The sequence below is a fragment of the Miniopterus natalensis genome, chromosome 13 (genome assembly GCF_054644295.1).
Source record: "Miniopterus natalensis isolate mMinNat1 chromosome 13, mMinNat1.hap1, whole genome shotgun sequence".
Taxonomy (NCBI): Eukaryota; Metazoa; Chordata; class Mammalia; order Chiroptera; family Miniopteridae; genus Miniopterus; species Miniopterus natalensis.
The window spans coordinates 55,506,149-55,793,549 of record NC_142093.1 but is presented as its reverse complement, the minus strand read 5'-3'; the positions used below and the strand labels follow the sequence as shown (position 1 = coordinate 55,793,549).

Below are 287,401 nucleotides of genomic sequence, written 5' to 3'. Positions count from 1 at the left end.
CAATGACAACTTCCTGAGACAGGGGCTCAGGCAAAGGGGTCCCCTTCTGGGGTCTTGGCTCGGGCCACAAGGGCCACATTTTCCAGTAGCCAAGTGCTGAGAACATCACAGCTTGTTCTCACTGGGAGGGGAAATGGGCAGGCTGAGGCTCAGCACCAACTCTCCTCCAAAGAGGTCTGAAGAGAGAGCATGATTTCTTGGTTGACTGTGGTTGAAAGTTTTAGTCTCACCTTGAGGCCTCATCTGAGTATTTTAGAGGCTCCCTCCTCCTGGGGTCCTGGGAACCACTTCTCTGATGGAGAGCAGCCGGGGCATAAATGACTACTTTTATGCAAGTGCATTTAAAAATATGTATATCTTCATTGATTTCAGAGAGGAAGGGAGAAAGAGAGAGAGAGAGAAACATCAATGATGAGAAAGTCGTCATTGATCGGCTGCCTCCTGCAGGCCCCCAACTGGGGATCAAGCCCGCAACCCGGGCATGTGCCCTGACCGGGAATTGAACCGGGATCTCCTGGATCCTGGGTCGACACTCAACTGCTGAGCCACGCCTGGCTGGGCTGCAAGTGCATTTTTAAGTGCCTGGTATAGCACCGAGGATCTCTTAGGCCTCGCTGGCACTGAAGAAGCCACGAACTGCGTTGCTAACACTGCCCTTGAAGTGGTTGCTGCAAGGGGCAGCTGTCTTAGGCGTGGGAGGTATCACGTTTAATTATCACTCACAGACACTCCTAAAACTGTTCCTGGATGCCTCAGCTATTCTTGTGGTTGCTTCTAAAATAAAGCCTTGTGATTATTTTGTGTGTGTGAGCAGATGACTTGCAACAGTGCTTTTGTAGGGTTGGTTTTACCCAAAGAAAATTCCAGAGCGCAACCGAAAGGACACGCTCTTCTCCTGGGAGCTGAGTGTCTGCTCGTCGGAGGGAAGGGGTCGTGACTGTTAGGTGGGTCTGGGTATTCTCAGGAAGTCCCTGTCAGCCGCCAACTGCAATGGAGTGCAGGCTTCAGGCCTTCCTCTCTGGAGAGGAAGTGGCTTTCCAGTCTCCCTGCCTCACTGTCACTCTCCCCAAGACTTCTTAGGCCCCTCCATCACCAGCCTCCTGAGCTAGAGTTGCTCAAGTTGCTGCTGGCCTTGTCCTGGGACAACACACCCACAGGCCCAGCCACCTGGGGAGCAGAAACAGGAATAAATGGACCATCTTATTTAGGCTCGTGCCCCTGACACCAGCCTACAGTTCAAGCTGCCCCGGGGGCAAAGGCGCCAGCAATTTCAGGTGCTAACAGCCTCTGATGCAGTAGAGCAGGTGGGCAAGAACATGGGAGTTGGTGAACACAAAGGAGTAAAAACGTGAAGGAAAATTTCCAGGACCTGTGGTTCTGCCAGGATGCACAGGACGGAGAGCGATGCTCCCCTGTCTGTCACCACGGCCAAGGGCAGACTTCAGACTCCAGCACCGAGGCCCCTCCTTCCAAGGAAACCAGTTAAACATTATTACCCACGACGTCATCCTCATTTTTAACCACACTGTAGAAATATAGTGAAAATGCTTTAAACTAAAAATGTAACATGACAGTAAACGAGTTCTGAATCTCGGCAACACTGCTTTCTCTCTGCCGTAACCTTCCCCACACTCCAAAACATTGAAGACCAGGAAGGGAGTGCAGGAAGAAAAGGGTCACCCAGCAGCCCAGACTCCCCTTCTAACTGGGCATGTTGCAGCTGATTCAGGACACCGGAGACCTTGTCTTTAGAGCATGTGTCTACTTCCTAACCTGGGCCCCTGGAGCTGGGCAACCCCCAGAGAGCCCGCGTCTCATAGGAATGACCCAGGGGAAGGGCTCATAGTGTGCGCAAACCTGCTTATAAAACCGCAGAACTCGGTCAGGTCACTGTTAGCATTTATTTTGTCACTTGGGGAATAAAGTCAGAAAAGCAAACCTGTAAGGAGTGTGTCATAGAAGCCAGCGCCAGGGAAAGCCTTCCAGTGCCCTGTCACCACTCCCTCCTTAGGTGCCTCAGCTGCTCAGAGGTCTGGCCCTCCCCTGAGCCCTCTCTCAGTGCCCCCTTTGTGCTGTGCTGTCAGGTTGGAAATTTCTATCGCCTGAACGATCCGGTTGCGTTGTCTCCAGCCAGCCTTCATTCATGTGAAAGCATATTACTGAGAAAAAGTGACCGGGTGAACTCATTAGCAGTCACTGAGGCCTTGGCACGAGGGGGAGGCCAGGATGCCCTGGGCGAGGGAGGGGAAGCGGGTGGTAAGTGCTGACGAGGGAGGCAGGGGAAGGCCTGGGCCGCAGGACCGTGGGTGACAACGGGGCCTCTGCTGCTAATGCAGAGAAGAAGGTGCTGGAAGCAGACTTACCTGCTGTTACAATTTTGCCTAGAGCCAGCCCTGCGTCTAACTCTCCCAGAAATAAACCTGTCAGCAAACCAGACAAAGGCTGTTTGTTATTTGCTGGGGTTTGCAAAAGCCCCTGTGGTTGTGGCCGGACCTTTTGCCCTGCCTGTCACCTCCCCTCTCAGGGGCGCATCATCTCTGGCTGGGGTGGCTCGGCAGTCAGGGTAACTGTGAGCCCCTTCGCTGACTCAGGGAAACGAGGCCCGTTTCCTGCAGATGCCCCGCCATCTCCAGCAGCTGAGCAACTCAGCACATTCCCGAACACACAGAGGCCCCTGTCCTTTCCACCTTTCAGGGCTTGCTTAGACCTCTTTAAGCCTTTTGCAGTTTAGACTTCCAATTTATTTCATCACATTCTTATTTAACTTTTTCTTAGAGACAAATAGAAAAAAAAAAAGTACTGTCAGCACGTCATGCTTCAAGAGAAGCCCGTTCCTCTCTCCTCACAGTCATTTCTGCTCCCAATCAGAGCCCCAGTTTCACTCAGTTTTGTTTTTAATACTCACCCCAGGAGATGTTTTTACTGATTTTAGAGAGAGACAAAGGGAGGAGAGAGAGAAAGATGGGCATGAGAGAGAAACACAGATTGGTTGCCTCCTGGACGCACCCCTCACCTACGTATGTGCCCTGACCAGGAATCGAACCCGCAACCTTTTGCTGTATGGAAAGATGCTCCAACCAACTGGGCCATCCAGCCAGGGCTCATTCAGTTTTTATTTTAAAGACTTGCCCTGCAGGAAAGTTTCAGGACAAACTCAAAAGAACACTTAGTAAACGTGAGGTGGCTACCTCCAGAGGGCCTGCCTCTGAGCTGGTGGCAGCCTCGGGCTGGCAGCCCCTGGTTTCAGGTTTCTCACTTATAAAATGAAAGGGCTCACTCAGATGCACTCCCAAGTTGTTTGAAGCTTTGGAATTTCTGATTCTAAGATGTTGGGAATGTCATAGAATTTCAATTACTGGTCATTTCCAAATAACAGTAAGTTCTGTCCCCAAATGGATGGAAAGAGCTTCTGAAATGGTATCGTTCCTCCAATTCAGAACATTCACGTCTGTAAGATGCCATCTGATCTGTCTTCTTCCAGGGTATTCTGTTTATACAATCTTCACGTCTTCTCACCAGTTCAGGGTGAAATCTGAGACTGTAATAGTCACCCAGCTGCACCCAGGGAGAGACCCGGCTGCAGCCCCCTCCCAAGAACAGATGAAGGAGAGGAAACAAACAAGAGAAGGAGATTTATTAACCTCCCTAGAAGGCTTGAAAAAGGAAAAAAGCATGACAGAATTGTCCCCTCACCGACCTCAAAATGGACCTGAGCAAATGGATTCTTCCCCAACAAAGTGGAATCTAAAAAGTCTGCCACGTCCCTATGCCTTTGTCATGAGAACGTGAGAAGTTAGCAGGTGGTGTGACTGTAGCCAACAGACAGGACGTCGCAGAAGATGCCTTCTGCGCAGTGGCTCCCACTCCCGATCCAGCTTTCAGAGCTTAACTTATGATCCACAGCACTTAACAATTAATTACATATAGAACACAAATATGTAATGCCTGGAATCAATGTGATAGGCCTCAACACGATAGTGAAAAAATCTGTCCTGCACAACATACACTGTGGGAGTCTTGTTTAATGGGACTAGAAAGTGTTCTGCCAGGACTGTGATTGTTTGAAGTCTTGATAATAAAAGCCGTGTTTCAGTGGGTCCCCCTAAGGGAAGAACTGATTGCGTCAAAAAGGAAAATAAAATTGGTCCCACTTGTTTCACAGCTTTACAGTGTCAACTGGCAGCCCCAGGGATGAATCTAAAATAGTCCCTCCCATCACTGTAAGGAAGTGGAAGGCACCTTGGCCTGCTGAGCTGGTTCTTCGTTTTTGTCGTTCCGGAGGTGGGCATTGTGGACCGCAGTGCCAGTGGCGTTTCCTCTCTACACACCTTCTGATCCTTGGAGCATGTTTTTTGAGGCAGATGGCAGCACGTTCAAACAGCACGGTAGACCGGTCAGGGAGTAGTGGTGTGAGGTGCACCCAAGTCCTTCACAACATTTCGAGCTCCAGTGTCTTCAGAGAATTGCAGGGGTGGAATTTCTCTATTGCTAGTGGGAGTGGGGTTCTTATATCTTGAGAAAAATAGTTTTCTAAAACTTGCACGGGAACGTGAGTGGTTTTCATTTGTGTGAAGTTATACACCTCGGTTTGTAAAGTCCCATTGTCCTCAAACCATTCCTGGAAAAGGTGCAGCTGGGGATTCAGCAGAGCTAGAAGCAAAGCCAGCGTCCAGAGTTTCTGTTCCATGGGGGAGCTGAGTCCGGCAGAGCATCAGGCTGGTTGTAATCCATCAGTCCATTGTGTGGGGTCCATGTGGCCATGAGCCATGTGGGAGAGTACAAAACATGAGAGCACATGCCCTGCAACAAGAATCCCAAGAAAACAAGAGGCCAAGAGAGCGAACTCCCTTGGTTTAGGAGTTTAAATATCGAATCTTCGGAGACTGCAGTGGTCAGGCCTACGCACCTACTCTGGCCAAAGCCCTGCTCTGAGGTATGACTGTCAGGGAAGCCTAAAATATTCTGCCTTCTTTCTGTTCTTTTCCAGTTAATTAATAACCACATTATTACAATGGTATCACCAAAGCAGTGATTTGAAAATGTTTTAAGTCAACAAAATCCTTCTTCAAACAAAATCTAATGCAGAAACCTCACACATTAAATGGAAAGTGGAGAAACTCTGGTTGAAGGACCCCTGGAGAGAATGGCTAATGCAGGGGTGATGGGAAGCTCTATGTAAATTCAGTTGGGTCCCTGGGGCACTTTTATAGGCTCTGAGCTTCTGTGAACAGTTGGAAAACCTCTAATCAGAGGGGTTTACCACACTCTGCCCATGGCGCTTTTGGGGGAGCAAAAAAGAATAAAACTACTAGCCTTCACTTGCTTTTATTGGAAAGCTGAGCACTAACCAGTGTATTTTCTTGTTTAATAAACCCACTAAAAAATACACACACACACACACACACATACAAGGGCAACCATAAAACACTGTAGTACAAATGCATTTTAGATGGAGACATGGAAAATCACAAGTTTGGACTTTTTAAGTCAGCACAACTTGGAGGAAGGGAAGGGATACAATTATAAAGCAGGGATGTTCCAAAGCTGGCTCACACCGGCTAATAAAAGAGGTTACATTTCCAGAAACTTTTCAAGACAATAGTTAAACACTGCCATTATTAAAAATTAAACTATATATCTAGCAACCGCACTCTTTATTTATCCAAATGAGTTGTAAACTTATGTCCACCAAAAAAAAACCAAAAAAAAAAAACACAAAAAACAACCCAGCACACATGTGTTTACAGCAGCTTTATTCATAATTGTCAAAACTTGGAAGCAACCAAGATGTCCTCTAGTAAACAAATAAACTGGTACATCTGGACAATGGAATAATATTTAGCAATAAAAGAAAGTGAGCTATCAAGCTATAGAAAAGATATGGAACTTAAATGCATGTCACTAAGTAAATGAAGCCAATCTGAAAAGGCCACACTATATGAACCCAACTATATGACATTCTGGGAAAGCTGAACTAGGGAGACAGTAAATAGATCAGTGATAGCCAGGGACTGGGGCTGGGTGGGGGAGGAGAGGAGAATGGGCAGGATTTTCAAGGCAGTGAGACTATTCTATATGGTACTACAATAAGGATACATTTACGTAATTATACATTTATCAAAACCTACAGAATGTACACACCAAGAGTGAATCCTGATGTGAACTGTGAACCTCGGTGATATCGTGTCAGTGCAGGTTCAGCAGTTGTAACAGGTGTACCATCTGGTGGGATATTAACAATGGGGGTGCTTTGCGAGTGTAGGGCAGAGGACATACGGGTCAACTCTGTACCTTCCACTCAATTGTGCTGTGAACCTAAATGTGCTTTAAAAAAATAAAATCTATTAAAAAAATTAGATGAAGGGGATTCCAAGATGGCTGTGGAGTAGGTGGAGTTAACTCACCTCCTCCCAGGACCAAACTGGAATTACAACTAAAATATAGAACAATCAACCTGGTTAACCAACTGAAGACTAGCTGAACACAAGTCTTATAACCAAGGATTTACAGAAGAAGCCACGCCAAGACTGGTAGGAAGGGCAGAGGCATGAAAAGGGCTGGCCCACACACCCAAGTGCGGTGGCTGAGAATCAGAGCGATATCTCAGCTGCAAAGTTTCCCCCCGAGGAGTGTGGGGTCTCAACTCCATGCCAGGCTCCCCTCCAGAGCACCAAAGCCAGGAAGAGGAGCCCACGTAACATCCGGCTGTGAGGATTCAGTGGGGATTCTGTCTACCAGGGAGAGATGGGAGTATGCTACAAGTCCAAGCGCCCTCTTAAAGGGTCTGCACACAAAATCTGTTCTCAGCCACTCACCCTGAGCTTCGGCAGAGGGAGGGTGCCTCAGAGTGGACTAGAGTCCTTCAAGGAGAGATTGGTTTGTGTGGCTTCAGGGAGAGAGCTGAAGGAACAGCTGCCAGGGTCTGAGGTCACACAGCCCACAGATGTCATCTTTCTTGAGTCCAGCGCTCCCCTCCATATGGCATCAGCCTGGGGGGAGAGGGGATGCAATAGCCCCACACTCCCTCCTCCCTGTTGCCTTGCCCTGCAGAGCTCACACCCTATGGAGAAATCAGCTGCCTGGATCCATGGCATAAAGGTCCAGGCAGACGCAGGAGGTGTCAGAGACTGAGTCGTGTCACTCTGGGGCAGGGGCCATTCTCCCCACCTTCCCAAGAGCCTGACTGGCACTGTCCCACCATGGGGGATCCACTAGCCCCACCCTTCTGACTCTAGGCATCCCCACACTACCAAGGCAGAATCCCAGCAGACTGAGTGCTGTGGCTCTAGGGCAGGGGCCATTTTTCCCTCACACACCCTGCCTGTTTAGAGCCCTCCCTTCACATGGCCAAATCTTGGTCTGTCTTGGCTTAACGAACTCTGCTGGCCTCACTGTGATGACTCTCTGAGACCCCACCCCACCCCAAAGGTCTGCAGGTACCAGTGGGCGGCAGCTGGCCTTGGTATACTTTGGGACTTTTGCTGAGTGTCCTCAGACCCAGCACTGGCACTGAGTTTGAGTTTGCATCAGTCTGGTGAATACCATTCACCCCTACCTGGTGATTCACCGAGAATCTACCTCACGCAGCTCAAGTACAGCCAGAAGCTCTTTCAGTGACTGAGCCTAATAGGAAGTCAGCAGGCACAAGCAGGCAAAGGCAGATCTTTGGTTGTCTTGAGCCTTTTGCTGACCTGCCCCTTGGGGTCGGTGCTGGTGGAAGCCAGCCATAATGCACAGCTTGGCCCTTCCCATGAACACCCAGGCCCACCAGAGGCAGCCACAAACTGTGGATTGCTCTGCATAGCTCCAGACAGGTTGCCCAGGACCACTCACAGGCAGTGTCTGACACTGACTTGCACCAGAGTCCCTCCCAAGAGGCCCCAGAACCAACACACCCAGTGGCAAGTTTCAGACAATATCAGAGCAAGATCCAGTTATGCTCCACAAGTGGCACATACCAAAGGATGTCTTGACAGGCACCAGACCATGTGGATGCGAATTTCACTTTGTGTGGTCAGCACTCAAGCAGCAGCTCGCGTCCTGTGGTCAGGGTCAATTCTCACAATCAGCCATCCTGAGGCCCACCCCATGCACGGACAGGCCAATAGCAATCAAGACTCAACTACAACAGTAGGGTTCACGTAACATACACAGGGGACCTTCCTGGGGTGCCCAGCTCAGGTGATAAGGGAGAATACACCACTAGGTCTCACAGGACACCTACTTCAGAAGACCACACTACCAAGGCTGGGAGACATGGCAGATCTACTTACTACACAGAAACAAATACCAAGAGGCAGCCAAAATGGGGAGACAAAGAAACATGCCCCAAAAGAAAGAACAGGAAAGAATCTCCAGCAAAAGAGCTGAATGAAATGCAGGCAAGCAATCTACCAGATACTGAGTTAAAAAAAAATGATTATAAGAGTGCTCAAGAAACTCAGTGAGAACTTCAACAGCATAAAAAACGACGTAGGAACCATAAAAAAGACCCAGTCCGAAATGAAGAACACTGTATCTGAAACGAAGACAACACTGGAAGGAATCAACAGTGGGTGGCACGAAGCAGAAATCAAACCAGTGATTTGGAAGACAAGGCCATTAAATTATATCTGTAACTTCTGTTCCCATCTGATATGCTGACGTTACATTATATTCTGTACTCGTTTGTCATATTTTGAATATTTTTATTAATAAGCACCCCAACTTGGCTTTCTTTCCTTTCAGCTAAGATACTGCTTTGAAAAGCCCCATGCTTAAGCACATAAATATTGTAGTTATTGCTCTTGGGGGCTCTTTGCCCATATTATTTCTTGCTTTAGGCATGAGGTCCCAGACCACAGCCGCTGGTAATACCTGACCCAGCCGGCAGGCGGGCAGTTATCAGCCCCCTTCCTCTTTACTTCTCCTAGTGTTCGACAAAGACGTGTAGGTCTGAGCTAATGGCAGCCTGTTGTTCCTCCACTGTCTGTCTGTCCGTGTTTGCTCTTCTCTTATCTGTCTTCCGGACACACGTTCAGCTGCACTGTTGCCAGCTAATACGTGTGCAATGCGCTCACACAGCCTCTTCTTCTGTTAGCCTGGAGCTGACCTCCCTGCACCTGAATTTTGTCTTCCACCACCAACTATATGAACACTCTGTTTATTATTCACATTATTGACCAGGCTCTTTATTAGGACAGAGGATGGATACCTATGGAACTGCCCCTCCATCCCAGCTTCTCCTACCACAGGTCAATAATCACCTGCTGAGACCATGCCTCAGATATGTCTATCATTTGTGTGCCTCTCAGAGTTGAGAAATACAACACAGGGTGTCCCAGAAAAATGTATACACACACTTTGAATAATTATAAAGGCTATGTTTATTAAAATAGATTTCATTTTCAAAATTGAGCTATCAGCTGTTAAAGCGTGTGTACATTTTTTTAGGACACCTTGTATATTGTTCTTTTCAAATTTCTGCCACCCCTCTCTCTATTTCTCTCTATTTTAGTGTCACACTGCAAAAGCAATCAAAATCTAATTATTTTTGAGGAGATATAGGTACCAGAAATAGCTTTATTAAAAGGGTAATAAAGATTAGAGATTTTGTGTATATATATTCCCAGGTTTTTTTACTGTATTTTTTTCTTAACTAAACATTATCTTTTATGTTCATGGTACTTGAAAACATGCCTTAACACTTTATTCCAGACATGGTTTTCAAGTCAATGACCTTGAACCACCATATTTCCAGCAGCACTTGCAAGCTGGAACATGCTGGAATGTTCTCAAGATGGCATCTGGCATCCCTTGTTACCTCTGAACCTCACAGGCATCCCTGGTTCAGGGAAGCAACAGCTCTCAGATAGTGTGGGCAGGGCTTGGACCTACAGGCTGAGACATCCAGGCAAATGTGCTCGAGGCTTTTGGTCTTGCTGAGGCAGGGCTGGGAGAGGAAAGAGAAGGGGAAGGGTTGGGAGGCTGCCCCCACCATCACACTCTGGCCTTGAAATGCTGAGGAATCAAAGCATCTGATACTCAAAATTGGTCTCCCTGGTTGATATAAGGACAGAAGGGTAGAACCTATTTAACACTTTGATCTAGATTTAGAACATCAATATTTAGACACGTGCTAGGTAAGCCTCTGTTTGTCCTTTCCCAGGTCAGCAAATATTAGGAGTGGACCTGCATCCTTGTGTCTATAAATTTTATGCAACTAGTTCTCTGACAATATTTGCAAATTGATTGGGAAATACGTATTCCTCATGTCAACTTTCAGATTCTCAGGTTCAAGCAATGTTCTGTGTAGGTCAGTGCCCTACAGCTCTCTCCTCCCCCAACAGTGGCTTCCATCACCTGTACTTGAATCACACTTTATAGATTATGAGTAGTTTTCAAATATATCCATGATGTCACTCAAAGCTCTTCTGCGTTGAAAGAACAGTTACTTTTCTTCTCTTTATCCAAAAGGTGATTTTGAGGTTCAGCAAGGTTAAAACGTTCCTCTTAACTTCCTCACACTGCTTTATTCTCTCTCTCTCTCTCTCTCTCTCTCTCTCTCTCTCTCTCTCATCTATCTATCATCTATCTATCTCTATCTATCTATCTATCTATCTATCTATCTATCTATCTATCTATCTATCTATATCTATCTATCTATCTATCTATCTATCTATCTATCTATCTATCTATCTATCATCATCTATCTATATCTATCTATCATCTATCTATCATCTATTTTTAGTGTCTCCATTATTATAGCCCCCTGGGCTTTTGATAATTAGGAGCTCTTGTGAAATATTTTTTAGTATGACCAGCGTGGGAATTGTTAGGTGCTGTTTCTAACACTGCAGTTAATTTGCCTAATTACCTCTCCTAGTTGTGTGACTTATGCAAATTCCCTTACTTCTGAGCATGAGTTTCTTCACTGTGGTTGGGCCAGAGGCATGTCCATGAGCTGAGCTTTCTCTTGTGAGGCAGTTAAGAAGCAGACGGATGATCCTTCTTGAAATAAGTATGGAGATGGAGACACTAAAACACCAAGGATTAACATATGGTGACCCAAGAAGATCTGACTTTGAGTGGTGGGCACACAATGCAGTATACAGATGATGTATTATAGAATTGTACACTTGAAACCTGTATCATTTTACTAACCAATGTCACCTCAATAAATTTAATTAAAAAAACACCATGAATTTCCAAGCTCTCAACAAAAATATTAAAATATTAGCAAACAAATAATATAGATTTATTTAACCCTCGGGTCCTTCACTTCATACCAAGTTATTGATGACAGTGGCACAGTGAGACCGCCTGCAATCTCAAGCTTGCAGGGGCCACAGGGGGACCTGGGAGTTTGGAGGCCTCTTTCATGTCACCGCCTCCCCAACTAAGGTTTCCTTTGCTTCTTTAGGCACTTCATGCTAAATTACTGCAGATCTGAATTTCTTTTATGTCCTTTCTATCAAATCAACCCATCCTATGCCTGTTGCTGGAAGGACCTTCTAAACCAGCTCCTGAGCGTGGAGTAGTGGCCCGTAGCTGTCATGTAACTTCCTTCTCTCCAGCTGTTGACTCACGTGTCACAGACGCCAGGCTCGGCCTTCCCGAGTGTTCTCTAGCTAGTACATTTCTGTATAGCTCTCAGCTCAGGAATGCAGGATCCTTGCAGAGGTCCCAGCAGGTCAGTGCCCTACAGCTCTCTCCTCCCCCAACAGTGGCTTCCATCTCCGGTCAGCAGAGACCCACAACGGAGCTTTTCCTCAAAATCCAGGCCCAGGCTGCCTTTGGGCGGTGAAGAGGCCTGCCTGAGACAGGCAAGCTTGAACTGGACTGGCTTGCGGGTGGCAGTTTGTCCAGCTTTCACAAATAAGACCTAACACCATGTTTTCCTCAAGGCCTGCTTGAGCCCCCGGAGATGGGGTTCCCGGTGGCCCTGTCTCTCTGGGTGCCAGGTCTCCCTGGCCAGGGCTGCCACAGGAGGGAGGGCACGCGGCTGCTGCTGCTCCTGCTCTTGCTCCTGCTCCTGCTGCTGCTGCTGCTGCTCCTGCTGCTGCTCCTGCTGCTCCTGCTCCTGCTGCTGCTGCTCCTTCTCCTGCTCCTGCTGCTGCTTCTGCTCCTGCTGCTGCTCCTGCCGCTGCTCCTGCTCCTGCTGCTCCTTCTCCTGCTCCTGCTCCTGCTGCTGCTGCTGCTGCTCCTGCCGCTGCTCCTGCCGCTGCTCCTGTTCCTGCTGCTGCTGCTCCTGCTGCTGCTCCTGCTGCTCCTGCTCCTGCTGCTGCTGCTCCTTCTCCTGCTCCTGCTCCTGCTGCTGCTGCTGCTGCTCCTGCCGCTGCTGCTGCTGCTGCTCCTGCTCCTGCTCCTGCTGCTCCTGCTGCTGCTCCTGCTGCTCCTGCTCCTGCTGCTGCTGCTCCTTCTCCTGCTCCTGCTGCTGCTTCTGCTCCTGCTGCTGCTCCTGCTCCTGCTCCTGCTGCTGCTGCTCCTGCTCCTGCTCCTGCTGCTGCTGCTCCTGCTGCTGCTGCTGCTGCTCCTGCTCCTGCTCCTGCTGCTCCTGCTGCTGCTCCTGCTGCTCCTGCTCCTGCTGCTGCTCCTGCTCCTGCTCCTGCTGCTCCTGCTGCTGCTCCTGCTCCTGCTGCTCCTGCTGCTCCTGCTCCTGCTCCTGCTCCTGCTGCTGCTGCTGCTCCTGCTCCTGCTCCTGCTCCTGCCGCTGCAGCCCAGGCCCCCGTGGCCCACTCTCCCTTCTGCGCTCCCCTCAGCCAGTTCTCATCACGCAGCAGCTGCTTCCCCAAGCCCTTGCTTCTGGAAACCCCAGCGAGCTCTGAGAGAGGATGTTGGAAACATGTGCGGGTAAGCTGGGGAGAAGAGAGGCCTGGGAAGCAGCCAAATTTCTATGGGAGTGGATGCTGTTTGGCTGCCTGAACACTTGACCTTTGACCGTAGCCCCTGGGAAAGCTTACCCTCCTCTCTCATTTATTTCTGGCTTCCCTCAGCTTCCTATTAATGTCAAGTTTCTGACAGAAGAGGCTTTTATTTGTCCAGATACGGAAACTGCAGGGTCTGTTCCCTCCGTGTGACCAGCTGCCACTCGGCAGGCCTGCCACTCCGCCCACATCTCAGCCGGTTCCAAGGTCGTTCGTGTGGGCTTTTACATCTCAGATATGCTGGGATATCTGACGCATGAAACCTTCTGTGTTGCAAATCTGGAAAATTCAAACCACACCCATTTTCGTCATTGTTAATTAGGGACACAGGACTATAGCTAGACCTGTGGAATGACTGTGTCCTCTCCCTTAGATCTTGCTCAGGGTAGGAACAAAGCAGGAGGGCGCTGCGGGTGCGCAGGGAATCCTGACACAGGTTCAGGCTGACCGCTCTGCTGCTCTGCGCCTGCACTCGGAGGCACGAGCTTTTCTGTGGGGCCCACTTGTAAGAGACGAACAGGCAGGGCAAGCTGGTGGCTGGCATGCAGCTCAGTGTCTCCTGTGACAACTCATGTCAAAAAGAAATTAAGTTCATGGGGGATGACAAGGGCTTTAGCTTGAAAGTGAATGACCTTGGCCTGACCTCCACTATGGCCATGTGAACAGAAGGGCCCTATAGCACAGGAAGAGCCACCAGGACCCGTGGCACAGGGCAGTTCTGCTCGGACGCCCCGGAGCACAGGTGTGAGCCATGACACTGTCCTCACTGAGGGCCCAGGTATAAACCCTGGATTTCCATCTGTGTCGTGAGGGGAACTACTCATCTCTCAGGATCAGGAACTTAGGAGCACACGGGGAGCCTGTGCAGATCACAGCAGCCAGGAGATGGGATGCTCCAGCGGTGCTGGGCAGAGTCGGGGGGGTGGTGACTTTCTCAGGCCTGTTTCTTCTCTGTCTGCACATTGGAGGGATGAGTTTTTTGTTTTGTTTTGTTTTTAAATATTTTTTATTGATTTTTAGAAAGAAAGGAAGTGGGAGAGAGAAGCATTATGTGAGAGCAAAACATTGATTGGCTCCCTCCTGCACACCCCTTATTGGGAATCGAGCCTGGAATCCAGGCATGTGCCCTGACCAGGAACTGAACCGGCAACCTGTCGGTGCCCCAGACAACACCCAACCAACTGAGCCACACCGGCCAGGGCAGGAGGGACGAGTTTTTTATTTGCAGAAAGCGTTCAGCTGATTTGGTTCACTTGTTTGCCTTATATTCAGGGGACATTCTGCAGACTGTTGGATAACCACCAATTATTTGTTTCCTCTTGCTGTCTGGGAGGCCAACACGCCCCGTATTTCAGAGGAAGCTGGCACCAGGTGAGAAGGAACCTGCCCAACCGTGACTCACCTGGGATATTAAACTAGAGTTGAGATGCAAATTCTCTGTGCACCGAGGTCAGTGAAATGAAGGATTCACTCCAATCGGTGTCCTCGTATGGCTGGCCTGGTACCGTATGTGCTCCTGTCCCTTCCCAGCCCTTGGTGCGCTTTCCCTCCTCTGAGCTGCAGAGCTGTGGACGGTCCTTGGAGATTAACCCTCTGAGAGCCAGAGCAGCACTGCAGCTAAATCAGCCCGTCAGACTCGGCTCCGGTCGTATCACTTCTGCCTCCCAAGAAGAGGAGCCGATATACAGGGAACATGGAAATTGAGGGAAAGGGGGATGATGGAGAGATCAGGGAGTGTCCTCAGAAATGACAACAAAGCAAAGCAGTAACATGTAGGACAAGCTGGTCATTGAGTCAAAGGAAGCCACACAGAAACCGGAAGGACATACCGTGTCAAAAAATGACAGAAGAATCTTATGCAAGTGACTGACGCATTAGCTGTGTGATGAAAACAGTGGCAGAGGTTGGAACTTCATGTGTTTTCCAAGATTGAAAATAAATTAAAATGTTTTTAAAAACATTTCTTAATTGTTTGAAAATATTTAGAGCTTTAAAAATATTTCCAAACACCACCAATGAAGAGCATACCCAACTTTCTAACCCAGGTGATATTTTTGAAACACGGAATGTAAAAGCAATCTTTTTAAAAGGAAACAAGATACCTTGCATGTTTAACTTATAAAATTTCCATGTATTTTAGAAATAATGTAATACTGAATCTCTCAGAATATGCAGGGATTCACGGCTAAAGTTAATACACCATTTAGAGTTTTAAATAAACGTACACCTTTTAGAAAACAATATTTTGATGGTTAATTTTCAATCTCTACGTTTACCTGTCAGTGGCAAGGGTGGGCTTGCTGTCTCTGTGAACTAGCACAGCGTGGGTCCTGCAGTGGCCCCTCACCGACCCACAGGCCCTGGAGACAAGGAAACTCAAGCAGCCTAACTGCTTATTTAAATACTCAGTGTGGTGTTTGTACAAGTGACTTCAGATTTTAAACCCAAGAGCCTGGTCTGAAAGGAACACAGCTCCAAATGCGGCTTTTACGGTCTGGCTCTGGAACCTGACGCATGGCGGCCTTGTCTCTGCGGGTTGGTGAGTAAGCAGCTGCGTGCGGATGTCCAAGTGCAAGGCAAGACTGAGGGATGCTTTCTTTCTTTTTCTAATTTCATACACGGGACATTCAAAAGTGATGCAGGAGCCACACAACTCTTTGTCATGTTGGATGTTATTTGCACAAACAGTTATTATTCTTAAGATGGTCAAATTCTCCTAATTCCAGGACCCCCAGCAGAGCATCTGTGGGAAACAGGGGATGAGCTTATAGAATAAAAAGGCTTAGACCTCCCTCGAGGTGGAAGCCGCGCACACGGGCCCACCACCCTCCCCCGCTGGCCTCATCTTCCCCAAACTGCTCAGCTTCCAACTTCGAAAAGATGGGACATAACTGGAATCCTAGATCTTCAGCCGATAACCATGTTTACAGATGCTGAGGAGAGGCGCTGCCTGGTTAGAACACCCAGGTGGTGATGGCTGTCATCAGGGCCGAGGCCGTCCAATTGCAGCAAGGAGGCCTTTTCCTTGGAAAACGGCAACCTCGCATCATATAATCTGAACCCTGAAAAGTTGCAAATCATGGCACGCAAGACTCCAAGTCAACCTTTCAGGCCACGACAACCTTGTCCTTGGACAGGACATCTGGGCTATGCTTTCTACGAATGGGCCTCACGTCTCGGTCTTTGTTCCAGAGACCAGCACAGTGCCTGGCCCAGAGCCAGCGTCCCAAAGCCAGAGTAATTGTTCATCCCCCTAGATTGGGGCGCTTCCTCGCTGGTCTAACGTGCTTGCTGTTCATTCCACACTTCCCTACCACTGATAGCATCCTGACACATTGCACGTGAGGAAAATGCAGGCCCCCCCATCTGGCCTTGAAAGTCCCTCTTCCAGGCCTCGGACCCATCCTGCTCTCTGGTACATTCTTTCCTTAATTCTATGGTATTTTCTGGGCGCCTTCTGTATACCCATTGAAGAAGAAGGCAGGGCTGGCCTACAAGGCGCCTGCTCTAGATGACGGTTGCCACACAGTGTGAAAGGCTGCGGCCCAGGTGATGGGTGGCAGGAAGATGAGGGGTGGCGGCCCACTCCCCCTGTACTGCTCCTCCTTGCACCCACGAAACCACTCAGATTCTTGTTTCAATTCCTGGCCGTTCAAAGCCCACTTTCAGCTCCAGCTCCAGCATTAATGCTGGCCTTTCCTCCGGCTGCCTGATAACCCTGCTCAGTGTTTGCCTTCACGCCAAGACGGTATTCTTGGAAATTATTTTAGCCACGGAGAACTTTTGTTCAAATGAAACATAAAATGTAAACTAGATAAACTACTGTACTGATGCAGGATACAAGTCTAGTAACATGAGAGGGGAACTCTCAGTCTGGCAGAAGACATTTGTATGCAAGGAAACATTCCTGCTACTCCTCTTCTTGTTTCTGCAGGAAGAGCCAAAGGTGCTCCTCTTATATGTTTATCGTTTGGAGGCAACTGAGGCTTGGGCTTATCCTGGAAACCACAGACTTAGCCCTGAGTCAGTTGTGTTTTATGGAGGTGTCCGGAGCAGGTGGCTCTGCGAGGTGTTTACCAATGTCTGTGGCATTTGGGGGTGGGGATAGCAGCTCTTGTTGAATTCCTGGCAGGGTTTTAGGAGGACAGGATACAGGGAGGGGCGCTCTAAGTTCTGTGCTCCTCTCTTTTTCATCCACTTTTGCACCCCTATAATTTTCACACTGTCTTACTAGATGCTCTTGTTTTGTTAAATAGCCAATGACGGTTGGAGCCACGTTCCTCAGATGCTGAATCAGGAACGTCAAAGCCATTCCTCTTTGAATGTCTCATACTACAGGCTTTAGGTAATAAGCATGGTGCTGAAAGCGGGCAGTGTTTTCCTCCTGACTATGCCAGGGCCTCACCCTGCAAATTCCGTGGCCATGCAGCTGCTGCAGACACACCCACGGAGGCCCTGGCACCTGCTCAGTTAGGCAATCACGGTTCTTCCTCCATCATCACGGGCCTCAGCGAGGCTCGCCTTCGTCTGCAGACGTAAGAGCCATCCAGTCCCCTGGTACTGGGAAGGCCTTGCCTTTGTGCCCAAGACTGTGCAACCAAAATGCAGAGGTCCAGCAAATGCCCTTTATCAGGTATCAGAGGATTCCATGGGCTTCCAGAAGCCAGTGGTTCTCTGTTGGATCGATCTTTAAGATCCTTTTTACGAAAGTAATTCGCTCATAATTCAAGTTCACAGTTCTTCATTTGACTTTGGTCCAGGTCAGTAGCTTTCAGCCTTGACTGCCCAGCAGCATCACCTGGTGACCTTTCAGAACCACAAATGTCCTCACCAGGTTAACACCACCTGGGAGTTGTCAGGATGCAAATTCTCGGGCCTGCCTCAGACCTGCTGGATAGAAAATTCTGATGGTAGGTCCAGGGGATCTATGTTTTATCAAGCCCTTTAGTGACTCTGATGCCCACCCTGAAACAATTCATTCAGAATCTCTTGGGTGGGGCGAGGAGGCCTGGCTTTGTCAAAGGTACACCGGTGATTCTAACATGCAATCTAGGCTGAGAAGGCCTGGACCCTGCCCTGAGATGAAGATGGTTTATAGAAGCAGGACCTGGACCCTGCCTTGAGATGAAGACTGTTTATAGAAGCAGGACCTGGACCCTGCCCTGAGATGAAGATGGTTTGTAGAAGCAGAACCTGGACCCTGCCTTGAGATGAAGACTGTTTATAGAAGCAGGACCTGGACCCTGCCCTGAGATGAAGATGGTTTGTAGAAGCAGAACCTGGACCCTGCCTTGAGATGAAGATTGTTTATAGAAGCAGGACCTGGACCCTGCCCTGAGATGAAGATGGTTTGTAGAAGCAGGACTAAGGGGAACCATCAAGGTTGGAGACAAAGAAGAGACTACATACAGCAGGAAGTTCTTTTCACACCTGCCAGGGATTTTGTTTAATCAGATGTGCTAAGAGGACACTCTTGGAGAAACCACCTAGGAAGCAGAGTTACTACTCATAGTTCCGGGGGGGAGGGGGGGGCGTGCCACACCTCACAGGGCCAATGGCAAGTACCGGGGACAGTCTGGTGGCAGACGATGCTCGGGGATACATGAGCCAGGCCCTTCACTGTGGCTTTCCCGGTAGGCAATGGTGAAGCTGGAGGCGTGCTGAGTGAATTTGGGATTGGATAGCTTGAATAATTCCAGTGAGCTCAGGCTACAGGGGTGGTCCCTAGTGTGCTAGCCCTAGTCCTGGGACCCTTTAGGGGAGGGGGAATATGGACTCGGTGCATGAGATTTCGATGAAGGACTTGATTGGGAGCATAGGCTCTGGACTGGTTGGTTTGTGTATCAGAGGCAGGTTCACAGGCTAGTTGTTTGCTATCTCTAGGAAACAGATAACTAGGAGAGACAATCCCTTCCCAGGTTCACAAGGCTCTGAGATGTCAAAGCATCATAAAATGTAAAAGATTAAAAACATACATAACATGGAAGTCAAGTCAGGCAGACCCAGGTTGATTCTCAGGCTTGCTACTTACCAGCCACGTAAACTTGACTTCTCTCAGCGCCAGTTTCTTCCTCTGCACAGTGGAGATACCACCACCCATCTCACAGAGGGTGTAGAAATTATATGAGATGATGGACTACAATGCCCGGCTCAGCTGGCAAGCATTTAATACGTGAGAATGATAATAAAAAATAGCCACAAAGCAATGGACTTAGAACCTGAAGTGAGAAGCAATGAGTCAAATACAATTTAGACTTTCAGTCTCAGAAAACGATAGAGCCACTGGCAGGCGGCTGCACCAGCTGCGGCTGTTTGCACAAGAAGAGGACAGGGCTGGGTGGCTTGGGTGTGGCATCAAGACTTGGGTGTGGCATCAAGACATCCGACAGCAATTGTCTCGGCCCAGACTGCCAGGTGGGGACCTGGCAGGCGGGTCGTCTGGGGGTGTGGACTGGAGGGAGACGGGGCAGTGAAGGCCATACCAAGGCTGGGCCCCGGTAGGGGTGGGGAGAGCTGCTAGTGAAGGTGACTAGACGATTAAGAAATGAAATTGTCTGAAGCCATAGCTATTTGAAAAAAATCTTATCGAACGGATTTTATTAGTTTCACTTTGGAGGAGTGTATTGGTTTCCTATTGCTGCTGTAACAAATTCCCACCGCTTAGTGGTTTAAAATGAGGCAAAGGTATTATCTTACAGTTCTGTGGGTGAGAAGTTTGGCGGGGGTCTCGCCCGGCGAAGAACAAGGTGCTGGCAGTTCCCTCTGAAGGTTCTGGAGCAGATCCAGCTCCTGGAGGTCACCACATTCCCTAGCTCCAGGCTGCCACCAGGAGGGCGTGTCCTCACCCTTCCCCAGGGAGTGCTGGAGGACACCAGGCCTTATGCCTGGGCAGCCTCTTTGTGCCTGAAGGACATGCCCTAAGAGACCGAGGGCTGAGGTTATGCACACAGCCTGTGCTGAGTGAGACACAAAGGGAGGGAGCAAGAAGTAGCCAGTGATGTCCTCTGAGACATAGGACATCAGCTCCCCCAGCCCAGTGTCCTCTCCACCCTGTGACTCTGCACCCAGATCACCATCAGGACACGGGCTTTCCTTTGGGTAATGCACTGCCTCTCTGGGCAGCATATCCAATGTTCAAGTTCTCCGTAGAGAAAAAAAATTAAATTACATCTTAATTTGGGGGCCATGGCCCTACCTGGAAAAAGGGGTGGACGCACTGTGAACAGAGGAGGAGGAAACTCGTTTGCTGGAGATCTTGCACCTGCCAGGTACTTGCTTTGCACACTTAGGTAGTCCCTTTCACAGCCTGTGCCCCAGGCCTTGGCATTCCCACTTCCAGGGGAGAGAGCTGAGGCTCATGAGGCCCCAGCATACACTAGACTTATTTCTCAGTTCTGTCCCAGCTCCTCCCAGTCAACACGGGAATGGACATGAGCTGGGCTCTTCTCCGAGTGCTCTGTGATTCACGAGTCCAAAATGCTCCTCTGATCTCCTTCCTGAGTGGGGACTGAGTGTGCTGAGCAGAGGTCTGTGGACTCACAGGGTTTGTCAGATCTTGGGAGCCAGGTCGGCTTGCTTTGGAATGCTGAAAAATCCCTTTTGCAGAAAATGCAAAGTGAGCCCAATTCACATAATACACGGTGTAGGGTATAAGGAAGCCTCTTTTGCTATTTGAATGTTACTCAAATAAAGGGTTATAAACTGCCTTGGTAGCTTACATTACCATCTCCAAATGCAAACACAGAAAAAGATCCGGTGTGTAGAACAAGGGATTTGTGGGTTGTTGTTTTTTTACCATAAAAAAGAAAGGTGTCTTGCTTTTCTAATTCAAAATAATGGAAATTCAGGTATGGAAAGCACTGAAAAGAACATTCTAAGCTAATTCCTTCCCCCTCTCCCTACCTCCTGTACACACAAAGGCATGACTCCCTCCCTAAGTGCCTCTCACACGGGGCTCCGAACTCCTTCAGTGGCAGGAGCAGGCCTTCTCCTGAGGCAGCCAGCCCCATTTAGTTGGGTGCTAAAATAAGTCTAAGATTAAAATGTTGGCAACGTAGTAGGGAGCCAAGCGGTTAGTTTGAGCCCCCTACTTCTGCGTTTTGCCCTTCCTCAGGAAAGGAGGTCTGTATTAGTCTCCTATTGCTGCTGTAACAAATTAACATAAATTTAGTGACTTAAAACAATACAAATTTATCATCTTACAATCCTGGAGGTCAGAAGTCTGAAAAGGGTCTCATGGGCCACTGCGCCAGCAGAGCCATGCTCCTTCTAGAGGCTCTAGGGGAGGGCCCTTTGCCAACTGTCGGAGGCAACCTGCTGTCCTTGGCTCATGGCCCCTCCCCCATCTTCAAAACCAGCAGTGTGACATCTTCCATTCTCTCTGGCTCTCCTATCTCTCTCCTTCACTGTAAGAACTTTTGTAATTATATCGGCCCACCCAGATAATCCAAGATACTCTCCGTATCTCAACATCTTCAATCACATCTGCAAAGTCCCTTTTGCCCTGTGAAGTGATACATTTACAGGTTCCAGGGGTTAGGACGTAGACATTTTGGGGGCCATCATTCTGTTTATCCTAAAAGCTCACCCCTGGTTTGAAAGGCAAGATGAAAGAATATCCTGTGAAACTTCCTCAGGGGGTGATTGTTGGCCTGGAAGCTGAAGCTCCACTTCAGCGTCTCAGGATGGAGGCCGGTGGTCCAACCCTCCAGGTGGAAGGAAACCTCAGGCCTTAGGGCCTCAACATAACCCCAAAGACTCCTAATCCCAAATTTGACATGAAAGCGATACAGACTTCCTTCAAGGGAACCTGGAACCTAGACCATGAAGGCACTGACAGGGAGACAGGGGACTGCACAGGAACCCCCTCCCAAAGCTCCAGGTTGTGGGTCCTAATGGTGCTGAGGGGCCCACTTATGACTAAAGTTGAAATTTCTCTGCCGCCTGGCAAATGAGACTTGGGCAGGGTAAGGTGGCATTTCCTCACCCCGGGGTAGAATTCCTCCATCTTTAATTGTGCTTCATTGATGGTCCCACACTATTAGAATTGCCCCCAAATGGATAGTTAACAACCAGCAGGAGAATTTTCCTCTATTGACAGGGGTGGAAAGGCCATTCGAGACCCACCTGCAACCCTACCCTCTCTTAATTTTCTTCCCAACAACACCAGCCAGAGGGACCCCTCCCTCCCGCCATAGCATTCACTGGCTCCGCCTTGTACTTGACAGTGGGCCTACGTGCTCTTATGTCATAACCGTCCGTGGTGGGCACACTCTCAACGCTCTGATCTTCCCAATCTGACTGGAGACGTGCAGAAGGAAATCGTTTGCGCTCCTTTCAGGGCACACACCACAGCCAGCAGAGTCTGTGCTAGAAAGACAGCTACTGACAGCGAAGAGTCCCTACTAGGGATCAGTGGAGCTGGTCTTCGTGTCTTTGGTCTGGTCTGTAGCTTTCCTGTCAGCCTAGGTTTCTCTACTAAAGCCTGAGGTGGGGTGGCTGCCAGGGTTGTTTTTCTCAAAACCAAAGCTCTTCACCCTTTAAGGCGTAAGTCTCAGCCTGGCTTACAGAGCATGACCCTCATCTCCCCAGCCTCGCCTTCAAACCACCCTCTCTTCTCCAGCTTTCCTGAGTTTCTGGTAGGTGCTCGGGTGGTGAAGGTGCTAGCCCAGGCACGCTTGAATAGTCTACGAAATAAATAAGAGCAGAGTAGATTTTAGTGTCATTTATTTGCATCTGAATCTCTCAGAGGCCCCTGAGGCAGGAACTTGGGTCCTGGAAGCACTCAGCCAGTCTCTGTGAGTCACAGCATGAGCCCGTCCCTGCTGTGGAGCTCAGTGCCTGGAATGCAGCAGGTGCCTGGTAGATGTTCATGACAGGGCCGGGGAGGTGGACAGAGAAGGATTTTAGGAACAGCTGCCTTTAAAGTAGCTGGCTTAATTTTGTCAGCACTGTTCAGATAAAAATATCTGGAAGTACCCTGTATGTTATAATATAAACTCAACTTTCCATTTTAACAGCAATGATGATAAGGCCAATTGTTGACACTAAAGAAACTCTGGAGATGTTGAGTTTTGCCGTCCATTTGTATGAGAAGTAGTAACAGAGGTCCCACTTTATTCAGTGGGATTAGGGCGTTAGGAAAGAAGAAAACAGTGGTTCTCACTTTCCAGAGCTTTCCGTCTCCACCAGCTGCTGCCTAATGCTCTTAGTGCTATTGATGGAAACCTGAGGTCAGTGCTCTGAGGCTGTGGAGTTTTTACTATCAACAAATGAGGCTGTAGATGGCAAGGCTTATTTGCATATTTACATGTTCTTTTCCATCAGTGAGAATATTATATTTTCTAAAAATGCCAAGCATAGGCACTAAAAATGTATGGAGATTATTCACAATTTCATTCAAAGGCCACATTATCTGGCCTTAAAATGTGTGGATAATAGGACCCTGCTTCTTTCAATTAGCTCTACCCCATCCATGAGTAGAAAGTGTCATAGTCGGGAAGGGGGAGCCAAAATGGAACAAGCACCCCCCCATTTCTAGCTTGGGTATCAACAAGGTCCTTTGCTCAAAACCAATAGACACTCGCTCTGGCTAACGCAGGCTGAAAAGGGATCTAATGGAGGGAGGGGAAGTGGCTGATAATCTGGAAAAAAGCTAAAAGGACGTGACCTTGAGCAGATGTGGGGACCCAGAGTGTAGGAACCAAAGGGCCATGTCTGGTCGATGCCACCGGCTGCATGAATCAGCTTGAAACATTTTCTGTGCTCTGTCACTCAGCTCAAGACTCACATCCCCAGGGAGGAGGCTCCTCTCTGTCTGGCTTGGGTGGCATGTCCATCCCTTGGTCATAAGAGAACAGAATCATTGACTGGACCACTATCAGGAATGCTTGCTCTGGAAGAAGGGAAGATTCTCGAGAAAAAGTGAGCGATGTGACATATAAAAGGGATGGAGGCCGAAGGAACAAAGTCCGACACAACGGCCACAGCATTCTCCACCCCCTGCCCCTGCCCCCGTGCCCAGGGAAAATGTGTGCTTTAGATGAGCTCTGCTCAGGCACGAATTATAGTGCCATTGGCCGTGAGTTCAAGGTCAGTGAACCAATGATGTATTAAACAGAAACACGCATAAAATCAGGTTCTGTATTGATCAGCTGAGCAGAGGCTCGCAGGAACCTAATGCTGTGTTTCTCCGAGGAGCAATGGTGCAGTAATCACCAAATCTGCGTTCCAAGCACTATGGAATATACCCACTGTAAAGAATGAGATCAGACTGGGTATATTCCTGGGCTCTTGGTCTTTGGACGTTGAATCTCTATTGCACATTTCTCTCACATTACGGTCATTGCATTGCAGGCCAAGCCAGCTGTTTTCTCACAGCTCTTGCACATTTTAAAATTTATTGCCATTTAATTATGTACATGCCAACGTCTGAGTCTTCTCACCCCAGCATGCGGAGGGGAAGAAAAGGTCAGAGAGACAGGCATAGTCCTCCTGAGAGAGTGGCCAAGAGCCTTCCTATCAGGTTTGAAAGACGACAGTCCTTTCCCGGCTGAGGAAAGCCATGAGCTCAGCTCACACACGCTGCGCACCCCTCCAGGTGAGATCGCCCGCTTGCGTGGTGACTGTCCTCCTAGCCAGAGTCGGCTGCTTTCTACTGCTCTGTGTCCCAGCTGAAAGTCATCTCAGCCCTAAATTATGGCCCTGTCTATCACCACATTTAATTATGAAGTTGACCGTGAGGTTGTGTGTGAGTGTATCGGAAGGAGCTATCTCATCCAGGGAGATTTCTCTCAACTAAATACATACCCTGGTTTCACAGAAAAGATATATTTTTAAAATATATCTTTATTGAATTCAGAGAGAGGAAAGGAGAGGGGGAGAGATAGAAACATCCATGATGAGAGAGTCATTGATGGAGCCCGCAACCCGGGCATGGGCCCTGACTGGGAATCGAACCCCGATCACCTGGATCCTAGGTCGACGCTCAACCTCCGAGCCATGCCCGGCCGGGCAGAAAATATTTTTTATGTATTTCATTTCACAGCACCTTCCTACAAAGGTGGGTACACGCAGCACCTTCTTACAAAGGTGCACCATTCAACAGCGGGGACAAATGGCCCAGAGTGACAGCAGTCCACAAGGATGAATTTCCCAAACAAAATATTATCTCCTGAAAAAAGGGAGACAATGGGTATTCAGCAAAATTAAGGAAAAAAATAAAAATAAGACACCATTTATTTCAGTTTAAAAATATCAAAAACAACTTATATCTTACTTAAGAATATAGATATATGAAAGAAATGTATAAAGAAATTCATGGGATAGCAATCACCAAAATCTTAGTGGGGGGAATGGAGGAGAACTGGGAAGGTACACTGGGTGTGTGTGGCTACATGGATGTTCTTCCTGCTTTTTTTGTGAATAATGCATAATTTTTAAAAAGAGTATACAGTATGTGATGGTATGAGAAGGCACAATATAGTATCACCCGAAAAAGGGAAACAGGAAAGTGTACTGAATAGAATTTTACATGTGTGTGTGGTAGCTGCCCAGGGATGGTGGGGGACGTGGGGGAGCAGTGGGGGGAGGGAGACACCTGCCCTCCTTGATCTTGTTGGACACTGCAGCAGGCGACCTCAGCAGGCATCTCTGGCTGACTGTCCCCTCCCTGCTAGCCCTATGCTTTCTTCCTCCGTCCTTGGGGTCTGGGCGGACAGAGCCAATGCCAGTGTGGCCTCTGGATCTGAGATGACAATCTTCAGGAGAGATGCTGAAGGTGGCAAGTGTTTCACTTGTTTTTGTCCCCTGGCTGGGGCTCTGGGTGCGTAAAAGTGGTAGAAGGCAGGGGAGGTGGGAGGAAGGTGCAGCCGTCGTGAATGAATGACAATGAATGAATGGGGCGCCATCAGAAGCCCGCCCTTGCCCTCAGTGACCTGAGGACACCGGCACAGGATTTTGCTTTACCTTCAGATGTCATTGGTAGAAGATACTGTGAGCGCTCCCACTGGATCCCCTCAATGCCTGCTCCCCAAAGGTCTTCCATCTCCCCTGCCAGGAGGGCTGCCCCAAGGGCCACTCTCAGCCTGTGCCTGACAGTGTGGGTGTAAACTCTGGAGGGTCCCCGAGGGCCACTCGGCCTGTGCCTGACAGTGTGTGGGTGTAAACTCTGGAGGGTCCCCAAGGGCCACTCGGCCTGTGCCTGACAGTGTGTGGGTGTAAACTCTGGAGGGTTCCCGAGGACCACTCGGCCTGTGCCTGACAGTGTGTGGGTGTAAACTCTGGAGGGTCCCCGAGGGCCACTCGGCCTGTGCCTGACAGTGTGTGGGTGTAAACTCTGGAGGGTTCCCGAGGACCACTCTCAGCCTGTGCCTCACATTGTGCGGTGTAAACTCTGGAGGGTTCCCTAGGGCCACTCTCGGTCTGTGCCTGACAGTGTGTGGGTGTAAACTCTGGAGCATCCTGTCCTCTGATCAGGGCAACTTTGAGGGTGACCCTCACTGTCCAGAGCTCGCTGTGAGGCAGAGCAGGCGTTGCTCACATGGGTCTTTGGAGGACACTGCAGCTTGGTCTGGCCTGCTCCCCCCCCCACTCCTCAGCTACAGGGTTTTCTGGGAATGCTCCCTAAAATCCCTGTAATTTCTTGTCTCTGCATCTGCTTCTGAGGAAACCAAACAGTATCATTTTGGCTCCTCATAAATATTTTCAATACCCTGACCTCAATTCATGACACTCAAAAAATGAGTCCTAAACAAATTTCCTTTAAGGCACACGACCTCTGCGATGCTTGAATCTGAGGAAGACTGGGACTCTCACATTCTTGATGGTTTTTATGGAAACTCTGTTTAGAGGCAAAACAGGAGAAGTGATATTGAAAAGGAGACAATGTATTACTCATATAATCATTTTAACCCAATTGTTGTCTAAAGTAGAACTTGGGGTCCCTCAAAATTTGTGTGTCAGGAGAAGGCTCATCCCTGGGCCTCAGAGGGCTCTGTCTGCCCACTGATCGGGCCCTTGCCAGGTCCTGCCTCTCCAGCCCCCATGGCGATGGAATGAATTCCCCCCTTCCCTCCCCAGTGCTTCCTGTCCACAGCCCAGGGCCACTCCCACTCTCTCTTAAATAGAAAAATGAACACAGAGCAGAGTGGGCAGCACCCTTCCCTCCCCACCTCTGGGCACCATCCCCTGTGCCACCCTGGGACCCCAGAGGGAACCCGAAAGCAGCTCATGTCCTGATGTCCCTGTGGCACAATAGCCCATCCAATCTATAAAGTTCATGATTTGAAATCTCTGGGTTCAGTGGATACGATGAGTTTACCTAATTCTCTAGTTCTTAAAAGGTAATACTTTTGTTGCTGCCAGGAAAGCCGTTGACTTAGGCTTTGTGGGGATAATCTGGAGACGGGCAAGTCCTCTCAGGCGGGTACAAGCCAGAAGATTCCCACTGCTAAACCCAGACGAAGTCACACCCACAGGAAGGAGCAACTTCAGCCAGCCATAAAATTTTAAAGTAAACAGGAAATTCTCAAAGTTGAATTTTTTTATGTAAAAGAACAAACATAAAAAAGAGGTGGTATAGTAACATCCCTCCTTGTACCCATGGATCTGTACCCTGGAAAACAGTGAACCTCCGCCTTGGCCCCTTTCTCCCGCTCTGCAAGGTTAGAACAGGGGAGGGGTCCCATAACCATTGATAATGCAGTCAGTCCTCCCAGGGTATTGATGAGCGCCTGCCTGACTATGCCACATTAGGTTAAAATCCACAGTGCCAAATCTCCACCACCTAACTTCTGGCAGTTAGGATTAATTTATTATATTTGGAAAGGCCGGCTCCGCCCAGGATCAAATGGTGTCAGAGGTAGAAATATTCAGACAGTGGAAACAACAACTACATTACAGTGGAAGACTCAGTAAGTGAATGGTGTTCTCACACGTGCTGGGACAGTCCCTGCTCCCTCCCGTTCCAGAGGTGCTCCTGGGAAGCCACTGCCTAGCCAGGGAATGCGAGTCCCAGGTTTTTTTTACATCTAGAGGAGACCATGGGCCTGGTTCTTGCCAATGGAATGAGCAGAAGTGAGGTGTGTCACTTCTGGACCAACTGTTGTGTCTCTCCTGGGCTCTTTCTCCCCATCTGTCACTAACCATGAAAGTCCAGAGCTGCTTGAAAGCTACGTGTGGAAGATGGCAGGGTCTCCATCAGCCTGAGTCCCTGGGTGACTGCATGGACCCGAGCTCCCACACTACTGCTGACTGGACTGTTAAGCCACTAAGGTTCAGGGTTGGCCTATTAGAGCAGCTAGTTTTCCTATAACACCCAAGCACTCCTCTTCTTAGAAGATCTTCACCTCCATTCATATTTTAGCCATCTCAGCAAGAGATGCGCCCCTGGACCACCTTACTAAATAGAGTCTGTGCCACTGCTCCCTGAAGATGAGTGAAGATCCATCCCCAGAGCCTTGCTGCTCAAAGAATGGTCCACAGACCGGGAGCCTGGGCATTGCCTGGGAGCCTGCGGAAGCGCTGAGCGTCCAGCCACCCTGCACAGCTACCGGATCCGCACCTGCCTCGCACAGCCCCCCTCGGGCGACCCGTGTGCCCGGTACTGTGGAGAAGCTCGGGCCTGCACCCCAAGCTCAGCTCCCCGCCAGCTGAGGCATGTCCTTGCTACTCAGACGTTTCCTACCCTATGAACCGAAGTGAGCCAACCAGCTTGTCTAGCCCAGGAGCTCTAGGAGCTGATGTCTTATGCTCCAAGTGAGCTCATTTGGGCTTCGGGCATGCGTAGGAGCCCAGAGAAAGGCAGCAAGCGTAGGGTAAGCGAGATTTCAGAGGCCAATCCCGTGAGCTTCGCTAGACAAGTAACACCTGCTGTCGTGAGTTCATGCCTGGAAACTTTCTGTTGAGTTTCTAGTACTTGGGCTTTGTGACGTAAGCCCTTGCCACAGAGCACATGGGACACCTTCCCTGGCATCTGCTCAAAGTTGACTTTCATAGAGTAAACCATTTCGGAAGGTAAGTGTCGTGTAAAGCTGTGTCCCCAACACCCACCCTTACGCTGGCAGGTGCCTGTCTCGCCTGCTTGCCAGTGGGCTGGGAGTGTTTGATAAATAACTGGGGCAATTCCTCCATCATCACCCATACACTGCCAAGGGGTGTCTGAGATAGGCGGTCACCTTCTAGGAGCCTAATTTCCCCCCTTGTTAAAGCCTGAGCGTCGGTCTTTGGGTAGTGACTGGCGTGACTCTGATGACTGACCTCCTCGGCAGCTCCCCCGTTTGTCCATTTGCTTACCTGCTCGAGCAGCAGAGCTCCGCACATGGGCTGCGTGTCATCACCGGAGCTCACTAACAGTGGCTGCCCCAAATGCCAAGACGTCTCGCTGGGGGACAGTGTCAAAGCTCTGACAGGACAGCAAAAGGGAGTGGGAATCAATCTCCTTCCTAAGGCACGGGGGTGAACCGGAGGGTTGAAGGAGAAAAGAGGAAACAAAGGGGTCAAATGCCTCTTCACACGTGAAATACAGGAGGCCCCCCTCAGCCCCCCTGCACTTCCCGGGCTGTCGGGCGGGTCACACCATTCTGCACCCCCGCCAACCCTGCCGACGGGCCCGGGCACCCCGCGTGGTGTCTGAGGCTTGAGGCCCTCAAGCAGACCCAGGTAAGCCTGGCCGTGTACTTGGATCATATGTGCCCCATAAGCGAGTTGTGTTTGTCCCCGCACTTGTTCTGATCACTGCGTGATTTGTTTGACTCTCGTTTGAACAGGTGGAATACGAGGACCAAAGGAAAGAGAGCGGCTGCTTGAATGAGAAGTAAGTTGAATGCTTTGGAAAGAATCACTAGTCTAAACCCATCATAGCCCCAAATTTACGTACACTTACAACTACAGTACATTATAAACAGGCACAGTCCCAAGTCGTTTTTAAAAGGTCAACTGTGAAGATCTGTCAAAAGGAGGTTGAAGTTAAAAAAAATTTATAACATATGCAAATGTCAGGAAGAGTCATTTAATAAAAGATGCCTATATACATAACACATAGAAAGTTTATCATAGCTAGTGATCAAAGATATGAAAATTAAAACTAGAATTTACTGTTTCATATAAAACTGGCAGATGGAAAATACATTAAGACTCAGTGCTGCAACAGATGCCGTGTGAGGGCTACTCTCATTCACTTCGTTTTGGTTTGCTTTAAATGTCCAGAGCTCAAATTTCCTTTTGTTTTAATTTAAATTTAATTTTTCAATTACAGTTTACATTCAATATTATTTTATATTAGTTTCAGCTGTACAGCATAGTGGTTAGACAATCATATCCTTTACAAAGTGATCCCCCGATATTTCCAGGACCCACCTGGCACCGCACAGTTATCACAATATTGACTATGTTTCCTGTGCTGTACTTTACATCCCTATGGCTGCTTAATTACTAACAATCTGTATTTCTCAATCCCTTCCCCTTTTTCACCCAGCCCCCCAACATCCCCTCCCCTCTGGTGACCATCAGTCAGGCCTCTGTACCTATGAATCTCTTTCAATTTTGTATGTTTGTTTATTTTGTTCTTTAGATTCCACATGAAATCATAGGGCATTGTCTTTCTCTTTCTGACTTATTTCACTTAGCATAATACCCGCTAGGTCCATCCATGCTGTCACAAATGGTACGATTTTATCTTTTTTTATGATTGAGTAATATTCCGTTGTATATACATGTCCCACAGCTTTTTTATCCACTTGTCTACTGATGGGCACTTGGGCTGTTTCCATGTCTCGGCTCTTGTATATAATGCTGCAGTGAACATAGGGGTGCATGTATTCTTTCTAATTAGTGTTGTGGGTTTCTTCAGATATATTCAGAAGTGGAATTGCTGGGTCATAAGGCAGTTCCATTTTTAAATTTTGGGGAGGGGCCCTCCATACTGTTCCATAGTGGCTGCCCCAGTCTGCATTCCCACCAGCAGTGTACCTGGGCTCCCTTTTCCCCACACCCTCGCCAGCACTTGTTGTTTGTTGATTTACTGATGGTAGCCATTCTGACAGGTGTGAGGTGATATCTCACTGTGGTTTTAGTTTGCATCTCTCTGATGATCAGTGGCACTGAGCATCTTTTCATATGTCTGTTGGCCACCTGTATGTGTTCATTCATTCTTGAAATGAGTCCGCACTGGAAAGTTTCCTTAAAAGCAATTGGTTCATATATATCAAGAGCCCTAAAAGCGTTAATTACTTTAAACTTAATGCTCCTACTTCTAGTAATTTGTTGTAAATAAATCGTCAGGTATGTGGTCAAAGATGTATGCACAGAGACTTTCATCACAGCAAAAGGCCTGAAGCCACATAAATGTACTAAATTAGGAGAAATAATACCTATAAAAATTACATAGCCATTAAAGATTGGGTAGTTGAACAATAGCAAAGGACATGTGGAATTACTCAATTTATAATTTTAAGAGAAAAAAGAAGTTTACAAAATTATGTATACAAAATATCATTTCTGTTTAAAAATTGCCCTACATATTCATACTTAAGAATTTTTAAAAAGTCACAAGTAGCTATACCAGAATGCTGACCAGGATGTTGAGATTATTTTTATTATTTTATGTTTTTATTTACTTTTCTAGTTTTCTGCATTGACAACATATATATTCCACTTACAAGAAAAATATATTTTATTCTTTAAAAGACGCTAACAAGCAGCAAAATGTCACATACACACACAAACACATTTTAGGAACAGCTGAGTGATGCTTCCTAATCCAAAGTACAGCCCTGTAGTTCAAAGTTGTGGGTGTCAGAAAAAAGCTGGGTTTTGTTCTGGGAAGGACACAGGGTGGCTCCAATCTGGGTGACCATATGATTTCAGAAACATTTTCAAAGGCCTTTTTCTAGATTAACTTCACTTTCTATAAAGAAAAATACATATGCTTGTGTTTATAGAAAAGCCAGTTATTGGAGGGTTGAATAATTTGACGCTGCCTCATATTTCACTGCCACTGTGGTCTTAAATTCCACCCAGTTCTCCTGGCTGGACTCCCTACGCCTCGAGCCTTTTCCTTGTGAATGACACCCCCACATCTGTAGTCTTAATGATGTCAAATTCGGTTCAGCCCTGGCCGGTGGCTCAAGTAGTTGGAACATCGACCTGGGAACCAAAAGCTTACCGGTTCAATTTCCGGTCAGGGTGCATATCTAGGTTGTGGGTTCGATCCCCAGTCTGGCCCATATGGCCGATCAGTGTTTCTCTCTCGCATCGATGTTTCCCCCTCCCTTCCTTTCCTCTCTCTCTAAAATCAATAAAAACATATTCTCAGGTGAGGATCAGAAAAAAATTCAGTCTAGCCCAGGATTAAAAACAAAGTACTAAGATGATTTGTTTCTACTTAAATCCCAACAAAACCCAAACAAGAAATTTGCCAAAGAGTACAGATGGATCTGAAAGTGTCTGCAAATCCAATAACTGCAAAACTTCATCTGCAAAGCTCATAATTAGTTTTGTTTCCAATTAAGCAACCCAGAGAGCCGCTGAGTGCTCGAGCCAACCAACGTCACTTAACTACTCATAGTTCCTTTGTTCAAATTGCCCTGATTTTTCCAAAGCCACACTCAGATATATTTGGGATAATGTACACACTAGAAAATGAGAAACAGGTCAGTAGACTATAGACCCATCTTTAATTCAGAGTTCCAAAGATCGTAACTCCCACTTCCACATAGAAAATACATTGTTTTCAGAAACAGAAGTACTAAAAATTGTTCTTGTTTATTAAGTTAAAATATTACTCAAGCGACATAATATTCAAAAATATAAACAGATTAACAAAAATATCTATTACAAAAGAAACACACTTTTAAATCAAATGATCAGTAGAAGCTTGTAAATTTAACTTAATAAAAAATTAAATGAGAAAAAAATGCTTGTTCAGAGAACTGGGAAAACACAACTCAGCTTTTTCTCTGAAGCGGGCACAGGGTTTTAGATAACCATATGTTTACCTCCTGCAGAAAATGAGGCATGGCTGCCAACTAGAGCTCGTGCGACTTTAAGCTGTATTAATAAAAGCACAGTGTCCTCTACAAGGGAGATAATAGTCCTGTTGTTCTGCGCTCTTGCTGGAGCACAGCCCGTCGGGGCTCCTGGAGCCGGCTGGGACCGCGACCTGCCCAGGTGTGGGCCTGGCGCGCTGGGCGGCGGAGAGCACTGGGAAAGGCTCATGGGGGGGGGTGGGGGGGGGATTTGACATTTGTATTCCAGCATCTGAGAGGTGGTACGAGAGACAGAGTTCATTGAGGTTGTGGCTTCAAAAGGCAGAATTAAAAAGCAAAGGATGGAATTTCAAAGAAGGAAAATTCCAATTCCAGGGACCTGGCTTCTGGCCTTGGCCTAAAGGGGAGGCCGAGTCTGCCATCGCTGGTGGGTGGCGGAGGTGGGCCTCAGCACTGCAGTTTTGAGGAGCTTACGAACATCTTTTTTTTAAGAAAGGAAATACAAGTGTTTGTTGGCAAAAGATTAATGTTGGCAGAGACCTATATGGGTCACCTGAAACATCTCCTTCACAAATAGGAACAGGGCGGCCCAGGCAGCTATGACAAAACACACGGGCGGTCACAGGCAGCGAGGAGATGGGCCCCTTCCTGGGTGCTAAAGCAGTGGCCTGACATGACCAGCAGCCGACTGCTTCCCTGTCACTGGACTGGACACTGTCGGGACCTCCCCCTGGAATGTTGACGTGGGAGGTGGGTTGATGGGGAGATGAGTGACTTCTGTTGAAGTCCCTCCTATTTGCAGAGCACCTCAGACATAACATGCAAAGGAGGAAGAAGCGACGCCAGCCCCTCACATTGGAGAGTCTACCGTGTGCCTGAAAGAAGGGGAATTACAAACAAGTGGATAACCCCACTGCAGGGCAATTTATGAGTCAAATAGTTGGCTTGGATGCCAGGCCTCTAGGAACTCTGAGAAACAGGCTGGGCAGGAGCAGAGAAGATAGGGCTTGGAGGCCAAGTATAATGCAAAGAGTGAGGGAGAGGGGTTTGCAGGGAGGGGCTCGCAGGAGAGGGGTTCTCAGGAGAGGCTCTCAGAAGGTGGGTTTACAGGAGAGGGCTTCGCAGGAGAGGGGTTTGCAAGAGAGGGATTTACAGGAGAGGGGCTTACAGGAGAGGGCCTCACAGGAGAGGGCCTCACAGGAGAGGGCTTCGCAGGAGAGGGGTGGAGGGAGGCAACCCACGTCAGTCACTGCAAGTACCTTCTTTGTTCCTCATTAAACAGCCGTGAGGTCATCAGAAGTGCTCGCTAGCAAGTTGTTAATTGACAGTGTAGACAGCTGGGTGGGCATACCCACCACACACTTTCCTTTCCAGGGGCTGCTCCCATGAGACCCCTGGACACTTTCACCAGGATAGTCTGGTCAGCTGCCAAGACACCCTGGAGCCTGTGTGCAGCTATGTCCAGGGAGCCCAGGTGAGCCACCCCGAGCAAAGGGCGACATGGTGAATGCATTCGCTTCACCCTTACACCCTGCAGGGAGAGAGGGGTTTGAGGCTCTCTGGAGAGGGATTTTTTGCAGGATGTTTTTAGGCTTCCGAAACTCAGATTTAAAACTTTGGCGGATCCTAGCAAAACTGCGGAGCCTCTGAAGACGTGGAGCAGTCACAGGGAGGCCTCAGGTCCACCTGAGCTGGCTAGAGAGGGTCTTATTGTCGAGGCAACTCAGAGAATAAAAATACCTGAAAGTCACAGCAAATAGGAGGGCTGATCAGGAACTGCTGGGGTCCCTCTTTGCCAGTGTTTTTCTCTGTCTCTGAATGTTCAGAACGAGAGCAGAGGGAGTGCTCTGAAGACCGCAGAAGCTGCCTCTCTTCGCCTCACACTTTTTTTCCAAACTGAGGGGACAGTGCTCACCGGCAGGAGCCCTGGGGAAGGAAGGATGGCAGGGCAGCCCCTGCAGACAGGGTAGCTGGTTCAGAACAAACGAGCCGGTGACTGTAGGAGCTGAGAGCTAGGAGGAGAGTCTAGAAAGCTAACGAACAACAGGCAACTCCAGGTGTGCAGACAAGCTCAGGATTTTTCTAAAAGTTGGTATTTTAGTTCTGGGAACAGTTTTTTGTTTACCCCTGCTCTGGTCGCTGGATCCTGAAAGGGGGCCCTGGAAGCCGCACTTCGGTCCCCAGTGGAGCTTTTTGCGCAGGCCACTTTCCTCTCGGTTTCAATGCTCTTGTTTGTATGTTTCCCCAAGTGACTCAGCGCTGGTTTATCCAGTGACAGTCCAAGTGCAGTGTCTAAAGCGCCCCATTCCAGGGAGAGAGAGCTCTATTGTAGTCCCCTGTGCACACGCCTGGCTGCTCAGACAGGAGATTAATGACCTCGGAGACTGACATCCCTGCAACCCGAGAAAAGGGAAATTTCCAGCTCTTGCTGATCGGGAGGCTCTGGTGTGAGGTGCCTCTGTCACCAATGGAACTGCTCTGCCACCAGCCGCTGCTTGGCCAAGCCAGGGGCCAGGGAAACAGGCAAAAGAGAGGGGCTCCTGCCGGGGTGCTGGTGGGTCTGGTCTTCATTTGCTGGATCCGATGGGTCGCCCTCATCAAGGCGATCCAGCGCCTGGGAGAGAGATCCCACTGCTCACACACGGAGAGCTCCTGCCAACCGTGTCCTTTACTGCCTGGAGGAGAGACGGCAGGAGAAACTGGACATCAGCACAGAGAGCCAGGCAGTGGGTGAGACAGCTGTGCCCACGTGAAAAATTCACTAGACTTGGCCGCAAAAACCTGAGTGCAACACAGTACCTGGCCCATGGCAGCTGTTTAATCCACACAAAATAATGTCAACAGAGAAGGCACAAAGAGTCACCTTTTTAGAGAAAAACACAATACCAAACGGGGCGACTGAGTCTCGGCTGCCTTCCTGAGAGATGGCTCCTTCTTGTTCATGTCCCCAGTTTCGGACACAGAGTGATTCCCGCAGCGGCTCCTGGGGCTGGGTGTGGGCTGCAGGGCTTTCTGTCTGGGCTCAGTGTGGTGACCTTAGGAACGAGCCTGAGCCCAAAGCTGATGGGGACTGTCTGGCCTCAGCTCCCCCCTGGCCGGAATGGGGTAAAAGCTACCTGCCGGATGGGCCTGCACTGGCCACGGGGACGACATGAGAGACGGTGCTTCCTCCACGTGGACGTGCTGCGCACCCCTGAGGTTCACCTCTGTGAAGAGGTGAAATGTGGGAGCCAAAGGAGAAAGACAAGCTGTGCATGCCAGGCCTGCCAGCTCACACGGTCCCCTCGGCAGAAGGAAAGCCACACGTTTGCTCGAGCCTGGGGCCTCTCAAGAGGACAGGCAGCCAGGGGTGCGGCCCCCTTGGCCTCCTGCCCCTTTTTGCGGGGGCCGCCTGTTTGCAGCAATGCATCACTCAAACCGGCCTTGCTCGGCGTGCAAGGGCCTGAGGACACAGGGCCACGGTCCGAAGACGTCTTGTCAGGATGGTCCCTAGGCTTCCCACTCTCACAGCCACATGGACCCAGGGAACGAGGGGCCCTGCCCCCCTCACGCATCACCTGAGGCACTTAGTTCCCCCTCATTTCCATCAGCTGCTTTAGAGGAGGCTGGGACGGGCTTTTGAGTCCTGGCAGCGTCTGTTCGAGAGCAGAAGGCCTGTCCCAGTGGTTAACACATTCCATCATCCTCTCCAGAGAGCACGTTGTCACCCCCGTACCTCAGAGTGTCTTTGGGGACCTGCATCTTAGCAAGCAACTCCTGGGCAGCGGGAGGAGGGAGAAAATGCACTCAGAAAGCAGAACTCTGTTGTCACCATGTGTAAAAGCTGCTGGAGAGAACTTATTTGGAGAAATTGTCTTTTAATCAGAGAGCCTTCGTGTTTCCTTGTCTTTAAAACCAGCCCGGGGTGACCCTCATTCAAGAGTAATAGCTCACCTTTCCCATGGTGTCCTACCCGTGTTGTTAGCCTATTAGTCCCTCAAAAGGAGGCCCACCTTCATTATCCCGACTTCATGGCGAGGAAATGGAGACACAGAGAGGCGAGGTGACCTGGGTCTGCAGTGGCAGAAGAGGCCTGGCTTAGAGCCTCTGCTTTTACCGGGAAGCCAGACCCCCTTCAAGGTAGACCACCTGGCGCGGGTCACGGGAGGTCGACAGCAGGCAGCCCAGAAAAGAGAGTGTTTCTGGCTACACACGTCTCTGCTGCTCTCTTGGCCTTTTGTGTTTAGGAAGCCCCTTGCAAGGGGCCTGCGGTAAACTTGAGTATATATGGTCGGGATTTTCCATAAGCAGAGCTTTCCATACCTACCCACTCATTTACAAACCCTTTTAACCACAGCTGTGCTCGCCTCCCACGCCCGGGACCCGGCGGGGAAGAGAAAGGGACGCGTATGAAAAATAAGGTGTCATCTCCATCTGAGCATCTGCCTGCCCTGGGTGCTTTATGGAGCCAGTTACGGAGAGGCATTGTTACCGGGTGGCAAAGAAAGGCCATGGGGAGCCTCCATCTGCCCGGCCGCGGGGCTAACCTCCAGGACGCAGGGAGGTCGAGAGCCCAGGAGGTGAGAGCAGGGGGGCTGGGTGTGCTGCTGTGCCAGGGAGTGCGGCCCCGCCCCTGCCCAGAGCTCCTCACCCTCCGCTCTCAGCCCCCGAAGGGGCAGGAAGAGGCACCACAACTGCCTGCTCCACGGGCACTTCATCCACAAACACTTCACCCACGGGCGCTTCATCACCCACGGGCGCTTCATCCACGGGCCCTTCGTCATCCCTGTGAGCTTCGTCCTCCCGGGCGTTCATGGTCAGCCTGCCCTCCCCACCAAAGCATCGGGGGGGGGGGGGGGGGGTGCGTCTATTTATTAACTATTCACCTTCCCTCTACCTGTACCTCCATAGGTATCTCTCCGTGGTGGGACTTCTCTCCCTCTGTTCCTTTCCTTCTGGAGCAAAAATTCCTACATTTGTAAATATTTTAGACTAATTCGTCACCACCAAATCTACCTCAAAGAGCCTAAAACTAAATTTTCCTAAAACGTCCATCCCACTCCTGTCCCTTTTTTTTTTTTTTTTCTGTATTCTGGGGGCCTGCCACCTCCCCCGCCCCAGCCCCTCTGCAGGGCAGGAGGTCTCCAGTCCCGGGGCGGATGCACCACATTCGTGCCCCTCCCCGACTCACTGCCATCTGTCCCTGAGTGCCGGCACAAACCGCCCAGATTGCCCGTCTCCCGTGCAGGCCCGTCTGAAGCCTTCTCCCCGGTTTGGGGAGCTCCGGTCGCATATGCCCCACACTGGGTGCGTCCTCAGTCGCCAGCTGCAGCGCTTCCACACCTTGTCTCCTCTGCCTGGACGCTGTCCATCCCCTAATCACCCAGATCCCAGTCTCCCTGGGAAGAAGCTTTGCCGGGTGACACCAGCCAGGACCACTCTTCCCTCCCTCTCTCCCTCCCTCCCTTGTCCTCGGCTCTCCACGCTGCCCAGTGGAGACCCGTCCTCTCCAGCTGGTCACCCGCAGTTACATCAGGGCCCATGGGCAGTTACTGTCTCGTTTCATGTGTGTGTGTCTTACTTCACCACCTGGTTCACAAGTCCCTCTGGGGCTGTGCTTTCTAAGGGCTGGCACAAATGTGAAAATATATATATAATAGCTGGATCAATAACTGTGGTACATCCAGGCAGTGGAATATTATTCGGTGCTCGAGGGACCTTAAGAGCATATTGCTAAGTGAAAGGAGTCTATCTGAAAAGGCCACTTGCTGTGTGAGTCCAATTCTAGGACATTCTTGAAAAGGCTGACTGAGGGGGAGAGTAAAAAGATTAGAGGTTGCCGGAGATGGGGGGAGAGGAGGGGAGGGAAGGAGGTGTGAGTAGGCAGAGCACAGAGAAAGGGCAGTGGAGCTACTCTACAGGATACTATAACGATGGATATTGCACATTTGTCAAAGCCCGTACAGTACATCAAGAATGAACCTTAACGTACACAGGGACTTTGGATAGTAACGATGCTGTTCTCGACCCTTAATCCTTTGATCACGAATGGAGAAGGGTGGGCTTGTGCTCACAGGCACTTTCTTCCCACCAAGAAGGAGCCTCTGTGTTTCCCAGCTGTGGCGTGGGGTGACAGTTCTTTCCGGCACTCGTGGTGACTCTTTGGCAGCACTCGGCCCTTTTGCACACGGTCCTTCCTGCACATGGTGCCCCATCACCATCTGGGCTTTTGCGCTCGGCACCTTGGTCGTTGGGGTCGGAACCCTTTCCAGTTCCTATAAGCAAGCATGTCTCGTGACATACTGTAGATATGGAGGAACGTTAGGGTCTTTGTATGATAGCCCAGTGACACTGTGTCAGTCGATTGTAGCAAATGTGCAGTTTCTTAGGCTGTGCAGGAAGCCTGTACCTTCCACCGTTTGCTGTGAACCTAAAACCACTGTAGGAAATAAATTCTATTTTTCTAAAGAAATTATATAACAGCTACCATGCATTGAGGACTTTCCTATGTCCTCACATAAGCACGCTGCATATATCATCTTGTTTCATGGCAGCCATGACTCCGTAAAGTGGGCACCATTATTAGTCTTGTTTTACAAAAATGGAAACCAAGGTGCAGAGAGATTTAGAAACTTCTTTAAGGTCACAAAGAAAATGTTGGCTCCACTGGATAGAAAAAGTGGAAGATTTCTCAAAAAGACCTCTGTGCTAGGGTTGAGATGGCAGAAGTTTCTGGAAGCATTTGCTGTTCTGTGTGTGTGACAAGCGGCTGACTGTGCTGTCTCCATGGGATGTGGCTGAGGTTTATCACAGAAAACTCAGAGTTTCTGCTACTTGCAGTCGGTAAACACAGAGTGAGTCACCGGCGGGAGCAATGGCAATGAGACCAGCAGGCCCCGCTCCATAAACAAGTGTGTCCTTCTGGCCACGGCGATGCTGCAGTGGGAGCAGAGAGCTCGAGCTTCTGTTCCCCGGGGCCTAACCTGTATTTTCTGCACTGTCCGCTGCTTCGCCTGGGGTTCAGGAGAAACAGTTTCTAAGGTGGTTTAGGTTCCTCCTGATGGTTTCTGAGATGTGTGTTATCTGGTATGTTTGGCATTTGGATTTTCTCTGTTTGTTCTGGAAAGTTCTGTTCCACTTTTTTTTAGTTATTAAAACATTCACTCCTTTGATTTTAACCAAATTTGGGTATGTAGCCAGGCCCCAGGAGTGTGGAGAGAGGACCAGCTGCCTCCAGGTGGCCCACACAAGCCCAGGAAGGAAGGGACCTGGAGACCTGTCTGGTCTGAGCTTCGGGCTACTCAGAGGAGACACAGGCCCATGAGGCTTTCTGACGTGCATGAGCCCCAGGGTGGGGTAGGAGGCAACGTGGGGATCTAACGAGTCGAAGTCCTTCCCCTCAAATTATCCTCTGAATCTGCCCCACCGTCTACCAGGTGAGTTTAAACTTCAAGGCCTGCAACTCACCCGGGCAGCTGATCTGGTGCAGCTCGCGCCTGCCCTACCCCCGCTTTCCTGAGCTTCTGCTCCCCAGCGGCCTGGCTGGAGGTGGACAGTTCCAGCGTCTTAGCCCCGAGACATGCGGTCTCACCAGCGGCTAGAGAAGCTCCCCCAGGGAAGTCCCCGTTCACGCAGACAAGCGAAATGGAGCAGTGGGACAGGCCTGCCGGCAGCCAGGGTGTCTGCTCCTGGCCTTGCTTCCCGCCACACACCCAAGGAGAGGGGAGTTTATTCTACTTAGGGGAGAAACAAGCTCCTATAAAGTGTGAGCAGAAAAACATCTCTGCCTGCAAAGAAACAGCAGCACCGCCCTCTCCACTCTCCAGGTGAGGTTTCATCTGTGGCCTGCCCTCCCTTCCCCTAGGGCAGCACCTGTGTGTGTGTGTGTGTGTGTGTGCGTGTGTGTTTGTGTGTACACGAGTGTGGCATTCACTTGGTGGAAAATCTCTCCTTCCCATGGGAAACAGAGCACCAGGAAGGAGCTGGCCAGCTAAGGGTGCGGGCTGAGACCACTGCATCCTGAGAGCCACAGAAGGACCAATGGAGACGCGTCTTTGAATTGAAGTATCAGCTAAGAGGCCGAGACGATGTTGCCTGGATGGGGCAGGCTGTTGGGGGGGGTCCCTAGTTCCCAGAAATGGTTTAGTCTTAGATGAACGTAAAGGAATTTTCTGCTCCCCCTGGGAGCAGCTGGCAGAGGCTGCTCACCCACCGAGGGACCTGATTTGGGGGTTGGTTCTGCAGCTCCTCTCCCCTCCCCAGCCCCTTCCCAACATCCCAAGGCTGGGCATCCCCACCAGCCCTCTCTCAGTTTGAGTGTCTCCTTGGCAAAACTACAAATTCTTCAAAGACCCCTCCTACCCATGTCCCTGTACCTTTGTCACCAAAGGGTTGCCATGTAACTCCTGCCGACTGGCTGCCACCTTCTGTCCCTGTACCCTTGCATCCTGCTTCCTGCCACACCAGAAACTCCTTCACTCTCTCTCTCTCTCCAGGTTTCAACTCTTTGGAGATGTTCGCCCTAGGATGAGACAATGTAGGAAGGCTGCTGACCCATTAAATAAGGACTTCAGTTCATGACTCACTTACTCTGTTACCTTTAAATACTGTGTCAATTAAAAAGACTGGGGGTGGGTGGGGAGAGATGTATGTATATGTCATATAGTTTATAGGTTTCTATAGTGTGTATGTATATATCATATGGTTTATATAGTGTGTGTATGTATATGTCAGATAGTTTATAGAGTGCGTGCATGCACGCTCGTGTGTGGTGCAGGTCAGTAGGTAGTGCTGGTCATTCTCTCAGGGATATAGATTGGGTCACAGCCTCCTGGGAAGTGGATTTCTGTAACTGAGAGCAGGTTCTCTGCTGGAACCTGAGACTTGACTGCCAGACAATCGCAATGTCCTAAGGCCGAGAAAGATAGGGTGTCAAATAGAATATGTTCCTGGGTGACCGATGGCCTGGAAGCAGAAGTATTTTCTGTGGACAAAGGAAGCCCATCCTGAAGAGATGACCGTCATGAGATAATCTGCAGAAGAGGAGGGTGAGTTGGCTTAAGAACAAAGAAAGGCAAAGACGAGTTTGCAACCCCCTGCCAAAGCAGTGTTAAAATGTCTGAACCCTATGCTTCCTTTAAAGTTTTGGGGGGGGACTTTCATCATCCAAAAATATAACGTCATCAAAACCAAGACTTCACAGTTTAATTGAGAGAATGTCCCTGCAATGACGGAGGTCAATGACGGGGGGGGTGGGGCATCTCGTTTGTGACAGCTTACTCTTTTTTGGTAATGTCTATTTGTAGAGATTCCTCTTGATTTCCAAATAGAACGTCTGCAAATGCCAATCTGTTCTTGGTGACTAAGGTCAGAAAACCCTGGCTGCTGAAACTGGTCTGTTGTCTGGGGAGTGACAGAAAGGAAGACTCAGGGAAAACCCAGCTTTCTTTACACAGATCTAATTGGCTTATGAGACGGTCATGTGACATTAAGGCCAAGGCTACAAACTGAATTTTTAAGATTTAAACTTTTGTGCAAATCTTAATATTTTGAGAATTTCTCTGTGGAGAGCCTTTGCCTTTCTTGTGGCTATGGGAATTTTGATGCCAAATTTCCATTGCCCTTTAGCATGGGCCTATGTGGGGGAAACACCTCACTTAGTCAGACTGCTTTCTTCTCTGACTTGAAAACCTTAGCCTTTGTCCCAAAATCATATTGCATTTTAACTACATATTTGATAAATAATGTCTTCTATAGCATGTTTCATTTATTGTCTGAAATTTAACATATACTTTAAAATCAATTAAATATGGTTTTTGTATAAGCATATGATTAAATATTTGGAAATATGTATGACTCATAAAAATAACCAATATAGCCCTGGCCAGTCTGGCTCAGTAGATTGGGCATTGTCCCATGCACCAAAAAGCTGCCAATTTGATTCCCGGTCAGGGCACATGCCTGGGTTGCAGGCTTGATCCCCAGTAGGGGGTGGGAAGGAGGCAGCTGATCGATGGCTGTTTCAATGTTTCTCTCTCTCCCTCCCCCTTACTCTCTCTCTAAAAATCAATAAATATATATTTTTAAAATAACCATTATAATTATCTTCATAAATTTCCTGCCACATTTTCCTTGAAGGGTACTTAAAAAAAGAATGCAATGTTTTAATTCAATAAAGAGATAAATATAGAATACATTTTAATAAATAAATCTCTGAGATTCATAATAATGTATTTTTAAAAAGCACCTTCTCAAATCTACTTTACATGACTTTCATGCTAGTAAAATATCATAATGACATGGACAATCCAGTCCTTTTTCCTTCTCACTAAAAAAATATTTACCTTAACATTATAAGTAAAGCTCCCAGGAAGCAAATATCATATAATTACAGAAAATTATTGTCACAGAAAAGATGACTAACACATTTAGGAACAAACAAATTGGGTGACTCAAGGGATTGTATGTAAATTGTATTTGCAATGGACTGAATGTATGTGCTCCCCTAAAATTCATATGTGGAAACCCTAAAGCCCAATGTCATGGTATTTGGAGGTGGGGCCCTGGGAGGCAATTAGGTCATGAGGGTGGGGCCCTCACGAATGAGATTGGTGCCCTCATGACAGAAGCGCCAGAGAGCTGCCTCTCCCCTTCCACAGGTGAGGACACTGCGAGGAGACAGCGACTGTGGACAGGAAGGGGGCTCCACCAGACACTGAAAGCGCTGCCTGGCACTTGGACCTTGGACTTCCAACCTCCAGAGCTGTGAGAAATAAATGTCTGTTGTTTATAAGCCACGTGATCGCGTTTTGTTTCAGGAGCCCGATGGGCTACAACAGTATTTTAATTTCACATTTTTTCATAATATGCAAACAGAGGTGGATGGTAAGTGCTAGTTGTGAGAGGAGAGAAGACCCAAGTCCACATTCTCTGGAACTGCTTGTTTGAGAGACCTGTGTCTTTTCAAAACAGGTTGGAAAATGGTTGTGTGTAGGATGGTATCAGACGGCATCTTTCCCAATGTCTGTCCCCAGATATGAACTTGGAATTTCTCTCCAATGAGATGAGGGAACACAGCAATCAACGAGGCACTGCCATGTCACTGCTGTGGTCTGGGCTATGGCACAGGCCTGCAGACACTGCGTGCTTTTCTACCACCAGCCCCAGCCCGTGCAGAAGGCAGGGAGTGGTGTCAACAGAGCTGGCTTGACCAGAGGCCCAGACGTCTGCCAATCCCGAGGCCTTAGCTGGCTCCTCCACTGCAGGAGGTGAGCCCACGCTGAAACTCTGTGTGGAAGTGGCCAGCTGGAAGCAGCAGGGCCGTGGGACTCAGAAGGCCTGGTTTCTAGACCCTTTTCCAGTACTTTGGGCAAGAACTTTACTCTTTGGGAATCTTGGTTTTTTAATCTGTAAAATGGTCCCCCTAGGGTCTTTCCAGTGGTAAAATTCAACCCTACTTTAAAGGAAACAAAATCTGAAATTAGGCAATAAATAGGATGGACCTAGTTGCAGATGCATCTCTTACTGGAAATGAGTTCTAAGCCATTCATTTCTATCTGTGTTAAACTTGTTGAATGTTAGCTTTCCTCGCCTAAGATGAAAGCTGGACGGCCAGGAGTTAATTCGAGGAGGCATAAGTTCTACAAAGAAAGCTAAAGGGGTCAGCCATGTACCCCAGATATTAGGAGCAGGGGCACCACATCCCATATTTGGGGGATAGAATATATGTTTTCATTGTAGGATTCACTGCAGCCTTTTAGTTAGAAGGAAAGTCATTTTTTTTCTTACTGTTTCAAGAGTCTGTTTTCTCATTAACCACTGTCTTCAACAATAAACTTTTCTCTTCAAAAAATGTAAGTTTAAAAGAATTCTACACCATGACCAAGTGAGATTTATTCCTGGAACATAAATCTCGTTTAACACATAAAAGCCAATCCATGTAATACACCCTAATAACAGAGCGGAGGAAAAGACCCACACGGTCATTTCAATTGAGGCAGATAAAGCAGTTGACGGAATTTAACCTTTAAAAGACGGCATTTAAAAGACAGCATCATACAAACTCCATATATTTTCTAGGATCAACTGTACAAATAATGGTTTCTTTCCTTTTGCCTGCAAAAAAGAACGTATATGCTTAGGTTTCTGAGTATTTAACATACTTTCATGATAAAACAAACACTCTCAACGGACTGGGAACAGAAGGAAACTACTCCAACTTATTAAAGGCCATATTTGAAAAGCACACAGCTGAGTTGTTTATATATAACTAGAATATATAAAGAACTCTTATAACTCAACAAGAAACCCCAAACAACCCAATTAAAAATGAGCAAAGGGCTAGGATAAGCATCTCTCCAAAAAGGGATACAAAAGACCAATAAGCACATGAAAAGATGCTCAGCATCATTAATCAGTAGGAAAATGCAAATCAAAACCACAGTGAGATACCATCTCACCCTCTGTGACAGCTACTATCGAAAAAACAGAAGCAGAAAACAAGCATTGGCGAGGATGTGGGGAAATCGGAGCCCTTGTGCACTGCTGCGGGGGGGGGGGGGGTGTGTAAAATGGTGCAGCCACTGTGGAGAACAGTCATGACGGTTCTTCAAAAAATTAAAAATAGAATTACAGTGCCCTGGCTGGTGGAGCTCAGTTGGTGGGAGCGTGGTCCCGAGCACCTGAAGTTCTCAGGTTCAATTCCCAGTCAGGGCACATACCCAGGTTGCAGATTCCAGCCCCGGTCGGGTGGACGTACACAGGAGGCAACGGATCAATGTTTCTTCTCTCTCTCTCTCTTCCCTCCTCCCTCTCTAAAATCAATTAAAAAGAAAAAAACCATTAAAAAATAGAATTACCATATGATCCAGCAATTTCACTTCTAGGTATATACCCACAGAATTAAAAGCAGGTCTCAAAGAAGCATCTGTACACACAAGTTCTTAGAAGCATATTCACAATACTTTTTAAAAGGTAGAAATAACCCAAGTGCCTGTAGACAGATGAATGGATAAAAAATGTGGTTTATACATACAATGGAATATTATTCAGCCTTAATGTTAACCTTGAGGACATTTTGCAACATGAAAAGAGCCAGTCACAAAAGGACAAATGCTGCAGGATTCCACTTAGGTGAGATCCCTAGAAGAGTGAAGTTCATAGAGGCAGAAAGTAAAATGGTAGTTGCCCGGGGCTGGGGAGAGGAAATGGTAAGCCATTGTTTACCGGGTACAGAGTTTCAGTTTTGCAAGCCGAAAAGAGCTCTGAATATTGGTTGCACAACGTGAATGAACTTAACAGGACTGACTATACACTTAGAAAGGCTTAGGATAGTAAAATTTATATTATGTGCATTTTACCCCGATTTTGAAAAATGCAACTCTCAAGCATGTCTTGTATATGTAATAGAGATTTTATTTTTTACATATGTTCTCCCAGCCTTTTTCATGGCTTGCATATAACTTTAGAGACAATCATAAGATATCTCCATAGTGAATGTTGTTGTTTTTTCACTAACCAATTCACTAAGTTTTTCCCCCGTGTGTGTCTGGTGGTTGGGTGGGAGGGTTGGGTTCTGTCTAGTGGAGCTGGGGATGGGATCTTCCAGAAGCAGCTGGGAGAACACAGGCGCCAGAGTGCCAGTTACTCACGGAGGAAAGCCTGGAATCGCCAAGCGGTTCTGCCTAAAGCCAGCATTTACTCAGTCACTAAATAAATGGCTGCGATGGAGAAAGCTTGAAGTCCGTCTTTGTTCCCCCCCCAAAGTTGAATGCTGGTTGTGGTGAAAATGGTCCCCAGTGGCGTGCTAGACCCATGGTCCTCGGGCCCCAGGGAGGTGTTTACCTCAAAGGCCAGCATTTCTTTGTGAATTGGGGGTGTCTGTCTCAAGCAAGGTGTTCCCACCGACGGCCCTGTCACATGGACCCTCAAGGCCAAAGTAGCAGCCCCAAAGATGATGGTAAGCAAGCCAGTGGGGGGAAATGGGTGTCCCGGGACCCAGCAGCTCCCACCAGAGAGCCTGGCCAGGCCGCTCCACCCAGCAAGGTCCTGTATCACTAGAGAATCTAGACCAGTATCTCAAGAGGGGTTGTGTCTGATTTGAAACCTCCTACTAATCAAAAATTCAGTTCCTTTATAAGATCTCTAACCCACTTCCACCAGCAGACTCCCTAGGCTGCCAAAGAGATTTTTGAGAAAGGTGTGTGTGTGTGTGTGTGTGTGTGTGTGTGTGTGTGTGTGTGTGTACATATGTATGTGTCTTGAATTTTTAGGGAATCTTTGGAATTCAAAGTGAGGGAAATAGAAATGGCTTATGAAAACCTGTGGGTGTCGTAGAGTCTAGAAGCTGATCGTATGAGAGGTCTGTGCCGGGCACTGAGCCGGTAGAGGGAGGCTGGCCTGGCAAGTGGGACTCAGTGCCCACAATGTGCTGCCCTGGGAAGGCCAGCGGGCTCGAGTGTGGGAGGCAGGCGAGCAACCCCGTGCCTGGGATCGGTCTCCAAGCCCAGACGTGAGACGGGAGTCCAAAGGCCGAGCAGGATGAGCGGGAATGTTGTTGAGATGCTGTTATCTGACCTTTTAAGTCAAGGTTTCAAGGAAATAGTCCCTTCTAAAGATTCAGAACTGCCTTACCTCTGGGAAGCAGAGAAGGGGAAAGGGTAACAGTGGCTGGTGAGGAGGAGGAAGGGGAACCTGTCTCAGAGACCTCCCATGCGCACAGGTAAGTCACACAGGGGCGCAGAGCTAGGTAAGTGTTGGTTTGCAGCCACTCATGCATAAATATGACTTCATTCGGCCAGACGCCTGTCTCCGGACCCCAAGCTAAGTGTGGTCAGCTCCCAGAGAGTATGGTCCCCACTGCGGGCGAAATGCAAAGCCATTTTAGAAGGCACATTTTACTTTTGATATTTAACAACATTGAAAAGTATCATTTACCGAATTCCACTGATATTTTGGTTCCGCAAATATCATCATAAACGTGCAGAAATCACAGCGGTGTGGCAACCACTGCTAGAAAGAGCAGGCCCAAGGGAACTTTGAGGCGTGGGCAGCTCGCCGTCTGTGGCGGGCCTGGGTTGGGGCAGGGGGAGTTGCGGGCATCGTGGGGAATCTGAAAGAGAGAGGGGTGCACCAGAGAGCGTGTCCTAGGGACATGTCGTCCTCCCCTGCTACCGGGGGCTGTGCCTTCCCACCCCAGACTACTAGCTCTGTCATTCTGTAACTCAGTGAAACGATACGTTTATCAGGATGTTTGTAACCTGCCCATCTCCTTCCTGTAAACCCTACTCTATGACGACCGAGAGCGGACCAGCGGTGGCCATCCACCGACTGGCGTTGCCTGTGTTTGACCTTCACGTAAGTGGAAACACACAGTAGTTACACTTTCGGGCAGCTTCTTTTCCTCAACAGAACTATTTTGAGATTCGTTCTCGCTGCTGCACGAATTAGTAATTCATTCTTCAGTTCTGCTGAGTGTGGATGGGCCACAACTTGTTCGTCTGCCGATGGACGTTTGCACTGTTCCCAGTTTTTAGCTACTGTGACTGGCCTGCTGTAAACATTCTTGCACAAGGCCTTCGGTGGACACGCGTTTCCATTCCTTTAAGACAAATGCCAAGGAGTAGAATTACTGAATCACATGTAGGTGTATGTTCTTCTGGATCAGAAACTTTTCTTTTACACTTTTACACTGGCACCAGCAAGGCATGCGAGGCCCAGGAGCTCCATGCCCCCCCCACCAGTGTGGCCAGGCTCCCCAGTGTCGGCACACGCGGGTGTGACGGGCTTCTGTTTACATTTCCTCACTGAGCACCTGTTCGGGAGCTTCTTGTCCACGCGTATGTCTTCCTTCCTGAGGCACCTCTTCAAAGCTTTGGCTGGTTGTTCTGAGTTGTTAGTCTTTTTTATTATTAATTTGAAAGAGCTCACTTACATTTTAGATCTCCTTTGTCAACTATACATATAGTAAATGTTTTCTCCCGGTCTGCCACTCGAATTTTATTTGCCCAATGATCTTTCATATTTATGGGGTTCAATTTATTATTTTTCTCTCCTTTATGGTTAACACTTTTAGTGCCCTTTCTAGAAAGTGTTTGCCTAGCCCAAGGTCATAAAAATATTTTTCTATTTCTTCTTCTAGAAGCTTTAGAGTCTTAGATTTTAGGTCTAGATCTATTCTTCTGCTCAAATAAACTTTTGTGTGTGGTGTGAGGTAGGGGCCAAGTCCCTCCACCTCACCCCCTTCCACACACACATTTATCCAGTTGTTCCAGCATCATTTTCTCCATTAAATTGTTTTGGCACATTTGCCAAAAATCAACTGACTACCTAAGACTCTCTGGTCTGTCCCATTAACTTATTTGCCTATCATTAGGCCAATATTCCAGTCTTAATTAATGTTCTTTTACAGAAAGTTTTGAATTCAGGTAATGTAAGCCCTCCAATGTGATGCAGGGAATTGGTTACATGGGTGTTGGAAGGCTGAGGAAGCCACCGGAGATGGTAACCTCGGGAAGCAGCTCCCAGCCCTTAGACGGAGGGATGGAGGTAAGAGGTGGTGGTGGGAAGCTGGGGCCTAGACTCTGAGCTGGAAGTCCAGGCAGCTGGGACTCAGGACCCTGAGGGAGGGATGTGACCTGGGAGGCAGAGAGCGTGGCCCTGCTGTCTTGGCAGCTCTGAGGGGACTCAGCAAGGCTGGTGCTGGCAATTCTGAGAGCAGCCCGAGGCTGGAGCCACCGTTGTCTCTGTCCCTGCTGCTGGGCAAGGCTAAAGTCACAAATAGAATGGAAGTCCCTTCTCCCACCAGCAGGCTCACTCCAGAGTCCCCTTGGCAGAAACCCCCCAGCAGCCGCTGGAAAGGGAATCTGGGGAGTGTGGTTTGCAGAGCCCCAGGCCCGCCTCACAGAGCAGAGGCTTGGAGCTGAAGGGCATTTGGTACAGAAACCCGCCTGGTGGCCAAGAGGGCAGCTTAGCCGGCCGGCGACCACGATGGTCTCCATGAAAATGCCTGCAAGGAGCAGAAGAAGCATCCTTTCAGATCATCGAAACCTCTCCCGTCACATTCGCACGTCTAGGCCGGCTGTGCGTACATACATTTCTAGTACATGGAAAATAACCTGAAGAACACGCAGGGCACATAGGGCGCCTTCCATGCGGACGGCAGGAAAGGAAGGACTGGCATGTGATGTAGTTAATATCACTCTTCAGTGCTTGATGTTTTTTACAATAAGAATATTAATAGTGTGACTTATAAAAATTTAATGCACGTGGGGGCGCATGGAGTGTTTCCCTGACACACTCTGGCTGCTGACAACGACCGGCTGCCAGGGGGAATGTGCAGTGGACAACTGTGTGCAGGGGTTTGCAGCCAGTGCCCTGGGCTGGGCTGGGCTGGGCTGGGTGGCACCCCAGTGGGAGGGGGAGGGAGCCAGGACACAAGCCCACAGGCACTGTGGCCAGAATGTCCCACAGCAAGCACAGGTGCTAAGCATCTGCTGGTGGCCAGGGAACTGGGGCATGTCCAGAGGGCTTGTTGAATAGAAAACATGATCTCTCCTTTCGGTTTTCTCATTGGCCGGCTTCCCCCATCCCACCCCATCTCCTGTCCATCAGAGCCTCCTGATTTCTCTTTTACTTTATGGCTCTAAATGAACTCAGAGCCAGGGAGTCCGGACCTGGAGGAGAGTTTCTCCAGGCTGAGTGTGTGGTGAGTGTCTCTGGCCCCAGCAATTTATTTATAAATGCACATTCCTGGGCTTCCCCCATAGTGATCCATGAAGGAAGGGTGGGCCCACGAATGGACACTTCCATACCCTAAGTAATTATAAGGCCAATACCCCCCAACCAAAACTGAAGACAACTTCAGAGAGAAAATCCAAATCCAGCTTAGGGACCACCATGTTCCAACACACGACCATGGTTATGGCAGCCATCCCCAAGGTGTGGCTTCCTTTTTATTGTAAAAGTAGAGGTTATTTAATGCATTTTACCCTAAAACTCATGATTTGTCAGTACACTCATGCTACCGGAAGACATTGCCAAGCTGGGTGGTGGCTCACGTTGCCTGGGTCTCAGCAGCCTCTCCAGCTTGCTGCACGGGCTCTGCATGTCACAAGGTGGTGGCTCCAGAAATAGGTGACTGTGACAGGACACGTCATGCCAGGAAGCCTTGCTAAGTATGCCAGCCCAAAAGTGAGTGTGTCATCCCCTACCTGCACTGAACTCACAGGAGTGAACCACAGCCCTTTATTCTGCGGTGAATGTCTCCTTCTGTCCCATGTTGAGGGTGCTTCCCGGGCCTTGCATGGAATCATCGCTACTTCATCTCCACTGCCCACGGTGGTAGATGCACAGAACTGTAGTTTTTGTTGCAGGCTATGGGGGGGTACAAGGAACTCCTCCCCGTGGAGCATTATTATTATTTTGCACAATCTGAGCGTCTACAACATGCTAGGCATTAAGACCAAGGCGCCAGGCTTGCTCTTGAGGTAAGTTCCAATTGCAGTGACACTGGTGAAAAGAGGCAGGGTCTTGGGAAAAAGAGGATTGCTGCCTGGCTCTGGTTCCAGCTCTGAGCGTTTTGCTGATCAATGCCACCTGAGAAGCCCCAAGCCCAGACTGCCCGGAAGCCTGTAAATTAAAAAGACACTATAGAGTCAGCCAGAGATGTTGCAAAACACCAGCTGCACTCCCAGCTCAGGTGAGGCCTTCACATCTGGATACAGAAGTTTTTAGACAGCCTTTGTCCTATGAGTTTGGAAGGTACACAGGAAACCAAGCTAATCCTATACGAAAATAATAACAAAGTATTACATTATCAGTGTGGACGATATGATTTGAAGTGCCATGGAAATTCAAAATGGAAAAGCCCACTGAGGGCTGGAGAGGGGCAACTTCATACAGGTGGAGGGAACTCACAACAGGAAAGGGAGCATGTGAAACAATGGAATGGCCGCAGTCTACGTGAAAGTCACCCACTGGCCAATACAGGGAACAGGCATAAGAGCCAGGGGCAGAGATAAAGACGGTGAATTCAACTCGAGTTACAGTGAGTTTGCTGTGCAAAGGGCCCCTGGGGGGCAAAATTATGCCCCACCTCATTTAGGGCAACGGAGTTAAACATAAAAGAAACCCGCAAATGTCAGCTGAAACAAACAAGGGGTTTACTATTTCACACAAAAAAGAATCCAAGTGTCAGAAGCCTAGGACTGCTGTTCCAGACTGTCTCTTGTTCCACCATTCTGTCCTCATGGTCACAAGGTTGCTGCTCAACCTCAGCCATCACATCCACAGAGCAAGTGGAACCAGAGGGAACGCAAACACCAAAGGCTGCGCCAGCAGAGTCCCCCCATGTTTAGAGAGTCCACCCATGTTACAGCTTTCCTAAGTCCCCACTCTGTGCCCAGGCTTCCTGCCTCTGCCTCCCCCACGGCAGCAACACGCATGAAGGGCGTGTGCTCACGGAAAGGCTACTCTGAACACATGGGAAGGAGAGAGGCGTTGTGTGCGTGGCTCACCGGGGGAGTCTGACCTGCAAACACCCACTGGCCGTGTCACTCTCACTGAGTGAGTGGTTTGTGTCAGGCACTGGGCTGGGCACTGAGAATGGAAAGGTAAGACCGCTACCCATTGTGCCCCTCATATGGGCGGAACACTGCACTCAACACTCCACTCGCCTGAACCAGCGGACTGTCTACTTTTATTGACATAATAATATTTTATCCTTTCAGCAACAACCAAAATAGTCCAAGTCAACCTGTCCCCAGAATTGTATTTTCAATACAAAACTCCGTCTCCAAGACAAATCCCTTTGGAGCCGTGGTAGGGTGCAGGGTGAGCAGGCAGTTACTGTAACTTGGTGAACACTACTCGAGGCCCAGGAAGTAGCTGAGGGCAAGCAGGGTTCAGGGCCCCCTTAGCCTGGGATACGGTAGGGGACGCAGAGAGGACCTTAGTCTTACAGGATGAGCAGAGAGCACAGTGGGGCCGGGTGGGGAAGACACCCCGATTCAGCTCAGTGGCGCAAAGACGTGAAGACGTCTCTCTCCCCATAGCAGCAGAGAGTTTGAGGCTCTGGGAGGAAAAATACACATGGAGAGGCAGCGGGAAACTGTTTCAGGAGACCTGAGGACCATGCAGTTGACTTATCCAGGCCAGAAATAAATGAGAAATAATGAGCCTTGGACAGGAGAATGGACACGAGGGGACAGGGCCTCAGGGCGCCAGCAGGCCCCGAGTGTGTGTGTGTGTGTGTGTGTGTGTGTGTGTGCAGAGGCCCTCTTCACATTCTCAATTGTCACCTCTGCCACTGCCACCCGACTTCACACCTCTCACAAAGCCACGCCCCCCGGTTCTGTTTGCACCCAACACCACAGGCCTTCTTGCCCCTGCAGCTGCGTCACACCATTCGTTTCCGTGGTGACCCAGGGCGCTGCCTCCGGGACCTGCTGGGCCCCGTGATGCTGGCTCCCCACGATCTCTCACAGGTCTGCTGCTCTCCACGGATGATGGCCACATGGGCTTTGCAGGGTATTGTAAGCAGTCACTCACTCATCTTCTGGCCACATGGCACTTGCCACTTGGTGTTTCATAGTGTCCATGTGGAGCAACATGCCTCCCAACGAGGTCTTGTCTTGAACTCTCCGTCCACCACAGCAGTGTCCCTAGAACAGGGCGTCCCAGGGTGTGGACCACACCCCTGCCTTCCACACGAGCCACCGTGAGTGGGGAGGTGGCTGCGCCCAGGTTTCCCAGGCACCGCTCTCACCGCTGAAATGTTTGGAGCCAAATGATTCTTGCTCCTGCCACGTGAGAGGAGAGATATTTTTATCACTATTCTAGAACAGGAGCAAACGGTAATAGCCTGTTCAGTCCTAGGATTGTTTTCCCCGCTCCTCTGAGATATTTTTAAAGACGTATTTCCATTTAACTTTAGCTCACTCTTGAATATTCAACTAATCATTTTCTAAATGCCAGGGAAAGGAGTGTAAATAAGCCACATTCCTCATCACCAGCATCAATAAATTTAAAACACCAGCTAATATTTATGTTCTGCCCACATTTCCTTCCAGAGGCTGTAAGGACACGATCAACTCCGGATGCTGCCAGGGGAGACTCCTGGGGACATTCTGGGCACATTCCACTCTCTAATGATCTGCCACCCTTTAGTTTTATTTCCAGTCTCTAAGCTCTAGGGCAGCGATTTTCAACCGGTTCACTGCAAGGATTTTTAAACCACACAATTTCTGACTATTTAGTCAGGGGCACTGGCTTCCTTTCCCTTAGATTGTCCAATAAAAAAAAAAATGACAACAGCCCACACAGCAGTAGCCGTCCAGTGTCAATAAATCAAAATTATACCTATTTTTTGTGAGACCTGCAAAAAACATACGTGTTTTGGTGCGTGCAGAACTTTAGTAATTGGCTTATGTGCCGTGAGGTGGAGAAGGGGAAAGATCACAGCTGTGGGGTATGTCCCCATAAGCTGACCGGGCCATCAGCAGGAGGCCCTGGGCGCGGCCACCACCACCCACCCGCCCGCGGCGGACTCGGGCCCCATGGCCCAGAATAAACGCTTCGTGCGTGGCCAGAGCAGCTGTCCCCTTTTCTCCTGGTTAGGGACTGGTCTTCCAGGGGCTGTCCTGACACGCTCTGATCAGGAGCATCTCTGCCCTGCCCTCATCTTCCGAGGACACATCTGCAGCCCTGAGCCAGCTCAGCGGCTCCTGTTTGTCGTCAACCCAAAGACAGCGTTCCAGCTTTCCAGCCGACGGGGACCCGCCTGTGTGTCCCCCCAGCTCCTCTTTAGCTTCACGCAAAGGAAGGTGGGTGAGGGCAGGGCACCCGCTCTGCAGATGCTGCCTGCATGCTGCTGGTGTCACTCGGAGCCAGCAGGGCCTGGACGCTAGGAAAGCAGAACCCTGCGGTCCCCTCCTTCCAAACTCGGGAAGACACCAGCTTCTGACTGCTGACCGCCTGAAGCACCTCCCAGCTCTGTGTCGCCTGGGGCTGCGGGGGTCAGGCGGAGCCTCAGCACCCAGGGGCCAGCTTGGCCTCCCCCTGGCAACCCCGCACCCTGGGCCCTGCTGAGCTCTGCTGCGCGAGCAGCCTCCTGAACAGGTCTGCAGACAACTCTGGAGCGGGTCCTTTGCCGGGTTCTCCGCTGACGACCCTGTAAACTTGATTAATTCATAGGCAATGGACCGCACAGTGTTCATTGTTATACCTCTTGTTTTATCATTGTTGAAGAACAAAGCATCTAACCAAACCACGGCCTTCTGCATTGGAACATTTTTCTTGGATCCTCAGCCTCTGTAAAAGGAACCCTGGGTGTCTCACTGGGATTTCCCAGAGCAGGCCCTCTGGGAAGGAGGCTAGGGCCGTAGTTTATGATTAAGGAGTCCCAGGGGAGAGAGGAGAGCCAACCAAGGGTGTGTGCAATGGACTAAATGTCTGGATCCTCTCCAGAGTTCATCCGTGGAAGCCCTAATCCCCACTGTGCTGGTGTTTGGAGGTGGGGCTTTTGAGAGGTAATTAGGCTGTAAGGGTGGGGCCCCCATGATGGGATTAGTGGCCCCGTAAGAAGAGACTGGGGAGTGCTTATCTCTCTCTCTCTGACATGCGGACATACGGTAAGAAGGCATCTGTCTGCAAGCCAGCGACGGGGCTCTCACCCGCATGACTCAAATTGGCCAGCACCTGGTGTTGGACTCCCAGCCTCCTGAGCTGTGAGAAATCAGTGTCTATTGTTTAAGCACCAAGCCTATGGTATTTGTGTCAGAGCAGCCGGAGCTAAGACAGTATGTTGTTATTAAGCAAGTCCCCGTTGATGGCAACTGGTGCTCAGTTTATTATCTGAGGACCTCTGAGGGACATTCTGGAGCATGTGCCTCTCATGGGAGTGAGGGAGCTAGAGCATGTATCTACCATTTCAGGTCAGTGGCTGAAGGCTGCTGGGTGGCAGGTGTTCATTCTCTAGCTCTCCCAACTGTTGGGGCTCTGGAGTCCAGATAAAGTCACCACGCCAGGCTGAGAGGTGCAGGTGTTGACGTTGGCTGTGAAAGGCCCCACTACAAGACCTGAGGGGGCAGAGCAGGACAGCCGAGCCACTGTAAGTGGCAGTGTAACTGGTAAATTCTGGGATTGTAGGCAGCAAGGTCAAGTGGAACTGGGAGACCGCATCTGTAGAGTCTTGTAGGGCACAGAAAGGACTTTGTACTCTGTGTGAAGTCATTGCAGGACTGAGCAGAGCAGGGACATGCTCTGATTCACAATTTAAAGGTACCACTTGCATTGAGAATATACCTCAGGGAGCAAGGTTTAAAACAAGGGGACCACTTAGGACCTATCAGAATAATCCCCTGGAAAAGTCATAGAAATGTTGTCGCATTATGGTTATATTCTGAAGGACAGCTGCTACAGAAAATGCATCACAATATGCTTGATAAGCTTACCAGCTACACAAGTATTGTGCATTTATTACAACTAGCCTTTAGGAGACATGGCTCCCACCCCCAAGTCAGCTCATCAATTTTTTGCTACATGATTTGGGTCAAATCAATTCATTACTTTGAACTTCAGTTTTCTCATCTACAAGACAAGAGTGGTCACTTCTGCTTCCAAAACCATATGGTCCCTTCTCATTAGTAGCTTCACTCATGAGGTGAAACACACCTTCTGCATCTGTCACAGCTCCTAAGATAGCCCCCGGGACAAGCACTGTCCTGTAGCCTGCTCCACGGTTCCTGGTTCTTTCTCATCTCAGACCCAAGCAGGCGGCTTGGCCTCATTTTGACATGAGTACAGTTCAAATGAAGTTTATACTGCTTGCTGAGAGGTGAAACATCAGCTAGCCATACAAAAGCACAGGGAGCCGCTAAGACCTCACCCTTGGGGAGAGGGTAAAACACTGGAGAAGAGACGATGGGAACACAGCACCGATTCCATATCTTACAAAGTGGGCTACAGGAGAGAGTGTCTGTGGTAGATGGAGCAAGAAATATACCAACAGGGAAAGGAAATAGGAACCAACCCTCCTGGGGGGAGAAGGGAGGGGAGACAGGCTGTGGAAAGGAGCCCAAATCCTTGGTGATTCCAGCTAGGCATCAACAACAGGTCTCAAGTTGGTACCTAAAGAAATCTTGGTCCAAGCCTATGATTCAGAGGTGTGTTGGTGGCCACATGAATTACCCAAAGCAGAGTAGTTCAAGGTGGGGAGAGAGGCTGGGGTGGAAGGAGGGCAGCCTCGGGGCCTCGAGGAGCGCACACGGAGCTCGGAGACCTGAGGAGAACCCTACAGAGCAGCCTGAGCTCTCTCCTTACCAGAAACTTTTGAGGCAAGATACGTGTCAAAATTCAGAATTTTTCTGGTTTTAGAACAGAAATAGGGTGCATATGTCACAGATACCCCAAACCCTTAGCATGGTCTGGAGCAGCACCTCATCCAACATGACCTGTTGGGACTGAAACAATCGGTATTTACATTCCTCGTGACAAAGAAAGAACAAACGGCCTCAGGCTGAGTGGGGCCAGTTTTGCCTGAAAACTCTGTTTTCAAATGCTTTCGGTTTCAAGATCACAGACAAGGAACTGAAGGATATTAGTGTCCCCTTTTATAAATTATAAAATGGAGGTGCAGAGAAGTGTGCAAAGTGCCCAAGGTCGCAGCCACAGTGAGAGCAAGAGTGGAGATCTGAGTTCAGGCTGTTAGGGTCTCAGACTCTGAGCCATACTTTCAAACAAAACAAGACAAAAATTTAAAAAAAAACACAGCCAAATTAACATTTATAAATGATTTATTAAGTGTCTACAAAACATATCATTATGTCAACTAATTAATTATTTAATTCAATATGCATAAAAATTTTAATACACTGGAAAACAATTCGTAGGTTTTTCACTTTGCAAAATGCCCTACCAGGTACCATGGTTGCTGCGTCACTTGAAGATAAATCCTTTCAAAAGGAGAATGATAAAAATTATTCTAAGTTTTAGGGCCAAAAATTACATTTAATAGGATGTGGGTGCATTTTAATATTTTTGACATGACAGATGTTAGGAATTCCAAAAATAATTATACCTAAAATCTATAAATGTCTTAAAACTTCTTTTGGAAAAAGTGGGGCAGGGAAATATTACATTTTATTATAAGTTTTTAAATTCTGTTTTATTTTAAAACTATGTAATATACTGAGGGTTTTTAAAATGAAAACTCTAACCTTTATATATTCCATGATGATTCAAAGATACAACTATGTAATTGGAATATTTTATCATATATTTTGATAAAATATGTTTTAATGGCCTTATTGAATAACTCACACTGAATCTGTGAAAACAAGGAAGGTTTGCCCCCCCCCCTCAGAAATATGTGGTCTCAGCAGTCACAGTAGGCTTTGGATTAGTGTGGTCATTCCTATCTCTTTCTAACAGGCTTAACTTGAGGCTTACACCAGCTAGAACACCAAATCTACTCTGTAAAAACTGGAAAAATTAAACTTGTCGCCTTATAGACATGTTTGCTGAATCCTATTAATGTAGAAGTTGGCTATTCCCATCATGGTAAGACAGAAACAATGTTAACAGTTCCAAGTACCTATGAAATAAATCATCGACTGTATATGAAATTTGCCTCATGTCTCCAAAACGATCTACCACGAAGGGCAAATGTCAAGCAAGCAACTTTCTCAGTGGCAGTTGTGTGCATGTTGTATAATCTAGACAGCGACTTATATGCTAAGACATTTATGGCTTCAGTGGAAAGAGGGGAGGTGACTGACCCTTGAGTAACATCCTGGATTCAACCGTGCAAGTAGCAAAATAGATTTGAAACGATGCGACAGGCATTGTGCAATAGGGACGCGAACACGTGTTCACTAGGAAGTGAGCGAGTCCACACTGGCTTCCAGATCAGAGCTGGTCTAGCAGCAGCCTTTTCGCTCGGGGAGGAGAGCTGCTGTTTCCACGCACCTCTGCAGGGTCCCTTCCCTTATCCCCCCACGGGCACCGGCTGGTGTGGGACTGAGCTCCGTGGCGGAGGCGTGTTCACACAGACAGAAGCCCCGGGCCCTCACAGAGCTTTCCTTTTGACTGGGAGAGAGGGCAGACAACCACGGCAAGCATAACAAAACATCTTTGAGGTTTCATGTTAGAAGGAGATAGTGTTAAAAGAACATTTTTAAAGTGGGTCAGCTCGGCCGGGCGTGGCTCAGCGGTTGAGCTTTGACCTAGAATCCAGGCGATCGGGGTTCGATTCCCGGTCAGGGCACATGCCTGGGTTGCGGGCTCGATCCCCAGTTGGGGGCGTGCAGGAGGCAGCCGATCAATGACTCTCATCATTGATGTTTCTCTCTCTCTCTCTCCCTCTCCCTTCCTCTCTCTGAGATCAATAAAGATATATAAAAAATAAATAAATAAATAATAATAAAGTGGGTCAGAGATCAGGAATGGGGGGCAGATGTGCGTTGTGATTATTAAAGGGTTAGGATAGTCTTCCAGGTGGCCCTTGAGCAGCGTCTTGAATGAGGTGAGCGTATGGACATCCAAGGAAAGAAGGAACCAGGCAGAGAGGCTGGCCAGGGCAGAGCGCTGAAGTTAGGGGTGAGGCCATCCCTGGGTGAGGGACAGTGAGGGGGTGAGAATCGGTGATCGCAGGTCCCGGTGGGGTCAGAGGGTTTCTGGAATTGTTTGAGGAGTGGAGGGAGAAGGCTGGAGAGACAGGAGGCAGGGGTCCGAGTGCGGAGTGAATGGCCCTGGCCGCTGCGTGAAGAAAGGTCAGCCTTCGGTCACTGCCTCTGTCCACTCGTCTGCTTTCGCAGAACCGGGCTCACGGTTAGTGTTCCGTTCACACTGCCGGCTGCTTAGGCCGGAGCCCACAGGGGTGTCCTTCCCTTTGGGGAGAGGATGGCAAGGACCTGGGCCTGGGGAACAGGAGGCTGTCTGTGGCAAGGCCCCTCAGGTGGTTCTGAGAGGCACTCACCTTCGCAAAAACATGGACTTCTGCCCTGAAAACATTTGCACTGTTAGCAGACTGGTCCCTGGAGCCTGGAAGCTTTAGGGTCGCGCTCAGCTCCTTCACCTGTTGACCGAAACAAAACGAAAGGCTGCCTCAGTGGAAAGGTCCAGCTGACACCTGTTTACTGAGCAGGTAAACCTCTAAATAGCCACGACTTCCTGTGCATTTCCTGTCCTTCCCCATCCTGACACAGTGTGTTCTGTGGACACAGCGTGCTTCAGTCACAGCTTGTTTTCATATGTCACCTCCCTAAAAGTGCCGTAGGCCCTGCTCCTGGTGAAAGGGAGTTACTTGCAATTACTTCATATTATTACCATAAACCACCCCTTCAGAGACAATTTAATCATGTCACTCTCCATGACTGGACCAGCCTTGGCTTGGCTGTTCACTGGAAATAAAGAAATGAGGTCACCTCATTGGCCTCGGGAATTCCCCACCCCCAGGTCACGCCAGCGTCACACCGCGCAGCAGCGTGTCCCCAGCTGTTGGTTTTCCAAGTGTCTGATGTCCTTTAAATTGCTCTACCAGGCTGATGAAATGCTGCTCCCGCCTGAGACACGTCAGTCTTCACGTGACCAGGAGGAGAAACACTCCCAGGGGAGATCTAATTTCAAGGAATTTTTAAAAATTTTTTTAAATTTCTTTTTTTAAAATATATATGTCTTTATTGATTTCAGAGAGAGGAGAGGAGAGGGAGAGAGAGAGAGAGATAGAAACATCAATGATGAGAGAGTCATTGATCGAGCCCACAACCCGGGCATGTGCCCTGACCAGGAATCGAACCCCGATCGCCTGGATCCTAGGTCGACGCTCAACCGCTGAGCCATGCCCGGCTGGGCTCAAGGAATTTTTTAAAGAAAACATATGCTGCAGCTTTTTGGGAGCAATTTTTATTCTTATTTTAAATACTCTGAACTACGGGCTTTTTACTACGTACGACTCTGCTTTGTTAGAAGTTTCTGAATTTCCTGACCTGGCCTCTAATTTAGAGACTGAGATTCTAAGATCAGGAGCTTCTTGCCCATGACCATGTTCAACTGTCCTTTCATCTTCAGCTTTGATCCCAGGAAAGAGAAGCTGTGAGTTTGTAGGTCAGCATGCCAGCTCCTGGACGGACACTGGGACCCTGGGTAGGACTAGCCTCAGCAAGGTTCCTGGGAGTCAGGAAGCGAAAGGGTCTCCCTTTTTTTTTTACAATCCCACCTGCTCGTAGGTTGTTGTTTTTTCAACCTTTAAACAGGATGTCCAGACTTGAAGATTTGAGTGAATTTTGACTTCCACAGTTTTTAGGTCTGATCAGCCCAGCGCAGAACTGGGGCTTCTCTGTCTGTAGAACTGCTAAAACATAGAGGTGACCCTTTATTAAGGTACCATCCATTAGAAAATGCCTTTCTATACAAAAAAACAACTCGGAGCTACACATTAAGTTAAGCTAGGGAAAAAATGTTTTTAAATTGAAAGTAGTTGTACAAAAACCAGTCATCTATGTCTCAATTTTCTATTTTTTTAAATAAAAGAAAAGGAAAGAGTACTTAGTATGTCAGGAACCCTATTAATTTTTCCTGGGCAGTTAGTTCAGAAAGAAGGATTGGTGCTTCGTGGGTGAGTAGATATAAAGTTGTAGAGCATCGGGAGTGGTAGAAGGGCTCCCTGTTTGGCCCGAGCCCTCCTTGGCGCCGGACGGGCCCAGTGAGGTGCCTGGGAACAGAGCCAGTGTTTGAGAAGAGGCCTTACCCTCCTCCAGGCTCAAATCTGCTTGCAAACTAAGCTCTGTGATCAAAGACCACTTGTAGATCCTGCTAGAACATCCGCCTGTGGCACCTCACTCCTGGTTAGCGGGGCGTTGGGACGCTCGCCCAGGTCTTCTGCGGCCACATTAGCACATGGCAGCGTGGAATGAGCCGGCCTCCAACAGCTGAAGGTTCTCTGGGCTCCTCATGCCGGGAGCGACTGTCTGCTGGCGGGTGGTAGGCTCCCTCCCCGGACCTCCATGTTCACCAATCTTGTACCCTGTGAAACAGGAACATGTATTTTTCCTATAAATCAGAAATCTCATTTTGAACCAAACAGTTCCAGACACTCCAAGAGTCTTGACATCGTCCTGAAATGATTGTTCCGTGTGTTTCTGTTGCAGCCACACTCGAGGTTTCTGTTCCATTAGTCTTCACTGTTCCCTTCCCTGAGCGCAGGTGCCCACGCGACAGGAGCAGCTTAGCATGCCTGACCGAGGGCCCACACTGGCAGGAAGGCATTTTCGGTCCCCATAACCTCATAGACGCCTAGAGCACACTTTCCCCAAAGTGTCTGTTCTTGAGGGGGCGCAGCTGGGCTCCATGCTCACGTTTTGGAGCCTTCTTACAGACAGTATTGGCTATTGGTAGACATGTCTAAGTAGCTTTATCTCACAGCATTTTCATGATGAGGTAGGCAGAGCTAACATTCCCTGCCCTCCCCGCCCCACTTTGCCATGGCCTCTTGGCCCTAAATAATAGAAATAGAAGTGGAAACCTGGCAGTTATCCAACCAATCTGACGAATATAGAAAGGTCATCTGAATAATCCAGACCGCCAGGTGGAATTTTAGACACTAGCCCACTCCCCCTTGCTAGTAGTGCGCATTCATCAGATTAAATGGAAAGGTGCCAACCCTCCACTTGATGTTGTTCTGCAATGTTACAGCCCAAGAAACGGACCAGACCCTGGGTGGCTTGAGGCCTGTGGCAAGGATTGGATGACAACTGCACTTTTTGATCCATGCTTAAAATTAGGGCATTGTGTTATTTTCCCCGGAGGTTTTCAAAATGAGCCTGGGTTGTGAAATCCCTACTACGGTTGACATTTTCGGGGAGCCCAGGAGGTAAATGTTGCTGCTCTGGTTGGCCACACACAGAGCACTTTCCCCACCCTGAACGTGCATTCAGAAATACACTGATTTAAGGAAAATTCATCACTGACAAAACCCAGGATGCGATTTGTGAGGGTTGGGGAAAAGACAGAAAATAGATGGCACGCTCTAATTAGGAGAGTTCGAGGAAGTCTTGTTGTCAAAGGTGTGGCACAGCGTAGGGAACCAGAGGAGAGTGCAGAAACTTGGCCCCCAGCGTGTAATTGCCACCACTCCTCGCCTGGAGGGAGAGGAGAAGGGACAGGCTATCAGGACATAAAGGGAGAGTCAAACAGAGCCGGCCACGTTGAGAGGACAGGACTGGTGACTTCCTGTCAAGGTGGAAGAAGGACCCAGGGGATTCGTCTCCTATTCTGTCCCTCCCTCCCTCCAATCTCCTGCTGGGCTCCCCAGTGGAAAGTGGACCAGATTCCAGAGGGCAAGGAAGCAGTTTAAACAGCAGCTTTGTGGGGAAGAGAGCAGGTAACTGCGGGGATGGAGCCGGAGAGCAAGCAGAGATTTTTCTGGAACACTTGCCTTTGCTGCCTCTGGGTCTTCCTCTCCTGTCCCCTGCCCCAGCCTTATGACACAAGCTGTCACTAGTGAATATTTCAGTGGCTTCACTGTGAAATTAACTTTCCTAAAACATGTGAAGGTCAAGGTGGAAAAGCTCCTTATGCTATTCTAGATGATGCCACTGAGGATGCCTGAGCCCTGCTGGGACATTCCCACAGGAGGTGGCAAAGCCGGTGGGTACAGACCTCTTCACTCCGCGTGAAGCTCTGCGGCACTCGCAAGTTCGACGGCCTCCTGATGTTGGACTAAATTACTTCTCAGAAACTTCTGCCCTTCACTCTTAGTTATAGGAGTGCAGAGTCAATTCTCTCTTCCACACAAGAGCCATTTGCTCCTGCCTTCTAATACCCACATATCCAGGTCCATGCCCAGCTGCCGGGGTGCCTTCTACCTACCCAGCTGCTGGGCAAGCCCCAGGTGCCTCTCTGCAGTAGCCCTGCAGGCTGCACCCAGGCCAGCTGAGTGCTCAGAGCTTCGATGTGATGTTCCTGGCACACAGAAGCCCTGCACAGGTGCTCATGAGGAGCAGATGCATCCTGTGTGGGATCTCTCCTCTGTGATATCCTATTTCAATTATTCAGCTCAGTAAGCTCAACAGCAGCTCAAGTCTCCTGCTGGTTTACTAAACCCCAAGACTTGTTATCCTGAGTGTACTCTGGCTTCTAGTGAATAATTCTTTTTTAATTTTCAAACTAAATAATAGAATTTTAGAAAGATTAAGGGTATATTAGTTTGATTGGGTTACCATACATAAGTACCATAGATTGGGGGGCTTAAACATTGGGAATGAGTTTTCTCACTGTCCTGGAGGCCAGCAGTTCACGATCAAGGTGCTGAGGCCTCTCTCTTGGGCTTGCAGACAGCCACCTTCTTGCTGTGTCTTCACATGGCCTTCTCTGTCTATGTGCATGTCTGTGTTCATATTTCAGTTTCTTGTGATTAAAACCCACACTAAAGACCTCATTTTAACTTCATTTCCTCTTTAAAGATCTCACCTCTGAATGCAGTCACATTCTGAGGTGCTAAGGAGCAGGACTTCAGCATGAGTTTTGGGGGCATACACTTCAGCTTATAACAGAGAGTCGCTGATCCAACCTTTGTTTTGGCTCCTTGAAGAATGTCTTCCAAAATATCAGTCATAAATGTACCTACCAGACACCTGCTTGGGTGCTTGCTAGGATGGAGAGCTCACCACCTCACACGGCAACTCATTTGTTCTTTGGGCAACTTTAAGTGTTGAATGATCATTCTTAAATGTTCTCTTTTGCCCTAATTGCTCTAGGAATAGCAGGGGGTGGGATCTACACTCTCTGCCAGCATTGGCTCTCCCTTTACAGATAGTTTCAACCTCACAGCTGACCAGTAGCAGGCAACAGGAGATGACTTGACTAGACACCACTGGAGCACACAGTTCTGACAACCCCATTAAGAGCTCACTTCCCGCCCAGCCGGGGGTGGCTCAGCGGTTGAGTGTCGACCTAGGATACAGGCGATCGGGGTTCGATTCCCTGTCAGGGCACATGTTTGGGTTGCAGGCTAGGCAGCGATCAATGACTCTCTCATCATTGATGTTTCTCTCTCTCTCTCTCCTCCTCTCTCCTTTCCTCTCTCTGAAATCAATAAAGATATATTTAAAAAAAAAAAAAGAGCTCACTTCCCTTGCAAAGGTGGAGGGCACAGTTCCTGGGCGAGCACTCCCCTCTCACCAGTTTTCCCAGGGTGGCTGCATTTGGAAACCTCTCCCCTCCTTCCCATGCATCCACCAGGATCTATCCACTCCCGAGTTCCACGCAGGATGGATGGGCTACTATGTGTTCCCCAACGTTTTCGTAGTCCTTGAACACTGACACAGGCTGAATCAGTCCCATAAATTTGGTTTCTGAACAGACAGGCCTTTGTTCTTCAGGATGGAATGGGAGCGAGCGAGAGCGGCGAGGCCGGCCAAGGCCCGGGCAGCTGCGGGCGGGCACGCAGCTCCTGACCAGCACCGCCAGCCAGCCCAGGGGAGCCTCCGTTGCGGCCCAGCCCTGGAGTGCCAGGGCCAGCGGGCTTCCTTCGGGCCTAATCAACCTACATGTGAATGTTCCCGCCCACATTCATTTTTAATATCATGGCAGCTCAGACATTTTATAGACATGGTTCTAGTCATGAATTTCCCATCAGAAGCTTCTGAGGTGGCTCACTTTGCCTACTCAATTGAGGCAAAACTTCTAAAAATGCTGATTAGCACGTTCCATTTGCCATCTGCCTCTTCATCCCCCACCGTCCCATGCCCTGCTCTGTGCTCTGGGAGCCTGGCCCAGTGGCTTCTGGTTGGGTTTGGACAATGGGAAACAACAGCAAGAGATTGAAAGGTGGGAGGACGGCAGTGTTTTTCCTCCCTGCTCCCTTCCTGCTTAAGGCCTCTCCAAGACTCTAGCCCTGGCTCACTGGGGCCTCCTTCCCCAGATCTAGGGTGATGGGCTTCCCTCTGTGGACACTCACTGGATGTCTTCATAGCTTGTTTTGAGTCCCATCATTGCCACAGCCTCTTGACCTGGCCGACTTGGATCCTGTTTCCTGCCAGGACTAGAATTGGCACAAATGCCCTCTGGAAGCGGCCCTGATCTCCTACTCTAGTCTCCCTGACCTTCCTAACTGATGCCCTGAACTGCAGTGAAACTCTTCTACCTGTTGCACCCAAACCAAAGGTCTGCAACTCCAACTGCACATCAGAATTACTTGGAAAAAAGGTATTTTAAAATATCACTGTCTGAGCTCCACCCTGGAAGAGCCTACTGGCCGGCCTGGGTGGGGAAGGGCTACGTGGCCCTGCTCTCCATGCAGGTGGTGAGCCGCTGGCTGCGCAGGGCAGCCCTGGGCCAGGCGGTGCCTGTTTACAGTTTAACAGGTGGTTCCATATGCAGCCAGGACTGAGAGCCACTGTGCTTAGCCCAGGCTTTCCCATCACTAAGGACTGTGCCCCAACAACTGTCCCCTTCCCACCACCTCCTGAAATCCCACCTTCAAAGCCCATCCCAAATGTGCTTTTCCACAAAGCCTTTCCTCACCTCCATCCCAACCAGGGCTAACATCTCAGTCCACTGAGCACTCGTGGCATTTATTCCTCCCTCGTCACATTCCTCCTCATCAGCCTTACATGACAGTTGTTCGGCCAGGGGGCCTTGTCCACAGTGACCGTGTGTGCCTGGGAAGGACCTCACAGTCATCTTGTCTGAATTCGCTGGGAGTGAGGGAGCCAGGCTCAGGCAGGGCTGGGTCTTGGGTCTCCGAATCACAGCCAATATCCTATTATTTCTTTTTCAAACGACAAAGGATGGAACCGATCTGGTTCAAATTCTAAACCTACCCTCGCTACGCCTCCTGAGCTGTGTAACACCGCTTTACAATGCTTCGCAGAAAATCAATTTTATAATCACGTTGTAGAACACGAGTGTTTTGTTTAGATATTACGGCTGAGCGTTAACTAATTGTTACAAATCAAGATCAATAGGTACAAACACTGTGTCAAAACGATCCGATATTTCCTATAAAAACTCCGACTTGCTTGGATTTCAGACTCTAACGCTAACACACAGAATGCACGCTTTGAAAACAAACTGCTTCTTGGCTCCTGGGGGAGGAAGCGAGCTGGCCGCTTCTCACCGGGTTCAGGCCACATGTGGTCTCACTCGTCCCTCCAGGGAGTAGGTGGCCTCTTCATTCTTTTCCAGGCTCCCTCTCCACCCCAAACACTTTTTACCTCTTCAGCCTTATTTCAAAGTCTTGTGCTAGCCCAGAGGCTGTAATCGCGGTGACAGTCACTGGGTGTGAGTGACAGCACCGCTCCTCCGTGCCTCGCTGGTCTGCACGTGAGTGTTCCTGCTCCGTGGAATCTAGGGCACCATCGGTTGACAGATGCACCATTACTTCCCATGCCTCCCAGGAAGAAAACATCCCTGATCAATAAACTGGGGCGAGCTGTCGATTGTAAGATGCCATTGATTGTACCACACGTCCCAATATCACAGGTGCTGCTATATGGAAAGACGTGTGCCCTAGAACCTAGGAAGCGTGACCTTCCAGGATATCATTGCTTTCTCCCTGCAAGCTGCACACGCATCCCGTTTCCACCTTCTGTGATTGTCCGGAGTGGACTTGCGATAGCAGATCAACCCTCCTTAACCCTGGCTATGTCACTCTCTCCCTTCCCTCATCACTTCCGTTCTTTAAGAGGTGAGTTTCTCTTTTTATTGGCACAAGAAGCTTTGATCACGTATAGTCAAGTTACTAGAAGACACTGCCTCTGAAATAGTCCCGTTCCTTGGATCCTCTAACAGTCTTTCCAGGGCCTTTTCTAAAATACTCTATTACTCAAATGACAGTGGTAAAGCTATTTACTGTGACAGAAAAGTTCATTACATTACACCATTTTGAAATGCCACTTTGTTTCTCAGTTGGAAAAGAGAAATAAATAATATTGCGCGCATTCTCATGTTACCCACAAGCTGAAATCATTTTTTAGGTTCAATTATTTTCATCTAAACTTTTTTGCTCTGCAGAATATAATAGAAAATCTATTTTTTCAATGCCTGCCTTTTTTTTTTTTCTTGTACTATTTCCCACCAGTTCTAAAATACTCAGAGACATTTAAAAAAATACTGAAGACACAGGGATGTGTTTTGTGATTGGACAGGGAGGGGCCCTGGCCTAAAAATACAGCTCGGCACCTCTTCTCAGCAACGGCATGTATTAGGCACTTAGGCAGGCTCAGTCTGGGACCATCGCTTGGCAGCAAATTTAGATTTCTCTTTCCTAACTTAGGCCATGTTCTCTTTTGATGTTTAAAATAAACTGTTTCATTTGGTCCCTACAATCCTGATTTCTGATAGCGGAGAGGCCTGAGAGCTTGAAGATAAAGGTTTTCTTTGCTTATAGAATATAGCAGACGGTGCACAGAACAGCTCAGCGTCAGCACCCGGCTCCCATTCTGAGCTCTTCCAACTGGAGGGCGTGCAGCGAGGGAGCTGCAGTCACAGCCTCCTTCCCAAGCTCTGAGTACAACAGCAGCAGCCGCCCCAGAGGCCTGCCGTGAGCACCAAATAAGCCAGGTGAGTGGCAACAGCTGTCCACCTTTTAAATACACCCAACTTTTGACCCAGTAACTCCATTTGCAGGAATTTATTTTCCTGATATATTGGCACGGTCGCACAAACACATGGGTGTACACAACCTACTAATATGGAACTTGTGTCTGTGAAAAAAACACCAGAAAGGCCAACTATAACGTGGTGAAAGGAATTAATATTCTTAATGTATGAATGCTGTTACGGTTTGATCAAGGAAAGGGCACCATATTATATAAATGGGAAAAGAACATAAGTATACTCAATTAACTAAAAAAGAAATTTAGACAACTGCTACACGTGTTAACGCTCACCAGATATTTCTATCACACAATATGAAATAAGCATATACCAAGTATCCATTACACAACTGGCCAGATTTTTAGAGATAATAATAGTGTTGGGCATGTGGAAATAGATCTCCCAGGCCCTACTGATGGGGATGCAAACTGCACAGACTTTGGGAGCATATTTTAACAAGATTAACTGTAAAATTAATAAACAGACACCCCGCTTAAAATGGAGTCAGAAGGCTAGAGGAGAGCTCTCAGACAAGTGCGCTCAGCACGCCCCGAGGACCCCAACAGGAGGAGAGGAACTTTGCACCTCAACAGGGAGCCGTGCTAGGCTCCTGCTACCTCTGCGGGAGGAAGGAAGCATTTTCCTGGCCCAGGACCAGCTCAGCCAGTGGGAGGCTGCGTGACTCGGCCAAAGAAACGCCGCTATACTTCCAACTTTCGGGTCCCAGCAATGGCCTTGCTGGTTCCAGCAGCCCCTTCAAGTCTGCGAGAGAGGCTCCGCTCCTGTTTCCCTGGCCCTGCAGCGGTTCACTCTGGAGCACACAGGCCAAAGTGCAATGTGTTGCTGTTCCTGAGTAAACCCATTTTACTGGGCAAATATCTGGCTATTTGTTAAGGGCCAACAGTATCAGTCGTCTTAACCTTTGAATTTCCTGGGGCAAAACAGTTCCTTTTCTAAAAATGTATCCTGAGGAAATAAATAAATATAGATATAATATAAATATATATGTACATGTGTATACTCAGAAATGTATGTGCCTTGAAAGTGTTGATAATAAGAAGGGAAAAGGGAAACAATTTTAAATTTACAACAATAAACCCAGTAAGTTTTCTAGAAGCACTATTCATACAATACATTTTTCCACCTTTCTTACTTGCCTCGTTACATTTAAAAACGAGCCCTGACGCATCTGCTCTGCTAACCAGCATCCTTTTAGTAGCTCAGATATTCAAAGATGATCAGAGATGAACAAGGGAAACAGATCAGTGGGGCTGTTTTTCCATCGGAAGTAATAAGAAATACAAAGGACCTGGTTTCAAATTCTACTTCTCCCACTTACTAGCTGTGGGATCATATTTCGATTATTTTAAAAACTTTTCTGGGCCTTAGTTTACTCCATTGGAAACTAAAGGCAGCAACAATACAGGAATGCTGTGAGGAACACATGGGAGGACATCTGTGCGGCACCTGGCACCTGCTACCCAGAAACGTCCCCCTCCCGGGCACTGGCACACCCCTGCAGCTCTTTCCCGGCGTCCTGCAGCCCTTTAACTCGTTTGTGCCCAGATTTGTGTGAGTTAGAAAGAGCACGTCTGAGAAAAGAAAAGCCTGTGCACAGGGGAAGCGAGGCTGAGAAACACGGGAGGGATGCTAGTCCCCGCTGTTCTGTAGCATGCGTCTGCGGGGAGACGGGAGCAGGCCTTTCTTCTGTCACTTTTGCACAATGAATTTGTCAGTGACAGTCATTTGATGGAATGTCCACAGACTCCCCGTGGATTCCGTTGCATGCTGTAGAGTCTGCGGGGAAATGTAAGAACAGCGTTGCCCGAGCTGCGTGGGGCATCAGTGCTTCATTCCCGCCGCCTCTCAGCAGCTACCTTCCGCTTCAGTGACACTGGAGAAAATTCGGGGCTCTTATCTGATGGACCTGTATCCTAAGCCTATTGGCCTCATCTGAGCAAAACCCTTCCCTCCCTTACGCTGCTTCCTTCTGCTACTGACTTGGGTATGGATTTAACTGGGCGGAGGAGGGGGGCTGGGCAGCCTCCAGACACCAGGATGGATTAACCCTCACGTTAGGGGAGCTCAGCAGCCTGTGGATCCAGCCTCCATTTCTTCTCAGGATTCATATAGCGAAAAAACCCATCCTGAACTGAACGCACCTGAGTCTTTAATTTTTTTTATTCTGGTAAAATATGCATAATCTTACATTTACCTTTTAACCATTTTAAGCGTACGGTTCGGTGTCATTTAGAGCATTTTCGTAGGTTGTGCAGCCATGACCCCCGTTTATCTCCAGAACCATCTCATCTCCCCAAACTGCACTCTGTGCCTTAAACTTGAACTCCGCGCCCCTCCCCCAGCCCCTGGAAAGCACCAATTACTTTCTGTCTCTGAAGGTAATTACTCTGGAGACCTCGTGCAGTATTTGTCCTTTTGTGACCGGCTTAGTTCACTGAGCATAATGTCCTCAAGGGTCATTCGCATGCAGAACGTATCTGTTTCTTGCTTTCTAAGGCCGAGTAATATTCTCCCACGTGCAAACGTACTTCGCTTGCACACCCGTCTCTCGGCGGACTTGGGCTGCTCCCTCCTTTTGGCTGCTGTGAGTATGCTGCCGTGAACACCCCACCCGAGTTCTGAGTGGGGATAAGCAAGAATTTGAACAACATTTTAAAAACTCATTTAAGTGACTTGCATTTAACCAGAGGGGACATGGAGAGGACTCAGCTTGTAGGACCTGGGAAGGGACTCAGCCCCGTTTCTGAGCTTCTGTGCTGTCAGTGTCGCTGACTCATCACTGGCCCGTCCCAGTTTTCTCTTGGAAATCAGCACAGGAGGGACTTATCTGGGAGAGGCTTCATCGCAGGTCTCTCACGAGGCTCCCACACGGCTTCGTGCCACACTAGCAGATACCAGAATCAGCTGGAGACAAACTGCGGAGGCCTGGGCACATTTGCCACCGGCGAGATAGAGAACTTTCAGACCAAACTTTTTAACAGGTGACACCTTTGATGGGAAATTCTCAGTGCGCCTGTAACTGCGAGCCGAGGCCATTCACCATTCGCCGCTGTGGTTTGGATTGGCACTCTCTTTTACAAGACAAACTCAACACAGAACTGTAACCTCCCATGTTGTGGTCTGTTCCAACAGAAGCTGAAGCAAAAGGCAATATTAAAATAATAGGAAGCCAACCTGTCCCAGAAAGCATATTCCTGTTTATTGGGGTAAGAATTAATGCTTAGAAGGTTAGTGTTTTGGAAGACTTCATTATATGTAATCAGGGCTTATGCAGAGGCCAAGGTCTGAGGTGGCAAGGATCCCTTTAGCTAATACTTGTAGAACTTATACAGCCTTTGTATGCAACAGCTCTGCCAGGTAGCTTTCGCCATTCATATCTCGCAGGTAAAGAAACTGAAGTTCCTGAAGGTTAAGTAATTTCTCCAAGTCCACACAGCTGGCAGTTGGCAGAGCTGTGACTCTAGCCCTAATTTGTCTTCATTCAAAACCAATTCTTTTCCCACTCTTACTCCAGCTCTACTGGATTGATAGAAATTAGGAAAAATTACTACTCTATGGAACATAGACCTTTGGGTCTCCACGTGTGGTCTGTGGGCCAGCAGCATCAGCAACACCTGGGAAATGTTAGAAATATAAAAAAGTTTTCAGGCCCACGTCAGGTTTTGATTCGGACATTCTGGGGGACGGGGGGACCAAGCAATCTGGGCTTTAATAAGCCCCTCCAGGGATCCCAATGTTCCCTAGGAGTGAGAGCCCCTGGACAGAAGATTCCCTCTGAGGGGAGCAGTGGATTGTCTGCTATTTCACTTCATCCAGGTAATAACACCGAGTGCATGAAAAAGGCAAGGACTGGAAACGGATTGTGGAATTCAAATACAGGCCCGACAGTAATTTATCCCACAGAGTTTCAGCTCATTTAAGATTGCATGGTGAGTTTCACAAGTGTGAGAGGGTTAACTCTGATCTAAATTTTCATTTAGCCAACTCCCCTCCTCCCCTCCATGCCTCCGCTGTCCCTTCCCGCGCATTACTCAGCTGGCCGGCATTCACTGGGTGGACAGGGCCTTCCGTCTTGGGGGAATGTCAGCCTCATCAGCAGACACTCCCCTGCCTCCTCCTGTGCTCAGCATGCTGGAATTTTCGCCCAGAGATTCCGGTTCTGTCTGCGCAGGGAGTTTCAGGCTGATTCCTAGCAAAGCTGAGGATACTCGGGAATCGACAACATAGCCACTGGGTCTGTGCTATTTGTGGACATTCTCTGGAGCACCAGGAGCAATAAGATGGAGTTCAAATGTTTGAACCAGACTCAAAGGCAGTTTTCAGCCCATCAGGGGTCAACAGTGGTAAAATAGATGGCTATGGGGCCTTGACATCTCAGTGCCTTAAAGATCTGACAGTGTCCCTGCAGGAATGCCGAAGTGTAGCACCTCCCAGCCTAAGGAGGGGACTGTCCTGACACATCTGTGTTGAAGGAGTCGAGGTGTTGTCTTGCTTATGTCATTTGAGCCAAAGCGGCAAGACCTGAGTTGGTGAGATGGTTGGCAGAGCGTAGATGACAAAATTTGAAGGAAATTTTTTTCTGGAGTCATTCGCATAGGGCTGGGGGCTTCCTAGGGAAGATGAGAGGAAGCTGGGGGACAATGACGGTCCTGCTGCAAGTCTAGTTTCCAAGAATACTGTGTTTCATTTCATGTCAAGTGTTTGCCATGTAACTGTGAGCATAATAATCACACAGGAAGAGTGAAAATAGCTGTGTAGGAGTCACGGTGAATTAAGATCTCTGCCTGGTCAACAGGACTGACTCAGCAGAAGCTACTTGTGTGTTTAGGATACGGAAGCCCTTTGATAGGGACATTCCACCCTGCACTGGTAGATAGACACTTGCAGAAAGTAGTGTGGGATGGTGGTTAAAGGCCGGGACACCCTGGGTTCAAAACCGGCCTTTCCCAGCTGCTGCCGGACTCCTCTGCCAGTGGCACTTGTTTCTCACTGTCAGAGGGGGTGACAATCACAGCCCTGCCTCATAGCGCTGTGTATAAATACATTTCAAGTGCCTGGACCCCGGCTGGAGCTGTAACTGTCCCCTGTTGTTATAGAAACATTCAGCTGGATTACTTGAAAACCAGGCTAAGAAACATTCAGCTGGATTACTTGAAAACCAGGCTAAGAAACATTCAGCTGGATTACTTGAAAACCAGGCTAAGTGTTAAGGCATCTTTTGTATCAGCAAAATCTTTACGGACCACCTCAGCATGTGGACTTATTAGATCAATAACACCTCAGATGTTACACTATCCCAGCAAAAAGAGGAAGGGAAGTTAATGTTTACTGAGAGCAGAGCACTGCACGACAGAGTTTATCCCTTGTTGCAAATAAAGCAACAGGGACGTCAAATATTAAGGCACCTGTCCGGGCTCAGAGGCAAGGATTTGAAGCCAGGATGCTGCTCTGCTACTCCATGCCACAGCCCCTCATGCTAGACATCTCCAAGGTCTTGCATGTTTCCTTGAATTGTCTGATACCCCCCAGCCCCGGGTCCACCCAGCTACCTGACAGGCAAACCAGCCAGGGCCCAGAAATCTTCAGCATGTGCCCAGCAACAACTACAGCAGTGACCTCCCGGGCCCGGCCTGGCACTGAGCTTTCATCCAAATGCCCCTGCTCAGGCCGAGCCTTCGCCTGGCAGAGCATGTACTGCTGTGGTCGTGGATAATTGTGAACTGGCTCATTTCAAAGGCAACAAGCACACTGTCAGGAGCGCTGGGCGAAGGGTGGAGACGACCACAGCAGCACGTCAACGGTGAGGACTCCCGGCAGCTGGGTGCAAACAAAAAGCCAACACCCATGCAGTATTTTTACAAGCAATTTTTACGAAGTTAATTTTGAAGGAAAAAATGGACTTCCAAAGTCTAAAAGTTGTTCAAACAGTATAATGCGACTACAGAATTTCTCAACAAAAGTTACCCTAACAAACAGCTCCTATCATTTGAGGATGTTTGCCTTCTCAGGTTTAGTAATTCAATCAACAAGCCCAATAAGAACAGGGAGGTGGGACTCGGCCTTAAGGGCAGCCTGAGCAGTGTAATCAAAGGTACAAAGTGGGGGGCTGTCTGGAGGAAATATGGGGAGACGGGCCTGGATGAGCTGCAGAAAGTATGACAGGGACAGAGGCAGAACTCGGGCTGAAAAGGTAGGTCGGGGCTCACTGTCCACTCTGACAGCCTACTTAATGCACCAGGGTCATAGACACAGTGCCCAGCGCCTCCAGACTTTGCAGGGCCTTTGAGGCCTGAAAGGAAATGATGAGCTCTGAATACGGGGAAACATCAATGAAAGTGAGTAAGATCATTCTAAGCAGTCAACCGCAACTCAACTCAGTCCTCCAACAGGTAACTATCCCTGGGTGTCCCGTAGACATCACAGTCCCATGTCCACCTCAGGTGGCGGTGATTACATCCTTCCAGTCGCTCAAGACAAAAGGCTTGGAGCCATCCTTGCCTTTCTCTGCCCTCACAGATATCACTAGGGAATTCCAGAATTCAAAATATATTCAGAATCTGACCACTTCTTACCGCCCCAGAGTGAGCCACTCTCGTCTGTCACCTGCATGGCTGGAGGGTCCCCTAATCAGCCTCCCTGTTTCTACCATTGCCTCCACATTTCATTCTTAGCCCAGGGGAGAAACTCTCCTGAAACCCAAGTCAGAGCACGTCCGTCACCTGCTCAGTCACGACCCTTACCAGGGCCTGCGAGCTCTGGCCTCTCTCTCACTACCTCCCCTCACCCGATCTGGTCCATCACAGCCACCCCCGTGGGCCTTCGACGTGGCCCTTTGACGTGGCCCAGGCAATGCCACCTCGGAGCACTGGCCCCAGCTGTCCCCTCTGCTCCAAATGCTTTTGCCCCCATATCCACTTGGCTGCCTTCATTCTCTCCCTTAAGTCTTTGCTCAGACCCCTCCCTTCCCATGAGTTCCTGCTCTGAGGGCTCTGCAACCTGCGCTGTCTCACGGTCAGCTGCCCCCTTCCCCCCTCCCCGCACTAACCACCTCCTAACATACCGTATAGTTTATTGACATAGGTATTGTCGGTCCCCCCCGACCAGAACACAAACTCTGCGAGATCTTGTTCAGTGGAGTAGCCCATACTTCTGGAACTACTCCTGGCTGGTGATCAGCACTCGATATTTGTTGGAACAACAGTGAATGAGTGAATTTGGGAGAAGTGAGGAGATTTGTTGGGGAAGCGTAAGGAGTGTGCAGGTAGAGACGGCCGTCGGAGATTCGGGGTTGTGCTGAAAGGACAGGCCTGGCTGAGATACAAGGCCTGAGTGGAACACGTCACGGCAAAGGCGGTGCATATCCAGACTGTGAAAACACATCAGTCTTCTTGCCATTTGTCGCAGTTTTCATAATATCATTTAAAATGATTGCGGCTCTTCCTGAGTGGTTACATAGGAACAGTCCCTTTTGTTGGGTGTCTTGATTCTAACTTTTCACAATTATCAATGGCATTGCTATGAATAGCTCTAGGTATATAGCTCTTGCTCTATTTAGAATCATTCCATGAGACTAGATTGACAACGGCCAGCAAAACACCATCGTGTGGTTCTCTGTAAGGGTTGTACCCAGTTTCACCATCTCGACATTGCAGGAACGTACACAGTTCACCATTCTACTGGCAACATTGCCAATTAATACGTGAAAACATTGGCTCACTGTTTTCTATGTGGATTTCCTTTTCTGTACAATTTGTATGTGCGCCCTTTCCTCTCTTATTCACTTGAAGTTTATGATTTTTGTTTTATCAGTTTGCACTAATTCTTTGCCAACCCTCAGGTTAAAAATGCCATTTTAATTTGTTCTTTCTCATTAGAAGCACACTGAACATTCTTCCGTCTGTTTAAGAGCTACTCGTATTTTCTCTCCTACAAACTTCTTGTATCTTTTGTGTTTGGTCTCCATTTTTAATACTCAATTGCTCATTCAATTTGATCATTTCTTCTTATATGATGGCCAGTGGTTGTGGAGGGTCCGGGGCCGGTCAGGACAGGTTCTCTCCACTGTCATCCCCAGGACCCAGGGACCGCGGCTCCTTTCCTCTAACCACTCTGTCACGGCCCAGGCTGCTGATCTCCCCTCGGCCACTGCTGATTCGCCACCAGCAAGTCTGAATTCTGGCTTATGGGGAGAGAGAAAGAATGAAGAATCCTTTCTTTGTAAAGAAAGAATTTTTGCAATTTTCTTCGTAAAAAAAGTGCCTGGGAAGTTGTGAATCTACCCACCTGCCAGGGAGCTGGGGCGCAGCCGGCATGGATGGAGCTCTCCACGGATGCCCAGAGGGCTCTCATTCAAGGGGAAGGGGAGAACGGGTCTGGAGGGCAAGTACCATCTCTGCTACAACAGCGAAGTAGATTTCCCCCAAATCTGCCAAACACTTATCCCTACACCATTTATTAAATGAGGCACAACCTCCCCCTTTGTTTAGGGATGACTCTCTCTTGACATAATACTTATTCCAAGAAAACTGTTTCCTTGGATAGTATACTCATTACACTGTTGTGATTATTTTTTAAATTTGTCAGTCAGAGGGCTATATCGTTTGGCAATTTATCAAATTGGGCATAAGCATAGTACCGTGGTCACCTAAATGAAATCGTTTAGCCTTTCAAGGGGAGAACATCTCCCTCTTTCTACAAATGCATTACCAAAAGTAAAGCATCGCTTTAATCTCAGTGATGATAACACAGGCTCAACAGACACTTTAAGATTCCAAGCTCGTCTTGCCGAGAAAAACTCAGCATTAATAAAACAAACGGAGGACCACGTTTGGATAGGCGTTAGATTCTCTCCTCAAGTCTTGATTCAAAAAACCTCCCTAGGTGGGAGTCTAAGCAGAGTCCTGACGTGGACGCGCTGAATGCATTTCACAGCCTGAGGGGCGGAGGCCTGGCTTCCCTGCGCTCTGCAGGTGGCACTGCCTGCACGGGGCACTGATAGGATGTGAAGTTTCTGCAGCAAAGGTCCCTTGTGCAGGAGGGACGCGTGGCTGCTGGAACCCGGGAAGCCCCGCTAGGTAGGCTGCGTGGCCGGGGGCCGAGACGGAGATGCTCGGGGCTCTAACAGCGCCAGTCCATGTCCCGGGAGGAGCTAAGTAACATTGTGAAAAATGGAACTTTGTGGCCTTCCTGCGGCGCCTCCCTTCCCGCCTAGACGAATGGCTTAGCTGTCCCCAAATCGCTCCTTTGAAAGACTGTGCGATGCCATCCAAGCGTCTTGCTGCCATAGGGCAGGACAATCAGCGACTGTCTCGGAGAAACGGCCACCTGTCTCCCTCCTGAAGCCCACGCGGGAGCTGCATGGACTGGTCGGGCCTCCGCACCCCGGGGGCACGGGGGTCCGGGTGCTGGGACCAGAGGAGCAGGGAAGGGGGGCCACGGGGCAAGCCTGGGGCATCTGGGCGGCCTCAGGAGGACTTTCCCCCTGCATCTTTCCCTCGAGCGAGGGCGGCGCCCCCAGACTCGAGAGCCGTGGCCCCCGGAGGGCGGTGTGATGCCCACGGCAGACCACACGTGTTGTCACCGCCCAGAGCCAGAGGGTAAGTTCCAGGCTTGGCCGTTTCGGCGGCGGCGCCTTCTCTCTCCCTCCTTGGAGGGGTGTCCAACCAAGCCTCTGGATGGCTGTGCCAGAAGGTTCTTGCGGTTTCTGCAGAAGCCAGGCCAAGCTGAGAGGCTGTATCTTTAGGAGAGCACAAAGAAGGCAAAAGGCGGGCTGGTGCACCCGGGAGCCCTGCTCTTTGCTGTCACAAAACTGTCCCCGTTTCTGCCCAAAGAAGCAGAGGACTGAGGAGCAGAGCGGCCAGAGGCCCCAACACACGGGGGAAGGCGAGACCTGGGCTAGAGTCCGAGAGAAAACAACTGTGTTTTCATTTACTTTAGGTTTATTTGATATTGCAGAAAATTTAAACGGCTAAACACAGGAGAGCCTTAAATACAATGAGTGTATGGAAATGACGCAATAATTAATAAATAATAATAATACAGGAATAAGCTCTGTGTTTCGAGTGCTCACAACTGTAAACCCACTTTTGCCCGCCCCGTCTTTATCAAAACCCTAGAGGAGGAATAGTTTCCTAGGCATAGAAATAACACAGTAAAAAGAAAAGACTTGCCTAGATAAACATTTAGACTCTTGTGGCAAACCCAAGGGAAGAAGGAAAGCTACAGACTGAGAGAACATTGATAGCAAAACTGCTGGATGTGTTTGTTAAAAGGATTATATAGTAAATAAGAATGTTGCCACCTTGATAGACGAATGCAAAAGAACACAGGCAAGTAATGCAAGTCAGGGAAATAAAATTAGTGATAGAAACGTGGGGATAAAACAGCGAGCCTCACTGTGATTGAAACTGGGAAAATGAAAACAACACAGTGGCCATGCTTGTCACTTTTAAAACTGAATTTTCACACAGCGATTGCCCAGCTCTAAGCAAAGTGTGGTGAAGCCTATGTGTGCGGCGAAAGCTGCCTGCTGCATTTTTAAAGGCACTTGGGAATGTGCGTCAAGAGTAAAAGGGTATTCGTGTTCTTTGTCCCAACGATCCTGCTTGTAAAATTCTAGTTTAAGGAAATATCCCCAAATATGGAAAAATGGAAAAACATATACACATGAGGACAGTTACTAAAGAGTTTATATGAAAGAGTCAGGAAAACGTCCAACGGCTGGGTTCTGGCATATTTCCTTAGTGGTGCACTGTAGATTGCAAGAAATAATTATAAAAATTATAATGCAGCCCTGGCCAGGAGGCTCAGTTGCTTGGAACATTGTCCTATACGCCAAACGTTTTCAGGTTCGATCCCTGGTCAGGGCATGTACAGGAGGCAACCAATCAATGCTTCTCACGTCGATGTTTCTCTCTCTCTCTCCCTCCCTTCCTCTCTCTCTCAAATCAATTAAAAAATTATCCTCAAGTGAAGATTTAAAAAATTTTTTAATTATAATGTAATACAGAGAAAATATTGATTGAAACAAATTGTATAGACAATAAAAATAGAACCAACTATGAATGTAAAATAAACATTTGAAAAAAAGCCTAGAAGGAAATACGCCAAAAAAAATGATAATGGCTGGGTTGTAGGCATAAGAAGAGCAAGAATTACTTTATTTTCAATATTTTTGTGTAAGGTTTATAAGACACCTAAATTTTAAAAACAGGCTCGTATAGCAGATTTCTCCAGAAATGGAAACTCCAGAAAGCGGGGGCACTGGTCATTCAGACCATCAGCATATGGGGCTGAGAAGGACCACCTGGTTGGACATCTCAGTGACTCTAAGCTCATGTCTTTGGTCCATTCTGTCTTTAGATCTAATCTAATTGCTATAAAATTGCTATTTCAGACGAATCAAGAGACACCTGTACTAGTTTCCCAGGAATGCTGTGATGAGTACCATGAATTTAGTGTCTTCAAGCAACAGAAATGTATTCTCTGACGGTCCTGGAGGCCAGCAGTGAGAAAGGAGTTCTATGGAACTGTCACCAGGGCCAAGATCCCTCTGGTGCTCTAGGAGAGACTCTGTCTCCTGGGCTGAGGGGCTGTTCCTGTACTGCTCTTGGCTCCAGGGGGAAACTAGAAGCAACCTAGGGCTCCATCCAGGTGGCCCCAGATGGAGGGTCTTGGTGCCTCCTGGAGCTCTGCCCAACAAAGGTGGCTTATGACCTCTTTCATTTCCAAATCCTCTAGCTCCTGTGGGGTTTTCTTTTTGGTGCTGGGCCAAGCTCAGGAGAGGCATGGGGCAGGATTCTCCCTCTCTCACTCTCTTCTTACCCTCCTTCTCTTTGCTGGGAACCGACAGCTACCATATAAGTTTCCAAATCTATTGGGTTTGTCCAGGTGGCCTCAGGTTCTGACGCTTTGCCCTGATCTCTGCCCTTTGACCCTTCCCATAGGCCATGACTGCGGAGAGCAGATGGCCATGAATGGGGGGCCATGAAATAAGGAGAGTGGTTGGGGTGCCCTAGGTAGCGCTTCACAGTATTACAGACTTGTGATAAACAGTGTGGGCACATGCCTATCTGTGCCTCCTTTTATGCCGTGAGACCGATACATTTGACCTTGTAGCTTATAGAACAAGTGTCCAGTAACTGTAAACGATCCTTGGATCGCCACCAAAAAACCAGAGATGCGTTTCCATGGAAAGACAGATCTTCAGAAATATTGAGTGAGAGACATTGGGTGGGAAAGAGCACAGTAGATGTAAACTTATAATGCTACACCCTAAAAATTATGCAAGTTGGAGGTGTCAGTTAAAAAGCATTAAATCCGTAGTTTGTCAATCCTGAAAATTTAAAGTTTGGCACATCACATTTACTTAAAAAGGATATGGTTGTATTCAATAAAAAAATCCGGTGTTTTTACTATTCATTAGTAATATTTTGCAATCTGAAGATAGAAAATGGGGACACTTAGACACCATTGTCATCATGAAGGCGGCAGCCCAGGCTTTGTGTGTCTCTGGAGCCCTGACTGCCTTTATCACGGGTCTGCCCTTCACTCTCTCTTTGGTTTTACCTCTAAGCCTTTTCTGTGAACTTGTGTCAGCAACCTTCATTCAAAGTGGAAAGTAAATCTCCGCATTTACGAGCCAGGACTGGGAGAGCTGGGTGACTCCTGCGCACTGGCACAGTTTAAAAGTCAAAACTATCTTGTGTTTGAGGAGCCGCTTGGAGAATTCTCGTCTCTCTGATGCTCCCTGTTGAGGATCTGATTGAGGATATGCTGGCAGATGTTTGCATTACAAACAGCTAGTTACCATATTTCAGGATTCATGGGCTTCTAGGTCAAGATGGTTTCTAAACACTTTAGAAGAGTGCTTAAGATGGAAGGACCTACCAAATTATTCTCAGCTTCAGGTTTAGGTTAAAGGTGATAAAAGTTTGTAAATTTGGCTAAAAAATGGTGTGCTTCTTTAGTCAATGTACCTCGCCTTGAAATTGCTCTTGGCCTAACTCTTTCGTCCCCTGCAGTCTGCAGAAGGGAGCAGGGCAGCTGAAATCTCAGGAAAGCAGATAGGTGCAGCCACTGGCAGGCCTGCCGACCACGGAGGCTCCGGCTCGGGTCCCTAAATTCTAGCAGAGACTGCGGTCCTAATTGCACTTTTAGCAAAAAGCATCTGCGCTCGGAACGAGTCTGGAGCCATGTATGTTTTGAGTTCTAATGCTGGTGGATGAAAATCAGAGCCTTACTTGCTCACTGTTTCATGTCTCCCCCCCTTGGGTGTTTTTTAAGGGGAGTGACGTTCCAGACATTCCACATTGTCCCCAAGTTGAGACTGTCATCTCCTTGTCTCCTCTGCATTTCAGGATATGAGTTAACTCATCACATAGGTTTTTCCACGTGAATAAACATGCTCCACACACAAAGCCAGAGCTTGATTTAATCCCACGGTGAGGATGCTATTTTTATTAGCAGGGGCAGATGACAGGTAACTGAGCTTCGCCCAGGTGGCTCTGGTGCAGCTGCTGCTTATGGGCGAGGCAGGGACTTGGGCTGGGCAGGGATCCTGGCACCGTCAGCTGCTGCTCCCAGGAGCAGGGTAGGAAACCCGGGCGCGCACCAATTAGCAGGCCCAGAAACTGCCGTGGCAGCTCGCAGCTCCTCGGGGCAGCCAGGGCCCAGCTGCAGGTACCTGCTGTATGTCAACCTCAATTTGGGCAAAGAATTCTTTTAACCTTAAAAAGTCACTTTACATGCAGTGAGCCACAGTAACGACATGACAGGTAGGGACAAGGCACGTTACAGGGGAAGAGAGCTCTCTGGGCCTCCTGGGATGTGCCCTGCCGTGTCCGTGGACAAAGCTGGCTTGCCGTTCAGTTCTGGCGGGCACACTGGGAGAGGCGTGGTGTCTGCGACAACAGGGGTGGCTGTGCCCTCCATCGCTGCCACCATCCCCGTGTTCTGACTTGGATGGCTACAAAATGCTGGCAAGACAGGGACAGGGAGGCTGCGTTTCCTTTTCGTTCAGAAACCGAGGGATGTCAGCCAGCCACACAGCTGCTTTTATGTGACAGGCAGGCGCTGGGTGTCCCGGGAGCCTGGGGGCTGTGAAAGAAGCGTGCATTTTCTGGACAGCACCGTGTGGCAGGCAGTCTCTGAAGTGACCTCCGAGGACGGATACCTGCTGGGGTTAAGGCCCTTGAGTGCGGGGCTGGGGATAGCCGCTTGCTCCTAATAAAAAATTATGTTACAAAAAGGCTGTGGCTTGTGCCTTGGGCACCCCTCTCGGGCCATCCTCTTTCTTGCCCATACCTAGGAGAGTCAGCTGCCATGCTGTGGGCTGACCTATGGGAAGACCCTGTGGAAAGGAACGAGGGAGGCCCCAGCCAGTGGCTGGTGAGCAACAGTCCGTGTGGGATTGAACCCCAACTGCCCCGGGGTCAGTGTGGATGCAGATCCTCTCCAGCAGAGCCTTCGATGACACCGCAGCTCTGGGCTGGAACCTCCTGACAGTCCTTGACTCGGGAGCACCCAGCTAAACAGCACCAGGAATTCGGGCCCACAGACACTGTGAGGTCATACATGACGTTGCTCTAGGTGTAAATTTGGGGGTAATTTGTTACACAGTAAGAGATAATTAATACATAGCCTGGGCCACAACACCACGATCAGAGATAGAGTATTTCAACTGGGTAATACAGGTCTCCCAGACTCTTTCATCCCACAGATATTTTCATATGGCAGCATGAAAAACTAAAATATTGTCCCAGCCCATGATTCTAAATATTCTCTCCACTAGGAGCTCTTTATTAGAGTAACCACAATACCAAAAATTAACTGCTTTCTATTTTTTGTTATTTCTGCATTTTCCCATCTATCCTTCAATTATAGATGAGCTATAAACTAGCCCCAAAGCAGCTAGCTTCAGAGAGAAGAAAGGAGGTCTTGCAAACTAAATAATGAGAGAAATTGGCACGTCTGATGCAGAGAGTGACCGGGGAATGCAGCTGGATAGCAGTAGAGAAGGTAATGGAGAAACAATAAGACAAGAGTGTGTGTGCATCTTGGCTATTCTTAATTTAGATATTTCAGTCTTCAGGTTCAAAAATTTTTTAAAATAGAGTTGTTTAAGTTCAAGTCAGAGGAGTATAGTCTTTAGAAATAAAATAATCTTAGAAATCAATTAGTCCAGGGATTGTCAAATTTTTTTTTTACCCCAGAATGTCTTACAAAAATAAAATATTAGAGTTCTAATATGTAAAACAGAAAATATAGTATTTCGTTAGCATAAATTTATTTTCCATGTTCAAATCCATAACTCTTACTCATAAAACAAATCAAGAATAATAATATGAATACAAAATTTAGGAATTGGGACTTATGGATGTCAGATGCAGACTTATGTCTGTCCCCCTTCTGCCCCCAGCAGTATTGTTGTACGGAATTAAAACAACTGTACTTCACAAAGACAAGAAATTCCAAATGGTAAAAGTTTTAAAAACAGCCTTCTAGCAATCTAGGACACATATCAATTAAGCTAATTCAGAAAATGGACAGAGAAAAAGTAAGGCTATCTTTATTTAACAACATCATATAAATGCTATTGTGTCTTAATCAATAGTTTGTTCTTCGATTTGGAGACAATCAAATACCACAGCCAGTTTTAATTATCAATGGTCAGAAAATACTTTTCAAACGTAACCTGGAACAATATAAAACCATATTAATAACACAGGAATGCACGGTTCTTTGTCAGGCAGTGATTTTAAGTTTCTAAGCAGCTTAATTTACTTTGTTTTGCACGTTGATTCAAGCTCCATTGCTGACATTTTAACTGCAATTCTAGACACAGGGGCCTCACACTGCTAAATTCAGTTCTTTATATCAGCACAATATGCAGACCAGCACAGCCATGCTGTATTTGAGAGTTTTAGCCAAAGATGTTTCTATTACACAATAGTAATTTTCTGTCTCGTCTGAAGTATTTACGCTGATGTCTCCCCTCTACGTGACCAGTGAGCTTCAGTCTGAAAAGTGAATTCTGGAATGCACACATTTATCATGTCAGTAACTGAAAAGTTCATAATGGGAAGACAATCCTTTAATAAAGTTGTCAATTTGCATGACATTATCCAACACGTAAAACACAGTTGCCTTAGATGTGAGGTGATCTGGCTGCATCCGTCACCCCGCTGTCATCGGGGTTGATTCCGCTGCTCTGGTTGGCGGGGCAGGTGTCCCCTTCCTCCCTCACTGCTCCGCGTGCGTCTGTCCTGAGAGGACAACCTTCCCTCATAGAGGAGAGGACCGTTCTTCGGTCAAGAGCCCCCTGCTAGCACCTCCAGACAAGCTCTCAAGGTCCATTTGTAGGAGAACATAAGGTAATCAAGCTTCCAAGACCCCAGGCCCATCCAAATGAGGTGCAGCACGTGGCAGTCTGCCTTTCTAAAAAGCAAAAAACCAAACAACAACAACAAAAACACAAAAAACACAGTTGCCTTTCCCGTAACAGCCAGGGGTTGATATGCAAATACCCTACTTGTACACATGTGGGCAATGATTTTTATGTGAATGGATTTTCTACCACTATCTCTCATCATATAGACTTTGCTACATTTTTATAAGGTTTTTTTGGTAATGTGTTACGTATGTATGTTCTAAGTAGTTAAATTTTTCTTCTATTATGTCTGCAGTGTTTTATAAAATGATAAATATCACTTTTATTTGCCTGCAAGAACATATACAAAACAATCAACATGGAGAAATCAACAACCATACACTTGCCTATTTGAAATGTAGAGATTTTACTAATCTCAGTCTTCAAGCCAATTATTTCAGAATCTTGGATCTGTACTCTTAGATTCTATTTTATACTCTGCTATTGGACAATGATAATCATTGCATTATACAAACCTTCTATCAGCCTACATTTTTAGTAACACTAACAGCACAGGATTTAGTAACATTTTCCAAATGTTAAGTACTGTGAAGAGTTTGAGATTTTACCTGACTTGTGAGCTCAAAAGTTAGCTTGCCATAGTTTCATGGATTCTGGCAGAAGACAGAGATTCCTGGGTCAGAGACAAAAGGCTTTCACACTCGCAGATAGCACAGCTTCATTCTGTTTTGGTTCCCTTTCCTCCCAAGTCTCACAGGGGTAACACAGAGTGAGTGGCTCAGTAGACACTGTGCATGCAGTGGGTTTGCACCAGTGCTCAGAGGCCCAAAGTTCAGAACTTGAGTTTCTTACAATGGGCTACAAGCAAGCAAATGTGCTCAACCACTGCACATGATCTTCATTTCACTGGACAGTAAACTAACCTGCCACTGGTCTGCTGGGAGACAACCTTTTTTTCCAAGGCTCTTTGATATATAGCATCTTCGAAAAGATAGTCTGCAATAAAGATTTACAGTGTCTCCATTTACGACATGAGCAGAAACATAAGGGGCCCACAGAGCACTGTCTCCTAACACAGAATAGTGGATTCCTCTCCTTCCCAGGCAATTTCGCGGTTCAATTTGAACGATCCTATGAGTGCCATTTCCTTTTCAGATTTTACTTTTGTCTGGAGAATCTTTAAAGTACTTCAGAGGCATCCCACACTTTGAAGATCACTGCTCCAGTCCAAGTGTGTCTTCTGCAATAAGGAAACTGAGGCATGAAGAGGTTAAGTGGTGTGTCCGGGTCACAGCTATTTAAGTGTCACCTCCAGGTAACAGAATTACAAATCAAAGCAGTACTCGATGACAGCCAAAACATCCTTTGCTTTAATCTAGAAATAGATTGTTTAACATGTGTAAGGGCAAAGACCTTGCCAGGGCATCCTAATTGGGGTTCCCCACAAGTGATCTCTGAGACAAGGATTGGGGTACAAGAAGCTTTATTTGGGAAGGGACTCCAGGAAACATCATTAGGGGAGTGAGACAAGAGAAGGAAGGAAGACAATGGAAGATTTGTTAGGAAGCAAGTTACTACTGTGGACACCTGAAGCTTCATCGCACCAGAGAACTCTGGGAGTGTGTAGAACACACATTCGGTTATCCCACCAGAGGGGTGAGGGAGCTGGGGTATTTGTCCACCAAGCCCCATCAGTCACGGGCTGAGTGGACTCTGGGAGGTGTTAATGCCCTAGCATTTCTGCCTTGCCCAGCACTTGGAAGACCGGGCACTATCGGCCAGAGGGAGCCCAAAGGCAAAGCGTTGCAGGTGCTGGCAGGGGGAAGCTCGGCCTCTGGGCAGGGAAATGATGCCTTCCAAGGGGTATAACTGGGTACCAGCCGCATCTGCTACACCGGGTGTAGCTGACCTTTATGAATGAACATATACTTGAATGCATCTTCTCTGGTGTAATTCTCCATCTCTGCATTTGGGCAGAGGCCTTCAAACCTAATGGGGATACCTGTGGAAGGGTTCAGAAGGCCTGTCGATGCAGCAGCGATGGAGAGAAGGGACTACAGAATACAGAAGGTACCGATCAGGTGAGGAGGGAAAGCCTGCCTCAGTAGAATTTAAAATATTGGCAAAAGGAGATAGGAAGACAGAAAAGAGGAAGTGGAAGACAAGGGTGGAAAGAGAAAACCACGGGCCTGGGCAGTTCTGATGGAGGAAACGAGGCGAGGACAACGGCCCTGGGGGCAGGAGGTACATTACAGATCCTCCGCTGGGGCCCGCTCAGTTAGAAACGTCTCTTTGCTACAGATTAGAACAATGACTCCAAGATTTTGAGTAGGAGGATCCCTTTTTACATAAACATAATTTTTTCAAAAATCTTCACATTAGTGTAGTAGTTTAAACGTCCTCTGATTAGAAAACCACTTGACTAATTGTAGTTTGTGCACATGTGAGACGGGCAGGATTCCTGGTTTGGTCAGACCACAGGTTGGTTGGGAGATTGCCCTGCTCCAGGGCCCCTCCACAGTGACTCCTGGTTGGGGATGAGCCTCAGTGTGAAAGGTGGTTGACAGGAGGACCCTGACAGGTCTGCTATGAAACTGCTTTAGATATGTGCCCAGGAAACACATCACACCAGGCCTCCTGAGATGGACCCCCTGGGAAGTCTGTCTGCTGAATCCCTTCCAATCAGTGATGATTCGCTGTGCCTGCCCCCAACCTGCCTTCTTGTATTCTACATGGTAGAGCAATGGTGAGGAGCTTATGGAAAGGACCTGGGTGCAGAAAAGGCAAAGCCCTTTGTATCCACAGGTGCATTCTTTAAGGACAACTCCCCCCCCACACACACCCATCCCCAAACTTTTATTCTCAAGTTATACAACCCAAGCCCGCAAGGAATTGGACCTGGGATTCTCAATGGTGTTGTCTAATGTCAAAAATCTTTGCAGTGTCAAACCAGGTGTGTGTGTGTGCATGTGTGTATGTGTGTGTGCATGTGTGCATGTGTATATGTGTGCATGCATGCATATGCGTGTGTGTGTGTGCATGTGGGCATGCACATGTGTGTGTGCATGTGTGCATGTGTGTATGTGTGCATGCATGCATATGTGTGTGTATGTGCATGTGGGCATGCACGTGTGTGTGTGTGTGCGTGCATGTGTGTAATCTTTTTTTTAAAATCCTCACCCAAAGACATGATTTTAGTGAGAGAGAAAGAGAAACAGCTATCAGTTGCCTCCTGTACACGCCCAGACTGAAGATCAAACCCACACGCTAGGTATATGCCCTGCCTAGGAACTGAACCTGCGACCAACCTTTGGCGTATGGGACAACACTCTAACCCACTGGGCCATTCTTTGTAACAACTTTGGATTGGTGCTTGACTGTCTTTAGGTTCATTGATAAAGATTTGAGTGCAAGTAATTTACTTGGTATGTGTATGGATCAAATTGCCCATCCTGAATTCACAAAGTCCTGAGCCCAGTATGACCTTATTTGGAGATAGGGCCTTTAAAGGGGTAATTAAGGTTAAATGAGGCCATGGGGCAGGGCTCTAACTCAGCATGGCTGGTGTCCTTATAAGAAGAGGAAGAGAGACCAGGGATGCGCACGTAGAGGAGAGGCCACAGCTGGAAGGTGGCCATCTGCAAGCCAAGGGGAGAGGCCTCAAGAGAAATCATCCCTGAGGGCACCTGGATCTTGAACTTCTAGTCTCCAAAACCGCAAGAAAACGAGGTTCTGATGTTTGAGCCCCCAGTCTGGGGTGTTTTGTTTGGCACCCTAACAGACCAAGGCAGTAGGTGTTCCCTGGAAGCCCCAGGAATGCACAGGGATGTGAGGTGGGAAGGGAAGGAAAGTAACCAGTGGGCCTCTCTGCTGTGGGGAACTGGGCTCCATCCTGTTAGAGACCTCTGTGCAGAGCCACCTCAGAATCGCCCCGACCAGAGTTGAGGAAGCTGGGGGATCTAGCCACAGATGCACCTTCCTGTTGGCTGGATTGTTGGGGGGCTTTAACACCCTACATTCTGCCCTGCCCCCCACGTGAGGCCAGGCCCACTCCCACAGCTGAGAGGAAGGGGGCCTGTCCGATACAGCAGCAGGTGGCCCTTAGGGAGGACGTGGGCTGGCACAGTGACAGCATCTGCTACAATAATCTGGATTAAACAGTAGTATCTGCTTTGGGGTTACTTTCGTGTTTATGAAATTAGTAGAGAGCCTAGACCAACTTCTCAATAACAGCACATTCCCCCTCTACTTATCATAGTTGGATAGAAAGCGGTTTATTGGAGAACAACCTGCTTGCTTCTGCTCTACATTGGGAATGAACCTACAATTAACATGGGGATTTAGAGGGTGAAAGTTCTAAGGCAAATCACACTGGGAATCTGTGTGTATTGGTGGCATGAGGTTTAATGGTATTCAGGGGCGGCTTGGGAGAGAAATTACAAAGGGGCGGCCTTGGCCGTAGGTGAGGCCTGGTATAGAGAGACATGGGCTTTGAGATGGGATCTAAGGGCCTGGTTGGGGGGGCTGGGCAACACCCCAGGCTTCACTTGGTGGAGCTCCAGCTGGCTGCTGGCTTCCGAACGCCTCCCCGTTTAGCACCAGCAGCACAGGGAGCTCAGACATAGTGTGGTCAACTTGCGTACACCATCCCCAAAAGACCTCCCACAAAAGTTTCAAAAAACACCACCCTATGTGTGCCAGCTCCACGCTTCCTCCTTCAGTAAACGTGAGCAGTGACAGGAGGTTAGCCTACAAACTTGCCACCCCGCAGGGACCGCTGTTTCCCTGGCTGAGGCAGATGCAAGTCCTCTTCACCTCGACGGATGCCCAGATCGTTTCTGGACCAACTGGGACAACGGGAGAAAAATCAGGAAATGTGGAGCTTTTGTCTAACTCACTCGCAGGCATCGAGAGCTGGGAAGTCAGGGAGACTCCGTGGGCCCGAGATCTGGGAGGGAAACTTCTCGGGGTTCTAGGTCTCTACCCTTCTGCATTCCACCCTTCCCAGGTTCCCCACTCCTACGTCGGCATCCTTTCCCAAATGCTCACCTGCCTGAACCCTCGTCTGGTTCTCCCCTTTTGAAACCATGTCAGGACATCGGAGGAAGCTGCTGAAGGGTCGTGCGGAGGCAGAGCTGGGAGCCAGGACTCTCAGGCTGGAGCTGCTCCTCCTGTGCTTCCTCTGGGGTGAGTGGGACACAGAGTACACACCCCCCTGCCACCCCCAGCCCCCGGCCAGTCACTGCAGCCTGTCAGTGTCCCCTCCTCTGGGCAGCACCGACCCCTCTCTTCCCGGCAGGTTCTCCTGTGGCCATCACAGGCAGGGTTTTGCCCATCACGCCACCCTCAGCACTGGGACCTCCATCACTGCAGTCTGCCCCCATCTGCTTGCATGCCCCTGCCTGACAAGTCTCCCAAAAATACACGATCGAAAGTAATGTTTTTACTCATAAGTAAAACACACATACAGAAATCCACGTAAAGTAAATGAATGGCTTATTGCATGATTATAAAGCAAACAGTCCTCGCTGGCACCCCCAAGCCCACCGCAAGCCCCTTCCAAACACCATCCTCTCCCCTTGAGCTCCCTTTTCTTTCTTTTTAGGCTCATACACACGCATCCCTAATACTCTGGTTTGCCAGGGTTTTTAAAAAATGTATTTTGGGTCTTTTAATGTATAGGTTGACAGGTCATCTGTCTTTGCCTTTCTCAGCAATATAGATGGAAGAAGGAGGTCTTTTGTCCTAAGGAGTCCCCACAGTATGGATTTTGCTGATTGCACTCCCGATACGATTGGACATGTCCTCTGTTTCCTCTAATTGCTGTAATCTGGAGGTTGAATGTAAAATATCCTCTTACCCATGCCATGTCCTTGCTCAGGAAACCATCAGCTTTCCTAAACTCCTTCACCTGGCTCTTAGGTGGAGTGTGTGACTCCTGGATGCAGGTGGGCTTGGCCTAAGCTGGCCAAGAGTGTCGCCACTTGCACTGCCACGTGGTGCTCTTTAGGAGAGGGGGACTCAGGAAATTCAGGCAGGAAGGTGTATTCACTTCCATGTATATGGCACGCTCGCCCCCTCCCCGTGTTCTCCCTGCCGGGGTTCCCGAGGTGAGAATAACTTCCCTCCCTTCTTGCGTGCCCATCCTGCCCCAAGCGCCATGAAACCCTCCTAGGGCTCACTCCTCTCTGAACTCCTACAAGATTTAAAGTCTGTTCCAAAACAATGGCCATTCAAAGGTGCCCCCACCCTGACCCCCAGGCCCTGTGAATATATTACTTTATCCAGCAAATAGACTTTGCAGATGTGATAAAGGGTATGGACCTTGAGATGGGGAGATGCTCCTGGTGGGCCCGATGCAATCACACGAGTCCTTGAGAGAGGATAGCTTTCCTGGCTGGAGGGAGAGAGACTCAAGAGTTCAAGGAGGGTCAGAAAGATGCATGACTGCTGCTGGGAAGCTGGAGGAAGGGGCCGTGAGCCAAGGAATGTGGGCAGCCTGGAGGAGCCTCCAAGAGCAACACAGCCCTGCCAATGCCTTGCTTTTTAGCCCCATGAGACCCGTCTTGGGCTTTGGAGTCACATGACTATAGGTAATAAATCTGTTGTTGAAGCCGCCGATTTTGTAGTGATTTGCTGTGGCAGCTATACAAAACTAAGATTGCATCCAGTTTGGTTCTGAGGCCCACCTCAGAAACTGTGCGAGTTTTCCTCCAGCCTGAGTCCACACGGGTGAAGGTGTGAGTCACATCTCACATCACCCTACATCCCATGACCCCGGTCCAGTGCAGACATCAGAGTGTTTACTAAAACGAGTGAAGTGGGGTCTATCAGGGGCTCTGGTAAGAAATCAACATGAAAGTGATTTAATGACAAATTAAAATACTCGCAGTGTACTCATCTTGGTTGTATTTCTCACGCACCTTGTGAACCAATACCTGTGTGTGAGACCACACCCACCGGTTAGCTTCGTGGCCTCAGACATGTTTTTGAAGCTTGTTAGGCCTGGGTTTCCTTAGCTATAAACGGGGTCATCATGCCTCCCTCGCTGGGTTGTGAGGTCAGATAATGAGCTTGGCAAGTGGTGAGAACACAATGACATTAATAATAACTTACAACACATATAGCTACCTATACAGTGTTTGCATTTTAAAAACTAGTTCTAAATATGACTTCTCACTCCCATACCATTACTTCAAAAAAACCTTTAGCAACTGCCCACTTTGTATGAGATACTCTGGGGAAGTCAAAGAAGTCATTCTTCCTCGTAGTCAGTTTGCCATCTTTACATATCATATGGACACAAACTGCTACAGATCAAGGCATTTGGGACTAAGGGATGAGCAGAGGTGTGGAGGGTGAGGGTGGCAGGGAAGGGAGCTTCCGAGACCCCGATCGGAGGGTGCTGCTTGGAAGGCGGGCCGCCCGGGCCACCAGGCGTTGAACTGCACAGCGAGGTTACTCTTCAAGCACAGCCAGGGGCCAGTTCTAAAGCTTCCATCCAATTCACAGCCCACAGCGCTGTTCCCAGCCCCGCCTCTGGAACAGCAAGGTGAGGGAGGTGTCCCCTCACAGCGTTTCCAAACATGCCTTCCCGTTGGCTCCCCTCTGCCTCAGCAAGCGAGGAGTGTTCGCGAAAGGAGAGAAGCGGTCCACCGTTTACCTCCGGTTGCAGCTGCTGTGCATTTTAGAAGGCTTCCCTTTTAAAGTATGCCTGTGAAACACTGAGGGACTTGGACTTGAAGCAATTGGGACCCTCATTAGCTGGAAATCTCCTGACTCAGTACTCCACTTTTGGGAAAAAAAGAAGCGAATGCAGGAAAACACATAAACTTAATTAACTTAAAAAATAATTGGAGCACATGACTCTGACGTGGTGCGGACCTACCAAGTCTTCTCTAGGGGGATACCCCTATTCAGAATGATGACTCTGGCATTTTTTAAGGTGAAATACCAGCTTGTAATATATATATTTTTTAAAATTTCAACTTCTCGGCCGGGGCGTGGCTCAGCGGTTGAGCATCAACCTAGGATCCAGGCGAGCATCAACCTAGGATCCAGGCGATCGGGGTTCGATTCCCGGTCAGGGCACATGCCCGGGTTGTGGGCTGCAGCCGATCAATGACTCTCTCATCACTGATGTTTCCATCTCTCTCTCTCCCTCTCCTTTCCTCTCTCTGAAATCAATAAAGATATAATTTTTTAAAAATTTCAACTTCTGGTCCTGCTCACAGGGCTTGCTGGTTAATCTTTAACCAAAATGAGATTTTAATTTAGTAGAACAGCTCCTTCCCGAGGCATCCTGATTAGCTGAGGGCTCATTGTATCTAACAGAGATTTTTCATATGTGATCACTTAAAGGCAGACTTGAAAATGAAAACGTGAGTCCAATCCTCTTAGTTTGTCTAAACTTACGGAGCTGTCTTAAATTTTTCCCATCTAAAATCATTCTGCCCTGTGCTTACAATCAAAACCAATGTAAAGTGTGATCATTTTTGTATTTCTTCAAGTTTTACAGTTCCGATGTATACGGTCGCTGCAGTGAGTGTTCCTGAGAAAATGCACGCTAAAGATGAGTGAGCACACCTACTTTCCTCGACTTTTCTTCTACCCTGCATTGTACCCAACTTACAGTATTTGGGGTATGTTTCAACTTTACCATTTGTATTTGTGGTTTAAAAACAACTTAACCCTGTCAGCTGCTGAGAGATGGATTCCATGGCTTTCTAGCCTGTTCCTTTTTGAATCTCAAGAGGTAAGGAGAAGGTACTTCGGACCCTGGGTAAGGAATTATCCTGCCGCCTTCACTCACGTTTCTGTCCCTCATCCTCATGGCCGATGTAGAAAAGTGAAATACTGAAACCTGCAAGTCCACCCTTATTTGGTGTGACATTCTCGTGGTGAGTCCATAAAGACCTCTTTTGGGACCTCTTCACTGATGCATGCAGTCCTCGGTCCCCTTGGCAGCTCACAAAGGCGTGGAGTTTGGGGCCATCACTACAGATTTATGAAGTGCCTGCTCCTGTGCCAGGCAAGCAGGAAAAGGAGCCGGAGCTGCACAGAAATGTCAGCCTGAGTCCCTGCCCTCAGGGCGTTTCTACCCTGCTAAGATGGGTGACTCAGTTAAGGAGCAGCAGACTCATTGCTCTAATGAAGTACATACAGCACCCATAGCTACTTTTCTAGCAGAAAGTCACCCGAGGGCAGGAACTGTGACTTGCTGGGTCCTGTACCTCCTGTAGAGCATTCTCCATGTAGTAATTTGGCAATAAATATTCCTGACATTTAATGGCACGTACGAAAACAAACCTGTTTATCCCTCCCAAACCTGTTAGCCCCACTACATTACCTTTCTGCTATTGGCACCATCACCTTGGCAGCTACCCGCAGACAAGCCCTAAGGTTACAAGTGATGCCCATTCTCTGCCCTCCACATCCCATCAGCTGTCAATTCCTCGTGAGCCTCTTATTGCAATTTCTCCCAAACCATTTCCACCCTAGTTTGGGTTATTACCTAAGCAATACAAATTCTGACTGCTCTCCCTCCCTCCAGGCCTTCCTTGGTGAGTGCACCCGATGAGTTCTGCTGCCAAGCCTCCAAGCATCTCCTCGGATCCTCTCCCAGCATCCTCTGCTCCGTTTAGGCAAACGGGTGTTCCCTATTTCCATGGGGTCCTCCCACACCCGGCCCTTTCTGTCCTCAGGGTTCTAAGCTCCCTCCACTGGGAATTTCCTCCTGTCTGACTCCACATTTCCAAACCCTGTAGTCTGCAGTATTCAGGGGTTTTGGTTGCAAGAAGAGAAGTGTATCTGGCTGCCTAAAGCAGAACAGAAACTTACTGGAAGGATATCGGGTAGCCTGCCGGGGTCTGGAAAATCTGCGAGCAGCCGGGGAGAACCAAGCCTGTTAATGACCTCTGTAGGGAGGTTCTGGGACCCTTCCAGCAAGAGCAAACTGAATCTCACCCTCCTCCCTCTTTGCCACCCTCTCCAGTTTCAGAGTCCTGAGTGGGAGGGTTCCATTGGCCAATCCCAGGCCCTTCACTCTCAAGGGACTTCTGAGAGAGAAGAGATGGAGCACCCCTGCCTGCCAAAGTCAGGCAGGTGTCTCCCCCAAACCAGGGGGGGCTGGAGGCTGGGCAGCCACATTATGGTAACTTCCCACCAGGTCACCTCTCAATGTCCATTTCTAATGCCACCACCCAGAACCTAAAGCCACTTCTGATTCTCAGGACATGTTTCATTTGGTACTTTTCATATTTAGCTTCATCAATCATTTGTGTGCTGCTCTTTTCCTTCCTCCAAGATTAAAAACTCAATTTATCTTTATTTCTCCTGAATTGATTCTTATGCCTTACAAAGAGAAACATACTTAGTATGTTTAATTGAACAGAGGGTTAAGATAGAAGGTTATGGAACAGCTGATGTGCTTACCAGGTGCCAAACACACGATGAGACGTGTTTACATTATCTCATTTAATCTTCACAACTCGGCACTGTGCTGTCGGAGGCCCAGAAAGGTTAAGTGATCCGGAGTCACAGGCTTGCAGGTGGGCTACAGGCCTCTTAGGTGGGACCCACACAGCGCCCTCAGCCTCCCCTCGTGTTTTCCATGAGTCCAAAGAGATGGGAGAGGGAGGCTTGAATGGAACTCTGAATAGGAGGGGGACAGGGAATTCCTCACTGTGTCTACACGGTCGAAGGTAGAAGTGAGTGTCACTAAGTAAGGCACAGTGGGGACAGCAGAGTGACTGAAGCAAACAGCTTATATGAGGGCAGGGTAAACAAAGAGATGGCTATGGCAGGACTAAGTGAGAGAGGTCTTTGGGAGATAAACTTAAGACTTATTGCTGATGTGATTTTTGGGGAAAGGTTTATGCTTTTTGCACTTTCAATACTTCATTATCAAAGACATTTTAATGGTAAAACAAACATGGACATGCTACTGGAGTAGAATGCAGAAACATACATTTTTAGCCCAGCCAGGCGTGGCTCAGCTGTTGAGCATCAACCTAGGATCCAGGCGATCAGGGTTCGATTCCCCGTCAGGGCACATGCCTGGGTTGTGGGCTTGATCAATGACTCTCTCATCATTGATGTTTCTATCTCTCTCTCTCCCTCTCCTTTCCTCTCTCTGAAATCAATAAAGATATATTTAAAAAACAACAACAACAAAAACTCATACATTTTTCGATCAAACATCATCTTCAAAGAAATGTCTCCCTATGCTGGGTGATGTAGTGAGTTGAATGGCCGCCCCAAGGATGTATTCACCCAGACCCTGTGAAAAGGACCTTATTTGGAAAAGGGGTCTTTGTAGATGTTACAAGTCAAGTGTCTGGCAGTGAGCTCATCCTGGATTTGGGTGCACCTTAAACACAATCTGTCCTTATAAGAAGAGAGACAGAGAGAGGACACACAGGGGACCGAGCCATGTGAAGGCAGAGGCAGAGATTAGAGTGATGCTGACACAAGCCAAGTAACACCTGGAGCCACCAGAAGCTGGAAGCAGGAAGGATGGTCCCCTAGAGACTTAAGAGAGAGCATGGTCCTGCCGACACACTGATTTCAGACATTTCAGCCCCTGGCCTTCAGAACTCCAAGGGAATACGTTTCTGTTTTAAGTCACCCAGGTGGGGGTAATTTGTTAAGGTGGCCCTAGGAAATGAATGAATATAGGCCCCTTAGGGCTCCGTTCCTCAGCCTTCTTAGAAGTGCACTCAAGCCTTCTGTGGTCAGAAAACTTTGAGGAACTGTTTGGGCAATGGGGAGCCATAGGAAGTTCTTAAATAGGGGAGATGCAAGACAGAAGCAGTTTTTAGGAGGGTCAGGATGACGCTGGAACCCAGTATAAATTTGAGGGATGGGAGGAAGTAAGCAGGAGACAGGGGGGAAGGCAGTGGGTATCAGAGTTTTGGAGTCAAGCATGTGCTGTTCTGATTCCCGCTCCTTCACTTACTGTTTCAGTTTGTTTTTTTTAATGTGTAAAATGAGGATAATACTATTGTTTGTGAGTTAGAGGTGATCTATGTAAAGAATTCAAAAGGGGTTCATTATAAGTAATTATGTAAGAACTAGGATGTGGCGTTGGAGACGGAAATGGTGCGAAGAGATGTTTAAGAATCATTAGGAGTCAGAATCATAGAGATTTAGGTTGGGGGGGACCCCAAGGTCATCTAGAGCACCCTCCTCACTGTGTTTGGGGAGAGCTGGGAGAGAGGGGAGGAGGTTAATTGTAACCAGGTTTCTCCCAGAAGCTGAGGTGCCTGGTGGACTGTTGGCTGAGCATGAGACTCTGGGAGGAGGAGCTAGTTTGGGAAGGAGATTGTTTCATCCTGAATACCGTGAGTCTGAAGAGATGAGGAGCCTAGAGAAGACATAGACGGGTGGGTCAGAAAGGTCCCTGGAAGGCTGACCAAACTTCAGGAAATAGCAGAAATGCCACGTGCTTCGGAAAACTTTGTAGGATAAAGCTTGAGAGACATTGGGCTTTAGATAGAAAATGTCTTTGATGACTTGACAAAGAATCAGAGAAAGGAGTTAAAGATTCAATGAAAGTTTACAAAGCAGACAAGTTAAAAAACTGGGTCAATGTCCTTATACCTATTTTGAATAAACTAATTTAACATTGGGCCAGACCAAGGACTATACTTCTGCTTTCCTTATCAGTACGAGAGGTTTTCACAAAAGGATGGACGGAGGTAGCTTCTATCCCAGTTCCCTGATCTTGGGCCCATCCCTGCTCAGAACAATGCACTTCCTTCCCGCTGGTGACTTGGTGAGTGCCCCCTGCTGCCAGGGAGCGTGCCAGGGACTTACACAGGAGCCAGGTCAGTATTATCTCCCCATCTGAAAGGTTTTGGATAGGTTAAGAGCACCTGTGCAAGGTTCCACAGTTGAAGCAGCAGATGGTCACACACTCCACTGTGACTTCAAGGCTCTAGTTACCCTGCTCTGGTACTTCCTTTTGGGAAGGAGATAAGCGATTCCACCGATACCCTGACGTCACCCTGGGTAAATTATTATTGCCTTAATAATAACGAGAAGCCAGGAACCTAAGAAAGAATTGCATTAACATGCATCCAGGTTACTCCACCAGGAAATCAGGGCCATTTGAATAGCAGGATTTCCTTTTGGGAAGCCATATGGGAAGGAGATTGGAGACAGACATCTGGACGCAGATGCCTGTGAAAGGGACTTGTGTCTTTCCCCTTCCTCTGGGGGTGGGTGGGTGGAAACAGTCCAAGCTTGTTTATAGGTAAGCCACTACCTGTGGCTAGGTGACCGGACCAGTCCCACAACGAGTGACAATACCGGTGACAACTCCTTCTGGGACCCACATTCCTGCGGCTCTTTACAGGATCCTGGCCCGTGGCTGTGCTTGAGCTGGACCGGACCCAAGGGAGGCAGCAGAGGTTGGGTTTCCTCTCCTCCTCTTCAGAGGCGCTTCCGACGGGAGTGATGGAGTGAAAAAAGTGTCTGGTTGGGAAAGTCAGTAGACAGAAGGCAAGTCGACATCAATGCCCACGCGCAGTTCCCGAGAGGGAGCGACGTCTGCATGGAAGTCACTCTTCCGAGGGACACCAGGCCTGCTCTGCGGGGGTGCCCTGGGAATACTTCCGGGGGGCGCGGGGGCGGGCGCCAAACACCTCGGAGCGTCCGGATGGGAAACCCGAACAGACACAAAGAGGATGGGGCGACCACCCCCGCCCGCGGCGGGAAGTTGCGGCCTTTATTTGCGCTCTCGCCCCTCTCCCCCGCCCCTGCCCCCACGCCCCGCGCGAGCCCTTCTAGGAATGGGGACCCTTTCCCGTCCCCGCGCGGGCCCCGCGCTGCGCGCCCGGAGCCGGCGGTCGCGCGCCCCGCGAGCCGAGCGCCCCCGAGCGCGGCGCGGTCCGGGCGCGGCTCCTCCTCGGCGCGCGGGCCCCCGAGCCGCCTGCGCGCCCCCAGGTGGGTCTGGGCCCCCACCCTGCGCGGGGCCGGGCCCTGGGCGGCGTCGTGGCGCGGCGGGGAGGGGCGGCGGGAGCGGGAGGAGGAGCGAGGCGGAGCGGGCGCCGCGCGCCGGGGGAGGGGTCGCCGCCGCCGCCGCCGCCGCCGCCGGGATCGTCAGGCCGGAGCCGCGCGGCCGAGCGGGCGGCGGGGAGGCTCGGCGGCGGGAGGCTCGCGGCGCCCGGGCCGGCGGGGTCCGGCCGGGCCGGCAGCGTCCGCCGAGCGACGGGAGGCGGGAGCGGCGCAGACAAAGAGCGGCGCCTGGGCGGGCGCGGCCGCCACCCCGGGACCCGCGCCGCTGCCCTCCGGCCTGGGCGGGCGGCGGGCGGCGAGGTAAGCGCGGCCGGCGGGCTCCGGGCGGGGGCCGCAAACTTGGGCCGCTCGGCGGAGTTGGAGCGCGGCGGGCCGGCGGGGCGGGGCGGGGCGCGCCCGGGAAGGGGCCGGGGGCCGGTCCCCTCCGCGCCCCGCCGGTGCCCTCGGCCCCGCCGCGGCCTGGCCCCAGGGCCGCGGGGCTGCCGGCGCCTCCCGACTCCGCACCTCGCCCCCCGGGGCCCGGCGCCCACCCTCCGGGAGCGGGTGCTGGGGCCAGGGCGCCGCCAAGGGCGAGGGGGGCAGGGCAGGGGCCTGGGCGGCGGGCTCCCGGGACCGGAGACCCCCGGGCGCGCGGGAAGCGCGGGGCCTGCGGGCTGGCGGCGGCCCGCAGCCGGGGGCCTGCCCGGGAGCGTGCGGGGCCGGGGCGGCCGGGGCGCGAGTCCTGGGGAAGAATAGCCGCGAATCGCCGCGTCCCAGCGCGGGGGCGCGGGAGGCCGAGCGCGGCCCGCAGAACTTAACTGTGTTTATTGGAACTATTTCTGATCCCCCCACAAAGCTGCTGTCACCTCGCATAAAGGAGGTCCTCGCCTGGGCGGGGACGCTTTGTGCGGGGTCTCAGCTCGGCGACCTGCCCCGGATTGGCAGGACCCAGCCACCTAAAAACAAAGTTTCTGCTGACGGCTCTGCCCTCTCCGTGTATTCGGGGCGGTTTAACCACCCAGTGGTTCTGGGAGAAATCAGTGTGTGACTTTTTAAGACCTTGGCTGTAAACTCCCGTGTGAGTGCGGTGAGCGTGTCATGGTGTGGACGGGTTTAATTTGCAGAAACGCTTTAGTTTGTAGACAAGGACGATCGCCTGGGAAAGTCTGCGAGGGATGCGGGGGGTCCCTGGCTGGTGAGCATGGGCACCCGACTTGAGCATTGTAACCGCTTCGGGGACAAAGCAGGAGCGCGCGTGGAGCTGGCGCCTGTCTCCAAGACAGTTCAGTTGGCAGCTCCCCCTTTATTTGGCTCGGGTTATTTTGCTAACAGGTTGGGGTGAGCAGGCCCCAGTGCTGGTGCTGAGGAGCCTACACCCTTCCATTCCAGGGCCCACTCCTTGCATTGACCCAAAAGGAAACTGAACCAAGGGAGGCCCGTGGGCGTGGCTTGCCCCGGTCTCACAGGTAGGGGAGGCCCTTCCTGGGCCAAGGCCAGCCTGGCTCCTCCTTCCTCCTCTCCGAAGGGATTTTGGTAGGAATGAGAGCAATTTGGGGTGTCTTTTCCTAGCACGGCATTTCGTGTCCTTAGCAACAGTGCTTTTCAAGCCTTAAAATGTCAAAGTAAAATTAACCTGGGTTGCTTAAACTTATCACCACAGATCTAAACTTTGCACCTGAACACTCCCTTAATTCACTTACCAGTGTTCCTAGATAAACTGGTAAATTAGTAACAGGATTGGAGCACCTGCGGCGTCTCTATAACGAGAGTGGCCGTCAGTGGACTTGTGGAGTAGAAATGGACTTACATGGGGGATTGGGCTGGAGATGCAGTTTTTAGGTTTTTGGAACAGGGATTCCTGGAACAAGTGCTAACCATGCTTGCGAAGTAGTGACTACAAGGGGAAATCCTACCTTAAAATTTCTCTGCTTGAGGTTGGTTAGATGTAGTTTTGCTAGAAGAAAGTGTCAGGATGTTAGTGGTCTTCCGGCTGCAGCTGCTTGAGGCTGAAATTGAGAACTTTAAGCAGCTTCCGGGGGCCCCACCTGGGCTTTGAGCTTGTCAGTTGCCACATAAACACTCACCTGGATCGATCATGGAACAAAGGATGAAATTGGTGGCCCGTTGCCATCCAGAGAACTGACTGCTGCATCACTCCCTCTGCCCACTTGTGGAGAAACTGGGTGGAGCTGGTTTAAGGTGCTTGACAGGTAGCTGTGCTCAGTTTTCAGCTTTGAGTTCTGCTTTATTACATGCTGCATACTTAAATCATCTTCATCCTGCCCCCTTGGACCCTGCCACATTCCCAACCTCCATCATGTGCATTGGGGGGATTATCAGGGTTTTCCAACAAACAGGTCTTATGTACACAGTATTTGAGAAATGCTCTAACATCCACATTAAATACACCAGAAACCTTCCTTGCATGTGCACAAACTGGGTAACCTTTTAAAATATCCTACAGATTCCCTGCTTGCTCGGACTGGCCTGTGTCCTTTGCTCGCTCACTTGCGTCAGGTTCATTTGCCCTGGCGAGATGAGGCTGTGTTGCTCTCACGGACTCATCTCTGCCTTAAAAAATGAGGCTGACTGGCTGAAAGCTAAAGATTGCTTTCTGGAACTGGGAGGGCAATGGGCAATGTTTGGGAAAACTAGGAAGCTAACTTTTTTTCACAAATGAACTGGAAACTCCCCAGAACTCACCCGAGAGGCTTAGGAAATTAATTTTCCCGTCTGAGGGGATTGCAAATGGGGCTTCCAAATTGTTTCTCTTTCCTTACATGAGTGATGGAAACCCTTCATGGCACGTTTTCAAAGGGCCTAAGTTAAAAATGATACCATGTCGCATGTTGTTGAATGCTTGAGTTAAGGCAACTTAGAAGGAGGTCAAGACAGCCTTTTAACGGGTTATCAAAAGTATGCAGCTAAAGTAAAAATAGTTTGTTATTTCTTTAGGCCACTTTAATAACAGTTTAAAAAATTAGACTTTTTTTCTTTTCCTAGGTTTCACTTTGAACAGATCCCAAAGTTTGTATATTTATGAAAGTATAATCAACATTAGCAAGTTATACCCTCCCCCCAACACACACGAACATGCAGGCCTCTATCACATTTGCCCTAAGGTTTCTCTGTGTATACCTTATACACGTGGATATCCAACAAATGCTGATTGAGTGAATGAATATTAAATTCTGAGCCTGTTGAGGTAGTAGGGCTTTGGTTCCCACTGAGAAGGAGTAATACGTGATCTCCAGAATCCTTGTACATCTGCTCAGAGCCTTGTCCCCAGGATGTCCAGACAACGGGAGAATTTGGTCTGGTGGCCTCTCTATTTGGTAAATTATCTTATAGCCCTTAAGCTAAACTTAAAAAAACAACACAACAGACAAATAAACAAAAGCAAAACAAACCCAACTGTATAACCAGCTGGCGAGTTTGCTAAATACTTTACTTTTCAGGAGGTGGTTTGTCCATCCATGTCAGCCTGAACTGGAAACTCTGGGCGGTATATTGCACTCTTGGCCTGGTAGGTTAGTTTTTAGTGCCACCTTCCTTCATTCTACCACTTGTACTTTTAATGTTTTTAAGAAAGAAGCTTCAAGTGCATTGAGAATTTTAATATTGCAATTTCCTCTTTTGAGACAGTTTTGGAAAATGGGATGGTTTTTGCTGGTCAGTGGATAATGAAGATCTAAAAGGCCATAGATAAAAATTAAAGATACTAATGCTTGTATGAGAATTTATAGTTTACAGATTGCTTTTCACATACGCCATCATGTTTAATAGTTGAAATAGCATGGTGTGAGGATACTGGAGCTCAGGGTCAGGGCCAGGGGTGACAATTCTTGAACCTGGGTGTAAGTCCTTTCCTTCGGGGCAGATAAGGAACGCCAAAATGGTGCTGGACAGAATGGTTTTTATGGGGCTGCTGATCGGCTAGCAGGCACAGATGGAGCCCAGTGTGCACAGTGCCTTTGCCATGTTGCAGATGTGAGCAGATGTTGGTGGCAGCTGATTCTACATGTGAGTTGACTCTTTGAAGATGAGCCATTTCAGGGGAGCCAACAGGAGCAGTTTCAGTGAACTTTTGTCCCTGCTTCCTCCTGTTCAGCGTGCCTGTTGGTGTGCTTGGGCCGCCCTTACAGAGTACCGCAGACTGGGGAGGAAACAGAAATTGATTTCTCACAGTTTCGGAGGCTGCAAAGTCCAAGATCAGGGTGTGGCAGATTCAATTCTTGATGAGTCTCTCTTCCTGGCTTGTACAGGGCCACCTTCTTGCTGTGTCCTCACAGGTGCTTTCTTCTCCGGTGTCTCTTCCTCCTCTTACAAGGATACTAGTCCTATAGGCCTAGAGTCTCACCCTTATGACCTCATTTAACCTTAATTACCCCTTTGAAGGCCTTGTCTCCAAATAGTCACATTGTGGGTTAGGGCCTCTACATACATGGGGGGGGGGACAGTTCAGCTCATAACAGTGTCTAACTTTGTGTTCAAAACCAAGGCTGGTTACTTTATGAAGTCCTGTCGCTTCCTTCACCCAGGTCTGAGTCTGTGTGCCTGAGGACACCTGCCGGGGATGGGGACAGGGTGGTGGGGATTGAGGAGGGAATGGTAGCTTACTGCTGGTCAGAGAACCTCAAATAGGGAGGAAGCCTTGGCACTGGTCTTCTGTGTGGCTTCATCCGCAGGCACTCTTTCTGGGTTCAGGTCATGATAAAATATCAGATCGATAGAAAGTGTTGGCTTTTGTATGGAAATGAAAGTGTGTCCTGGTCCTGGATGAAGAGAGCATAGCGAGGGACCGGGTTGGTGGCAGCCCGAGGCAGAGAGGCCACTCTGCCTGCTGTCCCTGTGCCTGCAGCCTCCACCAGGCGAGCGAGTGTCCCCTCAGTGGGTGTGCCCTACCTGCGGTAAGGTGCATCCTGAGCCTCGCGTGAACGTGTGACCCGGCCAGTTGGAGTCTGTCGAGAGGATTACATAAGGCTGCAGGAACGTCTGTGGCTGGCACCTCTCCAGCTCCAAGTCTGCATGTTCATTCATGACTCAGGCGTCAGGCAGTCAGTCAGTCATAGGAATTATCCAGCTTGCTCCTGATCATGCCCACCTCAGAGTCTGAATGTCACATCTCCTCACTTGCCTGTCTTCTTGCTTAATGTCCCATCGTCTGTGTAACTTGGTCATCCTTGAATTCTCCTCACCTCCCACATCTAACTCATATTGATTTTTTTTTTTAATAATATATCTCTATTGATTTCAGAGAGAGGAGAGGAGAGGGTTAAACTCGTATTGATTTTACCTCTGAAAAATGTCTTACGTCTCAGCCCTGCCGCACATTTGATTTTTTCTCTCCCCGGGACTGTCACAGTATCTTCTGCTCACTGCGCCCTGATAGTCACTTAACGGCCTCCGTCCACATCGGTGGCTCTCCATTGCCCATAGGTCAGTGTCCCAAGTCCTGCATGCGCCCCCAACCTCTGAATGTGCACACAGCCGTTGCAGTCACCTTGGCTACACACTAAACGACAGTTTGCTAACTATGCTAACGAAATGCCAAGGTTTAAAACCCATTTATTTTGAGAGACTCCCGCACATTGAGGCTGGTTCAGGGTTCACCCCCTGTAATACTGGACCCCGACACATCACACCTTTGCGCTTCGGGACTATGCCCGACCCTTCAGGGAGGAGAGCAACTGAGTGTGGAACACGCCGGGGGTTTGTTTCGATGTGGAGTGTCCCTGCCAGTGCCCTTCTGTCCTATTGAAATATGACGAGAGTCGCAAATGTGGGCTACAGGTATACTTTTCAATGGTCTAGTAGCCACAATAAAAATGGAAAAAGAAACAAGTGAAATCGATTTTCATAATTTATTTTACTCAATAGATCTAAAATATTTTTATTTCTACATGTAGTCCATGTAAAACATTAATGGGGTAATTCATATTGTTTTATTTGTGTAGAGTGTTTGAAATGGCCTGTATTCCATGTCAGAGCATACCTTAGTCCCTCTCCGTGTGGATGGCAGGTGGCCATGTGAGGCTAGTGGCTGCCACACTGGCTATTGCAGGTCTAGATATTTTACATGATTTAAGCTTCGTTTATTCTGTATTTTTCAAAGTTGCGATAGCTAAAAAGACATAGTGGAAACAACTTAGAATAATAATAATTGCCATTATTACCATTTCTTTATTGGGAAAGGTATAATTATGTAGTTGTAAAGAATAATGCACTCGAACAATTTCAGAGTATTAAAATCAGATTTGGTTATAGATAGTGAAAATACCTGTACATCTTACAAATATTTAAATTGTGTTTTGAATTCTAGAGGTTTAATTACCAACATAAAATAATACTTTTGGGTATTGGTATTCAGCATATTTCTGATAAATGTTAAGTACAGCGGTGCCTCGGTTTTCTAATGTAATCTATTCCGGAAGACCGTTCGAGTTCTGAAACGTTTGAAAACTAAGGTACCACTGTACTTAATTTATAAGTACAGAAGCTAAAATTGCATTTTCTTTAGTGATCCTTCGCTTCTCTCCGCATGCACACCCATCTCACACATTGTAGTTGCTGCTCTAAGCATTGTACACAAAGTAGTAACTCATTGAATCCTCTCAAAAATTTAGTGTGGTGACTTTCTCTTTTTTACCTTTATAGATCAGGATATGGAAGAGACTCCAGCAGGTTGCCTTGTCTACGTCACATAGCTAGGGAGGTCACGTAGCAGACCTGTAATTCAGATTCAGACCGTCACTCTGAGTCTGCTCTTATCCCTAAGCTAGGCCACCATCTCTTCGTTTAGTTGTGTCTGAAAACACCTGAACAGAACCAAAAACTTTTATTATGGTTCAGGATTTAAGGATGTTGATGGAAGTCATTGATCAGAAGGGGAACCCCTGCTGTCAGCCAAGTGACAGAGGAAGCCCTGAGCTTCGGAAGGCCATTCGAAGAGCAAAGCTGCTCCAGGGGTCCTGGCCCTGGCGGCGCAGCTGTGGAGGGTCCCAGAGCAGCACTGTCCCGCACCATTGGCCTGCTGCTTCTCTCCCAGCCCCTCCTGACTGTCTACCAGAGGCCAGTGGTCCTCACAGGGCCAAACTCTCTGGCTCCGCCATGGGTATTGGCACCCCCCGGAGGGCTTCTTAAACCTTGGGTGGCTGGACCCACCCAGGGTGTGAGATGCAGAGAGGTCTCGGTGTGGCCCGGGAATTTGCTTGTGGGACAAGTTCTCAGGTGATCTGTGCGGGGTGGGCACCACCCATTGAGAACGGCTGCTGAGGGAGTTGCCCGATGACGGGCAGTGAGGAGGCTTTCTGTTTGAGAATGGCCTGCAAACCTGCTGGGGAGGTACGGCCGTACACGTCTGTGTGGTTGTGCCCCTTCACAGAGAGACGTGTGATGGATCCCCACCCTGTGCCCACACCGTGGGGCCTGAGGGGTGCATGTTGGACGCCCCCTGGGAGGCCGTTTGTAGCTGCAGCTATTTCTTTTTGAGTTCCTGTCAGTAAGGTGAAGGTGGGTAGGTAGGTGCTTATAGAAAACCTGGGAGCCTGACACACCAGGTCACGTCTGTGCAGGTCTCGTAGCATCCCCAGGTGTCATGAGAGGCCAGGTCAGGTCTCAGGCTGAACTCCGGGAGGATGGCTGTTGAAAGGTTCCAGTGGACCTTTGACGGTGGCTGCCATTCCAAGGGAGCTCTGTAGCCCCAGACCATCCTCAACCTACCCTTCTGGTTTTAGAAGGTCCTTGTGGCCATCAAAGCGTTGGGCAGCCTTCCCCCAGAGCAGATGGACCTGACATACAACCAAAAGTTGATGCCTCTGTTGGGGAGGCTGCTGAATGTCCCAGGACTCGGGGACCCGGTGGTTTTCAGATGGGCTGGCACGTGGGCGGCTGCTCTCAGTCGGCGGGCTGAGGTTTGCAGCTGCTTTTTGCGTGGCCAGCTCTGTATGTGTAGCATGTTCCAGGAGGGGTAGCTGCAAAGATTTATTTACATAAACAAGTTCAGTAATTCCCCCAGCAGTGGTGGGGTAGCCAGCCAGTGAGAAGTGTTAGAAGAAGGTGAGGTCATAGCGAAATGCCTAAAAAGGCACTAGTGGCCACCAAAATCCATGTTGATTTTTCCTTTAGGGATGTGCCGCAGTTTAATATCTTGTGAATTTTGGCTGAGTGTTTAGGGATGCCTGCAAGTCAACAGATATTTGAATTATGCCACTTACAAGGCTGTAGAAGAGGAGCTGTCCCTCTCTCTCTCCCTTTTCCCAGCTGTGTTCACTTCCAGGATAGTCACCATGAAAGCTTGTATCCCTGTTTCAAGTCTGCGTGTCTGTGTGTGGGGGGGTCCGGGTTGGTGATAAACAACTCTCTTATTGCTCTGAGTGACGGATGCCAGCTTGGGGACACCAACATAAAATCTGTGAGCTGCTTGGGTATTTTTAAGAGAGCAAGAAATAACAGGGAGTCGGGGAGCTATTGTAGACACAGCTCCAGGAAATATGATACAGGTGAATAGTGAATTTTCATCAGACTTTTTTTTAAGAAACGTACTTAGGAGCAAACTCTGGTGAGACAGATGTGAAAACAGAATTGTCTTTTGGGTCTCCCCTCTGGGTTCCACATTTGTGTGGACCCACTGTGCTTCCCCCACCCCCTACCGTCTGTCTTCAGGTCTGTTTTCCATCTGTCTTCGCTACCTCGCTCCCATCGTTTTCCCTTTACACAGTTTAGTTACTGCCTCCTTTGGACCAACCTTCCTTTATTAAGCTCTCTGCTTTGCTTTCATAATCCCGTCTCGTAGTTTCCTTAGTAGGTCTGTTTTACGTGGTTCAGTACATGTGGCCCAGTGGCAACTATAAAGAAGCTGTGTGTTGTTCTCAGCAGACGGGAAGGGGATGACAGACAGACGCTGCTGTCGGGATTGTCGTTGCGACGTGTGCCTGGGTGGCTCCATCACGGCACGTTCGGGCTCACCTGGGCGGGGAGCCAGGCCCACCTTCCAGAAAAGAAAAGTGGGTCCTCTTTTCCTTAGTCTCAGGTCGGCGAGGGTTGCATGTCGAGGGAAGAAGCTGTTTTCAGCATACTGCTCACGAATGCACATTCCCATTGACTTCTGGATCTTACTAGCTGTTAGGCTTGGATTAAGGAGTAACATCAGTTCACTTTTACAAACACAAGAATACCTTTGTAAATGTTAACATTTTAAAAACCTGCATTGAGACTCGAACCTCCACTTCTGTGTATAAATGAGTGGTTCTCCGCTGGGGGCAATTTTGCCCATAGCGACACTTGGCAATGTCTGGAGACGTTTCCTCGTTGCCCTGACTGGGGTTGCTCCTGGCACCTAGCGGGGATAGGCCAGGGATGCTGCTAAGCATCCTACGGTGCACAGGACGGCCCCACAGCAGAGAATGACCTGCCCAGATGCCACTGTCTCAGCAGCCTGATGCCACTGAACGCCGCTCAGCTTCGCGTAAACATTTAAATCAGTGGCGTTGCATCCTTCCACACCAGGCCCTTTTGGAGATGGGTTTTGTTTGCATTTTATAAACATGAAAAATAAAACCCATTTAGAGGGCTAAAGTATTTATTTAACATCTCTGCAGTGAAATGTGTGAAGGAGACACTGATGTAACTGACCTAACCATGGTTTACCTGGAGTGTTGTTAGTGACCGAGTGTGACACACGTTGCTTTCTTATTTTCTCCCTCGTATATGGGAGATGTGGACAGGAGATGCTGATCTGCAGGGGACATTTTGGTATCTGGCGGAACAGTCATAAGAGCCCATTTCCCTTAGAATGTTCATTTACAGGGAAGTATTGGGGTCCCTTATCCATTGCTTTTAATCAGTAATTGATTTTCAAAGTTTGGTCAAATCAAAGGTACCTGCGTACGTAGCTCAGGACCTTACAGTTGGTGACCATCTCTAGGAAATTTCTGTTATTACTGAAGTTCGTGAGTCTAGGTTCAGCCTGCTTGTCTGTGAGCTGGTCCCATCTGTTAGCTTTCAAGTGTGTTTCCTCCTTTGTATAGTTATAAAAAATAAGCTCTTCAGAGGAGAACAAAAATACCACAAATTAGACCTTTGCCAGGGAAACAGGAAAGGAAAATGCTAATTTGGCTGCCAATCTGTGACTCTCAGGTCTAGGTTGGTGGCAGAGCCCCCGGTCGGCTGCCTGGAGCGTGGCGTTGACGGCCGCACTTCTCTAAGGGCTCTCCCTGGATGAGGCCAAGCAGCCTGGACACTGTGGGGGCTGCCACTTCGCAGTTCCTGGCTGTCCCCAGATGAGTCTGTGTCAGTCATTTCCTGTCTAGTGCCCTTCCTTTTTACTTGGTGCTCTTATCTCCTCTCTTCCACCAGAATAAACACAAAATCAGCACTTGGTAAGTTTTGAACTGATCCCGGTGGAGAGAGTTAAAGGTACAGCCACTCTTTTCTTTTTCTCACTCCTGCCATCGTCCAGTGACTGAGAAAGACCTCGGAAAAGTAACGCTTGCTCTTCGGACAGACTTCAAGCTCTGAAGTTCCCGAAGTTCCCGTCTGTGAAACAGCGCATGCTTCTCGCTGTCACCTGTGCCTGCCCGCCCCTTACAGCCTTGGTGGGGAGGCGTGTGCTGTCACTAGGCCATGGTGTAGTGAGAGCCTGGGGGCCGCAGGGACAGGGACTGGCCACAGGGATCTTGGCGCCTGGCCGAGGAGAGGCCTCAGCCCACCCCTCAGCGGCGTGTCGGGCCTGGGATGGGTGTGAGATGCCCCGGCTCTGGAGCTGCAGACCCTGGATTTGTTATTAAAATCTCCTTCCTCAGAATAAAACGTTTGCCCTTTACTGCAGTAACTTCTCGACTTTTAATTCGAGTAGGAGCTGGATTCGCACAGGCTCGTTGGAGCTTCACTGGCAGCCCCTCCACTGTGAGCGCCCAGCCCCTGCGTGCGCCAGGTGAGCGTGGAGGCAGGGCCACCTCCTCACTGGCTGCTCCTTGGGCTCAAGTTGCACAGCTGATTTTTATCTTCTCTGGACCTCCGCTTTGTCTTCTGTGAAACAGGCTTATTTGTTTATTTTTAGTGGGGCAAAAATTATTTTTATTAATAAAAATCTACAATCCAAAAGTAAGATATTATAGTCATAAACATTCAAAAGGGCTTGTTTTGATTCAAAAGGCCCTCGGTTGCCCTGCCGCTCCCTGTCGAAAACCGGAGCTGTGAGGCTCTTTATAGAGAAGCTTCCTCCAGCAGAACGGCAGGAACTGGCTTAGCTGGTAAATCTGTGTTGCTATGACCTTCTGTGACTAGTTAAAAGGACTGAATGAGCGTGTGTGTGATGCAGAAAAAGCTGCCTTGCTCCCCCTGATCTGACCTGTAAATCGGACTGCTGTCCCAGTTTTGCTATAACTAAATTGTCACACGGTGAATACTTTGGGGTGCCAGCTACGTGAGAGCCACCGTGCCAGGTGCTGTGGAAATACGACCAGACAGAGACCCGCCCTCGGGGAGCTTATAAACCAGTGTGGAGACAGATTTTACAGGTTCACAGTCAGCTCTGATCTCAGCTAACAAGTGTACAAAACGACTCTTAGCTACCTCTGTGGTGTCCTGTAGGAGACACAGGGAAAACGCGTGCAAGGCCCCAAGGCCAGGTAGAATTTATTTCAGGTCTTCCAAAGAAGGGTGGGTACTGTTTTCTTCGGGACCTTTAGCAGCTCTTCAGCATACAGGCGGCCCTGGAGACAGTGGGATGCCCGCTGAGCCGAATGGTCCGCTTGCCAGTTGTCAACCTCTTTCTCCACCAGAGCTGGGGCCAGTGCCCTGTTCCCTCTTCCCAGGACCGTCACTGCTTGTCCTTGGTGGGTCATGCTCTCGGTTTGCTTGGGATGAGCACTTGATTTTGGAGTCAACTAGTCCATAATTTTAAGATAATGTAAACTCTACTTACGTTTTTTATTTGCTTACGTCCTTTAGGTCTTAAAAATTAGTAAAACTCCTTGTTGGTGCTCTGAATGGAACTATGGCGTTAGGTAGACACCAGTACTGCCTGATTTCCCCTTTTTAAGTTGGTAATGGCATAAATGTGTTATGCCTTTACATTTTAATCTAAAAAAAAGTTTGTTTTGTCAAATGACTACTTCGCCTGGATTAGTTACAAATAGTGTAAATCCATCCTGTACAGACGTTTTATAGTTTTATTTTTATCCTGTGGATCATCGAGTTTGAAGTATTTCCTTTAGTTTCCTTTGAAACTTAGACTATTTCTTCATTCTGATGTTCTTTTTTGTGCATTTTCAGCGCAGTGTTTCAAATTGTTGACTTCTGCTTCATCTGGTACCCAGATCATTGTGCCATTTTGACAGCGAGTTGGTGCAGAACTGTTTTCCAAAGGTGACCGGTTTCGGAGTTTCTGTGTCAGCTGTTTATTATGTGGAAATCGCCAATGCCGGTGTCCAAACTATTAGAATCCCAATTAGTGATCTGCCCTCCACTTCACACTGAACCGGTTTACACTGCCTTTAACTTTTGATGACGTGGATTAGCGTAACATAGTTTTTGCGATCTACTGTAATTAAGTTGTGTTGTACTGTAATTAATGCTTAGTGTTCAAATTAACTCAGCTTGAGAATAATGAGAATTTAATATGAGTTCTGCGCTGCAGTTTTAAAGATTGATTGGAATTCATCGATCCCTGGCTCTCAGGGACCTGGTAGGAAAGAATTTAACATGGATTAAATAAGCTTGTGTTGGGTCTCATTGAGGGGAACAAGGTTTCCTTTTTGTTTATAAACTCATGTAGTATATTTGTTGTTTTACATGGTGAAGTGCACATAATGTGGCCTCTGAAGAACGGCAAAAATTGTACTGTTTCAACCACATAATGGCCTTATTCTGTTGTGCTAAGCGAATCAGTGAGCGTTTATCTCCTTTCGTCGAATAGTTTTTACTTACTTTTCCAAAGTACGGTTCGTAAATGTTGAAAGTCATCCATGCAATGCTTTGCATATAAATATTTACGTAGATATAGTACATAGATATTTTAAATAAACTTTTAATTTTAGAATAATCCTAGAGTTATAGACCAGTTTCAAAGTTACGCATTTCATTACAATGGTACATTGGGCACAACCGATTTTTGTTAACTAAAGTCCGTGCTTTATTTGAATTTTCTTAATTTTTGCCTGATGTCGTTTTTCCGTCCCAGGATTCCATCCAGGACACCACATCGCATTAGTCGTCATGTCTCTGTGGCTCCTCGTGGCCCTGACAGTCTCAGGCTTTCTTTGTTGGATGACCTTTACAGTTTCGATGAATGCCAGTCAGGTATCGTCTGAAATGCTCCTCAGCTGAGATTTGTCTCATGTTTTCCTCATGATTAGACCAGGGTCATGGTTTGGGGTGGAGGACCACCGAGGTCAAGTGCCTTTTCCTTGCATCATGTCAGGGGTGCCTGCTGTCAGCATGACATCACTGTTGTGACCTTGACCACCTGGCCAAAGCAGTGTTTGTGAGGCTTCTCCACGGGGAAGTTCGCTGGTTTTTTTCCTTTGTCTACACTGTAGTTGTTGGAAGGAAGTCACTAGAAGAGGGAGGGGTTATGTTTTGCCTCCTCGAGGGGGTTGACTATAGTATGCATGAGTTAGCCATTCGCCCTTATCTGTGGGGACCCAAGACCCACAGTGGATACCTAAAACCTCAGATAGTACCAAACCCTACATGTGCCATGGTTTTTGGTATGTATACATACCTGTGATAAAGTTTAATTTATAAATTAGACACAGTAAGAGATTAACAACAATTACTAATCGTAAAATAGACCCCTTATAACAATAACTATAATAAAAGTTATGTGATGACTGGTTTCTCTCTCAAAATACCTCTTTGTACTGTGCTCACTTTTCACTTCAAGGAAGCCCTTATGGCTTCTCTTTGGTACATCTGACAATCACCAGTATCACTACTCTAGTGCCTCGGGGCCATTGTTGAGTGAAATAAGGGTGACTTGAACACAGCGCTATGATATGGTGACAGTGGATCTGAAAACCCAAACAGCTACTCTGTGATGACTGACAGGCGGGAGCACGTATGGTGTGGGGACACTGAACAAAAACACGATTCGTATTCTGGGAGGGATGGAGCAGGAGGGTGTGAGATTTCATCACACTGCCTGGAACAGCTTGCAATTTAAAACTCATGAATTGTTTATGTCTGGAGTATTCCACTTCATGTTTTTGGACTGAAGCTGATTGCATGGAACAGAAACCATGGATAAGGGGGGGACCGTGGATAAAGGGAGCTGTTGGGTAAGGGGGACTGTGGATAACGGGGGACCATGGATAAGGGGGGACCATGGGTAAGGGGGCCGTGGATAAGGGGGGGCTGTGGGTAAGGGGGCACTGTACTTGGAATTCCAAGTGGGAGACTTCCCTGCTCTCCATACGGAAGGGAGATTTTCAGTGGTTGTCAGATTCTTTGCAGCCCTGTCCTTGGAACCGTTCCTGGGGTGGGAAGCTGGGCGCCCATCTAGCAGTGGAGTGTTTCCAGAGCGTGGCCCGGGGTACGAGTTAGGAACGCAGATTCCTGGGGTTTGCTGTGCACCTCTGACTCGTCTCCTGGGAAGAGTGGCTTGGAATTCTTCCTGTGGCCCTGATGCATTTCAAGGTTGAGAACCACCTTTGTGTGAAAATTCCACTTGAGCCCTTGTGACTCTTGCCTCCTGAATGTGCAGATGGGCCCAGAGTCAACCCCCCCCAAGCTGTCCACACCTCTTCCCTGCCAGTAGCACCTAGTCCCTCGTCTCCCCGAGAAAGGCCTCTGTCCTGGCTGCCTGCCCACACTTTTAACCCCTCCTCGATACCCCTCTGAGTGGCGTACTTTGTATAAACCCAAGGCTATTCTTTACTTTCTGGGGTGACCTCTTCTCAGTATGACACCCTCAAGTTCTAGTAGAGGGGAAATAGTGAGGTTATACCTGCGGACTCTGCTGTGTAAAGGTCCACATGGACCAGGTGCCAGGCCTGTCTGAAAATGGTTTTGCCACATCGAGTGTGAGTGAGTGCATGTGTGATGGTATCCGGTGGACTCTGTCCAGGTTTGGGCAGATAGAATCCATGTGTCCCCGATGCCTCCTGCTTTGAAATGGCCCTTGGCAGCTCCCGGGGGAAGTGGAAGGTAGCAGGAGGAAGCCTGAGCCCAGACGGTGACATCTTGCGGGGTGTCAGCCCCAGGGAGGGAGCATTACCTGTAGATGGAGGGCGAGTCTGCTGCCCTGGGCACTCTGGTGGCCCTCAAGACTGCCCAGATGCTGTGGCGCGGCTCCAGCTGTGCCCGTGAGTGGAGGGCTGGGCCAGGTGGGAGGTGGCTCAGGAGCTGGCTTGGAGAGGGATCGGGAGGCCCCCTTCTCTCCGGTGGCTGCTGAGGGTTCCAGGGAATCTTTCTTCAGAGGGTAAGAGTCCTCGACCTTTCTCTTGGTGTAGAAAAAGTCCAAGTGAAGGTCAGTCTCCCGTCTCACTTCCCTGTTTGTGCCTCTCCCCCGGTAATGGTGTGGTTTGAGGTGGAGGTGGAAGGCCCCTTGTGGGGAAGCCACTTTCTGTTCCACCTCCCCAAGCTCCACAGATTGGATATACAGGGTATTAGTCCACATGAATGTAAATCGAATAAGTGTGTTTTGTTTATTAAAATCACAGAATACAGACACCTGCAGTGGCTTCTTGGACCTTGTTTTCTCTAAATCCACGGCGCTGTGCTAAAGTATAGTTTGTGATTTCTATTTTGACCTTCAGATTTCTGATAAATTTTTAAAGTCTTGTCTTTTTCCTAGTTTCTGTGCTAATGCGTCATGAGTTTTGGTGGCTTTGTGTACAAGAGCTCTTTGCATGAAGAAGCTGGTTAACAGACACCCGTGGTCAGCGTTTTTGGACGGGCTGGTCCGGGTTTCCTCATTGCAAGTCTGTGGGCGTGTAGTTCTCACAGGAGAGTGGGGTTGAGCAGGGCGACCCCTTCACCTTTAATCCCGCTGTCACGTCGGAGGAGGCCTCGCCCAAGGAAACAGCGAGTAGCAGGCACAGCGTCAGACCCTGGGAGCAGGATCCAGGTGCAGCTCTGGGCTGCCCTCACCTCGGCAGGTGGCCCTGTTACTCGCAGCCACAGAAGAGCCCCTGCTCTGAAAGGCCCCTCCTGCAGGCCCAAGTCTGGAATCCGGAATGTGTTCAGTCTGAGCGCCTGGGTTCATGACCTAACTCGAAGTTCTGAGCAAGTCCCCAAACTCACAGTCAGCCCATGGGCCCTGTTGTGAGTGGATGGATTTCAGGGGGGGTCCATGAGCTTGGGGTGGAAAAAACGCACAGTTTCATTTCAGTAGCTTTTAACTGAAATTTATATATCCTTCCACTGCAAATGTCGGCAGCACAGCTGTGGCAGGTTATGGTCATCAGGGAAGTGACCGGTAATTTCACATCACATCACAGTGGTTGCGGGTATGTTGAAATTCGAACTGCCTGTCATCATTACTTTGTAATTATGGTCTTTGTTATATCTTCGGCTACAGCCTCTTGTTTGTGTGCTCACAATAGGAAGGAGCCTGTATTATTGTGTATCCTGGAACGCGGGGGTGGGGGGGTGGGGAGGCCTGCTTGGGGCCTGGGTGTTGTCCCTGATGATGATAATTGTGGCTGTGGGGCTGGGGCCGCAGGCCACAGACAGCCTTCAGGGCCTCACAGAAAAGCCACTTGGTTGGCTGCCTAACAGGACTGTTCCTAGTAGGGCAGTGATGACAAACGTCCCCCGAGCGGATAAAACAAAATTGTTCTCTAAAATTTTATTTAAATTGGATTAAAAACCTAATCATTGTGGGAAAATATATATTCAGCTTATTAGCTTAAAAACCCTCATGTGAACATCGTTGTGGGGTTTGTGATTATTTAACAGTATATTGGTTGGGTTAGGTTGTGGATTTGGTACTTAGGAGTTTATAATAATTTCAGCATCAAGAAAATGTCAGTGACTTTTAAACATCTCTTACATTAACGAGTTTGACTTTTTGGTTCTTGGGGGCATTATAGCAAAATAGGCCCTGGAGTTTTTGACCCCATATTGAACAGAAATATGCCGTAAAATGAAAAGTAATGTGGGGAAAACATGCTTGTGCTGTGCTTCCTGTACTGGAATTATAAGTACCAGCTGCAGGAAGTTCCCGTCAGACGATGGATGGCGTGGAGGAACGTCCCTAAGTGTCAGCCTGACAGTCGTAATCACGTATTTACTGAGCACTTGCCGTCTCACGTGCTCTAATTTTATCTTCACTGCAAACCTGCAGGCTGCCCTTCCCGTTCACAGAAGAAGTGACGATTTAGGGAAGCTAAGTAATTTATCCGAGTTCGTCCTGGCAGCCTCTCTTTGGAGGGTTTTCGGTCAGTGTCGTATTTGCACATGTGCAGTGACCCTTGGAGTCGGCTGGCTTCGCATCTTCTGTGCAGGCTAACGGGAGTCCACAGCCCACTCCCACCCCCATTATTTCAGCGCTGAGCTTGGGCGAGCGTGCCTCCTGCCTGGCAGCCTGAGCACGCCAAGGACTGCGCCCCGCCGGAGCCTGCGGCCCGCCGCCTGCTCTGCTTCAAGGCGCAGCCACAAAGCTGCCTCCAGACTCAGTGGCTGGCCAGTAGGAAGTGGAATGACCTTCATCATTTGCTCTGTTCTTCCAGGTTTGCAGCACTACCAGGTAAAAAGATCTGGAAGTACAACACGTGTCCTGTTATTGAGACCCAGCTCTCAGACTTCATCTTTTCTAGCACTACTTTTTTTTTCTTTTTTTTCTGGTGGAGTATCTTTTAATGATGAAGACAACAACTCTTAAAGATAGTGTTAAAAGGGAAGATGCTTCCTTATCCTAAAAGAGAAACTTCATGTTTGCAATTAGTCCTTATATTTGTAACTTTTTGCCAATTTTATATTCTTTTTAATATGGAAAATTGTTTCACTTCGTCGGTAGTCTTTATAATGTTTTCTCATTGCAGGACATCTCCTAGTTCGGCAGTTACAGGAGCATCTACTGACTTGGTGTTTAAATGTTTGTAGATGAAGAGCCTCTTGTGTTTCTTTTCTTCTGCTCAGTCCTTTCCTCAGCTCTCATAAGTTCCTCCAGGAGGCGCTGCAGAGTGACATGGGATGGAGTCTCGATGGTTCTTGCTACATGTTGCCATGGTGCCTTCTGCAAGGTTGCAGCAGTTTTCAGTAGTGCGCATGTATCAGTTTCACCCCAACTACACTGCTTCTGCAGGTCCGTCCGATGGCCCCTCCTAGAGACATTTTGTATAAGCGTAGCCTTGAGGACCATATCTCACAGTGGTTATAAAGCAGCGTCACTGCTGTTGTAACAACAGATTGACTAGAGTTTGTGCACACGGTGACAACCATGCCCTTTAAACAGCGCTTGAGTTTCAGGGACCCTGCCAGTGCTCGCTGACTTTAGGGCTCCCTCCCGGGCCCCAGGGTGGCTGTGCTGCCAACTCTTGAGAGTACTTTCTAGTCGGTGGCCTGTCTGAAGGGACTCTGATAGCAAATGGAATACCCTCAGCCATAGCCACGGCCTTTCCCTTTGAGGGCGAGTGTAGTTTTTGTTAATAATAGGTTGTTGTTTGGAGCTGTGTTTGGGACATAGAATGGGTGATAGAACTGGATTGTCCTCTTTTTGGTCACTGCCAAGTGAGCCCGATGTAATGGGACTACTATTCTTTAAACTGGTAATCTGATCTCTGAAGGCATGTTCAGAAAGAAATGCATATGCTTTTGGTAAATTTGCCACGCCTGTAGCAGGTAAATGACCTCCCAAAAGTACTGTTCAGACGGCATGAGTGTGTAGGTCTCTGTCTAGTTAGGTGCCTTAGTTCTCTGGTGACTAACCAGTTAGGAGCCCAGGTAGGCTGTGCCCAAACTCTGGACCTGAAACTGAGATGATAAACATTAGTCGTTTTAAGCTGCTAAGTTTGTGGTGATTGGATGCCAAGCGGTTGTGACTTAATCTGGTGGGCAAGTTTAACCTGTTCTTATCGTTCCTTGGTTAGACTGCTTGCTGCCAAGCAGAACTCCCTGAAATTACAAACCTACTTTGTTATTAGGTTTTTATGACATTTCTTCTATTTGGCTCAGATATAGTAGAAATCACTTTATAGTGTACCCTTTGAAAAATTTTTAAAGAAAATGAAAGAATTTTCTGGGTAAAAAAGTGAAGGGATTAAGCCAAAAACAAAAAACACCCCATAAAAGCCCTGGCCAGTGTGGCTCAGTTGGTTGGGCATCCTCCTGTGCCTCACAAGGTTGCCGGTTCATGCCCAGGTTGCTGGCACGTGGCTGGGCTGCAGGCTGGACACCTGGATACCTGGGGGCAGAGCTGCAGGAGGCAGCCCGTGGATGTTGGGCTCTCACATCGATGTTTCTCTCTCCTCTCCCTTCCTCTCTCTCTAAAAATCAATAAACTATTCTTTAAAAAAAAAACAAAAAACCTCATAGACACAGACAATAGTATGGTGATTACCAGAGGGCAAGAGGGGTGGGGAGAGAGAGAAAGAAAGAAAATGAAAGAATGAAGCTGGGGTAGTGGGGGTTAAGCGGGACAGGTGAGCGAGGTGAGCTCAGGGAGCAGCGGACTGTGGGCCCTCTTTCCAGCCTGGGGCACGTCTGCATTGTGGACGGTCCAGGGAGCCGCAGGGGTGGAGGAACTTGATGTTTTTCTCTCTCCCTCTCTCCCCTCCTTTAGATTCCTCTCTAGAGGTGTTTTCCCCTTTGTGTCTGTGCACCAGGCCCCGTCAGGCCGGTGTCTGCAGCACAAACCAGGAAGCAGGTCTCCAGATGAGTCGCCTCGCCAGCCCCCGTGAAATCCCCAACATTTCCTCCCTTGGCCTTCCCTCCGCCTGGTGGGCCTGCAGGGTTTCCCCCACAAACTATTTCCATTCTGTACTGAGCTATGTTAGTTAGATGTACGAGTTAATATTTTTTAAGGTTTTCAGATGAGTTTCATAATTTACCAGAGCCTTCTTTCTCCATTTTCCTGTCGTATGTAGTGATGGTCGAAATGGGGAGTCGAGAGAAGGGGTGAGGTTGGTCCCAAAGAGAACCAGTCCTGCCACCCCGTGGGACATTTGCCCAGGTTTGTGACACTGCACGTGCCAAGTTAACCAGGTCAGGACGGACATCTCAGTGCCAGGGTCATGGTGTTTACCCCCTTGACCTCGGGGCCTAGACTCCTGTGTTTCATCTCGTGTTTTCCCCTGTGTTCCCTTGATATGTATGTTTAATTTTATTTCTATCACATGCATCATACACGTTGAACCAAATGTAGTTTGCTGTTAATAACTCTAGTGACAGAACCTAACTGGCCTACTTGAGAGGTCCAGGAACAGCATAGAGGCCTAATGCTAAGTCAACCTGCAGAGTTTGACTTTCCTAGTAGCCTTGTTTCAATAACAGCTAATTAGTATTTTGTGAAAGGTGTCCTTTATAAATGTCATTCCGATGCACTGACGATGATGGATAGAATCTTTATTTAACAATATCTATTTCCCTTCATGGTTTTGTTAAAAAAAAAATTCAACTGGATAATATTTATTTTAAAAATCTTCCTGGTTTTACTCAGTGATTCATGAATCAGTCAGCATCCCATCTAGCAGATAGAAAGGATCTTCTGGGAGCTGTGCAGACTGAAAGACTGAGGCGGAAGGAGCAGGACAAGAAAACTATACTAGCATTAAAGTGGGTTGATTCCTGCAAGGCCACTTTCCTTTAGGGGACGGCAGGAGTCCCTCGGACCGATGGCCTCACAGTGCTGGTCAGGTGATTCCTGATGGACTGGGTTAAGTTTCCATGTCTGGGAGAGGTGACACTGTAATTAAGTCTCAGTTTGGTGACCTGGTGCTTAGCGCAAGTGACTCCGTTTTGGGCCTGTTGTCTTGTTTTTGTTTGTTTGTTTTACAGCATAGAGCAGGGCTTGGCAGACACAGCCTACAGGCCAACCCCGGCCCCAGCCTGCTGTGCGTGCACCGTATTAGAAGCCAGCCAGGCGTGCTCATTTACATAGGATCTGTGACTGCCCTCATGCTGCAAGGGCAAGGTCGAGTCACGGCAGCAGAGGCTGTATGACTCAAACAGCCTGAAATATTTATCTGGCCATTTTCCAGAAAAAGTTGGCCGACCTGGATTGCAGGAAGGAATGGGAGTGAAGTGGAAGCTGCTTCCCGAGCCCTTGCTCTGCCGTCATTGGCTTGGGGCCGGTGCCTTTTCTGGGACCGCAGGAGGAGGGTGGTATCCCCGAGGGGTTGTTAGGGTGAAACTGTGCCAGGTCCTGGGCGGTTCCCAGCACATAACCGGCATGTAGTAAATATTAATTCCTTCTCCCCTTATCACTCACATCCCTCACCTCCATCCTCAGATAGTTGCTTGCTTTCTGCATGTGAATATTGGAGATGAAAACTGGGTTTTAGTCCCTACATGTTTAGAACGTACTGAAAATAGTGCCATGCAGTAGAAGTAGCTGTGAACTAATGTATAACTTTAAATTTCCTAGTAATCACATTAAAAAGGTAGAAAGAAATAGATGAAATTAGTTTTAGTAATGTGTTTTATGTCGCCCGATATTTCAACTTACAATCAACATAAAAAATTACTAGTGAGATACTGGATTTTTAAATTTTTTGGTTAAGTCTCTGGAACCCAGTGTGTATTTGACACTTATAGTAGGTCACAGCTGGACTTGCTCCATGTCTGTTTCTCCAACACTGACCGGGAGGCCTGCAATTCAGTTAAGTCCACAAGAATATCTTTAATTTCCGATGCTAGTCTAGTCCTGGCCCTTCTGTACTTCTGCCTGGCTGGCTACAAATTGGGGGTCTCCATGACCTCCTCATCGGGTTTCATAATTGCTGGAATGACTAGCAGAATCAGGAGAGCACTTTACTGTATGTCAGTGGTTTATTACAAAGGATGCCTCTCGGGAACAGCCAGGTAGGTCCATAGGGCAAGGTATTGGGGAGAGGGGGTGCAGAGCCTGGGTACCCCCTCGGTCATGCCACCCACCCGGCATCCGTGTGCTCACCAGCCCTGAAGCTCTGAATGTAGCTCTAGAGTTTTTATGGCCTAGTCTCCAGCTCCCCTTCTTCCAGCAGTTGAGAAGTGGGGCTGCAAGTTTCCACCCTCTAGTCACAGGGTTGGTCTTTCCTTGGCCAGCCCCCATCCTGAGCTCTCCTAGGGCCATAAGCTGCGGGTTATGGGTAGCAAAAGCTGCTCCTATCACTCAGGAAATTCCAAGGGTGTTAGGAGCTCTGTGCCAGGAACTGGGGACCAAGACCACATATATATTTTTATTTTGCCACCTCAGGACAGCCCTAGACCGTGTCCCGTCCCTTATCCCTCCCCAGCCGGCTGTGCCCTATTTAAGGACACTCCTGTTCTGTAAAACAGCTGATGCATTCTTACTTTACATGCTTCTCTGCCCTCTGTTGACTAATCATGACTCTCCCTGTGCTGCTAACTCCCCCAGCTCTTCGTTCTCAGGAAGCAAATGTAGGAAAAATATAGTAACATTTCTCAGAAAGCTTAGAGATACACACTGTTTAAATGTAGCAAAAGATTGTGACTACTTACAGTGCCTTACAGAAGAACAGCTCAGCGGTAGGCGATGGGATCCATGGCTGCGGGTTTCTCAGGAGAGGGTGAGGCCTCGGCACCACCTGTCGTGTGGAATCGCTGGGTAAATTCGGTCTGGCAGGGAAGGCACCGTAGGTCTGTACCTGTGGCCCTCAGAGTCGGGCTGTTCACCTGTCACCAACGCATCGAGCGTGTGCATCAAGGTGTCGCCTTAGGAGGAAAACATGAGAAAAATGAGGCTTTTTATTCCTCACGTGGTCCTTGGTCTCCCTTCCTTGCATGATGTTTCCGTATTCTTAATGATTTTTAGCTTTTTCATGTAATTTTAAATTCAGGATTCGAGAACCAGAGATCCTGCCCACCCCTGGACTGTGTGTAGAGCTGGTTAGCTTACCTCTCTGGGTCTCAGTGTTTTCACTGGAAAATGGATTGTTATAAAGATTGAAATGAGTAAAAAACATTGGGAACGGTGCCTGGCTCATGACATTACATAAATATTCTTGCATGTGTTTAATCACATAATGTAAAGCACTAATAAGTAAAGAAAAGGTGTGTTACAAGAATGAGAGGGAATGGTGAGGGAATGTCCAGGAGCCCTGTGAGCGGAGTGTGGTTACAAAGGAATTTCTAAGAATCACAATTTTTAAAAATGGGATCTTTTGGACATGGCTTACTCAAAATTCTTTAAACTTCAAAGGCATGATGAAAATTTGTTAGTTTAACTTCAGTTAGAAGCAGATTTAGTAGCTCTAATGTTAAAGGTCTTTTTTAATGTGTGTTTTTATTTTTATTATTGATTTCAGAGAGAGGAAGGGTGGGGGGTGGAGAGAGAAAAAGAAACATCAATGATGAGAGTCATTGATCGGCTGCCTCCTGCACGCCCCATGCTGGGGATCAAGTCCGAAATCTGGGCATGTGCCCTGACCAGAAATCGAACCTGCATCTCCTGGATCCTAGGTCGATGGTCAACTGAGCCACGGTGGCCGGGCAAAGGTCTTTTTTTTCTTTTTTTCAAAGAACAATGTATTGATTTTTAGAGAGAGAGAAACATCGATGGCTGCCTCCTGCACACTCCCTACCAGGGATCGTGCCTGCAACCTGGCCATGTGCCCTGACCTGGAATCCAGCTGGCAATCTTTCGGTGCACGGGACAACACCCAGCCAACTGAGCCACACCAGCCAGGGCAAAGATCTTTTTCAAGGGCGGTGTTTGTTATCTGGCTTTTATCTTGCTGAGGATATTATATGTATACTGATGTATACATCAGTGATAAAATAGTGTTTTTCTTCAGCTAAGAAGTGCTGAAACTTACTGTCAGGTGTGTGCGTGTGGTCACATTTAAAGCAATTTCCTTAGGAATAGAAGGCTGTAGAGTATCCATCATTTCTGGAAGGTGTAGGCATGCTCCAGAAACAGGCGGTTGGTTTGTGAAATGACGAGGTCATGCTTTGGAGTCTGAGCCATGTATCGAGCCACAGCCGGCTACATTGCCTACATTGCCTCGATATTTAGTAGCTGGCTACATGTCGATATTTAGTAGTTTGAGTTACTTTGTCATTATTCCACATTCAGACCTTCTTTATTTTAACAGGGCGAGAAAAATATGTTTTAAAATATTCAAGAAAGTCATTTTGGGGAAGTAAGCTCTATTGCATTAAGTAGTTTTTTAGACTGCTTATAGTTTCAGTTTTCAGTGTTGACAATTCTGATGTTAATGTCACTATCTCCTCTTTCGTATTTTTCATTCTGACTTTATAATAAACATGAAACTAAGTTATATTTTGGACATATATTTCAAGGGATGCTTCTCATTCTTTGCCATCATATAGCTTAGGCAAAAACTATGTTTTTATCTCGTGATTAAAGGATAATTTTTTTTTAAAGCTAATGTTTCTTAAATAGAGGCTGTCTTAGCTCCAGTTGCTATAACAAAACACAGTGGGCTGGGTGGCTCGAACAACAGGTATTCATAATCACAGTGCTGGGGGCTGGGAAGTTCAAGATCGAGGTGCCTGCTGATCGAGTTCCTGGTGAGGGCCCCGCTTTCTGGGATGGAGACAGCGGATCTCAAGGTGGTGTCCTCCTGAGGCAGAGAGAGGCCGCTATGGTCTCCGCCTCTTCTTATAAGAGCATTTGTCCCATCCTGGGGGCTGCACTCTCATGACCTCACCTAGACCTATAGTTACCCCCCCAAAGGCCTCACCTCCAGGTAGCATGCCCTGGGGATTAGGGTTTCAGCAGACAGATTTGGGGGAACAAACAGTCAGTAACAGAAGCCTTTCAGACTTGCTTCGCCTTTATAAACCTTTCCAGGGAGAGAAGCACGTACCTAGGTTTAACCTGCTTGCCACTGTTTCTAATGCGGTTTTTCTGTTTGAAGTAAAAACCCCTCTGGTGTACGAGCCTCTTTCCTTCGCCAGGCTGCCCATCACCCAAAGCCCCATTCCCCCCCTGCAGCTGTTCTCAGAGGCTTTCTCGGGCTGACTTCCTCCCTCCCGGGAGAAAAGCCTAACTTTCCTTTCTCTCCCAGCCACCCTCCAAAGATGAGGCCTTGTAGACATTACAGCAGGTCTTCGGCTTGAAGTCTCTCTAGCTATAGCATCCGAGCTGCCCCGTCTGCCCAGCTGGCCACAGCTGGCCGGGAGTCCTGCTCACGGGGGCAGGTAGTCTCGGGTGGGGAGGGAGGCCACGAAGGAAATGGCGAGGGCTGCCTTTCCTTATCGTATCTCTTCCTAACAGCCTCTCTGCGCCTCTTGGGAACTCTTGACCTTTCTGGCCCTTAGTTTGAGAACCGTGGATTTAGACTGTTGATTTTAACTTTCTCAAGGCCCAGCTCAAACACTCGGCTTGTTGACTCAGCCCCAGAGAACCTCCCAGCCTATCGGAATGAATGGAACTGAGCGTCCTGCCTCGTCTGCCTGTTTCAGTGAGGGTGACGCCCAGGACAATGAAACCTTCCCCGTGACCGTGTCCTGCTTCTCACCTGAGCCCCTGCCCCCCCCCCCCGCCCCCGTTCTGTTCCATCCTTTGGAGAGCTGGTCCTGCGACAGCTTCTTCCAGTGTCTGCATCTCTGGGCCTGGATCCCCAACATTGAACCCATCGCTACAGAAGGAAAACAGTAAAACTGTTGCTACTGATTTCCAGGAGCCTGGAGGCATCCTGACTTCCTACTACAGCTTTGATTCCTGAACTCTTCTTTCTGGAATCCACATCCTCTCTCCCTCCCATTTTCACAGCAAGAGCTCCTTTGTGTCATCTTGGAGCCAGTGTCCCTCCGGGCACCTCCCTGCCCCTGGTCCGGTTTGGCACCTGCATTTCTCTCCTGTCCCATCCCCCCCATGGGTTTCTGGCTGCTGCTCTAGCAGACCTGCCTGGCTCCTGCCACCTCTTTCCTGGAATGCCCGTTTCCCAAGAACTGCTGTGACCATCTACAGTGAATGGTAACCTGAGCCGGTGACTTCAAGTTCCGTAGAAAGACTCCTGTGGTGCCACTTCACACTTAAAACTCCTCTCCCTCCCCAAGTCCCATAGGGCTCCCGTACCACAGACTGGGGGCATGTGAGCAACAGAAATGTGTTATTTACAGTCCTAGAGGCGGAAGTCTGAGATGAGGGTGCCAGCTTGGCCAGGTGAGGTCATCTTCCAGTCACAGAAATCTTGTCTCCTCACATGTTGGAAAGGGGAGGGGGTGAGGGAGCTCTGTGGGGTCACTTTTATGGGATCACTAATACCATCCATGAGGGCTCCTCCCTCATGACCTAGTCACCCCAAAGGCCCCGCCTCCTAATACCATCCCCTTGGAGGTTAGGATTTCAACTTGAATTTGGGCAGACAAGCATTCAGACTGTAGCAGGGTCTCTTTGGCATGCTGTGGTTCACACTTAAATTTGTAACTTCTTTGTGTGCAGTGTATTTTCCTTGAACCATCTGAAGCTCAGGCACCCGTTCAACAAGGACTGGAGCCTCTCCACTGTGCCAAGCGCTGCTTTGGGCCCTGGCAATCCTGCAGGGAAGAGGTGGGCCTGGGGGCTTTTTGGAGAACAGGCAGTGCTGTGGGCTCCTGTTTTTGCTTGTATGTAGTTCTCTGGGTAGTTCAGTAGTCGTTTGTGTAGCCGATTTAGTTGGTTTGGGGGGGAAAAGAGAGTTTCCATTTGGATCATAAGAAAAATATCAGCACCACTAAATGACACGTACATCTGGAAGTCCTGGGGACGGATGCGTGGGGTTACCTGAGTGCTCAGGCCCTCTGCCCTGTGTGACGAAGGTCTGAATGAACCGCAGTACTTTCTGTCTGAACAAAACAAAATTGACACATTGGTCAGGACTGGGTGGCCCACCTGTGAAGCCTGTGGGGGTGCATTTGGTGTCTTGGTGTGTGAGTTCCTTGATTGGTTTATCTGGGCCCAGAGCCCGATTCCATGGTCTGTTAGGGCAGGTGTCCAGGGCCAGTCTAGTCAGCTGTGGCCAGGGGAAGTGACCCGGTTACAGACCTGACTGCCGGGTCTCAAGTTGTCTGAGCCCCCCCCCCGGGCATCCCAGAAATCTGTCCTCAGCAGATCCTGTGTAAACTCACACTTTTGTAGCAACTCCGAAGACATCCATGGGACCTGGCTGAGGAACACACGATACGCCATCTCTGAGGCAGAGTTTCTTTTGAGTTACACGTTTAGCTAATGAAATATGGCGTCAGAAGTTTTACATGCGGTATAATTGAAAAAAATGCTTTCTAAAATCGTCGCCGGGTTGATCCATCTAGAGGTGAAGTCATGCTTCCTTCCCTTCATTTGTAAAAAGTAACGAGTGCCGTTCACTGAGGGCCGGTGTTTGTGTGCCAGGCCTGCACTATGTACCTGGCTCTGCGTAGGGCACAGGCGTGTGCTTCGTGGGCATCTGGGTCTTGGTTTTGGTGATGGGGAACTTGGAGGTATAAGGCTAGTGTCCCAGGCCCTGGCTCACATCACCGGCTTCAGCAGCAGCTCCGCGACAGGCTTGCGCCCCCCCCACCCCGCTGTCAGCCCACAGGTACCATCTCTTGATGTTATTTTTTTTACCAGAATGTAATTTTTAAATTTAACTTCAAATTGGTTTGTTTAAACTTATTTTCTGTCTGACTGACTGAGTTTTCTTGATTGCCATTATAGCACACTTCTGTGTTTTCTCATCTCCCTTGGGATTTAAATTTTATTTATGAATTTATGGCTTACCTTAAATAGCTTCTACTACAGGCAGAGGAGCTGTCTGTCCTACTGCCTTGCAAGGGAGAAATAATCAGCTAATTATACCCTTTTGAAATTAGCTGTTCTTTTCCTTGACCTCAGAGCCCGGTTTGCATAACTGCTTGCACACCTCCCGGCGTGTGAGTTTCGGGATCTACACTGAGTCACTTGGATTCTTTTAATGTGAATTTTTTCTTTGTACACTAATCACGCTCATAATCTCCTTGCCTATAAATGAGAGGCTTGGAATCGCTGGTTGTCAAAGGTCCCTTTGGTTTTGTAGTTACAGCACCAAATAAAATAAAACAGTATTAGGCATGCTCGTGGCCCATCAGTTGCCTGGGGAGTTGATGACTTCCAGGGAGGGAGTTATTTGAAGCAAATGGTCCTGTCCTCCTTTGGTTTGGACTATTCTGGCAAAGCCCCAAGGACGGCCCTCACTGCAGGTGGCTCTGGGGAGATGTGGGTGTGGAGAAGGCCACCTGCGGCTCGCAGACCCTGCCAGGTGTGCTGTGCCCTCTGATGTCACCTGCAGCTCTCACTTCCCTTTCCTGTCCTGGGTGGGGGTGGAGACCCCAGCATGTGCTCCAGCTCTGTCAATTACACAGCCTGGACTTTCTGTAACAAACTCAGGGGCCTACCTTTCATCCCTTATTTCCACAAGCATTCCAGATATCTTGAAATTTCAACATCGCCTAGAAGCATCCAAAGGAAGTTTGGGGGAGGGGTTCAGGACCCTCTGTCTCTGAGCACGTGACAAGAGGGCTTTGGCTGCTGTGGGGTCACCCCACTGTGGTCTGGGCTTCCTCCTGTGCTTTGCTGCCTGCTGGCCTCCCTGACGCAGGACTGCAACAACTGCAAGTGTCCTGGGCTGCCCCTGGCACAGCAAGGACCTTTATGACATTTCGAACATGGCCCAAAAAAGGAACTTGTGGATATTCTTCTAGACTTGGCCGCTGAGTGTCTGGTGCAGGCCAGCTCCCTGCGTTCCTCCTCTAGTTGCCCCTGGTTCTGGCTCAGTCGTCCCAGCAGGGTGGTGTCGGCTCCGCCCAGGCTCCAGGGACCCTCAGCAGTCAGACCACAGGTGGCAAGTGGTGAGGAGCAGAATGGCCCTCGGGGTTATTTCTGTTTTGGCTCAACTGGGAGTCACCACTGCTGGCCTTGTTGTTCAGATGACCTCTGCTTACTCAGCCTGTGGGGTTACTCCCGCCCCCCACCCCACCTCCAGGGCCTCTCTGCTAGGAAAATAGGAACCTCAGGTATTTCAGACAGGTGGGATCTAGTACAGGGGATGGTTGCAAAGTGTGGGAGGGGCCGAGGAGCCCAGGGAGAAGACATGTTACCCGAAGGTCAGAAACTGAGAAAGCTGCTGCTGGCCTGGCCTGGAGAAACAGAGCAAGAACAGGAGAGTCCCCCAGAGCCCCAGGCAGGCACTCCCCACCCTGCTGCCCCCCAGTGGGAACCTTGAGCCCAGGGTCCTGCCCTGCTGCAGCAGCAGCGACCTGGCCATGAACTGTGGCAGGGATGGGCAAGGTTTTGCCCTTTCTCCTGCCTTTTATTGTTGCACCAGGGCCTCTCTTTGGCAGAACCTAACTAAGAATCCAGCTGGCGAGGGCCCCGGAAACAGCTTTCTGGTTTCCAGCCCCTCCCCCCCAGCGGGACAGAAGAGAGCATGGCTGGATGGCAGTGACTCTGGTACCTGCAGGCACATCTACACGGCCTCTCAGGAGTGTGGGTGGAATGCAATGACCCAGTGCCACCTTGCATGCGGTGGGCAGATAGGTAGCTGCTGTTAGTCCTTGCTACGTGGATCAGTAGAAATGGACCGTGGGTAGGTAGCATGCTGGTCCTGCAGACGGTACTCACCTGCTGGGTATGAAAACACAAAACAAAAGAGGTTAGTGTGACTGTCTCTGGCTAACGGAAATGAATAGCAGTCATTCCGTTGCAGCTGGAATGGAGGTAACAGCGAGTGGACGCACGTAATGCGTTTCCCATCCAGGTGCTGCTGTGCAGAGACTCAGGGACTGTGGTTCCCTGGGCTGCACGTTGTTGTTGGTGGAGGGACAGGCCGCCCTCTGAAGCCCTGGTGCGGACTGCACGCTCCTGTCCAGCAGGAAACCACCACGTGCATTTTGAAGATGCCGAGCTCTCCTCCAGAGCTCGCTGCTAGAGAGAAGGTTGGCATCGGGCGGTGGCTGACAAGATCGAAGCAACAGCAGATTGGTTTCGCTGATCCCCTTAGCCTCTGCTTCTCCTCTTCCGGTAACTGGGAGCGTTCTTGTTCTCAACCTGGACTTGATACATCTCCCCAGCTTCCTTCTTTGCATCTGTGCCTTTTCCGTCTTCTCCAGTGGTGCTTGGAGGAGCTGTCAGGTGGCAGGAGACAGCAACCCTCTTGAGCTCCCTGAAGCCAGAGAAGTTGTCCCAGGGAAAGGAGTCTTATAAAGGGGTGTGGGCAGGCCTGCGGGACTGGGTCCAGGGCTCAGCGGTGTGGGGGGGACCTGGGGAGCCCCCTGCCCCTCAGCTCGGCCTCTGCACTCCGCAGACCGGCCGTCCCTCTCCAGCACCTGTGGTAGGAAGTGGCCTCCGCCAGCAGCAGGGAGATGTGGGTCCAGCAGGGGCACTGCTCTGTGGACCTCTCGGGGAGACCCTTCTTTGGCTCAGTTGGTCAGATGCCCACTCTGAGCCAGTCAGTGGGCGGAGGCGGTGGTCTGTAGAACACGCCTGCCCTCACAGCCATGTGCCCGGGGCTGGGGAAGGGCGGCTGGGGGCAGAGGAGAAGCTGCCGGCCCAGCCTCTGGGGGTTGGAGGGGGTGGTTTCCACAGTAAGCTTCCACGAAGCCTTGCCCACGCTGCACCCACACCGGCGGGCAGCGGGCACCGTCTGCTGGAGCCCGTGGGTCCCTCCTTACTCTGTAAATGTCATGCCCTTGTAACTGCTGCCTGTGTGTCAACATTGGGATAATGGTCATTTTGATGCAAGCTTTACAGACATGCTCTAAGAACATAGTACTTGAAACTCAGAAATTTGGTTTTGTTAAACTATTAAAATCTGAGAAATGATTGAGAATAATTTTATTGAGAATGGTTAGTAAAATGTGCATATTAGACTCACTTCTGCCCGGCCGGGCGTGGCTCAGCGGTTGAGCGTTGACCTAGGACCCAGGCGATCGGGGTTCGATTCCCGGTCAGGGCACTTGCCCGGGTTGCGGGCTCGATCAATGACTCTCTCCTTATTGATGTTTCGATCTCTCTCTCTCCCTCTCCTTTCCTCTCTCTGAAATCAATAAAGATATATATTAAAAAAAAAAAGAATCACTTCTGGGAGAACAAAAAACACCAGCACTCAGCACTCTTACTTTCGATTGGACTGGACTCATTTTTTCATTTAAGTACAGTTGGTGTCCAGGGTTACATTTGTGTCATTTGTACAGTGTAGCGGTTTGATATTTGCGTACCTTACCCTGTGCTCCTAATCCCAGTCGCCGCCTGGCACTGTCCAGTGACTTCACTGTTGTCGACTGTATTCCCATAAACCTTTTTCGCCCACCCCCAGCCCCGCCCCTGGCAGCCGTCAGTTTCATCTCTTTTTTAAAAACGTTTTGCATTCATTTAATTAAAGGGGATACTTTAAGCCAGTTGCCTTTTAATCAATGTGTAGTTGTTTCCCAGAGTGTCCAGCAGCATCCCGATCACCCGCTGAGTCAGAGGCGGCACATTGCGGCTGAGCTTGGTGTCCTGGGACAGACGAGCCGGAATCAGGCCCGGCGGAGGATCAGCTCGTGCTCTGTGCTCCTGCCAGCCCCATGGTGACAGCGGGAAGAGAGAACTTGTCTCCCAGCCTGGGGGTGTGGCCCAGGTGGAGGGAGGGAGGAAAGAACTTCATTCCACTAATAAGGCAGCTTTTGAATTGTGCCTCCATGGTTTAAAACACACACTCACACCCTGGCGGGTGTGGCTCAGTGGTTGGGCATCACCGGTGCACCTAGAGGTCGCTGGTTCGATTCTCGGTCAGGGCACATGCCTGGGTTGCCGGCTCCATCCCCAGTGTGGGGCGTGCGGGACCCTCTCTCAACAATGTTTCTCTCTCCTTCCCACTCCCTCTCTAAAATGAGAAACAAAACCATATTTAAACACACACACACACAAAACGTGCACACGCACATGGAGTCCATGTTCTCTATGGGGGGGGTGTGATTTTCTTAGCTGTACAAAAGGACAAACTGATGGAGGATACCTCCACCTACGTGAACTGTGTGCCCAGACCCCTTCGCCTGCTGTCTCAGTAACGTTACGTACACACCGGGTGCCTTACAGCCGACTGAAACCTCTGGATTGACGGTTTGCTGCTTCTCCGTTATTTGACTCAGTTGTGCTCTTTGCAGAAACCCCTTCCCCTCCCACCTATTTAGTGTTGCTTTTTCTTGTGATATATCACGATTTTAACTAAGCATAGTTTGCATGCCCTAGAAACGAGGCATACATTTTTTAATAGAAAAAAATGTCTGATTGCAAAATTAACCAAAAATAATAAATATTTATTGTAGAGTATTTGAAAAAATTTTAAAGTGAAGTTTTCAATATTAAACCTTTGCTTCTCAGCGTCTAGATTAAGTTGGGGCCTGATTGTCATAAACATTCAGATATCTATGACTACATTTCCATAATACGGTTTTCATATCTGTAAATTTATCTAAAGGACACACACCCAGCCACCTGATTTTTGTTGCTATCTGGGTTAAAAGTCTAATGATCGTCCTCAAGTCCTGCTTCTGCATCATGTCCAAAGGGTGCGGAACAAGGCGGCCAGGTTTTGTTACCCACTCCGGGGTTCCCTGGAGTTTGAAAGGGCTGCTGTAGTAATTACGCTGAGATAACAGCCATCGCAGTCAGTCCAGTGTCACTGCATTGCCATGTCACCTCAGCCCGAGTGACCCAGCCTCTCCTCTGCTGACCCGGGTCAGGCCTGTCTCCCCTGGCTGCCATCCTCTTGTCTTCCTACTTCCAGACTTTTCTCACTCCCATCAACCTCTTAACGTGATAGGAGTTTTATCTTCCAAATTATAGATCTAATTCTTTCATTTCTTTCCCTAAAAACCTCTGGGTCCCCAGGTACATGGACGATAAAGTCTGGGCTCCTTAGTGGTATTAAAAGGCCTTAAAATCTGACTTTTGCTTCGGGTTTGACCACTTCGCCCTTGTAAATTTCACAGCCACTGTCATGCTGGTTATTTCCGACTAGGTCACAGGTATCACACCCCAGTGCCTTTGCACGGGCTGTCCCTGATGCCTGGCCTGCCTCCCCCACCTCGCCCACTGCTCACTTCCCTGCCACATTGCAGGACTGAAATGGTATTTCTCCCTTGAAGCTAGAACTGGTGGCTCCCTCCCAGGCTGTCTCCTAGTTCATGCCCATCCGTCTCTTAATACTCATGCACTTAATCCTGGGAGCAGTGCACTCTGTGGTGAAGATCTTGTCCCCTGCCATGAATCATGGCCTTCCACTTGGCACTGTATGGTTTGGGGCTAGTAAGGCTCTTTGTGCCTCAGTTTTCTCAACTGAAAAATGGGACAATAGTAGTAGTTATCTCCTAGGATAGTCGTTGAGTTTACAAAGAGTAATGCCGTCAAAGAGCCTGTTGCCGTCAAAGAGCCTGATGACCCGGCAGTCACTGTTGTTTGGGACTAGTGGTAGCTGTCACCGCTCTGTAGTTTGATGGTCTTTATGCGTGTCTGTTTCTCCACCTGGAACCTGAGGTGTGAAGATGAGGACTGATGGCTGGTTGGCTCACTGAGTGTTTGCTGAAGGAACTGGTATGCGTAAATATGTACTACTCCCTGTTTATTTGCTAGTGTAAATGCCTTTCATTGAGATTAAATACATACAGCCGCCAGTTTCTTTGGTATCAACGTGAGCGTGTCCAGGTGACCTGGAGGCCTGATGCCTGCGGGGTCCCTGAAGCTGAGGGAGGGGCTCCGGGAGGTGGACCTGACTTCCCAGGTCTGAATTCTGTCCCCACCCCACTCTGCTTTCTAGGAAAAAGAAGAGCCAGGAGGGCAGGGAGGGGTGGCCACGTGCGAGCCTGTACCACCGGTTTGTAAAGAAACCGCAGCATAGAGATCATGGCTTGTGAGGTTAGCCACTGGCTTGGGGAAGCCGCTTTAGTTTCCTCCCCGAGTGGGAGCCCCTCTCTTCTTTGGTCCTGAATAGTCTGAGTAGTAGGATGACCTTCCTGTCTGGCCATCAGCAAACAGGGTGATAGCCTGGGGCGAATGAGGATTCCCGGTTGGTTCCCCAGGCACAGCCCCCTGATGCCGCCATAGACTGGGGGCAGCATCCGTCTTCTTCCTTTGCCTCCAGCATCCCCTCAGACTCCTTCCACGCCCTCCACCTCCTGTGATGGTTGGGGTGAAGGCCCTTTGAGAACTTGGGAAGGACCATACGTACTGAGCACTTGCTTCTTAATTATGAAAGTTAGTGTAAATCCTACATCAAGTCTTACTTGAGGAACGCTGGCTACGTAATGTCCTGTGTCCCCATCGCCCTACCCCTGAACTCAGCTAACAGCGCCTGGTTTCTCCTGCCTTTCTTCTCACCTCGTGAGGACAGTTTCGTGCCATGGCCAGTTGGATGTCAGAGGATCAACCTAACAACCTCCTAGAGTGCAAGGGACCCTAGAGTGCAGAGACCCTGGAGCACAGGGACCCTGGAGCATAGGGAACCTACCTGTGTGCATGATCGCGCAGAGGGCCAAAGCTGTGTGTGGAGAGGACAGACCTGGGGAGGGAGAGGCGGTTGTGCCTCTGCTCAGTGCTGGTGGCCGCAGAGTGTCCTGACCTGACCCTAGTGCTCTGCCCTCCTACCCTGTCTCTGCAGGTCCTAACTGAGCCACACCTTCCGTAGGCTAATGGGCGTGGTGTGAGCCCTCTGGGGAGGGGGAGCTGTACCTCCTTCACTGTAGGGGTGAGAACAAGCCCCTGCGCAGATGCTTTGGTCTCTGACTGCTCCATTCAGCAGGCTGCTCCCAGGCGCTGACCCTGTTTGGGAATCTGGGATATAAGAGCCGAACAAGCCCAATGGGGAACCTGCCTTGTGGAGCGCGGAAGCAAGTAAGAGAAACAGGAGCCCCGAAAGGCGGATTGAAATCCTCTTGGTCTGAGCTGGTTTCTGTGAAGCCGCCTGGGGAGTAGTGATCCTGTCCCAGCTGCTGCTGAATTCGCACCCAGAAGGTGGGTCCTTAGCGTTGGATTCCTTCACAGTGATGTGTAGCAATTGAAATATCAAAGCCAGTGGCAGTGAGGATGTTCTGGGTGCTGTTCAGAAGCATCAGGAGCCTTTGGGACAGAGCTTGAGTTTGGTGGGGCCCCTCCTCTTCCCTTGGGGGCCAGTAGATGACCTGAGTGGAAGCTTTCCTGGAGGTCCTTCCTGCACACGTGCATATGTGTGTGTGTGTGTGCGCTTATGTCTGAGTTTCGAACAACTGGGTTGTCCCCAGTTGGGTAGGTTGGGAGGCATCTGCACAGACCAGGGGTCTATGTATAGTGTCCTCAGAAATGCTGGTGGCACTTTAGGGATTACCTGCTAGGGACTGTGATAGAGTCTTTACCAAACAAGAGCCTAGGTTTGCTTTGCAGGAACTCTTACTACAGCCTAATGGGACAGTTATGTGCAAGGCACTTTCTACCTGCCAAGTATGAGGGTGGAGGGCAGGTGGTAAAGACATGCACCATCCTGGGCCAGCCACCTCCCCACCCAAGTCTGTCCCTACAGATGGGTGCAGATAGCTGGGTGGTGAAGGCCATCATGGGTCACTGTGCCCTTGGCCGCAGTACTCCCTAGTGACAGGTTAGGACCTGATAGTACACCGAGCTGGCCTTACCCTGATCGTTTCTGAAGAGTGCGTGGCAGTTTGTCAGGATGTGCGCCTCATGCCTGCTGTCCAACCCTGTGTACGTTACTAGTTGATGCTGACGGCACAATTGTTTTTTCCGTGTTGATATTTGGATTTTATCACATATCCATTGGAGATGATGCCTCTTGACTTTGCCCGTTAAAGCTTTTTAAATTTACGTAGATGATTAAGTGGTTTCTTTTGGTGTTTCTTGGGGGCATTATACGTTCCAGAGAACACAGCTTGTGGTCGCTGAATTGGCTGATAAGCGCAAGTGTTTCTTTCCCCGGTTATTTATGGAAGTGCACCTGGTCACGGTGTTTTAACTTCATTGATGGCACTCTAAAAGAGTCTTCTTCGTGCTTTTGTACGACTTTGTAACCACTGAAAAGCCCCAGATCATTCAATTTGAAGAGAAAATCACTTGGTCCTTCATCCCAGCTTTGACTCCTGATGCCTCATAAAAGCTGCTGGGCCATGGGAAGTTGGCCACGCAGGCTCTGGCCACGGAGGTCGTCCGTGTGTCATTTCCCAGGGCTGCTGGGACAAGTACCACAGACGGGCTTGGGTAGCAGCAACATGTTGTCTCAGTCCTGGCGGCCAGAAGTCAGAAGTCAGGGCGTGTGGGGCTGCAGTCTCTCTGAAACCTGAAGGAGGACCCTTCCTTGCTCTTCTTGGCTCTGGTGGCCACATTTGATGTTCCTTGGCTTGCCCGTGTGTCTGCATCTTCACATGGCCACCTTCCTAAAGGACACCAGTCACATTGGATCAGGGGCTCGATGGGTGGAGTTGCCTTAACCCACCTCTTCTGTGCTGCCTTATCTTAGATGGGCTGATACACCCGCTGTGCAAAGGTAAACTCAGAGAGCCCATCACTGCAGAGCCACTGCAGGTGCAGCGTGGCGTCTGTGAGGAAGGCCAGCCTCATAGCTGTTAGATGAGAAAACATTGAGCAGTTCGTGAATCTATGGCAGAGTTGCTTTAGATCAGTCCTTTTCATATAAGTGAATATTGTAGCCAAAACCAGTTTTCACTTGTTCTAGTCTCAAGTAAAAGCTGTCCTATTCCTTCACTCTCAACGTCGCTCGGTCCCCTGGCACGGGCCTTGCTGTGGCGCAGAGGGTTACCGAGCACTCCGCTCTGACAACCCACGCGTTCCACTGCACCAGCGACGTTTCCTCTTCCACAAATAACAGCCGTGTCCTTGCCCCTCGCGATTTCTAGCTTGCGTGCACGAGGACAGCCGAAGGCAGGCGTGCTCGAGTTTCTGAAAAAGCACTTTTAGGTGGGACCTAGTACTTGGCTCATTGATTAGGTTGAAAATGCAGGACTGCTCTCAGAAAACAGCTTTCTTAGATCACATCTCTAGGTGACGTCAGCACTTCTGCTGATCACAGGATGCTAAAAGGCTTATTTGTAAGCTAAAGGGGATCTTGGGGGTCACTTAGTTTTTTTGTTTGTCTTTGCATTTTTAATTAGTGAGGTTTTGGGTGTTTTAGTTGCAGGAGGACTGACTGGTCTGTGATCACCAGGTCGGGCTTGCTGCCCCCACTTTGGACGAGCCTCTATGCACTCCTGGGTCCCATCACCTGTTTTGTCTTGTCTCCTGCCTTCAGCAGGTCCCCAGCAGGTGCTGTGGGGATGGAGAGGAATGCCTGAGTGTGTGCAGACGCTCCCGACACAGTTGTGGCTCACAGCACAGGCTCTGCCTGTGTTCTTGGGGCTGGTGACCACGCACTGCCCCAGTACCGGGAGTGTACATCATTGGCCACATTTGCCTGGGATTGGCCAGCTTGGCCTCTGGACATGCACCGATGGGCATCAGGGCAAAACCGTGGCTCCTCTCAACCCCTTCAGTTTCTTGAGGCTGAGTCCATAAAATATACAGGGTTTGTCACTTATATCACCTGGACCCCACAGCCACAGCAGTGATGACGACAGTGATGCTGACCTTGTGGCGTTTCATGTGTGTTCTTTCCTTGAGTCCTCAGGGTGGCCACATGTGGAGAAACACTGGCCTGAGTCCAGGCCTCTGTTCTGCAGAGCCACCCTGTCCTCGCAAACGTGAGATGGCCTTTCTGAGCATTCTTTCTAAGAAACAATGAAACCAGCAGCTTGCATTTGCTCCATGGTTCCTGGTCTCTCAAGCTCGGGGTCTCAGGCTGGCCTGTCCCCATCACTGCTGCCACCATTTGCCTCACAGGTGTTGGTGGGACAAGACCTGATGGGGAAGAAGTGCATGGGGCAGGGTGGTGGGCCAAGCTAAGTCACCTTGAACACATCATGGAGACAGCTCCTCCTTTGATAGACACAGTGGAAGAGGTGTTGTCCATTGAAGGTAGTCCTGGACATCACTGAGACTGACCCAGAGGGGGTCTCCTGAACAGGGTGGGGGAGGAGCCCCTGTACCCCTCTGAGCACACAGCATGATGCGTGTATTTTCTTGTGGCCTTTGTGGCCTGGCGGCACATGGTGTGCAGGCACCATGTCTCTCTCCTCAGTGTGTCTATCTCGTTGGGGACACTCAGCTGCCAGCATCAGGACCCCTGTGTACCCTACAACCCTTCAGAAAAGGTGGAAGGCAGGGCCCAGCCAGCTCTGGAGTTCTTGTGAGCAGTGTCCAGAGCCGAGTCTGGAGGTTTGGGGAGGACTCAGGGTGGGGAAATGGGTTGGGGGAGGCAGTGGAGCTTTTGCAGGGCGAGTCCACGGGGACACCTGGCCTTGACTTGGTGGTCTCAGTGGGACTGACAGCTCCCAGCTCGTGTAGCTTTAGAGTGAGGGCGCTAGACCCACCGGGCTCTCCCCACCCTCCGTCACTTATCACCGCTAGGACCTTGCTTTCCCATCAGGAAGATGGGCCAGTGACCAGATGAAATGCAATAGCTTACACATGAAGCCTCGAACAGCGCCCGGCGTGCATTGAGCACAGATGTTGGCGGATATTCCCATTGGTGAAGGTACATGGGCTCAGCTGCTGTGAGATTTTTGTAAATGAGGCTGACACCAGGAATGGAGGGGAAGGGGTGAATCACCCAGAGATGTTCTGAAAGATGTTATGTTGGGATTCTGCCTCGCAGCTCGCATGTAGCATGCTTGTTCTTTAGGGTAAAAGGGGCGCGGTGCAGAGTTGACTTGGCTGCCTCTTGCTGGTGGTAAACTCCGCACACTGAGGGGCCTGTGCTCTGATGGTTCCACAGGGACTGGAGTACTAGGAGGCAGCCCTGGGAGGGGAAGAGGGCCTATTTTCCCACCTTGCTCCTTTGTAAAATATGTTGGCGTGAAGAAACACAATAAATATCCCCAGTAATGGTCCTACGTAAATATGTTTGGATTAAATCTTTCTCTAGTGAAAAATTAAAAGTGAAAACACCGACTCTTTGTGGAGTGAAGCGGCAAGGTGGCTGTTCCCTGAGCCCGTGATGTGGTTTCATGAAGAGAGGGTTCGGACAAGGATTTTTCTTTCCAGAAAGTAGGAGTCATTCTCTTCTCCCTTTATATGATGGCTTTGCAACTGTCAGAAATGTAAATGTCTTTGGAATTTGCAGGACAAAAGGAAAAATCCCTCTTTCCTGCAGAAGGTAGAGCATCCTTGCCTTTTAGGGTCACCTTGCAGTTATCTTAGGCTGGGCTGATGTCCTGTGTATAGCATGGGCTGAAATTTGTCATTCATCGCATGGCACTTGGCAGTGATGCAATCTGTCTTTATTCAGGGAGGTTTACTATGTTACTTTTAACGGAGATTTGCCCTCCCTGTTCCCAGCCCTTTGGCAGAGGCAGTGAGAAGTATTTCCACCCGCTGGTTGAGCTTGGGGGGAAGGGGCGAGGAGGGATTAATTTGCTCTCAGGGCAAGCTGTTTACAACAGCCTCTTAAGTGCTGGTACTGGTTTTATTGAAGTGAGGGGAGGAGCATGTGAAATTCAGGGAACTTAGTGATTCCTCTGTGTACCAGGACTGTGCCGGGACTGTACGAAGCAGTGACACATGTCCCCGCCTTCCCACGCCCCAGCAGGGCAGGGTTGAGGGGTGTGCGATGCAGCGAGGCTTTCACAACACAGGTGAGCATAAATGTACTCTTGTCATTCCCTATAATAATAATAATTACTAACATTTAAATTGAGTGCATCTATGGGCCAGGCCATTATAAATGCTTTCCATAAAGGTTCTCAGTTAATCTAGGGGAAACTATAGCACCATCAAAATTGTGAACAAAGGGAGATTAAAGTCTGGCCCCTGGAAGGGACGCCTGCCAACCTGTTCCAGGACATCTGGAGTCTGCAGGGTGAGTGACCCTGGGTCACTGGTGCTTCAGACACTTTCCATGTCAGTGTTCTTGCCATAGGCGTAATGTTTCCTCCTACAGCACTGATCCCTTAGGCTTATGGTGACGCTAGCAGACCGGGAGTGCAGCTGGCAGCCCCCAACTCAGAGGGTTTTCTGCAGCCAGCACTGGTTCTTTGTAGTGTCACTGGGAGCTGGAGATGGTCACAGTGTTTGCCTGCAAGTGCAGAAGGAATCAGAGGACTGTCTCCCCCTCTCCACCCAAGAGCCTGGTTGGAAGGTCCCTTCTCCTGAGATGTGGGTAACCCCGGGAAAAACTAGTCATGATGTTGTCATACAGAGGAACGTCGGCGAGAAATCCCTTTTATTTGAAAGATGAAAGTGAAACAGTAAAGTCACTCAACTAAAAAACAGCCCCTAGAAACCCACACTTGAATGTTTCCTGGTATAGTTCTTCTCATGACCCAGATTGGCCCCCACATAGGTTTTCCTGCATGAACATGAGGGGAGAGGTTACATTTAAAGCAGCACAATAGAGTGAACGCTGTCTGATCTCACCTGACCAACCCCCAGTGTCATTCAAGTGTGTCCATCATCTGAGCAGCCCTCTTGCCCAGCTCTGAGGCCTGCTCCCCTGTGAGTGTGAGTGTGGGTGCAGCCCTCCTGCCCAGCTCTGAGGTCTGCTCCCCTGTGAGTGTGGGTACAGCCCTCCTGCCCAGCACTGAGAGATCTGCTCCCCTGTGAGTGTGGGTGCAGCCCTCCCGCCCAGCACTGAGAGATCTCCCCTGTGAGTGTGGGTGCAGCCCTCCTGCCCAGCACTGAGAGATCTGCTCCCCTGTGAGTGTGGGTGCAGCCCTCCTGCCCAGCTCTGAGGTCTGCTCCCCTGTGAGTGTGGGTGCAGCCCTCCTGCCCAGCACTGAGAGATCTGCTCCCCTGTGAGTGTGGGTGCAGCCCTCCCGCCCAGCACTGAGAGATCTGCTCCCCTGTGAGTGTGAGTGTGGGTGCAGCCCTCCTGCCCAGCACTGAGAGATCTGCTCCCCTGTGAGTGTGGGTGCAGCCCTCCTGCCCAGCTCTGAGGTCTGCTCCCCTGTGAGTGTGGGTGCAGCCCTCCTGCCCAGCACTGAGAGATCTGCTCCCCTGTGAGTGTGGGTGCAGCCCTCCTGCCCAGCACTGAGAGATCTGCTCCCCTGTGAGTGTGGGTGCAGCCCTCCTGCCCAGCACTGAGGTCTGCTCCCCTGGTGAGGCCAGGTCACCGATCCCCTGTGTCATAGTGTTTGCCTTTGTGCTTTGTATATAAAAGCCAGGAGAACTTGGTCACAAGCAGAATGTCACTTCTGAAGCCTAGTGGAGCTGGTATAAGATGCTTAAATCACAATAAGTGATATGTCTTATTTGTTTGTTTTTATCTGGTGTGCTGAGGAAAACAAATAGTTACAGCTGGCAGCAGTGAAATACTCCCGGTCTGGGAGACACATGATTTAAGCCCTGCCACCCTTTGTCCTGTATCTACTGTCTGTTGTCTGGTTTTTTTTGCACTTTTTCATACATGTGGGTTTGTGTTCACTCTGCCCATCTGTCAGTTTCCTCATTTACCTCTGCCTTCTTCTCAAGTCCCTCCCATTGTATATTTCTCTATCAATTAATTAATCCCTTTATCCAGCCTTGTATTGATCATTTCTTCTGTCCAGGGCACTGGGATTGGTGTTGTGGATGGAATGGTAAATTAGTCTCAGCACCCAGTATAGGGAAGAAAGAGCTGTGTGTACAAGCGGTTCTGATACCAAAGCAGTAACACTTCTGTGTGACAAGAGCCACCACTCACTGAGCACTTGCTGTGTGCCGGGCCCGGCTCTCAGCACTCACTTCATCTGGCCTCACAACAGCAGACAGGCAGGTTGGGTCCAGGGTAGCAGTGCTGGCCGAGGCCTGTCCAGAAAGGTCCCAGGTTTGGAGACTTTGCCTCCAGGCGTGGGGTTGCCCTTGACCTTCACTGGGGTCTTGTGTCTATTTCTCTCTAGGCACAAGAAGCTAGGGGGTTCCTTCACTTGGGGCTGTGAAGATGAACCAGTTTTGAATAAAATGAGCCTCTAATCATTATGTGAATTGGAAATACAGGTTAGAAAACAGAGACTGTTGCTGTCATTGGTTTAAAGGATTCATGGGCCCTGGAAGCTCCTACTCCCATAAAACACCCTTTCGGGGGAGAGAGTGAGAGGAGGGCGGTTCTGTTTGTCACCGTTTCTGTCGGCTCCATCTGGGTTAGGACTTTCCAGACTGTTATGTTTGTATAGGTTTCTGTTTCCCTCTGGTTTATATACTTGCACTCACACTCTATCTCAATTAGCTTTTCTCCTCACCAGGGTAGATATTCCGAAACTACTATAGTTTGTCTTAATCTCCCCTTGCCAAGTAATGCAAGTAATAGGTACTTTTCATAGTCACCCACATGTACACGGAGTGTACTGTGTGGTACAGTGGGATGTGGGTTATGTGAGACATGGTGGCGGATGTGGGACTTTCTAATCTTCCCCAGGTGCCTTCTCCTAGGGTTTCCTACTTTTTGTTTGTTTTATGTCTATGTTCTTTATCCACAGAAAGCATACTTTTTTTCTAGATTCCCTCCATTCCTTTTCCTCATTCTTTAAGAGCTTACATCAGTTATAATCCATTGTAATTCAGTACTCTGTGCTTTAGGACAAAAACAGTCTGTGTTACTGTTTTTCAAAGTTAGACTGTAGTCAGGGCAGGGTATCTCCTGTTTACTGGCTTGAGTTCTTAAAAAATATATTCTCGTTGCATTCATCTTTCCAGAGCCCTAAATGCACGTAGACAAATTGCGCTTTACCGTCCACGCTGACCGTGATGTGGAGCGCACACCTCTCCCCAGGCTCCCTTCCCTGAGCCCGGCTGCTCCAGGCCTGAGGTTGCCCCGCCCACCTTCCTCACCTGATTGACACGGGCCCTGGGCTCCCGTGGCGTCATGACCAGCAGCCCAGGTTGCCGTCACGTGTACACTTGAAATCAGGTCTTTAATAATTTTTTTCATTGAGAAAAAATTAACGTATTTCTTTTGATCCAAAGACGAAAGGTCTGCAATTGAAGAAATGTTTACCTGCGTTTTGCTGATGAAAGTGGTCCTCCTGAGAAACACAGGGGCCAGCTTTGCCGCCCATCCTGCTCTCCTGTGAGGACCTCGCCCCATGGTTCCCAGCTCTCGAACGTGCGCCTGCTCCAAGTTGACCTGAGGCCTCCTTTCCTCCGCTTCCTGCCACCCCCAGTTTCGGCCTCAGGAGTCTGGCGTGGGCCCCTGTAATTTGCATGTCTAAGCACCCCAACCACCAGGCAGCAAAGAGCAGATGGCTGGGAGGAGCAGGTAACTAAGTTGACCTTAGCTGTGCGCTTGCCTTCACTCGCCGAGGGGAGGGGAGCCTGAGCCAGAGCTCCACCCAGCAGCCGCAGTCCCACCGCCAGTGCAGGGGGCAGACTGGCTCCTCAAGACACCCCGAGTTTACTGCTGCTGCTCTGAACCTTTGTCTCCTATCTGTAGAATGGGTAGAATTAAAAGTTGATTTGTGAGATAAAAATATGGCAAGCTATTTCTTTATCACAGCCCATAAATAGACCAGCACATTAGACACAGAATTGAGCCATTAAGGAACAGGCTCCTGCCATTAGAATTTGTTAATCGGATTACAATTGCAGGCTCTCATTTCCTCGCTTCCTTCACTTGCATAATTGCTTACCACCTATTTTTAGGAGCTCTTGCTCTGCTAACTCGAAGTGACAGCCATGCTGGGCTCTGGCTTCCCAGGATCATAGGCTGGCTGGCATCCAAGCCCTCAAGACGGGTAATGCTATCTGCCCGGGGGCTGTGCGAGGTGGTGTGCTGCTAAGTGGGTCGCTGGGCAGGCAGCCTGGAAGTCCAGCCACCTCCTCTCTCCCCTTCTTGCCACTCCGTCCACCTGAGAGGAGCCAAGGCTGGAGCCCCATTTCCCAGCCCTTTGAGAAGTGTGCTTCCTGGTGTCTTACCACTTGGTGGGCATCTCACTGCCCGCCAGCCTGTCATCTCTCTCAGGCGAAGGTACTGAGCACCATGGTCGGCTGCAAGAGCCCCAGCCTTTGGCCTCTGCTCTCAGCACCCCGTGGGGGGGGGGGGGGGATAACTAGGGTAGAGCTTGTCTTCGGTGGACTCGGCCTCTTTCTTTAAGGCTACTGCTCTCTAGGTGGGCCTCTTGTCGCCAGATGGTGTGCACAGGGGACAGGTGGAGCATTCGGTCCTGCTGCTTTCACCTCTGAGTTGGGTCTGGCTGGTCACAGCCTGTGCCCCATGAGGCCTTCGAGGAGCACTCCTGCCCGCAGGGGTTATACGGAGTCATCTAGAACCCACCACCCTCCCTTTCACACCAACACAGCTACAAACCACTAGAATTGCTCTGTCGTCATTAGAAATGGACAGGGATTGGAGCACACCGCTGGCTCTGTCATCTCCAGCAGGAGACTCAGGACAGTCCCCGTGAGTAGCATGACTGAAAGAGCTTGTGTGCCCCAGAAACTGGCCTGGGGTCCCGCCACCCTAGACCTGCGTTGTCTCATTTGTTAAATGAAGGGTGTAGAGCAGAAGATCCCTAATTCCTCTCTTCAGGATAAGGTTGATTTCATCTGGAGAAGCCCGGGGAAGTGATGTAAATTAGAGCCACACTGATAAGAAATCGGTCCACTTAGCCTCTTGCTTTCTCCTCAGCCCAGAGTGAACTGGCCTGAGTGGCTCCGAGTGTCAGGACGGTCGCTCTTTGGGGCTGGCAGGGGCGGGAGGCGTAGGGGTGCTTCAGAGTGACCGTGTAGCGTGTTCATTTTCTCCCTGCCTCAGTCCTCGCGGGCCGGCGTCTCCAGCAGTTTTGTCTCTGCTGCTGTCCCCGGGATGGCCTCCTCCTCTCCATGCGTCAGCACCGCGTCTGTAGCCTCTGTAGCTATCGGTGTTAGACGGCAGGCTCTCTAGGGGAGGGAGCGTTTCTAATGGACTCACTTTACAGTGGAACTGGCCACAGTGCCGCACTTTCTCCCCGCAGCTGGGAGCTGGGAGGGGGCGCGTGGTTGGATCCCTGCGAGAACGACACAGCTGCTGTTGGTAGTGGTCTCGATAGGCCACTAAACGGTTTTACTCTCATATATTTAACATCTGAGTAAATTCTCAAGGTTTTATTGGATGAACTGGTTATTCCCGTGTGTGCGTGTATGGGGGGGTGGTTCAAATGTCCAAAAAACTTTAGCATTTTCTTTGGAACTGTGTTGAGAAGCAGAAGGAAGAGGCAGTGGGCTGGAAGAAGCCGGCTGAGGGGTATGTGAGGAGCTCTGCAGAGTCCCTGCAGGACCCCTGCCCGTCCTCCAGCTCTACCCAGGGTTCCCTCCATGACGGGGAGAGAGATGTTGGAGACTCACCGCTGACGAGCTTCGTGCCCTGGAGCTGCTTTGCTGACCTTCATGGAAGGCACCCGAAATGCAGCAGGATTGCAAAACGGTGACATCGGGGTCCTCTCCTTCCTCCCACATCCCCCAGCCCCTCGGGGAGAGTGCTCAGCCTTTATGCTGAGCTACGTGACACAGGAAAGTCTTGCCCTGTATTTGGTGGTTCTCAGAATAAAGAGTTCTGGTTCCTCAGCATTTGCCATAAGCCACCAGTGAGGCTCTTTGTTTGTAGAGAAACGATGAACTAATGATTTAAGACACTTCTGAAGGAGATTCGTGCAGCTGGCATCCTAGTTGCTGCTCAGGTCGGTCACTGCAGCCAGCGCCAGATTCTGCACGCGACTGTGATCGGTGCCCTCGCCACAGAGGGCCAGAGCTGCGGTGCCTAGGGCTCCTTCAGTCAGTGCCCACCCGGCCTCAGGTCCCGTTTCTCCAAAGACCGTGGTCCCGTAGTCCCTTCAGTGGGAAATGGACCTGGGGACCATGGTGTGGGAGTTAGGGATACTCATTGCTCTTGGGTTGGTCGTTGTGCCTGGGCCTTTGCAGTGGACAGAGGTGGTTTTGTTGTTTTTGTTTTGTTTTTAACATAATCTGTTGTAAATTCACACTGACATTTCTAATTCAAAATTACAAGATAGTTTACTTCTTCGATTATATATCGGTTCCTCTTTTCTCTTATGCTGAGAAATTCTGTCCCTAGGAACATGAACGTAATTACTTATTGGCTTGATTACCCTACTTTATCTACACACAACGTAGATGAAGGTCTAGAATCGCTCTGCCAATATTATTGCCAACAGTGTCACTACTGAAAATAGCTGAAGATGTTTTGTCCTTAGGGTTTATCCCACTAGGGAAATATAGTCAAATTGCGTGTTTCAGAGTCTTTCTGAATGACTTCTCTGTATTTATGCCACCAACTCAATACATAATTTGGTTAATGTGTTTCCATTCTGCTTTTGATTTTTTTGAGACTTTAAAAAATTAACATTGGCTTATAATTACGTAAACCATTTACATGGTTCCAGAGCCGAGTGTCCTTAGAGAAATTTCGTTTGGTAGTTTTATCTTCTCTCCCCGCCCCTTCAATCACTGTTTTTAAAAGGATTTCTTCTTCCTTCTTTTACTTACTGCTTTCAATGCAAGGAAATATATGTGCCCATCGTTACATATTTATTTTTAACATTTCTCATTTATAAAAAAACAAACGATAGCATACTTTACACACTTTTTCCAAACTCGAGGATAAAGGTCTTCTGATTATGTGGTGTATTGGAACTTAAGTGATCATGACATGGAGTTAAACTGAATGTGCTTGTTTACTCAGTTATTTTGGGAGGGCTAATTATGGCAGCTTCCACCTAAACATTTTAATCATACTCCAAAATAGTTAGAAAACGCATTAATATTCCTGTCTTGTTTTTGCTGTTGAAGAAAAAAAAAAAAGAAAACCTAGGTCTGTTTAATTTGCATGTGTTCTAGTTCTACAATCCTCAACTGGGAGATTTTATCCCCAGGGGACATTTGGCAACATCTGGAGATATTTGTGATCCCCACAACCCAAGGGAGGGTGGGGCTGCTGCTGACATTTCTGCACCGCATGGGACAGCCCATGACAAAGAGCTCCCAGGTCCCAGATGTCAGTGCTGAATGTCAACATTGAGAAACCCACTCAGTCTCAACCAGGCATTTTGACAGCTTGGTCATCTCCCTGTCCCCTCCTTCCTTTCTCCCATCCCTCCTCGCTCCCTAACACACTCCTTTTTCAGTAAAACTAGATATTTACATCTAGGACGTCAATGATGCACGCTTTGCCAGGCTTGTCTGGAGAGAAAAATAAATCCGCATTCGAAAGCTCTACTCCAGTTTTACTCTGGTAAAAATCCTCTGTGCAACCAAGTGTTTGGGGGAGGCAGATTTTGCATTATCACAGGTCTCAGGAAAACAGGAGCTCTTGTTAGGTGCGCGCACACGACCCGATGGCTTAGGTGATTGGAGGTGAATTTTGATGGGTTGGGGACACGGTGGGCCCTGCGGCTTCGAGGTTGATCTTGCATTCCATCCGTTCATGAACGACGCCCGTCCAAAGGCACGTGTGAGTGTAGGTGATCCTTGGGCGGGGGAACAGCGTTGCTGCTCTCGTGTAGTTATTTTGTCATTGATGACATCCAAGGAAACTCGGGATAACGCAACTTTTTCTTATTTCTGTACTTGCCATGGCCTCCGTTTAGTATCTTATGAAATAGTTTCATCTTGTGGTTTTAATGTGAAATGGATGCATGGGGGACAGGCTCCTTTTTCACGCGGGGGCCACCGGATGGGGCGTGGGCAGTGGGCAGTGGGCACTGGTCGTTTGGGACTGTGGCTTGGGGCAGGGGAGCGGGTGTTCCAGGTGGCAGTGTCTGGTCCTTGGTGTGAGCTCCCTGACTTCAGATCTTCGTTTCCCCTTTCCCTTGGGTATGAAGAGGACCAGCAGCTCGGCATTATTCCAGAAGTTTCTAACATCACTGCTCCAGTTTTCTTTTCTTCTCCCTTGCCTTTCTCCCTTGTGGGAGCAGGGGAAGATGCTGAAAGAAAAGCGTTGTTGGCGATATAAGATGTGTGTCAAAGGCCTAGAAAGGATAATCAGTTTTTATATCTTAGGGCCCTGAAGTTTAACTCAAAAAGGAACTTTGATGACTAAATCTGTTTCTGAAAGACAACCCTTATAGCCATCATCACACGCTCGCACCCCACTAATGGCACTAAACCGGCCCCAACTAAGTGAAGCTCACAAGTAAAATGTTTAATAAAATTCATCCTGTCACACGAGTTCCTAAGAGGGCCAGCGAACCTGAGAACTGTCATAATCAATGCCTGTAACTGTTCTAATTATATATACCTCCTTCCCATGGAATCCAATCTGTATTGCCTTTGTGTCAAGAAGTGCTGTTCCTGATCGTTTTTTTCAAATTCATTTACTTTACTTGATGGAAGTATGGAGAAACACAAGGGAGAAGAAAAGAAAACCAGAGCAGTGATGTTGACACTGATTTCTATGCCTTTTTCACTCACCAGAGTCACACCCTTTGGAAATACCCGTGTTTCAGTTTTATACTAGTTTCGGACGGAGGCCTTTACATATTGACAGTGTTCTGAAGCCTGGGTCATGTTTTATTCTGCACAGAAATAAAACAGTTGGTGCTATTTCTGGGCGGCAGTGTTGAAGTCGGGGTTGTAGGGGCCCCCGCGGAGCAGTTGCCATGTGCAGAGCGGGGGCAGACTTGTTTCCATGTCTTTCTCCTCAGGAAAGGCCGCTGGCCCATTGGGCAAGTGGGGTTCTTAGTGCTCCTGTGCACGCGTGAGGGGAACCCACCTAGGACAGCGTCGCAGGGACTTGGATGGCTGCGGAGCAGCCTGGGTCCCGGTCCTGTTGGGGTTCCTGTCCGGCCCATGGTAGAAAGAAGTGAAGCGTCAACGAATTTCCTGCCCACGATGGGACTGGGATTCCAGCAGAGTGAGGTTTAGGAGTCTCCCCAGCAGTCGGCGCAGGCAGAGCGCCCCACGCGGAACCCCATCGGCCCTGCGGGAGCGGGGCTTCTAGAAGGCAGAGCGGCTCCAAACCTGGACTCAGTCACCTGCGGCTTCCTGAGGGTCTGAAGCGCCTGGTGCTACCTGCAGGCTTTTAGGCGGTTGAATCAGCCTAAATGAGGCCGGACTGTGGGATGATGCTATGTTAATCCGATCCAGTTCATTTCCTAGGAGAACAAAATTATTACTTTGTTTTCATTCATTTACCGTTGGGATCCGTCTACTTCAGAGCCAATACTAAATTATCTTCCACCTCCAGAAGATGTGTTTTTGAACATAAGTGTCTGTAGGGTTAATATATATAAAAATATAGAAATATAAAAATATAAAAATAAATGTAAATATAAAAATATAAAGAAGTTTTTATATGTTTAGTTGTAGATTTTTAAAAAGTTCTTCCTTCAAGGTTATAAAGGAGTTCATATATATATCCTTTTATACTTTTATTTTTTCACCATAAATCTTAGATGCACTTGGGATTGATCCAGTTGTAGGATGTGAAGCGTGGCTTCAGCTTCCCTCAGATGGTTACCAACATATGCCGTTGCCATTTATCGCCATTTATTAAGAAGTCTTCTCTTTTCACCCTGGCTGGTGTGGCTCAGTAGGTTGGAGCATTTCCGGTGCATCGAAACGCTGTGGGTTTGATCCCCCGTCCCAAGTGATGTTTCTCTCTCTCTCTCTCTCTCAAATCAGTAAATAAGCATGTTCTCTGGTAAGGATTTTAAAAAAAAAGAAGCCTTATCTTTTCCCCACTGACTTAAACTAACACCTTTTAGCTTATACTAAATTCCCAGTGCATTTGGGTCTGCGTTCCATTTCCTCATGTTTCATTTGTCCATCCCATTATATGCCTCACCAAACTTGAACAGATGAGTCCTTTGAAAACTTCCTATTATTTTAAAGTAAATGAAACAAAATAGCATTATTATATCAAAGCCAATTATAAAGCTAATTGCTGTGCTTTTGTATAAGTAAATGAGACTGTAGAGGCCCGAAGGTCACTGAGTGTTCAGGCCTGGGGCAGAAGGCAGATGGTCTCTTGTCGCAAGTACAGACTTGGGTGAGATAGATCCATTGCAAAGGTTATTTCCATGATCCTCACCTGAATTCCCCCCACCCCTATCTGTGTTTGTGGATGCGGGAAGCAGGTTAAGGATACCTGGTGGGAAATTTGATTGAAAATAGTGATTTTTTTTTTTTTTAAATAGGGGGCGGTGGGTGGGGCGCACTTTGGAAAGTATGTAAGAATTTCCCTGAAGGATTTACTTTAGTAAATTTAGCTTCTGGTCTTTAGGAAACCTGTGTCATTCGGAAGCACTGGCTGCGTTCACGTGACATAGTTAAGCATCTTTTCACGAGTGTTTGACAGAGACCATTGCCAGCTTCCCCCGAAGCGCCTGCTCCTTTGGAGGGGTCAGCACAGCCGCTCAGCCAGCCTTGACCTTGCTGGTCTCCGGTAAGGGCAGCAATGCACAGGGTCAAGGCTGAGGGCTCCCGGGACGGAGGCCTGCATTTTCTCACTGCACCCGTGCATTCAGCCCACCTGTCCCCAACTTCTCCGCTCCCAATGGGATGATGAAGCTCCTCCTGGTGTTAGAACCGAAAGAATCATCTCCTTCGTCGCAGGAGAAGTACTTACTGGTCTCTGGCACGCAGTCAGTGCTGGGTGGATGGGCGCCGTTTCATTGGTCTGTTTCCTTTCCTCTCTAGTGCCTGACACTCTGAGGCCCATACTCCCTGAACTTGTGTGCTGAAGGTGAGGGAAGGGGATATAATTAATTTAAGGTTAAACAGAGAATGGCATGCACATGTGTGAATAGCACATAGAAGGCAGAAGCCCAGGCCAGGTGAGGTGGCCTCAATGTTCTGAGGTTTAGGAAAAAAATGTCCTTTCCATTTTTGGTCCGTTTGAGAGAGATGGACCAAGAGTGTGGGCTTGGTGCTGCTGTGATCTATGACCGGTTGCAGGAGCAGGAGTGATCACTTCTATGTATGTTGGTTTTTTGTTTGTTCCAAAGAATCGTCAAAATAGAGCCTATAAAACAATGTCAACAAGAAGGAATTGAAGCTGAAATGAGAGGAAAGTTGCTCATTACTTTACATTCAAAGCCCCGGGTTCGGCTGAGACGAGCAGGTCAGGGTGGGTGGCGGGATCCCTGTGGGTGTCCGTCGAGAGGCCTGAGGGAGAGGAGAGGTGGCAGAAGATCGGAGACGGGCAAATGTTCTCATTTTCTAAATGGAGAGAAAAACAGAACCAGGAAGAGACTATCACACGGACTACTAAGTGGAGACGAAGCTGGGGCTTCGCACTGTTGGCATCTGTTCTCCTCAGTGCAGTGTGGCTGGATTTCAGCAGGGGTTGGACCACTTAAAAGTGTGTCCCTCAGGTCTCGTGCTAAGGTGCCTGCTCCCCTTGGGCCCTCCCTCGGACCCTGGCCATTCTTGGGAGCCTCTGGGCCATCGTTTCCTTGGGAATGCGTCTGGGTCACCTGCTCTCACAGTGCTGAGTGGGACCCGTCTACAACCCTGCCCATGGACACAGCTCACTCTGCCTGCCCCCGTATCACTTTGTACACCCAGCACCTCGGTGGGGGACAGTTTTGTTTTGTTTTTTACTTTAATGGTTTGTTTACACAAAAACAGTGTACACCATTAACTGAAAGAGAAGGAGGGACGTGTAAGCAGAGACCTTTGTCCTGTGCTGGCGCTCGCTGAGTAGGGGGCGAGTGGCTCAGACGCACAGGGAAGAGTTGAGGGCTAGTGAGGAGTGAATGGAAGGGGCATTTCTGGCCTCCACCCTCTTATCTCTCACTTGGCTTCTTATCTGCTCTGCGGTGAGAGTGGATTGCTCGTGGTCTCCCTGGCAGGCTGGGTGTGTGGGGCAGGACAGCCCTCAGCCCACTCCCCCTTTATATGGGAGGATAGTTGAGGGAACAAGCTGTGTTTTCTTTGAGCACCTATTACGTACTTGGACTTTGCTGGCGCTTCTTATGCTGTTTCGAGTACACAGCACACCTGCAAGTCAGTCCTGTCTCTTTACCCTGCTGTTACAGGGAGCGCCGGCGGAGAGGTGCTGGGCCAATAAGAGGTGAAACTGGCCTGCGCTGGTCGCTCCCTCAGGTGGTGGCCCCTCTCCCCGCCTCCAGCACCGTGCTAGCAGGGTTCAGAATACATTGGATATCTAGACGAGTGAACAGTATCTGGATGGGGAGGGTAAGGAGACCTTGTCATTTTTCAAGTAAGGGAGGTTTTGCTTGGGGGCATTGTGGTTTCTCTGTTAGAAGGTTAGTCCCGGGAAGGCGAGATTAGACCTACTTTCTACTTCATCAAAAATGATTTTTTATTTAAAACTATTATGTTAACATATATACTCAGTTTTCTTGTCTCAGAATTTTTAAATTCTAAGGCAAATATTAGATATTTTAGAGAGCACACGTGTTTTAGAAGTTACCTAGAAAAGTTTAGTTGATATTTTTTTATGGGTAAGTTTTCTTGTAGCAAATAAAGCAGCCATGCTGTGTCATCTCATGCTTGACCCGGACCCTCCCCAGACCGAGCTCCTTGGGAAGGACAGCACCTGGCTCTGCCTCTTTAGATAGTGTTTGCACATAGCAGATGTGCCACGCATTTTCATCGAATAAGCGAGACTTTAGTTCATTCTACAGACAAGGTGACTTATACTCTCCAAGGAAACTTAGTCTCTGGGGGTAGTAGCAGCTTCACCGTCATATGGGGAGTAGGGTGCAGTGCTGGGACTGGCAGCCCATGTAAAGCAAAGTCCCGTGTCCCTCCATCACATCAGAGACGCGGCACCGTCGTCACCTGGTTCTTTCCGACAGCCCTGTGTTGGAGCACGGGGCTTAGAGAATGAGGGCTTCTGGACTCCAGCTGGGCTGGCGTTACAAAGCTGGTCAGCGGAGTCCGTCCTGTTCCTCGGCCTCCATGAGGTTTGGCTGTGCTCGCCGTTTTAGGGGACTGATTATACACAGAGGCATCGGGGATTTCAGGGCTTACTAATTCCAAGGTATGCTGTGTACAGGGTGGTTGAGTAAGGGAAAGTTTTAAATTTCTTCCTGACTCTGTTAACTGTGCCCACGAAATTGCATTGTGGAGCTGAAGTTGGTCATTTCATACTGTGTGTAAGTGAACGGGTCAGAGCTTTTCCTTGACACGTCCACTGAGTGAGGATTATCTGAGAGGACCTGGCTGGGCAAGGAAATGGGTTTGGCTTTCCGCCAGATGGGCATTGAAGTGTGTGTGTGTGTGTGTGTGTGCACGCGTGCGTGTGTGCGCGTGCCCAGTTAAAAGGCCAGGCATGGAGATTTTCATGCTCTTGTCTGGTTTTGGCTTCGGAAGTGCTTACATAGCTAATCTGGCATTTGTGATTATTTCCATTTTGAGCTCAACAGGAGGCTCTTTGGGGATATTCAGACAGAAATGGCTTAATTGGATTCCAGCCCAGACACAGCGTTTGAATGGCTTTATGGATGGCATTAACTGGGATGCTGCCATAGGAAGTCACAGATATGTTTCTGAGCTTTAAAATTGAGAGGTGCTCTTTGGTTCAGTCCCACTGATTGGCTCATTGCTAATTTAGTCAATATGAAATACTCAAGGGAGAAAAACCAAAGCAGTAAAATTAAGAACTATGGATCATTAAGTGGAACCATCGTTTGGTTTGGGCATGGTTACCTTGTCTGCATGAATGCTCCACATGGATACTTGGGGCTGGCTCGCGCACAGTCATGTAAGGGATTCTGGGGTCTCAGATTAAAATTTGGGAGGAGGATTCTGGCCCTATGGCACCGGCTGCAGTACGGCTTTGGAGAGTTGCAGCAGATCTTACGAACATAATTACGGAGGTGCAGATTTACTGATGGGCATCTACAGGAGCCTCTTTGTCGGGAGCTACGTGCCACGTGCCAAGCCCCATACACGCCAGCATTGGAGGCCCTTCCTGGAGGCTCCTCCTGTCTGGATAGCCGTGCAGATGGAGAACTTATGATCACAAAGGCATGATTTCTACAAGGGTGGAGGGCATTCCTGAGAATTTCCCAAAGAAGAAGCGTTTGCATTCACTCCTGAATGACCAGCTGGATCTGGCTGACCCGGCCGGTGGCACTGGAAGCAAGAGGGGTAGAGCTGTTCCCACTGTGGGGGAGAGAACAGTGGACGTAAGGATCAGAACTGAAGGGGTCTGGTGTTTGTGGGTGACACACTTTGGCTATTTTTGGACGACTCAAAAGCAGCTAAAGGCCTTTTAAAAACTGTGATATTAAAATTTCTTTTCAGTTGGAATAATCATACATTTGATCTCTATAAGTTAAATTCTTATAATAGCCTTTTTTAATGAAAAAGTTGAATTTATTCAACTCCCTTTTCATTCCTCACTTTATGGAATTTTATGGAATATTGTATGTGATACTATAAAATGCATATGAGCATCATCTCTGCTGAAAAATGGGAGAGCTCTGGCCGGATGGCTTGGTTGGTTGGAGCACTAGCCCGTGCACCAAAACGTTGCAGGTTCCATTCCTGGTCAGGGCACATACCTAGGTTTTGGGTTCCATACCCAGTCGGGGCACATATGGCAGGCAAACGATTGATGTTTCTCACATCGATATTTCTCTCTCTCTCTCTCTCTCTCACCCCCCCCCCCCTTCCGCACTCTCTAAAATCAATGAAGCATATCCTCGGGTGGGGATTTTAAAAAGGAGGGGAAAGCAAACCAAGCTGGTTCAGCATCCATCAGAAGTGAAACAGGACAATATGCAGTGAGATTTGTTTTCAGCTTCTTGGAAGCCAGTGCATTCTGTAGGAGGCTTCAGTACCCAGTAACTTAGAAAATTAAAATGAGCAACAACCAACCTCCCCACAAAACCCTTCTCAGTCCTTCGCTCCACAGCTCGATTGTTCTCTGTGCTCCCAGGAGCTCCTCAGATGCTGAAGGTTGTGGGCTCAACCCAGCCCCTTTAACCCATTCTATTGTCTTCATTCAATCACTGTAAACATCGTGTCCCCCACTCCCGGGGAGTTTTATCCTGGCTGCTTAACGGATAGTGATGTGATCCAGAGCTGCGGTGGGGTCCGAGTCACCTCAAGTCCCTGGAGTACTCAGATCTGCATCCATCTTTGTCTCCTGCTCACCTGGGGACAAGACTTAATCCCAGGCCTGACTGACCAGAGCAGCTCCCTCTGGAAGGTTCTATCCTGTGATTCATATGAGCGTCAGCTGCAGGTTTAGCAGGTTTAGCGTCCTTCTGTCTAAAGTCAGTGTGTGGCTCTAAAATTACAGAGCTGTTGTGCTTGAAGGGCAGGCAAAATAAAGGTTGGTGATACGATTCATTTTGCTATAGGAAAACCTTTAGTTAACATAAAACAATAGGAGTTGTTCTTTGTAGGAAAAAGTACAACTTTTATAGAAAAAATACAGGAAAAATTGTTTAGTACCGTACAATTAATATCTGTATATAATTGGTGTCAAATGGCATCGTTTTTCTCAATAAGGGTGGTTTGGAGCATGAAGTGGTAGTTCCTGGGTGTGTAAACGTGTCCATCTGTGAAACCACACCACCTGGAACCCCTGCTCAGCGGTCACCCACCCCACGAGATGGTTACATATTTTTCAAACCTTTTAAAAAGCAGAAGAGCTTTCTCGTAGCAAGTTTTTTTCTGGTATATGTCCTCGGGCAAGGGAAACAAAAGAAAAAAATAAATATGTGATACTACATCAAACTAAAAAGCTCCTGCACAACAAAGAATACCATCAATAAAATAAAAAGACAACCTACTGAATGGGAGAACATATTTGCTAGTGACACATCTGATAAGGGGTTAATATCCAAAATTTATAAAGAAGTTATATAACTCGGCACCCAAAAACCAAAGAATCCAACTAAGAAATGGGCAAAGGATCTGAATAGATGCTTCTCCAAAGAGGAAATACAGATGGACAATAGACATGTGAAAAAATGCTCAATGTCACAAATCATCAGAGAAATGCAAATTAAAACCACAGTGTGGTATCACTTCACACCTGTCAGAATGGCTGCCATCAACAAATCAGCGAACAGCAAGTGCTGGCGAGGGTGTGGAGAAAAAACCCTGGCGCACTCTGGGTCGGGATACAGATTGTTGCAGCCACTATGGAAAGCAGTATGGAGCTTCCTCAAAAATTAAAAATGGAGCTGCCTTTTGACCCATTGATCCCACTTCTAAGAGTATGTCCAAAGAAACCTGAAATACTAATTTGAAAGAAGATATGCACCCCTATGTTTATTGCAGCATTATTTACAATAGCCAAGATTTGGAAGCAGTCCAAGTGCCATCAGTAGGTGAGTGGATAAAAAACTGTGGGACATTTATGCCATGGAATACTACTTGGTTCAAAAGAAGGAAATCTTACCCTTTGAGACGGCATGGGTGGCCCTGCAGAATATTGTAATAAGTGAAATAAGCCAGTCAGAGGACGACAAATACCATATGATTTCATTGATATGTGGAATCTAGTGAACAGAATAAATTACAATATGGAAACAGATTCCTAGATACATAGAACAGACTGACAGCTGTCAGAGAGGAGGGGTGTTGGGAGGCCGAATGAAAAAGATGAAGGGATTAAGCAAAAGAAACAAAAAGAAAAACCCAGCACCTTATAGACACCAACAACAGTATGTTGATTCCCAGAGAGAAAGGAGGTGGGGAGAGGGAGAAGAGGGGAGGGGGGATAAATGGTGATGAAGGAGACGTGACTTGGGGTAGTGAACACAATACAATATACAGAAGAAAGGTGTGTTATAGAATCGTACACCTGGAACCTATATAATTTTATTAACCAGTGTCACCCCAATAAATTCAGTTTTTTTAAAAGAGCACAAGAACTTGACATCGTTCGATGCTTAGATTATTTTATAACTTTCAGCCTTAAATTTTATATACCTTTTCCCAGTTGGAAGATAAGTGAAGGGAAGCGCCACGCCCCAGACCCCGGGAAGGCTCCTGTTTGTAAGAGGGAGCCCTGGAAAGGGAGGATGGGAGGACGACTGCATCTGCTTACATGTTAGCCTCTCAGATTTGCTTTGGCATTTACTAAGTCGGCGATTAATTGGGTTACCAAGCCCGTGATCAGTGCTGGGTCCCTGTCCTTGAGAAAGTCTCCCGTTCACAGAGTCCCTGGTACTAGCTGCCCGGTTACTGGAAATGCCACGGGTGGGGAACCTGTAAGACAGCATCAGTGAGTGAAATCCACAGTGTGCAGAATGCTGGGTATTCTGCCAGACAGGTGACCCAGTTTCTTCTACTAATTGTCATTAAAATAAAACCAGTTGAAAGTGACTTGAGAGACATACAGGAAATTATAATTTGAGAGCATTATTCAGTTCGTGATTCAGATAAATCAGCTATAAAAGTATGAGACAATTGGGAAAATTGGAACACTGGATATGAGATTCATATTAAGGAATTAATAATTACTTTAGATGTAAGGGTGGAGTTGTGCTTATCTGCTGGTCATGCACACCAAAGTGTTTACAGATATAGTAATTTTTGTATGGGATTTGCTTTAAAGTCACCTAGTGAGGGCTGGGGATTGCGGGGAGCTCGCTGTAGGTCCATAATTGTTGAGGTTGCGTATTAGGTACCTGGGGAGAAATATCCTCTCTAATTTGAATAAACATCTCTACTAAAATGCAAAATAAAGTGATTGCATTAGAGTTTGATGAATGCTTTGCACAGAGGAGGGAAGCTAGACTTTCTGTGCAGAAGGATCGGGACCTTGTTCCCAGAGGTGATAATATTTAAACTGGGTTTTAAAGAAAGGATGGGTGTGCAAACACTGGGTGTGCAAAAACTGGGCGTGCAAAAAAATTGTTCCTTTTTGGCCAGGAGGAAGGACACTGGGAAGTCACTGTGAGTTGTCTGGAGTTTTATTACTGGCCCCTCCATTCATGCCTTCTTGCATCCATTTAGGGCATGCTTTTCAGTTTCCTATCATATGTGTTGTTTGTGGTCAGAATTCGTGAGCTGACAGTGAAGGACATGGTGTGTTAGTCCCCTAGAACTGTCACAATCAAATACCACAGACTGGGTGCTTAACAACAGAAATTTATTTCTCACAGTTCTGGAGGCTGGAAGTCCGAGGTCAAGGTATTGGCAGGATTGGTTTCTCTTGAGGTTTCTGTCCTTGCTTGCAGAGGTCACCCTTGTGTTGCCTGCTCACGTGGTTGTCCTTCCGTGCTTGTGTGTCCCTGGTATCTCTTCCTATTCTTACTAAGGACACCAGTCAGATTGGCTTAGCAACAGCCTCATTTAAACTGAATCGCCTCTAGAGATCCTCTCTCTAAATTCAGTTACATTCTGAAAGGGGGTTGGGACTTCAACATTTGAATTTGGGGGGCACAATTCAGACTGTAACAGGTGGGATATGCACAACTGCATGATGTAATAAGAGCTATCCGTTGCTGAAGGAACCCAGAAGGAAAGTGTTTAAGGGACCCTGGAGGCGGCTGGGAATTCTCAGAGGAGGGGGCTTGAGCAGCCTCTTGAAGGGGGTAGGATTTTACCCACCCGCTGAGCACTGGGGGTGGGGTGGGCAGGGAGTAGAGAGTTTGAAGGGGATTCACAGAGATGAGCTGGTAAAGAAGGGGGGCTTTCCAGATGGAGGCGCCAGCAGCCAGTTCAGCGGAGATCAGATCCAAGTTGAAGGGGAAGAGGGGAGGCTGGAGGGGCTGCGGGGTGCAGTTGCTCAGGGATGGTTGGGGGGGACCAGAGCCGAGGGAGAGCGGGCCCCGGAGGGAGAGTGGGCCCTGGGCCGCCTGGGCACCACACTGCCCTGGAGGGAAACGCAGGAAAGACGGTGGGGTTTTATCTAACAGCTTTCTGTCTTTATTGCTAAAGTAAAACGTATGCAAAAACGTCACAGAAAAAAATAAAGTTAAAAGTAAAATAATACTTCTTACCCCTGATTCTACCCCACAAGTTTATTCGGTGTAACCACTGTTTAACAGCAGCTTGTGCCTGGCCTTCCTGCCAGCTTTTCAAGATTCTATTGAAAACAGAAAGAGAGAGAGAGAGAGAGAGAGAAATGTGAGAGGGAGGGGCAGGTGAGAGGAGGAGGCAGGGTTTGCACACACACCCCCCCCCCCCCCCCCCCCCGTTCTGCTGCTGGCCAGGCCTGTCTCGCAGTTCCCCTCGTTCTTTCAGTCCTTTGGCTTCCAGAGACCAGGGGCGTGACATCAGCAGCATGATCTGAGTGAGGCTCACATGCAGAGGCGGCGAGGCTTGGATCGCCCAGCGTGCCTAAAGGATCTTCCAGGATAATTCGGTGTCTGTGTGTGTCTCCTTCTTTCTTTGTCTTTCTTTTTCCAAAAAAAAAAAGGGGGAGGGTTGCACCAGTTTTATTCAGTAGGTTCTGCTTAGTGTCTAAGGTTTATTTTTGTCACTGTGCTTTTCATTGATGTGATCACCTGAACAACAGCTAAATCCCGTGAGTGCTTAATAAACAATGCTGGTGGACTTTAAAATGTTCTGTGCATTGGACTGTCCAGCTATGGTCTTGAGATGTGTCGCAGGGTGTTTGTGTTGGTTCCGAAAACGACAGCTTGGGCTAGGGGAAGATCTTCAGAGTTGCCCCTTCTAGACCTTTGGAGAAGGGAGTGCTGTTGTATTTAGGAGGCTAGCACCAAATATATACGCCAGAACCTGACAGACGTTGGAAATGGTGGTGCTCATCAGATTCCAATCTGTTAGAATTTTTAGGCGCAGGCTCTTAACATTTACGTTCCTACTAAGATTTGCTTTATGACCTTCTTGCCATGGTGTTTTAGATAAGCTTTAATAAATTTTTAGCACCACATCATCAATTTTTTATAATGTTCAAGTCCATTCCATATGCCTCAAAGCTACAGAGCTGGAACTGAGGGAGCCTGGTTATGGATGAGGGGATAGTTTCTAGATCCCACAGGGCGTTTGGAGGCTGAGCTGGGCCTGGACCCCATCTCCTGACCCATCTTCTGCTGTGTTTCTCATCTCATTACCTATGGCCGACACACTGCCTGCAGTGTCGTTCTTTTCTCAGTCCTGCAACACTTGAAGGCAGAAATCGTCATTATTTCAGAACATAGAAAGAGCACAACGGCTGGCCAGCTACCTCCTTCCCAGGACCCTCCTCAGCTGCATGTGGTGTCCCTGTGAGGCTATTCAGAGAGTTAGAAATAGTATCCCCCACCCCATTTTTATTAATCAACTTCTTATCAACTGATAATTTGGGAAACTAGCTTGTGGCCTTACTATTCTCTGAGCCCTGACTACCATGCATGGGGCGATGAAAGGTGGAGGAGACCACCATGCATGGGGTGATGAAAGGTAGAGGAGACCACCGTGCACGGGGCGATGAAAGGTGGAGGAGACCACCGTGCATGGTGCGATGAAAGGTGGAGGAGACCACCGTGCATGGTGCGATGAAAGGTGGAGGAGACCACCGTGCATGGGGCGATGAAAGGTGGAGGAGACCACCGTGGATGGTGCGATGAAAGGTGGAGGAGACCACCGTGCATGGGGCGATGAAAGGTGGAGGAGACCACCGTGCATGGGGCGATGAAAGGTAGCCGAGACCACTGTGCATGGGGCGATGAAAGGTGAAGGACACGACCGTGCGTGGGGCGATGAAAGGTAGAGGAGACCACCGTGCACGGGGCGATGAAAGGTGGAGGAGACCACCATGGATGGGGCGATGAAAGGTGGAGGAGACCACCGTGGATGGTGCGATGAAAGGTGGAGGAGACCACCGTGCACGGGGCGATGAAAGGTGGAGGAGACCACCGTGGATGGTGCGATGAAAGGTAGCCGAGACCACTGTGCATGGGGCGATGAAAGGTGAAGGAGACCACCATGGATGGGGCGATGAAAGGTGGAGGAGACCACCGTGGATGGTGCGATGAAAGGTGGAGGAGACCACCGTGCACGGGGCGATGAAAGGTGGAGGAGACCACCATGGATGGGGCGATGAAAGGTGGAGGAGACCACCGTGGATGGTGCGATGAAAGGTGGAGGAGACCACCGTGCACGGGGCGATGAAAGGTGGAGGAGACCACCGTGGATGGTGCGATGAAAGGTGGAGGAGACCACCGTGGATGGTGCGATGAAAGGTGGAGGAGACCACCGTGCACGGGGCGATGAAAGGTGGAGGAGACCACCGTGGATGGTGCGATGAAAGGTGGAGGAGACCACCGTGCACAGGGCCATGAAAGGTAGAGGAGACCACCGTGCACGGGGCGATGAAAGGTGGAGGAAACCACCGTGCACAGGGCAATGAAAGGTATAGGAGACCACCATGCGTGGGGTGATGAAAGGTAGAGGAAACCACCGTGCATGGGGTGATGAAAGGTAGCTGAGACCACCGTGCATGGGGTGGTGAAAGGGAGAGGAGACCACTGTGCATGGGGTGATGAAAGGTAGCCAAGACCACCATGCATAGGGCGATGAATGGGAGAGGACACCGCTGTGCATGGGGCGGTGAAAGGGAGAGGAGATCATGTCCCTGGAAGCTTTTGGGTGTCACATCGATAAGTATTTGTATGCTGCAGGTGTTGGTCCACATGGGGGAGGAAACCAGGGTTGAACTTTGGCTAAACCGTTCAAAGAGACTCTTGTATAGACTGGTGTCTGAAACCAGCATTTTCCCACTGGAATCAAGTTTTCCATCAATTAGATCAGCGGGACTGAAATGTCTAATCCTCCCAGAGCTCGCCAACCCGTGCTGCACAGCCTGGCCTGTGCTGCTCTGGTCAGGCACTGACCTTCCATATTCACTCTGAACTGGACAGCCACCAAGGCCACTGCAGGCCTACCTGCTCTGAAGAGAGGTGTCCCCAGTGTCACGGGGGAGGGGCAAGACTAGCATGTGAGCTCAGAGGCCTGCAATACAATCACATGGGCATTGGTTTTTTTCTTTTTAAATGAAAGAAGAATGACAGCTACTGTAGATCTGTCTACAGATTTGGGGTCTGGGTGGTGCTCTTGGTGTGCTTTGCATGTAAGCTTCAGGTGAGATGCACACCTGATGGATGGAACCTGCAAGTCTTTAGGTTGTGTGCCCGACTAGCCCAGTCAGGTAATGTTACTCAGTAATTATTTTTTGCTGCCCTGACATCTAAGGGAAACAGTACCTTTGGAAATTAAGGTGGAGTGTGCATCCATGAGCTGGCTCCTTTGTTCCAGCACAGCACAGCCCCTACCTGACGTGAGAGGCGGGTGCCGGTCAGATGGCAGTGGCAGCCACCTTTGCCTGAGTCTCAAGACTAAAGCCACCTTTCGTGGTGACCTTTGCGGGAGAAAGCTGGGCTGGACTTTGAAATCAGATGAGTGTGGGTTCAAGTCCTGGCTGTGGGACATGTGGTGCTTTGGTTCCTGAGCTGAACAGTAAGATTTGTCAGTGAGATGAGGCTGCAGGGAAGATGAACAGCAGCGCCGTGCCACACGGGGACCAGGACACGCTCTTCCCTCCCTGCCTGCCCGGTACTCGGCCTCCTGAGTCAGGAGGAAGGGGAGGGGGGATCACCTGAGCTCTCAGAACGTGAGCCTTTTGAGGGATTCAAGTCATCTGGGCACATCTGCCGGCTCTAAAGTACATGGAGCAAATCGCCCAGCCGTATTGTGCCCCAAAGGCCACAGCTTTGTGCCATCAGCACCATGGGGCACCTACCCTCTACTAGCCCTTATGGTCCACTGGAGTAAAGCGTATTAGTGATGGATGTCCTGGGTCTGCAGATGAGCCGCTGAGGCCCGCAAGCCTGGATGAAGTAGGCACTGCGGCTCAGCGCCCCCAGAAGGATGAGGGAAAGCCCCTGGTTGTGGCTCAGGCATTTTAAAACAGTTTCTAAAGAAAATCTCAGTGTTACAGAGAATTTAGATAACCCCTTGCATTTTGCAGGGGTGAAATTTTGTATTATTAAGGGTCCAAATTAATGTAGAAGAAGAGATGCATTTGGTGTGTGTTCATTCCTGCCCACTCGCCCTCCTCCTGCGTTCTGAAGGGAGGCCAGTGGGGAATGTTTTCAAAGGGAAGTATCCCCCGCGTGGTGTGTTCCCACTCGCCTGCCGTGGCCCATGCAGAGCATCTTGAATTAACTCTCAGTTGAAGGCCTTCTGCGGTCCAAGTGACTTTGTACCTGGTGGTGTTTATAGAGATTGTTTTTTACACAAAAGCATTTGCTTTTCCGCTGGGTTTAGATCACACCTTGTACTTAAGACCTGCTTTGAAGAGCTTGTCCTTAACCGAGGTTTTGAATGAACTAATAACCCCATGTTATACAGAAGCGGTGGGCAGGCTTCATTTAAACCAAGAGGGAAGGGTTTTCATCACTGTTTTTCTTCTTAAGTGTAAGCTTAGTGCATTGACTATTTGCCAGTGAAATGCTTTTCTCATGGAAAACACTGCACCTTCCTTTTTTACACGTGAATCCCAGGTGGCCATCAGCACCCTTAAATGAACTTAAAAGGGTGTCACTTTGTCACTTTGTTTGACCTCCTCTGTGAGTTCAGATCCTGCTCTTTGCTTCCCTCTTTTCCACCTTGCCCACCACACCCAGTATCTAAGGACTGGGCTGTTCTTTCGCTTCGGGGGTAGATCAGGTGCCCCCAGTGGGTTTGCTGTTGGTATGGTGGATGTAGCGTCTTGAAGGCCTGCGTTCCTAACTCTATAGCCTATTAAGGAAAACCTTCCTGAGAAATTAACTCGTGCAAAAGTGGGTATTAGTATCCATCCTGGCAGGTTATTGGAAGGATTAAATGCAGAGCTCCCGAGAGCACAGTGTGCAGAGGGAGGCCCATATTGGGACAACCCAGACTGCACACCAACCTCCCCCAGCATTGGGCCAGGAGGGCCTGACGTCAGGCAAATTCACTTTTCAATTAAATATTTAAAAATACAACTTATCTCTAAAAGAACCACTTAATATACCAACGTGGATGGAGAGTTGGTGGGCTTGGCTGTATTATTGGGTGGCTTTCTTGAGTAAGTGGCATATATCAGGCCAGAAGCGAGAAGTAACAATCCTTGGTCCAGATGTCAGTCCAGATGCCAAAACTTCCGTTTCCAAAGAACCTGTCATTTTATTGTAAACACTTAGCAGAGAGAAGGGTGTGGTTATCCTGGTATACATTTAACATCTTGCCCAAGCCTGTCTTCCCATTATGCTTGGTTATCACCTTTTCCTTGCATTTAATCATATTTTTTAATAAAGATCATGCACCCTTTAAAATAATGCTAGAGAACACATAAAGAAGATGAAGTTTTTAATAAAAATTTATGAACTTGCCTTATAACATTTTTATGATAGCCTTACTTGAATTATCTTTGTCTATTTGACTAAAATAGAATTCGATTTTTCTGTGGGATATTTAATGTTTTGGGTTATAGTCAAGCCAAGGATGAATTAATAGATCTCCGTGAGCGAGCTATCAGGACAGATCTCGTCTGGGTTTGAAATGTAGTTAGAAATGTCAGTGAACTCACTTGGAGGTCCACAGACCTCAGGGACCCTGGAAAATATGAGGCAAGTACTGAAAGTAGTTTGCCAGGTGGAGGGACGTCAGGGGAAAGCAGACTCCACAGCCAGGAGGAGAGGGTTGTGTCACCGCCAGCTTCCCATCCAACCTCCTGGTAGTCTGGGGATGTTATTCTTGGGTTTCCTGCAGGGATGTTTTTAGCACAAGGCTGTGGGTCCAGTAGGTGGCCTCTCTCAATAAATGGCCAGTGCAAGAGACTCCAAGACAGGGACGAGTCTCTGCATAATTGCAGTGCTCTCCGCCACCCGTCTCCCTACTTAGGCCCCCAGACCGGCTTCCTTTGCGCTTGGCAGCCTCCCTGTTGTTTTTGGCCTCGAAGGGTGTGGTGGGGAGCAGTGGGCTAGGAACTCTGAAGAGACTGGGGAACTAGGGTCCCTGGTATGGTCTGCTGTCCCCACTCTCCACCCCTTTTTTCCAGAGTGTGTGGTTGGCCTCCCACACCAAGGCCTCAGAGCTGATCGGGGGCTAGAAGGTGGAGAGGTGGGAGGGAGCATTTGGTATACTAGGTACAAAGCAACTTTTTTCTGGGGTTTATTAAAAATGCTTGTATCAGGTAAATAATCAGTTGTTTCTCAAGCAATTACTTAACGTCAAATAAGCAAGCATCCCAATATATAACGTTCTGTTCCTTTTCAGATTTCCTACGTCCCTTTTCTACGAGGGATTTCCCAGACCAGAGTCCTCGGTGGAAGCCTGGGTTGGATTTGAGAGAGCGGAGGATCCCTGCGGCTCTGTGACTCACTGCACAGGCGTGACCCGCTGCAGGCGCCTTTGGAGTTCTGCGTCGGGCCAGTTATCTCTCGTAGGTGAGCGCCAAAGGTGAGTCTGCCGTTCTCTGCTCTAAAACCAGGACAAGTGGCCGCTTTCGCCTGAAGTACTTGGTTTGCACAGCAGGTTTTACATTGGCAAAATGGCCTTCAATATAGCCCTGAATTGTTTAGCCACACGATATTTCTGTTTCTAAGGGACCTGATTGAAACATTACATTCACTGTTCCTGCTTCAGGGTGTGGTGGCTTCCTTCGCGCGGGCACCCCGAACCTGCCGACCACCCTCACGCACAGCGCTGTGGCCCAACAGACAGTTCTCAGATCTCTGCAGGGTGGGGCCTTCTGCGGGTAGCGCTGGGAGTCCCAAGATAAGGAAAACTGCCTTCAGGACACCTTTAGTCTAGCAAGGCTTTTATTTCCACTCTGATGCTGAGAAGTCTACATCAAAAGATGCAAACAGATAAAAGGTTCCAAGGTGTTTACCTGTTTGTGTGGAAACCTGCTTGTGTGTGTGAAAATAAAACCATGTCTGTAATGTAGCAGGTGGATTCTGAGGCCCAGGGGCCCTGTAATAACAGGTACTGGACAGTCATATCCCTGTCTGACAGGAGCGTTTCTTAGCCCTGGCAGAGCGTTTGGGGCGTTTGACGTAGAACATAAGGAATGCGGTGGCCGGCTCTGCTGCTGGCTGGGTGTGAGCAGTGTTGTGTGAGAGGTGCAGTTCCACCTCCAGCCCAGTGCACACAGCTGTGGGCACAGCACCCAGATCACCGGCTTCCCTTCAGAACCTCGGGCTATTATTCACAAACTGTTTAAACTATTCTGGAATCTATAACTTTGGACGATTAAATCTCTTGGTATGATTTCTGTAAATTTATTTAATTTAGTATAAATTGGAATTTTCTCTCATTTGTTCTAAAACTACTACCAAAAATTTTGTAAATAGGTTTTTCTCTCCTTGACCACTTTTTTGGGAGGGGGTGATTTTTAATTTCACTTAGGTTCCCTGCTGATGTGGGCTGACCAGAACAGCACAGAATTCATACGTAGTATTCGTGAGGGTAGGACTAAGTGCCTGATGTCCGCCTCACTAACCTTTCTGATTTCTTCTGGAGAAAATGACCCATTGTTCTGTGTATTTAGGGGGTTTTTGTCCTGATTTCCAGGTCCAGGCCCTGGTGTGGAAGGGAGAGCTCAGAGCTCCTGTTGTACAGCCTGACTCAAGCCTCCTCCTTTCCCCCTGCCCTGACAGTCTAAGCTACTCTGACCCTGCCCTCCAGGACGTTGGCTCTCACCAGCTTTACTACCTCTGTCCCCCTCACACATTGATAGGGATCTCCCAGCTATCTCTGCCAGACTTTATGTGAGACTAACACCACTATGGTGGTTCATGTCCAATCCCAGGAGATTTCCATTACATTAAAAACAGCCTCCCACCTATGGGGACACAATTTTTTTAATAATCATTGCAATGGAACCTTTTATGACCTGTCATTTATAAATGCAGTCTCCTATTTTGTGGCAGTGTAAGCTAGAAATTAGTGTAAATTTTCAAACCTGATCATCAGAATTCATTAGTAATTCATAAGTAACAGACTCTGACACTACATTTATATATATATATATATGTATTTGTGTGTATATATATGTGGGTGTGTATATATATATATATATGTCTGTTGATTTCAGAGAGAGGAAGGGAGAGTGAAAAGAGGGAGAGAGAGAAACATCAATGATGAGAGTCATGGATCGGCTGCCTCCTGCACGCCCCCGACTGGGGATCGAGCCTGCAACCTGGGCATGTGCCCTGACCGGGAATCGAACCTGGATCTCCTGGATCATAGGTCGATGCTCAACAGCTGAACCGCACCAGCTGGGCTGACACTACTTCTTTAGGAAGTTCTTTATCATCAGTGACTTTAACAAACTTTAAGCTATTTCCGGGATCCTCCTTCAGAAAGGAGTGAGGCAGGGGAAGTAACAGACTCACCCAAGGCAGCATATTCTGCATGGACACCCAGCCAGAGTCCATTACTGTCCTGCAAACAAGAGGTGGCCTGGGTACGATTAGGTGGAGAGCTGTACATAGATAATCATGAAAATATACTTACAAAAATATTTATTTATATCTGTATAATTTTAGAGAATTATTATTTTACAGGTTCACGAGACCTGCACCAAAACCCCGATTTACTTGTTAAAAATTACTTTTGAGGTTTAGAAAAATGTTCGGTGGGAAATCACAAGATATATCCATTCATATAATAAATATTTATTGTGAGCACCAACTGGAATTTGGACTCTTTTTCTTGGAGTGACTATTTTAGCACTGTCTTGTAGCAGCTGCAAAAATAGATACAGTACAGTTTTAGACACTGTTTGCCAGGGCCTCGTGGGGTGGGCCAGGGCCCTGGCAGCTCTGGTCTCGTGGGAGCCACTGTAGGTGATGTTCTTAAGTGAGTCTCTGGTGCCCGAGACGGGTGGACTGACCCTCAGAGCAGAGTCTGGGAAAGCCAGAAGATGCTGTGTTGTAAGAGAATGTTAAAGAGCGAGGGGATGGTGGGCAGGCAGGCTGGTAGGTCAGCTGGGTAACAGAGAGTCCCAAGTCCCAGCAGTGGGTCAGAGACCAGGCATGTGCTGTTTGGTCGGTGATCTTTGAAGAGCCAGCAGGAAAAGTGACAGCCAGGTCAGTTTTATCACTTGCCATGTCTTGGAAAGAATGAGAGCAACGCTAGCCGGGTAAAGTGTTAATAGGATGTCAGTCCAGACGCATTTCCCAGGTACTCTGGGTGTGTGCTGTCCCAGCTGGGCCTGCACCTGGGGCTGGGCTGAGGGAAGCAGTGTGTGCGTGTGTGTGTGTGTGTGTGTCAGGGGGAGTCCAAGTTGCATCTCAGAGGTGCCCGCGTGGGGTCCCCGAGCCCCTGTTCTCCTGACCTGCATTCTCATGTCCTCCAGGAGCCTCCCCCCTTTGAGGTTAGGGAGCCAAGTCACCTGAGCCCTGGCCCTGACCCTGACCCACTACCTAGGTGTGTGCCCTGACTGGGAGGCGAATTCTCAACATTTCATTGTACTGAACGGATCTCCAACCAACTGAGCCATGCTGGCCAGGGCCTATTTTTAATTTTTAAAGGAACCTCATACCGTTTTCCATAGTGTCTACACCAGTTTACATTCTCACCAACACTTAACTTTTCTCTTTTTGAGGACAGCCGTCCTAACAGGTATGAGGTGGCATCTCCTGGTGGCTTTGAGTTACATTTCCCTGGTCATTTGTGACGCTGAGCATCTTTCCACATACCTTTTGGCCATTTGTATGTCTTTTTTAGAAAAATGTCTGTTCACCCGGCCGGGCGTGGCTCAGCGGTTAAGCGTCGACCTGGGATCCAGGCGATCAGGGTTCGATTCCCGGTCAGGGCACATGCCCGGGTTGCGGGCTGCAGCCAATCAATGACTCTCTCATCATTGATGTTTCTATCTCTCTCTCTCCCTCTCCTCTCCCCTCTCTGAAATCAATAAAGATATATTTTTAAAAACAAAAAGAAAAAAGAAAAATGTCTGTTCAGATCTCTGGATTGTTTGTATTTTTGCTGAGTTGTAGAAGTTCTTTCTATATTTTGGATATTAACCCCTCATCAGATACATGACTTGCATGTATTTTCTCCCATTCCGTAGGTTGCCTTTCCATTCTGTTGGTAGTTTTTTTTGCTGTGCAGAAGCTTTTTTGGTCTGACGTGGTCCCACTTGTTTATTTTTGCTTTTGCTTTTGGAGTCATATCCAAACACCACCAGCAAGACCAATGTCAAGGAGCTTACTGTCTGTTTTCTTCTAGAAGTTTTATGGCTTTGGGTCTTACGTTCTAGTCTTTAATCCATTTCGAGTTATTTTACTCCCCAGAGCACCTTTGTACAGAGCGAAGCATCACGAAATTGCAGGTGCACATTTCTTTATGTTGTCAATGAGCTCAGCATTTCTGATAGCTGAGGCGGTAATCAGAGTTTAGCCAAGCATGCTTTTGTCCCTTTGCCAGCATGCCAACGTGCCCTAGCAGCGGGGCTTCCTGGAAAGCTGCAGAAACAAATTAGAACAGAAAAAGCAAATTCCTGACCACCCGTCCGTCCACATATACATCTGTTCCCCTGCCAGATTGTAGAAGCTAAATTCATCACATCTCAGTCACTTCTCCACTAGTCTGAATTGTACCTTAAGGTTTACAAAGGGATTTTCATAAATTCTCTTTAAAACCCGGTGATGCAGACCCCCCAGTCTTTCCATAAAATGGAGGAAATGAGCCAGGAGAGGTTACTTTACGTGCCACAATGGGTGCGACACTGGGCAGCAACCATGACTCAGCCACACGCTGGCTGCAGGTGCGCTGACCTAGGTGCCCTGTGTGACGTTAGGAGCCCCTGGAGCAGGCGTGTAGGTGATGTAATGGGACACGACAGTGCTGAGAACGGGCCCCCAGAGCTTCCACTGAGGGCAGTGCTGCAGCTCCCAAACTTAGGACAGGTAAAGTGTTTTTTCTTGACCTCCCTCCTCCAGAAAAGCAAAAAGTATGTTTCGGGGGGGGGGGGGGGGGGGGGGGGGGGGGGGTGTGTGTGTGTGTGTGTGTGTGTGTGTGTGTGTGTGTGTGTGTGTGTGTGTGTGTGTGTGTGTGTGTGTGTGTGTGTGTGTGTGTGTGTGTGTGTGTGTGTGTGTGTGTGTGTGTGTGTGTGTGTGTGTGTGTGTGTGTGTGTGTGTGTTTTTTTTTTTTGCAGGGTAGGCGATGTGGGCTTAGCAGGGCAGGTCAGTCTTCCCGAGGTGATGGGCATGTTCATTACCTTGTTTGTGGTGATGGTATCAAGGTGTATGCACAGGTCCAAACTGAAATTGTCCACACTAAATATGTGTAAGTTTGTGCACATGAAGTAAACCTCAGCGTTGACCAGGGGAAGGTGTGTGGCAGTGTGAGATATCCTTACGGCCCTGCGGCCAGTGCGTGTGGGTGGAAGGTGTCTGTGGAAGCTCCATGCTGGTTTCCGCCCCAGCTGTGTCTGGCGGGGCTGGAGCACTGCGGGGAGGGTGGTGTGGTCCCCAGACCTCTCGCCTCCACCTTCTCCTGTCACTGGTGTGCCTCAGTGTGGAGAGCGAAAACCACCCTGCATTTTAGGTTTCTGCCTATCAGAATCGATTTTCCTGTCGACTTTTAGGATACCATTGTACATGTTTTCTTTGAAAGCAGTACTGACTCCAAGATGTTAAGTGGTTATGAAAACAATATGAATAAATCAGACCATAAGAGATCACAGATTAAGGGGAGTGGTTTTTGATAGTGTTAACAAGCAGGAGATTAACAAAAGCAAGCTTTGAAAGGAAACTAGTCCCCTCCGTGCTTGCTGAGGGGGAGGAAGCCTTGTCTGTCTGCCAGGCCCCTGGTGGGGCCCACCAGGCATCTTGCTGTGAAAAGACATTGGCCTCCTCGGCCTCTCAGAGTCAAACTTGGCAAGTGAACTGGTTGGATTTCAGCGTGACCACTCTGGAAGAAGTAAGGGGGACCCTAATTGTTTAATCCAGTGTGGTGGTTCCCTGACCGCCTCAACTCTCCAGCCTCCGGTGTGGAGGCCTCCTCAGGCCACTGTGGGCCTGCTGCGGTCAGCAGCAGGGCAGAGCTGACGCCAGGCCAGCCCGCCCACTGCGGGAAGCAGATGCTTTGCCTGTTCTCAATCAAGGATGCTGCTTTCTGCTCTCCCTCCACCCCCAGCCCTCATGGGGAATGAGTGGGAAATGCATCAGACCTGAAGACCCCCCCACCCCCGAAAAATTAAGAGGGACATTCCATGCTAAGCTCAGAAGCACCAGGGAAAGCTGTTGATCCCCGAGCCTGAGACAGGATCGCCTTCCCCGGGTCTGGTGGAGGCCTCTTTTGTGGGAGAAGCTAAGTGACCACGTCTGACCGCCCGGAAGATCATGTTCAGGACTGTTTTGTAAAACATTGGTCATATTTTCCTGGTGGTTAGATCCCAAGCCTCTTCAGCATGTGCCTGGACCAGAGGTCTCTGGAGAAAGTGTCGTGTGTGCATGTGTGTGTGTGCATGAGTGTGTATGTGCACACGTATGCACAGTGGAGGCACTGACGACTGTTCAGTTGTGCTTTCCATGGCTGTGTGTTAACCTCTTTGCCCTGGTTTCTGTGACAGTGGTGGGAGGGACCAGTGAGGGCTGGGTCTGTGATCTTGGGATTCTAGGAACATGACTGCTTGAGTAGCTTGGTGCCTCAACCCTGCAGCTACACCCCCAGAATTCTGTGGGAACCTCCTTCTCCCCCAATTGCAGTAACCACCAGACTCATCTACCCCCTTAGTCTCAACTCCAGGAAAGGGGACCAGGGATTTCCCAGAGCAACAAGCTGCCGATGCTTCTACATTTTGTCGGCTGAATGGGGCCAGGCATAGAAAGGGCTGGAAACGTGATTATGCCTTGGGGATGGAATGGGGAGGACACACCAGGGCCCCCGCCTCACTTCTCATTTCCCAGAGGCAAGCACGCAGGCCTCAGGGAGCTCTGCAAGTCGGTGCCCGCCGGCTGCATACAGGAGCTACCAACCTGGGCTGGGCGGGTGGGCCTGACAGCCAGTGCCGAAAGCTCCCTGGAGGCACAGATGGGCTGACGCAGGTGAGAACCATGGGTGTAAGTGTCTCCATCAACACTGGTCCCAAATCTGGTTCCTCCTCGTAACTGTGCAGGGACCACAGGCCCAGGTCCCAGCCCCCAGCCCCAGCGATTAGGTTTGGGGAGGCCAGGGCACCTGTGCTTGTTTTTTTTTTGTTGTTGTTTTTTAATATGCCTTTATTGATTTCAGAGAGAGGAAAGGAGAGGGGGGGAGAGAGAGAAACATCAATGATGAGAGAGTCATTGATCGGCTGCCTCCTCCATGCCCCCCACTGAGGATTGAGCCCGCCACCTGGGCGTGTGCCCTGACCAGGAATCGAACCGAGATCTGGATCCTAGGTTGATGCTCAACCACTGAGCCACACCGGCCAGGCCATGCTTATTTTGAAAGCTTCTCCAGTCCTCTGATCAGCCAGTTTGGAAACTGGTAACGTGGAGCCTGGAGATGATGTCCCCTCCAAGCTGGGGAGAGAGGGGCTAGTCTGGGATGAGAGCATCAGTGAGGTAAGAAGGGAGGGGAAGGTGACTGTCATGCAGTGTGCCTATCTCCCAGCTGTGCCTCTCCCAGCTGTGCCACATTTGCCCCTCCGCGCAGGGCCACTTTGACATGAATGGACGTTTTTCTTGAGGAATCACTGGGAGCTCAGGCCCCACTCCTGACCCACTTGGAGTGGGCTGAGGGGCCTGGACGTCCGTGTGCTTCATCCATCCGCCATTCTCCATGTGAGAATTTTCATACGTTCACACTTTAGAGAATTCTTGAGACTTTTGTAGTGTTTATTGGCAGTTCTGATTTTTTTTTCTTTAAGGTGAGTTGGCCCTCAAGGGAAACTGATCCTAGGCACGGAAATGCAGCGAAGTATCGGGAGGAAACAGAAACGAGAGCACTGGTGCTTTCTCTGCCGGCCTCCCCTTCTCTGCTCTGGAGAGCAGCTCCGGGATGGCGGGTTCCTAGAAAACGTGGCTCAGAGTCAGCAGAGAAATCATGTAGCGGAGTCTATGTTATTTTGTGTGAAGGGGAAATAATTTCCCTCCCTGTAGGGATTTTTTACAGAACCATTGCTTTTGTCCAGTGGAGCCAATATCTGGGTCTCCTGCAAAGCAGAAAAGGACTGTGAAATAGTTGTAATTTTGCAAAAAGCCACACACATGAAGTCAATCCTGCTCTGTCAATTATGTCACTCCCCAAAGACATTTGGGAGGGTTTCCCTTTCAGAGCCAGGCTCTCACCCTCAGGTGGAGTCCCTTGTGTCTTAGGTCCCGATGGTCAGGATTAGAGCCCCTGGCACTGCAGGTACCCCCGGACCTTCTGATTAAGGAATTGATTTCATTACATCCTTAAGGACCAAAGCTGGGTGCTAGGGCGCTCTGTGACCCTTGGAGGCCAACCCCACAGGGCCTGGTTCTGTCCCCTTGGGTGTGTTGCTTGCACTGTGAATGACGTTTATGGGAGGCCTGTCATTCTTACTATTTTCGGAATAAAGACTTCTGTATAGAATACCTGATCACTCAGGTTTTTTAATACAAAAATGTAATTAATAGAGCACAAATTTCTTATTCCCAAGTTAAAGCCAGATTCCAAATGGATTCTGGTGAAGGGCTCTGCCTTCTTTGTATCACCTAGGCCCCCTGATGGGCCCCTGCAGACTTGTCCCCTCAGTGCTTCTCCGTTCCAACACTCAGACCTGCCAAGCAGGTGTCCTTTCCTCGAGGAGCTTCTCCGTGTCTCCGTCATATCCTGGCACACTCTAGACACATGTTACACGCACACATGCACACACACACACACGTATATATAGTATATTGGCAATAAAAGGATGGGAACATACATCAATGCAAACATTGATCATAACAAAAGAATCGGGTGTGGCTGTATTAATATCAGATAAAGTGTAGTTCAGAGCGGGAACATTAGCAGGTGCAGAGGGTGCCGTCCAGATACTGCGTTAAGTGTGGTCGTCCTGTGTCCTTGGGCTGTGACTGAGGCCTTCCTGTCTTTGATGACCTTGACAGTCTAGAGGGGACTTGTCAGGTGTCCCCAGTTGGGATTTATCTGGTGTCTTTCTCCTCATTAGACTAGAGCAGCGATTTTCCGCCTTTTTCATCTCATGGCACATAAACTAATTACTGAAAATCTGCAGCATACCAAAAACTATGTTATATTTTTTGCTGATCTGACCAGAAAAAAGTATAATTTTTATCCATTCACACGGGGTGGCTATTGTTATGTTGGCTGTTGTCATTTTTTATTTGACAATCTGAGGGAAAAGAGGTCAGTGCTTCCGACTAAGTAGTCAGATACTGCATGTTTTAAAAACTCTTGCAGCACCCCGGTTGAAAATCCCTGGATTAGGGTTTTGTGTTTTGTGGGGAAGACCACAGAGGTAAAGGGACATTCTCATTGCATCGTATCAGGGGTACGCATCGGCCATCTGACTTACCATTGTGTCGTTGACCTTGAGCACCTGGCTGAGGTCCAGGTTCCTCCACGCTGAAGTTAACTCTCCTTTCCACACTGTCCTCTTTAGAAGGAATTCTAGTCTCTTGGGTGGGGAGCTAAGCTCCACCTCCTTGAGGGGGAGTAGCTGCATAACTTATTTAAAATTCTTCCAGGGAAATCTGTCTCTTCTCCCCCCTCCCCATTTATTTACTCAATTATTAATTTCCTTCCTTTTTAAAATTAGTGTTACCACATTCATGCATGAGTCTAAACAAGATTGTTTGATTGCTTGTTAGGGCTTTTGAAATGGAGTCATGTGGGATGGAGTCCTTTGCCGTTTTTCTGCTCAATGTGGTTTCTAGAGCCATCTGTCATTTGGGAGGCTGTCTTCACTTTCAGTGCTGTGCAGTGTTGGGTTGTGTGACTGCAGGCCCACTCGTGCCTCCTCCTGCTGACTGGGTACTTGTTTCCCTTCCATAGCTGTCATAACAGCACTGTCTGAGCACTGGGCAGGTCCCCTGACTCGGGTGCCAGCTCTCCCCTGCCAGGAACCAGGGGGAGTGAGTTGCTACCTTGCACAGCGTGTCAGTGGCCACCTTCGCAGCATAGCTCCAGACTGTCTTCCATTTTCCTCTCTGCAGCAGGGCTTGCAGAATCCCTGTGCTCCGCGGCCTTCCTGGCACTTCTCTCAGCACTGTCTTTGATGACCTTGACGGTCTGGAGGGGACTTGTCAGGTGTCCCCAGTTGGGATTTACCAGGTAAATCCTGGCCCTTTTTTTCACCTTCCGTCCAGCATGAAAGGGCATCTCCCTGAGATCTCACGGTGAATGCGGCTGAGCCTGTCTGTTTCTTCACCATTTATGCTGCCCCTCTGTGCAGTGACTCTGTCTTTTGCCTGGTTTCCAGTCGAGTTGTGGGTCTCTTTCCTGCATTGTAAGAGTTTTTACATATTCTAGATACCAGCTGTTTATCGTTACATGCGCTGCTTACAGCGGGGTCTTTGCTAGTATATTTCATCATGTTTTGTTCTATGAAAATCAATAACTCCTGCTTGAGAATCCAGACTTTCTTTTAACTAGACCAGTCCCTCATGGTGTGGACAGTGGGTACCACTGTGTAAACCCGAATGCTTTCAGGGTTGAGGGAACCTTGTGTTCCTGTAGCTCTGCTGAGAGGGCCTGTCCGTTTTGTGTTGTTTAGTGCTCAGAAGCCCTTTTCCTTTAAATTTGGGGGTGACTGGGATAAACACAAAGTTCTTAAATGCTGGGATTTTATTGACAGTCCTTAAGTTATTTTTGCCAGGTGTATAGTCTAGTCTTAGACTGTGCTGCTCAGTACTTTAATGAGCTTTGCTAAACTTATCTTTCATTATCTATTGCTGCAGTAGGCGTTTGCTAGAAGGAGCTGGAAGATTCACTCTTCATTATCGATCTGCATTTCATGAATATTTATGTATATTCCATGTACTTTCACCCTTTTACTCCGAGTAGCTCAACAGTATAAAATTTAAATTTTTAATTGGAACTCCATGGCTTCCATCACGAGTAAAGAGCCTTAGTATGTAGCGTAGCAATGACTGGAGCACAGGCGAGGTTGTTAGACCAAGCCTCTGACATTTGAATCCAACTGCACATGAGGACTTCAGTGCAGGACGTCGGGCACCATGCGTGTGCGGTGGAGCATCCATGGGCCTTGGTAGCTGCGGTGGAGCATCCGTGGGCCTTGGTAACTGTGGTGGAGCGTCCATGGGTCTTGGTAGCTGCAGTGGAGCATCCGTGGGCCTTGGTAGCTGCTGCGGAGCATCCGTGGGCCTTGGTAGCTGTGGTGGAGCGTCCGTGGGCCTTGGTAGCTGCCGTGGAGCGTCCATGGGCCTTGGTAACTGTGGTGGAGCGTCCATGGGTCTTGGTAGCTGCAGTGGAGCATCCGTGGGCCTTGGTAGCTGCGGTGGAGCATCTGTGGGCCTTGGTAGCTGCGGTGGAGCATCCATGGGCCTTGGTAGCTGCTGCGGAGCATCTGTGGGCCTTGGTAGCTGCGGTGGAGCGTCCGTGGGCTTCAGCAGCTGCAGCGGAGCATCTGTGGCCACTCGTCCATTCACTCCTGCACTTACTTGCTGCACACCTCACAGGCTTGGTCCCTTCCAAGTGCTCTGTTCATGAGGAGACAGAGTCCTTGTCCTCAAAGAATTACACTGAGTGAGGGGAATGGACAAGCAGTCAATAAAAATAGTGTGAAATACTGGTCAGTGTCGTGGGGGAAAAACAGAGTGGCGTGGAGCGGGGCAGCAGCCACGGTAGACCTGGAGGGCAGGGGTGCTGGGCAGAGTCGGATGTAGTCAGGGGTCGGGTTCCAGAGGAAGGAAGAGCAAGAGAGGTGACGTCTGAACAGAGGCCTGAACAAAGTAAGGGAGCAAGGAGCCTGCAGGTGTCTGGGGAGAGCATTCGGGCAGCTCGTGTGAGTGCAGGGCCCAGGGCAGAGCTCCCCTGCTTGCCCTGAGTAAAGCAAGGCAAGGGGGGGGGGGCGGGGGCAGGGGAGTGGAGTTTGGAGAAGGAGCCCAGGGCCAAGTTATTTTCAGCTTTGGATTTTATTCCAGGGTGATGGGAAGCTACAGTGAGGTTTGAGCAGCAGGGACACTGATCACTGTCAGTTTACAGTTGTCACGGGCTGCTCTTAGGGAAACAGACTGGAGCAGCGTGGAGGGGTGGAAACAGACCAGGAGGAGGGAGGTGCGTGGCCCAGGCAGGAGGGGCTGCCGCCTGGGAGCAGGGCGGTGGAGGCGGGAGGACTGGTCAGATTCCAAGCATATTTAAAGGCGAGCCTCTGGGTGTTGCTGATGAGGTAGATGGGGAGTGAGAGTCTAAGATTTTGGGCCTGGTGAACAGCTGGGTGAATGGCTGTCTTCTGTGTCCTGTGCTCACAAGGGAAACTATGGGAGACGGGAGGCTTTTGGTGGTGTGTTTATTTGATTTTCTTTCTTTTGTTTTTCGTGGAGAGAATGAAGAATCCTGTGTGGACAGGTTAAGCCTGAGGTGCACATTGGACGTCCAGGAGGAGGTGTTGAGTGGGCAGTTGGGAGGGGAGGGCTGGCGTTCAGGGGGAGAGCAGGAGCAGAGATCTGCCTTTGGGAGCAGCCTGCAGCGAGATGGTGCTCCGAGCTGGGAGGACAGAGACCATCCGGGAGCGAGGGATGGCGTGGGGCCCAGACCGCCCGGCTGCACCTGCACCTGCAGGGCAGAAACACGAGCAGTCGGGAGGAAGGGATGAGCAGGGCCATGTGACCGCGGAGCCGGGAAGGGGGGGTTTAGGGAAGGGCTGATGGTCAGTGTCAGCCTGCAGGTAAGATGGTCTGGGAAAGAGAAAGACTCACGACACTGCAGAGCGGTGATAACTCTAGGAGCAGATTCCCTCAGGAGGCAGGGGGTTGGCACTCACGCACAGAGGACAGGCCTTGGGGGGACACCCAGGGGCTTGCCCAGGAACAGAGGGACAGCGCAGCGTTCCCAGGTGTGGGTAGACGTTTCCTTCTGCCTGCTTGTGGTTTTCACCAGCGGAGGCTGCGGAAACGGGGAGAAGGGTCTGAGGTAGCCCCTCGCAGCGGGAGAGATGGGCATGGAATGGGGTGCTGGGCAGCACCAGCAGCTGGCCCGAGCCAGCGATCAGAAGTCTCAGCCGGGCCGGCCAGCAGGTGGCAAGGGCTTCGTTGCAAATTCGGCTGCCCGGGGCAGGTGCGGGTAGGTGTAAATGCCCCTTGGAATGTTGGCCGCATCAGGCTCCTGGTGCGTGGAACTGAGATCTCTGTAAGCGCTCTCGACGTGTGTCCTGTAGCTTTGGCTCACTTAAGTCAAGGGTAAAAATTGTCAGGCTTGGAGTCACATGAAGTGCATACAGCAAAGACTGCAGGTGGGCTCAGGGGGTCTGGCACAGGTTAGTAGGAGGTGGGGATGGGACCGAGCCTTGAGGAATAGGCTGAGAGAGAAGTGGGTGGCGGGAGAAGGTGGCCGTGGCTGTGGAGGGGATGGGATGTCAGCAGGGCGGACACTGGGGGAGTATGTTAGGTAACTAGTGCAGGGTATTACTTAAGGGCACTGCTTGGCAGGAGGGAAGGCTGTCGAAATCCAGTACCACCGTGCTCACAGAAGAGCCTCTTTCTCTCACAGCACCGGGACCCAGGCGCTGGACTAGAGTAGACGGAACCCTCAAGTGTAAAATGTGCCTGAAGTGGGGCGTAGACACTGCCGGTTACTGTGAAATCAGCATATTGATTCTGAGACTGGGCAGAAGAGGTACAAGGTGAGCCTGGAGAATCTTGTGGTGCCAGAGATAAGAATGTGCTTGAAACACACACACACACTCACACTCCAACATACACACACACTCTCACATACACTCACATATACTCACACTCAGACACACCCCAACATACACACAGAGACATTCTCACATACTCACACTCACATATACTCACACTCAGACACATACACTCACACATACACACATTCACACTCGCACCCTCACACACTCACATACACTCAGACACACACACTCATACACACTGACAGTGATGGTGGTAAGTCAAAGGGGCACAGGACTCAATAGCCATTGTTAGAACAATTTGAGCAACAGGATAAATAAGTGTTGGGCTGTAGCCCAAAGTATAAAATGAATATCTTTAAGTTCATACTGATATAAAGAAGTGATTGAATACATTTAAAAGTGGAGGAGAGAGAAATCTGTGCAGAATTCTGGAACATTTCTGCAGGTGGTCTCCCTCGAGGAGGTGGAGCACAACTCCCTCCCTTAAGTGCGCACTGCGCTTGGGGACCCCCCTCCCCACACAGCATTGTGGGAACAGAGAAAAAGAATGACTTCGCGGTGGGAAACCCAGCAGACACCCCCTCGGCCTGGTGATTGGGGGACGCACAGTGATGTCATGCTCCCCGTCTGTGCCCTTGCTGGGATTTGGTGACAGTGGCACTTTGTCTCTATGCTCTCCTCCCCCCGAACCCAGAACCTCAGTTTTAGAAGGGGAATCATCAGACAGATCCCAACTACAGAGCCATCTACAGAGTACCTGATAGTAGTCCTCGAAACTGCAAAGGTCATTGAAACTAGGAACATATGAGAAACTGTCACAGCCAAGAGGAGCCATAGAGACAAGGTCACTAATGTCCTGCAGTGTCCTGCATGGGATCTGGGATTAAAACTGGGTTGGGGGGCATTAGGTGAAAAGCTAAGGACATCTGGGCAAAATATGGACTCTGGTTAGTAATGTGTCACTGCTAGCTCATTAATTGAAACAGGTACCATACTGATGATGTAAGATGTTAATAATAGGGGAACTAAAACAGTTCTAAGAAATAAAATTTATTATTAAAAACAGTACATATGCTAGAAATCCTTTTTTAATTCTCACCTGAGGATATTTTTCCCATTGCTTTTCAGGAGAGTGAAAGGGAAGGGGGGGGGGGGGGAGCATCGATTGGTTGTCTCCTGCACATGCCCTGACCAGGGCCGGCCTGCAACTGAGGTACATGTTCTTGGCCGGAATTGAACCCGGGACCCTTCAGTCTGGGGGCCGACATTCTAACCACTGAGCCAAACTGGCTAGGGCTTGAAATCTTTATTTCCTCATTGTGTTTTCTTAAAAGAATTGTTAACTTGGAATCAACATTAGCATTTATTTTTCCAAAAACCTTTGTAGAGGTGCCTGTGTAGAGATTAAACCCAGAGCAGCCCTGTGCCCTCTTGTGTGCTCGGTCCTTGCCCGCCCTGGGCCAGGCTCCTGGCTGAACAGGACGGGCGAGGATTCCCATCCCCAGGCCAAGGTGCAGAGAGCTTTCTGTAGGTTCCATTTCCATTAACTAGGAAAGTCTAAAACATAGATCCTTGGAATGTGCACATAAGTCATATAGACCTGAATAACTAAAATGACCTTGGTAGTCTAATCATATTTGAAAATTGTGAGACCCAGACAGTGCAGGATGTGCTTTCTGGTCACTGTGCTTCTCATTTCAACCTTGTACGTTTCAGAATTAGGTAGAGAATCTGAATAATCGGTGGTAAGGACAAAGGTCAGGTTTGATCAGTGTAGCTGAATTCATCAGTAAGAATTGAGGAAGCTCGTGGCATTTATATTTTTGTATGTTTATGAAATAGATGTTTGAGTTATAAAAGTTATAACTACTTTTCTGGTTGTGGAAACAAATATGCTTAATAAACTGTTAGAAATAGTGGCCGCTGGCTGGCTGGCTGCTTTGTGAGCAGTAGGGATGCATTATCGGAAAATTCTTCACTCTCCCGGCGTTTTAAAGGGGGGTCACATTTCACCAAAGAGATACTGTTCATTTCATAGATGGGTATTTTTCCTTTCCTTTTTCTTAAGTTCAGCTTGATGGGGGTAGACTTGATAGCTAAGATTGTAAGGTGTTTGAAGGGTACATGGTGGTGATTGATAAATGTGTGCATTGTGAAAGGATTTCCCCTCTAACACAACCATCACCTCACTTATTTATCTCTTTTCTTGGTGAGAACATGTAAGTCTACTCTTAGCCAGTTTCAGTTGTAGAATACGGTGTTATCAACTGTATAGTCACCATATTCTACCCGGGATCCTCAGGTCTTAGAGCTAAACTGATCCCTCTACCAGCCACTCCCTATTTCCCCCACCCCGACAGCCCCTGGCGACCACTCTCTACTCTGTTTCTACGAATTTGACTTTTGGAGATGTCTTTCCATTGCTGGTACTTGTCTCGTCAATTCATCATTGTGGTGTTTCAGATTAGCCTAAGACAGTATCGATTCCAACTCCAGTGTAGTTATTTGAATTTTATTTATTTTGCCATTAATACTATGTAATAAAATTGGCTTATTGAACTGATAGTAATTCTCCAAAATGATGGCCCTCAGGCATCCCTTACCTGCCACAGCCTCCTTCCCAATGTGATGAATGTCTAAGGCGCCCGTGAGGAAACTGAGGATGGTTAGCAATGTGGATACTCCCATGGCTTACGTGGTAAATGAAGTGTAAAAAATAGCACTTCCCAGATTTTAACTGAAGCAACAGAGTTCCCAGCTTTATTTCTCTGTAACATGCCCTAGGCATGCATGAGTTGTACTGACCTGTTGTCTCGTCTTAGGGACGCTGGTTGTGTCCAGGCACTTAGTACCACTGAGTAAAGTGAGTTGCACTGACCTGTAGTCTAGTCTTCAGAACACTGGTTGGGTCCGGGACTTAGTACCGCTGAGTAAAGTGAGTTGCATTGACCTGTAGTCTAGTCTTCGGACCACTGGTTGGGTCCAGGACTTAGTACCGCTGAGTAAAGTGAGTTGCTTGGTGTTTAACTCTTGGGAACTGGTTGATAAACTCACATTTTAAGGTCTTTTTCTTAATGTGTTTCAATTAGGAGTGGGTGCTTGATTTGGGCAGTAAGGATGAAGGAAATAATAGGTATCCACTTAAAAACTAAAGGATTGCAAAGGGGGTAGAGCAGAAAACCTTAGATTTATTATAAAGTATAAAATTTTATACTTGAGAATTGCCACCTGCTAACAAATCCTGTTCAAGGTCGAGTGAAAAGAAGGTTCATTTAAGAAATTATATGGACCTCACGCCCAGTGGGGTGGCTGCTGTCAAAGAAACAACAACAAAATAATACACTGGTGAGGCTGTGGGGAAATTGGATCCCTGTGCCTTGCTTGTGGGAACGGAAAAGATGCAGTTGTTATGGAAAATAGTTTGGTAGTTCCTCAAAAAATTATAAATAGAACTGTCATGTGCTCCAGCAACTCCACTTCTGGGTATATACCCCAAAAAACTGAAAGCAGGGTCCTGAAGAGCTATTTGCACACCATGTTCATAACAGCACTATTCACAGTAGCCAAAGGGTGAAGCAACCAGGTGTCCATGGATGGGTAAAGTGGATGCACAAAACGGGGGCCATACACACAGTGGGATGTTTTTGAAAAGGAAGCGTGGAGAACCTTGAGAACATTATGCTCAGCGAAGTAAGCCAGTCACAGCAGGACAAATGCTGGGTGATTCCAATTATGTGAGGTCCCTAGAATAGTCACATTTACAGAGACAGAAAGTGGGATGGTGGTTGCCAGGGGGAAGGCAATGGGGAGTTAGTGTGAATGGGTACAGAGTTCCAGTTGGAAGATGGAAATTTTCTGGAAATGGATGGTGGTGATGGTTTCCACAGTGTAAATGTGCTTAATGCCACTGAATGTCGACTTAAAATTTTCCATTCTAACCAATTTTAAGTGTAAAATACTTCCTGAAATCACTCTTTAAAAAGTGGTAAATAGCCCTGGCCAGGTGGTTCAGTAGGTTGGAGCGTCATTCTATACACCAAAAAGGTTGCAGGTTTAATTCCCAGTTGAGACATGTATGGGAGGCAACTGATCCATGTTTCTCTCTCCTCTCAATGTTTCTCTCTCCCTCTCTCTCTCTCTCTCTCCCCCCCTTCCTCTCTCTCTCAAATCAATAACAACATGTCCCTGGGTGAAAATTTAAAAAAAGAAGTGGTAAATGCTCCTCTGAGGCACTGGGGTGTCTGGTGGGCAGTGGATCCAGCAGCCTGGAAACAGAGACCTGGCCACAGGAGCTGGGCAGCCAGCAGTGGGGAGCAGCCAACAGTGGGGAGCTCGGGCTCCAGAGCTCCAGGGCTGGGGGAGGGGATACTTTAAATTTCTGTTTTGAAAATAACTTGCCTACACCTCCTTGTCTTTAAAAAGTATTCCAGTAAGTACTGTGGACACATGAAAAGCTGGTGTCATTAACATTCACTGCCGCGGGAGCTGGGAGGTACCCAAGAACCACTGGCGTCTCTTTGCAAACCTTCCTTACGTAGGATTCCCAGCTCATGGCACCCCAGTTCTGTGTCCCTGCCTTAGAGCACTGGCTCCCTGTGATTTTACATTTTTCTCTCCGTTTAACTGGCACTACATACGCTAATGCAGAGCTCCTGAATCCCTGTGAAAGCTTCATCCCAGTCCAGTGCGTCTTACATGAGGCAGAAGAGCAGGAATGCTCTGCGTTTATCCCGCATGGGCCAGGTATTGGCTCCTCGATCTGTCCGTTGTCGCATTTCATCCTCACAGAAGCCCTGACCCCATTTACAAACACAGACGTGGTGGTCAGAGAAGTCAGACAGCTTCCCCGGTGGTCACCACCTAGGTGCTGACACGGGTCTCAAACCCTGGTCTCAGACCTTGGCCTGCAACTGGAGAGGAGCGTTTATAGAAATGTGTCACGTCGGTGGCCGCAAAGGGAACCTCCACAAACTCAGAGACCTAGAGGCTTCACAGGCCACGGGCTTTGACTGCTATCCAGTAAAATTAGAGAACAAATCATAAAAAGACTCTGCAGAATAACATACAGAGCAAAGACCGAGGGGTCTTAGCCGTTCAACCCTGTCCCATTCAGCCACCTTAGCAGGCGAGGCTGCAGGGAGGCGAGGTGGCAGCCTGCAAGGATAGCAGGAGCACGGACAGGCCCGCTCCCACACTGCCTGTGTTTTGGAATCAGTCTGTCCTTCCCTTACCCCCCCCCCAAAGGAAATATTTAAAACAAACCCCGTCCCAGATCCCACCTGGAAAATTGGGAGCTGCTGCTGCTGTTTCTCCCTAGTATTTTCACTTACCAGCCTGTCGAGATGAAATTGAAGCTCAGTTCTTCTCAGCCTCTGCCTCACCCCTGGGATTCCTTTTTTAGCTATGCTATGAAATTCTGCTCCCACGGAACGCTACCAGGTAGTGGAGGGTGACAGGTGAGGCCGGGCTTTGTGATGACAGTTCTGGAGTTTGGATCCCAGCTCAGGCCCTTTCTAGCGGTGTGTGTGGACGAGTTATTTAATCTCTCCGCCCCAGTTTCCTCATTTGCTAAGTGTACCTGTGGGTAAGTTCTGTTTCAGAGGTTTGCTGTAAACAGGTGATGGACTGACACATGTGAGACAGTTGTCACATGGGTGCCGGGTGAATATTGGTCTCCCATCCTAGCCATGTGCCCCTTGGGCACTTGCCTGACCACTGTTGCTGGCACCTCACCCTCCCTGTGGAGAAGACATGTGTTGAGCCAGTGCTAAGTCATTTTCTCTTACGTTGCGATGTGCCTGTGGGCCTCGGGAGGCCGTGGGACCTTGACTCCTGTCACAACATAATGAACTTCCTCGGCGTTGGAACAGCCACTGGATTCCGTATTGTGTCCCACTTGCGGTTGAAGTGTCCGCTGTGATGAGAGACACTGCTTGTGACAAGCCACCACCTGGCCTTTCTGTTCCCCCACAGGACACCACAGAGTCCTGCCAGCTCCTGTCACACTGGCACCTGGCAAGTCTCTGATAAAGAATTTATAAGGTAGTTTAGTTGCTTCTGAGACTGCTTCTGTGAGGTCTCCTCATGCAAATGCACTGTTTTTAAATATTTGCAGATAAACAGCAAAAGGGGAAACCCTTGTAATAAATGGGGGAAGCATAGGACATAGTCCCTTTCTGGACTGGCCTTGGCATAATTCCTCACTCCTTGGTTTCCTGTGGCTGCTGTAGCGACTTGCCACAGACCCAGTGTCTCCGAGGAGCTGCTCCTTCGCCCAGGGCTTGAGTCACGGGGGAGCGCACACCTGGTCCATCCTGCGCACCAGGGGCCCTGTTGCCTTGGAGGACCGCCTGCCTGCTGCGCAGTAGGTGCTTAGTGAGTCCTGACCGGGGGAGGAAGGAGTCGCAGGAATACAGCCCGCTTACATTATAACCTGTGCTGCAGTGTGCGAGGGCTTCGGGAGTGCCCGGTTCCCGCCCTGTGTCCGTCTGTGCTGGGCCGCGCGTGCAGGGCCTCTTCACAGCTCCTAGTGAGGTGCTGTCACCCCTGTTGTGGAGGAGGCAGCTGGGCCGAGGCCACGTAGTAGGACTCCGGCGTGTCTGGGTGACACTGATCCCCGCTCTCTTAAACATTACATCACACACGTCTCCTGAGCACCTGGGAGGCGAGGCAGTGGTTAGTCACGTCTCACAGGGCAGGCTGGAGGCCGGGGTGAACACACGGGTGGTCCAGTGGACCTTAGAATCCCAGGTTCTTGACTCATGTCCTCTATTTGCCACAATGACCAAGTGGTTTCAGCGTGATCCTGGAGACCAAGACCGAGACCGCTGTGGACACATCTGTGACCAATTTTGGATGTGGTAGGAACACAGGATATTATGAGGAGTATGTAACCCAGCCATAACCCAGCAAGATGCAGTTAACAGGATCGTTTGTAGAAAGGAAGTGGGGTCCTAGAAAGAAGTTCCCAGGGTCTCGGGTGGAATCTGCACTCTTGCGACACACGGCTCCCTCCAGAGTGGCCTCCAGCTGCCTTTCCAGCCCTGTGGGCAGGAACACGGGGCTGGAGTGGGCGAAGGGAGGGTGCTTTGCTTCACATTGAAATGACTAAAGAGGAAAACATCCAGAAATACACCGTTTACGATTTACTTTAAGTGACTCCCTGGAGTCTTGCATTCTTAATTCTTCTGCTTAGTGAGTGACTTCTTCCCACCCCTGTTTCTCGCTTATACCTCTTTGGCCTGGAGTCCCCTCCGTGACTGTTCCTTCATTAAGACTGAAATTGGTTTCCTTTTCCTTGCGCCCTTCCCCAAAAACCATCCTTTGTCCCAGCTCCCTGCCATTTACCAGCAGCTCTCAGCATCCCCTCTGTCCATCGCCCTGCATTTGCTCCCTTCCCACGTGGGTGCTCTTCTTCCCCACATTTCCAGGGTCCCTGAGGGCAGTGGCCTGGGCTCTGCAGCAGGAGCCTGGGGGCAGCTGTCCTTGGCCACAGCTCTGTTCCCGCAGACGCTGGCCGTGCTGCTGGTCGGCTCAGGGGTGTGCGCTTCCGGTCAGTCTCCTGTGCAGAGAGCTCCTTCGATGACCGTTTTGGGGAAATACAGGATCAGGTGTTAGTTGAGTTTCGGAAGCGGAGTGTTCATAGATTGGTTGACCTTCCGCATGTACGGTGCTTACTCCAGTGGAGTTGCTGTGACTGGCTGACCGTCTGAAATGCTGGCGTGAGACGGTTGTTGCTCGTGGACTTTATGGGGTGCGATAGCTGTTGATTGGTAGCCTTCTGTAGTACTGGGGTGAAGCACTTATTGATTGGCTAGCTTCACTGGAGTGAAGTGGTTGTTGATTGGCTGGCCCCGGCAGCGTTTATTTTGATGGGAAGCTGTCATACATCAATTTAAGTTTAAACCCATTGCTGTGGCTAAGGAGCAGCCAGCCTTTTCTAGGAACGTTTTATTTTCACCTGATCTAGAATCGTTGATTTCCTGGGTTGGAATAAGTCTATCAAATCATAGGCCATGCATCAGACCCCACCAACCCGCTAACCCCCATCCCCACCCCCGTAGTAAGCACATGAGCACAGATGGGAGTCACAGACCTGGGCTCAAGTCACTTAACTCTCTGTGACCCTCAGCCTCCTAAAGGTAACACCCCTCCCTGAAACAGGGAGTTGTGTTGATTAAATGAGCTCATGTGTGTCAGGCACCTGGCATACACTCAGCATTTACTTTCCTGAGCTGAACGCTGGAGTGTTCATTCCTGTCCACAGGTCTCAGAGCCGTCTGACTCGGTTTTTCCCTTCTTGGGCCATCAGGATCACCAGCTGTAAAGTCTGATGTGCAGGCCTCACTCCTGGAGATGCTGCTAGCTGATCTGGGGGAGCCCAGGCACGGGTGTTCTTCAGCTCCCGTGTGGTGTTCGTGTGCATTGAGATAGGCCACGCCGGCCAGCTCCTTACCCGCAGCCATGCAGAAAATCAATATATTGCTTTGATTGGTCTTAAGTGATGTGCTGTTCTTATAAAAAACTCTCCTGAAAATTGTAGAATTAAGAAACAAACCCAAGCCTGGCTGGCGTGGCTGAGCAGTTGAGTATTGACCTATGATCCAGGAGATCATGGTTTGATTCCCGGTCAGGGCACATGCCGGGGTTGTGGGCTCGATCCCCAGCAGGGGACGTGCGGGAGGCAGCCGATCAATGACTCTCTCATCATTGATGTTTCTCTCTCTCTCCCTCTCCCTTCCTCTCTTTCTGGAATCAATAAAAAAATATTTTTTTTTAAAAAAGAAACCCAGGATTCAAATGGGATGTTCTCTTGAGTCTCATTCCTATTACTGCTCTCATTATTATTTAAAAACAACAACAACAAAAAGAAAACCTGCCTTTATGACTTTCAGAATCTAACCTGACAGGAAGCCCAGTCAGGGTAGAGAGACCTGCGGTATGGATTTGATGAGCTGTGTGTAAACTCTCCTGTTGGTTGTATACATTATACACAAGCTTTATTAAACATTGCCTCCTTCCCAAAAGGTTTATTATCTCTAAATCTTGAATTTAACTTATGAAAGAGAACACGCATTACTTATAAACTTCTTCAGCATCTAGTAGAAAGTGTCATGTTTTTTAAACATATGGTATTCACGCCTCCATGGCATCCAAGTGCAGAGGTTGCCTCCCTATAAAATAATGGGAACTCCTTTGTGTCAGAGAGGAAGGAGGTTTTAGTTAGTGGTCTTTCCACTGTTTCTTTCTTCCTAGTTTTGAGGAAACGTCTAGTCAGTTAGTTGAAGGACTGAATATTGAATTTTCTTGCTGAAAAATACTGGCCCATATTCTACCTGAGAAGTGTGGAGCCACTGCCACAGTTGGCCGTTACACTGACCTGGGTCATTCAGGTACACTTTGCTACCCACTGCTTCCAGAATTGCCTGCACTGGATAGGGTATGCTGTATTTATTTGTTGATGTTAATATACTTTTTATTTTGGAATAAGTGTATATTACAGCTCACTCTTGGTATTGTGTCCTTTATGGGTCTTGACGAATGTATGATGACCTGTGCCCACTATAAAGTACCACGCAGAGTCACTCACTCACCTAAGGTCTCTGGGCTCTGCCAGTTAACCCCCCCCCCCCCCATGCCCCTGGAAACCACAGAATGCCTATAGTTGGAATAGTTAAAGAAAAAGTTAGTCTTGGCACTTATGAAGCACCGTAGGGCAGGCTATTCATGGGCTGCTACATGGGACTTTGGCAGTAGGGGAGAGAGACTGGGTTCAACTCCAAACGCAGGAAGGAGAAGTGGGGAGTCTGCAGCCCAGGAGCCCGTCGGGGGGAGGGAAACAGACGGCTCCCAGGAGGAGACATTAAAGGGGGCGTTCTGTCTAAACTGACCTGCCAGGGCCCTTCCCGAAGGCCGGCCAGGCGGTCAGGCTGCACCGGGTGAGAGGGGAGGCTTCCGGCTGAAGCTGCGTAGCGTGATTCTTGTTAAAATTGAGCAACGCAGGACGGATATGGAAGTACAGAAGTTGAGGCTGGTTTAGAAAGGCTTCAGAGGAGCCTGACTGAAGTTCGGTAAAAGAGAGCCTGCGAGAATCAGATTGGTTTTTTCAGATTGGTTCTTTCGCCTAGTTTTACGCAATGAAGCTCTCTCCATGTGTTTCCATGGCTTGATCGCTCATTTCTTTTTATCACTGAGTAATATTCCATTACCTGGATGGACCACAGTTTGTTTATCCATTCACCTACTGAAGGGCACCTTGGTTGCTTCCAAATTTTGGCAATTATGAACAGTGCTGCTACAAACACCCAGTGCAGGCTTCAGGAATAATTTTATGTTTTATGCAAAGATAGCAGGAGGCATTTCTGTATGCCTGTGCCCTTCCCCCAGTTTCCCCCAGTACTGACATCTTCTGTAACCAGGCACACTTGTCAAAACGAAGAGATTGACATGGCATATCGCCGCGCACTAGGCTTGATTTGGGTTTCACCAGCGTTTCCCTCATTTTCTGTTTCAGGATCCAGTGCAGGCACCACGTTGCATTAGTACTACCTTTCATTTTCATTTATAGGAAGAGTTCGGATGTGTGTTTTTTATTCTGTTCATAAAATTTAGCATATGCTGAGAAAGTGGATGTAAACATGAGCTGTAAGGAGCCGGTGCTGCTTCATCGGGTGACCGCGTTTCATTACGGTCCCGTTGCTTGGAATTTGGGGGAGCTTGCTTTTGGCTTTGGCAGAGCGTGTAGAAGGCCCAGTGTACAAAGTGAAGATCTGTCTTATAAGGGCGCCGGTTCTAAACAGAACACTGGTGCTTACGGACGGAAGGTCACCTTAGGGTTGAGTGTTTCAAGACCCAGGAGGGCTCCGGTTGCCAAGTGGTAGCAAAAGCTGTCAGTTGTGTAGCGGCTCAAGTTGATGCAGAGGGCGAAGCGTCCGGTTGGTTCTCTAAAGCGTCTCGTCTCCGGGTGTTTTGCCGGCAGGAGGACTCCATGAAAGATGACAGAGGAAGTCATCGTGATAGCCAAGTGGGACTACACGGCCCAGCAGGACCAGGAGCTGGACATCAAGAAAAACGAGCGTCTGTGGCTGCTGGACGACTCCAAGACGTGGTGGCGGGTGCGCAACGCCGCCAACAGGACGGGCTACGTGCCGTCCAACTACGTGGAGAGGAAGAACAGCCTGAAGAAGGGCTCCCTGGTCCGGAACCTGAAGGACACGCTGGGTGAGTGTTCGCCGCACAGGCCCCGGGCCACACGCGGGCCGCTCCCCGCGTGGAGAGCGAGGCGGCCCCGGGTGCTCGTGGGGAGCGTTCACGTTTTCAGTTTGTTTTAAAAAAATAAGAGTCTGTTTTAAATATTGACATCATTCTAGTTGCCTTTTTTTTTTTTTTTTCAATCTCTGAAAATTAAAGAGCCCACGATGGAGAGGTAGGATGTTTGTTGTTTCCTGGAGGTTAGAGCGTGGAGCCTGATGTGAGCTGACGTGGCCCCTGCCCCTTCCGCTCTGTCCTGGCTCAGCCTGCGAGGGGAACTGGGGTGCCGCCTCCAGCTCCAGAGACATCACCAGCCCTGCCTGAGTGGTTCCCTCCGACCTTTTACCAAACCCTGTCCCCTCGGCCCCTGCACAGAGGAGGTAGTGAGGAGCACCTTGGCACGGGTGGATGTCACGCCAGTCCCGACAGTGGTAGCTACGTGGGCAGCTGGGCGAGCCCCGGTGTGATGTCCGAGGCCATCTGGGGGTCGCCAGGTGGGGATGGCTTGGAGCTCAGCTCTGGTGGCGTTGGCCAGCTCTCTTCCCACACCCTTTCTCTTCTCCAGTTCAGGGAGATGGGGGAGACCACCTTGAGTCACCTGAAGTTTATGGTGGCCAACCTTGCCTTGGTGTTTCGTGTGCATATCAGACTTGCTTGCAGTAGTTACTGCTTCAGATTTTGTGAGAAAATAACTTTGAGGGCCTTTCTGAAGAATAACTCAGCTGACCTGCCATTTAAAGACGTTACTGTTGCCTCCTTGTGTGAACATCGTGTGGTTGTATTTGAGGCTACTGGTCATCACTTCAGAGTTTGCTTTGAAATAAGTCACTATTACAACCCATGTTGTTTACTTCCGTTTTTCCTTTTTAGTTCCAACAAGGGGATTTTTTTTTTTTTTTAATTTAGGGGAGAGGGTGACAGGTGGGAAAACTGAACATTATGCACTGAATATAGTGGGTGTTGCAAAATGTTTGTCTTTATTTTATGCAATCTTGAAGAGTCTAACTCTTCAAAACCATGTAAAGCCTTCGTTATTGGGCAGTGCTTTTGTGTGATGGATTAGGTTATGCCCATGACCTGGAGAGAGCAGTGAAGTCACACCGGCCTGTGCATGCATCTCGCCAGCTCGCCAGCTGTCAGAGATTCTGAGCCTGATGTAGAAATTCCATTTCTCATGAACAGTCTGATTCTTTTTCCACTAAACTGACATCCCTTTATCTTCATTTTCCAAGCAAGGCATTGGAAAGAAACATTGTTGTCCTATGCTTATAACTCTTAATTAACTGTGGTAAAAAAATGTAGGTAGCATGACTAGATAATACTCTAAGAGTGCCTGAACTTAATTTTATTTATGTTTTCCAGTTTCAGCTTTTCACCCACCAAAATGCCTTTTTTAAGTTTTTTGGAGTACTAAACACTGTTCACTTGTTTTGTCTTCTTTCGTATCCACTTGTTAAAAATATACTCTCAAGATTTTAGTGCAGAATGAAATGCCCAGAATGGACTGAAGCACTGGGAAGTAAAATAAGGCAAAGCCGGCCCTCTGAGTTACCTAGAAACTCCCTTGAACACCTTCTCATGTTCCCCTTTGATTCTTAGGAGAAGAGACGACAAGCCTCAGATGGAGACTGTTAACCACGTCTTTTTCCCAGTGTTTCGTTTTTTCATGAGCTGTGACCAGTTCGGTGAGCTCCTGTACTGCTAGCTCTCAGAGCAGAGGAGACTGGCTCCCCCAGCCCCTCCCTGTGCTGGGTGCTGGGTGCTGGGTGCTGGGTGCGGGGCGCTGGGCCCACTGCCTGCCCCTGACAGATGGCCACCCAGCTCTGCTGCAACACTTCTCCTCCTAAGTCAGCCAGTTCCATTTTTGGAGAACAGATTGTTAGAAAGCTCTTCCTTAAATAGATGCCGAGTTTGCTTTGCTCTGCTCTCTCCCGCGGCTGTCGTCGGCCCCCGGGAGCCGCGCCGAGGGAAGGGTGCTCTCGGGTAGAGGGACAGCTCTTGGCCAGGCTCAGTCTCCACCAGGCACACGTGGCCCTGGGAACATTTGTGTTGAGCGTTATATATTGTAAACATAGAAATAAAATGCTGTTAGCAGTCACTGATCCTCAGTCTGAAGGCGGCGTTCCCATCACCGCAGAGCAGTGGCCCCTTTGTTTTGTGTCTTTTTGTTCTGATGTATCTTTCATGCTCCCCCAAAGCCCTGCTTTGGTTGGACAAAGGCCTTGTTGCCTCAGCATGAGCTTCTCACTGCCCTGCTGAGCAGTATAGTATCCAGCAGGAGGGAGGCACCCTGGCAAGAACCACCACGGTGGAGAGACTTCTTTTCTCTCCACGGCCAGACGGGACGTGGCATCGCTGTGGGGGAGGAAGGGGAGACTTTCCGCAGCCCCTCCAGCCTCCCGGGGCTCTGTTGCTGGAAAAGCGCTGAAGTGCTCATGACTTCTGTTTACATGCTGTCACCGAGTGCTGTCAGAATTACAGTATGCTTTATTTTATTTTTGTAATGTATTTTTATTGGTTTTTAGAGAGAGAGGAAGGGAGAGGGATAGAGAGACAGAAACACTGATGAGAGAAACGTCATGGATCGGCTGCCTCCTGCACGCCCCCTACTGGGGATCAAGCCCACAACCCAGGCGTGTGCCCTCACTGAGAATCAAACCGGTGACCTCTTGGTTCCTCGGTGGACACTCAACCACTGAGTCACACTGGCAGGGCAGAATTACAGTATGTTTTAGATCGATTATGCCATCCGCAGAATTTCTCCCTGCCGCATATTAGAAGGGGTGAAAACAGCATCCGAAACGACACTGCGTATGCTGAGCTTCTGGTAGCTCCTCATGGTAGCATCGCATTTTAATTCGCATTGCTATGGAAATCTACCTCATTCCTAAATCCAAGGTAAGATTTCCCTGGCAGGTGCCTGGCTTGGAAAAATAGTGCCGGACTCCCCTGCAAAGTCACCGTGTTATAAACGTGTGTTTATATCTGTAGTTGCAGATAACCGTAGCTCTGTCAAGCCCTCTCCTCCTTTCTTGCACTCATTTGGCATGTTGAAGCTGGCAGTGACTTAATTTAATTGCATGTCATACTGAGTTAGAGTGACTGAGCAAGCAGTACCTTTGGCGATAAGACCCCTCTGTTAGGAAAGGATGCCGTTCTTTCTTTTCCTGTAATAACTTTGGATTGAATAAAATGATATGAGCTCTTATTTGCACATGAGCAAAACATTTTTATATACTGGATCTCCTCTCGCATTCAACTTAGGGCGGTGGATAGTGAGAGAGGACTTTCCCGTAGGTGACCAGGACAGTAGGTTACCGTTCCTGCTGGCAGCGCCCGGCGGACACAGGGCTCTGACCGCACACCTCCAGCTCAGCGGGAGGAGCTGACTTACACGGCCCTGCGGCCAGATGCTCAGAGCACTGCGCCTCATCTTTAGACGTGAGCAAGCTGCTCCCAGGGAGGTCTTTTTCAAAGCTCTTCCTTCAGGCTACTGAAGAACAGTTGTCGTGACCACTTCATGATAACAGTGGGAACCCATCCAAACCCCAAAGATTAATAATTCTTCTCAGTGGCTAAGTCCCGGTGCTGACTTGGGTTCTACAAAACGATACAGTTCCATCTACCACCTCTGTTCCAAGGCACATGTGCCCATTGCTAACCACTTCCTCAGGCACCTGGAGCCGAAAGTGACCTGCCCCCGCTTGCTCCTTGAACACTTGTCCCAGTGTGACCATACCTAAGGCCAGGGAGAAACCCAACAGTGACCAGGACCCTACCTCTCCGCTGACTTGCACTGCACTGGTTTGAGCTGATGCTTTTGGATGAGGTGGGGGTGGTTCCTATGGGTGGGATTCGCAGGATTCTTAGAGGCGTATCCATGCAAGGACTGACTTTTGAGTGGCTAAGTGACTTCCCCAAAACACACTGCTAGTCATAGGTATGAGGCAGAGGTGGGACTTTAGCTCAGACTCAATGGTTTTTACTACATATACTGAGCTGACTGTCAGGAGTTAGTGGGTGGGCATTTGGTAGGACTCTGGCAGGGGCAGGCACTTAGAATGTTAGAGGAACTTTTAGTGATAGCAAGTTCTTTATTTTAGAGCTGAAAACTTACTAGTAAAACTTGAGTGGGGTCCCAGAGTCACGCGGTAATGAGGTACCTGTGTTACTTTCCGGATTTTGGTGGTTGGGTTGTGGTTCTAGAGGCCCATGTCCTTGCTGTGGAAATAGAATAAAGTATCGAAGCCATGGAGCATGGTGTTGGCTGCTGCCTGGCAAACGGCTCAAGGAAACTGCGTTCCTGTGCTTTCCTTGTAACATTTCTGTCCGTTAAGACCAACGGACAGGCGTGAGAGTGGTGTGGAGACCGCCCCAGGATAAGTGGTTGGCTTGTGGAGGACACAAACTTGGGCTTCTGAGCTCTGTGTGTGTGTTTAGTGTTACAGTTGCTTAAACTTGGCAAAAGCCTTGCAGAAATCAGAGGGGACCCCCGCGTGCCTGCTGAGCTCAGATGTAAAACGTGAGAGTAACAGCGGCTCTGAACATGTCCAGCTGATCCTCCGTCAGAATGGTGGACCCAGCAATTGACCTGGAACTTTCTATCATCATCCGCAGGTTCTCTCCACACAACCTGCTCCCACCCGAGGAAATCCTGCTCGTCGGGCCTGCTGGGCAGTTTGGAGCTAGTGCAGGCTTCTCATCACAGAGATAGGGGGAGTGGTGACCAGAACCCTGTCCTGGGCTCCAGCCCCTGGGAAGTTTCATTTCGACACGGCAGGATTGTGGGTCTTTGCTGAGATGGTGAATGTCCTCAGCGGGTCTGAACCTGGGCAGGTGGACTCGTTGTAAGTGCAACGTGGGTAATGAATGACTGTGACTGTGGTTGCCGGGTCTGGATTTCAGTTGTCCCTTCCTCCCTCTGTCCCTTCGAAATCCCTGCTGAGCAGCCTTTGAAAGCAATAATCAGAGGCTTTGAAATAGGCATGCAAACATCACGTGGGGATGGAGTTTGCAGGGCATGCTCGGATCAGAAGTGGGAGCCTGGCCAGCGCTGCTTCATCTGGTAGGATGTTAAGACAGTGTGAGGTCCAGTCCCTGCCTTTCCAAGCCTTGTCTGGGAAAGTGACACAGGCAGCATGAGCATTCCTAGTGGAACAGTGACACTGTCCCTGCTCTTCCACAGGAACTGGGGCTGGATTATGCAGTTCAGGCCTCTCCTGTCCTTCAGGAAGCAGAGTGGCTGTTGGCAGGAACCTTGTTCAGGCCTTGCCACTTACTAGATGAGTGGTTGTGGGCGAGCTGTTGAAGCTAAGCCTCAACTGCATCACCTGTAAAATGGGATAAGTGAGTACGTGTTGAGAATTGAATGTATTCATTCATGTAAAGAGTGCTTGTGCTGAGTGGAGACATGAGCCTGGCGGTGGAGCTTCAGCTGCGAGAGGGAGAACACAGTGAAGACATTGAAGGACATGGAGCCAGCTGACCGGTGTGAGGGAGAGTGATTGGGGGTGTCACACTGTGAAGGCCCTGACCGCCAGGCTGATGGCATTTGGAAAAAAAATTTTCCCCAAAGGTTTCCCACATGGTGGACAGAGGTGTGGACCTTCAGCACATATGGTACATTTCTGGTCCTGGTCGTCAGGAAGGGACTGGAGGGAGCCACCCGGGTCAGCAGGAGGCTGGGGACAAGATCTCAGAGCAACTAGGGTGATATGATAGGTCCTGAGCTCAGCAGTGGGAATGGAGGGAGACAGATCTGAGGAGTTTTGAAGGAAAAACCCAGGATCTGTGTTGACTGGATATAGAATAGCTGGAAGTATTAGTCATGAGTGACTCAAGGGCTTTTTGTTGTTTTTTTAACTTATGTTTTTTAAATATTTTTTTATTGATTTGAGAGAGAGAGAGAGAAATCGATTTGTTATTCCACTTATTGGTGCTTTCATTGATTGATTCTTGTATGTGTCCTGACTGGGTATCGAACCGATGACCTTGGCGTATTAGGACTATGCTCTAAGCAACTGAGGCCTGAATGAATGACCAGCAGGATGACTAAGAGAATTAGGGAAATAGGACAAGAAACTGCACCCTGAGGACAAGACCCACTTGAGTTGGATGGAGGTGAGGCAGGACATTCAGTGAGCATGTTCCTGAATCTCAACTTCAGGAGATACACAATTTAGATTTTTGTTACAACGTACTTCCTATTTTTAAGAGACTTTTTGGTTTTGGACTTCTGTGAAACCTTCCATTTCCGAAGCAGCTGTGATGTACCTCAGCCAGGCTGTCAGTGTTTGTCTTGTCTTGAGGGGTCCCAGGCCTTCAGTCCACTTTGGAGAGCTGTCACCGTAGCCCTGCCCGGCAGGAAGCCCACGGAGGCCCTGTGACAGCCCAGACACCCTAGCCGATGTTCTCTGCAGAAAAGCGTGTTCCCCCACACCCCAAAGCCAAAGAAAAGCTAACACAGCAAGAAAATTCAAATCAAGACTTCCAAACTGATTCTATATGCATTTTCCCCGAGTGACCGGTAATAATGATTTCTCTGAGCGCCTGATTTTGCCAGACACTGTGTTGGGTGCCTGCATACATTTTTGCTTAATCTTCACAGTAACCCTGAGGGGAATCTGATCATTTTTTACGTGAAAAAAATTGAGACTCAGAGTTCAGTGACAGGCCCGGGAACATGCAATAAGCGACGGGGTTGGAATTCACACCAGGTCTGCCTGCCTTCAGCCTGTTGTTGCCAGCCGCTTTGGGACTTGTGGATTTGGATTGGGGGTGGGGATGATAGCTGCTTGGCATCAGCATCTGTGAGTTCGGACACGCCTGGCTTCCACGCGCACAGCTGTTTTGGTTTCCACCCTTGCTGTGGCCCCTTGTGCTAGGGGACCAGTTCCTCCGGTGAGCATTGTTGCTCCCTGCCCCAAGGGGGTCACTTATTAATAACTTTGCCTGGTTCCTTCCTGTTGAGGTGAGCAGGAGCCATTAATTAAAGTGACTCAGAAGCTGAACATCCCGGGCACATATCTCCTTTTTCGTAAATTGATTTTTACCTGGGCGCCGCTTTTGTCAGCAGGGAGCACGCACTGTGGCTGCCACGCGCTCAGTGTGACAGCTGTCTCTGTCATCCAGGGTTTCCTTGTGGGACACAGGTTTCTGCACATAGCTTTTCCTCAGAATTGTTATCTCCGAGTGCCTCAATTTGAGACAGGCCATTCCTTTCAGACAGGCATACTTGTAAAAAAAAATAGGGAGAATTAAAAAAAAAAAAATCACGTATGATCTCATCACCCAGAAATGCTCACTGTGTCTCTAATCATTGTGTCTCTTTGCTCAGTATTTATACACACATATATAATCAAGATCACATTCCATAGACCAGTGACTTCTCGCTGTCACAGGGCGGTTAGTCCAGAAAAGGTCCAGCTCCTCCTGCAGGTGCCCGGTCTGGGCCCGCTGGGGAGGAGGTGGAGTGAGCCTTTGCGCACGCTGCCAGCCTCGCCACATGCTCACGCGTTCTGTGCATTTTATAGGCCATGGGAGAGGAGATGCTGAATCTTCAGGGTGCGTCTGTCTTAGAAGGAGTTTGTTTTCCTGGGTAGAATATCCTTCAAGAATAGAAAATTACTCTTGCCCGGCTGGGCGTGGCTCAGCGGTTGAGCATCAACCTGGGATGCAGGCGATCAGGGTTTGATTCCCGGTCAGGGCACATGCCCAGTTTGTGGGCTCGATCAATGAATCTCTCATCATTGATGTTTCTATCTCTCTCTCTCTCCCTTTCCTTTCCTCTCTCTGGAATCAATAAAGATATATTTAAAGAAAAAAAAAAAAGAAAAGAAAATTACTCTTAATCTTCCCGCATGTGGTTTAAACAAACTTCATAAACTGAGTCGCTCTCTAAGCAACTGGTTCTTCATGTCAAAAAAGAATACAAGGCCAGGCTCCCCAGGAACAGTTTGTGTGCAGCTGGTAAGAAGAGGGTTAAGATAGCTCAGTGTGATTGATTTATTTGTTTATTTACTTATTTTTGCCTGACAAATATATGAAAAGGACCTTGACAATTTCTGACCCTCACTAGGGTGTTATAACTGTAAATTAAAACACCGAATTTCCTTATAAAAATTAAAAAACAATCTTACTTTGAACTAAGAAAGATGCGTGGCTGCTAATCATAGCTCCTCTCGCCCACACTGCAGCTCTGTGCTTGATACATTTAAAATCCGAGTTTCGGGACTTGATCTCAGTTTGATTTTTAAACTTTTAGCCTCAACAAATTACCATCTCTTCCACATGAAGGCAGGGACTCCGGGTCCTCGGGTTGCATTTAACACATCAGGTTTACCTCACATGCCTGTGTACGATCCACCCTTGTGTGGACGTGAGTTTCACATCAGGTGTCACAGTGTAGAATTGTGTCCTGCGAGCTTGTTCATGGGAGAAACGACCTGCCAATGTATTGCCCACCTCATGTGGAAACTTTTACAGTCATTGTGGTGCCAGTCACCTAAATAAATGCGGATTTGTCTTTGTATATCATAAGCGTCCAGGTATTTAGAACCAAAAATGTAGAACAACTAACAGCAGGTGAGTAGGAGGGTGATTAGAAAATAGACACAGATTGTTAAAAAGAATACTGTTGGGAGAAACCCAGGAGGGACTGGGGAACGGTGAGGGGCCTGCACCCCCTGAAGTGAAGGGAAGCTTGTGGGCAGGTTCACGGGGGTGCGGGAAACCAAGTTGCTCTGTCCCCCGGGCCACGTGGCACCCCTCGTGTCTGAGGAAGGACGGGAACCTCCGGTAACGTGTTTCCCAGCAGCTGGCACCTTGGTCGCTTATTAGAATTGTCGTGCTCACTTCCATTTTCTAAAGAGCGTAGACAACACCCTTTTCTGACGGAGTTGCTTAAGCGGAGCCTTGTTTTAGAAGAGAGAAACATGGACTCAGAGTGCCTAGGAATTCAAGTAGAACCTTCCTGCCAGCGCAGTTGCTGACCGTTTCCCCAGTTGGCATGCTCTGTTTTTCAGACCCTGTCCATCTGTCTCGATGTTCCTTTTCCCTATTACATTTTTGTGTCCGTCCCCTGGGGACAGGCGTGGGGAGCACAGGGCGTGTTGACTGGCATGTGCTGGGCCCGGGTCGCCTCCTCTCCGAGCCCTGCCCGGTGGGTGCGCACCGCTGCTCTCTGGGCAGGAGGGCAGCTGGGCAGCTGCCGTCTCTGACGGGTGGGCTTAGCCGGGAGGGCTGGGGGTTTCTCTGCAGGCAGCCTACGTTTACTCAGGTCCTCTTTTGTCTAGAAGCTGGTCCCCGTGATCAGCCCCCTCCAGCTGCCGGTGCTTTCTCCTCGTAACTCGTCACTGCCGCGCTCTGCTCCTGGACTCCGATTCTCTGAACGCCCAGGTTGTCCCCAGAGGTTCTCAGAGCCGAAAGCCACCTGAGGGCAGCTCTTCGCAGCATTTTAAGGCCATGGCTGCCTGGGTTTCCTGGTGGAAGCAGGCCGTCCTGTGGCGACTGTTTGCAGGGTGTGCCTCGCCTGATGATGCATTTTTGGTTTTTTAAGGACTAAAGCAGTTGGTTGTCAAAGTTGAAATTTTACAAGTGAGTGTTCGGAAGTAGAGCATGAATTAGTGAAACTGTAGCTGTTCTTTGTGCTACTAGTTTAAGTTGACTCGAGCTGCAGTGCTTAATCAAAGGAGCTAAGCAAAGCAGCGTTGTGACACAAGATGGCTGTGAGATGGCTAGGGCCACCTGGTCTCCTTGTGGGCCCCCTGTGGTTTTGCGTGGCCTCCTGTATACAGGTAAGTTGAAGAGTGAGGCCCAGTTGGTAGTTTGGGCTGTATGCGGAGTTTAGAACGCTGGAAAGGGCCCTGGAGGTAACCTGGTCCCGAGCTTTTCTCTGGAAATCAGGCAGGTTGAGCGACTTGTCCCAGGTTGCAAGGATTGTTCACAGCAATGGCAAGAGCAGGCCTGAGTCCCAGCTGGTGCTGTCCACAAAGCCACAGATGAGGGACCCAGAGCTGTAGGCAGGAGCCCCAGTACCCCAGGCCCTCCTGGAGCACGGGCAGGGAGCAAGCCTGCCACCTCCCCGGGGCCTGCATCTTAGTGACCAATGTTTGCCCGTTGAAGTGGCATGTGATCTCCGAGCCTTTCTGTCTGCTCTGACCTGGGAAGTGGGGCTCTGTTCTGCGTTACTGAGCATCCTCTCTGCCTCCACGTCTTAGCCCAAAGAGCAGGAGTGAGGTGAGACCTGCCCCAGGCACGTTTTAGGGAAAGAGTAGATATGTGTGCACCTCTGTTGGGAAAGCACCACCCGTTCTTGTCTCCTTTGATCCTGCCTTTGTCCTCAAGGGGAAAGGAAAACAGTTAGATGATGTAATAATGGCAGTAACACAGTGACAGCTCTCATTTGGGCTCTTCCTGGGTACCAGACACTACACCGAGCCCCACAAAGTGCCACTGGCATTCTTGTGTTGTAAGTGAAGAAACTGAGGGTAGAGGTGTTTTGGGGTGGCCACGGTCTAGAGCTCGTAGGCGCAGAGGCTGGGCCTGGAACGTGGTCTGAGAAAGTTGGCTGCCGTCTGGTTCCTTTGTCTTTGCCAGCCACTTGCCACCTGCATGAATATGCTGTTCCTTTTCTCATTTTCATTTATTTATCACATTCTGTTTTACTTATGTATGGTCTGGGAAAGATGCGTGCTAAACTTTTGCCAATGGGTTAACACGTTAAGAGATGTTGGAGAAAGTCATATCCTCCCCCCGTCTCGTACACCCTTTATCGTATTAAAAAACACTTGTGCTAATGGATCGGGTACACATGTTGAGAGGTATTAAATTTGTATTGTTAATTAAAACTCTAAAAAAATTCTTTTCATTGGCATCTGCGTTACCATTTGACTTTCACATTTGGTAGAGAGCTCTTCTAAACCGTTTTGTTCAGGCTTAGATATTCAGTCATGCTATTTGCCTGCCTGCTCACAGATGAGCAAGAATGGAAACTCCATTCAGAGCCTGGACACAGGGACCTGTGTGAGGGTGGACCCTTTGTCCCTGACCCGTCCGTCTGAGCTGGCTCCTGCACGTCTCTGCCTACTAGAGGGGCATAGGGATGGTGACTAGCTCCTTTGTCCCTCCTTCAACTGGCAGCCTCTCCCCAATCCTCGTGTGTTTGCCTCAGGGGTGGCGACTCCTTCCAACTTAGTCTCCTTCCTCCCTCCTTCCCCGTGCTCTGGAATTTTGTCAGGCACCCAGTAGGTGCCCCGTTACAGGGTAAGGGGTAACGCCTGAGGTGCACATGCCTAGGAACCATGAAAGTCAGTCTCCTCCATTCATTCCAGTTTGGGGGTAAGCAGAGAGGGGTGCATCGGAAACTAGTGTACCTCAGACCCCTTAGACACCGCCCGCTAGAGCAGTGCCTTCCACCCTGGCCACTGGCCTTACAGGTGTGTGTGTGCCTGGCACACAGTAGGGTCTCAAAGTTCTGTTGAAGAGTGGAAGGAAGAAAGTCGTAGGGGGGCTTGGTTTGCACCTGGGAGGTTTGCTACGTGCAATATCGGTCTGCTCCTAAGTAATGTTGTCAACAGTCCTGGCAACACTGGAGGGTGTCCCCAGAGAAGTCAGTCTGGAAGGCTGGAGGAGTGTGTAGGAGATAGTGGTGCTGAGACAGGACGTGGAGATTGTTACCTGAGCAAACATGTATTGAATGCCAGGCACTGAGGCCGCAGAAGGACTCACAGGGTCTTTCTCAGGGCTGAGCAGAGGGGCCCGGGCCCTCCGAGGCTGCTGGTGGGGAGCGCTGAACTCCTCTTGAGGAGTGACATCTCACAATCTTAGTGCCCTTTATAAATCTTAGTACCAAGCAGGGCTTGGGCTTGTTGTACTGGGGGGGGGGGGGGGCGGCGGGCACAGTGGTGCGCTACTCGCTGGCGCTGGGCCTGCTCAGGAGCCCCTGGTGCATTCCCATGGGCCAGGTTGCCTGCGATCTGGTCAGGGACGTGCTGACTGACGAAGCTGTGGGGAAAGACACTGGTTTTCCTTTGTCAAAGAAAGATTTAAAGGGCTGGAGGAGAAGCTCTTCGGCCCAGCTTCAGGTCCAGCCCCTTTGTTTCTTTACATCCTGGCCGTCTGGGCTGCACTCCTCCTTCCCCCTGCCAGGGCCTCAGAGTGTGGGTGGACCGCCCTGGCACCCAGCTGCAGCAGCCACGAGGCTGGGGTTTTGGTGAAAGAACTGGGTGCCCAGAGAGGGGCATGGCAGACCCAGGAAGCTGTCCCGGCTGTGTTTAGTCCTGTATCTCAGAAGTGGTTAGGAAGTCAGTATTTCTTCTTTAAACATTTTCAGTTCCTGATGGTGAGTTCATAGCGCCAGGTATAGAGTGTTTCTGCCAGCGGGGCACTCAGAAGAGTTAGGCCGACGAGCTTTTGCTTTGCCTGATGCAGTTCTGTGAGGGGACCTCGGCCACAAGGGGCCCTGCCTGGCTGCCACCGGCCCTGCCCTCCAGCCCCATGGCCAGGGGCCGAGGCGTCCTTCACATCTCACTCACATGTAGCCTGTCTTCTCTTCTGCACACACTTCCTCTCTCCTCCTGAGCCGATTCGAGTCCAGCAGTTAGTAACCTGAGCCCCTGTGACAGAAGGATGGATGCTGACTGAAGCCACTGAACACGGGCATTGATGCTCGAGTCTATTTTGACCCAGATCTGGCCTTGTCTGAAATCATTTTATACAGAGGAGCTTGTCCCACTCTCTTGAGCCACCCTGAGGGTTTCTCTGACAACCATGCCTAAGAAACTGGCCACGGTGAAGTCATTTGGGCCCATCCTAAGTCAAATCTGAGCACCTCTAGAAAATTGAGGTTAGAAGTATTGGTCAATTAGGCCCGATGTCTGTGCCTCCACCCCACTCCACCTCACCCCACCCCTGCTCACAGAGTACAGCAAACCCTCGATTCTTTTGACCTCGATTTAACATACTTCGGATTTAACGGACAAAATTTCCGGTCCTTATGTCATATGTGAAAATTAACACCTGTTAATTTTAAAATGCTTTTAACCAAGATTTGCTTATAATTAAATTAATAGGTTATTTTTTTGTTATTAATTTACTTATTTTTAACAAATTTTAGCAAATAGGCCATATGTTGGGAAAAACAGTATAGTAATTTCACCAACATAAATAAATACTACTTGTCTACAGTCTACATATTTAAATCCAAGAGTCAGCGCTCATAAACAACGTTTGAGAAATGATCAGCGCGTGATCATACCGCATCGCCCTTGGTAAGTGGCTCTGTTGTCACGTGGTGTGACTTTCTGCAGCAGTTTCAGGGCCTGCCAGCCAACGTTCCCGTTCCCACATGTGCTAAACCCCACCCCAGCCACGTGCATTTGTTTACACGTGGTGACTGGTAAATGCACACATTTACGAGACCTATTCAGCATAAATTTAAAACTACAGTCATACATATAGAAAACTTTCCTGTGAAATTGAATTTTTCATTCATACTTAATTTTAATTACATAAGTAAGAACAAGTAAACTAATTTGTCAATTTTTTAAATATACGCATTCGGAAAACCTACTTTATTATATAATGGACTTTTGCCTTTGACGGACACCCTCTCACCAGAATTAGTCTGTTACATCGAGGTTTTACTGTACTGCTGTGTTCTTTCCAACTTACCCAAATGCAGTCATGTCCGTCCGTCCCCCCGCCCCGACACAGTTTTGCCTCCCACAGTTTCAATTACCTGGGGTCAACTGTGTTCTGGAAATATTAAATGAAAAGTTCTAGAAATAAACATAAATCTTAAATTGTGCATTGTTTTAAGTGGTGTGATGAAGCTTTGTGCTGTCTGCTCCGTCCGACCGGGATAGGGACCGTCCACCATGTCGCACCCGCCCGTCAGTCACTTAGGCTCTGTCATGGGATCGAGTCTCAGTGTCCCAGTGCTTGTGCTCAAGTCAGCCCAAGCACTGGGACACTTCATAAGAGCCCAAAGCCATTCACAGACTTTTGTTCCAATAGATTGTTAAAATCGGTCTGTTTTATCACTGTTTTTTATCTCTTACTGTGCCTAATGTATAAAGTAAACTTTATCATAGGTACATATGTATAGGAAAAACGCAGTATATATAGGGTTCGGTGCTCCTGGTTTCGAGCGTCTTGGAACGTGTCCCCCTGCAGATAAGAGGGGACACCATGTAAAGTGTGCGCCACTTTTCCAAGTGGGAATAAAGCTTGGCGTATTTTGCGGGGAGGGTAGTGTTTTTTGTTTTTTATTCCAGAGCTCTTAATTGAAGTGGTGGAATGTAGATACAGTAAGAGGAGGAAGAGGAAATTTAATGAGGGTTTATCTTACATCCTTGGGAAGGAAGGTGGATCGAGGGGCTCAACTCATGTCATCTGGGTTCTGTCTTTCCCTGGGCCCATGCCTGCCCTCTCTTTCATGCTTCACGTAGACCCCTACAGGTGTGGGTGCTGAGAGGGCACCGAGACAGGCCTGGGCGCAGAGAGAGGGCGCCGACACAGGCCTGGGCGCAGAGAGAGGGCACCGAGACAGGCCTGGGCGCAGAGAGAGGGCGCCGACACAGGCCTGGGCGCAGAGAGAGGGCACCGACACAGGCCTGGGCGCAGAGAGAGGGCACCGAGACAGGCCTGGGTTCAGAGGGCGCCAAGACAGCCTGGGTGCAGAGAGAGGGTACCGAGGCAGGCCTGGGCGCAGAGAGAGGGCGCCGAGACAGGCCTGGGCGCAGAGAGAGGGCACCGAGACAGACCTGGGCGCAGAGAGAGGGCACCGAGACAGACCTGGGCGCAGAGAGAGGGCGCCGAGACAGGCCTGGGCGCAGAGAGAGGGCGCCGAGACAGGCCTGGGCGCAGAGAGAGGGCGCCGACACAGGCCTGGGCGCAGAGAGAGGGCACCGAGACAGGCCTGGGTTCAGAGGGCGCCAAGACAGGCCTGGGTGCAGAGAGAGGGTACCGAGGCAGGCCTGGGCGCAGAGAGAGCGCACCGAGACAGGCCTGGGCGCAGAGAGAGGGTACCAAGGCAGGCCTGGACCAAGACAGCCTGGGTGCAGAGAGAGGGTACCAAGGCAGGCCTGGGCGCAGAGAGAGCGCACCGAGACAGGCCTGGGCGCAGAGAGAGCGCACCGAGACAGGCCTGGGCGCAGAGAGAGGGCGCCGGCCCGCTGCGGCACCAGTCCTGAGGGGGCTCTGACCAAACCTGCGTCTGGGCCCTCCCTGCTGCAGCAGGGGCGAGAGGAACCCTGCAGGAGCCACAGAACAGGAGCTTTGTTGAATGAGAGAAGGCTGCCGAGCAGATTAAAACAACCACAGAGAACCGCTGCATTGATCTTTTTTAAAATGTATTGGGGTGACATCGGTTAATATGAACATATAGGCTTCAGGTGTAGATTTCTCTGTTACAGGATCTGTATATTGCTCTGTGTGCCCGCCACCCAAAGTCAAATCATCTTCCCTCACCATATATTAGGGCCCCTTCACCCCCCACCCCCTTCCCTCTGGCAACCACCACACTGCTATTTGTGTCCACGACTTTCAGTTTTATATCCCACACACGAGTGACATGCTATAGTTCTTAGCTTTTTCTGCCTGACTTATTTCACTTAGCATATTTTCAAGGTCCATCCATGTTGTCCCAAACGGCAGTGTTTCGTCTTTTCTTATGGCTGAGTAGTATTCCATTGTGTACGTGTCCCACATCTTCTCTATCCAGCCCTCTATCGCAGGACACTTTGGTTGTCTCCATGTCTTGGCCACTGTGAATAATGCTGCAGTGAACATAAGGGTGCATGTGTCTTTGTGTATACGTGTTTCTAAGTTTTTCAGGTATACACCAGGAGAGGGATTGCTGGGGCATATGGTAGCTCTAATCTTAATTTTTTGAGGAATCACCAGACTGCTTTCCATAGTGGCCGTACCAGTCTGTATTCCCACCAGCAGTGAATGAGGGTTCCCGTCTCTCCACAACCTTCCAGCACCTGTTATTACTTGTCTTGTTGATATCCGCCACTCTAACAAGTGTGAGGTGGTAGCTCATTGTGGTTTTGATGTGCATTTCCCTAATTGCTAGTGAGATTGAATGCATTGATCTTAAATGGCCATCCTTTACAAATCTTAAGTTTAGTAAACTTGAATTTTTTCCCTTTATATATTGAAATATTTTGATCATAAACAAACTGGATATTCTGTGAATCTTACCAGCATACTTAGTTTTTACTAAACACAAATTACATGCACATACAATAATATGAAAAGCTATTAGAAGCCAAACATGATGTCCTAACTCTTGTATGAAAATTTATTTCGGTCACTTTGTACCTTAATCAAATCTTGTCAGATCTCCTTAGCACTTAATAACAAAAGCCTTTGTAACTTTTAGTTGACTTTAATAATAGGTCCCAACTCTAATGGAGGAACCCCCACAAATTAATAACCTCTATTCTCAACTTAGCATAAATGGCATTTTAAGTACAAGAACGCTTTCTAGTTAAATCTAGTTTGTGTTACAGATCTGATTAGTCACAAAAATAAAATGTCTTTGCCTAGATCTCCTAAAATTTGGTTACTCCTGACGTAAGTCTATGGTAGAGAATTTTTAAGAGTTAATTTGAGCCAAACTGACCGCATTTGCTGGGAAGCAAAATCTTAACGGATTGAGGAAATGCTCCTGAGAATGACAGACAGTTTTGCGGCTTATTTTATACATTAGATTCAAAGAAGGAGATGTAAGGAGGGTTACATGAAATCCACTGGTGGTGAATTAAGGGGACAGGAGAAAGCAAAGCAGGGAAACCTGGGATTGGGTAAAGAGTAAGACAGAGACCCACGGTTCTTTTCCATCGGTGGGTGCAGGCTAGTGAACATGTACAGCACATGGAGATGGTGCGGGAACCAAGGTAGCGATGAGGGGCTCAGCGGTCTCCTGCTCCGGTAGGGGTGTCCAGAGGGGTCTAGAAAAGCATGTTACCCTGACACTCCAGAGGCATGTTTTTTATCATAGATGCAAAAAGACAATAGATAGGCTCAGTTAAGGTACAGACTGACCTTTGTCAAGGAAGCTACAGTCAGCGGACATGGCTACCCACCGTGATCTGCTTTTAGGAATTTTTATGTTCAGACCATCGTATGTGGTTACTTTTGGTCTCTGAGGCCAGGCCCCCTGAGCATGTCGGGTTTAGTATGTGGCCCCTCTCTCGTGCACAGTATGTGATGTCTAAATGAATTGGCTTGAACATATTTCTGAATGATTCAATTTGTCTGACTTTATCTTAAATCGGCAGAACTCCAGCTGGAAGGTGACAGTTAGAGCATATTTTACGGTCGTCTGTTGTTCCATTCCTTGATCTTAAAAGGAGTGTATAAAAGATTTTGACTTTAAAATCACTAACATTAATATGTATTACATAGTCAGACTTTTATTAGAACTCAGTCTTTAATGTATGTCATTTTATTCAAGAAAGTTAAAATCTGTTTATTATTGTCCATAAAAATGTAACTCAGGATCAGATATTCGGTAGCTTGATGCCACAGAATTATCACACAAGCTGAGAAGTCCACAGGCAGACCTCGAAGATATTGCAGGTGTGGTTCCAGACCACGCAGTGAAGCGAGCATTGCCCTGAAGTGAGTGGTCATAGTCTTTTAGCTGGTGGGGGGGACTTGCCTTCAGTTTATAAAAAATGCAACATCTATGAAGTGTAATAAAGCAAAGCACAGTAAAACAAGGTGCCTGTAGTTTTAAATCCAGCTCAGCTATTTGCCATTTAAAATTATGCTGTCTGCTTAGAGAATAAGAAATACCATTCCTGACAGTGCATGTTATTTTGTTATTATTATTATATGCAAATAAAGTTCATTACACAAATTGTGTCTGGTCTCTAATGTGACAGCTATGGAGGTAGCTCCCTCAAAGAGCTTGTTCATGTCCTCCCTTGGCCACAAACCTGTTCCACTCCAGGCAGCCTGTCCTCAGGGGCCCGTGCCCTTGCTCAAGTCCAGCCTGGCTGCTGACCAGCCTGGGGACCTGGGGTGAGTACTTGACTTCTAGACCTTCACCCACCTCCTCTGCCCAGCACCCTGCTCCCAGCACCCCTGGTAGAGCAGAGAGAACATTGGAGCTGCTGGGGGGTGGGGCGTGTTAGGGACAAAGGGATTTGGGGTCTTCTGTCCCCCAGTCTCCTGGGCAGCACACACATAGGACCCCAGGCCACTCCCCACAGCAACAGCTCAAAACAGCTGAGCAGCACAAGATTTCTTCTGGATCTTAAATGCCACAGTTTTATGATACAGATTCTAGGAAACCTTCAGAAGTTAAAATCCTGGTGACCCTGAGTTCATGCCACACGAGACAGTGTCTTTTTCTTTCTAAACGGTGACTTCCATTCCTTCTCTGCTCTCTCGTCATGCTAAGCGGTTGCAGTTCATACGTTACCGAGCAGCTGTGGAGGGAAGCGTTGCTCATGTCACCTGCGGCAGCAGGCCAGCGGTGGGATGGTTTCCTGATGGTCGCATTCTAGGTATTCTCATTCATGAAACAGTTTACCCGAAGCCGCTGCAGCAAAAGCTCTACGGTGTAGTTGGATTTTGGTGTTAACTTCAGGAACTAAAGAAAAGCACATCATTTGAAGTCCCAAATCTTGCTAAAACATGCCCCTGTGCTCAGTGAATTCACCCTGGCAGGGACTGAAGCCACCTGGGGTCCTGAAGGGTGGGTACAGCCAGGCCACGCGGGCCCACTCCTGGGAATTCTCCCCAAGCGCGGCCCAGGCGCCAGGAAGTCGTGGCTGGGCCAAGGTGGGCAGGTCCCCAGGGAAAGTGCTGGGACATGTGTTCTTCCAAAACCTGGTACCGCGGGGGCGAGAACAAGCTGGTCAGAGGGCCTCTAGGCTTCCAAGTTTGGTTAGTTCCTGGTTACTTGCTGCAGATAAAGATGGCCTGAGACTTTGCAAAGTGGGTGTGAGGATTCGCTTCTCCTTTTGGGAAAAGACATAAAATTTAAAGAAGAAAAAATTCACCTGATCCTTGTCAAAAACACACATTGGACTTAAGTCATTTTTCTTACAACTGAGAGAAGAGACGAAGCAGAAGCAAAGTCTGCTTTGTGACTTTCGTCAAAGCAGAAACGAAGCAGAAGATGTGTAGTAAAAATGTCCCCTCGGGGAATTGGGAACAGTGGGCTCCCACACCGCCCCCTCCCTGAACCATGGCAGATTTGCCTTCAAATTAGAGGCATTGAATGGAGCCCGGGCACCGCCGGGTCTTTGGGTTCATTGAGGCTTGGGCCTCATTCGTACCTGTGTCTCTCCACCTCGGATCTGCAGCAGCACTCCTGTCCTTCGTCACCCACGTGGGTGGCCACACTGCCTGCCTCACATTTAGGGCACGCCCTTTGGGATCTCAGCCACCACATGGCGGTGGTCACATGGCTTCATGGTTCCTCATGATACATTTCTTACCCAGATCTTAATTCCCTGTACCTCAGCCCATGTGCACCTGGAGACATGGGGCCATTTTCGTTGCCTAGAATCAGAAAGGGTTCCTGTTTGGGGGCTGGGGGCATTGTGGGAGTGGATTCTTGACACCTCAGCTCAGAGTCCGGGTGCATTTCCCGTGGAGCCCTAACCGTGCTGTGTGCTGACTGTGGTTTTTACTGTGGGCTCGGGTCTCTGCCACCACTGGCTATGTGTGTTGGACCAGTTCCCGATCTCTTCAGCATCGTTTCCCCATCTGCAGAAACGGGCGGACACCCACCCTGTCACAGGACTGTTGTGAGGGTTTCGGTCACATAGGTGTCAGTAAGGTCAGCTTCCTCCCTGTGCCCAGACACCTGTCTCCTGAATGTCACTGCACCAGCAGCTGCATATGACTGCTCCCTGGGAAAAGGCCAAATGCCTGGCAGGCAAACTTCCTATTGTGGTGGCCGTCGGGCACTGGTAGGGTCATGGCCAAGAGCGTTCAAAAAGGACTGTCTCACCGCCCACCCCCCTACTCCCCCGTCCTGGTAAAATACTGTTCTGAGAAAAAATTCCAAGCCCCAGCTCAGTAAATGGGAGTACTAATTTTTCTCATTTCCAGGGCACATCCCTCGCAGTACCTATAACCTAAATTCAGGCGCCTGTATGGGCTGTCATGACCCCGAAAACTCTTAACGTTGACATCTTAATTCCCCCGTCAGTCAGTGTGCGACTGTATTTGGTGCAGGGACTTTATAAGAGGTAATTAGGTTAAAATAGGGTCTTTAGGGTGGGCCCTAATCCAGTATGACGGGTGCCCTTGTAAGAAGAGGAAATTAGGACACACACACACACGGAGGGAAGGCCATGTGAAGATAGAGCGGCCATCTGCAAGCCAAGGAGGGAGGCCTCAGAAGGAACCAGCCATTATCTCCTACTTCCAAGGCTCAGAACCCTGAGAGCATAGTTCTGTTGTTTGAGCCCCCGTCGGGTCCTTTGTCGTTGCCACCGCACCAGCCTGGTACAGTGAGTGCCCACATTGCCTGCACCTCACGGGTGAGAAAGCTGAGACACAGATTAGAGCCCCAGCCCATAAGTGGCCTACTCGGGATCTCCCCTGGGGCTGTGTTCTCAGTCACTCAGCTATAACCAACCCCCCATCCCACCCGGAGTTGCCTCAAAGACTGTTTGATCACATTAGATCCAAACAGGTCAACTGTTCATGGCATGGTTACTGTGTAGAAAGTTCTGGTCTTGATGGAGAAAATAAAACTCCATATGGGCAAGGAGTGTGCCTGCCTCGTTTATCTTGCTCTCCCCCAGATCTTAGGATGGTGCCTGGCAGGAACTCAGTGGCTGAAGTAATTAAATTATTTCGTATCTGAAAAAAACAGACGAAGCCACGTACTCATTCATAAGTCGGCTGAAGAGGGTCTTCAGCAACGTGTGTGTGATGCCGTAATGGCTGCTCTGCTCACCTTGACACCTTTACGTGCCAGAGAATATCCTAAAACTTGATCTTCCAGAGATATTGTTTTCAAGTGGCTTTTGTTATAAATTTGTAAAGGCCTATTTAAAAGTTAGTTTTAAATGTTATTTCTTGAAGTCTTTGTTACCAGTCATTGGACTCAGCCGGGTCACTGCAGCTTCGGCGTGGGGACCACCTCTCGAGGTTCAAGGTTCGTGGCGCCTGAGCCTCTGGTTAGGAAGCTGTGGAGCAGCTGTGGGGAGCCCTGGGCGGGCACGGCGTCCCAGATGTGGAGGAGAGGGCGGGCTGGCCTGAGTGGAGGGCAGGGTGGGCGCTAGCCCTGCTTGCTGAGATCTGAGCCTTCTTAGAGCCGCTCTTTTGAGTTCATCTGGTCCAGTGTCCTGCCCAGTACAAGAATGTGACAGCATCTTGCCTTCCCCCACGCCTTATCTTCTCGAATCATTTCAGGAGGAAACTAACTTTCTACTAGTTTGCTCTCATGGTGCTGCTGGCACTCTCCCATTTCTTTAAGAGTAAAGGAAGGAGATCAGTTTTAGTCACTTGGCAACTGCTCATCGCGGCCATCAACATGTGACTTTTCCGATAGTGACTGTGGTTTGTGACCAGGGCAGATGTCCCCCCTTGAATGTTATGGGCAGAAGGTGGTGGCATGATTCCCCCCCGATGCCCATGGTGCCCACAGGTGCCGGTGCCCACTGAGCCCTGTTGTGTCTCCACAGGCCTAGGCAAGACCAAGAGGAAGACGAGTGCCAGGGACGCGTCCCCGACCCCCAGCACGGACGCCGAGTACCCTGCCAATGGGGGCGCCGACCGCATCTACGACCTAAACATCCCGGCCTTCGTCAAGTTCGCCTATGTGGCCGAGCGGGAGGACGAGCTGTCCCTGGTGAAGGGGTCGCGAGTCACCGTCATGGAGAAATGCAGCGACGGCTGGTGGCGTGGCAGCTACAATGGGCAGATCGGCTGGTTCCCCTCCAACTACGTCCTGGAGGAGGCGGACGAGGCGGCCGCAGAGCCCCCCAGCTTCCCGAGCCTGCGGCGGGGCGCACCCCTGAGCAATGGCCAGGGCTCGCGGGTCCTGCACGTGGTCCAGACGCTGTACCCCTTCAGCTCGGTCACCGAGGAGGAGCTCAACTTCGAGAAGGGAGAGACCATGGAGGTGATCGAGAAGCCGGAGAACGACCCCGAGTGGTGGAAATGCAAAAACGCCCGGGGGCAGGTTGGCCTTGTCCCCAAAAACTATGTGGTGGTCCTGAGCGACGGGCCGGCGCTGCCCCCATCTCACACCCCGCAGATCAGCTACCCAGGGCCCGCGGGCAGCGGGCGCTTCGCGGGCAGAGAGTGGTACTACGGGAATGTGACCCGCCACCAGGCCGAGTGCGCCCTCAACGAGCGGGGCCGCGAGGGTGACTTCCTCATCAGGGACAGCGAGTCCTCGGTAAGTGACCTGGGACCCAAGGGCTGCCCGGGGCCGGGTGTTCCAGGAGAAAACTGAGTGAGTGAGTGAGTGTGTGTGTGTGTGTGTGTGTGTGTGTGTGTGTGTAGCACAGTGTGTAGCAGTCGTGTGCCATCCCTTTACAGATTGTGTGAACAGACTGGAAATAGCAAAGAATACTTGGGGCTCACACTAAGACGGATGAGGAGGATTGGTCTGTGTCGTCTGTGTGAGGCGCAGCTCTGTAGTGCCCCTGAGTCAGCTGTGAGCGCAGTGACTCACCTGTCTGTGGCTGCCACGTGTTCCCCAGGAGATGTATTCCTGCAGATACGGGGGAGCAAATGTTTTTACTTCATGACGTGGCTCTGCCTCTTCACCAGGATTTCCCCTTTTCTGTTCTGCAGACCTAAGCATCGCTTTCTGCCTGGCTTCCCCTTCTGTCAGTGACCCCCCGGGCCCTGTTGGTTTACTTGGCTTCCACGCTGGGTCCCAGGCACGTCAGCTGCTCTCAGCCAGACGGCACCTGGTTTCTGACGAAGCCTTTTGCTGGTTGGGTGGTTTTTCCTTGTAAACTATATATTTCATCCTGCGGTCGTCTTTGCCGCAGGCAGCACCCCTGAGTTCATCTCCGAACGGCTGTTGAAGCATTTATGGACAGAATTGAAAAGAAAAAGGCAGTTCTAGAGAGAGATGAGTGTGTGTGAACTCAGTCGGAAGTCTGAGGCCACCAGACTTGCAGCAGGTCCGTTTCCAGCAGTAGACAAATCTGGGGTCTGGTTTTGGGTATGTGTCTGAGCCTATGTGGAGGAACTGGGCCAGGATTGCGCCTGTGCATGTGTGTGTGTGTGAGTGTTATGAAAATACTCAACCGGTTTTGTAGATCTCTTTGCAAATAGACCATCCGTATAGTTAGACACTCCCAGTCCCCCCAAAAAAACAAAAACAGAAGTTCTACAGATAGAGTTCATTGTGATTCAGTTAAATGCACGCTGTAGAACTAGTAAGTATGTCCTCACTCTGCAGTTGTCCTGGGAAAGGTTGATGCCACAATAAGCGAGTGAGTGCAGTGCCATGGAAATGTTTTTCCCCTGCAGAGCCTCAAGAGGCAGCCGTGGCGTGTTCTTTTTTGAGGCAGGAGGAGCCCCATAGCGGTGGAAGTCAGACTCCGTTACGGTGTCAGCCGCCCGTGGGGTTAGCGGCGCCTTGCTTGGATGTGTTGGGGCAGGCGCGCCGGGCCGGAACGTAACTACATCTGAAACCCGAACTCAGATTTTCTCATCCAGCCTCCAGAGTGTATCATTCCTGGCGAGACCACACGAAATTGTTCTTGAGTGACGTGAGCTCTGTGCACGGCTTCCGTTCGATCGTGGTTAGGCCCGGTAGAGTGGAATACGGCCGCGTGCTCAAACCCTCCGGAGCAGAAAGTGAGAGGAAGCGCTGAGAACCACTTACAGCACAGTGATGGATCCAGGGCCCTTAGGTGATGAACGTAATGCAGAGTCGAAAAGTGGAATCTTGATTTAGAAAATTTGAGTTTGAAGGGGCTTCTTAGAATAGAGAGGGGCTCTAGCAGTGGAGGCATCAGTCCCATTCTTTGTTGCTTCTGTCGAGGACTTGGGAAAAGAAACTCCTGGGCAAGGGGGTGGGTGAGGACAGCGTCCTGCAGGCTGCTGCCTTTGACAGGGCCTGGTGCTTTTCCGTGGGACGGTGCGTGCAGGCTGGTCACTGAAGGAGAGAAAGCCTGTGGGTTGGGAGGGGCGCTGTGTCACGCGGGTCCGCTCTCAGAACCGGAATGCGCTCCAGTCTTACCGTCTCGCGTTACTAGAGAACAAGCCAACTTTCTACCTAATTGAAACATTAGTGTTTACATTTTCGTTGAACCTCTTCTGGAGGCATTTCCAGGTTTTTTGCGTTCTAATTTACAACAAGCTGCCACAGGCTAATAGTGTGCCGGCCTTCAGTTCTTGGGCTGGGGGGGGCAGGAAGCACCTCCTGGGACCTGCACCCTGCACGGGCTCTGCACCTGGAGGGGCACCGCTGGTCTGAAGACCGCCTGTGGCCTGGTGTCGCGCGGGACTGCTTGTCCTGATGGGTCTTGATGTGACATGTGGCATCCCTGCTGTCCTAGGCCTACCTTATGCCAAAGGGATGCTGCAAGGGGCTCTGGGACATGCGGCTGCTTTTCCCTGCACAGCAGAAGTAGGCCAGGTTGGCTGCGTTTCTTGCTCACAACCAGGTCTGTTCCCAGCTGTCATCTGCGGCTGTTGCGGCGCTGTCCAGATGGACAGATGGACAAATCCGTTGCTATTCCTTTTCTGACGTCCGCTGCCTCTGCCTCTTGCCAGGTCTCCCATTTCCTTTCCTCTCCTTTTTTTTCCTGTTCATTTGCATTTCTAAGATGAGAGGCTGGCTTTCACAGTCACCACCAGGCCAACTAACCGCCCCTCACAGTGTGTGGGCGGAGAGGTGTTGGCTGGCTTGGGGGTTCTGCAGGACTCACAGACACCTTCCTTTAGTACCCTTTCCTTCCCGGCCTGGAGCTTTCTTTGCGATTACCGCAGGCCGCCTGGCTTCCGAATACGCTCAGCAGCTTTCTTAGATGCATCTTCAAGGCGGCCTGAGTGATTCCAGTATAAATAAGCTGGACCCTTGCCTGATGGTGTTTTGCATTTAACAGTATTTAATACATTTCTGTTTTGAAAGATAAAAATACACCCACGTCAGTCCTAGGAAATAGATACTTTGGGGGAAGAAGTGCATATTTTGGAAAAACAAATGAAAACATTGCCACATCCTGTGACCTGCAGTGTCAGTGTCAGTGATAAGCGACCCAGCCAGGTGCCCCCGCCATGGTCTTTCCTCCCCCCAATTTCAGTCCCTGCTGTTCTCTCTTCCATCGTCTCTCATCTCCCCCCTTGCTCTCCTTTCTCATCTGTAACTGTCATGCATCCTTAGCAGCTAAAGAGGAAATAATAACGTTTCTCACTCTCCGTATTTAACAGTCACACCTCCGCCTGCTAATCCATGACCCACTGAATCAGGAAAATTCACATCCCTGCCTGTCCTCTGTGTGCCCATCATAAATCCTGGAATATGTGTCCACACCTGTTCCGCGGCTGAGGCGAGGAGGCGGTGCTTACAATTAGGAACAACCAGAGCTAGAATTCCGGCAGCTGTGTAAGGTGTCAGTATTTTATTTTTCCAGTTTCTACATCATCCATTTTTGAAAAAGTTATTCAGAAAGTGGCAGGGCACGGGGATGAGGTCTGTAAAGGTCACTAGCTTTATAGCATCGGCCTGTGGTTGGAAGCCGTTGTCCACTGGAAGACATCACTGTTTTTCTTGTCTTTACATCCCATGGTGAAAGTATTTTTTGTCATACAACATGTGGTTCCTGATAGAGAAACACTGTCTTGCCAAAGATAATTGAAGGCACATAATATTCACACTAATAGTTGTGTTTCATTCCTTGTTCTTTTTTAATCTGTTTAAGTATTTGATCAGGAAGGAACAGAATAGAAGGTTGGCACAGTTCCTGGCTATATTTTCCACATTACAGGGTGGGCAAAAGTAGGTTTACAGCTGTGAGTGGAGTTCATTCTTGTATTATTACTTATTAAGTATTGTATTGTTTTCCATACAAACAACTGTAAAGCCACTTTTCCCCCATCCTGTATATTTCTTATAGAAAGACTAATTTTTGTTTGTTTGTTTTGTTTTTTTGTTAATCCTTACCTGAGGATATTTTTTCCATTGCTTTTTTCAGAGAGAGTGGAAGAGGGAGGGAGGGCGGGAAAGAAACATCGATGTGAGAGAGACACATTGATTGGTTGCCTCCTGCACTCACCCAGACCAGGGCCAGGGACAAACCTGCAACCCAGGTACAATGCCCTTGACTGGGAATCAAAACTGCAACCCCTTGGTGTGCAGGCCGACACTCTAACCACTGAGCCATACCAGCCAGGACTAGAAACCCTAATTTTAACCAGAACTCATTGTTCAGGCAGTTTCATCCCTCTGTCTCTCTAAATCAGTGATGCTCACATTGTAAGTGCCCCGGAACCTGAGGACTTGGCACAGTAGAGGCCCCACAGTTCCTGGGGCCCAGCATTTGCCTTCCCAGCACAGTCCTTGGTGATGCTGCTGCTGCTGATTTAGGGACCACACTTTGAAAACTGCTGGTATCTGTTAGGCAGTCTTAGTGCTTTTATGCATACTAACAGCAGTAACTTAAACCCCATCCCTGTGGAATACTGCATTTCCAAGAATTATAACATGTTGAAAGGTGAAAGTTACAGCTCTGTTGTCAGGTTTACTTTCATGTAGAACTGTCAGCTTTGGTTGAGTGAGATTCAGCTTATAAAGTGTTTCTGTTTATTTTGAGCCGTTTGGTAACTGACTGTATTTGCTCTGTGTTTCTCATGAAGGATAAGGAGAGGTCAGTTGTCAGCAGAGCTAGAGCTGCCACCCAGGAGCTTAGAAGAGGGAGCAGTGGGGGGATTTCTTCCCACCAGGACTTGCTTACAAGCTTCCGAAATCCACGCTTGGGCACAATGATTTCTAGATGTTTCCTTGTAAAAAGTATAGGTTACTTTGAACACCTTTCCAGTTGCAGGAATAAAATAGGTTTCATTTAATTGTCAGGCTTGTTGCTCAGCAGCTAATGGAAGTTTACAGCCTAAACTTTTATAATATTTCTGACATTAGACATATCTGAATGCTCCCTCGCCTATTTAAAGCTGTGGCTCCCAGCTCTGCAGTGCAGTGAGTGCTGGGCCGGGGCTCCCGTGGTGTCGCGGCTACTGGTAAAAACGGTCCCCAGCCCACGAGAGCACCTGCTTTTAACTAACACAGGAGGCTCTGAGTGAGGATCTTGCCATTGCAGCCTCAGAACCATCATTTATTATGAAGGGCTTGGGATGGAGCGTTTTCCTGCTATAATAAATAAAAGAAAGTGAATACAGGTTTCCACCACTCTTCGAAAGTAGAGCTTCCTATGAACCTTTCCAAAGCCCAAATGGCGCAACACAAAGAAGCAGTTACCATATATTTATGTGGAAAAATCAGTGAGCATTTTCAGAGCCAAAAAAACCCTACCAAGTCACACCAAATAACCCAGAAAGCCAAATCACACTGACATAGAGTAAAAGCAGGAACGATGTGATGAATGCACAGCCTGCCTGAAGTGGAAGTAGGGCAGGTACATTCATTTGTTAAAAAGGCTGCTTTGCCCGGCTGGCGTGCTCAGCGGTTGAGCGTTGACCTAGGATCCAAGAGATCGTGGTTCGATTCCCGGTCAGGGCACAAGCCCTGGTTGCGGTTGCAGCCCTATGCCCAGTGGGGGGCATGCAGGAGGCAGCCGATCAATGACTCTCTCTCATCTTTGATGTTTCTGTTTCTCTCTCCCTCTCCCTTCCTCTCTCTGAAATCAATAAAGACATATTTTTAAAAAATTTTTAAAGGCTGCTTTCTCCCTGAGAGTGAGGTGACTGGACAGAGCACCACACTGCACCCACCCATCAGTCCATGCAGCAGTGGACTGTCCGTTTCACCCACTGCTAGGTGCCGGCTGGAAGAGCCCCCCTGGCTGCCAGCAGAACCAGTGGTGATGCTGACAGCTCGCAGGCCTCTTTCTCTCTGGTGGAAACAGTGGACTAAAGCCAAGGATGCACCTAGCTTTACTTTGTTCACCACGATCTTAATTACGTCCAGTTCTATGCCACTTGCAACACCCTTACCAGCTCCCCGAGGCTTTTCTGATACCCCAGGGCCCATCTTGCCAAAAGATGCACAAAGCCAGTGGAGATAACACCCAGGTGCTCCTAGGCATGGTTGAGCTCTGGGCTGGATGCTGAGTGCTGTTCCTGGGAGGGAGCTCAGTGGTGCTCTCTCACTGCTGGGGGTTCCTGTTGCCTCTGTCACGGTGCCAGCAAAACAGAGCCTGAGCACTATTTTAGCTTTTCTTTGTAGAAGGGAAATTCTCTGGATTTTTTTCAGGTACTAATGTAGGTCTTCAATAAAGTGAAGGGACGTGACGTGGACTTTCCAAAAGTGGGGGGTACCTGTAATGCTAAGTCTGTTTTGGAGGAGGGAATAAATGTAGAAAGCAGACCAGAGAGCAGTCAGTTACCTAAAGCTCACCTAATGGTCACATGTCAGCGAGGCAGGTGCAGGTCAGTGGAGCGATTCGGTCACTGGGCTCTGGTGGGGAAGCTGCCGGGGCCTCTGGTCCCTGCTGCGTCACTGACAGGAGCTGGTGGCTTCTCCGTTGGCACCTTGCATCTCTCAGGTTCCGGTTTTCATCGCCCTCTCCCTCCTCTCACCTGTGTTCCTGCCCTCAGGTTCTTGGACTCGGCTCCCTGTTCCTCCAGACCTTTGGAAAAGTCTAGAATGTAGCTCCCCTGCCCTGCTCCACCCTACCCCCACCAGTCTAATGCACGCACGCCTCCTTCAGGTCTCATCCTAGTCACCTTTGCTTCTGGGAAGCCTTCGTTGACCCGCAGGCCTCGGCCGCTGCTCCTGGGTCACAGCAGTCTCATGCTCACCTGGAATCGCCTCTGAGTGCGGCTGCTACTCATTGAAGGGCCACGTCAGCACGGAGGACACATCGTGTGTCATCATGCTGGTCCGCTGAATCCCTGCCACCTTGGCGGGACTTTAAGAAACGTTCCTCATATTCACGGATGAATGATCTAGAAGGCACACAGGTCTGGCGTGGGCACCAGCACCAGCCAGAGCAGGTGCTGGGGCTTCCAGGCCGGCTCTGCATCCGTCTGCTTCCTCCCTGGCTGTGCTAATGCGCTGGTTAGCTTGGGTCAGACACGGTGGCCTCTAGCTTATTGCTGCCACCAAGGGGTCCAGACACCCTCTTTTCAGCCTGCAAACATAATGGGGAGAGAAGTGGTCATCAGGTAACACAGGCAACTGAAGAGCAACCCTTTCAAACTAAAATATAGATATGTCAAAGTAAATACTTTATTTTTAGAAGTATTTTCATAGGAATTCCTTAGATGAGGTAGCTACCCTTTACCTAAGTATTTATATTGCTCTAATGTAAAATTGCTAGTACCTGTGAGATGTGTTTTCCCCCCAGATATTTAAAGCTATAATGGGAATTTTTAAAAACTGGGTCAATTAAGTTTTAGCCCTGAATTTATTAGAAAGGCGTATATGGCTGACGCAGGCAGCACCAGCGCAAACTCTCTTTTGTTTTGTTGGTGGTGGTGTTTTTTTTAACTCTTTGATTTCTTTTTAGCTGTGGCTACAGACATAACTGTGAGTGTGTTTGTTTTCTAGACCTCCCTCCCTTTGGTTTATAGAAGAGGCAAAAGTTAGACTTAACTCCCAGTAATCTGATGATCACTCCACTAAGTTGGCAGAGAGAGAGCTATAGAAATTGTTCTCTGAACTGTGCTTTCTGTTTTGTTTTTAACAACACACACGACACATGAGCACACACACGCCGGCAGAGGTACAGAGTTCGGGGAGCTGCAGCCCCCGGCGGGCTGGCACACGCGGGGGTTTGTGCTGTGGATGTGGTGCCTCAGCTGGTGAAGGAAGCACGTCGCATCTCCAGCCTTCAGACGGAGGAGTGGGAGACGCTGAGGGACCTGAACAGATGGAGGGATGTTTAGCTTCAGCTCCATTTGACACTTGGTAAACATTTCTTGCACGTCGGCAAGCTCCCATCTCCCAAATGGAGGACCCTGTACTCTGCCAGGGGTCTCTATCAGGTGTCTTTTGAACACAGTTTCTTTGCAGCTTGTAGAAGGAATTCTGCAGGAAATGTTTACACTTTGGTCTTGAGATGTGTGCAAGGACAGTACTTGTCCAACAGAGATGGTTTCTAAGGTGTCTTCCTAGCCAGTATTCCAATCTTCTAAGAGGCCCAGTGGGTGCCAGAGCCAGTCAGTATCATTGTAGCATTTTTGGAAGGCTGGGGGGAACAGTGGTTCACAGAAGAATGTAAAATCCAGGGGTCATTGTTGCCTGAACCCCGCCCAGAGGGGAGCAAACTCTTCTTGGTTCAGGAATAGGTCCGTACCTGTCTCCATCTGCCACATGCCCCCAGGGAAAACACTTAGCGAGTCCTCAGGTGTGGCAGATGATCTGAAGGAAACGCTGAGTTCTTTTGTACCATCGCCGCGCCCCCGCTAGGAGGCGCTGCACTGGAGCGCTGCAGGAAGTTCATCGAGGCTCCTCTATCATGATGCTGAAGTTTCTGCCAGAATTTCACATACAGCGGTACCTCGGTTTTCAAACGTCTCTGTTGAGGAACATTTCAGTTTACAAAAACCCTGAAGTAAATGCTTCGGGAGTCGAATGTGCCACACGGCTTCCACCGAGGGCAAGATCCGGGGGCCTAGCTGTCGGCTGGTGACCGCTCGGTTTTCGAACGTTTCAGAACTCGAACGGGCTTCCAGAACGGATCACATTCGAAAACCGAGGTACCACTGTATCTTTTTAGACTAGCACATAAACTTTTTTGTAAATGTTTTTTATTGTGGCAAAATACATAGTACAAAATTTACCATTTTAACCATTTTTAAGTGTAAGTTCAGTGGCATTAAGTGCGTTCAACCATCGCTACCACTCATCTCTAGGCCTTTGTCACCTTCCCTAATTGCAGCCCTACACCCATTAAATACTCGCTCCCTGTTTCCTTCTCCCCCAGGCCCTGGCAACTTTTTACTTTCTGTCTCTATGAGTTTGACTACTCTTAAGTACCTCATGGGTGGATTCATACAGTATTTGTCCTTTTGTGTCCGGCTTAATTTCATGTAACATAATGTCCTCAAGGTTTGTTCATGTTGCAGCTTGTGTCAGAATTTGCTTCCTTTTTAAGGCCGGATGACATTCCTCCCCTAGGGTGTATAGACCACGCTTTGAGTGTCCCTTGATCTTCCCGTGGACAGTGGGGGCTCCCACCTTTTGGCCACGGTGTGTAATGCTGCTGTGAACATGGGTGTAGAGATATCAGCTCGAGCCCCTGCCTTCAGTTCCTCTGGGTAATTGCTGCACCAAGTGGTCGTTCCTTGTTTAATTTTTGAGGAACTGCCATCTGGTTTCCACAGCGGCTGCACCATTTTGCGTCCCCACTAGCAGTGCACAGGGTTCCAGTTTCTGCACATGCACACCCAACAGTTTTTGCTTTTCAGTTTTTTGGGTTTTTCTTAATAAGAACCAGGGTATGAAGTGGATTGTGGTTTTTTTGTGTTTTTGTTGTTTTTTTTTTTACTGTATGCTTCAATTTATTAATGTTGTAGAAATGAGAAAGTTATAAAGATGGGGGTCTCCAGGGAGAGGGGGTGGGTGTGGCTGTAAAGTGCTGTAGAAGGGAGTTGTGTGTGTGAGGAGCAGCCACTGTGGTTTGGATTTGCATCAGCACGTAACCTTTTCATCTCAGCTTCACCTTTTGCTCGTTTGGGGCTGTTTCTGGCGGTACCGTTAGTTAGAAAGCAGTTCCTTCACGTGGCCCCCGGAGCGTGGCCGGAGAGCAGTAGAATAGGACCTCCCACGGAGTCTGCAACGCAGGGAGCAGCGGCGGGAAGCCGTGTGGAGCTGTCTGCACACTGGCCTGCCTCCGGCCCTCTTCCTACTCAGCCTGCGTGTAGGTAGTCCCGCAAACGAATGGGAACACACCCATATAAAGTTTTTTTCAGCCTCCGTGGCCATAATTCTCAAAGTGTGGTTCCTGGACCGGCAGCATCCGCATCACCAGAGAACCTGCTAGAAATACAGGTTATCGGGCCCCACCCAGACCTGCTGCATGTGAGTCTCCGGGGTAGAGCCCTGTACCCTCAATCTGAGCGCACCCTCCCGGGGGTTCTGATGCTCAGATCTGAGCCCCGCGGAACGTGGCAGGTGAAATTGGACAGCGTGGGCTCTGTGGCACAATTCTGGACTGAACCTCATTTATCATTGACCAGCTGCAGCAGGCACAACGTGGCAAAAAAGGCAAAAAACGACAGGACAATATTCTGAAACGCTACCCTCTGAGGTATTTAAAAATTTAAGAAATACATTTTGGGAGGCAGGGAGGGATAAACACACATGCACGTACCAACTTGAAAATGGACAGTAAATACTCAATACTCAGTCGTCTCAAGACTGGGTCAATGGGACCTTGAGGGCTGATTGGTTTTTCTTCCTTATGTAAACAAGTTTACTAATGAGACTGGTAACGTGTGGATTGGTTAGACCGTGGAGTAAATATTTCAGAGCTACAGTTACTGGAGAGTAGAAAATGAATCTAAGTGAAAACAAAGAGGATGGTATCAGTTGGCAGCTAGTGGCGTAAGTGTAAGCTGTGAGTCTCCTTCGGTGAAAGAAGGCAACGTGGGACAGCTAGAGAGGGTGACCTAATAGAGTGATGAAATTCCAGAGGCGGCTTTTCTGAACCAAGAACAGAGAGAACATTGATCAGGGGAATACAGTTTGCCTCTGACTCATTGGTTCTCAAAGTGTTTAGGTAAAGGAACTACTTCTCTGGATAAAAGAGCACCTTCCCTAAAGGAGTATCAAAGAAAAATATCTGTTTAACTAAAAGGGAAGAATGATCCAGGTTTTGATAAGAAACCACCACGGTGACCTCTCTTTGGGGATAGAAAGAGTGTTAAATACATGTGTAAATTGTTGATCAAAGAGCAGCATGACCAGAAATGTGTCCAGAGTTCACCTGGGCGGCTTGGCAAACCATACAGAGGGCATTTCTACTCTCCTCTCTCCATAAAGTCTAAGGTAAAAGTAAGTAGAAGCTTCAGGGTTGTTCAAGAAGCAGGACTGCCTGGGAGCAAGGTGCCTGCCTCCCCTGTTACTTCACGGCCATGTGCTTGAAGAAAGTCCTATGAATACTTACGCTGTCAGGGGTGGATGGGGGGGGAAATGAAGGATATTACGTGCTGTTCCCAGCATCTTTTTTTATTTTCTATCAATGAGAAAATTGTGGCTAAAATCTCAGTAAAGGAGAGAAATGCTTGGCCAGGGCATCTGTTTTATAAAAATATACAGTATCAAAGAGGGAATTCTTTGGTTTTCTTTTCTGAAAGTACTCACTTGTGAGCAGAAACTGCAAAGGGATGAGATTCGCGAATTGCCTAAGGAATGGAGAGGGGAAGACACCGTCACATCGCTAATCCGTGGTCGGTGTGTTCATTGACGCCTCCTCCAATCCCACGTGGGGATGCAGAGTTAAGTCAGGTTCTTGTACTTCCAGGGATTACGCTCAAATAGGGGCCCTAAAACCTGAACAAAACTAACGATAATCTAATAAATAAACCCCTGAGAGGGGTTGGTTTTCTACCTATTAACTGTCTTCACATGCCACGTGGAAAATGCCTTAAGAAGGGAGGGCTGAATGGCTTATACTGACTGACAGTCCTTCAGAACCCCTGGTTCAACACTGAGAACAAGTCAGTCCTCAGAGGAACAGTCAGAGGAGATACAGAAAGTGACCTGATGTTAGAATAGTTGAAAAGTTAGCACAGTGTTCAGCAAAGAGAAATTATACCGAGTGAGATCGTGTCTGGAGAAGGAAAGGTAGGAAAATTTGGACAGTGAGAGGAAGCACAGAGCTGGGAATTGGTGGGGGAAAGAAAGCAGGTGTTTCAAAACTGAAAAGAGGGCACAGGCCTGAGTCCGATGGCTTTCGGTGCAGCGAAGGAAAGTGTTAACCAGTGTGGCCCCGGGATGGCTCAAAGCCACGTCCACAGGTCCTTGACACCCCTTCTCACTAATGGAGCCGGGCCGCCTCCCCTTCCGCAGGGGCTGTACTTAGTGACCCCTACTGTTGAAGAGTGCGGGGCAGTCGCGATAGGTGGCTTTCAAGACTACCATAAAAGGCATGTGGTGTCGCTCTCGGGTCCATCAGGGGGAGGGAGGCACCTGCCACGTTGCAGAGACCCTCAAGCAGCCTCACAGAGAGGAGAGCCCTTGAGGCAGGAACGGAGGCCTCATGTGGCTCCTGTGCGGGCCCCTTCTGAAGCCGACCCTCTGTCCCCAGGGGACCCCTCAGGTGGCTGCAGCCTCGGCCAGCGTCTTCACTACAGCCCGGTAGGAGCTGGTGGTTCTAGCTCAGGTCTGAGGCAGTCCGAAGTCCTGAGCCACAGGAGCTGCAATGCTCAGTGCTGAAAATCGGGAGGCCTTGTCAGGCCTGCATGGCTCAGCGGTTGAGCATCAACCTAGGATCCCGGTGATCGGGGTTCGATTCGCCGTCAGGGCACATGCCCGGGTTGCAGGCTCCATCCCCAGTGGGGGCATGCAGGAGGCAGCTGATCAATGACCCTCATCATTGACGTTTCTGTCTCTCTCCCTCTCCCTTCCTCTCTCTGAAATCGATAAAGGTGTATTAAAAAAAAAAATCAGAAGGCCTCAGCTACGCAGCGGCATGTGGGATGGGTACCTGCAACCTCCCAGGCACTCCAGTGTCAATTAGTTCAGCAACCACCTGCTGTGTACTTAATCTGTAGAGAGACAGATATAAGCAGGTGACAGTGACATTGTGGTCACGAGTGAAGCAGAAGGTGTTTCTGCGATAGGATGTGGACCTTTCTTAGTAGTTTGGGAAGTATGTACTTTCTAGAGATTTTAATGGAAAGAAATCTTTTTAAAATCAATGAGATGCTGTTTGCTGTCTTTATAGTTTCATAAAAGGAACTTGAAGAAGAGCTACTAAATAGCAATGTTTGCTTAATATTCCCCAAAGATGTTGTACTCCGGACATTAGGGTAGTTTATTAAACTGTCCCAGTCTCTTCCCAGTTTCAGAAGTTACGTCTGTTTTGCACTATGAAAACTGAAGCAGGTAGCTGTGGGGAGTTTGCACAAGGTCACAAAGCCAGTAAATAAAGGAGCCAGGATAAAGGCCAGGCAGCCTGTTTCAGAGCCTGTCATACAGCCACCGTGATAGACAGCCGGAGTGGGGACAAGGCACAACTTCTCCAGTGTCATGCGACCACTTCCCACATTGGTCATGTGGGCTAACTTCTGCAAACAGCCAGAAAAGCTGATAGAACAGCGAAACAAACAGTGACAATGCAGCAGTCTTTTGGTGGCCTGCAGCAGCGGGGGACAGAAATCAAAGTCAGGGCCACCAAAGGGACCAGGCCCAGAAGGAGATTCGGGCCTTAGTATGGACCCCCAGAAATCTGCATTCCAGGAGCAAAGGCAAACGAAATAAGTGAGTCCAGAGTCAGTTCTCTTCCTCGTTGGACTAGGTGCCCTGCCCACTGTCACTGAGGACAGCAGCTCTACTGAGAACCTCAGTTTTCATATACAATATGCAGCATTCAAAAAAAAATTACCAGGAGACAAGACTAAATAACCAAAAACAAAGGAGGGGGAGGGGGGAGACAACAGAAGTAGTCCCATAGAAGTCCAGATTTTGAGTTTGTTTTTTTTAAAAAATATATCTTTATTGATTTCAGAGAGAGGAAAGGAGAGGGGGAGAGAGAGACAGGAACATCAATGATGAGAGAGTCATTGATCGAGCCCACAACCCGGGCGTGTGCCCTGCCCGGGAATCGAACCCCGATCGCCTGGATCCTAGGTCGACGCTCAGCCGCTGAGCCACGCCCGGCAGGGCTGGATTTTGAGTTTTTAAATGTAGTCTTGAAGGTAGATAGATTAACGGGTTCAAGAAATGCAGCCAGTATGAATTTGAGCAGAAAACTAGAAGCGGTAAAAAAAAGTCAAGAATTACGGTACAAAAAAATACACTAACGGAAATACAGTAGGCTTATAGCAACCTAAACACATCTGAAAAACGGATTAACAAACGGGAAGATAGGGAAAGAAATTCTAGAATACACAGAAAAGGTACAAAAGGGTAGAAAGTAAAGGAAAGAGCAAAAGAGATTTTGCTATGGACTGAATGTGTCCCTCCTCCCAGATTCACACAGGAAAGCCCACCCCACCCCCGATGCCATGGTGTTGGGTGGGTGGAGACCTCGTGAATGGGATTAGTGCCCTTTTAAAAGGGACCCCAGAGAGCTCTTGCCCCTTCTGCCATTTGAGGACACAAGGAAAAGCAGTTAACTGTACATGTGATTGGTGTCCCAGGGAGTGGGTGGGCAGTGGGAGCCGTAGACAAGGGGGAGGGAGCAATATCTGAAGAGGTGAGTGCCAGTGCCACAGGCCTAGTGAGCCCCCCAGCCAGCCTCCTAGCTTCAGCACCTTTAAAACACTGTTTGTTGTGACATATAACACAGAAAATGGCGCTTGAAAAGTACTGTTTAACCCAGGTCAGGAAGGTCAAGAAATAGGACCCAGGTCAAGGTCCAAAAAAGGACATTTCTTCCTGGCGCTCTGGAAGCTGCCCCCACACCCGCGTCTGCCTCCCGATGGCCCACGCCTCCCACGAGAGGTAGCTGCTGCCTTTGATTTCATGGTAATCGTTTTCTGTGCTGTCCAACCTTCCGTTTGCCTGTTTTAGAATTCAATAGCTGGTAAAATACTGTAGCTGTTCTTTTTTTACTTTCTTCTGTGACCCACACGCTTGAGAATGCGAAACTCTAAGGAGCAGTGGTTCTGGCTCTGCCCCCACCAGCCGGGAGGAGTTCCCGAGTCCAGTGCTCTCCACCTCAGAGCCACTGTGGCAGGTGGCCTCCCGACGAGGGGCACCCGCCAGGCTCCGCCCTGTGCGCAGTGTGACAGCTCATGCTAACTGCCTTGTAGGGGCCCGTGTCTTCAGATCACTAACATCTACAACCAAAGCCCGTGTGGAGAGGGAGTGCTGAGCTGCACTCCCTTTATTTTGGTCCCCTTTCTCAGTATAGATACTCAAGCAAACACATGTTTTGAGAAGCTGAAATTTAAAGTCCTGAATTGAGGTGAGTGCCTGTGGTCCAGAAACATCAGGTCCCCCCCAGTCTGTTTCAGAAAGCCAGGCCTGGCAGGGCCACAGCAGACATGGGCAAGGCTATGGCACGGACAAGGCTGTGGCACTGCCCTCTCCAGAATGACCCTGCCTCGCGCTCTGTCTCTGGACCCAGTGGTTTGTCAGGTCCAGGGGACTGGCTTAGTTTGGAGGGAAGAGACCTGGCAACATTCTCCATCTGTGTCTCCGTTGTCCCTGCAGGCATCCCCACCAGCAGTGTCTGCCCCAGGACCCAGAATCAAAAAGGCACCAGCAGCCGCGGTAAGGCTGGCCGTGGGGCTGCGGAGCCCGTAAATCCCACTCGTACCTTTTCCTTGTTTTCTGAACGTGGGAAAACACTGCTGGTGGTTGGCCCAAATTTCATTTCTGTTCTGCAACTGGGTCAGGATCCTCTGGAGGGCTCATTAAAACACAGATTGCGGAGGGTGAAAGCAGGTGGCCGCGCCCCGCCCAGAGTTTCCCAGAGTTTCTGGTTCCCTGGGTCTGGGCGGGGCCGCGCAGTCCCCGGGCGAGGCTGACCCTGCTGGCCTCAGGAGCACACTCGGGGAAGCACAGGGCCTGTCGGCCTCTAGGCTTCACGTGGAGCTGTTAGGGGGACACGGGGAACTGTGCATTTAATGCGGAGACTGGGAACCTGCTCCGGCTGCAGGGAGAACTCCACATGTTCACCACTCTTACTTGACATTAACGTGGTTGGTCCTCTGTCCTTAACTTGAAGGTGTCTGTCTGTTCAGGGGCCCATGAAATTAAAAATGCTCTTCTCTGCACCACTGTTTTCCTGCCGAAGCTCACACACGAGGTGCCCACGATGCAGAATTAAGGAGCGTACATTAAAAGCAAATTTCCCTGTCAGGGAAGTCACCTGTTGACCATTTGGCTGAATTAAAATTAGGTCCACCATATACTTCCTCTGGTCACTCACGTCATAGTCTGCTACCTGTCGCTTTAGCTGTGGATTAATTAAAGTATCTAAAACTAGCACAGTGCCTGCTGGTGCCAAACTAGGAAGTGAGGACCCTCCGTTTTGATCTAAGAAGGCAGAAACTTCTGGCACAGTATGCATGTACTTACAGAAAATAATAGAAGCTCACCCTAGCCGGTTTGGTTCAGTGGTTAGAGCGTCAGCCCGAGGACTGAAGGGTCCCGGGCTCAATTCCGGCTAAGAGCACATACCTCAGCTGCAGGCTCGGGGTGCGTGCAGGGGGCACCCAATCAATGTGTCTCTCTCACATCAATGTTTCTCTCTCTTTCTCTCTCTTGCAACCTCACCCTCCTTCCACATCCTCTAAAAAGCAATGGAAAAAATATCCTCAAGTGAGGATTAAAAATAATAACAGAAGCTTTTAAACTACAAATGACTTTAAGGAACACCTCTGGAGAGGCCTGAGCAGCCCATAACTGGTATGTGCTGGCGACAGGGATGCAGTGTGACTGGCTGGGACGAGTCTCCTAATAAATGTGAGGGTGACAGTGGCACTGCGGGCCAGGCGCCTGTGTAGAGGGGGGACCTGTCAGTGCTCTGCTCTCTGAACCACACACTGCAGCCGACCTGGATGGCAGTGCCGAGAACAGCGAGACTCGCTTGCCTCTGTCTCGTTGCCCAGGCCTGTGAAAATAATCATGATTTGAGAGTTGTGTGATCAGATGGTTGCTTAAGGGGTCATCTGTGACATCAGGGTTCATGATGACTCATTTCTAAGAGTCTGAATTGGGAAAATAATTTTCGAGGTCTACGTTCTCCCTGCTCCCTGCCACCCCCACCGCACCCCCACCTTCTCCTGGCCAAGATTCTGAAATCAAGATACAGCCTAAGGCCTCAGCAGAGACAGGCCTTCCCGTCTCTTCCTGAATTTCCGTCCCACCCGCCTAGCCCAAAGGTTTGTTTCTGTTTAGACTGTTATGGGCAGAGCGATACCTGAGTGTGACTGTGAATATAATTGTCGCCTGCTTTCATGCGGACAGCATGGCTGGTGAGTCCAGCAGCCTTCCCAGAGCTGACTTTTCTGAGACACCGTTTCCTTGAGTTGTCATTAGTTGACTTATATGGAGTTAGCTCTTGCTCTGCAAGATTCACCCACTTTTAGCCAAATGTTTGTGAACTCTGTGTAACAACCCGAGGCAGGATGCTTGTTAATGTCCCTGCAGGAGGGAGCCAGACTGGGGCAGGGCTGGCCCATCCTCGGCAGCAGTAAGTTCCTGGGTATTGGGAAGGCTGAGACCTGGTCTGGAGATTCGTGAGCCCGGCCGGGCGTGGCTCAGCGGTTGAGCATCAACCTAGGATCCAGGAGATCGCAGTTCGATTCCTGGTCAGGGCACATGCCCAGGGTGCGGGCTCAATCCCCAGTTGGGGATGTGCAGGAGGCAGCCAATCCATGATGACTCTCTCATCACTGATGTTTCTATCTCTCTCTCTCCCTCTTCCTTCCTGTCTCTGAAATCAATAAAGATATATTTTTTAAAAAAAAAAAGCTGTGTGAGCGCCCCCCCCCCCCCCCCCGGACTCTCTGGAATACAGCAGTGGAAGAGGTGCGGCCCTCCCTGGCGGGATGCAGAGCGCAGGCCACAGGACATGGGTGTGAGCCTTTTGGGAACTGTCGGCTGGGGTGGGGGAAGTAAGAGCTCAAAGAACAAATGAACTGGAGTGAAAATGGGACTGGGTGGCACAGGCTTTCATCTCCATGATTGGACCTCACTGTAGGCAGGAGCCAGGTGACGCAGCCACGGTGTGGCCGTGATGGGCCTCGGGGTTTTATTCTGCGCCCAAGGAGGGAGGCCAGCATCCCTCCACCTTCGCCTCCGCCTCCCTGTCTTCATCGGATGCCCCACTTCCCAACCCTCTCCCAGCAGCACCCCCCCCACCCCCCCACCCCCCCCCCATCAGTCATATTTAAATTAGCCTACCCTGCCTCAGTCTCTCTCCTTTCTCTTCATAGAACCTGCCATGGTGTGCAACTACGTAATCAACTGTTTTATTTATCTGTCTCCCCTGCTGGATGGTCACTTCTGTGGTACATATGGAGCACATGTACTGTGCATGGTACACACACACGCACACACATGTACACACTGCCAGCACATGCATGCACACACACATGCACGTATACATGTACACACACACACACATCACCAGGGCACGACCTGTCTGCTGCATAGTTTGTATCCAATAAATGATTGTTCTTTATCGAATTAATCAGTACTTTTTTCCTTAGAGAACATTTCGCATTGAGTGTCTTCTCTGCATGTTTTTCAATAAATGAGATAAAAGACCAATCTTAATAAAAATAATGCTCCTTTAAAATATATTCAAATATAAGTCACGACTGACATAATCACAGATTTAAACATTTCTTAGCTAAACCTGTGCTTTGAGCCACGTGCAGTCTCCCTGGGACTTCACGAACCAGGTTTACGCTGCAGCCAGAATTTTCCACTGCTCTCAACGCCTTTCTTTTTAAATAGCTCAGAATTAGAAAATTTTTGATAGCGAATGTCCAGTAGTGGTAGAAGTCAGGAGAAGAAAAACTTTTAGCTGCTGCCTGCGTACAAGTCCTTTTTTTAAGTTCCCAGTTTCTGAAAGGAGCTTGGGAAATGAAAAATCCAGGTTCCTGCAGCATCCAGGCTAACGCTGGCGCCATATATTCCATCCCGAGTCTCTGATTTTGCAACAACTAAATACATTCAGCACGGAAACCACAAAGCAAAATTTCATTTTTTTCCTTTTCGGGACACCAGCGCCTTGGGCCGGCTCTGGGTCCCTCCGAACGTCCGACGCCGTCCTTCTCATGGCCTGTGATCAGATTCTAGAGCAGAGACCTGGCGATTGGGCCGCGCAGCGGTTCGCAGCCGGCTAAGGGACGGGTTGGGGCGGCGAGTCCCCGGTGGCGAGGCCCTGGCCCGCGGCCCTTCGTAACGCGTGTTCTGTTTTCCTCCCCAGCCCAGCGACTTCTCCGTGTCCCTCAAAGCGTCAGGGAAGAACAAACATTTCAAGGTGCAGCTCGTGGACAATGTCTACTGCATCGGGCAGCGGCGGTTTCACACCATGGACGAGTTGGTGGAGCACTACAAGAAGGCCCCCATCTTCACCAGCGAGCACGGGGAGAAGCTCTACCTCGTCCGGGCCCTCCAGTGACGCCCCCGCCACCGCCTCCAGGCCCGTGCCACACTCACTCCCCAGCGCGAGCGGGTGGCCTCTGCACCCGGCGGCTTGTCCCCCGCTGGCTGCCTGTGCCTGGTTGATCTTTTCGTTTCCACCTGCCTCCTCTCTGCCGTCCCAGGCCCTCACTCCATGTTCAAGGCCGCCCCGCCCAAGCGGGTTTTAGAGAACAGGAGGTGGAGGAGGGGCGAGTTTGTTCACTTTATTTCTGCTCAGTTGGAAACAGCCTTAGTCTGTTCGACCTGTTCATGCTCTCAGCACCCCTCAGTACGAAGACACTGGGCGCCCCTTGGTGAAGTGACCTCAGTGCCCTCCCCAGGGGCCTCCCCGAGACGCTGGGCTCTGCATCCAGGCAGCTCGGGTGGAGGTCCCGGCCCCGGTCCCAGCAGCCCTGGTTCCTGCCCTTAGCCCTTACCTGGCTCCTGGACCCTCCAGGGAGTGAACGCGTTTGCTCGTAGCAATACTGGAGCCACCAGGTGAGACAGGAGTGAGGAAGCTGTCCAGTGCCTTCGGGGCTGTGTTCGCAATAGGAGGATTTCCTGGAAGGTCAGTCTGCAAGAGGGACTGGCGACTCGGAAAGAGACGTTTTGGTAATTTACCCCTAAATGTGCCATCCACATAGTGCTTTTTCCTCTTGCCCTTTGGCTTGTTTAAATTCACAATTATGTATTTAATTCTCAGAGTAATATGTATCTGTAGCCATTTGTTGACACTAATACAGATGATTAAGGAAAACAGCTGATCTTTGGGGAAGGGGAGCTACCAACACTTTACACACACACACAAAATATATATATATTTTATATATATATATATATATAATTTGCTTTACAGGGAAGTTTTTCAGGGTTTACAAAAGAATATGTAATTGGTAGTAAGAGACACACAGAATGTTTATGTTTTCTTTCTTCTTTACATTTGAATTTCTTTATAGTTTAAATATACTATCTTGAGATGGCACATTCCTACAGTCGAAGAAGGGGTCTTGAGACCTCCTAAACTTGCATACTCAGTTTTTTGGATATTGTAATAAAAAAAGTATTACAACGAGACTGTGCGTGTGTATCTTTGGGGAAACTCTGACGCGGTGACCGGAGAGCGGCTCCGGCAGAATTTACTGGACTCTAAAGGGAAACAGTCCTAGGAGAAGTTGCACGCAGTTATTACAGCCTGCTTTCTCTCTCTGCCTCCACACTTCTATATATTGAAATAATCTGTTTTAGTTAGTGAAACTCCAAGAGAAACAAGAACCTCAGGCGTGGTGTTAACTTTGTAAAAAGCGTTTCAGCAAACTGTCATCAGCTGAACCCCTCGCCTCTAGCTTCCCTCTTCACTCGTGTCTCACTTCATTCACTAGGTCAGGAAGCATTTCTCAGACAGTCACAGGGTGCCGGGCACGGGGACTACAGTCACAGAGCACGGGGTTGGCGCCCTCGGGCCTATTACGGTGTCTGTGCCAGACATGGGATCCTCATTAATTCCTCATCACAACCCAGGGAGGTGGGTGCTGCTGTTATCCCCATTATACAGATGGGGAAAATGAGGCACAAAGTAAATGCCAAGGGCACGTGGCTGGCACACGGTAGGGCAGGGTTGCAAACCCAGAGATGTCCGCGCCCTTCCAAGCCCAGCCTAGGGGGCCGTCCAGGAGAAAAGGCATTGAGCGAGGGTCTGCGCTTGATCTGTAATTCCTGTTTCCTGGGAGGTAGGTGTATCTTTTTGTTTCCATTGACATAAATCGGAAGTTTGACTTGAGGTTTGGCGTCTGGTGCCTTTGGTCGAGGGCACCCAGTTATATAACAGACATCCAGGTGAATGAGACAGGTCCTGGCCTTAGACAAAATGCATTGGTTCTCTACCTTCGCCATGGAAGAAATAACTCCTCCCTCCTTCAGTCTCACTGTCGGGCGTTCCATTTTGACCTTAAGCTGGAACCCTCTAGATCAGCGATTTTCAACTGCTGTGCCGCGGCACACTGGTGAGCCACAAGGATTTTTAAAACGTGCAATACCCGACTACTTAGTCAGAGGCACTGACCTTTTTTCCCTTAGATTGTCCGATAAAAAAATGACAACAGCCACCACAACAGTAGCCACCCTGTGTGAGTGCCCTGTCTTGAACCATAAATATATAAGTCATAGTAGAGCTGCATCATATTGATCACGTCGCATAATAGGGTTGCATCTGATTGGTTAATTCCTGGTACCAGAAATCCTTATATACAAGTATGGCACCTGATTTTTTTTTAAAAGTCACTTTGGGGCAAAAAGAGGTAATTACTATTATTTTTTGTAAATCAATCAAAACTATATCTTTCTTATGTCAGATTGGCAAAATAAGTGATGTATTGTTTGGTGTGCTGCCGAATTTTAGTAGTGAGTTCATGTGTGCCTGACATGAGGAGGGCTGGAAAGCGCTGCTCTGGAGGGCGAGTGTCTGGACCCCGTCGACTTCGAGTTTGCACAGAGCGATTCAGGGAGAAGCAAACGGCACAGGAGGGATGCGTGTTTGGCTGCAGGAACTTCTCTAAGGCTCATAGTTGTGACTCACAGTTATTTTCAGCCTTGCCCCAGGCTGCCGTGAGCGAGCCCTCCAGCCCCTGGGGTAGATCAGAAATACTCTTCGTGAAGGATGCCGTGCCCTGGGCCTCCTGCTCCAGGTGGAGCAGCGAGGGCCAGCTGGGGGGAAGCTGTCGGTGGAGTGGAGGCGGGAGGTGTCGGGCAAGGGCCCCGTGTGGTTTGGAGTGTGGACTGCCTGCTCTGCCCAGGTGGCTCCGATGCCATCACCTTCCTGCATGTCCAGAGATTTTTCTGGACGAGTCTTGTTTTCTGTTCTCTCGCCTCTGCACAGACAGCAAAGGATATTAAAGGTCAGGCATCTCTTCGTTGTGTGACTGCTCACTTACTTGCACTAACTGGGCCCTCATTTTCATGGGCAGCCCCCGAATCACAGCCCTTCGCACGTTGCTTGTGCCCAGGGTCATTAAAGTCGTATTTCTGGGGAGCTGAAAACTGTCTGTACTTTTTCCCAAAGGACAGCACAAACTGAAATCTTAATTAGAATCTGTATCCACTGAAACTCACATTTCCAAAAAAACATTTTTGGTAATAGTACAAGCTTGTCTTTCATTTCTATGCGCTTAAAAAGGTTTATAATTTACTTTTGTGCCATTTCTATGCCTTATGCCAGAATAATTTCTTAAGACCAAAGTTCAGAACTGAGAGAATAGAAAAGCTTGAAAGAATTCTTTTAAATTATCACTTTCCAATAAACATGAGTAGAGTGTTGGCCGTTCTCTCACTAGGAGCCAGCATTGTTCATTTGTATTTGTTGTTAGTGTATGATTAGTGTAAGTGATACGGTCATTTCACTAATGCCCTGCCCGGTGCCAGCTGCTGTCCCGTGAGCAGTGCCCCTCATCCAGATGTCACAGCTCCTGCACAGGCGTGGCAGTGCCCAGTTGTCCTTAGCCCTGTGTCTTCCGGCAAGTGATTCAGCTTCTCTGGACGTTTGCTCACAAGGAAATGGGGCTACTCTCCCATCTACGTAGCTCCAGGGTTGTGTGAGGATTCGCTGGGTGGAGCCCCTGATGAACTTGTTACACGCTGTGCAGGCGGTGTCCCTGCCGGCCAGGCCTCCCGTGTGGCACGGAGCCTCCTTGACCTTGCTCATTTCTTGGAACTCATGGGGGCCTCTTCTCCACGGCTTCCTCGGGGGCCCCAACGCAGAGCTCCGGTCCCACCAGACCCGCAGCGTGGTCCTTGCCTTGCAGTCTCAGAGCCAAACCACCCTCCTTTTTAGAAATTAGACTCTTCAAGTATTTAAAGAGGTGTTGCTTCAAGAAACTTACTCTAAATGTGTGGCCCCTCTTTCATTGGAAGCCCAGGCCCGAAAGCCATGCCAGGCCTTACAAAGCACTCACCTAACTACTTACCTCGGGTAGGTGACAGATCCGCATCACATCCCTACAAACAATCCTCTTGGAGGAGAAACGTTTTTGGCAAGGGGTGGGTGGAACACCCTCCATGATTCCTGTGAGGACGTCCTTAGGTTTCTCAGCCTGAGCTGGCAACAGCGGCCATTAAGTATTGGGTAAACGTTGAATTAGGCAACTGACACCTAGGAAACTTTTGCCCTGTCTTGGAGCTGGAGGTCTAGGATCAGGTGCCAGCACAGTCTGGCTCTGGCGGAAAACCTCTCGCACGCTGCAGACGTCCAGCGTGGTGGGAAGAGCCAGCTGGCTAGCTCTCTGGCCTCTTCTAAGGTACTGGTCCCATTGGTGAGGGCTCCACCGGTCACCTCCCAAAGGCCCACCTCATACCATCCCACTGGCGATTAGATTTCCACGTGAATTTGGGGGTGCAAACACTCAGTGCCTGAGATCCTCTTCTTAACAGGCGGTATCCCCACTGCTGTGAGGAAGCTGGCTATTGCCGTTCTCAACAGCTCACTCAGACCTGGGGGTTGTAGTTCCAGCCGTGAGCAAATGCCCCCCCCCCCCCCCGCCCATTCCGATGTGGAGGGCTCCGGGGCATCAGCTGCTCCCTGAAGATTCTGATGTGGGCGCTTGGGGCCTGCCCTGGGGGTGCCTCTCTAGTCTATTTAACTTTGGGGGAAGTCACCTGCCCCCCACCGCCTCATGCAGACTCTCACATGACTGACAGTACACACTTTCTATAGCATGTCCTTTCTTTGGATCATACAGAGAGAAATGTCCAGTCTTGAATGCCTAAAATGGTCTTTTTATTTTATTTTAGGTAGTCACTTGCCTTAACCTCCATTTGGATTCCTCATATCACAGCTCTGAGCCACACAAGCTAAATGGAAAGACTCATGTTCTGTCTTTGGAGGCCCTGTTACTGGACAGTGTTATTACCGAAGATGGGTGAGCCCAGCAGCTGGTGTAAAGCAAACTTTGACAGCTTTTTTAAATACATGGCCTCCTCCCCAGGGGCTGGGCATTTGGCCAACTCCTCGGCTCGGGGGCCAGGTTGTGCAGCCAAAGTCAGGAACCAGAGGACCAGAGCCTTGTACATGAGCTCCCACTGATGGGTGTGGGCAAGAACAGATTGAGAGGCAGTGGTCCTGTCTTCGTGGTCATCGGACCTGTCGACCTTGAGGGTCTGTCCGTTGCCAGCCTGTGACCTCCGAATTCTGAATCACAGTGGCCTCAGAACACTGTGCAGAGCTGCACTTTGCACAGCTATTTAAGGATATGACAGCTGTTAGACATCATATTTTACATTTAAATAAGGTGAACTGCTTTGCATACTAATGTGAAATGCTTAGAACCTTTTTACAGCTTTTAGATGATCTTAATGAGAAGGGGGAAATAGATTAATGTGCTAAATTATTGTCTAAATGAAGCCTAGCAATCCAAGCCACCAGGCCACATGGGCTTGTTGGAACCACAGAGACACTGTACTCAAGTGAGTTCAGCCTAGAACGCCCTCGAGTCACAGATGGACCTCAGACGCAGTGTCATTTCTAGAAGGACGAGAGGCCCCTCCAGCGCCGTGAAGAGTAGAGAGTAATGCCCCAGGTGGTTTGGCTCAGTGGTTAGAGTGCAGAACCGCAGACTGAAGGGTCCCGGGTTCAATTCCGGCCAAGGGCACGTACTTCAGCTGCAGGCTCAATCAATCCCCAGCCCCAGTTGGGGCGCATGCGGGAGGCAACCAATCGATGTGTCTCTCTCACGTCGATGTTTCTCTCTCTCCCTTCTCTTCCTCTCCCCTCCCTCCCTCCCTTCCCCTCTCTCTGAAAAAGCAATGGAAAAAATACCCTTTGGTGAGGATTTTTAAAAAAGAAGAGTAGAGAAGTAAATAAGGCATGACCTGGAAATAATGGAACCAACTCAAACACATCCCGACGAGAATGTAGACGTGGAAACAGCACCCCCATCATGCTGCTGGACCACAGTGGCTGCATCAGGTGTTGGAGGCGTAGGGCTGCTGTCTGCTAAAAGTGCTTTTGGGGTTCATTTCTTCATTGAGAAAATCTACCCACACTGGGGCAGATACAAAATTATCTGAAAATCATTTTGAAGAATTGGAGAAACTTTTATTTTCTTCACGCATTTTAATATTTGCTAAATTTAATACAGTGGATATGAATTATCTGGATGAGAAATACATAGGAAAATAGCTTATGTATTATAAGTTGCAAGGAGCAAAGCGCAGTGAACAAGAACCAGCGTTCAACTGGTCACACTGGTTGTGGAGAACTACCTAGGAGAAAGATTTCTGCTGTGGACTTTGCTTGGTCTCCTGGTGGGATTAGAAAATAGTTTTATCTTTAGTGAAGATAAAATTTTGATGAAAATTTTGATTTTCATCAAAAATGCCTATTAAAAACATGATTGTCAAATTTAAAAATGTAATGAAGTCAATTGCTGCAGAATGGATGTTACAGAATCCTGAACCTAGGTCATCAAAATTTCTCCTTTCTCAGTAAGGCCCACCCTGACCACACCGGTTCCCCTTCCCCAGAGCTGTTTACTCCCACAGCACCAGTCACCTCCCAGCATACTGGGTAATTTACTATTTACTATGTTTATATTTACTGTCTGTACACACCCCACACACACACACACACACATACACACACACAGCTAGAATTCTGTTCTGCAACGGCCGGGGTGCTTGCTTTGTTAACTGGCCCAACCCAAATAGAACAGTGCGTGCAGCACAGTAGGTGCTCAATAAATGTTTACTGGCACTGAATGGATCAACCTGAGTCCCTTCATATCCGAAAATGCCTGTATGTTGCCCTTGAAGAATGTGTGCTTGTCTGCATGAGGTTCACACATCTTTTTTTTCTCCATTCAAAATCCTAGATTCAGTTCTATGTTTGTGGTGTTTAGTCGGCCCAGTGCTACTCCCATCTACACGCCACCCTCCTCCTCCTCACGGGCATCCCCAGTTCCTGCCCTTCTCAGTTAGCACCCCGCACCTCCCCAGCCCCGCACCACCTCCTTCCTGCCCGAGGGCCTGCCTTCTCCATCCCCAGTACATCACTTACTGTTCTCCCCCACCAGGAATTTAGTCTATTTGCTTATTGCATTCTGCTCTACTAAATAGTAGCTTTTAAAAAATGAGATCAGTATAACTTTAATGCCCAAACAAGATTTGGATGGAATGAGAAAAAAAATAGCAAGCTAATCTCATTTATTGACATAAGTCCAAAAAGGGCAAACCCTGTACCGCGATAACACTAAATCATAACTTTTAACTGCCCTGCCCTCACAAAACTGCTCCCCCCAGCCATCTCTCCGTCCTGGGTCTCTGTTTCCATCTCCTCATGTCACCTCGAGGAGGGCTCATCAGCTCCCTCCTGCCCACCAGAGAGGGTGAGATTCGAGCACTGGACTCCTAACGCTCCCACTCCCCTGCGAGCCCCAGTTCTTGCAAGTCTCCGGGTTGAAACCGCTCTCTCCACTCCACAGGCGGGCTCAGCCGGCTCACGGGCCGCCCCGCATTCGTTCACCCCCTCCAGGGGCCAGCTGCCGTCCCCTGCCCACCAGCCTGCAGCATTTTACACCCCCACCGACGTGCACAAGGCTTCCCGTTTCTCCGCAGCCTGCCAACACTTGGCTATTTCCTGTTTCTTTGCTAGTAGCTATCCTCATGGCCACGACTATTGTGACATTTTTATAAAACTTAGAGGAAAATGTCACACCATTAGAACTCAGGCTCGCATTTATAACTGCATGGGGTAGCTTAAAGCGTCCACGAATCCTCAGACCCACGCACATGCGGCATTAACAAGTAATTCAACTTAACATTATACTATCTTGCAAAGTTAATTTTTATTTACCTCGATCCACAGGTGGGATGCAAAGAGTGCAGTTTCCCCTAATGTAGAAAAGCTGAAATCCGAAAGCAAGCGATCATGAAACTAGAGATTAGTCTTAAAAAGAAGTTGATTCTGGAAAATAATTAACATTTAAGCCCTGGCTGGTGTGGCTAAGTGGTTAGAGCATCAGCCCGGGCACCGAGGGGTCAAGGGTTTGATTCCCCATCAAGGGTATGTACCTGGGTCTCGGGTTTGCTCCCCAGCCCTGTTTGGGGTGAGTGTGAGAGGCAATCGATGTGTGTGTCTCTCCCCACCCCCACTCTCTCTGAAAAGCAATGGAAAAATATCCTCAGTGAGGATATACAACGACAAAAAAATGAACATTTAAAATCATTCAAGGTAAGCAATAAAGAGAGTAATTTTGTCCCAACAGTCATCACTTTCATCTACTTCCTCTGGACTTTAATGAGCTGAATCCACTCCCGTCCTCGCAGGCCGCCCAGCCCAAATGGGCTAGTGTGACTCCAGTGGTTTTACACAGCTGCGTCTGCACGCCTGGGACACTCCTGCTCATTTACAGGCACATGTAGCTCTATGTTCAACCAGGGCTTCGATGCTGGGCCCTGTGCTAGTTTGCTTACATGCGAGGGCAAAGCTGATGATGTGGGGAAAGGGACACCCAAAGGAGGGACGGACAGAGGGAGGGGACTGGGCAGCAATGGAATGAACGGGCTCTGTTGCCACCTGGAAGACAGCAGGAATGGTGGACAGAGTCCGTGTGTCAGTTTGGTAACCGGGCGGTGATGGGGTGTCTGTCCGATTGATGGCTCTGTCCCCCCAAGAAGTATGAGGCTGTCGGTGAGAGTTTTTGTGTCCTCAAGGATGGCGTTTGAATAGAGAGAAGATTATCTTAAAGGGAGTTACTTGATTTTTATTTTATTTATTATTTTTTTTAAATATATCTTTATTGATTTCAGAGAGAGGAAAGGAGAGGGAGAGAGAGAGAGAGATAGAAACATCAATGATGAGAGAGTCATTGATCGAGCCCGCAACCCGGGCGTGTGCCCTGACCGGGAATCGAACCCTGATCGCCTGGATCCCAGGTCGACGCTCAACCACTGAGCCACGCCCGGCTGGGCGATTTTTTAAAAATACATTTAAAAATACAGTTACCAATCACTGGTTCTCAAGTTTTTAAATTCAGCTTACCAATGTTCTCGCTCTATTTATAAACCAGCGTTTAGCAATTCCTCTTAAATAATTTGTTAATATATAGTTCACATTAAACGTATTAAAGAACCCCCATTAAGTATTTTCAGTTACATTTATATGTCGATTAATTCAATTCCCTTAAGTATTTAAGTTATCTAATTAACAAACAAACCTTTCCAAGTACTTAAGTAATCCTTGGAAATCTAATAAATTAAAGTTAGAACCATGGTGAGTCTTGAGCCTTCTTACACGCTCTGGTCAGTTGTTATGCATTTACTAAAACTACAACCTAAATTCAAAAGGCTAAACTCAATTATACATTTTAAATTAACACACCAGCTTCTCATAAATACCGTAAGCACATAAGCTGCCCACCATGCACAAAAATATTAGCGCTATAGCTTAATTCTCTTAAACATTTCTATACTTAATTCAAAACCTTCCCAGGATTAAGAAATATTTATCTACAAGAGAAATCATCGTCCCCCCAGTAGTGCTGACATGACTTTCCCAAGCGGTTTCAGGGCTTGCCTTCTCGGCGAGGGAATTTTTTGTGATCAGAGGTCCCAGCTCCGACTTCGGGTTCTAGGCTGAGGCAGGCGGGTCTGAGCTCTGCCTGTGGCCTCGCTGTCCCCTCCTGGTGACTGCTCCCCAGCCCACCCCGCTCCGTCCAGGGACCCACTGCAGTCTCACTCCTCAAGGGCGCCTGCGAGGCTTCCACTTGCCCCGCTGCACCTGCTCTGCGCAGGGCCCTCTCTATCCGGGACTCTCCCCACGTGTGTCCTCCCTCTGCGGCCACAACTCTTAAATCCGTGCCCGGCATCCAGCTGAATCCCTCGTGGTGGGTTTTGTCCGGTTCTAAGGTCACTCTGATGACAGAGGCAAGGCCATCAGCTGAAAGGGGCAGCCAGGGAAGGCCGAGGGGTGAAGGGCTGGGGGAGGAAGCAGCACCGTGTAGTCTCCTTCGGAAACCCCAGGGACCCCCCCAGATGGCAGCACCAGTGAGGGGCACCTGGGGCAGGCTCCTCCTGAGCCTGGGCCTGCTCTGCAGTGTTCTCTCCCTGTAACAAGAGGAGCTGTGTTTGTCCTGGGCCTACAGCTGTTCCAGCACTTGTTTATTCCAGGTTTACACGCTGTCTTAGGAGTGTAATTGCACTCAAATTGCTTCTCGAGCGCCATTTGGTGTTCACGCAGCTTTAAGGAAAACCAAGCTGGAAATTGTCGAGGAGGCTTTATAGTAACTTACACAAGAAAAACAATGCAGAATTAACTCCAATCCGCCAGCCCGTTCTCCAAGGAATGCATGGGCCTAACTCAAAGGATTGGCGAGTTAATATCCATTTAGATGGTGGAAGCTAAAATCGCGTGTTCAAAGGCATATGTATCATTTTTTTTTAGAACTCCCAAACTTCACTTATTTTTTTAACTCTTTAAACATTTGTTTACTTAGTTAAATTGCCAATTGCTGGACCAAAGGACATGTGATAAAATACCCTCTGGTGTAGTTAGAAGATCTAAACTGGATAAAGAGGAACTGGAGAAAGAGAGGAACCTGGGCATCTTCGAGCGGGGAGGTCGAGGTGGTATTGAAGGGTTAGTAATGAGTTGGAAGGAAAAGTGCCGCGGCTGGAAATGGGACTTAGGGATTGTAGATCTGAGCTGGAGCAGGCAGTGTGCACAGAGAGGAGAAAAGTCACTGAGGACGGACGCGTAGAATGTCAGGCAACTGGGTTCGTCTGGGTGACCTTGGCTAATTCTTACTTTGAAAGAAAATGTACCTCAGAGGCTGGTGCTCATAGCGGTGGTCAAGTGCCACTGCTTCCTCCCCCTGGAAAGGGAGGAAGCAAGTTCATGGGACATCTGAGCTGGAAGGAACCGCAGGTATCACCGGAGCGCATCACTCGTGTCTGAGCCACGGAACTGAGGCTGAGACTGTGGGGATAGCGCACCGTCGGGGCCTCTTCACACTGATCGCTGGGGTGGGCCGTCCCCCACGCGGCTGTGCACAGCTAGGGGCCCGTGTTTGGAAGACTCAAGCTTCCTGACAGCAGGCTGGGCCGGGTGGGGTTTCCTTTTGCAGCATGGATGCCGCAGGGGTCCGCCTGCCTTCCAGAGGTCTCACGGATGGTAGAAGCCTGCGGGCCGCCAGCCCAGTCGCAGCACCAAGAGAATGGGGTCCAAGCAGAGCACGGGTCTGAGCCTGGGACGGGCTCCTCCCTCACTGCTGGCGGGAGTGACGGGCAAGGGTGTCACCCTGCAGGGGGAGAGCACAGGCGTGTTTGAGGTTGGTGGAGCGGAAGGGGCGTGCGGTCAAAGAGCAAGAGAGACGCACACCATCGCCGTTGGGAAAGAGGGACGGTAGGCTTCCCAGCAAGCACTCTTCCCTTTCACAGGCCAGCGTGGCGGTGGGGTTTTCACCTTTCCTTTTCTGACCACTCAAGGTCAATTTGAAGGTGAATTTGAAAATAAGCACTTTCTTAAGAAGAATGCTGAATATTTGTGAACATTCTTGAATGTTATCTTGACTGTTCTTGGTCCTCAACTAAATGCATGGCCAGGCATACGGTGGTCAGGGTCTGCTGCTCCCTGCAGAGGCCACCACCAGGGCCCCCTACTCCCTGCACAGGCCACCACCAGGGCCCCCTACTCCCTGCACAGGTCACCATCGGGAGCTTCCATGCTTTGAAAGTGGACCAGACTCCTCATTCCCTCAGACAAACTCTCCCTCAGCAGCAGGCCCTGGGAAAGACTTTTTTCTGTGGGCAGTGGCGTGCTGGGTGTCTCCCTGGAGTCACTGTCCATCAGTGACGCAGGAGGCCTTGCGAGTGGCCCCCAGGCTTCTTCAGGACACAGAGACCACAGCCTGAGTGATGCGGAGATGCTGCACACCATGGGGAGCACGGAGCCAGGTGCTGCTCCCTCGTTGCTGAGCCCCCCTTTCTCACTCCCAGACCTAGGAGACCCTGGAGCACTTCTACGTCTCTCCACTCGTCACTCGAATAAGTGTCCTGATGGGTCTCTCGGCCTCAGGTCTCAGCCCCTCACATCGTCTTCCACCAGCACTGCCCGTGGGAGATCGCATTTCTAGAAATACCTGGTCCCATAGCTCTTTTGGAACCTTGCCCCTCAGCCATCAAGAGATGGGTCTAGGTCTCCTCCCCCTGAAACTGGGTGGCCTTTGGGACTGTCTTGACCAATAGAGTAAGGCAGAAGAGACACTCCATGATTTGGGAGGTGAAGTCACAAGAGGCCACACAGCTCCCACCTGGCTTTGTGTTGTGGCGCTCGCCCTGGCACAGCCGCTGTGCTGTGAGGAGTCAGGCCCTGGGGAGGCCCCTGTGGAAAGGAGCTGAGGTTCCTGGCCCTCAGCACTGGCTAGACGCTCAGCCGACCACCAGCACCGACTGGCAGCTATATAAGGGAGCCCTGTGCTCTGGGAAGCAGATCCTCCTGCCCGTAGTCAGCCAACTAGCTGATCCCACGTGGAGCAAAGAGGTGCCCTCCCTGATGAGCTCTGATCAAAGCGCAGATTCTTGAGCAAAATACACAATTGTGATTGTTTTAAGCCACTGTTTGGGGTGGTTGGTTATGTGATGGAGACCAGAGCACTGGGAGCCCAGCACTGTCCAGGTAGCTTCCTTTCCCCAACTGCACATCCCTTCCCCTGGGCTCCCTCCTCCTCAGCAGACAGTCCCCTGGTTACAGCCTTCTCCTCGACTCCTGGTCTTGCTGTGCCCGCTCATGCCGCCTTACCTTTGGCCCTGCACTTCCCTCTGCCTGGAGCACTCACCTTTCCACCCCCAGTTGCCACCCTCTCTTACCTCACTCCAGTTGTCTCTAAGACTCAGAGCTGGACTCTCCCCTCCTCCATTGGGGCGGGCCCCTCCCCTATGCCTTCATGCCCTGCTCTCCCATGAGACGGTGAGCTTCTCCTGTGCAGTGTGTCGTATTTGTCTTTGTAACCTTCGAGATTAGCCCAGGGTCTGCTATATACTGAATGCTTGTGTCCCCCTAGATTCGTATACTGAAACCTAGCCCATGTGATGGTCTTAGAAGATGGGGTCTTTGGGGCCCTGCCGGGTGTGGCTCAGCATTGACTTAGGATCCCAGGAGATCGGGGTTCGATTCCCGGTCAGGGCACATGCCCAGGTTGAGGGCTAGGCAGCCGATCAGTGACTCTCTCATCATTGATGTTTCTATTCTCTCTCTTTCCCTCCTTTCCTCTCTCTGAAATCAATAAAGATATGTTTAAAAAAAAAAAAAGAAGATGGGACCTTTGGGCAGTGTTAAGGTCAGGAGTGTAGAGCCCTCATGAATGGGATTAGTGCCTCACCTCCGTTTCCCCATCCACCATGTGAGGACAGAGCCAGAGGAAGAGAGCCTTCACCAAACCCAGAATCTGGGACTTCCCAGCCTCCAGAACTGTGGGAGATACATGTCTGTTGTTTGTAAGCTACCCCATCTATGGTATTTTGTTATAGCAGCTGAATGGATGAAGACAGTGTCTGTTGTAAAGTACGTGCTCAATAAATATTCAATCAATGACCAACTCGAGACTGAAGTCTGAGGCAGGGAGTCCTACTGGAGCTGGGAAGAGTACATGATACTTTCTGAGATAGGTCCCAATGAGGTTTTCAGGTCCCGTTTTCTCTGGTGAGTGCTGCCTACTATTATAAGGTCAAGTTCTTTCCTGAGTGTTAGCAGCTGCCTTTCTTAGCTGCTGGCTCTTGCATTCAAGATTGGCCCAAGCCAGGCCATATTCTCAGCACATTCCTGATTCCAGAGGACCTGCCCAGAGGCATCCACTACATTGGTGCCCAAAGCACAGTGTGTAGAACATAGGATAGTGGTTTATGTGTAATGTACATGAGATTACCTGGTGCAAGGACCCCCAATTCTGGAACAATAAGTTACAGGTATCCTACCTGTCATCTGAGATAGGACAGGATAAACAAAAGTAGCATTCAGCAGACAGATGACCAGCAACCAATACCTAAATCAATCAGTCAATCAATCAAACCATCAAAACCTGGGTGAGACTCTGAGTGATGCCGAAGACCCAGGATTGACGGGTGGGCTGAAGCTACAGAAATCAGAGCTGTCCTTGGGACTGTCGCATGTGCAGGCTGCTGAAACCCGGGACAACAGAGGCTGTACTTGTAGCATTTTAACAGTGTTGGGCTTAACATCCTCCCCCTGCCTATTTCCTCGAGCCAAAAATATGCTAAGACCTAGCACTTCTTACAAGCTGGTGCCCGAGAAGAGTCGCTGCTGTCTGCTACTTCAGGCAAGAGAGTTGGCTCCACCGGTCTCAGCGCCCACACCTCCCCTGGGCACGATTTTAACTTCTTTTTTTCTCATGAGGAAGCTGGTGCCCCCTCATGCCTGTGTCTAGACATGGCATAAGAATAGCACATCGTAGTCAAGCAGTATAATCACTTCAGAACTTTCACCTTCTGCAAAAAGGGCTTCAAACTTTTCTCCAGGGAAGACTGAGCTGTTGGCCCCAAGAGAGCCAAGATTCTTGGCTGCCCTAATCTACCCTTAATTTTTTGTTACAAAGAGTCTCAAAAAGGTCTTTGCATGTGCTGACAATAGAGAAAAGGTAAATGAATTCATATGGCTCGCTTGGTTAAAAATCATTGCAATGTCTTGAGACCTTGCTAACCTCTCTTGGACTTCAGACTTACAAGGTACTTTGTCTGAAAACCTACTTAAAATGCAGGCAATTCCACACGGATTTGATAAGCTTTTCTTTTGTCACTTTCCAACATCCACAGGCATCAGTCCAGGCATGTTGCTGAGACTGTCTCCTCTTGCCCGACACTGTCTTTCCTTGGCCACAGCCATGCTCTCTGTGCCCCCCCACCCCCACCCCACCCCGGGCCCCTTCCTGCAGGACAGATTTGCACAAAGCCCTCTCTCAGAGCTGTTTTCTCTGTCCCTAGAGGTCCCTGGGCTCAGTCCCTGGGTTGGAACCCAAGCCACAGCTAAATGAAGTGACACAATCGGGCTATTGTATGAGCTGTAAGTCACTGGGAGGGCAGCAGAGGCCCAAGGCTGACTCACCAGGCACACCTGCCCAGCTCGCCCCCGGGGCTCCAGGGCAGGCAGAGGTTCCCGCATGCCCCCGCCCCACTCCAGGTCTCTGCCTGTGAGCATACGGGCATCTCTTCCGCCTCCTGCTGGCCCCAACTGCTTTTCTCCCGGCCTTGCCTTCTCTACAAATGCAAAGGCCCAGAGCCCAGGCCCTAGACACGGCAGCCCCAAGTCTACTGCAGTTCTTGAGCTGGTCATGACTGGAGCTGGCCACAAAGCTGGGAGCCCACCCCCCAAGCTCTGCTCGAGCTGCGCTGATTGCCTGCGGGATCCGGTACTCACCGCAGCAGGGATGAGCTCCGTGCAGCCTTTCAGGACACCGTCAAGCTGCACTTCTAGCCAGATGAACAGGCCCGTCAGCTGGGCCGCGGCCTGTGGTATCAAGACTGGTCCAGCAAAGCTGGGGAGCCCAGGGCGATGTCACAGCGCAAGGCCCTGTGGATGGCGGGGTGGGGGTCGGGGTAAGCCCTGCAGGAGGGAACCAGCACTTTCGGAGGGTTGAAACGGGGCACGAATGCAGATGGTGTCTGAGGGGAACTAAGGCAGGGGGGCACATGCCGGCGAGGCAAGGCGGCTATCGCAGGTGGCTGGGATGGAGCAACCGGCCAGGCCCGCCTCCTGGGGGTGAGTTCCAGAAGGACCAGAGGCAGGCTGGACAGGAAGCTGCCCGGGGGTGGGGGCAGCTTGGAAGCCAGCCCGTGGCTCTGCGCAGCTCCCGGACCGAGCGGTCCCGCGCGGTGGCCCTGGCCGCGCACAGCTGTTAAGCCCTTGAGATGTGCTGAGTCCGAATGGAGACACGCGCACGTGTAAAATACGAATTGTGAAGACACATAAAAAAAGTGAAATATCTCATTAACAAGGTTTTATATGGACCAGCATGTTGAAATGATAATATATTTGATCTATTGGTTTAAACAAAAATACATCATTAAAATTAGCCAGATTAAGAGGCCGCTTTCCTTTCAACCTCTTTTCGCTTTTTAAAATGTGTCCATTACAAAAGCTGAAGTGACATAATTGGGTCACAATATATTTCTATGGGACAGTGCTGCTCTGGGCCGTTTTCTTGCCTGAATTCCCAGGCCTTGCCAGCTGGGCCCCCTTACTCCCTTCCATCGGGTACCTCTAACTGCGGCACATTACTACGCTCAGAATACGACGTCTCCATAACAAAAAGGGGGCTCTATGAAACAGGAGCAGTGAGAGAACAAAAATGAGCTCTTGGGAATTAAAAATGAGGTGGCCCTATCGATTGATTAGAAGGGTTAGGCAATAATTTTGAGAAAATCCTCTAAAAATGGAGAGAAGAGATAAGAAAGTTATAGGATACACAAGAACTAAGCATCACTACTAGGAATTTCCACCCCAAGAAAAGGGGAGAAAATGATGGAAGGATGATCCGAGGCAGCGGGAGAGGGCGGCGAGGAGACGCGAGGGCAGGGCCAGGGTGAGGCGGCGGGGAACGTCGGGACTGAAAGGCAGAGGCCTTGTCACCCACTGTGTAGCTGGGGTCCGGGAGGACACGCTGAGGGCAGTGGAGAGGGACAGTGGTTCCTGACCCAATTTCACATCACAGGAAAAAGCAACCCCAGCTGAATTAAAGGCATAACTGTGAAAGCAGAGCATTTAGACTATGCCGCCGAACAATGCTTTTATGAATGTGAGATGGGAAAACATTAATAAATAGGACACAAAAAGTATAAACTCTGCAGTAAATAATAGACAAATGCAACTCCCTTAAAAATCAAAATTTCTATTTCTCCAAAGACACAAAACAGAGACTATAAAGACAAGTTATAAATTGGAAGAAAAGATTTTCAGCACATTCTTGACAATAATACCTTTAAAAAGGAAGAGAGATAATGTAAAAAAGGTAAAACGTATGTACAGGCAATAGGCAGAGGAGAAAACATAAATGTGCATTTGGAAGGATTAGAGCCAAATTTCTACTCACTAATGCAGATGGACACAAGTTTCTGAGGGAACAAAGCAACGATCTCTAACCAAGTTGAATGTGAGCATGCTGTATGGCCTAGGAATTCCACAGCTAGGTTTATGCCAGGAAATTCCACATATATCAGCGTGTACATACACAGGTGTGTATAGAGAGAGAGATATATATACTATGGAGATGTATGGACACCCATTTCCATAATTTATAATTCCATAAAGGTATCTTCCATACATAAAGATGGGACTTTCTAGTATAGGTGATATATATGCTCACTCGCACACTCGCTCAAGAAGACACAAGGATGTTCACAGCAGCACTGTTTATAATAAATAACAAAAACTGTAAACAACCAAAGGGTCACTAACGACACACTAGCTAAATAAACTGTAATGTATTCATACAAAAGAATACAGTGCATTTCTAATAACCAATGGTTATGCTGACAAAAACCCACCTAAATCTGCAACTCGAGTGAAAGAGTTTCAGTAGGATACATGCAGTGTAACATTATTTATATAAAGGTTAAAGCATGCAAAACACGATGCGTATTAGTTAAGGTTACATATACATACACATATATGTAAAAAATAGATCAAACAAATCAGAATCCATCTTGTCCTTTGGAACTCTTCTGCACCCCTCCTCCATGTAACCACTGACCTGCTCCTGTCACTGAAGAAGAATTTGCATTTTCTAGAATCACACAGTGGCACTCCCTTGGGTCCTGCTTATTTCAGCCAGTGTTTATCTTGTGACTCGTCCGTGTCGTCGGTGCATCCGCAGCTCACGCTTCCCCTTGCCGCGTAGGGCTCCCTCATGTGCACACATGAGACCTACCCGCTTACCTGCTGGTGGACAGTGGAGTTGCTCCCAGTTTTCGACTGTTACAAACCAAACTGCTGTAAACCCCTGTGTGCGCCTTTGTGTGAACAGATGCCGTCTTTTCTCCCGGGGAAATGACTAGAGCGGGGAAAGGCTGAAGCATACGATGAGTGTATGTTTAAGTTTTTAAGGTTCAGCCAAACTGCTTTCCAAAGTGTGTGCACCATTTTCCAGGCCCACCACCAGGGCACAGGAGCTCCAGTTGCCTCTTTGCCATTTAAATATCTTCCTGGTAAAGTATCTATTTGAATCTTTTGCCCATTTTTAAAACTGGGTGGTTTGTTTTCATATTGACTTATCAAATCTTTTATTCTGACAGAGTCCTTTATTCTGATATGATTGGTAAATATTTTTTCCCAGCCTGTGGCTTATCTTTTTATTCTATTAATAGTGTCATTCAAAGGGCAAAGTTAATTTTTTTCTTTTATGGACTTTTTTGTTGTTGTTGTTGTGTAACTAAGAAATCTAGCTCCTAGCCAAAAGTTACAAAAAAAATTTTCTTTAATGCTTTCTTCTAGAAATTTTATTGTCATACACCAAAGACTGTGATCCATTTAGGATTGGTTTTTATATATGGTGTAAGTTATGAATCAAAACATAATCTTTTGCATGTGAATATCCAGTAGTTCCAGCATCACTGAGTTTTATGCCTGTCTTTTCTTTACTGAATGTCTTTGTCAAAAACTCAGTTGTCTATATATACGTGCTGGCCTATTTCTAGACTCAATTCTGGTTGTCAAAGTTTATGCCAGTAACACAGTGACTTCGCTGTGGTAGCTTTACAATAATTATTGAAATCAGGGAGTTAACCCTTCAACTTTGTCCAAAATTGTTTTGCCTGTTCTGGGTCCTTTGCATTTCCGCATAGATTTTAGAATGAGCTTACTAATTTTTACACTGAAGGTCTGCCTGGGTTTGGATTAGGACCCTTTTGAATCTATAGATCAGTCTGGGGAGAAGTGAGCTTCCTAACCTGTGAATAGGGTATATATCTCTATTACTTTAAATCTGCTTTCTTTTCTTTGCAGTTTTCAGAGTACAGATTTTTCACTTCTTTTGTCAGATTCATCCCTAAATACCTAATATTTTGATGAGATATTAAATGATATTGATTTTAATTTAGGACTGCTTATTGCTAATATATAGTTAAATAATTGATTTTTGTATCTTGATTTTATATGCTGCAACTTTGCTAAACTCATTCATTCTAATCGTTTGTTTTAGATTCCGTCTGATTTTCTACAATCATGTCTCCTGGGAATAGAGTGGTACCCAGGGGCTGGGCTGTCCTGACAGAAACTGAACTTTCACAAGAAGACATGAAGCTGCTGCTGGAGGTAACACGCAGGGCTCTGCCTCAGTCTCCCTTCAACACCTCCCACTGGCCATATCCAGGGGAAGCCAGTGGGCAGGGCCCCTGGGGAGAGCCTGAAGAGCCTGGTCTCCTGTGAGAGAGTAGAGCAGATAAAGGCCAAAGGGGGGTATGAAAGCAAAGGGGTCAAGAAGCAGGATGCCAGGGACTTGAGGAGAAACCAACGGGGTGCTGGGCAGGTGCGGCTGGAGGTGAAGGAGAAGCCAGGCTCACTTGAGTCCTACAGCGACTGAGGGTTCCAGGGAGGCGGGAATGATCAACGTGCAGGACGCTGCTGAGAGGCTGTTAGCAGCTCTGTCCACGCGGCAGAAATCATGGCCTCGGACAGCTCCTGAGGTTTTTTTTCTCACAACTTCAGCCACTAAAAGAGACTTTTACTCAACCCTCTTGGTTTCCAGCCTGTAGATTCAAGAGGAGATGTCTGATTGGCTCAGCTCAGGGTGTTGCTTATCCCTGGAACCATCAACTGTGGCCTTGGTGGCAGGGAGTCACTTTATAAAATGCTAAATTGTGTGGAGGTGCGGTGGAGGGAAAAGGCCCTTCGCAGGCATAGGAACTGTGCGAAGTAAGGGGTTTAACACAAAACAGTTCTGGGATGGGAATTTGTCAGCAGGTAGCCGGTTCCCAACCAAGAGAAACAGGTATCTTGATCCCTGGGGCATTAAGCACCCTCGAGATAAAAACAATATAGATGGGGGTCAAGTTATGGCTTGGGAAGCTGACCAAGCTGAGGGGCAGTTCGCCCAGCTCCCCTCCACCACATTTCTGGTTCTGGTGTGCCTTCCAATGTTACAGAGGTGGGGAGGGGAGTTCCCCAGAGTCTCCTGCACCCAGGACTCTAGGCACCACTTAGGGTCCATCTCCTGAGGCAAATGGGGAGATTTAATTTGGAACCAGTCAGGTGGCCAGCAAGGCAGAGCTTGAGATGTCTTTTCTGCTGGTGTGAGATGAGCAGAGGTGAGTGTTCTGAGGCCGGCAGGTGTGGAGGCCGTTCCTGTTCAATGGTTCTGCAGGCCCCTCCTTAGTTGTCCTGAAGGTGACCCGGTTCTGCGTGACGGCTTTGAGGGTAGCTCCAGAGAGCGCCTCCTACGGTCTGTTCTTGAGCCGTCCCAAGCGTTCCGTAGGCCATTTAGTAGCCTTCGATAAACCCCTTTCTGCTTCACTAGCTCAAGTGGATCCTCTCCTCTGAGGCTGAGCCCTGATGAATACAGGTGCATGTGGGGACCGCCTCTCAGGGAACCACTTGAGGACATGGAGTCGGAGCTGCAGCGGTGCACTAAGGCCCCGCCAAGGGCACTGACAGCTGGGACCTCCCCGCCTGCGCCTGGCTCAGTCCCAGGGTCTGGGGAAGGACTGGGCTGGATGCGGCAACTAGTAGCCCCAAGAACTGGGCAAGGGGGGAAGCAGTGCTAGGAACTGATCAAGGCCTCCTGCTGGCTGTGTGTGAGCAGTGAATTCTGTTACCAGGCCTGGCGGCAATCCAGCCTCCCCGCTTTGCAGAAGAAGAAAGTAGGTGATATGGCATGTTTAGAATGATAGGTGTTAAAGAAATTTAATCCAACCAAGTAAATTTAAACATCTAATTGGCTTTATTGGACTTTCATGAATAGGGCAGCATCCCATCTAGTAAACAGAAAAGTGCTCCGAGGAGCCGATCGAAACAGAGGGGCGGTTATAGGCAGAGATGGGGGGTGACAAGGAAGTTATCAGGCCGGTCACAGCACTGGACCAGCCAGGAAATTCCAGGCTGATTGACTTAAAATTCTACCTGCAGTCAGGTTAGGTATCAGTCTTGGGGAGGCTCACCACGCCTGACCGCGCTCTGGGTCTGTTGTGTGTTTTGTGCGTGGAACCCCCATCTCAGACACTGTGACCAGCTCCTCGTACATACAGGCACTTAGTCAGCTGTGCTCGGAATGGCGCTGCGTAGGAACTCGGGAAATGGTCCTTGGCTGGAATACATTTCACTCATAATTGGAAATTCCCCACCACTCACTCCCCTTCAAGCACGTGTGCGCCGAGCCGCCGCTGGATGTGAGAATTACAGCGGGGCCACCAAGAAGCAGCAGTCACGACTATTGTGACTCGGAGGAGAGCAGCAGCCAAGGAATCTTACAAAGACTTGTCATTGCCCACGTGTCAAACAAACGTAAAAGCCATCTCCTTAGGACCAAATTTATACTGATCGATGTAGTGCTTCTCCAGTTTGGGCAGTAAGCTGTGTAATTACAGCAGAGTGGTGTATTACATCAAACAGTTGTTTCATGTCTGAAAACCCTGGAAATGGAAATTAATAGGTTCATGCAGGAATGCACTTACTTGTGGCGGCCCAGCGATTCTGAGAAGACCAGCAATTACTCACTTTCCTTTGAATTCGTTTCTTGATGGAAACACAAAAAGTGATTTCAAGAAGGAAGCTCGTTGGGTCGAAATCCGGTGCGTTTTCATGGGAACTGAATTGCTCTTTTGTTTCCTGACCTGCAATATGAGATTGTCGGCTGAAACTGGGTCTCCGCTGGGTTTGCAAAGGGTGGCCCTGCTCAGAGGCGGAGGCGCCACGTCCTGCGATGGCCCTGCCTGTGGATGGACGCTGAGGGGTTCCAGAGCATCTGGGGAACAGAAGGCCAGGGGCACTGCCCTGTGAGGACCATGAAGGAGATTACAGAGCCAGGACTGCGGTTCTGAAGGCAGCCAGCCCACACGGTGCAGCGCAAATAAGGTTCAACCTTTAATTCAGTTGTCATGAAGATTAAAAAAGAAAAGAGAAATAATGAATTCAACCACATGAGGCCAGGGCTTCTTTTTAAAAACAACAATAAATGAATGATTTCCTTTGTATGTGCAGACCCAGGAGGAGGCAGCCTTACTGGCCCACACTCAGCCCCATACCTGGCAGTTCTGTTTAATAAATGGTTGGTAAGTGACAGTGAAACCGATAAGACTGAACTAAGAGTAAGAAAATGCCTGGGATGGCGAGACCCACCTATAGGTGACATTTGTTGTTGTTTTTAAAGTGGGCCAGGTGTAAGCAGCTGATGATGGAAGCCGAAAGTTTAGTGTAGCCTGAATTGGGTATTTGGGAGGAATCTCAGAATTAGAGAGTGCTGAGATGGGATATAATAGCAGCCAATGTTAGCAAAATGGATTGGAGAAAATGAATGTCCTGGCCTCCTTCCAGCCATGCCTCAGCCTGCTGGCGGCTTACTGTACCCAGCCAGAGACAGGCTTTCTCCCCCGACCCACACTCTGGGAAGGTTAGAGCTCAGATAAGAAAGAATATAAATGACTATTGAGTAAGGGCCTTAATCCAACACTTTGCAAATCTTAAAGTTGCCTGTTGGAAATTGACTGTATTTTCTCCCTGAGTTAAATGAATTAGGCATTGATATAAGGCTCTCCCTCTCTGACTCCAAGTACACAAATTACATATATCTACTTTGAGATCTCCTAGGAATATAAATCAGAGGGCAATTTAGTTCTGAGATCTGGAGGAGAGATGTCAAAACCAGGCAGAGACAAATGGTCTTACCTGGTTGAATATTAGCACATTCCTTTTATGAAATCAAGTGCCATTTTGCCAAAAGCCATGAACAAAATTCTCTGGAAACTAGTAGAAGCAGCTCCAGTTTTCCCTCAGGTCCAACAGTGGTGTGCCTTTGGCCATTTCTTCTAAGGAGGGAGAGGACCTGGGGGGACAGGGGAGGGAGAAGACCTGGGGGTGGTAGTGTGGGGGCAGGGGAGGGAAAAGAACTGAGGGGGTGGGGGCAGGGGAGGGAGAGGACCTTTAGCAGAAACGAAGAAACCATAGAGTCCACACAGCCTTTCTTGATGCACAATCAGTGAATGCTAAAAACAGGCATGAGGGATTCATCCTTAATGAACTTATGAAAAGTCACATAATGCTCTTGGCTCTCAAGAAGTCACAATGCCTATTAATATAGAAAGGCTGTGAGAATTCCTGCAACAGGAAGAGCTAACGGGTTAGCCTTGCATGCACCAGGCTCACTGACATCGTGTGCACGCTCCAGCACAGACCACACTGGAAGCTGGCAGAGGACAGTCAGGGTCCCCATTTGGGTGGGGAGGTGTCTGTGGCCGTCTCTCCGGGCCATTTGAGAAACCCATTTCCCAAGGACCGCTGTGGAGGGATCACTCTAGGAGACATTTTTGGGGACAGTAACATCTGTTTGGGTGGCCTCTGACTCTGAGAACCATGAGGGCCTGAGTGTCTGAGTGGGGAGCCCCAAAAAGACAATTCTAGAAGCTCCTCTGGCCCCTTCCTTGGGTCTTGGATTAAGAAAAAGTGTGCAAGGGAATCTTCGTTTCCTTCTAGATAGTGTGGGTTTAGTAGAGAATATCGCAAGCCACAAATGTAGTTTTAAATTTCCTAATAGCAACATAAAATTGAAATAAAGTTTAATAATATATTTCACTTAACTCAATATACAAAAGTATTTTTATTTTAACATTTATTCAGCATAAAAATGTGATTTTTTTTTTTTTTAAGTAAGTGTTTGAAATCCAGGTTGTATTTGACACTCATAACTCGTCTCTGCTCAGACCAGCCACCTTTCCAGTGCTCAGCAGCACGTGGCCGTGGCTACCGGCTGGGACACTCCAGCTGCAGACTGGCAAGCTGCAGCCTTGCCAGAGAAGGGAAGCCGGGACCCAGGCCTACCCTGCCATATGGAAGCTCTGGGGTTCAGTTCTGATTCCTCCTCAGTGATGGTTCATTGGGGGCCAACGTGGCTGGGCTAAGTGTAAACGTGATTTCGGGTATGTCTGTGAGGGTGTTTTGAATGAGGTCAGCACTGGAACTGGTAAACTGAGTGAAGGTGACCATCCCTGTGCAGGTGGGCGCTGTCCATCCTGAATAGAACAAAAACTCAGGGAAGGGTGAGTTTGCTCTGTGTCGAGCTGGGACATCCGGCTTCTCCTGCCCTCGAACCTGGCGCCCCTGCTTCTCAGGCCTCCAGACTGGGTCCAGGCCTCAACCCTGGGCCTCTGATTCTCAGGCCTTCAACTCAGACTACATCCCCCCCACCGCTCTCCGAGGTCTCCTGCCTACAGACAGCAAGTCATGGGACTGCTCGGCCTCCATAGCTGTGAGCCCACCCCCTCCATCGCATCTGCACGCCTGGGCCTATCCAGCTGACTGTTCTCTGCAGAACCTGACTAACGCCCCTTCTGTACCGGGACATCCTGAGGGCAAGGACTCGCACCCATCCCGGGCTCTCTAGGCCTCCCTGTTCAATCAACAACACCCGTGGTTCACCAAGTAAATAGGTCGGCTCTGTTCTTTACTCTCTAGCAAGTGTCCTGTGATCCGCCTGGTCAGCAACCCTCCAGCTAGCTCCCTGCTTCTTTGCACAGCCCGCAGCTCACGCGGTGCTCTCTTCTGATCAAGTTGTGATTCGTCTGCCTCAGTTGCCCCATCCCCTCTTCTCCTTAACCTTTGAATTCCCGGCCTGGCTTGTAGGGAGCAGGCACTCCCGGGCTGTTGAAGCAAATGTAATGGAATTTTTTCGGTGTGATAGAGGAAACAGCATGCCTCAAAATTCTCAAAATTGGGCAGACCAGGGTTGAAGTCCTGGGTTGAAGGGGGAGGGGTGTATTTGAATGTAACAGTCTCCTCTCATTCACTCCTCAGATATTTATTCAGTGGCCTCCTTGTCCCGAGCCCTGACTCGGGGCTGAGGAGAGAGGCCCATGCTGGGTTCCTCACAGAGGCCTAAGGAGGGGAAGCTAGATTCTCCTGGGATCCACTCCTCCCTGCACACCGTCCATGGAAGCACCTGGAACTCCCCACAACCACTGTCACCTGCTCGGGTGAGAGCTGTCTAAGGCAGGGACTGGGCAGGAGGCCACTTGTGGGCTCAGCTCAGAGCAGGTCCCGAGGAGTGTGGGCCTTCCTCCCGTCTCCGTATCGCTGCCTTATTTCCCGGCTGCGGAGCACTAGTCCGCAGAGACCTAACGCATCTGCTCCCAGGGCTTGAGGCCTGTGCACTTTCAGGCAGAGTGTGGGGGTCACCCAGCCACGGTCTGCATTTCTAGCCCCCAGTTTTCTGCCTTTTTTTTTTACCAAGATGCTCTCCCCCTCCTATATGACCCAGTTGCTGATCATTTAATATTCTGGTTTTCCTTTCGAAGCATGAGGGAGAAGGCCAGAGAAGGCCCGCCTGCCTTCCAGAGCTGTTTGGGGAGAAGCATGCTCACCACTCACAGCAGGAAGAAGGCACTCCTGGCAGTGAAGCTCAGGCCTGGGAAGGAATGCGGGGCCTTGGAGGGAGTGTGGGGGGCTGGTTTCCAGACCCCAAACAAGCCCCTCCTGCTCCGTGAGGCTAGAAGAAAGTACAACGGGACAGACTTAGAGGCTTTACCTTGGCCAGGCAAGACATCCAAGGTGCCAAGAGGCCAGCTAAGAGCCAAGAGCTCTGTGCTCTCGGGTAGACCTAACACCACAGGCTGCGTGGTCTCGGTTTCCGTGAGCAGCAGGGTCTCCCCAAAGCCTTGCGGGGGTTTAAAGCCCTGAGAATACAGTCACACAAGGCTCCCAGCCAACTCTCAATATTCGGAGCCCACCTCTGCCCTGGGACCCGCCCAGGCACAACCTCCTCGGTCTCTACCCTGCCTCAGGTCACTGGATTCCTTCCCCTTCCTCTTGTGTTTTTAGCAAGACTTCCATAAGGATGCTAGGGAAAGGGAGACAGGACACCGGTGGCTGTGACCACTGCTGCTGCTAACAGGCTTTAAAGGCTTGTTGAATAAAAGTCTAAAATTAATGCCTGAAAAAATGTCATTTAGGGGAAGTGACCATAGATGAGCCGAGCCGTGCTGGAGCTCTGGGAAAGGTGATCCCGGCTTTTGTGGGCACAAATAGCTACGGGGGTGGCCTTGGAGAGGGGGCCAGGTGAGGGCTGGAGCAAGAGGCAGGCGGGGAACAAAGGGGAGCTGAGGCACTCCGCCCCCAACCATCTGTCTTATCTTCTCATCAAATCTCATACTTTCAACATGAATGGTAGTTATTTCTGTGGGGAGACTGGTTTATTTTTAACCACAATATCCAGCGTTTTATTTTTTCCTTTCCTCTAAAAACATGGTGTGTTGGTTCCCCTTTAGCGAGCGCTGACTTTGTGCACCAGGTCAGGGCCTGGGTCCACAGGATGAGCTCGAGACTAAACTCTGAGTATGCAGCTCCCCTGGAGCCCCGTCTCTGACCTCTCCTCAAGAAAATACAGATTCTTGTCTCTAGGGAGAGAGACTTGCTGTGCAAAGGGAGCACCGCAGAGCAAGAGATCGAGCCACCTGCTAAACTGCAGGTAGGAGGAAACCCTGTGACGTCCCCCAGTCAAAGGGCTGGGCGGTGCATCCACAGAGCACTTTGTCCCAAAGAGTCATTTCCCTTCTGTCCCATGACTTTACATTCTTGAAGAGCATGTGGCCAAAAAAGGGGGCCTTGGGTTTGCCCCTTTTGAAAAAATAAAAGGGCCCGCATGGCCTCACTGGCCAGCACCTGTTCTGCCGCCTCCTCCCTGCTGCCCTCTGGGCTGGTGCTGTGCCTGCCGAGGTGGCCATGTCCTCACAGACCACAGCATCGCTGATGTCACCAAAGGGAGTGTGTCTTTAAAATGCTTCCTATTGCCCAGCCAGGCGTGGCTCAGCTGTTGAGCATCGACCTAGGATCCAGGCGATCAGGGTTTGATTCCCAGTCAGGGCACATGCCTGGGTTGTGGGGTGCAGCCGATCAATGACTCTCTCATCATTGATGTTTCTAGCTCTCTCCCTCTCCCTTCCTCTCTCTGAAATCAATAAAGATATGTAAAATAAAATAAAATAAAATAAAATAAAATAAAATAAAATAAAATAAAATAAAATAAAATAAAATAATAATAAAATAAAACGCCTCCTATCTCCGAAGCTCCAGGGAATGTCACTGAAAAGCAATGCCAAGGTCATGAACCCTTAAAAACCTGCAGGATCAAGGCTGCGGATTTTATGCAGCACGCAGAGCAGCCAGGGAGAGACACCTCCAGATGACCAGAGTGGCTGGGCCAGGGTCACGAGGGCAAAGCTTCAGGAGCTGTGGGACCAGCAAGGGGAATTAGGGAGCCTGGGGCATTGGCAGGGCTGGACTCAGCCGGGGACACGGGTGCACTACACCTACAGCGGCCCGCGCGCCTGTCCCCACTGGGAAGGTGGAGAAGGCGCCGGCAAGAGCAGAAGGCCAGGCAGGTGTACTCGCGGCAACAATACCGAAGCCGTTTTTTATTGCTTGGATTGGGAGACAGGCTGAGGGCACTAGGGAAGATATCTGTGGGGGAGAATCAAAGGTGCGAGCGACGGAGCTGCATTCATTCTTACTCTGGAACGTCCTTGGAACGGCCACCGAGGGCCAGGCTCAGCGTCGGGCACTCAGGGACACTGTGGGGGCCCCAGACCCTTCCCTGAAGCCTACACTCCAGGGCGGGAGGTGCTGGGACTCGGGCCCGCCCTGCAAGCTGGGGATCTAAGGGAGCAGCTCTGGAGCCCGGAGCGAGGCAGGTGGCGACCCCATAACAGCCCTTTACGAAGCTGGTGGGACAGTTCGGGTCCTCTTGGCTCCCTGAGGTGGAAGAGACAGACGGGGAGGGATTATTACGGGGCCGCACTGTGGGTAAGAAGAGTGGCTGTGGCTGGTGACCCTGGGCTTTGGCCCGGATGCTGAGACCAGCAAGAGGCACCACAAGGGGCAGTGTCCTTGAGGGGAGCTGGCTGGCAGACGACCCCGTGGCTCCCTCCGGTGTAACAACTGTAGATTAACTCAGGAATGACTGGGCCATGATGATGTGCTGAGGGAAAACTAGGAACCCCCGGCTAATTTTCAGAAATGTTCGGCTCAGCACAGAGTCCTCAGCACCCCACACGGGACCCTGCGTCAGGCCCGCTCCCCGCCTCCCAGGCCTCTGCTGAGAGCTGCCCTCTTCCACTAAGGAAGCACAGGTGTTGGGGTGGGAGGTGCACTGAGAACATCGAAGAGCCTTAGTAGGTGCTACCTGGGCATTTTGGAAGTTTCACAGCTGAAGTGGACGCTGGGCCGTCGCCAGGCCCATCGCCAGCCTCACTGGGACAGGAGTGAAGGCACAGGGATCGTAGGCGGAGGAGCCGTGGCTGAGGTCTGGCTCTCCCGACGCCAGGCGGGCAAACAGGCCACTGCAGAAAGGGACACGAGCCTTTGATCTTGTCACTAAACTGTCAGTGGCAGGATTTTCCCAAAGAGGAGGGTTTTCTCTGGACTTCAGAGAAATTAAATCAGCCGGGAGAGGAAAAAAGTCCACCGAACTCCATCTGAGAGAATAAAGATCTTTTGAAGACTATGAGAAAGTACAGAATACCTCATAAACAATATTTTATTTGAAATAAGGCTGGATTAGTAATGTAACGCGCTGGGAAGGCTGCCTGAAAACAACAGGGCTGTGAGACAGCTGCCGAAGCAGGTAGCGAGGCAGATGTGGCGTTTCCGGGCGCCCTGGCTCCCTGAGGTGCTGGAGTCCACTGGGCGCCAGCCAGCCCGGGTCAGGTTTCCCTCCTGACATCAGCTCCTGCATCTCTAGCCCGAAAGCGGAAACTTTAAAAGTGCTCAGGAAATGACAGTTAACTCTTGGTAATGCACCTGCTCCTCTCAACCAAAGAGTTCCTTGTATCTGAAAAAAATGTTTTCTCCCTCCCCCGCCAATATAAAGCTAAGCTCTTGAAGATGAAATTTGCACTTGTCAAAATTTTCAAAATGACATCTAAGGCCACTCTAGCCTGCATCGAGGACACTCGTTGATCATTTGACAGTCGGTTTCTGGTCTTCTGAAATAGCCCATGTCGCCCACCTCTAGCATGGACTCCTCACTCCACCTGGCTGCAGGACCATGAGGACACCAGAAAGGCAAGGTAGAGAAACCTAATTCCATCATCTTCGCTGCCTCAGGTCAGTGACTGACTAGGGCACGGGCAAGTCCCTGTAACAACAGGCAGATGCCTCGACTTTGTTTCTCTCGTAGGCTAAAGATGGAATATTCCAAATAGAAGGGCCAGGTTAGAGGAGGCCTTTCATGGAAGTTCATCTGCCAAAGACCTGGAAAGGGATGGCACTCGATGGTCATTTCTGGGTGCAATCAATCACCTGCCCCTTGAAGTAAGTCTTCTGTTCAGACATCCTTCCCAACATACACACTCACACACATATACATGCTGACACACACACTCACACACAGTCATAGACACGCTGACACACACACTCACACAGACACAAACTCATATACATGCTCACACACACACACAAACTCATACATGCTCTGACACACACTCACACACTTATACCCAACACACACACACACACACACACACACACACACACACACACACACACCCCTTTCTACTCCCGCTCCCGCCCCATCTTCCTCTTCTCAGCCCCTTCTCACCCTGTTGGGTTACCCTATACATAAGACCTGCCTAGAAGTCCGCAAGCTTGGCTGACCAACTGAGGAGGAGCTTAGCTAAGAAGGAGACTCCCAGGTTTACGAAGCTCAGGCCCGGGAGCAAGTGCCCCCTTCGCAGGATTGCCATTACTGTCCAGTGGCCGGTCAGGAGCCCAACATCAGGCTACATTTCTCCTTCCATGGCAGTCACAATGCTCTGTTGCTGCTTTTGCGAGCTCTCTCCCAGTCTTTTGGTCTCTCCTTTGCTATCCACCTAATCTAAGTCCAGTTACCTACTTAAATAGAATCTTAGCTGCTCTCCTCCCCTCTAGCTTCTGTTCACTGAAATCTAACCTGCACTGTGCTGCCAGATGAATTTTTGTAAGTCATCACATCTGCTGTTACTTCTCACTCAGCTCTCAGTGGCTCCCAATCACCTGCAGTATCAGAGTCACATAGTGGGTTAGCCTGGCATTCAAGGGCCTCCACGAAGCAGCCCATTCTCCACTGAGGCAGTGTGGGAAGGCGAAATAAGTCTGTACTTTCTGGATCAAGCTGGGCTGGGTATTTTCCCAGCTCTCGCTCACCGATTGGTAAGTTTGGCAAGTTATTTAACTCTCTGAGCCTCAGGTTTCTCATCTATAAAATAAAAACAACTGCTGTTATTGAGTGCCTCCTGCATGCCTTTTGTGACGAATCAGCCCAACCAACCTGGCCATTCACAGGGTCAGGTTGTGTTTTGGGGGGGGTGGGGGGGGTGTTTATAGTTGATGTAGGTAGCCTCTGTTGATCAGCAGGAGGAGGGAGCTCATGATCATTCCCATCCCATCCTCTCACTGGGTGGACCGCTATAGTGATGGCACATAGAGGGCTGGCTTCTGACATGTCTCCACGAGCAAGCAGGAGTCCTATGAGCTCTTCCTGCCAGTTCAGGGAAATCCAGGTTTCTGTCCTCTGAGCCTCTGATGAGTCTTTGTAAGGCGGGTTTCCTAGCGGCAGATGCGGTGGCTTTAGGGGCGGCCCATCTCACCTACTGATCAGACCAGGCAACAGCAGCCTCCGTTAAATGGCAGGAGCTAGAACGACAGTCGAGGGCACCGCTCCAGAGGCGAGGCTGCGGGCTCACCGTGTCCTCTTAGCATTCCTGCCACCACTAATTTCACCAGGGAAATGTTATTTTAACATCTCTCAGGCTGATTTTTAAAGAAAGCTCTAACGGACACACTTTGGAAGCATCACCTGGGGGTTACTCTGCTGGAGGTGGACCCTGATCAGAGTCTTTCAGGAATGCTACTTAAATACTCAGCAGGAGAGACTAGACTCCCACCGTGGGCCTTCCACAGTAATGAGCAACATGGAGGGGCTTTCGCACTCCGTTTCTGACCCTCATAATGGGCTGCGAGGGCGGCTTCCTCACTTCACAGGCTCTCGAGTTTGAGCAGCTCACCCAAGAGCTGACGTTGGTGGAGCTGATCCTCCTGCCTCCAGGGCTCTGCTCTCTCTCCATCCCGGCTCCCAGTCCCTCTGGGCCTGAATGCGCTGGTGCAGAAAAACAGAACTCAAGTGGGGACACAGCCTATGAAAGGCTTCCTTCGAACACGTCCTGAATCCAGCCACTCGCCCGTGGTCTCACCCCCACCGTCATCTATCTCCAGGACTCACACAGGACCCTCCACCTAATCTTTGTCCCCCCCCCCCCACCCAGGGTATTTTCTCTCAAGAAGTCTGAGTGAGCCTTTAGAAGTATAAATTAAATAAGGTCTCCCCCTGCTCAAAATCCTCCTGCAGCTTGTCACACTTAAAATAAAAGCCAAATTTCTCTCTGGGCTTAAAAGCCACCCCCACCTCCTGACCCTGTCCCTGGCCACTTCCTCTGACCTCACCGCTACAGTCCTCCCTCCTTCCTTGGGCCCCTACTTAGTGTCTGACCCGCTGTACTTGATCCTATCCACTCCGCTCCCCCCCAGCCCTGTGTTTGCTTTTTTCCACCCCAGCCACTGTCCTGCCACAAGTGGCCGCCACGCTGTTCCCTTTCTGAAGATCCCCCAAGAGAAACCTCGTCTGACCGCCTACGGGAAACAGTCCCCACCTCCCCTTGCAGATGCGTCCCCGGCTTTACTTTTTGTCATGCCTGAAGTTGTATAGAATAGTCATTTGTTTAGTCGCTTGTGGTTTCTCTTCTCACTGGAAGGAAAAATCACAAGGGCAGGGGGTTGTTGGATTTCTCTGCTGCTCTGTCTCCAGGCCCTGGAGCTAGCGTCTGGCAAGTGGTCAAGTTCGGCAAAACTTCTTTAAACAAAAAATAAACAAATGTGCTCAATCCCAGAACCCGTTACATACGGCAGACTTCGGTGTACAGATTTCAAATGCCTCCAGGCCTTGTTCTCATGTTCCTGTCCTGACCTTCAGTGGCGGAGGTCTCGCCACTGGGAGGAGGAGAGGGTGAGGGGCACCCACTGGTTTTTGACTTTGGGACAATGGGCTGAAAGCCAAAATGACTTGTGTTGCTTCTGGGCAAAGATTTTGTTTCTGGTTCCCGCACCTCCCGATCTCTGCGGTGGAGACCACGCTTCCAGCTGCAGGATTGAGACAGTGGAGCCCCCGTCAGCTGAGGTCCCTGCGCGACTGTAGGGGTGAAGGCTCCCACCAGCCCCCTTCAGACATGCACTTCACATATGGAGCAAACTTTTCTTGTGTTAAGCCCCTGAGATTTAGGGGCTCCGTTTTTTGCCAGATTATCACCTAATCCAACCTGACTAATACACAGTCCATACCGATAGGAGAGGTGAAAGGAACAAGGGATGTAAAGTTCACGATTCCCACCTGGGACCACCTGCTACAGCGAAGACAACGAGAGGCTCTGGACTTTATAGCCAGGTGGTGTGAGACCTGCCTTTCTACTGAGAACATCAGCTTGGGGGCATGGACTGGGGAGTCAAAAAATCAAGTAAGGTCACCCAGCAGAAGAGCCTAAGGAGGTGAGTGACCTGGGCATCTGAGTCCAGGTCAAGAACAATGAACAGTAAACCAGCTGCCCTTCTATCACTTTCCCATTTTCATCGGCTTCTGTATTTCCATAAAGCCAAGAGGCCAATGCCACCAAGGTGGATGGCTGCCTTGCAACAACACCTGCACCAGGTGGGATAAAGGCCATTGGGACTGAAGTATCTTCTTGCATTGGCTGTGGCAATGTTTACGAAAGCAGCTGGACTATGAGAAAGCCCTCTGTGTATCACAGTGAGTGACCACTGGGAAGTGTCATCCGCGGTAAAGGCCTCCTGCAGTTTAGTTGTCCACTGCTATTTTGTCACTCCCCACCCCACCCCGCCCACCCTCAGGCAACCGTGAACTTGGGAGAATTGGATGGAAGCCGCAATCATGGCCCCAGGTTTAGAAGAGAGGCTTTGTCCTCCATGAATAATGGATACAACAATCCCCAACAGATGCTAAAGCACTTTGATAATGGATTAATGGCTGCCTTCATATCAGGTGGAGCAGGCTGATCCACACTAACATCACCCGAAGAGAAGCAACTTCTTCATGGGATCCAACTGGGAAACACAGAAGAGCTGAATCTGAATCTAATCAAGCCTAGAGCTCTACCCACCAGTGGCTAAAAACGCAGGAGAAAGGGGGCAGTGTTGAAGGAAGCCAGGAGGATGCAGTGGCAGGGCCTTGAATGCAGGACATGCTGCGTTACTAGGATGAGTCATGCAAGGGCTTCCTCACCAAAAACACCCGTGTCAGCGTGACCTGCTCTGGCCACGGCCTCCACTCCTCTGTGTGGGAGAGGCTGGTGAGGCATCTAAGTCTCTCCCTCATTAGGAGCACTGGTCCCCGAACAGGGTGTCCTCTCCTTGGTTGTGTCACCATGCCACCTTTATTCCAAGACACCGAGTGAACACCCTCCGTGGGCCAGACTCGAGGAGGGAACCTGAGGTGCTCCTGGGAGAGAAGTGCCAAGAGGATACCTGCCCTTCAAGAGCTATAGTCTAGCTTGTTAGGGAAGGTAGAAAACCTGGAGTTGACTCAAAGGAGAAAGACAACTGTGGTCAAAGGGAAGAGCAGCAGTCTTTGGAAAACATCAGGTACAAGCAGAACCGTTGTGCGTCTAGGCTACTGTTTGTATTTTAAGAGTTTTTGTGAGTAGATTTTTCAACCTGTGTCAGTCTTCAATCATGCATTTTTGTGGAATGGAAAAGTCTATAGTCTCCGCTACATTGGATTAGCGATATAAAATCCATTATTCTTTCTCTAATCATTTCGAGACCAATCCACGGATAAGTCCCTGTGCCTGTTTTTCTTGATGCCCATTTTCATATTGTCACGAGTAACCATGATCATCATTTTTTCATACACTCAGAGCCCAGCTTCCCTGAGTTATCTTCTCAGTGAACAAGATCGCTTAGGCTCTGGTGAAAGAGAACAGACTCAGAAGGGGCTTTCTCAGAGGAAAACGCATCCAGGTCTGAGTCATTCGGAAACAGACGAGCTACACAGGGAAGCCCCTGCTTTCTCCTTTCTCCTCTGTCCCTGATGCTTCCTGTTACTGCCAGGACTGGACAGGTGTCCCCCGTGGCAGGACTGCCTCTTACAGACCATGGTGTGGTCAGAAATGTGCATGAGAACTGAGGCATCTGACAGGAGCAGAGCCCTGCCGAGGCTCCAGTGTGTGGGTGCTGGTTGGGAGCTGCCCTGCCGCAGTCCCCTGAGCACCTGCCTGGTTTCCAGGGCCCGCAGCTGGAGGGGGCCTTGCTGTTTGCTTTCGAGCTAATCACGCGCGCTCACCTCCTGCTACTGGGTGAGCAACGGGACCAAAATAGCGCCTGACACTGACTGTCCTTGCACGGAGGGGTCACATGCTCAGGTAGAAGGTATACCTATTTTTAATCTCTCTCTCGTAGGAAAAAGCAAGGTTTACTTTAGCCATAGTCAGAAAACTGATTTTGCTATTTTAACGAACGTTCTGAGGATTAGATTCTATGGAACGAACCTGAGGCAAAGTGACAATTTCTACCTGAGTTAGGAAGCTCGGTGCTCCATTCTCAGCGCCGCTGCTGTGAGGCCTGTCCTGCTAGTGCCCCAGAGGAGCACACCCGAAGGAGCAGGTGTTGTAGTTGTCTTCTCGCACATTCTACCACTGGGTCCCTGCAGGGTCCTTGTTGAGCCCGCGCTCCATGCTCCGTGAGAACATCTGGCCAGCACGCATCGCCTCCTTTGGAGATGCTGAGTCATGCTTGGCCAGTTTCCACAGCTGGATTTGGAAGGTTGCATGTTGGCCCCAGTTTGTGAGCCCTCTCTGTACCCAGATCTTTGCCATGTGAATTTACAGTTTTTCCCTTAAGAGGTAGAACATATCCCCCTCCGCTAACTTTAGCCATTTGACTTGCTTTAGCCAGTGACTGAGACAGAAGTGATGGAGTGTCCATTCGAAACGCAGGTCCTAGGAGGCTTTGCTGTTTCCACTCGCTCGCTGTGCCTCTGCCTGGATGTGAGATGAGATTCCCTTACAGCTTCTGCTCCCTTCAGTAGTCTCAGAACTAACACATGGAGCAGATCTGAGGCCAAACCTCAATGAAAAGCCACCCCAAACTGGACCCAGGGCTAGAAGCAGGCTGGCGCAGCCAAACCCAGCTCGATCAGCCAAGCCCCGGCCAACCTCGAGATTCATGAGCCGAGCTGGTGTCTTCTGGCCTCTGCTGTGCGTTGTGAGGTTGTCTGCTGGGCAGGGTTAGCATGATCACAGCCACCTGGCACACAAGCTCTGTGAGAAACACAGGATTGCAAACTTGAGTTGTGGCTAAAAGATCAGAGATTACAACTCGAGTCTGGTAACAAGGCATCTGAGTTACTGGGGCAAAAAGAGTTTCCTCAGAGAGCCAGAGGTCAATGCAAAGGAGGAGACGCCTCTCCCTGTTTTCAAGGAGTGTTAGTTACAAACTCATAACTCCGGGGGGATTTCTTCTTGATCCCATCCAGTGATAGTTAATGACAGAAAATAGTGTCTACAGCTGGACACACACTGAAGGAAAGTTTGGTTAAAAATAAGTGCTTGTGTATACCCTATCGGTCCTGCTTCTCTGGAAAAGCCCCCGAGTACACAGCTCATATGCCAGCCCCCTGGCTGAACCAAAAGGCAGGCTGAGCCAGGCCTGAGGAGAGCATCGCTGCCTGGGCCTTAGGAGGCACAGAGAGCCGTGGGCAGCTCCATTAGCACCCCAGGCACTGCTGCAGGAGGAAGGTGAGAGCCAGGGTACCTCCAACCTCTGACCTGAGGGGAACGCAGGCTGGGGCACTGTTGTGACCCCGATCACCTTGATATTCTCAGCTATATCAACCAAGGGACGATCTCAGGCCAGACACACGGCTGGTGTCCCCCTGCGGAGCAACGTTAGCAGAGAAGCCCAACCTTTGTCCTTGGTGGTCCCTTCTCTGGTGTCTGATCTTCTTTCACCCCAACCTTCCCTCTCTGACCTCCTCTCCTCAAATTTCTCCCCCCCCCATTCTTTATTCCTTGCCTTTGCAATTAGCCTCATCTCGAGTCTTTAGCTATCCAAATGCCTCTTTGACCTGCCAAGGTTCCTCAGCAGCACTGTTATTAGACAAGAGCCTGAGACACCTGCCAGGTGTCGGTTACAGCGAGTCCTCCCCAGCAGCTCATGTGGATCCTGTAATCCACCCCCAGCTCTACAAAGCTAAACGCGACCTTCCCAGGTCCCAACTCTAAGTAGGTCAGGCAGCTGATGCTCAGCTGATTAGAGGCTCCGAGGGCCCCACGGACTCCACGCAACGGGGTGTCATGTAACTTCAGAGGTGCCGTCTTTCTGACTCCACACAGGCTCCCGGGGGCTCTAGTCTTGGTGCAAGTCAGAGACCATGAGCCTCTGTGGGTTTGAGAGGAAGACCGTTTACATCGCAGCCCCCTCTGCTGAGCCGGCTTTTGACACAGTAGCGTTTTCAGTCTTTCTGTAAAAAGGGAGCGTAAGGAAATGAGTTTCTATGTGGAGGAGTGCAGCCATTTCTATTATGGGAAAGTGGAGTTTGTTTAGTGAAAGCCTTTGGCTAGATCAATACATGAGTTAACTAATAGAGCTGACGGTCATGCCGCAGTTCCAGGGGCAAGAGGGCGGCTTCATCCCAGGAGTCGGCGAGCTGGGGGTGAGGCTGGCACTCTGGTTTGAGGTGTCAGCAATGATTTCTAGATACACACACTTAGTTGGGCAAGAATACTTGTGTGTATACAACAGAAGAAATAACCTTTCTCCCTTCCTCCCAGCTCAGATACTGCGAGAATCGATGAACTTCTAACGGCCCCTAGAGAGCCCGCAGTGTCAGGCACAGCGCTTGCCCAGGGCCGTCTGATTTTCCTCCTCAGTGTTCCCTACTCCTTAGCATTTGTTTGTGGCCACATGCCTGGATTCTGCTGTTAAAAAAAAAAAAAAAAAATTCACCTGAGTAGGTCTGAGATCTAATTGGCTTTATTAAGTGATCCATGAATAGGGCAGCACCCTGTTCAACAAGTAGAAGGGCACTCCATTGGGTTGTACAAAATGGAAACTTTTTATAGGAAGAAGGTGGGGCAAGGTGCTGATGACGAAAACAAGAAAGGATCATTTTGAGGCCAGGACACCTTTCCTTTGGGGAGGAAACGGGGAAGGCTTTTTACCAGGCAGCTTGCCTCTACCTTCTGTGAGGGTGGAGAGGGCCCAAGTGACACAGGTTACCTTACTGATCCTGACTAGAGAATTATAGACATTCCTGGGGCAGGTTGAAACTGCAATTAGATCAGGTTCAGCATCATTGGCTTTCAGCACGAGGGATGCCATTTCGCGCCTATGGTTTGCTCTTTAACACTGGTCATGAAATGAGGGTGGAACAAGGCGTACCACAGGCAGGCAATCCTCCATACCCTCCCTTCCCATCTCCTGACCACATGTGGGGGACCCAGGGGAGGATTTCATGGCCCTAGAAGAGGGGGAACGAAAGATAATAAGAGCCTGGTTTTGAATCACTGCAACAGAAGAAACCACCCCCCACCCGTCCCCTATGCCATCAGCCTGGGTTGGACTATGTTGGACCCAAGCAAGAAATAAACTTGATTGTGTTGGGCCACTACACCATGGAGGTTGTGTGTTTCAGAAATTAGCTTACATGTACTAAATATGGTGACAAGACCAAGGTGGAAATGATGGTGAGGACTTAAGGACCATGCAACTTTCATGGGGGAGGGGCTCTCGGCACCCATTCACCCCTATGGGGAAGTACCAGGGAGCTCAACAGTCTGCCTGGGGGACAGCCCAATGCTTAACAGTTGTTATTGGTTTTCTAGACAAAACAAGCCTAGAATAAAGAACACTCTGGTTGAAAAGAAATATCTCTTTAAGAACACCTGGATTCTTCAAGATAGTCGATATCATTTTACAATGATCTGAATTCCTTTGCCCTAATTAATTGTATGCCAAGCAGCCTTTTGCTTTTTGAATTGGTCTCCTCCCATCCAGAGGGACCTTGGATGCAAAAATTTATACCTGACAGGTACACCACCCATGGAAATTAGCAATCAAAGTGGAATTCTGATTTATCAATTGGGCTCATGCAAGCTTCGACTGCAGGAGTTGGCTCCCTCAGAACCTCGTCACCTGAGAGAGAACTCAATGTAAGACTGAGGAAAAGGCCTTGACTCATGAGGACTCCCTGAGTTCCCCCCTAGAACTGCCCAGTAGCCACTCTTTGGATGCCCTGCCCACTTGTTCCAGCACAGCACCCAACAAAGAGTAGGCAGCTAAGACATATTTGTAAAACATAAGGGACAAGGGAAATAGAAAGAAAAAAAGGAGAAAATGACAGAAACAGAAAAAGAGAAGGAAGGGAAGGAAGGGAAAAGAAATAGATGAATTAGGGCCGTGGTAGAGAAACAAACAACAGAGAGACAGACAAAGAAACCCAGAATCTAAGAAAGCACGGAAGAATCCTCATATCTGAATATCAGCCCAGTGAAGCTCTGTTGTTGTAACAGAGGAGACTGTAACCCACCCCACGATTCTTTTGACATTGGTTCTGTGAATGCCAACTCTGACTAATATGTAGCTTGTAGATAAACAGCATGTTTGTATAAGAATCTTAGGACCTAACCTCAGAAGATGCAGACTCCGACCTCCAGTCATCCCAGTTCTGGGAGATTTGCTGACCTTCAACAATAGAGCTAGGATGACATAGAACCAGTATGATGCAGAACCAAGGTGATGTAGAAACAGGGTGATGTAGAACCAAGATGACAGAGAACCAGGGTGATGTAGAACCAGGATGAGGTAGAACCAGAATGACGAAGAACCAGGATGACGTAGGACCAGGATGATGTAGAATCAGGATGATGCAGAACCAGGTTGATACAGAACCAGGGTGACATAGAACCAGGGTGACATAGAACCAAGATGACGCAGAACCAGGGTGGCGCACACCAGACCATCACTTGACCAGTTTCCAGGTCCTCATCGGAATGGGCTTTGTTGCCCTGCACATAGATAACTTTCCAACCCACTCCCCTTGGTTTATTTGTTCTGCTTTCCCTCTCCCTCTTTATAAAAACTTCTGCCTGCACTGAGACATTGAGATGGGTTTTGGATAAGAGCCTCCCATTTTCTTGAGGTGCCGGCCCTTGAATAAACCTCTTTCCTTTTTAACCGGCACCTGTCTCAAGAGTTTGGCTTTCGCTGTGGCAAGCAGTTGCCACACTTGGTTCCTCCCCCTCACTTGGTTCCCGTTACACTGGGACCAGGTAGAGGATGCATACATTAAGAATCCAGTGAGAACTCGGATACTCTGTCTTCATTTTCAATGATAAAGAGGAGGGTGGAAGTGGTGCTTTTGTACAAGGGCATGCTAAGTATCACATCTCCTAAGGGAGCACACTAGAACATCCCAGGATTTTCCTTCTTGAGCAAAAGTTGAGGTTCTTGCACATTCACAAGTGTAGCAGCCCCTCTGTTTGCCAGTCCCTGCAGTACCCCAGCTCCCTCCCACATGCCCTATTCACCACCTTCTCCCTCACAGAACAGTCACTTCCTCCCCCTCACTTCTTTCCAGAGAAGCAGTGCAGCAGAATGAAAGAATAAAAGCTTTGGGTCCAGGGAGCAGTTGCTGCCAGTGTGACCCTGGCCAGGCATGTTAGTAGGTCCCGACTAGATATTAACTATGACAGTCATGCACCACTTCACAAGACGCATGCATCTCAGGAATGTGTCCTTAGGCGATTTCATGGTTGTGTGAACATGACATCATGCATTTACACGAACCTAGATGGAATAGCTACTACACACCTAGTCTAGATGGTACAGCCTGTTGCTTCTGGGCTACAAGCCTATACAGCACATTACTGTACTGAATACTATAGGCAATTGTAACACACTGGTTAAGTATTTGTGTATCTAAACAGATCTAAACATAGAAAAGGCACAGTAAAATTGAGTATAAAAGATAAAAAGGGTGCACCTGTGTAGGGCACTTACCGTGAATGGAGATTGCAGGACTGGAAGTTGCTCTGGGTGGGTGAGCGAGGGAGTGGTGAGTGAGTGTGAAGGCTAGGACATTACTGTCCGCTACTATAGACTTTATAAGCACTGTATACTTAGGCGACACTGAATTTATAGGAGAGCTTGAGATTAAATCAAGTGCAAGAGAAAATGGTGTAGTCAAGGGACATGGTAAACAAGATGTATGAGGCCACTGCTGGTATAACATGACACCTTGCCTTCAGCAACCTTTTTAAAAATAAGTAGAAAGAGTACACTCTGAAAAAACAATAAAAAGTGTAGTAACTACATAAGCCAGTCACAGTCGTTTATTATTATTACCCAGTATTATGTACTGTACATAATTGTATGTGCTCTACTGTCATAGAATTGGTAGCGCAGTAGGTCCGTTTACACCAACATCACCGCAAACATGAGGAATGCATTGTGCTATGATGTTAACACAGCTCTGATACCACTAGGCGACAGGGCTTTTTCAGTTCCATTATAATCTTATGAGATCACCATCATATGTGTGGTCCCTTGTGGACCGAAATGTTATCATGCCGGACATGATCATATTACTATTTGTCAAAATTCAATTCACAATTCACCTCCCCCAGTAGGTGGCCTTATGTAATCTCAGACTTTGAACAATGCTGGAGCTTATGTGACAGGACCAAAATAACAAAACCATAAATCCTTCCCGCCTCTTTTCCCTCTTGCCTGCTTGCAGGAGGGAGCATGGCTTTGCCTGGACCTGCAGAGGAGTTTTCCCTGGGGACCGGGACTGTTAGGCACCGAGACAAGCATTGCAGTTCAACTTTATTTCGATGCGATGAGAGTAGGGGAGGGAGAGAGAGAAGCAAGGCTGTCGGGGGGGCTCGTGAAGCCAGGTACTCCTGTGGGGACCTGGAGCCACGGGGTGAGGAAGCTGGGGTATTTACTGGGCCACCCCACCATTCATGGGTTCAGAACTGCTCCCACTTCCTGCCTCCACTTGCCCAGGCAAAGAAACGCAAGTGCCACCTCAGTGAGGTGGTGACGGCGACTGGCAGGGGCAGGACGGCAATAGCTTCTGCTACAGGAGGTTAGAGGGAAAGTGTGATCTCTGGAGTCCTCATGGGCGGGTGTGAGACTCTCCTTTGAAATTGCTCTTTGGTTGCTACAGTGAGTCCTTTCAGTGGGATGTGCTTACAGCCAGGACCATGTGGGTGACGGCTACCCCCCCCATGTCCTCGCAAACCTGAAAGGTGTGTGTTCTAGTGCCCTGCAGGGCAGTGTGTCTGCACGTGCTCTGACTGCACGAGCCTGAAGTCTCCATGCTGGAGAAAGTCCCCAAGGACAGAGCTGCTGTGTGACCGGCTGCTTTGTGTGTCCTGATGCTTTCCATAGGGGATGGTCCCTCTCCTACGGTGTTGGATGAATTCTTACTGTTCCCTGCTAGGAAGCAAATCAAAGGAACATTCTGGGGGGCTGCTGCCCAGATAGCACTTAACTTCCGGAGCAGAACTCACTCTGAAGGCACCCTAGAGGCCTGGGAATGAGGGGATCCCCATGTCATCGGATGGCGCAGGCTCTCTTCGCCTCTCCTGTTGCTGAGTATTGCCTGAGCTTAGTTTAGATTGAGAGTTGGGGACTGGTTTCTGCCATCACAGCCTGTGCTCCTGGCTGCTGCAGGCAGTGACAGTGATCCCTGGCCTCCGAGCCGCACTCGGGACCCCGGCTGGATTAGAGAGACAATGAGCCTGAGCGGATGGTGGGATGAAAGGGGGCGCTGCTCTGAGGAGCCCCATTAACCTGGCGGCTGTCAGGGACCATTGAGCACAGCTCCTCTTCTGGGCTCCAAATGGCCTCCTGGGCCCCGGAAGAGTGATTTTGGCTCCAGGGAGCAATTTGCTGTCCTCGTTGAGGGGTCAGACCAGTGTCCTTATAATCTTTGCCTGCCCCTGATGGAGGTGTTGGTTGTATTAGTACCAGCTGTATTAACGCCACATAAATATTGATGTCATTTTAAATTGCCTATTAAAGGGAAGAGCCAACTCCATGAACCATTTAAAATAAATGTAGACGACCCGACTCCTTGGCACTTTTCTCATCCTTTGATACCTCAGAGCTTTTCCCTTTAAAATGAGCTCCAACCGACGGCTCAGCAGGCACTTTGCCCTGAGCAGCGCTGAGCTCCTGCCAGCTCCTGTCTGTGGGGAGGCAGAGGCCCTTCCACCCAGTGCCTCCAGCTGCTCCTCCCCTGATGGAGGCCAGGAGAAGGAGAGGGCCAGAGGGAGGCAAATGGGAGCAGGAGAGGCTGAGTAAAGAGAAAGAGAGGACCTGGGACTTTTAAAAATGAAGGGAAAAACCAGGAAGAGATAAAAGTAAGAGGAAGAAATAAAACCTCCCCAAACAAGGACAGGATGTCATAGCCCACAGCCTCTCCCCACTGCCCAGGCTCTTCTAAAACATCCCCTTCTTTCTAGAAGGTTCCTCTAAGTTTCCTGCTATAGGTCTTGATTCTCATTTGACTTACCTATTGTACTTCCTCTGTCCTTTCCCTGTGGATTGGCTGGGGCGGGAGCTGTCATTTACATTCCCACATACCTGTCACACCACAGAGTGTACCTTTCAGAGTCCAAAACACGACCTTATCCCAATCTTGAGTATGTGCCAAAGATCTGACAAATCATTAATGAAAGAGGACATATCATAACAATAATGCTCATTCAGAAACAATGTAAAGAACTGGATTTTTGGAGGAATTTGGAAAATAGAATGCCAGGGTGAGGCTGTCAGTTTAGATAGAGCAATGGTTCCTGCTCTACAGGCCATGGGACCGAAGCTTCTCTAGGGGACAGTAATTGACAAGCGACCTCACAGCGTCAGGCTCTGGTGAGCAAGCACAGCCTCACACTTTTTCCTGGAGATGCGAAATCTTGTTGGCCTGCTAACACCACAGTGTGACACCGAGGGAACATGTGTGCGCCACTCATTCCCAGTTTAGACCATTTTTCTTAGGAAGGGTGTTCACTAAGTATTTAGTGAATGACCACGTGGTCATAAATCTAAAACCATGTCCTATGCATGCAGTCTCAGGCATCCCCCCACCAGAATTCCTGTTTTACTAAAGATTTGTATATAATCAAAATCGTACTCAGTGGTTGGAATATTAGTTCTATTCAACTTGAAGCTGGCTGAATCATTTTACATGATTAAGGGTTTACGGGGAGCAATATACTAAATGCAGGTCTCACATAAATGGTAAGGGTCAGTTTAATGGACACAAGTGAGGAGTGTTTTCAAATGACCATTGTTTAAGACATTTCGCAAAGTTCTTATATACTCCCCCCCCCCGGCCCCCCCAGGTCTGTGCTGAGAGGCCAGAGCTCAGCTCAGCTAAGGGCAGAGTGAACGCCCTCAAAACCGCCCTCGTTCGTCCACACGGGATCCCGTGCACCCGTGTCCCCGTTCACGCCGTGAGCTGGTGACGGCGCCAGGGGTGGAAGCCAGCCCTGACCCCTGTCCCGTGCGGACACTGAGCAGGCCTGCTGGGACCTGCTGCAGCCTGGCTCCTTTTTCAGCTCTCTTGTCCCAGCCGTGGATCTTCATATCCTAGAACTGCTTTCAAGAGGGGGTTTTAGCCAGTGCAGAATAACAATCGATACTCTTTAATCTGTGGGGCACAGGCCTCTGAGAACGTGTAGGAAGTGAGTTCTGGATTCCCTCCTTCAGGGGCAAGCACACAGGCACCCACGTACCTTCTCAATAGAATTGGGGTGTTGGCATAACGAACCCCTGGGAGTGACACTTGGAACCAGTAAGAGGTCCCCCCCCCCACTAAGAGGAACAGTCGTTCCTTCTAAGTGTTTGCAAACAGACAAGCCTTCCATGGTCAAAGACGTGTGTCTCTGAAGAATTTTGGATGAACATTAAGATGTGAAGCTGGAAATGTTCTTTGGGGGCAATTAAAAGATAAGTTACCCTGCGGGGAGTGAGGCTATCTCTGGGAGCCACTTGTCCCCGGGAAGTGCTTCCTGTTTGTCCACCTGCTGCGTTTCCAGCCCACTGGTTCTTCACCCCACCTCGAATCTGTGCCCAGTGGACTCTCCGCTCTGGTGGGGTCAGTTGCATGTGTGGGTGGCCACATGCATGCGTGTGTGTGGATAAAAGCTTCCCTCTGGGGGTTGCTTTCTTTGTCCACTCAGTCATCTCAGCCTCTGTGGAGACTCAAATAGTCACGCTTTCCTTCTCTCAAAATAACAAAGCCACTTACTGCCAACCAGAAGGCCATATACGGATATTCTAGCCAATAAGATGCCATCAGAAGTGCCTGTGGTTCTTCCAGGAACCTGCTTTACAGCGGAGCCCATGTGGCATTTGCTCTTCCTAGAGCTTGGCTGAAGTGGCTCAAGCTTAACCTTCATCCTGGACCAGGGGGCTGGGGACAGGCCTGGGCATGCAGAGCAGATCCCTGACAGGTTCCCAGAGCCACCCCACAGCCCTGCAGAGGCTGTGCTCTCCACCCTGACCCCTGTCATGTGTGAGAGGGATCAGTGTCCAGAGCAGAGTACACAGGCCACACTTACTCAGGGTTCTTCATTGCACGCAGCTCAAAGGAATCCTATAGTTATAGTTTCTCTGCCTCTCACCTCCTATTTAGTTTAAACTTGTCTTCTAAAACAACTTATTAGGTTTTACATTTCTCAACTCTATCTTTAAACATTTTTGGTTTCCTTTGTTTGCTTAATTTTTCCTCTATGTTGAAGGTCCTCAGTGATGAATGAAGGAAGGAAAAATTGTCCCTTGGAACTTTTGATTGTATTTCCCTTTAGAAACATGGAATCTAAACATGGATATTAGAGTTGGAAGACACCTTAGAGGTCATTGACTTCACATCTTAGAGGTCATTGACTTCACATCTTCAAGGTCACTGACCACATCTTCGAGGTCATTGACTTCACATCTTAGAGGTCGTTGACTTTACACCTTAGAGGTCACTGATTTCACACCTTAGAGGTCATTGATTTCACACCTTAGGGGTCACTGACTTCACATCTTAGAGGTCATTGACTTCACATCTTAGAGGTCATTGACTTCACACCTTAGGGGCCATTGATTTCACACCTTAGGGGTCACTGACTTCACATCTTAGAGGTCACTGACTTCACATCTTAGAGGTCATTGACTTCACACCTTAGGGGCCATTGATTTCACACCTTAGGGGTCACTGACTTCACATCTTAGAGGTCATTGACTTTACATCTTAGAAGTCGTTGACTTCACATCTTAGAGGTCGTTGACTTCACACCTTAGGGGTCACTGATTTCACACCTTAGAGGTCATTGATTTCACACCTTAGGGGTCACTGACTTCACATCTTAGAGGTAATTGACTTCACATCTTAGAGGTCATTGACTTCACACCTTAGGGGCCATTGATTTCACACCTTAGGGGTCACTGACTTCACATCTTAGAGGTCACTGACTTCACATCTTAGAGGTCACTGACTTCACATCTTAGAGGTCACTGACTTCACATCTTAGAGGTCATTGACTTCACTCTCCACCTCTGTGTACATACATTTCCTGACCCAGCACAGCCCTGCCATTCTTTGTTTTCACTGCCAGTGCCAAGCAATACTTCTGTCACACCACCTGGAAAAATCTGCTCCAAACCACTTAAGCTGCATCCTCCCTTCTTTCAGATCCACCCAAGGAGTGGATGGCTTCCAGAAAATTTTTCCTTTGGCTAAAAACAGAGAAAGGCTAACATTCAGTACACATCTCACATCCTGTATTTACAGTTTTGTGTCAATCATTCCAGTGTCTCTACTACCATCACTTCCCAGCAAGGGGGCACTTTCTGAATATAAACAATTCAGGGACTGCTAGAGCCCCTGGGTGTGTAACTTTGCCCTTGAGCTTCAGTATACCTGGGGGTGGAGAGGGCTGGGGAGATGGAGGGAAAGGCAGGGAGGGCCTCCAGGCTCCTGGAGGGGTTAGGCACCCACTCAGTCCCCAGGGCAGGAACATCTTCACTCAGCAAAACTGAAAGTGCTAAGACTCTTTAGCAACTGCAAACCCATTTTCAAACAGACTGTTTTATAGCTTTACTCTCTTTACTTGAGAATTCAAATAACTTCAATTTAGTAGAATAACTTTAGCCTCCTGCCTCACCCCCAATTCATTATCGACCTCAGTTGGCTTCCACACCCACCATCCACTGAAAAGCTCATGTCAAGTTCACAGCCACATCCCATGCCCCTCTGACTCCCAGCTTCACTGAGTGCCCTGACCACACCTCCACTGTAAACCCCCACCCTGCACTTGGCTTCCCTGTGAGCACACCTCCTAGCTTTCCTCCTGCATCCATCACCCCTTCCTAGCCTCCTTGGCTGACTTCTTGGCTTAACCAAATGTTGGGAGAGCCTCCAGGCTGAAGCCAAGCCCACCATTTTCCTTTATCAGCCTTCCCTAGAAGAGTTCAATCCAGTACCCTAGGTGTCACATGCCATCGGTGCTCATCACTCCCAAGATCATATCCCCAACCCTGACCTCTGTCCTGAGCTCCAGGCCATTTCTCCAGCTTCCAGCTTGACATCTGCGCTTGTCCCCTCCACCATCTTCCCAGAGCTGCTGATCTGTCACAGTAGCTTTTTTTTCCTTCTGCTTTTCTCACCTCCTGTTGGTTCGACCTTCAAAATCACTCTTCTGTCTGTCACGTCTCTTCCTCTCCTTTACCACCACCTTTGTTAGGACCTCATTTCTACCTGGGCTGTTACAGTGACCTCATTAATTTTCCTCCCATTTGCCCTTCAATCTACTCTCCATACAGTATCCAGTGTGTTCTCTCTAAAGTGGAAGTCAAAGCATCGGTCCCAGCTGAGAGCCAGCTGCAGCTTCCCTCTGCTCTTAGCACAGACTCCTTGCCATAGCCTTCCAGGATCTGCCACCCCCACCTCCCCATCCCTTTACTTGGCTCCTGCCTAACCTTAGGACTCTCCTCCTCGGTCAGCTGCCTCCTCCTACCCTCCAGCCACAACGATCTCCTTCCTGTCTCCCCAAATGCCAGGCCCTTTTCTATTTCTGGATGTTACCCTTGTATCCCCTTTCGTTCCCCTCTCCCAACCCCAGTTGTTCATGTGACAAGTTTGTCCCTATCTTAGGGTCTTGGTCATACCAGCTTCTCAGAGAGGCCTCCCTGACCCACCCCAGTTGAAATGGACTAAGCACCTCCATCTCTCTATCTCATCTCATTTAGCTCCTTCACAGCCACTCACCACATTCTAGAAGTGTGTGGTTTATGTATTTGTTGCCTATTTCCTGCCTGTACCCCACCCCTTGTCCCACTCCGATGTAAACACCCAGAGGCAGGACAGGGCCCATCGCACTCTTCACCTTAGCTCCTGCATCCCCAGGGCCCAGCAGGGAGCCTGGCTCCACGAATCTGCCGAGGGACTGGAAGCCAGGGGAGTGCTACTTCTAAGGATAATTTATTCATCGCTCAGTATGTGCCAACCTCTATGCTGGCCCCTTTATATACATTAGCCCTTGGAATCACCCAGAAGTAGGGTTTCCTATCCCCATTTTAGAGTTGTGGAAACTGAGGCTCTAGGTAAGTGACTTGCCTCCGGTCACCCAGCTGTTCAGGGGCAGAGCCAGGATTCAATCCCAGGTCTGTCTGGTTCTGCTTCACCCACTGTCCCCAGTGAGAATTTGGATAGAAACGCTGCACCTGCTTTAGTCTCTCTAAGCAGCTGCAGAGTTAAGACAAGGCCCTCACTTAGAGATGCTCTTAATTGCCTCTCCCCAGAGACGTAGCTTCAGATCATTTCAACAGCTTCCAAAATCTTGGGGCAGTTCTCAAAACGAGTAAGAGCAAATCTTTCCCTTAGCAGCACGCTGTCCTCTCTTAGGGGCAAACAATGGAGGACACTGGAAAGCCTGAGGGTCAGGAGGACACCTGGAGGCCAGTACCTGTGTCTTTCCACTCAGAGGGACGCTAATCCAAGCTCACAGGGCCCAATAGTTGCCAGACGGGCAGCGGGATGCCAGCGGACAAGAGCTACCCCGCTGGGTGGCGAGGCTGCCCCTAGGCCCTGCCTCCCAGTTAGGCTGATATGTTTGAGTCCTGAAAGAATAAAAGTGGAACAGGATGATCCCCCACCCCCACAAACTGAGCAGAACTGAGCGGGACGGATTCTCTGTCCCCTCGCGCAGATGGGCCTGGGATGGCAGGGGTGAGCCCTTGGTGGAGGACCTGGTGCCCTCCTCTGAGGTCAGGCAGGGCCCAGCAGCGCCCTTCATCACCTGAGACCTGGTGCCCAGTGTTGTAAGAGATGAAACAGCTTGTGTGTCATCTGGAGATCCAAGAAAGGGGCTCTTGTGGAGTCCCCACCCTGTCAACTCTGTGTTAACAGTAGGCTTTAAAAAACTCTTGGTGACGGAATATACGGAAATGTGCAGTTAGGGTCAGCGCACAGCTCAGAAGGTTTCCAACACACAGGAGTGTTTATCCAGATCAAGACCAAAGGTCACCGGTGCCTCCAGAATCCCTCCTCAAGCCCCCTCCAGTCACCTCCCATGACAGCCCCCCTCCTGACCTCTGACACCACAGGCTCGGTTTACCTGGTTTCAGTCTATGTAAACAGCCATGCGGCCTGTGTTCTAGCGTCTTTCACTCCATACAGCTCCTGAACACACTCACTCACTTTGCGGGGAATAGTTGTACAGCGTCGGTTCTCAGTAGTCTACTGTGTGCATGTATCACGTTTGTTTATTAGTGATTTGGTTTTAATGTACTTCTATTCGTGTCATTTTCTACGCTGGATAGAAACAAAACTTAGTTTACTGCGCTCACCTGGTTAAAGATGGGAGCTCTCCATAAATTCCATTTCACCCAGCTACTATTTAGGAATAATTTGTCCCTCCCCCTCCATTAGTCTCTTTCATCCAGATGTATTTGTAGAGAAAATTAGGCTGTGACTGGCCTTTACCTGGGAGCATCCCTGCAGAGGTGCTGGACCAAGCCCTAGAAAGAGGCCTGTCTACCGCTGGCAAGAGCCATCAGGGAATGTCATAGGTGGGCCAATTCCAACGACAGGAAGTTAAGGATGCCTGCCCTGCCTCCTTCCAAAGCTACCCTGAGCCAGATGGGCAGATAGTACAACACTGCTACTACCAGAGACTGTGTATGGTATCTAGGCAAAAACAAAACAGAATGAAGCCACAAAAACCACCCTTAGAGTAGTGAGCTTGTGCGGAAATTTATTTTCTTATTTTCACATTTAAAAGGTCCATATATTCTTTACAGAACATGCATGCGTTTTAATGAGAAATATGTTCTGTTGCTCAAATAATATCTGTAGAAGAACAGTGAGTCTATAAATGACAAAGCGAAGGAAAGGTATTACGTATCACCCCACCGCCTCACAAGAAAGACTGCCGGTGTTTTAAAAATAGAAGGTTTTGTGCCGTAATCTAACTTGGCAATGTGAGAACAGAAAGAGCCCGGCTAAGAGATTCAAGTGCTGCACAGTTCAGGCTGCCAAGAGATAAAGGGAGCCTATCTTCCCCATGCTGCTTTTCTTGAACAAGCAGCTGGTTTGGGGGCACAGGGTTGTGTGTCTGAGGAGTGCCCCTCCCCTGTGTGGTCTACGTGGACACCAGTTTTTAGGCATCACGTTGAGAAGGAGACAAAAGGAGGCCTCCCAAGGAAAGCAAAGAGTCAGTAAGACTGAAGCTTTGACCGAAGGTAGGTACACCCAACGACTGGCTCCCGCCTTCGGTAAGTAAGATAACCCAGAGCAAAGAATGACCCTGCCATCCAGCGCCTGGCAAGGCCAAGTCTCCTTGTCTGTTTCTTGGAAAATCTAAGCAGAAGCTGTGAAGAGAGGTATTTTTATTTGACTTTTTTGTTTGTTTGTTTGGTATGCTTTAGCATTCGAGGCGAGTTTTAAACCAGGAAGCATTTTATTATCTCTACAGGCCTATTTTATATAATAGCCCATTGTTTCAATAGTGTGGCTACAGAACAGCAGCATCTACCCCACCTGGGACCTTGTTAGGAATATAAAATCCTGGGCCTCTCCTTTCTCCTGGGCCCCTACCCGCTGAGTTAGAATCGTAGTTTCATAAGATCGCCCGGTGACGCACATTAAATTTTGAGAAGCCCTTCTCAATGAGGACATTTGGGAAAGAGAGGCAAAGTAAAGAGAGCAGTCGGGGTGCGTTTGCTCCTGCCCCGCCCCCGCATCGGTCCCTCTTACACAGCCTTCACCCCAAGCGACAGTCCGGAGCTGGTTTTCACTTCGCCTCACCACGAGCATCTTCCTGTGCTATCCCATTCTTATTTGTCAAAAACTGGTCCTATGGATGCACAGTAGTGAATGGGTCCTAGACACTCGAGTGATTAAAAATTTTTTTATCCTCCAGATTTTATTGTCACATAATAAAACAAAATACAAAGCTTAGAACTGGATGGCTTGGCCTTTCTCTTCTTACCTCCTCCCGGTTCGGAAAGCTTGCATCTCTGTCACCAGCATCTCTCAGTCCTGCGGCTGGACTCTAGCCTTCAGGCCTCAGCACAATCCTCTGTAGCTTTGGCCTTTTTGCGGAAAATTGGCTCGGTCTGCCCACCACAGCAGCTCTGCTTTCTGTCGCAAGGCCGCTGTCCCAGCGCATGAAGCCCCTGCCCTTCTGCACTGCTGCTCTGCCGAGCTGACGCTCGCGACACCTCCTACAGGAAGTCCGCGGGCTTTAGGAACACTCACCATGCTTTCGAGAGCGCTATGGGTGGGAAGAGCAATTTAAAAATTTTATAAGTAACTTAACAATAAATAATCATTGTGCCTAGCAGTTAACATATTCAAGGTCCCCCTCCCCCGAGAGGTTCCCAGAGAAGAATATAAAAGTAAAGCTTTCTTCTTTATAATAAAACAATTATATTTTTATTTAAAGAGCTTAAAAAATACATGATGAATTTGCTAGAAACCGGAGTACAGGTAAAAGCTGGCGAAATCTGAGCAAGGTCTGTGATCGTCAGTAGCACTGCACTAAGGCCAGCATTCTGGGTGCTGCTCAATGCACCGGGTCATGGAAGATGCAGCCGTGTGGGAGGCTGGGAAGGAGACACAGGGTCTCTTCACACTATTTTTTCAACTTTCTGTGAGTCTGTAATTCGTTCAAAGTAAAAAGTTAAGAGAAAACACGAGAGGAGAGAAAGGAACCTGATAAATCCCATCATCAAGCAGGCGCTCTGTTCACACTTGGTGCCCCGCGTCTCAGCCGTCTTCTGTGCGTGGTTAGAAACAGCAACGCGGGACCGAGACCCGCGTCAAAAGCCCTGGGTCTGCGCTGCTCCGCCAGGCACAGCTCTGCCGAGACCCCGCAGTGACCTGCAGCCACTGTGGTAGTATCTGGTGGGCTCATGCTGAAGTAAACAATAGACATTATGTCCTCGGTTGTCCTCAGCTGGGCCGGCTCATGGACAGAGGAAGGACGCACCAAATTACACCCTCACAGGAGTGGCTGGCTCTGCTCCATGGAGCCTTCGAGGGTTGCAGCGTCAAGTGAACTGTGAGGACGGGGTCAGGGCACGTCTGGCTTTGGCTATCTCCATGGCCTTGGACCAAGCACTGCAATGACAGGCTTTTCTGCGTGGGGAAATTAGGTGGGTGTGCGGGCCTTTCTGTTTCTCCAGCTCTGAGTCAGGGGTGTCTCATCGGGCAGGCAGGGGTCCGAGTCCCAGAAGTGGGATGATGGAGTTAGGGATGCTTTGTCCTGCGGGAATGGCAGGGCTGGAGGCAGGCTGGGCCACATCTCCTTAGGCCGACCTTGGCTGGCCATGGTGCATTAGGACTAGGGGAAAGTAATCTTGCCGGTCTATTTCTTGCCAGTCCCGCCAAGTGGGTGCTCCTTCCTGAATGATTGGAAGTGAGTGTTAACCGTGGCTTTATGCTGGAATGGCCTGGGGAATTTAAGAAAATGCTGCGACCTGGCTTCCACCTGAGAAAGTCTGATTGAGCCCTTCTCAGTAGGGCTGACCCACTCACCAGGCACGGTTGACACAGTGTTTAGGGCCTGTCATACTCCTAGGAGCCACAAAATGTTTTAAAATCAGAAAATGACCTTTGAGGTCAAAGAAAAGGTTTTAATATGTAATATTAACATATTTGTTTTATACCAACAGGGTCATAAAATGTCATTTTCAGTATATTTTTATAGAGAAGGGGCCATGAAAGTCATAAGATGGCTCTCGGCAGGGGTGCCCAAGTGGCATCAGAAGTTTTCAAAGCTTCCCAGGTGAATTTACTGAACAGCCAGAATTAAAAACCAATAGTTTAAAGGGGACCCAAGCAACTCTCTACCCTTAACAATCACCATCTGGCCTCCCCTAAACCTTCCAGAAATACTTTTCAAATGTTGCAATTACTGGAAGTAAATAAGCCATGCGAAGGCACATTTTGGTACACAAATAGAGGAAGGAGAGGTTCTATTGGTTGGGACCACAGGGAGTATCTCTGGGCACTGGGTTGTCTGGACAGTCTGGGAAGGGGACTGCTGATGGAGTTGGACCCAAATGACCACCTGGAGAACCAATGGGCCCTCCCATATGTACAGACTCATCGGCACTCGAGCTCATTTGATCTCACAGCAGTCCAGGTGGGCAGAGCTATCCTTAGCACCCCATTTACAAGGGTGTGCCTGCCATAGATCACAACAGGTGCTGTTCCATGAAAATTGCCACCAGGGCCAGGACCACTCACAGTGGCAGGCTGTGTCTTGTAGCCTTGGTAATTTTGCTAACTTCTGACTCTGAGTTCTAGCTGTAGCAAAAGCTAGTTGCAAGTTGTATCTGGGAGGAAAATAGAAGTGTCTTCTCAATCTTTGCCAGCTTTCAAGCCTGCTGTTGAAAATTGCCACTGTTTTTGTAATTACACGGTGATGTCAGAGGATCCACATCTGAGCTATCAGGTAGACCACAGCACCACCTGTGGCTTCCTGAGGATAACTTTATGGTTCTTCCAGGGATCCAAGAGTGTAGACATTGGCCACTGTCCCCTCCCTCCCACTGCGCCCAATAAAAGGGAAAGGGAAGGAAAGGGAAGGCAGCTCTCTGGAGTGAAGATCAGCAATCTTGGTCCTCAATCCCAGAAGACTAAATGGTTTGCATTTGCCAGTGTGGAAACTTTCACAGTGGAGTGAAGAGAAAAAACAAATACTTGGTTTTTGTTTTGTTTTACTTAAGGGATATACATTAAAGACTAAGAAATCAGTGCACAGTGTAATGCTATTCCAAAGATCTGAGGACCTCATTAAAACAAAACAAAAAAAACCAAATGTGTATTTGGGTAGATCTCTGCCAAGAGAGGGGAATATATCACAGTATTTCAGAAGGAAACAAATATAGTGTTTTAGCCAGTAAAGATGTTACTTTCTCAACCACTAGAATAGCGGTCTCCATTTTACTTTGAACACAATTTTACCATTAAGAATGTCTGAGCATATAGCCCCATTATATGTATATTTACTTAGAAAGTATATACATTACTTCTACATCAACATCTTACACACACTGTAAAACCTACCAAGACAGAAATGAAAAACTGTGATAAAAATACATGAAACTCGATGTTCTAATGTCCTTTCCCACACCCCAGTGGAGAGTCTGGCACTTTCCCCAGGATGCACTCCCATACTCAGAAACCTCTGCTTCCAACATGCAAACACTGAGTGAGTAGGAAAGATCTGCTGAGGAAGGGGTGCAATAGGCCCTCTCACATCTATGCTAGTGACGTGGGAATTGTGGATGCACATTTAATAAGGAGATGTTGCAAGAAAAATGTCACTTCTGATTTCCAGTCCAGCATGTAAGGAGCTTAGAAGTCACCATTCTATCCTAACAAGAAGTAAAAGGCTGAACAAACTGAAAAATCAACAACTTTCCTTAGATTCGTCTAAGTGAAATCACAGGGCAAATTGCTGCCCCCAAATGGAAGAGCCCAAAAGGCAGATATAGATTCACAACTCACCTGAGCAGAAACCCACAAGCAGAAACTTCTGTGGGAACTAGTGCAGGGGAGGAAAACCTGAACTGTAACCGATAACTTGCTGGAGGCTCAGTGTGGACAAGTCCAGGAGATAAAAAGTCAAGGGGGCCCTTCCCAGTATTTATTTTAATTGGTTTAAAAAAATTATAGCCAGTTAGGGCAATGTAACTTTTGTGAGTTTTACCTCCTGGAGCTCTACCAGATTCTCACAGAGAAGATCGGAGAGCAACCCTGTCCTGCTTCCAGCAAGGGGAGAGGAAAAGGAACCATTTTGAACTATGTCAGAGCACCCTGTTCTTCTGAATAAGGCCCGTCCTCAGGAAAAACTAGCTGACCAGAGCCTAACTTGCTGCGGGAGGGAAACACCCAACTCCAGCCCCCTTCAGCCATCCTGTCCCCCCCTAAGAGAGAGCAGGGGACTGAGAACCATTTGTGAAGTTCTGAGCTGAGGGGCACAGGGCTCACCATAGGACTGTAGCTTCCTCTCCCCCACATCTCACCATCACCTCACTGAAGGCCTATTTACAGCCCTTCCTTACACCCAGTACATCATGTCTGCCTGCCAATTAAAAATTATAAGGCATACTTAAAGGCAAAACGCAGTTTGAAGGGACTGAGCTAGCAGACAGAACCAGAATCAGATATGGCAGGAATGTTGGAATTATCAGATTGGGAATTTTTTAAAACTGTGATGAATGTTCTAAGGGCTTTAATAGAAAAAATAACAAGAACAGATGCATAATGTAAGCAGAGACCTCCAAGAAAAAATCAAAAAGAAAATTAGAGTCAAAAACATTGTAATGGAATTGAATGCTTTGAATAGGCTCCATAGTAGAGTAGACAAGGCTGAGGAAAGAATCTCTAAGCTTAAGGATGTGACAATAGAAACTTCTGAAAATGAAAAGCAAAGAGAAAAGCCCGAAAAAGGCAGAACATAACCCATAACTGTAGGACAACTACAAAGGGTATAACATACATGTAATGAGAATACAAGAAGGAAAAGAGAGCAAGGAACAGAAGAAATACTTGAAACAATAATGACTGAGAATTTCTCCAAATTAGTGCCAGCAAACAAACCATCAAAGCTCAGAAAATACCAAGCAGCATATGTGCCAAAAAAACTACACCTATGCATGTCATATTCAAAGGCAAATCAAAGGCAAAGAAAAAATTTCTGAAAAGAGCCATAGAAAAAAACACCTTACCTCTAGAAAATGATGAGAATTATGTTCAGCTTCTCATAAACTAGGCACCCAGGGAGGCAAGAGAAGAGTGAAGTATTTAGTGTTGAGAAAAAAAAAAACCCACCAACCTAGAATCTTGTACCCTGTGAAATTGTCTTTCAAAAGCAAAGGAGGAATAAAGACTTTCTCAGACAAGAATTGATGCCATATGTCATCAGGAGAATTCAGGTATCTCTTTGGAAGATTACATTTACCTAATGGGTTATAATTATTTTAAATCAATTTTTAAAACATACCATGAAAGGAAGTGGGTAACTTCTAAACAAACAGTGGAAGTGAATTAACTGGAGGCGCTCCCTGTGTATTTAGATGCAGAATTAAAGAAGAGAGAAAATTGACATTGATTTGTTGGATGGCCACCATGAGCCAAGAACTATGCCGTTCATTTCATGTGTCTTAACCGATTGAAAAATGCTGAGTAGTTGCCATAATTATCCTCATGTTACAAGTAGGGAAATAACAGTGGCCCAACAGGTGATGAAGCCAGGATTTGAACCCAGAGGAAGACACTGTGGTCTACCAAGCAGCAATTCAGCTGCAGATCTTTTCACACAGAAATGTTAATAGGTGTCATGCCACACTGAGCCTTGGTATGACAAACACTTGGAGCAGGACAAACTCTGAGCCAAGACAAACCCTTGGAGCACATGGGAAATAAAAATCCTCCTTGCACATTGCTATGGACTGAATGTTTGTGTTCCCACCACTCCCAAATTCATCTATTGAAACCTAATTCCTAATGTGATGGTATTTGGAGGAGAGGCCTTTGGGAGGTGATTAGGTGATGAGGGTGGAGCCCTAATGAATGGGATTAGTGCCCTTTTAAAAGAGCCCTTAGCCCTGGCTGGATTGGCTCAGTGGTTAGAGTGTGGGCCCTCAGACTGAAGGGTCCCAGGTTCGATTCCCGCCAAGGACACGTACCTCAGTTTCCGGCTTAATCCCCAACCTAGGTTGGGACACATGTGGGAGGCAAACAATCGATATGTCTCTCTCACATCGATGTTTCTCTCTGTGTGTCTCTCCCTTCCACTCTGAAAAGCAATGAGAAAAAATATCCTCCAGTGAGGATAAAAACAAAACAAAACAAAAAAACAGAAATTTATTTCTCACAGTTCTGGAGGCTGCAATTCTGAGAACAGGGTGACAGCAAAGTCAGGTGAGGGCCCTTTTCCAGGTTGCAGACTTCTTGCATCCTCACATAACAGGAGGGGTGAGTGAGGGAGCTCTCCGGGATTCTTCTATAACAGCACTGTTCCCATTCGTGGGAGCTCCTACTCATGACCTAATCATAGCCCAAAGGTCCCGCCTCCTAATACCATCACATTGGGCATTCGGATTCCAACATGTGAATTTTGAGGGAACACAAACATTCAGACCATAGGACCATCTATGAACCAGGAAGAAGGCTCTCACCAGACACCAATTTTGCCAGCACCTCGATCTTGAACTACCAGCCTTCAGAACCATGAGAGAAAAATTTTTTTTGTTTTTATTAGTGACCCATTGTATGATTATAACAGCCCAAACAGACTAAGAA

The 287,401-nt window shown here is 49.2% G+C and overlaps 1 protein-coding gene across 2 annotated transcripts; it reads left to right on the top strand.

Moving 5' to 3' along the window:
- Positions 1-99,136: 99,136 nt before the first annotated feature.
- Positions 99,137-254,210, top strand: NCK2 (NCK adaptor protein 2). Of its 2 annotated transcripts, XM_087823727.1 has the most exons (6): positions 99,137-99,197; positions 164,116-164,298; positions 188,628-188,869; positions 210,571-211,289; positions 249,479-249,591; positions 254,138-254,210. In XM_087823727.1, exons 3-5 carry the CDS (start codon positions 188,644-188,646, stop codon positions 249,545-249,547), a joined length of 1,014 nt encoding a protein of 337 aa, XP_087679853.1. In that variant the 5' UTR covers positions 99,137-99,197; positions 164,116-164,298; positions 188,628-188,643; the 3' UTR covers positions 249,548-249,591; positions 254,138-254,210. The 2 variants fall into 2 exon arrangements, with proteins under 2 accessions (XP_087679853.1, XP_087679852.1); XM_087823726.1 differs by lacking the exons at positions 249,479-249,591; positions 254,138-254,210 and adding an exon at positions 230,095-231,365.
- The last annotated feature ends 33,191 nt before the right edge of the window (positions 254,211-287,401 follow it).

Bases quoted from the DNA above. Each gene is read 5' to 3' on its own strand.
- NCK2 (XM_087823726.1), top strand. From the start codon at position 188,644: ATGACAGAGGAAGTCATCGTGATAGCCAAGTGGGACTACACGGCCCAG. The intron at 188,870-210,570 runs GTGAGTGTTCGC...GTGTCTCCACAG, and splicing joins GAACCTGAAGGACACGCTGG to GCCTAGGCAAGACCAAGAGG. The intron at 211,290-230,094 runs GTAAGTGACCTG...TTTCCTCCCCAG, and splicing joins TCAGGGACAGCGAGTCCTCG to CCCAGCGACTTCTCCGTGTC.